Source organism: Gracilinanus agilis, chromosome 1 (assembly GCF_016433145.1).
Source record: "Gracilinanus agilis isolate LMUSP501 chromosome 1, AgileGrace, whole genome shotgun sequence".
Classification (NCBI taxonomy): domain Eukaryota; kingdom Metazoa; phylum Chordata; class Mammalia; order Didelphimorphia; family Didelphidae; genus Gracilinanus; species Gracilinanus agilis.
Window position 1 is genome coordinate 178,682,357 of NC_058130.1, and position 275,451 is coordinate 178,957,807.

At 36.8% G+C, this 275,451-nt stretch overlaps 2 protein-coding genes across 3 annotated transcripts; one reads left to right on the forward strand and one right to left on the reverse strand.

The window, feature by feature from the left end:
- Nucleotides 1–246: 246 nt before the first annotated feature.
- On the reverse strand, nt 247–12,653 carry DEXI (Dexi homolog). The gene is made up of 2 exons (XM_044657327.1): nt 12,152–12,653; nt 247–949 (listed from the first exon to the last, which is right to left on the reverse strand). The coding sequence occupies exon 1, from the start codon at nt 12,642–12,644 to the stop codon at nt 12,363–12,365; it is 282 nt and encodes a 93-aa protein (XP_044513262.1). The 5' UTR covers nt 12,645–12,653; the 3' UTR covers nt 247–949; nt 12,152–12,362.
- A 5,410-nt stretch (nt 12,654–18,063) lies between these two features.
- CLEC16A (C-type lectin domain containing 16A) lies at nt 18,064–239,020 on the forward strand. Of its 2 annotated transcripts, none has more exons than XM_044659037.1 (23): nt 18,064–18,273; nt 36,794–36,922; nt 38,278–38,411; nt 41,375–41,523; nt 42,626–42,743; nt 44,384–44,507; nt 44,916–45,090; nt 47,182–47,235; nt 51,814–51,927; nt 71,377–71,605; nt 83,216–83,345; nt 86,514–86,614; nt 95,994–96,116; nt 99,569–99,678; nt 99,973–100,017; nt 102,808–102,858; nt 109,893–110,021; nt 124,275–124,395; nt 181,747–181,898; nt 183,880–184,084; nt 186,394–186,561; nt 226,854–227,015; nt 237,845–239,020. In XM_044659037.1, the coding sequence occupies exons 1-23, from the start codon at nt 18,194–18,196 to the stop codon at nt 238,195–238,197; spliced, it is 3,156 nt and encodes a 1,051-aa protein (XP_044514972.1). In that variant the 5' UTR covers nt 18,064–18,193; the 3' UTR covers nt 238,198–239,020. The 2 variants fall into 2 exon arrangements, with proteins under 2 accessions (XP_044514972.1, XP_044514975.1); XM_044659040.1 differs by having other exon boundaries at nt 42,626–42,731; nt 71,377–71,557.
- Nucleotides 239,021–275,451: the final 36,431 nt, after the last annotated feature.

The window sequence follows — 275,451 nt, forward strand, 5'->3', positions numbered from 1 at the left end:
CTTTCTATCTAGCTTTCTGAGTTTCCAATCAATGTCCACAGGCATCATTAGCTGTTTTGCTGTTTTGAATAAGTCCTATAGGCTGGAAAGGTTGGGGGTCCTAAGGACTAAACCACTGTCCCAAATTCTAAATACTAAGCAGCATTATCATACTTTCTGATAGTCTTGGACAACACTAAATTTCCTGAAAACTGGTTTTTCTCAATCTTATTAAGGCAAAGTTGAAAAAAGGCAAGATGCTACAGCTTGATTCAATCTTTTTTTTTTTAATCAAAAGAAGATAGCTTTCCACAGAGTGCTTTTACAGGTTTATGGGAGCTGAATTTAAATAATACTATCATTTTAAAGTATTTTGGGTTGGATAATTAAGTCATTCGCTGGACATGTTCCTCCAGTTCTCTTCCAAAGAACAGTTGAGAGAGCTGCGAAACCAATGGAAGACAAGCAGATTGAAAACAAAAGGGATAACCCCCAACTCAAACCTCTGGAATATTCTCCTAATTATTTTGATTTCAAGTCCCCACCTGAGAGCATCTCTAGAACTAACGTCCAACAAAATTCTAAGCATTTCAACTACTTTAGGCTTTACCGACAACAAATATTGATATAGACTATTCTTCATTACTAACCATCTTAAATACATTTTTCCCCCAAAGTTGACCCTTCAAGGTACTGCTGCTAGAAATAATGCCAAAAGAAAAAAGCTTGGATTTCCATAAAAAATATGCATCCAGGTCATTTAAGGTACTAGACTAAGGCAATGGCCTCTTGTGCAACACTGCAGCTGGACAGTCACTGAGGGAACATCTGTTTGGAAGAATCTGTGATCTGGCTCCTTCTGTGGCTCTTCCTTCCATTCTTCCAGTCTGTGTGCCTTTCCAACCTGAGTACTTTTCAATCCCGTTAATCCGAGGAGTTACATCATGGTGCACTTTCAAGGTAGGCAGACCTAGTGGAAAGCAGATACCAGAATAAGTCATTGTCCAAAGTGGCAAAGTGAGCTAGAACTGTCTCTCAAAATGGCTCAAAGGCTTTCCCATTCTTTCTCTGAAGCAGCAATGACAGACAGAATTGTGCCATGGAAAAAAAAGCACTGATTGGGAGGCCAAAGGACCTAGGCTCGACTCTTGGCTTGAATGTTCACATTAGAAATGTCACCTTAGACAAGTTGTTTAACCTCCCTATGCCTCAGTTTTCTGCTCTGTTCGATGAGGGCACTGAACTAGATATATGGCTCCTTTCGTTGTGTTCAATTATTTTCAGTCATGTCCAACTCTTCATGGCCCCATTTGGGGTTTTCTTGGCAAAGATGCTGGAATGGTTTGCCATCTCCTTCTCAACTCATTTTACAGTTGAGAAAACTGAGGCAAAATATGTAAGTAACTTTCCCAGGGGCACATAGTGTCTGAGGCTGGATTTAAACTCAAGTCTTTCTGTCTTCAGACCTGGTGCTCTGTCTACTGTGCCACTTATCTGCCCTACCCACCTAGCTCTAAATATATGCTGCTATAATTAGAACCAAGGCTATGAATTTTATTTCTCATTTTTAATTCTTTAAAATTTATTATTATTAATGACAACAATAATGATAGCAAACATTTTTGTAGCATTTTAAAGTTGACAAAGTGCTTTCCAAATCGCATTTCATCCTCATCACAATTCTGCGAGGTCAAAGTTATTACTATCCCCATTCTAGTCTGATTTTTAAATAAGGAAGAAGAAAACTGACATTTATAGAAAGTTTTAAGGTAAGCAGTGGTTATAGTCCCAGGCTTAGAATATGGAAGACCTGAGTTCAAATATTGCCTTAAACATGTATTAGTCATGCAACTCTGTGTGACTCTCAACATTGCTCAGCCTCAGTTTCTTCATCAGTAAAATAGGGATAATAATAGCCCATATCTCCCAGAGTTGTAGTGAAAATCAAATGAGTTGGGGCAACTATAAGACAGTGGTTGGAGCACCACACCTGGAGTCCAGAGGTCCTGGGTTCAAATCTGACTTCAGATGCTTCCTATCTGTGACACTGAAGAAATAAGAATTTTTTTAAAAAATCAAATGAGTCCGTATATGTGAAGTCCTTTGGAAATCTTTGAGTACTATATAAATGCGAGTTATTCTTTCCCAAAGACTTTACAATACATAATCTCATTTGTGGTACTGTGAATTTAGAGGGGATGAAGAGACATCTCTGGGCCTGTTTCCTCAAATGCAAAATGAGGGGTTGGCTTAGATGACCTCAAGACTCCCTTCTAACTCAAAACCTACAATCTCATAATATTCACAATGGCCCTAGGAGGTAGATAGTACAAGTAATACTCTCCCCATTTTACAGGTAAAGAAACCAAGGCTCAAAGTGGTTAAGTGATTTACCCATAAATCCACAGCTATTAAGTATCAGAGGCAGCTACTTTGTTTCTTTGAAGCTTTTAGGTAGACTCTTTATTAATTGGGCTTGGCTGATTATCCCAGATAAATATTAAATAACAAGAGTAACAACTTATGAAATATCCCCAGCCAATAGGCATCTCTTCTGCCTTAAATACCTCTGGAGTAGGAAATTCTACACACCCCTTAGTTGTGGCATCCATGACAGATTTTTAAAGTATGAGGTGAGGCTAGAATACGATGGGATTGATTTAAAAACACACACACAAATAAAACACAATGCCTTGGGCATATAAAGCAGTGCATAATTATTTGTGGAATTTTTGAACTTCCATAAAATAATTTTGCTGAACCATGTTGTCACTACCCAGATCATTCCTAAAATTTTTCTTTGGAAATGAAACAGGGAAGGAAGGAAACATACATTTATTAAGCAGATATCGTGTGCTAAACATTGTGCTAAGCACTTTACAAATATTATCCCATTTGATCTTCACAACAACCTTGGGAGGAAAGTGCTATTGTTATTATTATTGTTCCCATTTTATAGTTGAGGAAACTGAGGCAGATAGAGGTTAAGTGACTTGCCCCTGGTCACACGCTATCTGAGGCTACATTTGAATTCAAGTCTCAGGCCCTACTGGAGTCCACTGTACCATTTAGATACATCTAAAATTCAAAAATTAATCAACTCCCACCACATGTAAAGCACAGTGAAAATTTACAAACCTTCTAAGAAAGTTGGTCTCATTATTTTTGTAATCACATCGGGTAAAGACAAAACCACATGTCAGCTGATTCTAGCATTTTGGAGCTAGAAGAGACATGAGAAATTATCTAGTCCAAACTCACTAATTGGGCAGATGAGGAAGTTGAGATAAGAGTGGAAAGGAGGCAGCAGGGAATGATTTGTATGAGGAAAAATCCCAGTTAGTGGCAGACCCAAGCCTGGAACTCAGTGCTCCTGGGAGCTATTCCATTACTCTTATCAGGCTGCTTTTTGGCTAACATGTTCTATTTGTCCACCTCGAATCCCTGTTGCCTTCTCCTGGTCAGTCTCTCTGTGGGTAATGAGCACAGTGGAAGGGAAGGGTGACTGCTGGAGGAGACACACTGCAGCATACAAGAAGGTGAGAAGGCAGCCATCTGGCTAACCTCTCTGTTCTCTTTGCTGAGTCTGGGAAGAGTCGAGAATTTACCAGCTCAACACCCTGCTTTTCCCAGAGCCAAGGATGCTATAAGACCTGTCATCCAGATTGCAGAGCTGGAGATCCAAGAACCTGCCTGTGGTTTTCTGGGGTGAAGTTACTTGGCAGGTTCCCCATCCTCCTGGCGAACCTGCTCTACAAACCTGCAGCAAGCTTCCAGCTTTCTCCCATGGATTATTGAGTTGCTGCAGGTCTGATGGCATGAAATAATTTCCAATGTTTGGCTTTTTTCTGAAATGCTAGAGGAGCCACAGTTATCACACATTTAGGGCCCCTACTACAGATTGGTCTCCATTGGCTCCCTATTACTTCTGGGATCAAATTTGATCTTCTGTTTGGTATTTAAAACTCTTCATAAACTAGCTTCTTTCTATCTTTCTGGGCTTAGCTCCACGTATTTTAGGATCTAGCTAAACTGGCCTACTTGCAGTTTTTCAAATACCACTCTCCATCTCCCATCTCCATGCCTTTGTCCTGGCTGGTTCCCATACCAGGAATATTCTTCCCCTTTCCCTCTGCCACTTAGTGTTCCTGACTTCCTTCAAGATTCAGCTCAAATCCCATTTTTCTTCTGTATGCCTTTCCTGGTTCTCCTTCTATCTGCCCTCTCCCCTTGCCATCTGGTTTAGCTTATCTCAAGTGCACTTCCTCTCTGTTTCTCTCTCTCTGGACCTGTTTCTCCCTCCCAATAACATATATAATGATATAACACTAATAATAAATATGCATACATGTGTATATAGACATACCTACATATATTTATGTCTATCTATAATAATTGTCAAAGGTGGGACTCGAATCCTGATTTTCTCAGAATCCAAGTTCAATGCTTTTACCGATGCTTCACCAAACTGCTCACAATATGTGTCTGCACGTATGTATTGTTTGTACCTAATGATTTACATAGTTTTCATTAAAATGAGGACTCCTTGAGGGCAGAGACTGTTTTTCACCTTTCTTTATAATCCAGCACTTAGCCCAGAGCCTGGCATACATAATACATGTTTGTTAAACCCCTGTTAACTAGCTGAATAGCAGATAACCCCAACACTCTGATAAAGGTCTTTGGGGGGGGGGGGTAGCTGGGTGGCTCAGTGGATGGAGAGCCAGACCTAGAGATGGGAGGTCTAGCGTTCAAATCTGGCCTCAGACTCTCCCTGGCTGTGTGACCCTGGGCAAGTCACTTGATCCCCATTGCCTAGCCCTTACCACTCTTTCGCCTTGGAACCAATTAAGGGTTAAAAAAAAGTCTTTGTCCCTTTGCTCATGCCCTGGCCCCTGCCTGGTCAATCTAAATCTTCTCCATCCTACAGGGCACCCCTCGAGTCCTACCTCCTTCCTCAGTCCTTCTCTGACCAATTGTCTCCTTTCTCTAAGCTTCAATAGTATTTCCTACAATTATGAAATAAGAGTTTGAAGCAACAGCCCTACTTCACACTTCTACAAGTGATGAAACTGAAGGCAAGAGAAGTAAAGAAATTTGCTTGGGGTCAGAAACTTAATGGCAAAGCAAGAACTTGAACCCAAACCTTACTACTTTACCACATTAATAATAGAGTGCTAGGCCTGAAGTCAGGAGGACCTGGTTCAAAATTAGTCTCAGCTACTTCCTAGCTGTGTGACCCTGAGCAAGTCCTTGACCCCAACTCCCTAGCCCTTATTGCTTTTCTGCCTTGGAACTGATACTATCAATTCTAAGCCAAACAGTAAAGGTTTAAGAAAAAATAGCTAACATCTGTAGAGTGCTGTAAATTTGGAAAAGGGCTTTATAACTCTCATCTCATTTAATCCTCAAAACAATTCTGTGGAGTAAATATTTAAGTGCTATTGTTGTCCCTATTTTACAGATGAGGAAACTGATACAGAGGACAGGGAGAGAAAGATAGAGATGAAAGGGAGCGAGACAGAGAAGGAGGTAGGGAGAAACAGAGAGAGACAGACAGACAAAGAGACAGAGAGACAGAGAGAGGGGGAACGAGATGGAGAGGTAGGGAGAGAGACTTGCTCAGGATGTTTATAATTGTCAGAGGTGGCATTTAAAAATTTTTCTTTAAACCCTTCCTTTCTATCTTAGTATAAGCTCTAGGGCTAAGCAATTGAGTTAAGTGACTTGTTTAAGTCACACAACTAGGAAGTATCTGAGGCCACATTTGAACCCTGGTCCTTTCAACTCTTGGCCTGGTGCTATAGCCATTATGCTGTATGGCACTAGCTAATGGCATTTAAACCCAGGTCTTTCCTTTCTGACTTCAAATCCAATACTTTATGCCACAGCCTCTTATAATCAATATAGTCGTGTGTGTGTGTGTGTGTGTGTGTGTGTGTGTGTGTGTGTGTGTGTGTAAATCCTGTCTCATAAGGGCAGGGACAGTATCTAATACTTTTCCTATTCTTTGCAGTGATTAGCATATAATAGGTGCTCTCAACAATTATTAAACTAAATCAAGGGTCTACCTTCTAAACTCCTTAAGGCACTAAAAAATGGCTAAATTAGATTATTACCTTTGTTTCTAGAATCATATCAGTTTAATTGCTTGCCATTCTATTGGCAAGAGGGAGAAAAAAATCTTAAATAGCTGGATTTTCAGAATGATAAACCAATACTGTAGCTCTTTCAATATATTACATAGCATAATAGTTTTGTGGATAAACTATCTAATTTGGGATCTAACTAGTTTAATAAGCTACCCACCAACATCACTTTGTCTTTTCAGATACTTATCATGGATGGATGGACATAGGGACAGAGGGAAAATTGATAGATATAAACAGTGGGAAAAAAAAAAAACCACCCACCTTCTATTTGCCATTCAGGTATCTGGATAATTAGTATTTAAAACCCTCCACAATCTGTCTCCTACCTATCTTTCTAGACTGACGTCATGCACACTTTGTTCCAGACAAATTCTACTGTTCCCTGAATTCAACATTCTATCTCCCTGTACGGGCTGTTCTTCATGCCCAGACAGCTTTTCCTCCTCATCTCTTCTCAGCTTCCTTCAAGGATCAGCTCAAGTACTATCTCCTGCTATCAGGAGGTCTTTCCTGATTTCCATTCTAAGCTTGTCTCTGAAACAACAAAAATTACTTTTAATTTTATGTATATGCCTCTGTGCACATCTATGTACAATAGAATTACTTTACACATGTATATGTGTAGATACATATGTATCTATATCTAGATAGTGTATATACTCATGATGGCAAACCTATGGCACACATGCCAAAAAGGGCACACAGAGTGTTCTCTGTGGGCACGTATGCAGACACTAGCCAGAGTTCATTACTAGAAAGGCAGAGGGACTTGGGCAGAGCTACTCCCTGCCTCCCTGCCCCTCTGCCCAGCAGCCCAATGGGAGCCTTACTCTCCTCCCCCTCTCCATCCAGGGTTGAGGGGATTCCTCACTTCTCCGCCCCTGTGCCTAGCAGCCCAATGGGAGCACCTAGGAGGTAAAGTGGGCGGCTCACAGGCAGGGGAGTAGAGTAACTGGGGCCTCTCCCTTCCCTCTCTTTACCTATGTTGAGGACATTTTGTCACTTCACCCGCTCCTCTGCTCAGTGGCCCAAATGGGAGCACTTCCTCCCTCCCCTGTACGATAAGGGGAGGAGAGGCAGTACTCAATTGGGGAGGGGGCACAGCACAGGTCTCTGGGAAGGGCAGGGGGCAGGGCACAATGGGCAGTCTCTAAAAGGTTTCACCATCACTGGTATATTCAAAATAATTATTTTTGTTGAGGAGACATGGTTCTGGAATTAGATCAGGAAAGGCCTAATAAATTATCTAGTGAATACAAAGTAATTTTTGTTCTTCTGGGGTATATATGTATGTACACAAATTAATATATATGTGTGTGTATAGACATATATGTACACACATATATAGACACATGTATATACACTCAATAGAACAGAAATATATTCAGCTGATAAATATATAACATACATATATGCACACACATATATGTCTATGTAGTGTTAATTTATCTGCATTCATGTTATTTCCTCCCAGTAGAATTTATGTTTCTTGAAGGCAAAAGCTGTTGTCTTTATCATTCAAGAATTTATTCCTACATATACATACACATACACACACACACACATTTACAAGTTATGTCCTAAACTGTAAATGTAGGCTCCATGAGGCCAAAGACTTTCAAATTTTGTCTTTGTACTTATAACATAGTGCCTTGCTTAATAAATTCTTGTTGGATTGAATGTTTCAAGTTTAAATTAAGTGCCCAAGTACTAAATGTTTCCAGTGAAGCAACTTGGAGGGGCAATAAATAGAGCATTAAGTTGTGGAGTCAGGAAGACCCAAGTTCAAATCTAGCCTTGGACACTTATTAGCTGTATGATCTTGTGCAAATGACAACCTCTGCCTACTTCAATTTCCTCAATTGTAAAATGAGTAATAATAGCACCTACCTCCTATCTCCCAGTACTATTTGTGAGGATCAAATGAGATAATATTTGTAAACTGCTTAACACAGTACCAGGCACATAGTAGATGCTTGATAAATGCTTGCTTGCTTCCTTCCAGAAAAAATTGGAGATAGCATTTTAGTAGTAGCTTTTCTAAAGTCTCTAAGCAGCTCAGGCTCAAGTAGCAATTTTCAGCAGTCAAAGATAAATGGCAATCGGATGTTATACCTGATCTAGCATTGAATGCCTTTCCTCTCCAATGAGTTATAAAAGAAAAATCTCTCCCAACCTAAGTAGGACCTATGAATCACAGATGAGCAGTGAAGTGTAGAAGTTCCATTTTGCCCTTATGGTCCCTTCACTAAGATACATATGTTGAATCTGGCTGTGGTCTTTGATAGCTTGAAAGATATGAAAAATGAGAACTGTCACTAGAGGAAAATGGTGTTTATAGGTGCAAAGGAAGTATCAGAGACTCATGAGCAGGAAAGAATGATTTAAGAGTTTACGTTTACGTAGAGCTACCCATCCATTAGTTCATCTGACCCCTACAGCAACCCTGTGAGGTATGTTGGGTAGATATGATTATCCTCATTCCACAGATGCCAAGCCTGAAGCTCAGAGAGGTCAAATTACCAGTCCAAGGTCACACAGGTAATAAAGGAGCAAACCAAGACTTAATTCCAAGTCTTTTGCCAAGTCTAGTGCTCTTTCCACTATGTAATACCACCTCAAACATCTGTACCAAATCCTCAAATTACAGTTGCTTACTATTCTGCTCTAAGGGTTAATCATTTAAGTAAGATGCTCTACCTTAATTTAAGTTACTGGAGTTAGAAAAGGATATTAGATTCCTAACCTAGATGGTTGATAGTATAAATCTTATTTCCTTTCATTTCACACTCATAGATGATTTCCTCCTAATTTCTGTGATCCCTCCCCACATAACCTCTCTATACATGCCAGCCTCCATAGCTTATCAAAATGACAAAATTAGACAAGAATCTTCAGGCCAAAAGAAAGCAAGCAGTTGAATGGCACTTTCAAAGACTTTACTAAGAACCTGAGTTAAAGTTTGTTTGGGCATGTGTGGCAGATGGCCCAAGATCACCAGAAGTACTTAAACAATGAGATTTTCCTTTTCTCACCAAACAGCAAATTTATTCTGTGGGAAGAAATATTTTTGATTGCCAATTTTTCCATATTTACACTTGGAAACACCAACCCCTAATGGTTCTGATCTTGTTTTATTCAAAAAATGGAGGACAATGAGAAGGACCTTTAGGAAAGCTCAGTGGGAAATGTACAAAAATCAGAAAAAAATATAGTTAACCTGGCTATTCAGCACTACATGAATCTTTATTTTTTTTTTTATTTTTTTTTAAACCCTTAACTTCTGTGTATTGGCTCCTAAGTGGAAGAGTGGTAAGGGTGGGCAATGGGGGTCAAGTGACTTGCCCAGGGTCACACAGCTGGGAGGTGTCTGAGGCAGGATTTGAACCTAGGACCTCCCATCTCTAGGTCTGACTCTCAATCCACTGAGCTACCCAGCTGCCCCCTACATGAGTCTTTATATGTCCTGTAGGGACCATAAGTCTGTTTTTGAGAGAGAGAGAGAGAGAGAGAGAGAGAGAGAGAGAGAGAAAGAGAGAGAGAGAGAGAGAGTGTGTGTGTGTGTGTGTGTGTGTGTGTGTGTGTGTGTGTGTGTGAAAGAGACAGAGAGAAACAGAGAGAGACAGAGAAACAGAGAGATGAAAAAGGGAGAGGAAGAAGAAAAGAGGGAGGGAGAAAAAGTGAGCAGGAGGAAAGCTTTTTCCTTATTTGTGGCTAGGATTTATATAATTTACATACCTGTAAGAATGATCACTCCACAGTTGATGGCTTAACTTAAAAAATTATTTTTGTGTTATTTTTGGTTGTTTTTCCTTCCCTACAATCATCATGTATCTTGATTTTGTCACACTGTGAGTCTGAAGCTCAGTATAATTGAAGATGGAGAAAAATTATAGTCCCCTTTTTTTTCCTCTCTTGTAAGTTTGGCTTCTTTTAAGAAGTCAAAGCAATAACATTTTTGTCACATGAAGACACATCTTTGTTACTTTCCATGCTTGAAATATAACTTTGATACTCTGCGAGGATGTCCCTGAAAAATGTGTTTACTTGTATTTATACTTAAACACTGTTTGTTGAAAATTATGTGGGACCATTTGGCTTTAAATTTTCAGTTAAAACATGTCAGCACTTTTATTTGGATGGGAAAAGTGTTTCTTGTTGATGTTGATGAGAGTGATGACTAGCAAAGCAAAAAAGATAAAATAAGACTCTTTCTGCTAAATCGCATGGTTGAAATAATATCTTTAAAAACAACAATGGCTTCAAGTCTTATAGTTAGTTGCTCAAGACATCCCTCCATACCACGGTGACAAGTAAAACCAGGGTCTCACAATCTGCACAGAAGAATACGCTAACCATTGCCTTCTTGGTGGTGATGAGAAAATCATCAGCCACAGATGAGAAAAATGAAGTAAGTTTTACAGTTTTTGGTGGTGGGGCCTGGAAAGTAAAGAGAAGTCCTAGCCATCTTTTCTGATGATCCCCACCCAAAAACTCAGGCCAGACTCTTATTATTGTAGAATTATTTGGCCCATTGCCTGGATATGAGCTCAGAATCCCAGCAAATACTCAAAAAGCTGACATGACGGGCAGGATGTTCTTAGTCTTGGGAAGGAGGAGGGGATTCAGACTAGATTGTGGGACTTCTTCCAGCTGTCATTTGACTGAAGCCAACAACAGCAGCTGTCCAAAGAGGCAAACAAACCTATCTTAATCCCACCAAAGGGCAACCTAGCTGCATTTCCATAAACCTCATTGGCAGAGAGATATAAGCCTGAGCCAATCCTTTTGCTTCCTAGACCACCTAATGCTGTCCTCAAAAGAAGGAAACTTTCTGGGAGTCATGACCTTAAAGTCTCATGTTCCAGTAGGCCTCTCTTATGTTCCAGTAGGTCCTCTCCACATGACCAAGGAGTTTAACAAGGAATGCAAACCCTAAAGTTAAGAGCAGCCCCAGGCTCTAACATTCCCCCTTCAGCTTGCCTGACAAAGTTGGCCTACCCTACAGAAACAATATGCAATATTGATTATGTTGGGCACCCTGAAATCTAATTTCAGAATGCAGACTTGGGAAAAAAAAAAGAAAACCCAAGATGAGTTCTCTACCTTCCCTCTTTGTAAGTTCCTTCTCAACAAAGATCCAACTAGTTACTTCTAACTGCCCTTCCTCTCAAATCTCTACCCACCTACCCCTTTCCCCAAAAGGGCTGATATTTAGATCCTCTCACTGTTCATCTGAGCTACTTAGGCAAATCCTAAAACAGCAAGAATCATTAGTCTCCCTTCCCATCTCTTTTTTATAAGCCATAATTTCCTAGGGGGCTTCAGGGGAAAGACCACCAACCACTTACAACTATTTTATTAACAAATTTACAAGATGTATAGCACTTTCTATAGCTAAGGCAGCTTGGCTACCTTCCCACCCAAATATCCTGGGAAATGAATGGAAAAAAGAGACTTGTCCAATGGGTTTGTTGCTTACCCCTTATCCCTATGTAGGCATCAGGGATTTCCAATATCAAGTGGGTGTTAGACTCAAAGTTGAGCCTAGAAGGACCCTCTTGGAAGTCTTGGATGTCTCCCTAGTGCCAAACTGATCCCATCTCTGTCATAAGCTAAATGGCCTCTCTTCTCTCTCTCACGCATACACATCCATTCCTCTTTAACCCTTCAATTCTGTGGAGTAGCTGATCAGTACCAAGTAAGCACTTATGAACAACAGCTATCACATAAAAAAGGCTTCAGTAGTTACCCTCTGCAAATGCTCCACAGCCCGGACTTCTGAAGACCCAAACCCTCACAGAATCCAGAATATAAACCGAACAGTTCCAGAGCTGAACAGGCAAAAGGAGGGAAAAAGCAGACCTTTGAGGGAATTAGATGGAAAAATGCCTGTATGGAGAAGCAGAGTCCTCTGGAGCCAGGGCTATATTAGGCAGGTTCCTAGCCTTCACTGCTTCCCTGCCCAGCCCATATGTAATCAAACCCACTCAATTCTACAAGGCAGGGAGGGAACTTACAGGATTTGAGGACCAGGGAGGGCATTGTCCTGGGTCCCCTTGAAGAAGGGAAGACAGCATCGGTGGCAACTCTTGTGTCCCCCACAGTATCAGCCTGTCCCAGGCATACTGGCCCAGGAAGCACAAACTGTGATAGGCTTGAAGGTTTCCTCTGCAGGGCCTGAGGGAAGATGGAAGGCTCTGACTGGGGGACCCCAGCCCCAGGATCCCCCTACTCCAGGTAGCCATCGAAGACATCCAGCTCACTGTCAGTGTCATAGAGCCCAGATCCTGGATCTGAGAGTACCCCCAGATCCACCAGTGCCTGGTCCATGTCCTCAGGCAGGAAGACCAAACCCACATTAAGGACGATGTACTCCATCAGGAAGGCATAATACAGGATCAGGACGTTGACAAAGAACAACCCCACGTAGAACATATAGGGTAGTAGGGGCACATGGGAGGTAAGGGGGCCCAGCGCATCCAGATGGGCAGCGATTCCTGGAGTGGGCATGCAGAGAAAGGCAAGCTGGGGGCTGCCGTGGGGCAATTCGGATGTGTGTGTGTGTTAAAGGAAAGGAAAGTGGGATTGGAGAAAACTTGGCTACTGTGCTAGGGGCCAGGGAGGGGTTTGGGAATCTGAGGGCATAAGTCCAGATGTGTTGGGACTGCAGTAACTTGAGGAAGGAAGGGAGAGAGGAGGGGTTTCCAGTTAGGCCGATGGGTTCCAGAGACAGGAAGCCTAGGCAAGGCCGGGCCTGTGCTGTTACAGGGAAGGTATCCAGATGTGGCAGACCCAAGACGGGAGTCCGGATGCTTCCACTCTGCGGCAACAGCGGGAGAGAGCCTGGGAATACGGTAGATGGAAGGCAATTGCAGCAGTTCCCCCTGGGTAGCCCCCCCAGGGCTCTCCAGAGGTGCAGTCTCGGTGTCAGAAGGTCAGAGCTCCCCTCCCAGCCGGCTGGCAGTGGAGAGCCTGGTAGAGCGTTCCCTCCCCACTTCCTAGGGGTCCCAGGACGCACCGCGGCCGGATCCCCGCGAGCTGGGGACGCAGGGCCCGGCGGCGGGGCTCAGTGTCCAGGAGGAGGTCGAGGCTCCGGGAACATTGCCGCTTCCGCTCGCTCGTGTCGCCGCCGCCGTCTCTGCCCCGTGTGTCCTCCTCCCAGCGCGTTCTGACTGTGGTCTCCTCACCTCGGTCGAGCTGAGCTCGGTTTCCCCCTCAGCTCCCCAGGTCCAGCGCTCCCATGTCCGCGTCTCCCTCCCCGCCTCCGCGGGGGCCCCAGCTCGGCCTCTAGCGCAGCCTCCGCCCCGCCCCAGCGTGCACTGGCCCGGGCCGCCCAGGGGCGGGGGGAGAGGCGGGAGCTGCTCTGTCTCCCCGTTCCCGCCCCCCCCCCTCCCCTGCCCCGGACAGGCCGCTCCCTAGCCCCTGCTACCTCGTCCTTCACCTTCACTGGCTCATTCAATTTTGTCCCCAAATCGTCGGACAGATTGGGGCGCTATCTTCCTTCCACCTGCCTTTGAGAGACTGAGCAAAATGGGAGGGGCGGGGGGAGCGAGGGAATAGATAAAAATATAATGATTAAAAGTCTTTTACCCTTCTTTCACGTCACTCCACATTTGGCACCACCGTTAACCCTTCCAGAAGTTTTCTGACTCTGCAATGCCCAAGTATGCTCCCCCTCCACATTTCTCCTCCTTGTGAAATCCTTTTCTTTCCAGAAGAACCCCTTCTCCCATGAAGCTTTCCCCTGAACCCCTCGGGTCTCAGCTGAAGAGACTGAGCATTCTCCCCAGATTATCTCGGGGCACTTGTGCAGATCTTCCTTTCCTTTATCTCTCAGCACACTCTTTAAAAGCTAGAACTGGAAGGATCTTTCAGATTATCTAGTCTAATCCCTTCATTTTTACAGATGGGAAAATGAAAACCCAGGGATGTTCAGTGAGCAATCCAAGGTCATGTAAGTAATAAACATAGGAGGCTACATTTGAACTCAGGTACTCTGCCTTCAGGAGCATCATACTTTTATTTATGTGCAAATATTTCAAAACTGGACTTGATTCTTAGACAGTGAATCTGTTTAGAGAAGAGACTGGCTCTTTTGGTGTTGTTTCATTGTTGTACAGTGCTGCACACATCTTACTGTTAGGTGGTGCAGTGGATAGCGTGCTGGCCCTGTGTCAGAAGACCTGAGTTCAAATGTGACACCTTTTAGCTTTGTATTCTTGGGCAAGTCACTTAACCTTGTTTGCCTCAGTTTTTTCCTCATGTGTAAAATGAACTCCTGAAGGAAATGGCAAACCACTCCAGTATCTTTGCTAACTGGGGCCATGAAGAGTCAGAACAATAAACTCACACATTACAGGAGAATAATCAAGGTTGAATTTAACCAAATCTCACTTCTTTCACTTTGTTTATTTGTCACCTTGGACAATCTCTGAGTTCAAATTTCCTCATCTTTAAACTGAGAGGACTAAACTAGGTGATTTCTAAGATTTCTTCCAGCTCTAAATCTATAATCCTATAAATGAGGTAAATGAGAAATTACTACTGAAGCTATAGTATAGAAAATTGGGATAACCAGGCAGTTATGGGAGAAGTAACCATTAGGCTTTTGTTTTTTTGTTTGTTTGTTTTTAATAACCCTTACCTTCTGTCTTGGAATCAATACTGTTTATTAGTTCCAAGGCAGGAGAGTGGTAAGGGCTAAGCAATGGAGGTTAAGGGACTTGCCCAGGGTCACACAGCTAGGAAGTGTCTGAGGCTAGATTTGAACCCAGGATCTCCCATCTCTAGGCCTGGCTTTCAATCCACTAAGCCACCCAGCTCATCCCTAACCATTAGGTTTTTGCATTTTTCTGCTGTGCTGGGAAGGCAAGACCAAGAAGCTATTAGTTGAACTCACCAGAAGCTCTAACAGCTTGCTCTGACAGGACCTATATTTAAAATGGTTTGTGCAACTAGGGATGGAGGGGTTTCTCATTTGGGTCAAGGAGGTATTTCCATTTTCTGGAAGATTTGCCCTGTTCTGCCCTTCCCCTTTCTGTCCTTCCCTCCTGACTCAGGATGGTACTGTCTAGATAGAATAGGCTATCATTTTTGCTCTTACCTTCTTAGAATGTGGGACAGTGAATTCTAATGCTTTCAAAACAGAATTACAATTTCTGCCCCTACCTCACTCACCATATGATTGAGCAACTTAGCCTTCCTGGACCTGTAAGTGAGAAGTAACAAGGGGATAATAAGAAGAGCATTAAATTGATGACTGACTGAGGACATGCATCTGTCACTCACCCAGCTGTGTGACTTTGGAAAATTATTTAACCTGAGACCTATTTTTCCTATTCATAGGTGGTGTTGTGAGAAAAATGTTTCATGAATCACAAAACACTATATTTGTAAAGTGTTTAATGCAGTGCCTAGTACATAGTAGGGACTTAATAAAGCTTGTTCCATTATTTCATATAAATGCTAGTTTTTATCTGCAAAATGTGGAAGAACCGTTCCTGCTTTGGATTTATTTCTTGAGGAGAAATTCAGATACTTTTTCCTGGTTTTTATTAATTCTTTGGTGAATTATTCTTTTTATTCTTTTATTTTATTGAAATTGAAATTTATCTTATTTGACAAATTGTTATATGAATAAATATGTATATAAATATGTACATAATATATAATATATAAATATGAATTTATTATTCGTTCTGCAGTGAACCTCAATAAAATACAAGAATGGAAAAAACAGACCCTTGTTTTCATGGGGATTTGGGGATCAGCAAAAACTCTTGGTAATTTTTCTGAAAGCAATTTAGCTCATTCTCATTCTTCTCTATCTTTTCAACTCTGGACCAAGTTCATGCCTGTCTGTCCCAGATATATTTACATACTGTTGGGAATGTTGTATAGGTTGTCTAATCACATGCATGTTAAAATCTAGACAACAGATATAGTCTTCATCTATTTGGTCTTTCTTGGGAGGAAAGAAGAAAATAAGTATTTATTAAGCACCTACTATGTATCAGGTACTCTATTAAGCACTTTTACAGATATTATTTCATTTGTCCTTGCAACAACCCTGTGAGGTAAGGACTATTTTTTAAAACTATAAACAGTATTTTTTTAATCTATAAACTATCATGTTACAGTTGGGGAACCTAAGGAAAAGAGAGATCAAGTGACTTTCTCATGATCACACAGTAAGTAAATGTCTGATGCCATACTTGAACTCAAGGCTTCCTGATTCCAGATCCAGCATTTTATTCACTGCACCTCCCCTGCTTCCTAGGATAGACAGATTAAACTCCTTTGCTCATAGTGAATACAAGTTGTCTTTAACATATAAATTCAGTTCCAACTTGTTCTTCCTCCCCTTGAACAGATAAAGAAATTGGAGTCTAGATAGTTTAAGGGATTTGCCCAAAGTCACACAGGTAGTAAGCATCAGAGGTGAGCCAAGGGTCTGACTCCAGAGTCCTTTCATGTTCCATCATACCCCACTACTAATCATGGAAGGCTAGACCACTTCTTAGAAATATTGTAAGGGAATCTAATTGACTCAGTGAATGGAAAGCCAGGGCTGAAGATGGGAGGACCTGGGTTCAAATCTGACCTCAAATACTTCCTAGCTGCCTGACTTTGGGTAAGTCACTTAATCCCAATTGCTTATCCCTCACCATTCTAGATATCCCTGAAATTTCTGTGATATAAGTGACTTACCCAAAGTAAGGCAGCTGCTAAGAGGTAGAGCCAGGACAAAGATCTCCTGACTTCTAGAGGCAACAGTCACCATGGCTGTCAGCAATAACAATTTAAATGGATTTGATTTTAGGTTTATTAGAAGTGGTGGTAGCAAGGCATTTAGGTGGTATTGAGTTGAATCCTGGATCTGAATTCATATTCCTACCCCAAACACAGTGTAATCCTGGACAGATGAATCATTTAATTACTTGGGCTTCACTTTTCTTGATTGTTAAATGGGGTTAATAAGTGCCTATATCAGAGTTGTTGTGAGGATCAAATTATTTAAGCATGTACTTTGAAAACCTTAAAGTGCTGCATAAATGCCAGCTATCATTTGCCAAGGGTTTTCCCACCAACATTATAATTCCTTTTTTACCTAAGAACCAACAGAGGCCCAGAAAGCTTAAGTTCAAGGTCATAAAACTAGTAAATACCAATCTGTCATTCAGTCAGTTCTTCTGATCCTATAGATCAGCAGACTGTCCAATACACCAAGCTGCTTTTCTACATAAGTGAAAAATCTTGCTTTAGGATCATATATTCAGAGTTGGAAGGGATCTTAAAAGCTCATCTCTTTAAAACCTCTCATTTTACAGATGAGGAAACTGAGGCCAGAGGAGGTTTAATGAACCCAGGTCGCCAGCATTTAGCACAGTAACTAAAACAAAATAGGCACTTAAATGCTTCTTAACTGACTTGAGAATCACCTGAGTTTGAAGCCATCCTTTCCACTCTGCTATACTGATTTTTATGATTTTTTTTTTAAAATAATTCCTGGGAGAGAATAAGTGAACTTTTTAGATGTGAGAATTCTTTGGGCTCCTGGGACGAGGGAATTTAAATTCAACGGATATTATCATTTATTACCAACAACATCATTATCCAAAACCCTACAAGAGGGAATACTTTTCCTTCCCTCCTCCAAAGGAAGCTGCGGATTTCTCTTTTGGGCCCGCCCCCTTACTAGAGGGAGGTTGAAAGGCACTGGGAGGTGGGAGCGAGCAGCGAACGAGGGCTTGCGCTATGTATGATGGGATTTGTAGTCCTGGCACGACTAGTCTGTGGCCCTCATCGAGTCCCGGCCGCAGGGGCCCCTAGAATGAACTCCACTTCCCAACATTCCCAGCGGTGGCCGTAAAGCGCGAGGGCCGACCGGCCGGGTTCCGGGGCTGAATGTCAGTACCGGGCTGTAAGGCTTAGGGGGAAGGTGGTTGGCGGTTCGTCTGCGGCAGTCGCCGCCAACGTTGCCGCTTCTGCTGCCGCGGGTTTTCGGCGGCTCCCGGGATGAAGCCGTGAGGGGAAACCACAGGGAGGGGGCCGCGGAGATGTTTGGCCGCTCGCGGAGCTGGGTGGGTGGGGGACATGGGAAGTCCTCCCGCAGCATCCACTCCTTGGACCACCTGAAGTAAGTTGGGGGAGGTGGGGAGGGGTGGTGGTGGCAGGGTTTCTCTTGGGGGAAGGGAAGGAGAGCACCAGCTTCCAGGTGCTGGTTGTGGTGGTGGAGATGGAGGGAGGGGAGCGAGAGACCCCAGGTTGGGAGGACCAGGCCGGCAGGTGGCTGAGGCCGGTGATCTGGTCCTACACACCGAACCCAGCAATAGGAAGGAGAGGAAAGGAAGAAAAAAATATCTCTATATTGGGAGGAGTAAGGGGGACGAAAAGACCGAGGGCCTGGGGGCCGGGTCGACGGGTGTCTAGACCAGTGTGCCGACGCCGGTGATAGGAATTAGTCGGATGGAAGGACCAAGTCTCTTGAGATGGGGGCGAGTACTTAAAGAGTAATGCACTCCCCCCCCCACCAACCCGGGGTTTAGGGGAGAAAAGGTTGATAAAAGAAAGGCATTGGGGGTGAAGGAAGGTACTGATTTTGGGAAGATTGATCCCAGGTGGGGTGCTGGGGGGTGCGGTGGCGGGCAAAGGTTGTGCAAAATAGGAATCTTAGAGGGAAAGAAGGACTGTGGAGTTAGGCAGGAATTTAGACCGGTGAGCAGGAGCAGATGCCCTTGTCAGTCACCGCTGGTTGTTTTCTCTTGTCTGTTAAATGGTACCTACCAGATTTTGACCAACATGCCGCAGAGTCCTCTTGAACGTTTTGTTGCCTTCGTGTTTCGTGGTGGTTCTGGTTGGGGTTTGGTGGACTTTTCCCCTTTGCTCAGCCTTGACAATTCTTTGCCTTTCTTTGTATCCCCCTGCTCTTAGTAGTGCCTAGCACATAGCAAATTGTTGATTGGTCCCAATAGATCTGACAATCAGGAGGTGGAAGGGACCTTAGGGATCATCTGGTAAAACCTTTATAGATGAGGAAACTGAGGCCCAGGGAAAGGAAGTGAGTGCCTTGCCCAACGTCACTTCAGTAATAGAGCTAGAATTTAAATTCAGACATTCTGATTTCAGACATTCATTTATAACTATGATGTGCTTTAGTGACTGAGAAGTCAGGAGGGGTTGGGGGGAAAGTTAGGAACTTTTTGATTGTGCATGGACCAGGAGATATGCAGAAGATTCTCAGATTTTCTTGCCATGTCCTAGAAAATTCTTATATTAACTGTTTAGCTTGTGTCATCAGATGCTATTTTTGTCACTTCATCTGTCATTAATTAGATCTACTTAATCAGTATAATAGATTAAAGGAATTGTCAAGTTGTTTTCAGTCTTGTACTGCCTGTTTACAAGCAGAATAGGACTGAGCATGTAAACTAAAATTTAATATTTATTTTTGATTGGTTTTGACTGAAGGAAGTATAAGGGCAGCTGTTTGTGATAAAGAGTATTTAGCAACCTATTTTATAGTAAGATTTTTTTTTCTGTGTGTATCTCTTCTTCACTTTCCCACCCTGCAAATCCTAATGAGAGATTAAAAGATCTTCCTATTAGTCAAAATTTTAGTTTTCTAAAAGGGTGGGCAACTCTTTAATTTCTGGACTATTTCTTAAAATCATGTGTGTATGTGATACTATAGAGATTGCATTGGAGCATATAAAATCAGATGAACAGAATTAAGGTGCCATATCTGATTTAAGCTGTGTGGCTGGAACAGGTAGTAATATGCAGAGATATATAATTATTTAACAAAATACCATGAGCAGTTGTTAGTACTTGGAATAATGGCAAGAACCTGATGCTTGTCGATTTAACATTCATTACTTTATTGAGGACATATACTGATTTCCAGTTGTCTGCTATGTCAAGTAGAAATTTTTGATGTAGAAACACCGAATATACAGTCAGAAGACCTGTAGCCTAGAGGTCACCACATTCTACAAGTAAAGAGACTGAAGCCTAATGAAGCTGAGTGACTTGTTTATATTTATTCTCTTAATATTTATTCTGCATTTATTTTTATATGACCTTGTTTTCTCCCCCATTAGAATGAAAGCTCCTTAAGCAGGGATTGTTTCATTATTATATTTGTTTCCCCAGTGCCCAGCACAGTTCCTGGCATTTAATAAATGCTTCTCAATTGGAATTGAATGAGGTAGGATTTTAACTCAGTTCCTCTGACTCCAAGTCTCCTTTGTACCGGGGCTTCCACTTATAACCTTAGGTACATTATTTCCCCCTCTGAGGCTCACCTTCCTTACCTGTAAAATAGTTGGTCTATCTCTGAAGTCTCTTATAGTTCTAAAATCCTTTGATCCTAAGAATCTTCTGTCTAGCTTTTTAAGCCCTATATATAATCTGATTCCATTCTCTCTGTTCATCAATTTCCTAATTCTTGGCTCAGTGACCTTACTCAGTGCCATTTTTCCTGCATGAAATGTCCTCTCTGCCTAACCATATGCTCCCCATTTTTCAGTGCCGAGGTTCTTCTGTAAAAATTTACCAGCGACTCCAGCCTATCTTGATCTTTTCCTTTTGCTTACTGCTTTTTAAACTTTTTGTCTCTACTTTATAATGAACATTTTATCATATATTGTTTGCTCTATTTCATGACTTTTGTCTCCAATTAGATTCTAAATTCATGTGTTATGTTCTTTGCTATCTCACCATAGCACCAAGCACAGACAATCCAAAGTACATTTCATAATTCTTTAAAATACTTATTGGCTGGTATGTGAGGTTATGTCACTTCAATATATATCCAAACGCCTGTAGCTTTTTACTGTTAGACTGTTTGGATGTGACTTTTGCTGCTAGGCTGTATCTTTCTTTGGCAGATGAAGCAGGTAGTGGTAGGCTTAATGATGTACCAGCCCCAGTCTTGCTCACTGACTGACCTAGTTTACATTTTTTAGTCATGAGTCACAGGGAGAAGCCGTGCACATAAGCACCTTGATTTAATTTTGTTTTCTGGTGTTATTGTATAGATTTTAATGGTTTCTCCATTATTTGGGAGGTTATTAAATTGAAGGTTGCCAAAGCATATTTGGAGAATGCTCTCTCCTTATCTGTCTTATATCTAAAGTAGCATAGCTCTTGCACTGTTTCTCAGGTGACCCACAAGGAAGACACTGCCTTTTGATGGCAACATTTGTTTCTTACTTGAATACTTCATTTCCTTTGTATGATTTGGAAAGGGGCTTGCTATGAATCAATTCTAAACATTTATTAAGTATTTCTAGTGTCTGGAGATAATCCAGTATTCAAATGGATCTGTGATGTTCTAGATTCAAAAGTTGACTTCAGCATTGCCATTCACAACTTATCAAACCTTGCTTTCCTTTGGTACCCTTCTTCAAGTTCTTCTAAAAGTTCACCAGTGGGGGCAGCTGGGTGGCTCAGTGGATTGAGAGCCAGGCCCATAGATGAGAGGTCCTGGGTTCAAATTTGGCCTCAGACAGGTCCTAGCTGTGTGACCCTGGGCAAGTCATGTGACCTCATTGCCTAGCCCTTACCACTCTTCTGCTTTAGAACCAATACACAGTATTGATTCTAAGACTGAAGGTAAGGGTTAAAAAAAAAATTCACTAGCAGGTGGTCCACCTAGTATTTCAGCTACTTATCTTGTTATTTCCTGACATGGAGGAAGGGAATTAGTATAGCCTTCCCACCAGTCATTCCTTACTCATGTCACCTGACCAACTTATATTGTCTTCCTATCATCTAATTCCTTGATGATGAACTTTATGGTTATCTTTCAGAGTTTATGTGTTTTTTTGTTTTGTTTTGTTTTGTGCTTCAGCCAGTTTTTATCTACCATGTGCTTCTCTGTTGCCTTCTTGTGATATAATCATTTAGGAGACAATAGTATTCCTTATCTTACTGCTATATAGGAACACCGATAAAATATTATATAGGAACATTGATAAAATGTTAGTTTTGAAAAATGAGGTCTTCATTTTAATGAAGGCTTGGAGTCAACAAAATAACTGCTATTTCTTGAAAGCAGTCTAGTCCACTCTCCCTGTCAACTTGACCCAAATTATTGTCCATCTTGAGGTGTCTGTCTCAGATATAAATACTGTAGAATAACCTTCATAGCATTTCCAGATGCATATTGAAATCTGGACATTCTTCAAATACTTTGTATTTCCTTGGCCCTAGAAGCCTTGCCTTCCTTCCTCTGATTTGGGAGGGTGAAGGGTAGGCATCAGAGGAGTCTTCTAAAACTCTCCAATTCAGAAGAGATTCCAGTGTAACCACCTTTCATTTCTTACCTAGCTAATCTCCTGGACTTGTCCTTTGTGTTCAGTAATCTATCTTTCTGCAAGATTTCATCAGCTCAGATTAGTACCTCCTTAGACTCCCTGGCCCTGAGACCCCTCTCTCTCTTTGGTTGGAGAAGGGAGAAGTTGTACATTAGAAAGTTCCTCTCAGCTCATAATTTCCCATCCAGTTGTAGGTTGTCACCATGCCACTGTGCCCACTACCTTTCCCTTCTCTTTTTTCAGCCTCTAAATTTTATGTGTTGTCTTACCCCATTAAGTTCGAGCTGCTTGAAGGTAGGGTCTGTCTTTTGCCTTTCTTTGTATCTCTAGTGCTTAGCACAGTATGACAGGTGCTTAATAAAAGTTTATTGACTATTTCCTGTGTGGATAAATAAGTCAAACTCCTTTGATTATAGTTTTTTTTTTTTGAAGGCTCTGGCAGTGTTCTGGGGCTTGATATAGTCAGCACAAGGACATCTGAAAATAGAAGCATTGGAAGGGCTCACCATCCATAGGGAATACTTCCTTTACCTGACTGCCCTGGATCTTTTTCATCACAATGGTGAATACCTGTGCTGAACATGCAACTCCCTCTTTTATGTCTCACAACATGTTTTTTAATCAGTGTCATTGAACAGGTTATCTGTTCAGTCTCCCAAGAAATCTTAAACAAGACACTTTGCTGTAAAAGAGCTGGAAAAGTGACTTTTAAAAAATCGGTATTGTATGCTTTTTCATCATCAACAAACAATAAGCACAAAGAAACCTTATATAATTCTCTATATCTTTCAGTTAATTATGAGGTAGTAAAGATGTTTTTTAATATTGCTTATAAAAGCCTACTTTTCTTCTCCTAAAACCATCATCTGAAATATCTTTTTACATAGATGATTCTCATAAATATTATGTATAAAAATAGGTAGCTAGAAAGCTTCAAGTGGCTCAGGGGGTTGAGAGCCAAGCCTATAGTGTGGAGGGCCTGGGTTCAAACCTGGCCTCAGATACTTTCTAGCTGTGTGACCATAGGAAAGTCACTTAACCCCTCTTGCCCTGGCCCTTATTGTTCTTCTGCCTTGGAAGCAATACATAGTACTGATTCTAAGATAGAAGGTGTTTAATATACATATACACACATATCTATCTATCTATCTACATATACATATGTATATATATATATTGTAGATAGTTATTGATGTTTTCTTGGTCACCTTTTTGGAGGTCTTAACAATATCTGAGATTTTTTTCTATGCCTTTGGCATCTTCCTCTCGTTAAGATACCTTGTATATCAGTCCCTCAGTACTCTTACAATTGTGTCTCTTAAGGATAGATGGGGGAGACAAGCAAACAAATGTATACAATCTTTATACAAGAAAAATGGGCATTAGCAGCTTGGAGAGGGGGTGACTTAGAATTAGGAAAGACCTTGTGTAGAAGTTGGTGCTTCGGTTGAGTTTTGAAGGGAAGCAGGGATTCTAAACAGTAGAGGTAAGAAAGAATATGCCTTCCAGGCATAGAAGGCATCTTATATAAAGTCAATGAGATATGAGAGCTGATGTTGTATGTGAGATCTAATAAGTTGCCCAGTCTTACTGGACCAAAAGGAAAAGGTATAATAAGGGGAGAAATGTGTCATAATTCTGAAAAGGTAGGTTGTAACTAAGTAGCAAAAGACTTTACAACCCAATATGAAATTTATATTTTGTGTTAGAGGCAGTGGGATTTACTGGAGCTTCTTTAGTAGATGAGTGACAGTCATACCTGGACCTTTAAAATATTACTTTGGCAGTTATATGGAGTATAGATGGAAGAGGAAAAAGATGTGAACCAGGGAGGCCAGTTAGGACTATAACAGTAGACTTAATGAAATGAGGGTCTGAATTAGAATAGATATGAGATATTATGAAGGTAGAATAAATAAGACTTGACAACTTATATGGATATGGGGGGATGAAAGAGAGTGTGACATCAAGGATGAGTCTAAGGAATCCATCCTGAGTGCCTGGAAGGATAGTAGTCCCTTGTAAGAATGGTGAGTCTAGGATAAAGGTAATGAAGAAAAATATGATATTTATTTTTATTATAGTGAATTATTTCTGTTTCTGAGTCTGAAATTGAGGCTCAGACTTGGCCCTCATTCCTTTGTTCTTAGGGAATTCAGAGAAATGAACTAACCCAGAGAATCTTCCACTGTAGGCAAATTGAAGATTGAGATGATAAAGTTTTAACTAACTAGCTCAGGCAAGATATGCCTACATGTAAATATACAAGTAAAATATGAGTCCTTCAGTTCCTCATTAAGAATCATTATAGGGGTTGAACTTGACCAGACAGATCTCAACTTCACCCCCCCAGTAATAGGGGAACATAAGATCTCTATGCAACTACAAGGAGATAGGGAGAAGTTGAAAGTTTGGGTGGATCACTTCCTAATTAGCTATTTACCAATTAGAGATGTCCAATATTGAGTTCCCCAAATTGTCTATTTATGGATTTGTATGAGGGTACTTCTTCATCTTTGATCACGAGAGAGATCACTGACCAATTAGCTTATTGATGGATGCTAGTCTAATCAATAAATTGATTTTCTTACCCAGAAGCCAGAGAATTTTTAATTGTTACAAATAAAATAAAGACTTGTTTTCTAATTGTCACTAGGTATCTTATTTTTAAGATGGGAAGAGTTAGACTATTTCTTAAGAATATGTTTATTTAATTGCTTTATTTATTATTCCAACTTTTTAATTTATAGACAGGATTCAAAATATATTAGCCACAAAAGGGACATATGTTCTCTGTCCTCCTAGCTACTCCTTCAACATTTCATCATATACCATTTTCCAACTGATAAATACAACCTCAGTTTCTAATTCTTCTGCCACCACAAAAGGAGCTACTCTGAATATTTTCATACATATATCACGAAGTCAAAGCCAATGCACAGTTTAATAAGAGCTTTTTAAGCATAATTCCAAATTGCTTCCAAGAGTAGCAGTACCAATTCACAGTTCTTTCATTAGTAGAATTAATGTACCTATTTTCTCTCAGTCCCTCCAGCATTTGCCATTTTTCTTTTTGGTCAGCTTTGCTGATCTGAGATATGTGAGGTGGTGCCTCAGAGTTGTTTTAATTTGCATTTTTCTTATTATTAAATTTTAAAACATTTTAAATTTTAATAAATTTCCACATGATTTTTCATTATTCGGAACATTTTTTTCATATGGCTATTGATAACTTAGATTTCTTCCTTTGAAAAATTCCTATTCCTATCCTTTGACCATTTATTAATTGGAAAATGACTCTCATTCTTATAAATTTGAGTCAGTTCCAATATATCTTAGAAAGTTTATATACATGAGATTTCTCTTTATAAAAGAAATTTGCTACAAAGATTCTTCTCTAATCTACCAACTTCCCTTCTAATTTTTGTTGCATTGGCTTTGATTGTACAAAAACTTAAAATTTTATGTAGAAGTTTTATTACTTTTTTTAAATTAAATTTTATTGATATCATCTGTTTTTCACATCGTCATAGTTTTCCCAGGTATTCCTCTTCCCTTCCCTTCCTGGGAGCCATTCAGTGTAACAAAGAGTATTTTTTAGAGAGGAAAAAAATAATCACCACTGATTGATACATTGCAAAAGTCTGAAAACATGCAATGTATAACACTTGTGGACTGCCCACCTCCTTGAAGAGATGAATGGGGGGGGGGGTGTTCTCATAACTCTTCCTATAAATCCTGTTTGATTTTTAGAATTTTGTTATGTTTACCTTTTTTTTGTATAGTTCTTTTCATTTACATTGTTGTAGTTGGTATGTATATTGTTTTTTTTGTCTCCTTTCATATAAATCTTTCTATGCATCCCTGAATTCATCACATACAAAATTTCTTTCAGCACAGTAATATACTGTTACATTTGTGGAAATAAATTTAATCCTGCCACTCTCCCAGCAGAATTCCCATTTTCAGAAGAGGCTTTAGACTGACCAGGCATAGGCCTAACCTGAAGACCAAAGTCTTGCTTTTACCTGCTTCCTATAATTGCTTAAGTTATGGCTCTGTGTTTCTGGACTTCAGAATTCAGCTGGTTTGAAATGGGTTAAGTTTATCTTTTCCTGTATAAGGAATGTTTGCTGACCTGGGAGGATTGTGAGAAAGAAAGGGGGAGGACCTGGCATCTTTGGCTACTAGGCCATCTTTCAAGGATGTTTTGCTTTCTAAAAGTGTAGGCTGCTATCTGGCACTTGGATTCTATTAACTGAACTCTTCTTAGGAAAAAGAGAGGGTGCGTTGCCAGCCCCAGGCACCAAACTTCCAACCAATCATATTGTTCCTTGTACCTCAACTCTGTAACCAGTTCTTTTGTACTTAATTCCATGATGTCTTTCACCCTGCTCTAGGCTTTGTGTGGTTCCCTCTCTCCATTCCCCCTTGGCAATTTTTACTTTAAAAGCCCCTATGCTATAAAGTCATTGGGCATTCTGAAACAACAGTACCTGAGATGTCCTGATGTCCTAGTCTTGTCTTAATTTATAGACTAACTCCTTTGGTTTATCCTGTGTCATTGGTTGACAGTAATGGTGTCAGAAGTGGGATTTATCAAGGGGAAGGAACTTTCTCAAACCTTGGGAGGTGGATCCAAGATGCCCCAGTACCAGCAGTGTCCTTTGTAATACAGCTCATCATCCACTCCAATGGATTAGCAAGTGGACTTCTTTCCCTGCATAAATCAGAACTCCTGTTTCCTTTGGTTAAGCTGCCTCTTTAATTGGACCTCTCTTTTATTACCCAACTCTTCTGAGTTGGTCTCTTTATTAACCAAGGTTAGTCTCTAATTGCCCAGAATTGGTTTCTGTATTACCTGGAGTTGGTTTCTGACATTACCCAGCTCCTCTGAGTTGGAGTTAGTTTCTGTATTACTTGGGGTTTGTCTATTTATTACCTAGCTCCTCTGAATTGGAGTTGGTTTCTGTATTACCCAGAGTTGGTTTCTCTTTCCCAGGGTTTGGTTTCTGGTTCTAGTCCAGTGTAACCCAACTCCTCTGGTTATTTGTCTGGTCATGATCCTGCAGTATGGTCTGGACACATGAAGTTTTTTTGGAAATTTGGTAAGACTTAGTAAAAGTAACCACTATCACAACTTGCCAAAAAGAGGTTCTTTGATCAGGACAAAATTAATTATCAGAGAAATTATTTAGACAAAGAGGCTCCAAAATTTAGAATGGGACACCTTTTAAAATTGGCTCCTTGAAAGCTGCAGCCTAATGTCTCTCTTTGCTTGTTGTTTGTTTTTGTGTATAAGTTAGCTTGTCCTATAGAGAAAACCAGGGAATTTTGTCATTGAAGCTTAAAATTTTCACCAAACAGAAGAGGTAGTAAATCAGACAAGTAGGAAAAAAGCTTGAAAGGATGGTGGCTGTTGATTTGTCTCTATCAACAAATGTTTCTGTATATGGTTTGTGCCATTTTAATAAAGATTGCTTTTAGATAATTATGCAAACAAAACTAAAATTTAGAAGGGAAATCTTTGTGTCTTGTGACTTTTTTTTTAAGCCTTCAGAACCACTCTTTCTGCCTCTCTCTGCATTCCTGAACTCTGGTGATACTTTGGGAGAAAGGGGAAAGAAATAGATAAGAGATAAAGGAATTTATGTCATTGTAAAGACTAAATGACTAATTTAGCCATTCCTCAATTGAAGGGCATATACTTTATTTCTAATTCTTAGTTATCACAAAGAGTGTTCCTATAAACATTTTAGCATATAAGGGGTTTCTTGTTAATTTTCTTGGAGTGATTTTAATCACTTTATTTGCATTATTCCAAATTGCTTTCCAAAATGGCTATATTATTCATAGATTCATATATTTATAGAACATATAGATTCATATATATTACATTAATGGTATAGTGTGTTAGTATGTTTATCATTCCATAACTCCTTCAACATTGACTATTGCCATTTTTGCCAATTTCCAGCATGGGAGATGAAACTCCAGGGTTGTGTTTTGATTTGCATTTTTTCAGTTGTGAATACTTTACAATTCTTTTTTGAGAACTGTTTGTTCATAACCTTTGACCTCCTATCTATTGAGAAACTGTTCTTAGTCATTATATTTATTGTTACCGTGTCCTTGATTATTCAACCTACCACTGTTCTATTTCCTCCTCTAATTACCTTTTTTCCTAATTTTCCTCAAAGTTTCCCTAGATCCATGATTTCTCACTCCCCTCAGATCCCAGGATTTTCAATTCCTTCTCTCCTAGGTAGGACATGTAGACTTTTCAAGCACCAAATCTCCTAGCTCAGCTCTAGTGCAAGGTCCCCATCTCCCTTCACAGACCATCTCTGTCTTCACCCATAGGATCATTCTGACCAATAAAACAAAATTCCTTCCTGTTCTCTCCTGGTCAGTCCTGTCCCTCTCTTCCTCATTCATTCCCCTATACCCATGATGGTGAACCTAAGGCACACATGCCAAAGAGGATATATATATATATATATATATATATATATATATATATATATATATATATATATATATATATATATATAGAGAGAGAGAGAGAGAGAGAGAGAGAGAGAGAGAGAGAGAGAGAGAGAGAGCACTGTGCCACCCCTCACTGATGACATTTTTTCATATTCCCCACCCCTTGGTCCAGCACCAAGAAAAAATGCTGATTCATCTGTAGGCAATGTCATGGCCAGATTCTGCCCATAATATTCTAGGACCTCTTCTTCACTGTTATTTCCCCCAGACTTCTGCCTTCACCCTTGTCTTTGTGTATGTATGTTTCTTACTGGTCTCTCTGAAGTATATCTGTTGCTGCCCTTGGCTGTTGCAGGTTGCTCTGGGCTGCATCTTAAGGATTGTTCTTTAGAACACATTATTCCATTCCCTCCTACATTTCATAGTAAGTGCAGAATAGTCTTGCATTATCTAACTTTATTTTCCTTTGTATTTGAAGGTCTTTCTACTGATCACTCACAGAGCTCATTGTTTCTGAATTTAATTTTAATTGTTAAATTCAGCCACTATCTGTCTTGGAGTTTGCTGTCTTGGTTTTGTTTGTTATTTTCTTGGAGACTATCTGTGAATTCTTTCAGTTGATATTTCATTTTCTATGTTCAGAATTTCTAGGTAGTTCTCTTTATTTCCTGCATTGTGATGTTAAGGTTTTTTTTTTTAATTTGTTGTGTTTTTCTGGGAGACCTATGATATTTAGGTTGTCTCTATACATCTTATCTTCCAGATCAGTATTTTCACTTGCATAATGAGCATATTTTCTTTTAATGTTGTTGTTTTTTGTTTCTCTTCTTCTAAGTTGTCTCTTACTTCTCTATGTTCTCATTTTCAATCTGTCATTCTCACTTTTGTTTCTTTGGTAAGAATTGCTAGTGTAGATTCTAGTTTTTCTATTTTGCTTATTATTTTTGCAGAGCATGCCATCAATTCTGCTCTAATAATTCTCATTTCTCTTTTAAATCACTCAGGAACAGTGTGTTCTAGTTCAATTTTTCCTTTCTTTTCACAGGGTGCTCTTTCTTATCAAGGACATGATCATTTTCCTTTTGTTTTATAGTATTCATTGATGCCCAAATTAATTTACCAAGTCTGGGGGCCATATTTCCTTCTATTTGTTACCAGAGACATATCTTCTCTGAGTTCATATGTTAGGTAACTATGGCCAAAAATATACTTACCACAAAACAGAAATTATAGAGATAATTATAGATAAATTTTATAGATATTTTATATAGATAAATAATTATAGATAAATAAAATAAACTTAGGTTTTATTATTGTGCTCAAGCATGGATTCAGTCCTTAGAGAATATCTGAATCATCACTAAGATTCTGACAAGGCTTCTTATAGGAAAAATGACATTTGAGTGACAGAGAAATAATTCATTTACATATTGCAATCTTTGTACATTCCTCTTAGGCCACAAAAGTCAAAGAAAAGAAAGCTCCATAACTCCTTACTTCCTTCAGTGTCATAAAAGTTGAATATATTTAATTAAACACAGTCATAATCTCTTATATCCCCTAAAGAAACAAACTTGATCAGATAGACTCAATAGGTAAAACTAAGTCAGGTTATAGCTTAAACCATATTGAGAGGGCTCACTAATAGCCTCATTGAGGGGGAAAGATTTACATGCCACTAGGATAAGCAAGAAGAGTATCAGGGAAATCTTTAATCCATTAGCCAGGGGAACAAACAAATAACTAAATCACTTTGACTTCTATCTGAGAAATATCAAGCAGTCTTATTTCTTGACTCAGATTTTGGTCAGGTTGCAGTGGTTCCCAAACTTTTTTGGCCTACGCCCCCTTTCCAGAAAAAATATTACTTAGTGCCCCCTGGAAATTATGAAACTATTTATTGAACTCAGAATAGAATGTAATATGAAAAAAGTCTGTCCATCACCGCTTCTCTGGATCACTGCAGCACCCACCAGGGGGTGGTTGCGCCCACTTTGGGAATCACTGGTTAAAGCAATATCAGGACAGACTTTTAGTTAACCAAAATTTGCAAGAAGAATGACTCAGAGGTGGGAATAATAAAAGGAAATTTAAAAATTCCTAGAACATGTTGTTAATATTTTTCCTGTAGATTTATTATGTTCAAGGTCTTTGAATTTTCTTTTTTTCTGAGATCTTTAGTAATTTCAGTATTATCCCCTTCCCCTAATTTTTTGCAATTCATTTTCTGACCTTGAACCCTTTGATGATGGTTTCCTTGGGGCCTGGATCTCAGAGCAGCTCAGCTTCCTTCCATGTTGGACAACTCCCAGTTCACCAATTTAGTTCACCAACTAAGGCCTCTATCCCAAGTGACTTTTGTGTGTTTAGAACTGGCCTCAGCTAAATACTATGCTCTTTCACATAGGCTTAGTGGCATACTTCAGACACTTCACCCCTGCCCGCCCCCAACATAATAAATGGTCCTATCTCGCTTTAGTTCCTGAGTTTTCCAACCCATCACAGTGACTCTTCTTGCACTGATGTTGTCCCAGGTTGTCTATGGCAGCAGCAGTACCTTCCTGGTGCTATGGAATTGTTTTCCCCCTGTAGCAAGTTCAGAACTGTTCACCCTGGCATGGGCAGTTCAGGGCTTTGCAGTGCTGGTAGTATTAAGGCTATGCCTGACTCCCACATTCTAGAGCTATGGAAAGAAGGAGGGGATATGGGTGTAGGGAGGGAAGTTTTGTTGTAAGCCTGTGTGTCCTTGGATCAGCTAGTGGTTGCAAGTAATCTGTGGAGTAAGGGAGAGGTGCTGAATGTGCTCAGGGTCATTGAGCTTCAATTCATGAGATTTTTTGTTTTTTGTTTTTATTTTTAACCTTCTTTTGAATTCCTAATGTCCTACCTAGACCATGGAGACAGATTGAAATTGCTTTATCTTTGGTACATAGTTTCTGTTGTGGAAGGGTTTGAGAAGAGATCAGAAAAAATGTATAGTCCACCATCTTGTTGCTCATGGGAAAGAACATTGTTTTTAAATGCATAGAATAAAATGCATAGGATTACAGAGGAAACCAATTATATTGAAAAATGGTTGTTGGAGTATTAAAAAACAAAACAAGTCCATGTGACCAAAAAATTATGAACCTCTGATGGAGAAAGTGATGAGCTGAGTTTTGGAGGAAACAAAGAATTCTAAGTGGCAAAGGTGAGAAGAGGAGTGCATTTCTGCTATGGATTGTGGGATAGCCAGTTCAGAGACATGGGGAATGAGAATAGCAAGTATTCTGTGTGAGGAACTATATCTCGGCTAGACCATAGCATGTCAGGAGGGGAGTAAAATGAAAAGATACCATGGGGGCAGCTAGATAGCACAGTATATAGGTTCCAGGCCTGGAGTCTGGAGTACCTGGATTCAAATTTGGCCTCAGACACTTTCTAACTGTGTGACCCTGGGCAAGTCATTTAAACCTAGTCGTGTAGCCTTGCCCTTCTGTCTTAAAGTTGTTACTAAGACAGAAAGTAAATGTTTAAAAAAAGAAAGAAAAGATATTATGGCTGTACACCCTCTTTTGCTCTTGGGCTGATTAGTCTTTTTGCCTCAAGTCTTACCCCACTTCACTTCATCCTATGTTCACCTGGCAAATGGATCTACCTAAAGAGCAAGTTTCACCATATCATTTCCTGGAACTCTCTCCCTCTGCATCTCTGTCTTTTAGCTTCCCTGACTTCTTTTGAGTCTCACCCAAAGTTCTACCTTCAGCAAGAAGCCTTTCCAGATTCTCCTTAATGTTAGGCTCATCCCCCTGTTGATTATCTCCAATAATCCTGTAATTATCTTGTTTGTATATAATTGCTGGCAAGTTGTTTCCCAATAGACTGAGCTCCTTGAGAACAGAGGTTGTCTTTTGCTTCTTTGTATTTTCAGTGCTTAAGACAGTGCCTGGCTAGTAGATCCTTAGTAGATCTTTAATAAATATAGTAGATCTTTAATAGTTGCCAGTAGGCTACTAGTTGACCTACATCATAGAGCTTTGTGGTTTAAAGACAATAGAGAAACATTGGTATTTGTGTGGGAGGGGAATAAGACCTATGCTTTAAGAAATTCACCGTATTTATTTTTTTTTAAACCTTCTGTCTTAGAATCAGTAAGTATCATTTTCAAGGTAGAAGAGAGGTATGGACTGGGCAGTTAGGGTTAAATGACTTGCCTAGGGTCACACAGCTAGGAAGCATCTGAAACCAGATTTGAACCCCAGGATTTTCTGTCTCCGGGCTTGGCTTTTTATCCTCTTAGCCACTTATTTGCCACAGGGAAATTTATTTTAGTCTTTGAACTGAAGGAGCAGTTTGATTGATAGAGAAAAGCACATTGCCTGTTGATCTGCACCACAATTGCTCTTACTGAAGAACTGAACAACTTTTTAAAACTTTCTCTAGTTTTTTTGTTGTTTCTTTATTGAGGCTGCTTTTAAAATAGAGTTTTGATTGACTAAACTCCAGCATTTATTAGCATGTATTTTTGTGATTCTTGCATTTGAAATTTATTCTTAACACTGAATCTTCCAGACTTAGAGAAATGGTCAGAGTTTGCTTTGACATATTCAGCATGATTAATTTTTATTCCTTTCTTAAACAAAAAGTGTCACAAATTTGGACTCAAATTCCAAGTTTTGTAGTCTCACTATAAAGTGTGGGTAGCCCAAATCCTGGATTTTTATGTTTTCTGATGTTGAAATAGATATAATTTATGAGTGGAGCCAAAAGCACCTGGCATCAGGAGTTAAGTTTTAGCTTGTATTGATTTTAGATAATAAATTAGTTTTGTTTTTATGGGGGAAAAAATCTTCTCTCAGATTTAATGTCACTTAAACAGAGTAAAACCTCGTGATAAGTATCATACCTCTCCAAAAATATCCTCCTCTCCCCCTTTCATTCAACTAGAGGTAGATATAAAATACTTCTTATGGGTGCTATCTTTTTTTTGCAGCTTTCTGCTACCATTGTGTGTTGTTAATCTAGAAAATAAGTGATTTATTTTCAGGCCCCTGCGCTGAAATATTTAATATGGGTCTTTTAGGTTTGGTATTCTCAAAAACACTATTGAAAGATTTTTAAGTAGCATAAGATAACTTGTAAGGAGTGTTTAAACAGTATGTATTTGGAATGCAATCTCATAAAAAGTGGATTACCTTTATTCCCATAGTGATACTGAGTGTCACAAAAGAAATTACCAAAAAAAAGGTGTTGGTTTTTTCCCTAAAGGTCTTAAGTCAACAGAAATTCAAAATAGGTGTTGGGAGATTTCAATAAAAGAAACAAATGTCAGGGGGCAGCTGGGTAGCTCAGTGTATTGAGAGCCAGGCCTAGAGACACGGGAGGTCCTAGGTTCAAATCTGGCCTCAGACACTTCCCAGCTGTGTGACCCTGGGCAAGTCACTTAACCCCCATTGCCTACCCTTACTACTCTTCTGCCTTGGAGCCAATACACAGTATTGACTCCAAGACGGAAGGTAAGGGTTTTAAAAAAAAAAAAAAAAGAAAAAGAAAAAGAAACAAATGTCTTCTGGAAGAGAAATATGATGATTTGGCATTGGCACTTGCTACTTTAGCTGAATATTCTTTTGTTTCTGGTTCTAATTTTTATTGAATCAACTGCTTCAGAATGTAGTCATGATGTTTCTGATGACTAAGGACCACATTTTATGCATTTTCTTTTTTCAAGTTTTAAATAGGCTTTTATTTATTATGTTCTAAAGTATTTTCATTGCAGGATTATAATAATAGTATTACTTCTTTTCCCCTGAGACTATTCACATAGAAGAGAAAATTTTAAGCATCTATACATAGACTGATTTTTCTACTAAACCATTTCTGATTTCCTTGAAGCTTTGTAGCTTCAGTGGTCATCTTGCTGTTCATTCATCTTAATTATGTCTGACTCTTCATGACCCCATTTCAGGTTTTCTTGGCAACAATATTAAAGTGGTTTGTCATTTTCTCCTCCAGCTTATCTTTTACAGATGAGGAAACTGAGGTAAACAGGGTTGAGTGACTTGCCCAGGGTCACATATAATAAAGTGTCTGAGGCCAAATTTGAACTCCTTTCCTTACTCTAAGAGGCCAGTGGTTCCCAAACTTTTTTGGCCTACCACCCCCTTTCCAGAAAAAATATTACTTAGTGCCCCTGGAAATTAATTTTTTTTTTATTTTAATAGCAATTAATAGGAAAGATAAATGTACCTGCGGCCATCACCACCTCCCTGGATTGCTGCAGCACCCACCAGGGGGCGGTGGAGCCTACTTTGGGAATCACTGCTCTAGGCCGACACTACTCTGTCCACGGTGTTCTATATTGATCTTTTTGCTTCCTAAATTTTTGTAGCACCTTATTGCCTGTACACTTTGGATTATTTTCTGCCCTGTTTCCTTCTTTTAATATATCCTTCTTACTCCTCCAACAAGAATGCCAACTCCTTGGGGACAGAAACTTTATCTTAAGCTTTTTTAAAATATACTTACAAAGTACTGTAATAGTAATGGGCATCTAGCAGTCAATTAATACATATTTGTGGAATTAAAATGTGTATTTTAAATCTTAATGAGAAAATTTCCCCTATAGTTAGAGAAAGCGTTATTGTTTAGGGAATAAAAAATGTATGGAAAGGAAACCAGACTGGGAAGTTTTTCTCTTGAGCATTACAGCCAAAAAGTTTTGAATGTATGTGATGCAGTAGGTAGGGAGATGTGAAATTATGAGTATATTTATAGAATAATGAAATTCAAGGGTTATGTTTCAAAAGGTGGTTAAACTTATTTATATGTGTTCTGAGATCCTTTGTCTGAAAGGCAGCATGATGTAGTAATGATGTTAGCCCCAGCTCTGGATCTGTGATCCCATTGATCCTCTGCAGAATCACTCATACAGAGGTGAAATCATTTCTTTTTTTCAGACTTCAGTATCTCAAATCTACATAGTTTGATAAACATGGAGATACTTCTTCACCAGTGTAATCCCCTGATGCTATATTAGGCAATCTGCATGAATTGATGTAACCTTGAGTATTTGTCACCTGGTAGCCATGGTGCTATGCCTTCCCAATTTTAGGTAGGTGGGTCTACCAATCAGTGACATAGAGACTTTTGCCAGATCTCTACTTGAAAATGTTCCAGCTAGAGCTTGTGCTCCACTAATATTGCCTTGGAGGGCTAAGGATTACCTCTATACCACAAAGAGGCATTAGAGTAGGACTTTTGTAGAGGATTCTATTTTAGGAAATTCCAAACCATATATTCTTATTCATCTGATAGCGAGGATGACAATATCTGAGGTTCCTCATGAATCATCCCCCTGGTGTGGTTTTCAGTTCAGAGGATACGGCAACAGGAAATATTACACTGATGTGAAGAATACTCTGGAAAAGTTGTTAATTAGAATCCAGGGGAGTAAATTGTGGTATTCCTATGAGCTACATCAAGTGCTTAAATTAACAAGGTTGAGATTTAGCAGAAGGGAGCACATTTGATATAGAAATGAGAGCATTTGGTTAAGAACTCTGGCTCTGCCACCTAAGACCAGTATGACTTTGTGTTGGTTACTTACCTCTTCTGAGTTTCACTTTTCATAGCCTGTCAAATTAGAGGGTTGGACTAGTGAATCTCTAACTAAAGGCCCTTCCAACCTAAACCCTAAAAATATACCAGTGTCTCCTGAGATTTTTATTCCATGCTTAGTGAAGAACTGTGTTTAATTCGAATAGGCAGCTGTCACAAAATCATATGAAACTCATAGCTCAGTGGAGTTGTTTTGGAATAATAGTATTATAACTGAACCAGACTTTGATTTCTTTTGTTTCTTTCTCCTAGATATTTGTATCATGTTTTGACCAAAAACACCACAGTAACTGAACAAAATCGGAACTTACTAGTGGAAACTATACGTTCCATCACGGAGATTCTTATTTGGGGGGATCAGAATGACAGCTCCGTATTTGAGTAAGGACTTTGATTTTTCCTTTCTTTTTAATATTTCTCAAAATTTATACCATAGGTTGTCCCTAGGAACATCAAGATTTGGGCCTAGATTTTCTTTTCATGCTCTCATTGTTGCTACAATATAAAGGCATAGTGTATAAAGTTTAAAAGATAATATAAAAGAAAGCTACAGCCTTCAGAAATCTCAACATAGTCCTGTATAATTTATTCCCTAAACAATGTCGAATGATCTTTCCTCAAGGTGTGAGAAAACTCCTCCAGTTAGATTTAAAATGAGACAAATTTGAATGTCATCTTTAAAAAAAATAAGGATATTCTGAAAAATTCTACATGCTTATCCAGCACTTTGGTTAAATAATAAAGGCAAAATTGCTGTTGGAAGATCCTAATCTACACCCCTTTAAAATGCTGCTAGTTTGATGGGTGCCATTAAGAACCCAGAGGAAAAATGTGATGGATTCAAAAGAGATGCTGTTTAGGAATATAACCAAATTTCTTATGGGCAATATTGGAAAAGATTTTAAAAGAGAAGTTAGAAAAGGTTATCCTGGATGTCTACTTAAGGAAATATTGTTGAAGAAAGGATTACAGCAACTGTATCCATGTTCTATACCTGACTTTGCTAAATTTGCTTATTTCAAAAGAATCCAAATCTAAGAATAAACCATATATTTTTACATAATTTATATAAAATTTGACGTAATTTATATAAATTTTTAATCTGAAGAGAAGTGAGAATATAGACTTTGTGACCTTCTCTTGGTGTATCAGTAAACATTCAGATAATTCTTGATCAGTTGAAAAACATTTCTCATCAATCTTCATACTTGAAATTATACTTAAGATCAGTCAGTATTTAGTAACATGTTTATTTGCCAACAACTTTAGTCATAAAAAGCTACAGTTTTCAAAAGATGTCAGGAATATAGGATATGTCTTAGCACAGACAAATACTAAAGTAAAATATTAAGGAGATGACTTTAAGTGTTAAAGTAGTATTTATTGGCTTTAAAATTATAAATTACTTCATACTTATATAACAGGTGATAATTTCCCTAGATTCTTCTTCAGTGCTTTTTTGGATAGATTATCTGTTTCCATGTCCTTTGAACTAGAAGAGATGCATTTTATTGAATTTATAAGCACCTGTTCCTTAGATTCTCATTACTGTAAAATTGAAGAGCTTTTCAAACGTCATTTATTTCTTTTGTACAGGAAGACATTTTTCTTTGTTTTATACTCATGGTTGGGGGCGTGAATCATAATCATCTTCTGTGTACTGTAAAGTGTATATGATTTGAATTGAATAGTGTGAGTATGAAAAATGCATCACTAACTCTCTAATTATATCCTAGCTTTTTCCTGGAGAAGAATATGTTTGTTTTCTTCTTGAACATCCTACGTCAGAAATCTGGTCGTTATGTCTGTGTTCAGTTGCTACAAACCTTGAACATCCTTTTTGAGAATATTAGTCATGAGACCTCACTTTGTAAGATTCCTTTTTTTTTTTTTAACTCTACTTGCTAAGTAATTTACATCTGGGGTTTGGAGTTTAAAATAGATCATCATTTAAAGTTAAGCAAAATAAAACATAATTGTTTAGCTGGGCAAATTACATGGGACTAAAATCTATCCATTACTTTTGAAGTATTATTTGGCATTTGATTTTAATATTTAGCTATTAAAATGTTCATTTTTTAAAGGATGTTGACTAGTACATTCTATATGCATGTAAGCTGATGTAATGGTCATATAGGCAGACAGTCCACAGCTCACAAATTATTTGTGTTGAACAAAACACAAGGATGACTATAAAGGTGATCAAGAGGGTAGTAGTACCATCAAGAGAAAAAGGAAAGTTGGGAGGAGTGCTATGTTTGGGAGAGAGACATATTGGGTTTGAGGCGACAATAAGACATCCAATTATATTTGCCCTGCAGACAGTTTGACATGTAAGACTGAGTTCAGGAAAGAAGTTGGAGCTGCCTATGTACATGTGTATGTTTCATCTTACACAATGGAAATAGATTCATCAGGAAAGAAAAACCTATTATTTTTCCCCAAGGACTGGCTTTCAAAACAAATTTTTAAAACTATATCTTAGGCTGCAGTATTTTTATTTAGAATTGTTCATTATTAGCACTGCAGTGATAATGTTTTATCTACGTTTTCATTTAAAAGGAATTTCAGCTAGATTATCAGACTTTACAGACATCTTTGACTTTTCTTTTTTCATAGTCCTTTGGGTCCAGTCAGTTGTCAAGTCTTGTCAGTGTCTCCTCCTCGGTATCTTTTGCATTCTCTCTTTTCCACTCATACTGTCAGTACCTTTATTTAGGTTCTTCATTACTCATGCCTTGACTATTGAGGCAGCTTCCTAACTGATATCCCTCCCAGCTGCAAGTTAATCTTTTAAAATCACAGGTCTGATCCCATTGTTCCCATACTCTGAAACTTTCAGTGGCTTCCTTTCCCCCAGGATAGAATGTATACTCCTTAGATTGGCATTCAAGGCCACTCACAATTTGACTCCAAAGAGAAAGCAGAGTGGGAGAGTGCTCTGATGTAAATTGTAAATGGTAAGAATAGGAAGAGCAAGAAGGAGGGAAGGGTGTAAAGGTGAAGGGGATATGTGTGTATACACATGAAAAAGAAATAGGTATTTTCCTACCTCAGACAATACATGGTGAAAGACAGGAAAAACCCAGGATATGTCTCCTTATCCCTTTGAGAAGGGAATAAAAGAGATACTGGTGAAGAATCAGAAACATGAAATTGTTAGCTATTGTAATGTAAAATAAAATGTAAGTCAAACACTTGCATGAAAAAGAATCCACCTACAGCCTACATGACAAATGGTCACTGAGACTATTCTTGAAGATCTCCTGAAATGGAGAGAGATGTGATAGTATCTTATGCTAGTCACAGCTTATTTGGAAGAGCCTTGAAGTAGGTAGAGTCTGTCAACAATTTAGTATGAATGAGACAGACTCAAGTTGATTATTTTTAATTTCTTCATTTTGGTTCTGGTTTTGAGATAGAAATAGCCTGCTTGACAATCAGCCTTACCCAAAACATTACCAATATTATGGATGACCTAGAGGATATTAGGATCTATAGTTTTATACTGCACTAAGCAGGGAGCTGGATCCTTTTTACAAACATATAGATCTAGGTTAATAAATAATTAATAAAAAAACTTTTTGAAAACACCAATTGTGAAGATAAGAATAAAAATGTAAGTTGCCAAAAATTCCCTTCGAGTCAAGGAACTTCTTTGTTCTTATCAGTTATATTAATAGTTTCTGCTTACGTGGCTCCCTCCTCTCTTTAGAGAAAGGGGTACAGTCTAACCAGATAGCGTTAGTAACCAAGAGGAGTTATTTAACTTCTCTAAACTGCAGTTTCCTTAGCTCTAAAATGAGGATAATATGGGAAATGATAGTGGGAAGCCTCAAATAAAAATATGCTTATTCTCCTTGGTATTTCACCAACTAACCTTTGTTCATTTATTTCTATTTACAAAGTTCTATGCTTGTCATTGGGGGATATTTCAAGATAAATGAGTTCTTATCCCTAATGGTATTTATAATCTAGTTGAGAGGAATATAGTTCATTCACAAATAGTTCCATTGTGTCTGACACTTGAAGACCCCATTTGGGGTTTTCTTGGTAAAGATACTGGAGTATTTTGCCATTTCCTTCTCCAGCTCATTTTACAGATGAGGAACCTGAGACAAACAGCATTAAATGACTTGCCCAGGATCACACAGCTAGTAAAGTGTCTGAGACCAGATTAGAACTCAGGAAGATGAGTCTTCCTGACTCCAGGCCTGGCATATTTATACCCTGTGTCATTTAACTGCCTAGATGGCTATAATAAAAAATAGACCGTGATATTGGTTAAACCAGAGATACAAAGTGCTCTTCTTTGGAAGGCATAGAACATGCATGGGGAATAATGAGTAATCCATTCGTTGAAATTCAAACTTCATACATGTAAAGTTTTTAGCATTTAGCACATTAAGAAATTTTAAAAAGGAATGGGTCTATTATAGCTGCCAAATAAAGAATGTTATTGACAAAAACTGGAGAATTTGATGCTCATGTATAATTTTATATTTTTAAAATGTCAACATAACCTTACAATTACCTCCTCTCTACCTCCCCCCGACTCCCTGCCTTGCTAAAGTTTTATTTTTCCATTGTAGGTGTTTCTTTGGTTTTAGTGGAAAGGGTTCAGATTTGCTAGGGAATTGTTTGTCCTTGAATAAACTTTGAAGAGTAGAATATGAGAGAAAGTTGTTTAAAGTGTTAAAATATTCACTTCCTTTACAACTGAAATAGAGATGCTTAACTGGTATTGCCACAGTAATATGACATATCAAATTGTTTCTGAATATTCATTCAGTATGATAGATCCTATTGTGAAATATACTTTTTTGTCCCCAGATTATTTGCTGTCTAATAACTATGTAAATTCTATCATTGTCCATAAATTTGACTTTTCTGATGAGGAGATTATGGCATATTATATATCATTCTTAAAAACACTTTCATTAAAACTCAACAATCACACCGTTCATTTCTTTTATAATGAGGTAAGTAGTAGCTATTGGAACAATTTTTTTGATAACTACATTATGAATATATATGACTAAAGCTTATATTGTTTCTAAAAATGTTATCTATTTAAGCAAGTATGCCATCTTCTTTAAGTGGACTGTAGTAATGCATCATGGCATGGGTAATCCAATAAGTAATCAAAAACTCATTTTTATTTGGTTTTGGAATGTTTGGTTTTTTAAATAGATTTACCTTCCTTATTTTAATGTAAAAATCCATTTGGATTCTTTGAACACACTCTGGTTGATCGTGAGAAGGACCTAAAGGTATTCTAGATGACTGGGGAAACGTCTTCTTGTGATTTAAAATTTTCTAGAAATTAGCTATGAAATAAATGATGTGCGTAAGGGTATTTACAGAGCAGGTGGTAATAACCTATGAAAACTTGTAGAAATGAAAGTGCGACATCTTGAGCCTTATTTTTTCTCCCTTTCCTATTAGTGTAGAGTGGGGTCACATAAATGTAGTCTATAATGGACAGAATCTTTTCTCTATATGAATATGATATTCAGATATGTGGCTCATGGCTATGAGGGTGAGGCGTACCTGTTGATTGCAAAGATCTATAAATGACCATAAAAACAGAGTACACAGATTCTCAGTATATCACTCTGGAATATTAGTTGAAATGTGTGGTTGATTCTGTTAATTCTTCAAATATTGAGTAGCTACTATATACAAAGTATTGTATTAGGCCCAGAAGGGACAGAAATAATTAAGGTATGATCTCTGGCCCTAAGGAACTTGTGTTTCAATAGAGGAACTATTACTTACAAATGTGTTGTTCTAGACTGTAACTTTAAGTTATGCATATATGGAACATTTTGGCTTTCACTTGACCACATTCCATTCTATATAAAGGAAAAAATGTCCACAAGAGGGCAGTAAGATCATTGTTAATGATTCTATCCTGGGTTGCTATTCTCCTAGACTTGGATTACATAGCATAGGAGCCATGGTATATAGCTAGTGCATTGTTAGTGTTTTTTCCTTTTTAAGTTCTTTAATAAAATGCTGGAGTGGGGAGAACCCTTCTTGAGATTTCATAATTTATTTTGCATGCCATTTATGTTTTAGCACACAAATGACTTTGCCCTGTACACAGAAGCCATCAAATTTTTTAATCACCCTGAAAGTATGGTCAGGATTGCTGTAAGAACCATAACTTTAAATGTTTATAAAGGTGAGTTGTCATGTATTTGTTCATATAATACTTGGTTCCTAACTTAGTGGATCCTAACACTCATGTTTCTGTGCCTCTCTTTATTTTGAGGGTAAACTGCCAGTTTATTCTAAACCGAGTATAGAGATCACATGCCTAAATGAAGATGTCTTTTTAAATTAGCTTTGAATCATTACCATGATTTGCAAAGCTATTTTTACTCAGCGTAAGAATGGACACTTCAGATATGTGCTAGAAATAATTATATTTGAAGAATCTGTACTATATAAGATTTTGAGTAGAAAATTGGCTCTAAGACAAAGGAAAGTTGTTGGTTTCTTAACTAAATTTGTTCCTTTGTTTTTACATGTAAAATGTGATAGGTAACATTGTGTAGTGGATAGAGAGTCATCCTGAGAATCAGAAAGACCTGGATTCAAGTCCCACCTCTGACACCTCCTGGCTGTCTGACTTTGGGCAATTCACAGAACCTGTCAGTTCTCCATGCAGAAGGCAACTAAATAAGACTATGAGAGAGCAGGGGAGGTGCCAGCCTGATTTAGAAATGGAGTTCCCTTATTTGGGAGTTCCCTGTACCAGTGAAATGATACTCCAGTCCTTTTCCCTGTGTAAAATGTAGAGCTGTGTCACTTTCTTTAATATACAGTCATTTTCATCTTCATGACCATGAGAGGGCAGCATAGTATTATTAGTGAGAACATGCAACATGCAGCACTAATAAACTACTCTTTTAAGATGTTGCAACATGTAAATATTAAATTTAATATTGGATAACAACTTTCCATTTATCCTATATACTGTCCAAAATACTGAGTATACACCAATTTCCCTAATTGGAAAGCATCATCTCAGTGGCAAGTCCTTTGAGACTTTTTGCCCAAAGGTACTATTTCATTATGATAGTATTATTTTTGCTTTAGTCAAAGGAGGCCACTCTGTTATTATATGATAGTTAAGACTATATTTTCCCAGGGACAAAAGGTTTTGAGTACTGCATGTTAGGAATTATTAATTAAAGTGATGTTCTAATTAAAGTTTGCACTCTAGTTTTTGCTTTACAATGTATTAAATTTTAGAATCTCTCCAAATATTGAATTTAAGAAATGCATTATTCAATTCAGAGGTAGTAGTTTCTTGCTTTCTAGTTTGCACTTATTCTTTTCTAACCTGTATCTTTTAGTTTAGATGCTTCCTGCTTTAGCTATTTATCCCTTTGGGACGATGTCTCACCATCCCAGTTCCTAATCCTGTTAACTGTTGTCTGTTTTTTGCCCTTCCTTCAATGATGATTCCTGTGTTCCTTATTGCAGTGTCATGTAAGTTTTAACCACTCTTGGTTTTCAGCATTCTTCCTTTATTCTTACATGTAAATTAAAAATTCTGCTTGAAAATATCATTCTCTGCTTTAGTCTAGCTAAACTTGCTACCTTGAGACTGATAGGGAAGTAAGCCCTTTAGTATATGTTATTAATATTCACCCAGACTAATTTGTCATACTAATGTATGGATGCCATAATTTAAAAGAAATATCATAATTAAGATAAATATTTTCAAGTAAGTCCCAAAAAGATTTAGAATATTAATGTTGATTTGTCCTCCCTGACAATTTTTTCTTGGAAAGTTGATTTCTTTTCTTTTGTAAACTTTCTCAGTGGATAACCAGGCCATGCTGCATTACATCAGAGATAAAACTGCAGTTCCTTACTTCTCCAATTTGGTCTGGTTCATTGGGAGTCATGTGATTGAATTGGATAACTGTGTCCAGACTGATGAAGAGTAAGTAACTTTTGTCTGACCCTTATTAAAGTATCATTTCTTGAACAATTTAGTTTTCACTGGGGATATGGGCACATAAGCTTTCCTACATAGTCATCAGTTGCATATTCTTAAAAGCAATCTTCCCGCTAGAATATTATTTTCAAGGTGTCCATTTTTTGTAGCCTCTTTACAAAAATCCTTGAGGACAGCAGTAATTTTTTTAGCAAATAGCAAAACCTGCTGTGGGAGTTGGCGAGTGAAGAGAGAAGAGAAAGATAAGGGAGAGGAAAGGCTTAAAAGTATTAAAGGGGCAGTCCAGATGTTTCTTCAATAGTTCATATTGTAGCCTAGCAAAAACCATTGTACCACCTTATACCTCATTCTCATTCTGGATTCAAGTTTGAAATAGTTCTTTTTCTTTTACAGACATCGAAATAGAGGAAAACTGAGTGATTTGGTAGCAGAACATCTTGACCATCTACATTACCTCAATGACATTCTTATCATCAATTGTGAATTTTTAAATGATGTACTTACAGATCACTTACTCAATAGGCTTTTTCTGCCTCTTTATGTATATTCACTGGTAAATCAAGACAAGGTGAGCCTGGAGTTTAATGGAGATGCTATTAGGACTAAGATATTAAAAAAGCCAACATGTATTCATAAGGGGCAGCTACCTTGTTTAGAGTAGAGGTGCAAGTGCCCTAGTTCCTAGTATAGACTACAGATATTGAGATCATTTCCCTTTTCTCTTTTTTCCTTATGATTATTCTCTTCAGATGACTTTAAACCAATTAATGCAAACAAATTGTTGACATCAGAAAGAAATTTGAAGCCTTTATTAATTTTTTTTTGCCTTTTATATTTCTCACTTGAGATTCTTATTACTTACAGTATACCTATATATTTGTAGGCAGCAATTAATTTGGAGATGATTCAAAAGAAAGAACAAATAATTTCTTAATAAAAATACAGTGCAAGAGTATGAATACATACTAATGTTTTAAGAAGTACTGAGTTGGGGAAGCTAAGTGGCTCAGTGGATAGAGAGCCAGGTATAGACAGGAGGTCCTGGGTTCAGATTTGACCTCAGACACTCCCTAGCTCTATGACAATGGACAAGTCACTTAATCCTCATTGCTTGGCCCTTACCACTCTTTTTTTTTTTTTTTTTAAACCCTTGTACTTCGGTGTATTGTCTCATAGGTGGAAGATTGGTAAGGGTGGGCAATGGGGGTCAAGTGACTTGCCCAGGGTCACACAGCTAGGAAGTGGCTGAGGCCGCATTTGAACCTAGGACCTCCCGTCTCTAGGCCTGACTCTCACTCCACTGAGCTACCCAGCTGCCCCGCCTTACCACTCTTCTACTTGGTATCAGTTTTAAGACAAAAGGTAAAGGTTTAAAAAAGAAGAAGAAGAAATACTAAGTGAGTATCCTGAAAAATGACAGAGTAACCTTTGTCCTGCTTGATGTAGTCTGGTTTTAGATCATCTTTGAACATTCTAAAGCTACCTTAACTGTTTAAAATATGGAGAAATGCTTTTTTAAGGTTGGTCCCAGAGACCAGTCTCATTTAAGCGCACTCTGAAATCTTGGTCTGGGATTGAGGTTGATTTTAGATATAGCCTAATTGACCTGTGAGTTCATTTTATTACATATATAACTTTATTAGAAATTATTAGCTTTCTGGGCCTTTCTGGATTAGAAATGACTGACCTATATAAAGGAATTGCTAGGGCCATTTCTGATCTGGATCTTTGGAAATTGGATCTTATTAATTGGAGGAATTTGGGGAAAGAGAAGGAAGAGACTGAGGCCAATGATCCTGTGGGCATTTGCTTCATTGTGTGACATTATAAAAAGAACCCCAAACCTACCATGGCACATGATTTTAAGATATAATCATGTATTAATGATTTTTCCTAAGGAATATACCTATGCTTTTCCTTTAGGGAAGGATCATAAAGCTTTGATTTTAAGAGAGACAGACAGAAAATTAAAACCATTTAAATACTAATTAGATCCAGGTGAAGCCAATTTGAGAATACATATTTTCTACCTAAAATATTCATCTTTGCTTCTTATACTTTGAGAGTTGCCATATAGGAATTGGGTACCACAAGAGGTCCTTTCAAGTAAACTTACTTGGGGGCAGCTGGGTAGCTCAGTGGATTGAGAGCCAGGCCTAGAGACAGGAGGTCCTAGGTTCAAATCCGGCCTCAGCCACTTCCCAGCTGTGTGACCCTGGGCAAGTCACTTGACTCCCATTGCCCACCCTTACTACTCTTCCACCAAGGAGCCAATACACAGAAGTTAAGGGTTTAAAATAAATAAATAAACAAACAAATAAATAAATCAAGTGAACCTACTTTTCTAGTAAAGCAGCTGTTTGAAATTAACGTTCCAGAGAATTTAAGAAGAAAATTGAATGCTTTTTCCTGAGGTCTTGGACATATATCTTTTTCTTAATGAAGAGGATTTTAAGATGAAAAGTGACATACTTATCAAAAGTATTAAATGAGGTTATAGCAATGATTTATTTTGTGAAGAACAGTTTTACACGAATGGGGGAGGATAATGTGGGAGAGAATTAGTGAATTAAGGTTTTGTAGTTTGCAATCAAGCATTTATATGACTTTGAAATATTTCTCCTCTCTTTCCCTGTCATTCCCATTCATTTTTCCCCAGGGAGGAGAACGTCCAAAAATAAGCCTTCCAGTTTCCCTTTATCTTCTGTCACAGGTATGTTTGTTAGCTCCATTGTGTTACTAGAGTATGTCAGGACTTTTCAGCTAATTAACTTTGAGTGATGTCTTACAGGGGCTCTTCCTGGCTTTCAGACATCAAATATCCATTCCATGTCATCTTCTCCCCTTTTTTGTTCCTTACTCTCTTTAGCAGTATCTCTGAAATGAAAATAAAAGGAAAAAAAATGCAAATTATAGAAAAAAATCTTTGCTTTAAATTTATGTAATGAAGTATGAAGTCTAGAAAGCCATGAAGAACTGGTATACATCTAATAAAATGATAATGCATGATAGATCATTTTCAAAGGAGAACATACTATTAATAATCACATGAAATGTACCCCCACTTCCTAGTAATCAGAGAAATGTGAATCAGTATAACCTTTGAATATCACTTTATCTAGAATGGCAAAAATAGCAAAAATTAGTTCCCTTTTGGCTAGAATGCAGGGGAAAAATTGGTGGATCTGTCAACTGGTGAAATGTTTTGGAAAGCAATATGGTAATGTATAATGAGTCATAAAACCAGTCATGCCTTTTGACTGAGTGATTCCAGTGCTGCTAGCATTTAGTATCCTGAAAATAGCCTGGAGACCACCTACTTCAGCTTCTTCATTTTATATATAAGGAAATCGAGGTCCAAATTGTTTAAATGACTTGCCCATAGTCACATAGCTAGGTAGATAACAGTTTGAATGAGAATGAGAGTCTTCAGATACTTAATGTAAAAGCTACTTTATTATTCAGAAATTAAAAATTCATATATTCAGTGATTAGAGAATGGCTGAACACATTGTGGCATATTAATGTAAGAAATATTATTGGTACCTACCAGGGGGAAAAAAACAATAAATATGAAGTATACAAGGAATGTAAAAAGACAGGGAAAACCCATGTTGTTGATATAAATGACTGATCCAGTAGTTTGGGTAACTTGACATGTCAGGGTATTCCCTCCTTTAGAACAGAGAGCAAATGGCTATTCTCTGTCACTGTCTGCTAGAATGGTGAGCAAGGTGATACAGCAGTCTGTATTCAGAATAGAGAATACATCAGGAGAAAGGCATAAACTTTTGGCTAGGGAATTTTGCTTTAACCTCGCCCCCCTTTAGAGTCCTTCTCAGAATAGATCTACTGCCAGAGGGAGAGCAATGGTGGATGACTCAAGAGGTTTGACTTTTACCTGAGTCTGTGAGAGCTCTTTCTCTGGAGGAAAAACCTCCGCCCACAAGTCACCTTTTGATGTTCTTCTTCAATAAATCTGACTGCTTTTCTTAAATGTTGGTTGAAAGTTTATTACAAGGGTTTCAAGGAACAAGGATTGGGGAAAGAGGGTAATAGGGGTTCCCTTGCTGAAGGTAATGGTCAGTAGTTCAAGTCTTTCAGTCTTCTGCTAAAAGCTGGGGCTGGTCTGAGCCTCTCTGATGATGAAATCTGTTATGGCTAACCTAGGCTAAATATGAAAGAGTATAGTCTCTAGAATTAGCTGTTAAGGGACAGATGAGCTTCAGGCTTAACTCAGTCCCCCTTAGGATGGCCCCTTTGAGGTAACTGGCCATTGATCTGGTTTACACATATTCCCTCAGTTTAACACAGCATGATGTCTTCAGGCTAATGGCTTCTTTGAGCAATTGGGAATCACAGCTATAGGGGAAATTTCCAGTCCTCCAGAAATCTCTGGGAGCTGGCTCTCCTCTTGAGTCCAAGACCAGACTTCCCCAAAAGTCCGTTATGTTTCCCAGCAGCCCCTTGCTTGAGGGATTTGGTCCCTTCTCACTGCCTCTTGCATTCCATGGCATATCTGTGTCAAATATCCATTCCTTCAACAAGGAATTGTGGAAAGACAAAAATGAGGAAAATTGAGTTCAGTAGAACCACAATTATACATTAACCATAACTATGTTAAAACATCAACCAAAAAAAATAGTCAAAGATAGCAAAATTCAGCCTGGAAAAGGATGTAGCACAAAAAACACTGTTTGCTCATTAATTCATTTAGTTACCTTTTAAATGCTAAGAGTTTTATGTAAAATTTTGTTTGTATTTTTTATTGTATTCGATAATATTTATAGTAAAATAATTTTTAAAAAGCATTAGAAAATGACTCTTTTCTAGTGATGGGGTAAGGAAGGTGTTGTGTACCAGCTTCATAATAATAAAAATAATCTTGAAATGAAAGAAAAAACTATGTGTATTTATAGGAATATAGGATCATTTAGTTCAGCCCTCTAATTTTTCTGATGAGAAAACTGAGGCCCTAAAAGATTCAGTTTTTTACTCATGTTCAGGTAAGTAATAAGTGCTGGAGATGAGATTTGAACTTGGACCTCCTGACTCCAAATCAAGTGCTCTTTCCATTATACCATCTTGGTAATCCATAGACTAGATATCTAAGAGCAGTTATAGATGCTAATAGTATTTTGGAAATCCATATATTTATATTTCTATGTTTTTTGACAATATAAAAATCTTAATTATAGAATTTTGAAGTTAAGCCCTTAACTTCAAGACCAGGGATATACATGTGTTTGCTGAGGAATCACGATATAACATTTCATTTAGTAAAATTATATTTTTAAAAAAATTATTGTTTTTATAAATGTGTTTTGATACCAAATTAGAATATTGCTTTCTGTCAAGTAAACTTGTGGCTATTGTCATTTTTTTATCTTATGAGTTTGTATGTTAAGCTAAAGCTGTCTTATTCTTCCCCCCACCTCAAGAATTGTACTTCCTTCCCATAATTACGTAATATTTACATGAAGGGAAAAACTCTATGGTAACCTAGTTATGTAACATTTTAAAATATTTTTATTATGAATAACCCACATTCTCAAGTCATTTTGTTTTATTGTCAAATATTCAAACATTTGACCATAGGTTGATTCCATTTCTTAAAATAGAAAAGGTATTTATCTTGATGAAAAAGAAAAGGGGCTATTTTTGATCTTAGTTCCTGAGCTTTATCCAGTTTGAGGATAAAGTTTGTTTCATGTTTCTCAATAAGAAATTTTGAATTGAGAGCTTTCCTTCATCCTTTTAATAGGTACATTTTTAACTTTTGATGCTAACTGAACAATTTCCATGTTCGTGCATCTTGTTATAGGTGTTGTCCTTAATCTCCTGTATGTTTGTGCATGAGCTCAACATTTAGAAACCTCGCCTATTTTGGCATGCAGATTTGGTGGCTGCCACCTTATGAAAAAACAAGATGCCAACAAAGCTCATTTAGTATTCTGGGAGTTAGGTAGGCTTTTCTCACTGGTAAAAATATTCTCTGTATCTTCTGGTTGTTCCTTTTGAAACCTAGTTAAGTGGAAGCATGTTCTCTGTACCTTTCCAGTCCTTTTAGAGTCTTGTAGAGTTCTGAGCCTAGAGTTAGGAAGACCTAAGTTCATGGGCTAGGTAATTCTGGGCAAGTCACTTGACTGATAACCCTTAGTTATCCCCATTTATAAAATGGGGATAATAATCGTTTCTACCTCAGAGGGTGTTGTGAAGATCAAAAGAGATGCTATTTTTGTTTTTCTTACATTTATTTTCCTCCATTCACCCTAAAATCCAACCTATTTTAAGTTCTTTGAACATGCCACATCTCTTATCTCTGTGCCTTTGAACCATCTGTCATCTATGTCTGGAATTCTCTGCCCCTTCACCTCTGCGTTTTAATGTCCCTGCCTTCCTTCCCAACTCATTTAGATCTACTTTATAAGAGGCCTTTCCCAGTTCTTCTAGCTGCTAATGTCTTCCCTTCCCAGATTGCCATCCATTAACTGTGATATATCTTGTGTGTCCCCAGTTATTATTTACATGTTGGTTCCCCCATTAGAATGGAAACTCTTTAAGGACAAAGTTTATTTTGGCCTTCCATTGTAACTCTAGTGCATAGCACAGTGTTTGACTTATGCAAGCTATTTAATAAATGTTTCTTTTCATTAATTGACTTTTTTCATCAATTGACTTTTCATTAACTGACATTACATTATAGAATGACAAGTGCTAAAGACAGCCATGTTATGTCTGAGGTATTGGAAGGGGAGAATCGTGTTGTTTGTACTCTGTCTTGGAGAAGTCTTTGTTGGTTTTTTTTCTCTTTTTTTTCCTTCTTTCTTCGAGACTGGATTCAGTGTGTATACTGTTTTTAAATTTTTTATTTTCCTTATTTTTTTAACAATAGCAACTATGCATACTTTTTCCAAAATGTAAATTCTTCTCATTTATGATTTTTTGTTTTATTATAGTATTCCATTAGATTTATATACCATAGTTTATCCAGCCATTCCTTAACTTGTAGACAATTGACTTGTTTCTAGTTCTTTGCAATGAAAATAATGCTGTTATAAATATTAGATATTCTTGAGAAAGTCCCTTCTTTGTCTGTAGTTTGGAATACAAAGATGTCTAAGATCTCACAGTTCCATGATTTCGTGACAGTCTTTACACAAAGAAAATAGATGTATTTTATAATTTTGGTAACGATATATATGTGTATATATTTGTGCATATATACACATATATATTATATAGATACACAAATGCTTTGTTCTAATATATTATTTCCTTTTTTTATTAGGTTTTCCTAATTATACACTACGCACCACTGGTGAACTCATTAGCTGAGGTCATTTTGAATGGGGATCTGTCCGTATTGTGTTGTAGGACTGAACAAGATGTTCAGAGATGTTCTGTAAGTCTTTCACTTTCATAATGTACCTTGACTATGTTAAAGAAAGAGTATGTTAAATTTTTTTTTGAAAGGTCAAAATCAAAATTTTGTTTGTATAATGAGACTTGAGAGAACTGACTTTGGATATAGAATGATCTGGCTTTCACATCATTTTGAAAACACACCTGCGCAATTTAAGGTCACATAAACTCTCAAGGCATTGATGCCTCTTAAACTGGTATGCGGAATTTTCTTAACTATGAGGTACCTATACTGATAAAATCACAAATATGGGCCCCAAACCAGAAAATTTTCTCTGAATAGATTTCCTCGGTCCTTTCAGTTGTCAGTTCTCTCCTTCTTCCTCCTCAAGTTAGTTTCTCTTATATTTATTTGCCAATATGCTTTATACCCTCAGTATAATCAATTCTTGGAGAGAAGGACTTAAATTTTTTCCTCTTTGTTATCTCCATTGCCAAACATGATAGTAGGCTCACTCAGTGTTTATTGAATTTGAAATTAATAATTTACATCATTAATTAAATAACAGGTCTTAAAGTCAAGGTCTGCCTCTGACCCATCATGGCAATGTGACTCTGGTCAAGTCACTTAATCACTCAGTGCTCTAGGAAACTCTCTAAGATTTTAAGTTGCTGAACAAGGACTGACCAATATTAATTAGGAGGAATGCTTCCTGACTAGGAAGTCCCTGACCCTGGTGAGAGACAGAGCCAGCCAGATGCAGAAAAAGTTATACACAAGTTGATCTATTGTTCAAGTGTATTAAAAATAATGCACAGAACAATTCTGAAGTACCATATACTTCCTTTAAGTTCTTTTATAAATACTAGGTGAATTTCCTAGGTATAAAGATTCTATTTTATAAAATCCATTTTTACATGTTGTGGTATTAGGTATTATCAGTGATAGACTTGTAAATACTTATGTCTAGGATGAAATACCTAAACATATGATTAACATGTGATCTTGAAACACGTGGTAGACTCAAAACAGTATAATTTCTTTAGACCTTAGCTTATCTGACCCATTTAGTGATAAAGAAAAATACCAAAGCCTTCAAAATTTTTGATAATTTTTATAGATTTTTTTTGTGGAGTTAGCAAAATCAAATGGGCACAAGAAGAGATTGGATGGAGAGAGCACTGAAACTCTTCATATAAAAATTATTTGAAAGGGGTGGGTATGTTTACCTTGGAAGAAAAAAATTTCAGAGGATATGACATCTGTCTTTAAATATTCAAAGACCTGGGCTATGGAAAAGGGTATTAGACTTGCTTGGATTGGCTATAGATGAAAGGACTAGATGTACTTGATAGAAGTTTCAGAGAGGTACAATTAAGTTCAATCTTTAGGAAAATTTCTGAAAAATTAAATCTGTTTAAAAGTTACATGGGCTGCTTACAGAGAGTGGATGAGCTCTCTATTATTGAATGTCTTCAATTAGAGCCTAAATAATCATTCTTCAGCCATACAGTGGAGAACATTTTTTTTAACTGAGGTACCAATTGGCCCTGGAGACCCTTTGGCTCCCTATCGAGCTTGAGAATCTATGATTCCTTTTTGTTTCTTGTGGTTTCTTCAGCCTTTCAAAGATTAGAGAAGTATTTCTTCCTGAGAATTTACAGATAAAGTGAGTACTCTAGGCAATGCTTTATGGAGGCTTTGATAAATATTTGCTATCATCCTTTAATAAAATTAATCCATGAATACTAAATCCAATGATGCCTAATGTGACACTATTAATGCTCTATCAAGGACTGTACTTATATTCCCTATCCATTTCAGTGGTTAATTTATATGGTCAAGAAACTCATGGAAGATGTGATGTCTTAAAGGATGAAGCAGGGAATCACAATATGTGATCTGCTGTTTTTTTAATTCATTAAAAGATAAATGCAGAAAGTTATTGGAGGCTTCTACTTGGGTGATATACCCTTCATCCTAACTCTATAACATGGAGGACCCTATAAGAAGTGCTATAGAGATAGAGCTCTGTTAACCAAGTTTTTCTTTTTTTTTCTATTTAAACAATCTTGACATATTTAACTCCCTACTCTGGTATGCAAGAAGCTGAAAATAAGCCTTGTGCTAAATGTGGAAGAATTGGCTGTTAGAATGAGTGTCATCTTACTTATCCTGGTGTCTGAATTTGAAGTCAGATATTGGTCTTCTGGTGACCACAGTTTAAATTTAGGAAGAGTTCAAGGGAAATGTAGTATACCTTATTTGACAATAGTCATGGTAAGGTTACCTTCCCTCCTGATGAGTGAGAACTGCCTCCTCTTGTTTCCTGTACAAGTCAGATGGGGTTTTATCACACTTGTTTTAAGTGTCTTAGTCTTTTTTAACCTACTTTCTCCTTCCTGTAACATGTAGATAAATTACTGGTACTGCTTCATGTTACCAGCAGACCTTTCACAAAATAAAATCAAAATTGAACACACAGAGAAGTTATTTGAAGAATATGCAGTTAAGCACTAAATTCCTATATAGCAGCACAGTAAAATAAATAATTGATATTTGCATGTTGAAATATATTGTTTAAAATTTAAAATATGTGAATAAGGGTAATTTTTACTACTCTAGTTGTTTCGCAAAAGCAAAATAGTGACTTTCAGTTTAAGGAAATGTTACATGAGAGTCCTAAGCTGGGAACTGGTAGTATTTTGTTCCTCTTACAGAATGAAGATAGATTTTTTGTTTTGAGATTTGCAGTATTACTTTTTGTTAAATATGATTCTCTTCAGCTATCTCAAGATGTTTTGCCCTTCTCTATTCCTGGAACCAAATTAGTTTTAATGTACTTTGATTTAAAACAATAAATTAAGAGAAGTCTTATAGCATTTTTGGTTGGAGCAAGGCTGGGCAAAAATCATGAAATGCCATTAGAATTGATTATCAATGCTTGAAAGAAGTTAGAAATCCTTGTCGAACATACAGGGTTTAATCTACCTTTTCCTTTATCTTAAGGGCAACCTGGTTTCCAGGCAGGAACATGACTTCAAGTCAGGTTCCAAATCTAGTTCTAATACTTGGTGGTTGTGGAAAGTCACTCTATTTCTCAGCTTCTGTGGCTATAAAATGGGCATAATATTGTCCTCCCCATTCCCTCTGGAATATCATCCCTGGAAGATGGGAGTATTTGTAAGTTAATATGAAATACAAAAAGCAGGACTAAACCATAGTTATGATAAAAATTTCCAAGTATTTCATTGGTTTGCAATACTATGACATGGTGTCCAAAAAAACTAATTCAGCCTTTGGCTACATTAATAGAGGCTAGAGTCCGGGGCAAGAATGATGATATTCTTTTCTACTCTGTCCTGGTAGGGGCACATATTGTATTTTACATTTAGTTTAAGGAAGGGTGCAAATAAATAGAGGTGTGCCAGGAAAAGGATTATGATTGGACTATAGGCTTACATAGGACTATTATATATGCCTCATAAGAATCAATTAAAAGGGGGGAAGCAGCTGGGTGGCTGGCTCAGTGAAATTGAGAGAGCCAGACCTAGACACAGAAGGTCCTGGGTTAAAATCTGGCTTCAGACACTTCATTAGCTGTATAACCCTAGGTGAGTCACTTAACCCCCACTGCCTAGCCCTTAGCACTCTTCTGCCTTGGAACCAATGCTTAGTATTGATGTTAAGACAGAAGGCAAAGGTTTAAAAAAAAAAATCAAGAATCAGTTAAAGGAACTAAGAGTATTTAACCTGGAGGAGAGATGATTTAGTGATTTGGGGACAGAAGGGGACAGTGGCTCTCTTTTATTGATTTAAAGGGCTTTCATATGGGAGTGATTACTTGTTCTATTTGTTCAGAAGGGCATTAGGATCAGCAGGTATTCAAAGAGAAAGTTCCTAATAATTAGATAGTTCCAAAAGTGAAATCATAGAAAGAAGATCTAACAGTGGGTGTTTTCAAACAAAATCTGGATTGACTTGCTTGTTGGGAATGTTGTGAAAGAGGATTCCCATTTGGATACAAGTTAGAGTAGATGATTTTTGAGAGAATCCTTTTAATTCATATTGGGAGAGACAAGGGATGCTATGTAACTAAAATGTAAACTCTGTATATAGACTTGGTCTTATACTAATCTATTTGAGTCTTTTACAGTACTAAGCATAGAGCTAACATGTAGCAGACATTTGCTAAACACCGATTAGTTGACAGGGTCAATTGATTGTGTAAATGTAGTGAGTTACAACAATGTGAAAAGTAGACAACTCTGGGAACTTCACTGGCTTATGTCTAGGACCTACTGTATTAAATTGTATTAAATTAAATTAAAGTCATTGGGTGATGGATACTCTAGAAACCTTAAACATTTCCCTTTTTGTGAATCATTTATCCTCTACACAAAAAGACTTAATATTACTTATAGTTTCATTCTCTGTTAGAGAATATTCCATAGATAAATAAGCTACTTGCTTTTCTTAAAAGTTTGCTAATTTAGATGTTTAAATAATCTGCTCTGGGTTTCTCAAGCATCACTATCCAATGTGAGATGCTATCAGCTTGTCTTTCTAATATGTGTGATTTCAGTCAGACATTAAATATTGTCTTCTACATATCAGAGTGTCTTACTTCAAATCATGATTATATTTTCACTATGTTTTCTAGTATATCCCTGACCTCATGTATGAACTAAGAATTGAGAATGGTGTTAAGCATGCATATCCTTGATCCTGAAGCAATAATTGGCTTCTGAGAGGAAGTTGATAGTGATTGAGGAGGGAAAAAAATAGACTTCCATAAATCAAGTTCCTTAATTGGTAGGTTATAAAATGATTCCTCAAAGAATTAGAACTCAATTTGTGTTTTCCATTTTCACATGGTTATTGTGGTTTATCACAGTAATCTCTCAATGGAATTATAGCTCCATAATGCAGTTATCTCCTGAAGCATTTGGTGTGCTATTCTCCTTAAATAAGATTATCTAGAAGAATAAAAGAAAAGTCATAGAACAAGCTTCTTCAAATTCTGGAATGACTCCATTGCCTATACAGTAGTTTTACACAATGAAGGTCATTATAACTATCTTTTTTTTTTTTTTCCTTGAGAAAAGAAGAAATGCTACTTCTGTAATGAATAGTATAAGCCTTGGAATCAGACCAAAGTTCAGATCCTTTCTGATACTCACTAGCTTTGTGACCCTGAGCAAGTTACTTAAACTCTCTGACCTTTAGTCTCCTCAAAATGGGGATCATCATAGCACCTACTTCAAGAATTTTTGTGAGGACCAAATGAGAGAACATATATAAAGGGTGATGCTAATTTAAAGTGCTATGTAATTGCTAGCTGCTATTATGTTGTGTAGGTTTTATTTTAGTACAGAGTTGTGATTTCATTGATATGGGGAACTTCCAGTGAGGGAATTCCTTCTACCTATGCATATCCAGTTATTCAATATTCAATAATATGCATATCCAGTTATTCAAAAAGCATTTATTGATTACTTTCTTTGTGCCAGGCACTATTCCAGGCATTGTCAAAGAATGAAACAATTCCCTTTCCCCAGGTACTTAGAAATCCTTTGACCCTACCACCCTCTTTTTATAGAGGGAAGAACTTGAGTCACAAAGAGGTAAAATTTCTTTTTTTTTTTTTTTTAACCCCTATCTTCTGGTCTAGTATCAGTTCTAAGACACAAGTGCGGCAAGGGTTGGACCATCAGAGTTAAGTGACTTGCCCAGGGCTTCACAGGTTGGAAATATTTGAGACCAGATTTGAATCCTGGTCCTCCCAAGTCTGGGCCTTGCTCTCTATCCATTGTGTTACCTACACACTGCCCTAAATTACTTTTTAATTAGAGTACTTAAGGAATAGGATTTTGTGGTTAATTGAATATGTTTAGCACAGTGATAGCAAACCTTTTGGGAACCCTGTACTATACCTCACCCACCCCCCAGACTGTGTGCCCCACCCCCTAACTATGTACAGTGCCCCACCCACCCCTGCATTCAGGGGCAGAGCTGGGGCAGGGTAGCCTGCTCTGGCCTGAGGTGGAACCACGACTGTGCTGCTCTTGCTGGCGGAGGCAGGGCCATGGGCTAGCTGAGCTTGATGAGCCTTCTGCTGCTGCTGCATGGCAGCAGCTCTCAGCCCCAGAGACAGTGAGGCTACAATGCTCCACCCACTGCTTTTAGGAGCGGGCCAGGCTCCCAGCAGGCCAAGTCTGCAGGCGCCCACAGAGAGGTCCCTGTGTGCCACCTGTACCATATGGTCACCATCACAGATTTAGCATAATGAATAGGAAAAGTCTTGGAGTCAGAAAGACCTGGGTTCAAGTTCTTCCTCTGACATTTACTAGCTGTGTGACCCTGGGCAAGTCATTTAATCTTTCAGGTCTCTAGACAACTATCTTGGCTATAAATTGGAAAGAAGGTGCCAATTTGAATTTGTTAAAGGAGTTTCCTTATCTAGGAATTTTCTATGCCCATGAAACACAGGTCCAATCCCTGCCCTTATTAACTGAGCATTATTATTGTGGGTTCCTTAAAAGGTTATATTCTTGAAGAAATAGAATGCAATGTAATTCTTAATAGAAGGATACTTTACACAGATACTTCAGAAATCTCTGGTTTTTTTAGTGGATACTCTTTTCTAGAGCAAAAAATAGACCTGTACAACTTAGTAGATGAGATGGTCTCTGAGGATTGCTACAGCCAAAAAAACATCACCTTGTTGCCAACTTAGTAATAAGCTTCTCTATATTTAGCTAGACTGGTTCTTACAAAATAAACACACAAAATATTCAGTCACACAGAATAAACTATATATTTCTTAACTAGTGAGTCAAATTTGTCTTTATAGGTACTGCTGAGACTTAGTAGAAGAGGATATGACTTTAAAAAGGATATCTAATTCAAAAGAAGCAAGATAGGTAATGGGTAAAGATGAGGAATGGATTAGGGCTAATATTATATATTAAAAAGATATACCAGATGGTGCAGCTGGGAAGCTCAGTGGATTGAGAGTCAGGCCTAGAGAAGAAAGGTCCTAGGTTCAAATCCGGCCTCAGACGCTTCCCAGCTGTGTGACCCTGGGCAAGTCACTTGACCCCCATTGCCCACCCTTACCACTCTTCCACCTATGAGCCAATGCACAGAAGTTAAGGGTTTAAAAAAAAAAGAGAGAGAAGGTATACCAGGGACAGCTAGTTAACACAGTAGATACAAGGCCAGACCTGGAGTCAGGAGGACCTGGGTTCGAATTTGAACCCAGACAATTCCTATTTGTGTGACCCTGGGCCAGTCACTTAACTACAATTGCATAGGCTTTATTGCCCTTTTTAGAATCGATACTTAACAATTCTCTCTCTCTCTCTCTCTCTCTCTCTCTCTCTCTCTCTCTCTCTCTCCATATATATATATATATATATATCAGAAGTTGTTCATAGATAAATGGTCAAAATTAATCTCAAAAGAATTGAAAACTTGACAACTATATAATGAATTATCTAATAACTAATAAAAAAAGAAATGCAAATCATAATAACTGTTTTACCTTAACCGTAGCAAATTGGCAAAGATGACAGAATTGGAGGGATTATGGAAAGGTACACACACACTAAATGCATTGTTGGTAAAACTTGAGTTAGTCTAACCATTCTGGAAAGTAATTTGGAATTAGAGAAATAAATACATGATGAATGCAGAGAAGCATGAAAAGATTTATGTGAAATGATGCAAAAATAAACTAAGTAGAGTCAAGAAAACAATATAGAGGGGCAGCTAGTTGGCTCATGGATAGAGAGAGGCCTGGGTTCACATCTAGCCTAAGACATTTCCTAGCTTCGTGACCCTGAGCAAGTCACTTGACCCCCATTGCCTAGCCCTTATCCCATTCTTTTGCTGTGGTACTGATACTTAGAATTGATTCTAAGTCAGAAGGTAAAGGTTTTTTTTTTTTAAGATAATATAGACAATGACTACAACAATGAAAATGAAGAACAAAACAGTTGAAATTGACTGAAATTATAAAAATCCAAGGATGGCCAAAAAAATAGACATGAGAGGAAACCTCTTTCCCCCATTCCTTTGCCAAACTGGGAGTCCATAGATATAGAACTTTGCATATAACATCAGGTTTTTTTTATGTTGATTGGTTTTACTGAGCCATTTTTTCTTTGTCTTAAAAAATTCTTTGATTCTAGGAGGGGAAAATGTAGGCATTATTAAAAACAGAAGTTACCAATAAAAATCTGTTATTTGAATGAACTCCCAGGCAGAAGTTGAGAAGAATACTGGAAATTTCTTCCCAAACTTCCAGACATCTATCTTTCTGTCCTGATCCTTTTGGTGACTTCTGTAGGAGTCATGGCCAAGACAGTGCTATCTTTACATATATTCCTTTGATAGAGTATAAGCTTCTTACGGGCAGGATATGTTTCCCTTTTGTCTGAATATTTTGTGCCTTGCACAAAGCAATGACTTAGTAAATGCTTGTTGAATTATCTGTTTTGTAACTTAATATGTGTATCATCTATTATAACTGTCTGTCAAAGACTTATATTCCTGTTACAATGGAAGCCTCAGGAATGCATTTAGCATACATATCTAGTCTAAACGTTTGTTTGTGTTTTCCTCACTCCCAGCATGTTGTTTTGTATAAAAATATGTATTTTTTTATTTGTCATTATTGCAAGAACAAAGTCATACATAACCAAAACCCCCAAATAAAATCAAAGATACACTAATGTGATAGGTGATTCCAACAGTTCTTTCTCTAGAGGTGGATAGCATTGCCCATCATAAGTCTATTAGTATATAATATATATAGGATTTGGAACTGAAAGGGATCTTGTTTATAGTAAAAGGAGAGGCCAAGGTCCCAAGAGTCTGGGTCACTTGCCAAGGTCACTCAGATTTTAAGTACAAGAGTCAGGTTTCAAATCCAAGTCAGGTAATTCTTAGTCCATTGCTCTTGCCACTACACCATTTTGTGCGGATCTCATTTCCATCGAAGGTTAAAATATGCCATATGTCTTGGATATAAGTGAGTGAGTGTGTATATCCACAAGTGGTGTTTGGTTTAACATCACTTGGTTCTCTGATATTAGCTGACATTGACATTATTTAGTACTTTAAGATGTGAAAAGCACCTTACATCGCCTCATCTGAGCCTTATGAATATGCTAAATGCTGAACACGTTGGCATATATGAGAAGCCACAGGAGGCTTCCAGGTGTGGTACAAAAGGCAATGGATTTGAGTCAGAAAGAGCTAGTTCAAAAAAAATGCCTCTGCCACATACTGGCTATGTGATTATGGCAAGTTGTGTTGCCCCTTAGTATCTCCAAGCAACTCTCTCAAGATTTTAAATTGCAGAGTAGATGCATATCTCTCATTACCCCCACCCCTACCCCCCAGCAGTAGCCTATATATTCCCTAATGTTGCTTGAACAGATGAAAATGTAATTGGGAAATATATTTACCAAAATAGATAAAAATGTGATCAAACATAAATAATGTTAATATGTGTGTTTTTTCCAAGTCATCATGTGGCCACAGGGATCCTTATGTATGGTTTAGTGATCCCTTTATCTATTTGAATTTGACATCACTACTCTCCACCAATGAAATCACACACAAAAAAAACGTTTTAACCTAATGACATCATCTGGAAGTTGCTTTTAAAAAATAATCCATGATAACACCTTCTTGTCATATTTCACATATTCACATATTTCACATACCAAGTAAGTGCACACATCCTATCCAATTAAATGAACTCTTTTTTAACATTCTGTTTTTCAAACTCCTTTTTTTTTCATGATCTTAATCTAAAATTTTCCATGAAAAAAGGACAAAAAGATTGCATATGGAATAGTTAAGATCTATTAGTTGTTTTGTAAAAGTATGTATTGAAATGAATAAGGTAGTAACAAAGTTGACCTATTTGTCCTCTTATTGAGCTTTTGATAATTTATTGATACTCTTTTTCTTCTGGTATCTCTTATCACTGTGATGGTGAACCTTTTAGAGACTGAGTACCCAAACTGCAACCCTCACACCACATGTGAGCCTCCCTGCCTTACCCTAGACAGGGGAGCGGGGAAGAGCTCTCATTGGGCTACTGGGCAGAGGGGAGATGATGTGAGAAATGTCCTCAGGTGCGTGTGGAGAGGGGCATGTTTCAGCACATGTGCCATAGGTTTGCCAACACATCTCTATCAGTACTCACAAATTTTTTATCTTCCTCTCAACAAATAGAAGTCTTTCCTTTTAGTAAATAAGCATCATTAAGCAAAGCAATTCAATATATTTGGCATTTCTGAAAAGTACATTTCATTTAGCATGTGTAGTCTAGCACCTCTCTTCCAAAGAGAGAGGAGGAAAGCTCATCAATTTTCTGAAGCTGAGATCAAAGTTCCACAGTTTTTCAGAGTTGTTTACTTGTTCATTGTTGGTAAAAAGCAATATATGCTGAATCAAAATATAAACAGTGACATTGTCTTGAAATGTCTTAACAATAGGCCCTCCTTCAGCCCAGTTCCTGAAATTTTTATCTTGGAAATAACCCCTCTGGATGAGGCACCATTCATCTCCACCAGCTGCCACTTAAAGGGCAAGCAAGCCAGCTTAGCTAAAGCAGCAAGGCATCTTGAGGGATAGATAGGAGTGCCAGTTTGATCAAGCTATGTTGACCACCATTTCCCCTTAGACCCAAATGGAAACAGCCTAAGACCAAGACCAAGGAGTCCTAGAAATAGCTATACACCCCAGACAACTAAACTTCCAGCCAAGCCCCATCATCCATCATCCAGGGAGGTTAACCCCTCTGGAGATGAGACCTGGCAACTACTACTGCAAATGCTTCATCCCCTGCCTCCTCTGTAGCCCATAGATACTAAAGACCCTAGAAGACCACTAAAGTCATAGGAAGTATCAAATGATTCATCATCAGAAACAGATTTAATCAGTTGAAATGATATTAGAGAGACACTATCATCAACTTTGATGTTGCACCCTGTGTGTTTGGAATTCAGGGAGGTGCCATTTAAAAGTATTTACAAACTTCTTGTGGACATGTGAGGCACTTTGAGACTACATTTCCCATGATCTAATGGGTTTCTCGTTTCTGACATGATTACTTCAGAGACCGGGAACCAACGTTGAGCTCAACTTAAATTCAGAGGTCGGGCTTGAGACGCTCTCTCTGGCGTGCGAGATGAAGAAAGATGGGTGGAGATACGGACGGGCAGCATTTTTTAAAAATAGTCAGGCGTGGTTGTATATCTCTTACCAACATGGCCATGGAAATTAAAATATTAATTTCCCTCATAATATCAGCCTTTATCATTTTTAATCGTTACAACCCAAAGAACCATGAGACCCTACCATTTAACTTGAAATTGAAATCTCTTGTATATGATCTCCCTTATTAGAATGTTAAGTTTCTTGAGAGCAAACTGTCTTCCTTTCTATTTTTATTCTTAGCACTTACTACAGTGTTTTGCATATATAGTAAGCATTAAATATTTTTTTCATTCATTCACATTTTGTGATCTTCATGTATATTGTTCTTTTGGTTCTACTTATTTTTTTCTGTGTTGCTTGACAGAAATTTTTCCAAGTTTCACAGAATCTTTCATATTTGATTTTTTTTGCAGCAAAGTAATCATTGTGTTCCTATGCCACATATTTTCAGCCCTCTCCCAATTAATTTATATCCACTTTATTTCCAGTTTTTTGCTACAATGAAAAAGTGCCGCTCTAAATGTTTTTGCATATCTACCTCCTTTCTCTCTGCCCCTATACTTCTTAAGGATATCTGCCATGTACTGATATAATGAGACCAAAGAGTAAGAAAAAGTTTTATAATTTGGGGGTATAGTGCCAAAGTGATTGTAACATTTCAGAATTCCACCAGCAGTGCATTAGTGTACCTGTTCTTCCACATCCTTTCCAATAACTGACTTTTTTTAATCATCTTTGCCAGTTTGATGGATAGAAGGTTTATCTCAGTGCTATTTTAATTTGTATTATCATTAGTAATTTGGAGCATTCTTTCATGTGGCAATTGATTATTTGAGCTTTCTTATTTGGATTTTCAGATAGATGAAAGTTTATTATATTTAAGTCTTTACTGTTGTGTAATACTCATTGATATATATTATTCCCTTATAGGACTACCATTTTCATGTCAGTGGCAGCACCTATTACCTCTTCAGATTCCTGTGTTTTACAGGTTTTGTTTTTTACATTAGCTTTAGCTGCATTATCAGATCCCTTTGCTGGTACTTTGCATTCTGGATATACTTTTGGGCTTTAGTTCAAGAATCATCTTACTCGAGGATTGGCATACAACATATGCATACTTATACATCATCTTATGGTTTATTCATTCTTATGTATACTTATTTGATCATTTCATTCTGAAATGAAAATATACATACTTTTCAGTGATTATATTATGTGCCTGAAATTCATACCTTATTGTAAAGCTACTCAAGCCAATACTGTTTTATATTGTCTTGGTCATCTTTGATTTTGAATAATGGAATAAAGTATGTACTTCTGCCAAGAACATGATGTCTTTTCATGTCGTATGCAGACCTAATCATCTAAAGGTTTAAAGAACATACACTAGGTAATTTGATACAAACAAAATCATTTGTTTAGAAAGCTTTCTATATTTTTAGTTTATTTAAGATGGACAGGGATTGCTCTGATTTTGGGGAAGGCTAGAAGACACAGTGGTTAGAGCACTGGACCTGGAACCAGGAGGACATGAGTTCAAATTTAGCCTTAGACACTTACTCGACGTGTGACACTGAGCAAGTCACTTAACTTCTGTTTACCTCACTTTTGTCATCTGTGAAATGAGTATAATTATAGCATCTACCTTCCAGAGTTATTGTGAGGATCCAAACAGAATTTTAGTGAGTTAATGCTAATCAGTAACTTAATTTGTGGCTATAATGAACTTCAAAATTGCCTAGTTTACTCCCAGGAAATATCTTTGGCACTAGAAGAATATAGTTTAAAGCCTCCATTTGTTGGCTATGGAAGATATAAATATCAACATCTATTCTCATAAATATCAACATCTATTCTCATATTCTCTGTTCACATTGAGGTGTATTTAACTTCAGAATGACTTATTTTACCCTTCAGGTTTATTTGCATTTAACTTGGAACAAAATTTTAAGCTAAAGGAATGATGTCTTTGAGTATCCTAGTTACAAGATAGACAGATATTGGGAGATAATATAGTCAGATTAAGAACTCCTTGAACTTCTGAATTCAGTTATTAAGTGATTACTGTGTGTCATTCACTATGCTATTCATATCAATGTGTTCAAAATTGTGCTACAAAGAAAGGCCAAGAACATTTTTTGCTCTCTAGGAACTCATTGTGTAATGGGAGAGGCAGCATGCAAATGGCTATATTCAGACAAGATAAAGGATAAGTTGTTTTTGTTGTAGTCTAAGAGGGAAGGCACTGAGATGCTCTGAGTAGGGAGATGAAGTATATTATTCAAGAAATATCAAGGAGGGAGCAGCGAGGTGTCTCATCAGCCTGAAGACAGAAGGTCCTGGGATCATATCTGATCTGCAGATACTTCCTAGCTATGTAACACTGGGGAAGTCTCTTAAACTCAATTATCTGGCTCTTACCATGTTTTTGCCATGGAACTAATACTTAGTATTAATTCTAAGACAGAAGACATGAGTTTAAAAAATGGGGGGGGGGGGAAAGAAATATCAAGGATGCCAGTGTCATTCGATCACAGTGTATATTGGGGCAGGATGTCAGGGATGTTGAATAGTTGCCTAACTGGAAAGGTAGGAAGGGGCCAGTTCCTGCCCTCAAGAAGCTCACATTCTAATAGAGAAGACAACAAGGAAACAATTATGTAAATATAAGATATGTACTCTTATACTCAGTCAACAAGCATTTATTAAGGGTTTACTTTGTGCTGGGCATTGAATTAGAAAGTAGGGATACAGAGAAGGACCAAAAAAAAAGTTCCTTTATTCCAGATATTCACAAACAACCATGTACATACAAGTTCTATACAGAGTAAAAACAAAGTTTTCTTGGAGGTAAGGCATTAGCAGTAAGGAATGAGGAAAGACCTCCTGCCTAAGGCTATATTTGAGCTGAATCCAGAAAGAAGCCAAGGAATCTAGAGAATGGAGGTAAGGAAGCATAACATTCCAGAGATAGCAGACAGCCAATGAATTGGTAGAGTGTTGATAGAGTTTTTCTCAAAGGACTGCCAGAAGGCCAGAATCATTGGCTCATAGAGCAGATTCCCTCTGAGATAACTATCTTCTCTTAATAAATCTTGTATACCTTGTTATTATGATGTGTCTAACATTAGAATCTGAGCTCTTTGAAGACAAGGACTATTTTTTGAAACCTTTCTAAGTAACCCCAGCACTTAGCACAATGCCAGGCACACAGTACATACTTACAAAGTACTTGTCAATTAAGTACAGGAGTATATATCTAGTTTGTACATTATTGTTTCCTTAATAAATGCTTGTTGACTGACTTATTGACTTACTCTAAGACAATATTGGGTACTTTCCTCACATTAACTTTCTGAGATATTATAGAATAGAAAAAAAGAGGCCTTGGGAGGTTAAGTGCCCAAAATTATTCCACTGATAAGTGAGTATCTTGGGCTTTTAACCTTATTCTTCTGATTCCACATTTATTGCTATTGAGACTACCCTTAATACTAGTGGACCGATAAAACATTCCCACAAATAAATATAAAAAAAGGGTAGAATGTGAGAAGGAGAAAGATCCAGACATACTGCTTTAGAAAAATTTGAGTAAAGAGTGATAATTTTCTGTTGAGAGAAGCAGGGAAATTTCATCAAAAAGTCTTCACCAACCTAGGCCTTAAAGTAAGAAATAAGAAGATTTTATTGGGTAGAAGAAATGCAAATGAAGGGAGTAAACTCCAGACAAATAGAAATGATCCTGATAGGTCAGAATAGAATGATGGACTGAATCATTTGATCAGTCAATTACCCCATGCCACTCAAAGTGACAAGATGTTTTATCCTTTTATCTTAATCAGTTGAGAACACTTCTCAATCATTGAATCAGTCAGAGACTTTAGACAAAAGCAGGACTATATTTAGAAGGTGAACCAGAATGGTGAAGAGACCCAAAACTATCTTGTGAAAGGATTGGCTGAAGGAATTTGAGATGTTTAGCCAGGAGAGGAGGGGACAGAGGGGTGAGTGAGGTGGGGCATGATATTGTAACTGTAGAGCTAGAAGAGACCTTAGAGATCATCTAGTTCAACTCTTCCATTTTCAGATAAGGAAACTGATGCCTAGAGAGGTTAAATGATGCTTGGCAGGGCTTAACTAGCAGTATAGAGGAGCTAAGGATTCAAGAGAGGAGACAGTATATAGTTGAATTGGTTCACCTTGGGGTCAAAATGAGGAAGAGAAAGTGATTAGTGCAAGGGGGAGATCTGGGAGAATATTGAGGGATCACAGAATTGGAGGTCATAGTTCAGATGAAAAGTAGGGTTTTATAAAGGAAGGCAGAGGGAGAGGTGAAAAGCCAATAAATTATGGATGAATAAGGGGATTTTGAAAGTTTTGAACATGGAAGTATTGCATTTGTCTATGATGGCAAGATCAAAAGTATAGCCACCTTCATGTGTGGCTTATCCAGGTCACATACACACATTTTGTCTGGTAATGTGTTACATATTTTCTTTTTAAAAAACTAAGGTTTAAAAACCGCTTGTCTATTAAAGTCGATTTTATAATTTTTAATAGTTTAGAGTTAAACTTTATTTAAATAGGGTCAATTAGCCTTCTGAGCATGATTGTTATTTTACTTTAACATTGTAATTTAGATTTTTGTAGTATGACAGTGATGGCAAACCTTTTAGAGACAGAGTGCCAAGCTTCGCCCCCACCCCAGCCCTCAGACTATATGCTGTGCCTGGCCCCCCCCTCCCCTGACCATGTGTCCATGCCCCTCTCCCTCATGAGTGCTGGGCATGCCCTGTTCCCCCCTCTTCTTACCCCACACAGAGGCAGTAGAAAGGGCTCTCATTGGGTTGCTGGGTAGAGGAGCAGGTGAAGTGAGGAATGTCTTCAGCGAGTGTAGAGAGGTTGGGGAGTGGCTCAGGCTCTCCACTCCACTATGGCTCTGCCACCTGTGAGCTTGTCCGCCTTAACCCTGGTGTGCTCCAATTGGGCTGCTGGGAACAGGGGCAGAAATGTGAAAAGATGTCATCAGGCATGGTAGAAAGGGGTGCGGGAGCAGCTCCACCTGAGTCCCTCTGCCTTTCTAGTAATGAACTCTTGGGGGGAGGGGGCATGACCGCAGAGAATGTTCTGTGTGCCATCTTTGGCACCTGCGCCATAGGTTCACCATCACTGATAAGCCATCATTCACATAATTGGCATGCATTTATTAAGTATCCACTAAATACCACGCATGGTGTTAGGTCCTACAAAGGCAAAAATAAAACTCCTTGACCACAAGGAACTCAGATTCTGTTAGGGGAGAGAATATATGTATATATTTACATGCATACAAAATAAATACAATTAGTTGATGGGAGGGAATTAATAGCTAGGGAAATCGGGGGATGATGATTCCTAGAGAAGGTGATATTTGTGTTGAGCTTTTAAAGAAACTGGAGATTCTGAAAGGCAGAGATGAGTTAGGAATATGTTCCAGATGTGCAACTGCACAGACATGGGAAATGTATGGAGACTGAACATCAGGAAGAGCCTGTTTGACTGGACCTTAGTGTGTAGGGGGAATAATGTATATGTAATAAAACATGTTATGTTATGAAGAGCTTTAAATACTATATAGAGGCCTTTATTCTTAATCCTATAGATACTAGAGTGTTTTGAGGGGAAAGAGAGGGAGGTAACTTGGTCAGACATGTGCTTTAAGAAAATCTTTGGGAGGGCAGCTGGGTAGCTCAGTGGATTGAGAACCAGGCCTAGAGACGGAAGGTCCTAGGTTCAAATCTGGCCTCAGACACTTCCCAGCTGTGTGACCCTGGGCAAGTCACTTGACCCCCATTGCCCACCCTTACCATTCTTCCACCTATAAGCCAATACACAGAAGTTAAGAGTTTAACATAAAATAAAATAAAATAAAAAAGATTCTAACTAAGGAGGCAGCTGTGTAGCTCAGTGGATTGAGAGCCAGACCTAGAGACAGGAGGTCCTGGGTTCAAATCTGGCCTCAGACACTTCCCAGCTGTGTGACCCTGGGCAAGTCACTTAACCCCCATTGCTTAGCCCTTACCATTCTTCTGCCTTGGAGCCTACACAGTATTGGCTCCAAGACAGAAGGTAAGGGTTTAAAAAAAAAAATCTTTGGCATCTGTGTGGAACCGAATGATTAGGAGATGGTTGTGATGGATCAGGTGGTGAAGGCCTGAATTAGGTTGGTTGCTGGGTGAGTAGATAGAAGTGGAGGTATGTAGGAGATACTGACAATCCCAGATTAAGTCAAATCTGAAACAAAATTTGACTTCTTAGAAACTGTACTATTTGTACTTTTAAGATTGAGGTCATACTGGAGAATTATAAATCCTACACACACCTCTGTTAAGGGTTAAAGCAGATTCAAATTTTCCATATTAATTATGTATTAAAGGTTAAAATTCTCTTTAACATTGTTTCTTGGCCAAAGCTTGGTATATAGGAAGAAACAGAATAGCAGCATAAGTCCGTGTTTGAGTTTCAAGTAGTACAATTAGAGATACTTTAGTGAGTGAAGTCAAACTCAAAATAGAAACTGTCCCTATCACTTAACGGCTCATAAAACCACAAATTACATTATCTATGTTATACTGTATTTTTATTTATTTTCTTAACCATTTCCCAGTTACATTTTAGTTTGATGCAGCAGTATGGTCAGTGAGTTTGACACTCCTGCTGTAGCAAACTTGTGATCTTCATCACCAGCTAGTGGTGACTTGAATAGAACAGTAATAGGAGTCAAGAGCACCTGACTCAGCCATTACCAACTTTATGACCCCCGCCACCCTGCAAGTCACTGAATCCCTTAGCCTCAGTTTCCATATCTATAAAATGAGGATGATAGTAGCACCTGCTTCACTTAGTTGTTATGAGGACCAAGTAGGATGTAAAATATTTTACAAACTGTAAAATGCTCTTTAAATAGTTAGCTGTTTTTATTATTATTTATGTATTTACTACTTCCCACCTTCCCAGTGGTGTAGATCTAAACCTCTTCATGATTTCTCACACTGTGAAATTCTTGTCCAAGTTCTCCTACAAAGCTTCCACAGGGGGTCCACCCCAAATGTAAGTACCTTCCTTTAGGTTTCCAGATATTATTTAGGTACCAGTATAGCAGAACTGTCTGTTAGTTATTCCTTACTCTGGCCATATGATAAACCCATTTCCTTTTTTGGCCATATATTTTTGATGCCTTTTATGCAGTTTTTACATACAAATCATTAATGTTAACATACTTCACCCTTTGAATGATACATGAATATTTTATTTTTATAACTGATATCTATTTAAATAACTTAAAATATGTATGTTATCGTTGAGTTTATACTAACCTTATTTACAGACAGAATCTTCAAAGTTGATCCCTATGAGTTTCATAATCTGTAATATATAATCCGGTATCCTATTGCTGAAGCTTTACATGTAGTCTTTAATATGTTTTTGGAAAGATTTTGATTTCAGCGTTATCTGATTTAAAACTAGCTTGTATTAAACTAGGAGTAGGTATTGAAATAAACAGTTTTGAAGATCTACTCTTGTCTCTTCTGTTTGTTTTTAAGCAAGTAAACAAAAAAGTCTTTGTTTCATTTTCTGTGTTAGAGTTCTTCCAAAGAAAGATGGCATATTGATCTATGATAGATATTTCCTGTTCTCTCTAAATGTGTTTGTAAGGCTTTCATTTTTGTGATCAGTATTCTTTTGATAGTTGAAAACTAATATAATGTATGACTGTTTGTAGGTTATTTTTCATCTAGGTATTTATGTGAATAGTGGGACAATAGAATGTATAATTTAAAATGAGGTAAATAAAGATTCATAATTCCTTTTGAATTTTAGGATCATTGGGCTTTTAGAGTTGGAATGAATTAAACAGAAAATTAGCTTCCTAAATATGCTTTACTTTGTATTAAAATTAGTTAATTAAAGTTTCCTACACACATTCACATTTTTGCTAGATTAAGAAGGTCTGAAAGGAGACTTAAATAACATCCTGGTGATGAAAAATTTGTAAATAATTCATATGAGGGTAAACTGAACATTTCAATTTATTGAATTGGTTTAACTCACCAAGGTAAAGTGACAAGTTTATGAAATCTCAAGTTAGCATTTGTTATTTTGGAGAATCTTTTCATGTTATAAAGGTTCCTAAGTAGCAAATTAGAGTAAAGGGAGTCTTTGCATGTCTTAAAATGTGTCCTCCGTGCTTGACTCTTCTAGATAAAGTCCAGCATTAGGTGTTTCATTAAACCAACTGAATCACTGGAAAGATCTCTTGAAATAAATAAGCAGAAGGGAAAGAAAAGATTGCAAAAGAGACCCAACTATAAAAATGTTGGCGAGGAAGAAGAAGAGGAAAAAGGCCCTGAAGAAACCCAGGAAGATGCTGATAAGACCAAAGGTATAGAAGGTACTTCAAAAGGCATCAAGTCAGGTGGGGATAGTGAAGGTGAGTAAATCAATGAATTTAAAAATATGCTGATTCTGATATATTTTTTAGAAATATTGTTTCTCTCAAACTCTTTCTTGTAAATAGTATGTTGTATATACTTTCTTATTCAATTTGAATACCTCCTTTACCATGTTTTATGTAAAATATGAAGAATGTTCCTTAATTTTATAACTTGATATTTTTAATTGAGTTGGTTTTTTTAGATTTCTTAAGAAAATCTTATGTTGAATCTTTTTTGTAAAATATAATGAGTGTCGGTACAAATATATTTAAGGTATAGCAGCACATTTGCTTAATAGAATCTTAAATTCCTTTTTTCTTTTGATGATTCTGGTTTATTTTTTACTTCTCTCTACATAATCAACTCATTCAGACAGTAGTATTCTTGTTTGTGGAACGTATTACTTATAAAATGTTGTATAATTCTTCTGTTGTGTTTTAAGTGTATATACTTTTAGACTTTGCAGAATCTTAGAGTTGAAAGGAATCTCAAAGGGTGATCTGGTCCAAACCATACTGATCAAGAAAGCCTTCTACAACATTCCCAACAAGTCTATTTTTTGTGAGTGGTGATGATGTTAGTTATGGTGTTTCTTTGCAGATGAGATCAAAACAAAGGTTTTGTGACAGAGAGGAGACCAAATTTTTTTAGAAGCCTTAGAGAGTCTGCTGTTCTATAATGCTGGAATATTACATTCTTGTAACTATCTTTTTGTATTGATACACCATTAGGGGATGCTCTTTAGCCAACTATTTCAGTATTATTTCAGGATAGACAGTATATTTCCCACAGTGTCTAGAATAGTAAACCAGAGTTAGTACTCATTTATTTTCAGGAAAATGTACTTCTCCAGCCAAGAATCTATTTCTTCTCTGTGTTGGAATTTTCTTGGCAGTTACTGTTGTATAATGGATTTAATGATTACGTCTTCATAAATACTTGAGAATTTTTCATTGTTGCATTGGTAATATTGTATTGAGTCTTTTAAGAAAGATCACCTAAGCTTCAACAATATCTTTTTAGAGCAAAAATTTGACATTTTTGTTCAGTGGAGGAGGTGACATGAATTTGGGTTTTCTTTTTGGTAAATCTTTGCAAAATTCAGTGAAGTTGACTTTTGGGAGAAATGAAGAAACAAAGAAAAGGGAACATATAGAGTAAAACCATAGTTTAAGTACTTTTTTTTGAGACTGGAAAATATTTGGTTACTGAATTAACTTATACAGTGAATGTTGTCAAAGAAAGTGTTACTCTCCTTTGCCCTTTAAAAAAGATGTTTTGCATACTCTTCCTCGTGTCCATTTCTTTTGGGAAAATGTAATGCCTTTGCTCCATCCCTTTTAAGGGATAATCTCTAATACTGCACTGGCCATGACTAACTGTGGTATGGATAGAGCCTTACAGGGTTTGTTATGGAATCAGAATCAAGTTAGTCAGCATTCCTAGGCCATCCCAAAACACACAAGTTGAAATCAAGTACTTAGGCTACTGTTAAGACAGTGGTTCTACTCAGGTTACTTGAATTAGTGGAAGGGCTTGGAGCTGGAGGAGATCCTTTCTTTAAAGAACTGATGTTCTCTGCATTCATCAGCCCTGGGAGAATGATGGTAATGGATGGGCTGTAGGTATTTTTGTAAACCTCTTCCAGTAGTATTTGGAAAGATATTAATTCTCTGCCAGGATGAGCAGTGCAGAAGAGTTTTCCACTAGTGGATTTGCTTATACAGCTGATACTCATTTCATAGCTCATACAGACATAACTTTCATTGACCCTGTCAGCATTTTTGGTGCCCTTACATTTTCTTAACAAGTTAGTCATTCCTAAATATGATATGCTTGTTATCTTCCCATCTAACTGTCCTTAAATAAACATGTCTATCATGCATCCATTATGCAAAGAAAATCCTGTTTTGGGAAAGATGATTATATTCTTAAACTTTTTGTTTCCCGTATTCAAGTAATAAGGGAAAGATTTGAGTTTGTTTCTCTTTAAGCTATATCTATATTAGGGTGAAATAACATTTGAGTTTTATCCATGTGACTTGGAAGAGAATTTGCACTCCAGCTGAATAAACAGAACTTTGCAAAAGTTAAAGGTTCTTTGTTTACCTGTCAGAATAGACTGCTAGTGTATCACATTCTTTCTACATCTGGGAAAGAGTGATCACATGTCCTCAGAGCTGGGGATGTTTCATTCACCCTGGATTATACCAGATATTGTACTGATAGACTAGAACAAAGAAAATGCGAGGCCTCCTCCAAAATTAAAAGTAGCATGATTTGGTGGAATTTTACCTTTTCTTTTCTTTTTTTTTTTTTTTTTAATTTTAAACCCTTAACTTCTGTGTATTGACTTATAGGTGGAAGATTGGTAAGGGTAGGCAATGGGGGTCAAGTGACTTGCCCAGGGTCACACAGCTGGGAAGTGTCTGAGACCGGATTTGAACCCAGGACCTCCTGGCTCTAGGCCTGGCTCTCAATCCACTGAGCTACCCAGCTGCCCCCTGAATTTTACCTTTTCTAATGGAAGCCTTCAGTTCAATTTTAGCTGATGTGGGAAACTTCACAAATTGAAATCTTGAAGGCTCCTTAGAAATCATCTAGCCCAACTCTTCATTTTCTAGGAAAGAAGACTGAGGCCTAGAGTGGTTGATTAAGTTTCTTGCATAAAGTCACATAGGTGATAAGTAGATAATTAGTAATAATAACTAGATAATTTAGATAACCTAGAATTTGAACCTAGATTCTTTAACTCCAGAGCCTTATTACCATAGCTTTCCTGTACTTGTCTGAAGGGTTACTCTGGCCCATTGCTTAATTTGATCAGGTGTATAAAAAACATAGACTTTTTTTATAAAAGAGTATTTTTAGTGCATAGAAACTATTGTTGAATTCCATTATTTTAACGTTGGTAGGGCTGTCCCTGTACTGGCAGCTTGACAATTCACAACCAGTTTTTTTTTGTTTTGTTTTGTTTTGTTTTTATTTTAAACCCTTAACTTCTGTGTATTGACTTATAGGTGGAAGAGTGGTAAGGGTAGGCAATGGGGGTCAAGTGACTTGCCCAGGGTCACACAGCTGGGAAGTGTCTGAGGCCGGATTTGAACCTAGGACCTCCTGTCTCTAGGCCTGGCTCTCAAGCCACTGAGCTACCCAGCTGCCCCCCTCACAACCAGTTTTAATCATTTGTGGTTCTCAGTTGTTGCTCTTTTACTTTTATTTGGCCTGCTATTTGTTTTCCTCTCTGGGTCATTGGCCTCCAATAAAAAGAAAGACTAGTAATTAGTTAAAAGGCATCTATTTTTTCACAAACATTGTTGTTAATTATTTACTATGTGGAAGGTCCCATAGTAGACGTTCTAAGAGATTCAAAGTAGTGTAAACCTCTACCCTTTTGTTAGAAAAGATAAGAAGTTAATATGAGAAAAAGCTAAATAATAATATAGGACTTAAATGACAAGTCAATACAACAATCCCAAGAAATATCATTAGGACAAAATATTAATTGCCAAATGAATGCTTCATAAGTCTGAAACTAGTTTTACCTTTCTCTGTTTCTTTCAATTGTACTGTCATTTACCATACTTCTTATGCTTGAAATCTTGGGATTAGCCTTGAATGTTTACTAGTGATTATTAATGGGTTAAAAGATATATACAGCTGAATGCCTCAGTATAATTCCAGATTGTTTTTCTGAGTATTGGAGCTAATATTCAGATCTAACACATTAGTATTCTTATCTTCTCATAGCCCCTCTTAACATATACCATTTTCATTTTTGCCAATCTGATGAGTATGAATTAAAAACTCCCAAGTTGTTTTTTTAATTTGCATTTTCCTTGTTAGTAGCAATTTGGAGCATTCTTATTATTTGTAGCTTACATTTCATCTTTTGAAAAGTGCCCTTGAATATCACCTGGGGGTAGATTTTGTTCTTACCTATTTGTATTAGTTGCACATATTACATTTACACACATACATACAAACATACATGCAACCAGACTTTTTTCAGAGAAATTTGCTATAAAGATTTTTTTTTTGTTTTTCTATTCAAGACACTCCTCTTCTAGCCACTTTGATTTTGCTTTGCAGAAACTTTATGTAATTAAGCTTATCTGTTTTATCCTTTATGATATCATTTTCTCTTTTTTTATTAAAAATTATTCTCCTAGCTATAGTCATTCAAGTTACCTTACTTCATTCTCCTCTAATTTAAATATATATATATATATATATATATATTTAGACTGAATGTCCATTTGGAGTTCATTATGGTCTAAGATGTAATATATTGGTCTGGATCCAGTTTTTACCTTCAAGATTTTCCAAAAGTTTTTGTAAAGTAGGAAGAAGACATAGTTCTTTGTTTATATTCCTAGCAATGTCTAGAAAGACAAAGTGAATTATTAGACGACACATGATTTAAGAGAATCATTGTGATTTGTGGAAAGATTTGAACTCAGAAGACTTGGGTTCAGTCTTGAGAAAGTCATCTTATCTCTCTTGGCCTTAGTTACTCTATGAAGGAGTTGTACTAAACTTTAAGTTCTTTCCAGCCCTAAGCTTTTGTGTGATTTCTACTCTTGACTTGATTACAGATTCACTGTTATTTTAGTCAAGTCCCTTGAGATATCTGGACTTTTAACTGCCTCATCTATAGATTTTGGTGTTAGGAAGAGGTGTGCCCTAAAAAGCAAGGTGAAAATGTTATCGCATTTACTTTATACCCTCCTTTTATTCTCACTACCATCTCTGTTATCCATACACAGTGCATTTAATTCTTTCCCAATTTCCTTTGTTTTTTTTTTAAATTAAAAAAACCCTTGCCTTCTGTCTTAGAATTGATGATAAGTATTGGTTCCAAGGCAGAAAAGCAGTAAGAGATAGGCAATTGGAGTTAAATGACTTGCTCACAGCTAGGAAGTGTCTGAGGCAAAATTTGAACCCAACACCTCCTGTCTCCAGACCTGAAGTACTATCCATTTAGCTCCCTAGCTGCTCCCTTCTTTCTTAATTTTCTTAACATTTTTCTCCTTTACATTTTGTTTCTATCCTGGCAGACTGATTTAGGCAGTATGTGACTGATTTAGCTTAGAAACATTAGCTAACCCTATTTTCTGAATGTTTAAAAAAGTAAAACGATATTATCAAAGGTGAAAGATTCTAACCAATACCTACTTGTATATGTAAAGCATTTGGCAGGGAAGGGAGAATATAGGGGAGAGGAGGATACCAAGATAAAATGAAGCATTTCCTGCCCCCAAAGCATTTTTTTGGGAGGGGACAGTTAAGCTTCCAGATGTTGACACTGTGATCTGTTCACATTGTCAATTTTCTGACAGATCACTTGTAATTTATAGTTGCAAATCCACTCAAATAAATAGGCTAAGGAATTAGGAAGATCTTGTGTATAAATATGAAACACATGATGTCATAAGGCAAAATACTACCCTGATCTTACTTAACTGTATCATCTGAACTTGTATAACTAAAATAATTAGCAAATAGATTAGCCTAAATGTTGCACCCATACTCATACCTTTTCCACATTAAAATGCCAGAAAGAGAGCTACATGAAATATACTGGTTGGCATGAAAAAAGTGATCTTGATCTCTCTTGGTACATAAGCCTTTGGCCACTCAGTTTGAAACCATTAAAGAAGTTCATAGTGCATCTAATATTACAGATACTGGATCTAAAAAAAATGACAAGTTCTGTCATAGGATCAGATAACTGAAGAAATGCTAACCATCTGTCCAGAAGGCTACATTTTCTATGTATGAAGTGCATTTTAGTTTTTCAGTTTAGTTTCTAATCTGCATGTACAGTCTTTATTAAATGTATGAAGAGAAAAAGGAGTTTTGAATAATGAGAATAAACTATTTAACACCTTGCTTAGAAGACTTTAGCTAGTTCCATATTGGCTTATGTAAATAATTGACATTCCACATGTTCTTTTTAAGTTACCTTTTATCTACAGTTTTATCATAGTAGCTCAAACTAGAGTTTTTTCTTACCCCTTTTTTTTTTTTAATCTCTCAAGAACTCCTTTGGTAGTTCAGCGAAGCCTATGAACTTCTCAGAATAATTTTTTAAAACCAACTAGAGGAACTATAACCTTTAAAATTAAAGGCCTCAACCTTCTTTCTTTATTCATTAGTACATCTTGAATTTAAAGATATGATTGATTTGCACTGAAGCTAGCAAAATTTCTAGTTACTCTAACAAAGAAAGCAGGAAATTCTTTCTTAGACCCAGCAAAGGAGCTTATCTTTAGATGGCCCAGGACTAGATCAGACCATAAAATGGCAGTGAACATGCCAATTTTCTTGATAGAGATATATCTGCATTTGGCAGGAAAGTCCATAGTGTGGAATCTAATGGTGTTCTCTGTTGATATGAAATATGTCTAGATACATTTGTCAGAGCTCCTTTTCTCTCGCTATCCACCAAACCAATTGTGGTCATATTCTAATAATTTCATTGGGGGTGTGTCAAGTGGGAAAATATTTTAAAGCATTTGTGGAGAGAATTGGGAATGATAATTTTTCAGTCTTGAGAGGAGGAAGATTGACACTTCTAGTACGATTTTTAAAAATACATCTTTTAGTAAGTAACTTCCCAATAAATTATTCAGAATTCATCCTGCTTCTATTCAGAATAAAATAAAAAGAGTATGTATACAGGCAGGGAGAGGGCGAAGGAAACTCAGTACTGAAACACACACAAAACACCCCCCACCCATATGTAATATGTAATTCAAGTGCTTTTGTCTCTTGAAATTCTGTTCACAGTGAGCCAATCAAATTTTTTCTTTTTCTGGTTTCCCAGGAAATTAAATGTTTTCTTTCATATCAGGTTAGCCTTTATTTTAGGGCCTTTTTATCCTTCTTCTTCTTCTCCTCCTCCTCCTCCTCATCTTGTATCATTAATCGCTCAATTCAATATATTAACATCATATAATAGAGTAAATTTGTTTTTCCTTGTTATGATTGATGGGTTGAAGGTAACAGGAGATAGAATCCTTTAAGTTTTTCAACCAAAAGCTATTTAGCAATTACTAGTTTTATTTCCCTGAAAGGTGTTTCATTTCACAGAGAGTATGGAGATTAAAATGTACATTAGCCTAGTAAAGTGGATAAGTTATTTTAATTTGTAAAATAATTAGTGAAATAGAAATAATAAATAGTTATATGACACTATACTGTTCTAGGAACTTTCCTGAAAAAACATTTTAGAATTGTTAGATTCAAATTGGAGCCTGACCCATTTGGGTTCTTAACTCTTCTTCCCATCCCACACTACCCAGTACTTCACTTGGTGGTCTAGGATTACACTGTCTTCTATCCACCAACCGCAGTCATCTGACAAACAGAGACTTGGTCTTTCCACATCTTTTAAAGCCATGTGGAAATGGATTCAGCCTGTGGTTTAATGTAAAGCAGGCAGTCATTGTCATGGATGCTATTAAGTGGAATCCAAGGCAGTTATTGGTAGCACACAACTTCTCTCTACCATATGCACCATTTTTTTCTACCCTCCTTTCTCCTTTCTTTTGTGTCTGCTTAGGTCTGTTGATTAAAGCACTGCAAAATGAATCCAAATTCGTTTTTCAGCCCCATGTGGGACAGTGAATTTTTCTATTTCCATGACCACATATTAAGCTTCTAACTCTGACCATCTGTACAGCAGTGTGCTGTTGATCACCAACGGGACCTTGGCATATGAATAAATAAAAAATATATATTCTTAATCAAATAGATCTGAGATATCATTGATTACTAATGATGCAGCTCTTAATTCATCTATGCCTACCCATCCTATGTGACTTGACCATACCCACATTTTTCACATTCTTACTGCTAGATAAAGCAAGTCACTTTCAAATTTCCTAATTCTCTCCTGAGTTCCTGTTCCACATCTCCAAGTATCTATTAAATATCTCCACTTGGGTGTCTCATAGATATCGATAGCTCAACATGTCTGAAATAGAAAGTGTCAATCCAACTTGCATTCTGTGAACTATCCTTGACCTGTCTCACGTTCATTTCCAGTCATTTTCCAAGTATTGTAGATTTAAGTTCCACTTTTGCTAATGTTCCCTTCTCTCTATTCCCATAACTTCCACCCTGATTCAGACTTTTATCACTTCTTACTTTGACTTTTGTAATTGCTTTCTTTTCTTTTTTTTAAACACTTAATCTTCTGTCAGAATCAATCAATCAATACTCCAAGACAAAAGAGTGGTAAGGGCTAGGCAATGGGTGTTAAGTAACTTGCCCAGGTTTACATAGCTATGCAATATCTGGGGCTAGATTTGAACCTAGGACCTCCCATCTCTAGGCCTGTCTCTCACTCCACTGAGCCACCTAGCTGCCTCTGTAATAACCTCTTAAGAGATCTCCATTCTTCTGACCTCTCCTATTCTATACTTCATCCTTCACACAGTTATGCCAGATTGGTATAACTTATGCAAGTTCAAATGATAGCGTTAAATGGGTAGAGATGATGGATAAAGAAATAGATCATTTAATGTAGAAAACTAAGATATGGATAGTTTGGAAGAACTTGAAAATCAGTGTTATTTGAATTTGATACGTAAGTAATAGGAAGCTACTGGGAAAATAAGTTGAGGAGAAATGGAGAGGGTTTGAAAACACAATAGTATTCTATTACATCCATGGGTCATAATTTGTTTAGCCCTTCTCCAATTGATGGGCACCCTTTAGTTTCCAGTTTAGGCAAGGTGTTTGTTCTGCAGTAGAGTATAATGGCTTAGAAAAGCTCTGAGAACTAACTGATCTTTGCCAGTCAGCCTCCTAAAGACAGGAAGCTCTAGTAGTTTAGTTGATTTTAGGTCAGGGTAAGAATAGCCTTAGAAAAATCTCAGATAAAATATGACCATCAGAAAGAGGCCTTTGAGCCTGAACTAGATTAATCTTCAAGGATAGGGAAGAAACCAAGTTAGCCTGAGAATTTACCTTTTGGTATTTTTCTTACAATGGGATTTACATGTTCTCTTGAGTTTAAACTACTAGTCCTGTTAGGAGAGTCTATTACATACTTCTAGAATCTTGTTTTGATGTTTCAGTGTATTGTGGAAAAGATAAGGAGGTATAAGTGAAGATCATAATAAATTAGTGGAGAAACTTCAATGAATCCACTATCCACAAAGAGTGATTGATTTTTTTAAAATTGAATTTGTGATTTCTCTGGCAAAGGTGAGAAACTCCTACCACAAATGCAGATCAGCACTTGCTCTGTCTCTTATTATCTTATAGGATTAATTGCTGTAGTGCTGAGAGGTTGTGACTTGCCTAGGTACTCAAACCCAAACTACCTATTATGATATCTATTATGTCATGTTGCCTCTCATGCCAGTTAGACTTATCTTAGCAAGCTGAACGAGTTCAGCTATTCACATGTTTACAAAAATAGAGTAGAAATCTGTTATGAGGGTTTATTATAGCATAAATTTTGATATATCAGAAGTTAATCTCATGTAGCCTCCTGAAATATATTGGCTACATTCAGGAAAAATCTTGTAATGTGTAGCCAGAACACAGTTGTTGGTCCCACCACCACTTTACCTTCCCATACCACAAATTTTTTTCCCATCAGTCCTGCAAGGTCTTTACCTTGATGTCAGAAGTAGAAAGTGAAGCCAGGTGGATATGAAACTGATGAATTGTAATCTATCAACAATGATGCTGCATATGGTAGGATAAATAAAGGGAAATAGTGGGAATTGAGTGGAAATTATGTAGAATTATAGATGTTCACATCTCACTCCCCTCATCAGACACTACTAAGGTTAATTGTAGAATTCATTTGACAGATGCATTAAGTGGCCTGTAGTGTTTCTTTTTTTTTTCCTCAAAGACTTGAAGATCAATCAGTTAATCAACAAGTATTTATTAAGTGCCTGCTGTGTGTTAGACACTATGCTGGGCTCTAGGGAATCAAAGACAAAAATAGTAGGTAAGGGAAAAACTTTCTCTGGGAGAACTTTTCATATATACCTGGTACTTGATTATAAAAAGACTTAGTTTGGTCAGTGCCTATTAGAACTTCAATCCTAGATCAGCAAGGAGAACAGTCATTCACCAAATGAGGGCAGATACATAAATAAAGACAGATCGGAAGAGAGTGATTGAAAAAGTTTTCTGTGTTAAAGAATGCTCTTCTTAGGTAAACAGAATAGACTTTTTTAGAGGAAGGAGGCTTAAAAGAAGATTAACTTAAAATTAGGTAGAGCAGGGGCGGCTAAATGACTCAGTGGTTTGAGATCCTGGCCTAGAGATAAGAGGTACTGCATTCACATCTGGCCTTAGTCACTTTCTGGTTCTGTGATCCTGCGCAAGTCACTAAACTCGAGTTACCTAGCTAGCTCTTACCACTCTTCTACCTTGGAATCCAATACACAGTATTGATTCTAAGATGAAAGGTAAAGATTTAAAAAAAAAAAAATAGGTGGAATGGAGACATATATGTAACAGTATGAAAGACTGTGAATAGACGAATAAGGTAGAAAAAATTGGGATAGAGGGAAGACTAAGACCTTTATTTGGAATGAAAATAATGGGTAGAAAAATAGATCACTTAAAATGGAAAACTAGGCTATGGATATTTTGGAAAAAGCTTGAAATTCAGTGTGTCATTTGAATTTGATACATAAATCTAATAAAGCTAATAAAGATGTGTTATGGTTTTGTTTTGTTTTTGAGAGGGAATAGAGAGTTAGAAGCATTGGACAAAAAGGGTATTTTTTTGCCTTCTCTTTAGCTCATGAACTTTAAAAAACAAACAAACAAACAAAAAAAACCTTATTTTCCATCTTGGAATCATTACTGTGTATTGGTTCCAAGGCAGAAGAGTGGTAAGGACTAAGCAATGGGGGTTAAGTAACTTGCCCAGGGTCACATAGCTAGGAAGTGTCTGCATCCAGATTTGAACCCAGGACCTCCTGTCTCTGGGCTTGGGTCTTAATCCACTGAGCCACCTAGCTGCCCCTAGAACATTTATTTTCCATTTGAATAGATGAATGCCTAAGGCCCAAAATGTGAGTTATTGGTGATATAGCATCAGTTCAAAAATTTTTCTATAATTTTTCAGAAAACTACAAACATTTAATTTGTTGGGACAATGATTTGTTTGCTTGATCAAGAAAAAAATATATTTTTACATTTCCCTTAGTAAATTGGGAATGAGAAAAGAAATGGGTAAACAGAACAGTCTTCAAAATAACCAATGTGACAACTTTAAAAGTATACCTACTTTTCGAATGAAAGAATTCCATTTAATATCTTTTATGTACTGACATAGAACATTTCATGAAATTCTTGTTGCCTTGTTAAAATCAGAAATATATTTCTTAACATTGCTTATGGTTAAAGAAATCGGTATCTGCATTTATATTTTATTTTTCACATATGTGTGAACTGTATTGCCTGAATTAGTTACTATTAAACATTGCCATACTACTGGAAACAATTTACATTTGTTTACCACTATAATTGTAAGTATTTATAAAACGTACCCTGGTTACATCAGAAATTCTCCTGTGGGCTCTTCATCAAATAAAATGAATTTTATTCTCTTTAAGAAATAGAGATGGTAATCATGGAGCGAAGCAAACTAACCGAATTAGCCATTTCTGTAGTGACAGAACAGAATACAACGGATGAAGAGAAGAGTGCTGCTGCCTCTGGGAGTGAGACCACACAGTGGAACAGGTAGGTTCTCTCACATGAGGATATGTTTCCATATCTTATTCCCGTTTCTTAAGTCTTTCATGGCAAATTCCTCTTATGTTTTACCACTAGATAGGAGAATAATCATGTTCTGTGGCATGCATGATAGGTAGAAGAAACCAGTTTGATGAATACCAACTAAACTGCTGTACTTTTTTCCTTTTTATGGAACTTAACTGAGAAATTAAATGTTTGCTTCTCTGATGCACTTAGATTTTGGCGTCAGTCTTAAAGGGTATGTATCCCCCTGAAATTGCCAGCTCTTGGCACTATCATAAAAATTTTGAGAAATACCGTATTTGGTCTGTGTGTAGATGCATTTATAGTCATTCATCCATCTATGTGCATCACTATCTTTCCTGTTTCCCATTATACATAGTTACCCTACTAGACTTGCCCACCATAATTTATTTGACTAATTAGTACTAAAGATAACCTTATAGTGGGTGTGGATTAAATGATCATTCTGGTGATGGTAGGATGAACCTGAATCTTTTTGGTACAACCTGAAGTTTTTTTAATTTTCAGGTACAAAATATAATAGGACATCTCTCATGATGGCATCAAGATGTATAACAAGATATAAGATTGACTCCATCTGAGTGTTTAGTAAAGTCTCCAAAGTTGTCTCACATTAAAAAAAAAATTTTATAGGCAGTGGGGGTTAAGTGACTTGCCGAGGGTCACACAGCTGGGAAGTATCTAAGGCCAGATTTGAACCTAGGACCTCCTGTCTCTAGGTCTGACTCTCAATCCACTGAGCCACCCAGCTATCCCCTGTAGGGTCTCATTATAGAGTGATTTCACTGGTTATAGTGGTCCCTGAGGACAATGTTTAAAAAATAGTACATTTATGTGCTTGATGGGTCTCCTTTGTCTTATGTGCACACTCACTAAGAAAGTATTATCTCCTGAGAAAAAGTGTCATAGGCCTGCCTATGAATTTGAATTGATGATAAGTATTTGAAAGGAACTGACTTTCTCTCTTTCCCAATCTTATCTTGTTTATCTTTGTTCTATAAAGGTCTTTGTTATTTATCAGAATGAATTTATTTTTATGAATTGAACAAGGAACTTATTTCTAGACCAGATTAACTCTAAAATATCTATTTGAACAAAAGCAGTTCCCAGTTGCTGCAACCTGTGAATATCTTTTGTAATTTTGTAGTCTAGAAGATACTAGATGTGTATGTGATTTATTATATGTATGTATGTATATACATATATTTACAGTTAATTTAAAAATTAATTTAAAAAGTGCCTTTCTTAGAGCTTTTATGGAGTTTAGTTGATGCCATTGTTGGTGAGTTTCTTAAAATCTTATGTGTTTCTCATGTGTAATAAAAGGCATCTTACCACTTAACTGAATTAACGGTGGGATATAGTACAAGATTTATAAATACTGCCTTACAAAAGATTTGTATGGATGATGGAGTCATCCTAAACCTCCCTAGCAATTCTGGTCTTCTTCTTGTTCCTCACACTGCACATTCTGTGTCCTATCTCTTTACCTTATCCCTGTACCTAGAAGACTCGCTCATCATCCCTGCCTCTTAGAAGCCCTGGCTTCCTTCAAGACTCAGCTAGTGTATCACTAGAAGCCCTTTCCTGGTCCCCACAGATACTAATGCCTTCCTCTCTAAGGTCACTTTCTATTCACTTTCTATTTGTCTTATATGCACTGTTTTAAATACGTTGCCTCATTCAATAGACTATAAACTTCTTGGGGTCAAAAAGTTGTTGCTTTTTCTTTGTATCTCTAGCACTTTGCACAGTGTCTGGCACATAGAAAGCATTTAATAAATGATTACTTATTAATCAGTTACAGTTGACTAACTCAATTGGAGAGTAATGGCTTATGACAAAAAATGCTATCCACCTTCAGAGAATGAATGATTGAAGTCAGAATGCAGATCTAAGCATATAATTTTTCACTTCAGTTTATTTGGGGATTTTTGGCTTTATATGATTATTCTCTTACAAAAATGAACAATTTGGAAATGTTTTGCATGATAATACATGTATAACCCAGATCTAATTGCCTGCCAGCTCTAGGAGGGAGAAGGAAAGATGGGAGAGAGACAATTTGGATCACATACCTTTGGGAAACTTATGTGGAAATTTGTTATTACATGTAATCGGTAAAATAAAATATCTTTATAATAAGTGCAAAAAATCAAAATAAAAAAATATACCACATTCAAACTTTATCAAACTTTACTCCCACCATTTTCCTCTGATGCTCTTCAGCAATGAAGTGCTAAAGGATGTCACAAAACTGAAGTGGCTTAAGACCACTATAAATTTGTGTTATCTTAATTGTGACCTCAGTGTGGCAGCTCCTCCTAAACAAATAGTCATATCTGTTCCTCCAAGAGTATGGTGTTTCAACAGAGGTGTTCCAATCTTTTACTTGTCTCCTCAACCTTCTGGGATAGCTCAATCAGCTATCCCAGTCTTTCAGATGAGAATAGAAAGTTAGAGGCTTTTCATCTTGAGACCCCCATCTTCCTTTTCCCTATATATCAATATGAACTAATGGAATAATTACAACAAAAAGAATATCTGCAAGTGATAGTGGGGAGCAATGAGTATTTCAACTCTCCTTTTAAGACCCCACTGTGTATGTATGTTTGGAGTGGTGGGGGAGAAATAAAAAAAGTTTTTTGAAATAGATGGTTTTCTATAAATTTACAGAGAGTAAAAAAATAATGAAAACAAAAAGCAGAGTGCCTGACCTTCAGGGAACCAGGGGCAGTAGAGATTCTGTTCTGGAGGGTTACAGATCCTTTGCCTCAGGGCATAAGGAGTAAAGGGCTTCAATGTCTGAGTTTTAAAAATTGGGAACTATGGAGTGTCTCTTTAGTCAATCAGTCTGCAAACAGTTATTAAACACTTATTATGTGCTAGGTACTGAGCTGAGTGCTAGAGACAAAGACAGGGCCTTAAAAAATAAACACATTTGTTACAGGAATTGTTCTTATCTCCTTTCCAACATGGCAGAAAGTGGTGTAACTTGTGCTCTTATTGGCATGGTGTTTGAGAACTCATGAGGTCACATCTGTACCTCAAAGAGGCACTGGATTAAGACTTTTGTGGAATCAAATGATAATACATCGAATGCTAATCTCTTTAATGATTCTCTCATAGGCCTTTCCTTGATATGGTATATAATGCATTGGACAATCCTGAAGATGATTATCATGCCCTTTTTGTGCTCTGTCTTCTATATGCCATGTCTCATAATAAAGGTAAGATTTTAGATTATCCTAATATATATGGATTTAAATTTTTTTAATTTTTTAAATTCTAAATTTTTAAAAAGTTTAAATTTTTAAATTTAAATTTAATTTTTTTTAATTTTAAAATTGAAATTTTAAAATTTGTATCTTTCCATTTTTTAAGATAATAAAACATGCTTTTATTAAGGGATTTCTTTCATAGCTAACATTATTATAGTTTCTAGAATTCTACTTCATCAGAAATGGGACATATAGCTTGTTTTTCCAATATACTTATGTCAGAAAAAATCAATATCAAAAATAAATTTAAAAAAAATTGGGTTTGGGAGTGAGTCTGGACCTATGTAGGGAATTCTCAGCTTGGAACTTCTACCATTAAAGATAAGCAACTCATCTATAAGTGAGGTTCACAGAAAGGTTGAGTGATTTGCCTGTGGATTCACAGTTAGAATATATTAGAAGCAAGACTTGAATCCTAGATTTCTTGACTCCATAACCTCATATTGCCTCTTTACTTCATATGGCATTTGGTATTTTCATATGACATTCAATATTTTTCGTATTTTATATTCATTTGGGTTTTTCCTAGCACTTTGATATAAAACAAAGGTTATGGTAGTTTTAATATGTTTCCTAGCAGTACTGCCAAAATCATTTGATATATAACTTTGGTCTTTTTATATTTAATTAAATTCCTAATGTATATAAAGAGTATGCATAAAGAATGTGAAATTGAGAGTCCTTTCAGAAGATCAGTATTGCTTTTCTTATTCTGATCAAGTAATCAACATCAGAGTCTAGAGCCTTCTATGATTAGAATTATTCCTATTTATTCATATGTCATTCACTGACATAGTTGATAGAGTGAGAACCTATTATATATTATATTACATTACATTACATTACATTACATTACATTATATTATATTATATTATATTATATTATATTATATTATATTATATTATACATATTATATATAGCCAGATTGCCCTAAGACTATACAAGACCAGGTCACTTAATCTGAACCTAATGCAGTTATAGTACAATTCCTGCCCTTCATCCCATTGACAGATGGCACCTTGGAATCAGTGGGCTTTGTTCATTTGAAGATTCCCTTTGCAGTTTATCACATGGAACATTAAACCACTGTACCAGAAGAATCTGTGTTTCTTTGAAGAAAAGAAATCATAATATTTTAATATATCCTGACTGATTTAAGTCCCAAATGATGCTTGGACTCATTGATAGAGAAAAGTCTCAATGAGATTTTTGGAAACTCTTTAATAATTACTTATTTTTATATAAATAAACTCTTTGAGGTGCCAACTCACAAAATCCAGAGAATTTCAAAAGAACTACTTAGAGGTAAAAATCTACTTGATATCTCCTTCATTGATTTCATTACTGTCATAACTATCACCACTATGAAGCTTACTCCCAAAGCTATATATCTGGCTTTAATTTTTTTTCCAAATTCAAAAATTCATAGAATTTTGGAGTTGAAAGGAACAGAAGAGAACATTTATGGTAGCGTCTCTCAGATCACAAAATTTTGAAGTTAGAAGAAACATCAGAGCCCATCTAGTACAATCTGTATCTGAAAAACATTTACAACAAGTAGTCAGTCAGCCCTTGCTTAAAGATCTCTACTGAGGAAGAACCTACAGACTCCCTAAATTAGATTTAAAGGTGCTCTGCAACTTCTGCCCTTTGCCCCTACTACTCCATTCTGGGGTTAAACAAAACAAATCTTATTCCTCTTAAACATGATAGATTCTGAATAATCAAAGTCAGCTAACCTGTCTTCTGCATTTAGTCTTCTGAATTTCATGTAGCATCCTGTCAAGTTCATTTATATCATGAAGCACAAATTACATTGATTCTGGAGTCAGAGGACATGAGTTCAAGTCCTATCTCTAAATCCAACCTGTATTCCCCATGGGAAGTCATTTAACTTCTATGGACTTCAGTTCCCTTATTTGAAAAATGAGGCGATTGGACAGAGAGTCTCTGATATTCCTTCCAACTCTGATTACCTTTCATTGCATATTTTGCAGTGTATGAATGTCTTTTCTAAATTCTAAAAAACTCCAAATGAAGTCAGACCATTCAGAGAACAGAGGAATATAGTTATACTGGAAACTATTCCCCTAAAACAGCCTAAGATTTCATTAGTCTTTGTGTCTGTTAAATCATACAATTGACTTGTACTGAACTTAGAATCTGCCAAAACCCAACATGCCTAGCCATGTCTCCATATTGAGATAGTGAAATTAATTATATCTTAAATTCATTTGTAAGACTAAATTTGTCATATGTTTCATTTTGATGTCAACTCAACATTCTGACTTGTCAAGATATTTTTATATCCTGACTGTCATCCAGTGTGTTAGAATTTCTCAACTTTGTGCCATCTGAAAATGTAATATATATTCTATCTATATATTTATCTAAGTCATCAATTAAATTTTAAATATTACAAGACCAAACACATATTCTTGGGATACTACACTAGAAATTCTATCCAAATTGATTAAATCATCAGTAACTATTTTTAATTACAGCCATTTGAGCTTAAGTCAATTAAGTCTAATTGAACCATCATCTAGCCCCTGTCTTTCCATCTAGTCCACAAGAATAGCATGAGAAACCATATCAAATGTTTTACTAAAATCTAGCAGAAATTATGTCTATGGTATTCTCTTCATCTGTCAGTCCAGTAACATTGTCAAAAAAAAAAGAAATAGGATTAATCTGACATGGTTTATTCTTTTTTTTTTAATTCCCTAAAAATTCTGAACTCTCACATACACCCACACACCCAGAACATTTTCATATACAAAGTAGAATACAAAAGAGGATTGTATATGAAATTATGAGTTTTCCATATTCCTTGCTATTTAAAAACTATAATAAATTCAGTATGTTATTTTCAAGTGTCCCTCTTACTCATATTTCTCTTCTCCTGTTCAAAATGATTTATTTTTAGTGAAGCCATGCCGACTCTTTTTGATCACTGCTAATCATTCTTTTAATAAGACTGGCTAGAATTTTTCAAGGAATCAAAGTTAGGCCTGCTGGTTTTGATCCTTTAAGCTTCCTGCTCTTCAGTTTTATTAAGACATTTGCCCTTTTCCAAGCTTGTGATTATATCTTCTGTCACCCACAATCTTTCAGATACTCCCTGGCAGGGAGTACTTCAGGAATGACATCTATCAGTCCTTTCTCTACCCATGAGTAGGTCATCTGCATTTGATGACTTGTCTCATTTATGACAGCTAAATGATTTTGTCCCTATTTGTCTTAAATATCAACTTGTCTTAGGTTTGTTTTTTTTTCATTTCCAGTCATTCACATTTTCCTTTACATAGGAAACAGAAACAAAATAAGATTTGTGTTCATAACAAAATTTCTAATAATAGCAAAATAAGAGCAATGATATATTCTCTTAATATCAACCCCATCCATCTTGAACAGTGATACAAAAGTAATTGACTGTAGTCCTTGAGATTTGTCATCTTTCATTATTTGAAGAGTATTGTGTTGGGACATAGTTTGTCTTAGGTAAGAGAGAAAACTTGAGCAAGATATCCTTTACCCTCAAGAAGCTTATTAACTATAGAGAAACATATCATTTGCACAAATAGCTATAACAAAAAATACATGGTAAATATATAAGTACTACAGGCAAAGTGTTAGATGAGATCTAAGAAGTAGCTGTATAGCATAAAAGAAAGAAGAAATACCAAATACAGAAATCAATAGACTCGGGTTTTATTCTTGGCATTTCCTTGCACTAGCTGTATTATCACATGGAAGTCACTACATTTTGAGCTTTAACTTCCTGATCTATAAACTGAAAGCATTAATAATTATATTTTTAATCATAAGATCATTGTGAAGAAAATACTTTAAAGTGTTGTATAAATGTGAATTATTGTTATCAAGGTCATTACCAGCTTGGCAGAGTAGAGAAGACTTCTTGGGGAAAAAATGGCAGTTGAGTTGGTCTTTATAGGATGGGTAGAGATTTAATAGGATGACGGTAAGATTATTCCACACTTAGGAAGAATAAAGGTTCTAGTGAAAAAATATAGGATGTCTCTTTAGGGAAGTGAGTATTCTAGTGTGACTAGAGTATAGAGTATGTGGGAGGCAGTAATATAAGTTGGAATGAGAATGACATTGGATTGTAATGGGCCATGAATGCCAAGGTAAGGATTTTTTCTTTAATTAAAATTAATAAATAAATAAAAATTTAATTTATGATTTATTTTATTTTAAATAAATAATTATTTTGATTGATAAATTTAATTTAAATTTAATTTAAAAAATAAAAAAATTTTGCTTGGTAAGCAATGGGGGAAAGTAAAATAGATGAAAGATTAGACTTATTTTGCTTGATTCCAAAGAATAGAACTAGGAACAATAAATGGAAGTTAGAGAAGTTTTTTGCCTGATAAAAGAAAAGTCTTCCTTATAATTAGATGGTCTAAAAGTAGAGTGGATTGCCTTAGGAGTTCTCCCCTCACTGGAGTTCATTAAGTAGAAGCTAGATATTGTAGAAAATATTCCTATTTGGGTGATATTTGGACTAGTTGACCTCTAAGGTTTTTTTCAAGTCTAAGATTTAGTGCCTTGGTAGGGATCTAGTGAGGGGCTTTGTGCAAAAGAGTGATATCATGGTCTGATCTATATGTAAAGATTAATCTTAATCCTTGTGGAATATGAATTTCACCCACGGGTGAGGGGACTGAAGACAGGAAGACTAGTTAGTAGGATGTTTATTGTTATAATAGTGACAAGAAACAATAAGCTGCTGTACCAGTGGGAGGGGGGGGGGGGAATGAGAGAAAGAGATCTGTTCCAGAAATGCCATGGAAATGGAATTGAAAGGATTCAATAGTTGTTTACATATGAAAAGAGTTAACACCAAAATTTTGAATGTGATAGACCTGGTGAATAGTTCTACTACTGTCACCTTCTGAGTGACTTCATTGCAATAGTCTTTATATGAGTATCCTTTCTTTTCTGTGACTAATTAGCATTTTAGTTTTAAAAAGGAAGGCTATTCATAAATGATAAATCTCACGAATGTGACTGCCAGTTAAAACTTCTTTGTAACTGAAGGAAACATTTGACAGTGGGGATGTTTAAAAAAAAAAGTCAAGTTGATTCATTATGTTCCTGCTAATAATCTACTTGAAACATTGTTTTCTTTGAGAAAGTTTTGTGTTAATATTTTTGGAGTAGAATTATGCACGAAAGGAGATGTATCATCTTATTTGTAGAATCTGTCGTTTGCTTTATTTCCACTCTTTATTTCCATAGGATTTTGGCTCGATGTCTTTTCACTTTGAAACAGCAGAAGGTCATTTCTACTTCACCTTCTAGAGTTTTATTCTACATTTTTACCACCATTGTAGCTCTCCTAATGAGACAGTCTCTCATTCAGATGGATTTTTCATCATGAAACAATTTGAACATAAAAGCAATGATAATAAAAACTGAATGTTGGCTTAGGACTTCCAGTAAATAACAGTAGATTAGAGGCTACATCAACGTGAATATACAGCAGTGAAAAGGGTTGAATAGAATAAAAGAGCTTTGCCAGTTATGATTCAATAGGGTGGCTTGATGAATTCTGGTTCATGACCATAATAGAAAATTTGTTCTTTCATTCCTTTGTTGAGTCTCCTAAAAGCTGTGGCTGATAGTAGAAACCTTCTCCACATAAACTAACCTGGTAGTCTTTGTAGCTGTTATACTTCTTTTAAGGCAGCCTCCTAATCAACTCCACCCACACCCATACCCACATATAACACATAAGTACACTTCGTGGGTTACACTACCTAAGAGAAGAGAGCTCTCTTTTCTTGTACTGATAAAATGGAACTTTGGATTTTCAGAGATCTAAAAAAACATTATTTCGGAGTACAGATTATATTTCAGAGTGAGAAGAAATTTTGGTGTATTCCAAATGTATTTCATATAGGAATTTCCTCTACAACATTCCTGATAGCTGGTTAGATAACTTATTTATATAGTGCTTTAAAGTTTGTGAAGCCTTATATACTTAATCTAATTTTATCATCACAACACTCCTGTGAGGTAGATGCTATTATTATCATCCCTATTTTCTAGACAAGGAAGCAAGCTCGGAAAAGTTTGGTGACTTGCTCTAGTTCATATAGCTAGTACATGTATGATGCAGTACTTGAACTTTAGGTCCCAAATCAATGTTCTAGCCTCTGAGGCATGCTACTTCATACTACTGCCCAAGACAATCCTTTCTAATTTTGAACAGCTGATACTTCAGTGTTGCTAAAGGTCCAACATAGATTAGATTTTGAAGCAGACCATTTTTTTAACAATTGTAAATATTAGCATGACTGAAGATGTGCTCTTGAGTGTTACTTGTTCAGTTTACACACACACACACACACACACACACACACACACACACACACACACATTTATTCAGACCTACTGGCTTTTCTGGCATTTTGAACATGCTTGCTGAATTTTTTTAGTTGTGGAGGGGCAATTTTCTGTCCAAGCATTTATATCAGCCTATTTTCAAAATCTGAGGCCTACCCCTTGTGGAGGGGCTACATTTCTGCCTCTAGAGTCATTGTTGTGGGAGGTAATCCAAGAATAAGAAAGTCTATTCAATTACCAGTTACTGAGATTGGCTGATTAAGAAACCTCCCACAGAGTAACAATACCTCTGATTCTTTAAATTGGTCTCTTTTCACCCATAGTATTGGTGGTAATTGATGGGGATAAGACAAAACACACATTGACTTATTTTTTCAGGTCAGGATCTGAGAAGATGTAAGTAAAGGGAAAGACCTGCCATGCCAGATGTTTGGAAGAGTTCAGCAATTTCTTCCTTTCCCACCAGCCCCTCTAACATTGCTCCCTCTCATCTAGCCACCTACTCTTCTCCTCTTCCCCCCAGCTCTGGTTATAGGAAATATACAAATAATTAGGTCCTATCTCCAGAATTTGTTATCAAACATTTAATTGCCCATTATTTATTAGGCACTGGTACCAGTTTTTTTTTTTTTAAACCCTTGTACTTCGGTGTATTGTCTCATAGGTGGAAGATTGGTAAGGGTGGGCAATGGGGGTCAAGTGACTTGCCCAGAGTCACACAGCTGGGAAATGGCTGAGGCTAGGTTTGAACCTAGGACCTCCTGTCTCTAGGCCTGACTCTCACTCCACTGAGCTACCCAGCTGCCCCTGGTACCAGTTTTAAAAGATAAAAATATTGCCCTGCAAAGAAGTTAAATTCCCTTGAAAATAGCCATTTCTATATTTGAAAATCACTATTCTTCCTCTCTGTGAAGGATATAAATGAATTAAGACATTGTTCCTCTTCATCTAGAACTGGAGACACACAATAGTAGCCACAGAACAAATGATGATTTTTACAAATGCTAGTGACAGCATGGTTTTTTGACATAAATGGCATAGACTTATTTATTAGAAATATTCACCTACCTTATAAAAATCAGTATTATAGCTAGTGTGAACAATAGAGTTTTGACATTTTTAAAAATCTCTGACTAATGAATATATACATATATATAAAAATAAACCTAAGAAAGGGAGAAGCTATGATTTGGAAGCACCATCATTCTCTTCCTTCTCTTTTTTCTGAGTATATGTGTGTCTTAAGTATTTAAATATCTGTCTTAAGATTTTTGTCTGTTTTAGAACTTTTCTAATATTGTTTCCTAAATTACATTTATCTTTTTTTATTGCAAATATGAGAAATTTATCAACAAATAAAATTTTTCATTTAAATGTAAGAAACAACATTATAGCCTTTTAGCATTTTGAGAACTCTGGCTCCAGTTCAGCATTTAACATACACTTGTGGACCAAATTTTATTGAAATTCCTGAAAATTACATAAGATGCTATTTGCAAGTTTTGTCAACCATAATTTTGCTTCAGAATATAGACTGAACTATATATGTAGTTCAACTTTTGGATATATCTTGATATCCATTAGAGGTCTGCAAAATTTGATGAAAATCTGTAATATTTTAAAAGGCTATATCATGAAACAGAAAGACAAATATAAAGTGCTAAACAGCCTGCTATAGTGGTTGCAACTTTTGGATTAACATTTATATTTTCCTCTTCCTACCCCTTCATTTTTAGATTTTATCTTTCTTTGGGGCTAGTACCCTCTATTACAGAAGGTAGAATATCAGCTTCAGGAAGATCAGAATAACCCTTGAAATTAAAGTGTTCCCTTCCTGTTAAGACACCTTCTCTACATATCCCTTATTTGGGTAAAAAAAAAATGAAGGAAGGAAAACCTAACTTTGAGTCTTTCATTGTATGTTATGGCCTGCCATTTAATTCCAAAGCAAACCAACAACCCATATCCACTTCTTTAAACGTGTTTGATTAAAGGATCATAAAAGTTATGTGATGGGTTCAGGAATAAGGTGGTGTTTTCTTTTTCAAAAATTTATGTTTCAAAGAGAAAAAAAGTTATAATGTTGCTGACATTGCTAAGTAACGGAATAAAAATTACAGTCAAAGCTATTTTTTAGGGTTTTTTCAAGGGAACAAAAACAACCAGGATACAACATTAACATTTTTCCATTGTAGTATGAGGACTTAGCATAAAAATAGACATCTTCTAAACAAGATTAATTTTCATTGAAATTCAGTTTTTGAAAAAATACATTTTTATTGTTGTATATGACAGGAGTTATTAAATGTATTCAAAAAATATGTGACATCTCCTTGGAATTATTTAGCAACTTATAGTTCACTGTTGGAAGGAATTCAATAAAAAAGATATATTGTTATGATTTATTATGCCAATATGTGTTGCATTTACTTAGAATCAAGACAATAAGCTATTCAATACAATTTTCAGCTCTTTTTTCAAGTTTCTTAGGAAACATCCTCTAGTTCTTAGGAAACATCCTCTGGTTCTTAAAACACAATATTTCAAATGTCCCAGGCAATGTCATTTCTTCCCATTTGTTCTACCCTCCCTCTCTTGTTTTAAGATTTAAATAGCTATTTACTTAAGTGTTTCATTGGCACAAAAACAATGAATTTTTAGTGTCATTGGTTTTCTACTCTTCTTCCTTGCCTTCTAGACTCTCTTTTGCTTGAAATTTATGTCAAAAGTTTATTAAAATTGTTTTTATAATAATGAAGATATGAACTTCTGTGGTATCTATATGACATAGTTATATACATATATAATAGTGAAATTTTTAGTCATGATATAATTTCCTTTGAATCTAAGGATTTCTGTTTCTTAGGTGAACAAATCTCCTGATAAATATATCTTTTTCCATGTTTTTGTTGTTGTTGTTGTATGGTGTTGTGGTTTTCATTTTAGGAATTGATCCTGAAAAATTAGATAGAATTCAGCTTCCAGTGCAGACTGAAGTTGAGAAGATCTCGTATAACCACCTACTTGCTGAAAGACTCATCAGGATAATGAACTATGCTGCTCAGCTTGGTAAGTGTATCTCAAATGAAACACTAGTAATTTTAAAAATGCATTTGTCAACCTTATAGTCAGGCAATACTGGTACAAGAGCAAGAACTTAAAGTGAATTTTTTTCTATTCCTAGCATTTCTGTTGTCCACCAAAAGAAGACATTTTTTTCTCCTACCTCACTTTGCTCGTCTATTTAAAAAAAAAAAAGCACCTGAAAAAAATTTGAAGTACAATCTCAAATGTAGAGGTGATATGGTTTAATGGAAATACCACTGTCCTAGAAGACAGAAGACTTGTGTTCATGACCTAACCCTTTTATTTACTAGCTTTTTATAAGGTTGTTGAAAAGGTCAAATTAGAGAATGAATGTGAAAGTATTTTATAAATCTAAAATGATATAAATGTAAGGCATATGCATAATTACTTAGTAAAACACTCCCAATATTTTATATGGCTTTTGTCTACTGCCCAAAGAATTTCAACTGTAACCTGGGAAAACACAACTTAATGCATGTGTTTTGGGGAGATGGTTCTTTCCCTTTACTATTATAAATTTTGTTTTAATTTCCACTGAAGGGATTAGTATTCAGTGGTGAGCTGTTGTCACTATTCTTAAACCAACCAAAAATACTTCACAAAAATCATGTGTGGTTTTGGGTCAGATGAATTAAATAAATATAAATGCAGAGGCTGTTATGAAGTCTTAGAGAAGTGATTCACAAAAAGAGATGTGGTAATCCAATACAGAAATTGTATCTACAAGATTATGATAGCAGGAAGAGGACTTATAGTAGAGTTTGGAACTTTTAGAACAAAAGAGAATAGGGAACAGAAAACTTGGAGGAAACTCAAGCTCAGATAGAAAGCAGTAGGATATGCTCACTCAAAAACAAATGCAAGTAGGAAAAATAATATACTAATTTCATTACATAATTGTAGCTGGAAAAATCTTAAGGGCAGGGAAACAGCCTCATTTGTATTACTCTTTATTTTATTCTCACAATATCTTGCATATACTAAGTATTCAGTGAATGTTTGTGGAATGAAAAAATGAAAGTCCAGAAGTAGACTGTGAACCATCTGCAAAGGTGAGACAAATTCAGGTGTTTAGGCTTCAGCAAGAAAAGTTTCAAACAAAACAGAGAAGTAAACCCCAGGGCCCAGGATTTTGCTTCTTTAACGTTAAAATGGGTTGGCATTACTAGCCCACTTTGGACTAAGTTTGGCAAGAAAAAAAAAGAACTGAAAAGAAATTATTCTTAAAAATAATTTCTCCAGGGGGAAGCTAGGTGGCTCAGTGGATTGAGAGCTAGGCTCAGAAACAAGAGGTCCTGGGTTTAAATGTTGCCTCAGTTGCTTATTAGCTGTATGACCCTGGGCAAGTCATTTAACCCCCATTGCCTACTCCTTACTACTCTTCTGCCTTGAAACCAGTACATAGTATTGATTCTAAGAAGGTAAGAGTATTTATTTAAAAAAATTGTTTTAATCATTTCTCCATAGAAAAGGAGGCAAATGGCATGAAGTAGAGAATAAGAGATTGCTTGTAAGAGACTTGTTAATATTTTAAACCAAGTCAAGGTAATTGAATAACTGTTTAACTAGCCGATTCTAGCTTCTCCAAAATTCTCTTGTAGTAAAGTAAAATATTTGTCTTTTAAAACTTCTCATGACTCATACTATGCTAATGCATATCAGTAATTAGATACTGTTTAACAAAATAAATAAAAATATAGTACAAAATAGATAATGTTAATTTGTGGTTTTCTAAGTCAATATGCAGTCTACAGGGGTCCTTTCTATTTGAGTTTGCCTCCAATAGTGTATATTATGCAGAAGAACAATTAAAATTGAAAGTCCATAAATCCCAAGAGCTTGGTTATTAGAAAAAATCCCTCTCATCAGAAAAAAGTTACTTTGTAGTTTGTACTACTTTGTAGTAGTTCATGAGTATATCACATCCAAATTTGCTTAATTATAGACATTTTCCATTTTCATGTTTGTTTTGTAATAATCTAGAGGATTCATGCCTCAGCCCACAGTGCAGGAACATGATAATCTTTTGAGTTTGTCCTGGGTTATAATTTGCAGACCCAAGATTTATTAGAGGCAAGGGAGCCTAGGTCTTGGGGATAGGACTGTGTTTCTCTACGTTCCCCAGGTCAGTCAATAAACACTTACTAAGGGCTTGCTATGGACTAGGTCCTGCCCTGTAAATTGAAGATAAAGAGAAAAGCAAAACTATAATCCTTGATCTCAAGGAGTTTACCTTTCAAGGGGGAGAGAAACATGTTAATAACTAGATATAAATATGATACAGAAAAGGTTGTAAATAATCTTAGAAGAGAAGACATAAGCGACTAAGGTAATCTGAAAAGGCTTTCTATGGAAGTGTGGGATTTAAAGTCTTGAAGTAAGCCAGGGAAATCAAGAGGTGAATGTGAAGAGGGAGTGTATTCTAGGCACAGGCTTCAGCCAGTGTCAAAAGGCACAGAGATTAAGTGTTGTGTGGGAGAAACACCAAGTAGGCTAGTATGGTTGGATCACTGCATGGCAGAGGAAAGAAGAGTTACAAAAATAGAAAAAGAAGGAAATGAGACAGGATATAAAGAACTTTAAATGCAAGAGAATTTTATATTTTATCTCAGAGGTAATAAGGAACCACTGGAATTGGAAAAAGGAGTGGGAGGGAGAGAATGACCTAGTTAGCTCTATGCTTTTAAAAAAATAGAGGATGACACCAAGGTTGTGAGCCTATGTGAGTAGGAGGATTCTGATGATCTTGATAGAAACAGGGAATTGTGAGAATAAGACTTAAAAGGAAAGATAATGAATTCTAGTTTAGAAATCATAGTAAGTTTGAGATTCCTATGGAATGTTCATTTCTAAATATCCAAAAAGCAGTTAGTGATGTAGAACTAGAACTCAGGAAGGAAACTAGGACTGAATGTATAATTCTGGAAATTATCTGCATAGAGATGATAACTGAACGCACAGGAGCTAGAGATACTATAGAATAGGGGTCGGTAACATATGGCTCTCGAGCTATATCTTAGGCTGTACCAGCTCTTGCCTATTCTTCCTAAAAAAGCACTATAGAAACCTAAGGAAATACTATGATTATAATCAGATGTTACTTATGAATTATCTATTTATTTTATGTAGTCATTCGTGTGCTTTAAAACCCAGTATAGTTCTGTCTGGGAACCTATTTACAGATTTCACAGATTATTTTAGCACTGGCTGCATTTCATTTCTAATGGGCACATGAACAGTATAATTGTGTAGGGAAGACACAGATATTTAGTTTGCCCTCTTTTTTCCATTGAATTTTAGTAGTTTGGATGATTTTTTAAAAAGTTTATTGAAAAATTAAAATTTTTGTGGAATATTAGTGGGGAAAGAAATTATCTATTCAAATGAGCTAAGCCTTTGAAACTGTTTACTAAGTTAACTCTCATTCTCTATAGATGGAAAAATCAGACTGGCCACTTTGGAACTTAGCTGCTTGTTACTAAAGCAGCAAGTCATGACAAACAGTGGCAGCATTATAAAGGATGTTCACCTTGCCTGCCTTGAGGTAAGGACCCATCTTCTCCTATAGAGGGGTAAGCTTTTTAACCAAAATTGTAACCCACCTTATTCAGTGGATAACATTAGCAAGGAGAAGCAGATCTTAAATTCCTTCTCAAGAAATGCATATTCTTTTTTGAATCTAAAATTTACTTTAAAAGTCTCACTTTATAATTTAGATACTAGTTTTTTCGCAATTATTTGATCCCTGTGTTTATCTTAAGATTTTTAATTCAGTCATTTTTAGCAACTTTTTCCCATATAAGATTTGATTCTTCTTTGTACTTTCTGTCTTAAATAGGGTGCAAGAGAGGAAAGTGTTCATCTTGTGAGGCATTTTTATAAGGTAAATATATATATATGTACATATATATACACATACACACATGTAAATATATAACACCCCATTAATTCCTCAAATGTTTAAACTTGTGCAGTAGATTTTCAAGTAGAAAGAGTATTAAGAATGATCCAGAGGGGCAGCTGGGTAGCTCAGTGGATTGAGAGCCAGGCCTATAGATGGGAGGTCCTAGGTTCAAATCCGGCCTCAGACACTTCCCAGCTGTGTGACCCTGGGCAAGTCACTTGACCCCCATTGCCTACCCTTACCAATCTTCCACCTATAAGTCAATACACAGAAGTTAAGGGTTTAAAATTTAAAAAAAAAAATCATCCAGAAAAGGAGATTGAGAAGAAATCAGACATGTAGAAAGAGAGCCAAGAGAAAGCAATGTTACACCAAAGGAGTGTATACAGGAGGAGAGTAGAGTAAAAATTATTTCATGCTTCAGAAAGGTCAGGAAGGATGAGCACTTAAAAAATACTATCAGATCTTACAACTAAGAGATCATTTGTAACTTAGAAAGTAGCAGTTTCAGTTGAGTGATAAAGTCGGATCAAAAAGGTTGAAAAGAGAGCCAAAGAGAAGAGAGGAAACAGAAGCAACATATGTAAGACAAGAGAAATATAAGCTGATAGCTTGAGGGCATGGTAGAAGCAAGAGAGTGTTTGTTAATAATGAAAAAGAATATGAGGAAGAAATTTGAAGCTTAGCAAAAAGATAGATAAATGTAGTGACTGTCTGTTGGAGAACACAGAAGGCCTCCTAGAACGGACAGTCAGAGCTAGAATAGAACATTGGAAAGACAGAATTGAATTGGAGTCTGGAGAAAAGAGTTTTTTATTCTTAAATATGTACTAAGAATGGAAGCAAAGAAGGGGAATAGAAGATGAATACAAGATTATACAGTAGTCAGGTAAAAATAGTATCAGGAATGTTAAAGCTCAGATTGAGCTGAGATGAACAAGGGAAGCTAATGATAAAATAGGATTGTTTTTGTTTTTTTTTTAACCCTCACTTTCTATTTTAGAATCAATATTGTGCTTTGGTTTTAAGGCAGAAGAGTGGAAAAAGCTAAGGAATAGGGGTTAAGTGACTTGCCCAGGGTCATACAACTAGGAAGTGTCTGAGGCCAGATTTGAACCTAGGACCTCTCGTCTCTAGGCCTACCTTTCAATTCATTGACCTATGTAACTGTTCCCAGGATTGGTGGTGGTGGTTGTTTTTTTTTTAAGTGTGATGTGGCAACCAAAAAAACAAATTTGATCTTAGGCTGCACTGGGGGCCTAGAGGGATAGGTGGTGATATTGTAGAACATGGAGATTACAGTTTTTCTGTATTCTGCCATGGTCTTCTCACATACAGAATCTTGTTTTTAGTTCTGTTCACCACGTTTTAGGAAGAACATTGGCCAAAGAAGGTTAACCTGTATTGTGAAGGACCTTGAGTTCATACCCTATCGGGATTGGTTAAAGAAGCTAATATATTTAGCCTGCAAAAGCGAAAACGTAGGGGCAACATATCTACCTGGAGCTATTTAAAGGACTGTCATATGGAGGACGGGCTAGTCTTGACCCATTTAGCCCCCTAGGGCAGAACTAGAAGCAGTAATTAGAAGTTTCAAAGTGACAACCTTTGACTTGCTATCAGGAAAACTTTGAAGGATCGAAAGATTTGCTGTTGTCATCCACTCATTTTATAGATGAGGAACTGAGGTAAATATGGTTAAGTGACTTGCCTGGAGTCACACAGCTAGTCAGTGTCTGAGGCCAGATTTGAACTTGAGAAAATGAGTCTTCTTGAGTTTAGACCTGAAACTCTATCCACTGTGTTACCTAGCCACCTCTATCCAAAAATGGAATGTGCTGCCTGGGAAAGTAATAAATTCTCCTTCATTAGGGCTTTTCAAGCAAAGATTGAGTGACCACTCACTGGATAGGTTGTACAGAGAATTTTTGTTTTATTAAATGGCCTCTAACGTCTCATTCAACTCTATAATTCTTTGATTTTTTTTCCAAAAGGCATTGAAGAGAGGATATTATATCAGAACATACTTAGCACCATCTTCTAATTCTTCTGTATTTAAAGTATAGTACTATGGGAATACCTATTCAGAATGATGACCTTGAAAAATCACAAAATTCTAAAGGACCTTCTGAATCATCTTAAGAAAGATTTAGACCTTAATAAGATCTAAAATTGTGTTTATCTTTTTAGTATTACATTAGAATTCTCTAAGGATTGTAACTCTCAGCTAACCAAAATATCCTTTTCCTCAGCCATTATGAATAAACAGGAGTTTACTATGTTTTGTTTGGCAAATTTTAGAATTGACCATATTTTTAAAACATTTGAATATTAACTTTATTTTACTTATTTGTAGTATTTATTTTTATACTAAGCACTTACACAAAAGAAAGGATTTAACAGTTTTTCTTTCCCTTTTTCCACTCTTCTTACACTAACCCAAAATCACGTTAAAGGTACTGCAATGCTGTCACCTTACAGTAATTAGTATGAATCCCTCATTTCTATTTTAATTTTGTTTTAAGAACTTTAAAAAGCGTTGATGGGAAAAATGTGAGATTTAGTATATCATTTCATTAGTATATCATTTCACATTATATGTGTGTGTGTGTGCATGTACACGCACGTGTGTGTGAGAGAGAGTTCCTGATGATTTACGAGAACTTGGTAATGAAAAACAGATGGCTTAACAGCCATGAACTGGAATTTATAATACTTTTTCTTGTTTATGGAAAAAAAAATGAATGATCTTGCCCTTTTTATTTTAAGGGAGAAGAAATTTTTCTGGATATGTTTGAAGACGAATATAGGAGCATGACAGTAAGTGACTAGTCACAGTTACCAATTGTATGAAGAAATATGCTTATGTTAGAATACTGCTGATTTCCTTTAAAGTTTAGCAATCGTATATCAAAATAAGAACTTTGTTTAAATTGTGCTTCCTTACAGTATGCTAAAGATTAGTAAAGGAATTTAGTTATTTAGTTTTTTGTTTTTATTAACCCAATGGGAAATTTAATTTACCTCTACCTTTTGTTCTTAGTGCTGCTGCTGTTGTAGATTATATCCTATTAGTACGAGTATTTATATTAGTGCACTCAGAAATGCTCAATGGAAATAGATGCATTTTTTCCAAACATGATTGAGTTCTTTGGGGTATTCTTGGGACTAGCTGTCTTACCTCTAGATACATAGCCTCCTTTTTTTTTTCTTTTTTTCTTTAGAATATTTTTCCATGGTTCTATGATTCATGATTCTCCTCGCCCCATCCTTCCCCTCCCCCTTCCTGAAGCTGACAAGCAGTTCCACTGGGTTATATATGTATTATTGTTCAAAGTCTATTTTCATGGTATTCATATTTGCAATAGAGTGATCTTTAACATAAAAACCCTAATCATATCCATATCAAACTATGTGGTTGACCTTACGTTTTTGTTCTGCGTTTCTGCTCCCACAGTTCTTTCTCTGAATGTGGATAGTGTTCTTTCTCAAAAGTTCCTCTGGATTGTCCTGGGTCATTGCATTGCTGCTAGTAGAAAAGTCTATTTACATTTGATTGTTCCACAGTGTCTCTGTGTACAATGTTCTGGTTTTGCTCCTTTAACTTTGCATCAATTCCTGGAGGTCTTTCCATTTCACATGGAATTCCTCTAGTTCGTTATTCTTTTCAGCACAATAATATTCCATCACCATCAGATACCACAATTTATTCAGCCATTCCCTAGTCGATGGACACCCTCTCATTTTCCAATTTTTTTCCACCACAAAGAGCGCGGCTATAAATCTTTTTGTATAAGTCTTTTTCTTTATTATCTCTTTGGGGTACAAACCCAGCAGTAGTATTGCTAGATAAAAGGGTAGGCATTCTTTTAAAGCCCTTTGGACATAATTCCAAATTGCCCTCCAGAATGGTTGGGCCAATTCATAACTCTACCAGCAGTGTTGCTATTTTGTGTTAGTGTCCTTATTTTGCCACATCCCCGCCAACATTTATCACTTTCCTTTGCTGCCATATTGACCAGTCTGCTAGGTGTAAAGTGGTACTTCAGAGTTGTTTTAATTTGCATTTCTCTAATAAGGAGAGATTTAGAATACTTTTTCATGTGCTTATTGATAGTTTTGATTTCATCGTGTGAAAACTGCCTATTCATGTCCCGTGATCATTTGTCGATTAGGGAACATATCCTCCTTTTTGACACTCTCTTCCCTTATCTGCTATTCTTGAAACCTTGAAACTCTACCACTTAGCCTCTGACATTAAAGATGGAAAATATGTACCTGATTGAAACCTCCCTAGAAAACATCTGCTTCTCTTCAACATCCCTGAACTTCCCAGCATCCCATGAACTTGGAGTCATAAGAGAAGAAATGTTAAGAGCTATGCCAGGATCTAGAGCTATGCCATCATAGACCTCTTTCTCTTGCTCTGTCCCTCAAAGCACCCTCTAGATTCTGGATACACCCTTATTTCACTATGTGCTGTAACCATATTTCCTGTCTTCTACTTTTCCAGATTCTTGTCCCACTTTCTTTATCCCCTTAAGCATTTCTGTTAAGTTAAATGACCCTTCTTTTTTGAGGTAAACTTGCCAAATAAAGGACCTTTGCTTTGCATTTCTGTCTTACCTGGCTCTCCTGAGGAGTCCTTTTATGTTCTCAAAATATTCTACCTCACCAATTGTATTGACTATATTTTTAAGCATCAGTATTATTACCACAACATTATTCACAGTACCCCCTCTAGATCAGTTTTGACTATTGCCTTAGAGCTATTTTAAGGGAAAATGTAAATTAGTGTACATTTTCTAAAATGCTTTCTTTGAGCTACTCTGGAGATGTAGCAATTCCCATATCATCTTAATGGTGATGTGTATGTTTGTGTATTTCTGCTTTGTAAGAATTAAAATTTAGTTATTATATTTATATATTAAAATTATGTGGCCGCCAGGAATCAACAATTCAGGTTGATTCCGTAATTAAATCAGACCCAAGTCAGCATCGGGTTGAGGAGTTTATTTACAATCAGGAAAGTGAGTAGGGATAAAGAGAAGAGGAAGGTAGAAGACTAAATAAATGAAGCTGTAAGCCGCAAGGCCCAACAGCCGGATAGGCAGAGTTTAGAATTGGCCCAGCTAGGCCAAGGAAGCCAGCCTAACTTACCCACGTGACAATACAGAGTGTAATCTGTCTGTGGTCTCAGGAGATGCTTCTTCTTCCAGTTCCAGACGCCAACTCCCCTCACAGGAAGTTCACTAACTTACTTAAAGAGAATGTGTCTTTCATCACTTCCTGTGGTCCACCTCTAATTCAAATGGACAAATGGCAGTTTCTACATTGATTTGGACTGCCCAAAGGGCCGTCCCTTATTCTTGATTTGTTACTTATTGTCACGTGTGGGTAACTCGTCTCCCCTCCCCACTAAGGGAGGTGGGAGTGACATCATTAGCACGCCTGGGTTGGGTAGATTTTTGACTATTAATAGGATCTGGCTATTCTATTTACACAGCTTATTATTTTCATTGCTGATCACAGTCAACCCATCCTTGCTTATAATCCATTAGTGGAATTTACTGTTTTATGCCTTTCCATTAATCATAATGAAGTGTATTTAGTGGTTATTTTCCATTTTATTTTACCTCATGATAGTCCCTTCTCTAATGAAATTCTACCAACCTGTTTTACTTTTTGAAAACTTAAGGCTTATTCTTATGATAAACTTTTAAATGCTGCTGTAATTATGAATTAGCTGCTTGTAGATATGTTACAATAGTCTTTCCTATAATCAAATATTTATTGAGTACCAACTATTTGTTTCAGGTTAGTGATTGGTAATTTGGGGGGATACCATGGTGATTTGGCCTCTAAAAAGATGACTCTCAAATCTGTATATCCAGTCCTTATGCTTTCCCTGAGCTCCTGATCTATAGTTTCATCTTTGTGCTAGACATGTCCTCCTGAATGTCTTGCCACCACCTCAAATTCATGGCCAAACTGAACTTATATTACTTCGTAACTTCTCTTTTCTTATCTTCCCTCTTCTTTCCCATCTCCTAGTTTAAAACTTTGAAGTCACTTTGGAATGATCTTATCTCTTCCCAACCCCATCATATGAACTAGCCAGTCATTTATGAGATTCTGTGAATCCACCTCCAAAGTATCTCTTGCATCTGCTTCTTCTATACTCAGACTACCACTATTTTTAAAATCAAGTCTTTATTTTTTCCCATCTAAAATATTGTAATAATACTTTTAATTGGCATCCATGGCTCCATTCTCTCACCTCCAATCCATTTTATGTTGTACAGTGTTCAAATTGATCTTCATAATTTAAGCTATTTTGTATCTTTCTCTTTCCTGTATTGCTATGAGTAGATAATTCATTACTGAGTTCCCAGCCTACTGGTTGTGAGCTTCTTCATTCTTGACTAGGCTGATCCTTGGAAAGCAGAAATAGGTTTTTGTTGGGACTATACTCAAAGCCCTTTTATCTTGCTATAACTTGCCAGAGTCTTCATTCTTCTGACATAACCTTCAAGAAGGTAGGGTCTCTTCTGTATCATGTTGAGGTATCAAGGTAGGACAGTGTGTAGGTGCCATTGGTAGCCTTATGACATCAAGAGAAATTGAGGGGGCAGCTGGGTAGCTCAGTGGATTGAGAGCCAGGCCTAGAGACGGGAGGTCCTAGGTTCAAATCCGGCCTCAGACACTTCTCAAAGTCACTTGACCCCCATTGCCCACCCTTACCACTCTTCCACCAAGGAGTCAATACACAGAAGTTAAGGGTTTAAAAAATTTAAAAAAAAAAAAAAGAGAGAGAGAGAAATTGAGGAAGTTCTCTAGCATATAGTATTAGAAAACATATTGTGGGGGGGGCAGCTAGGTATCTCAGTGGATTGAGAGCCAGACCTAAAGACAGGAGGTCCTAGGTTCAAATCTGACCTCAGACACTTCCCAGCTGTGTGACCCTGGGTAAGTCACTTGACCCCCATTGCCTACCCTTACCACTCTTCTGCCTTGGAGTCAATACACAGTATTGACTCCAAGATGAAAGATATGGGTTTTAAATAATAAAAATTAATAAAAATTAAAATTAAAAAACATATGGGAGGACCTGAACAAGATAAGTAGGCATACATAAATTATAATCTGCATTGTTTGAATGAAAATTCACATCAGTAAGACCATAGAGCTGTCTGAATATAATGCATGGTTTTGACTGCCATTCTTTTGATTCAAAACAAAACAACTTCAGCAGTTCCTCATTGCCTATATGACAGAATACAAACTCTATAGCTAGACATTTGAGATCTTTTGCAGTCTAACTTCCAACTACTTTATTTACCCTGTATCATATTATTCAGGCACTCTACCTTCTAGCCAAACTGATGTTACTGACTCTTCACCTGAGTCATCCTACATTCTCCAGATATTGAGCTTCATGTGTGGAAAGTTCTCCCACCACACATCCACCATTAAAGTCTTTATAATGAAATTCTCACTTTAGATTCCCATTTTTCCATGAAGCTGTCCTTCATCCCTTTAACTGAGAGTGATCCCTTCCTCTTCAATTTTTCTCATGACATTTTATTTCTCCCTTCCATTTATTATTTTCTATTTGTAGGTATGTACATGTTATACCTGACTTCTTTTAGATTGTAAGTTTCTGGAAGACAGGAACTCTTTTCTTCTTTGTGTCCCTTCATCTGGGCACAATGCTTTGCAAACTACAAGCACTTATCAAATGTGTTTCAAATGTGTTAATCTGTCCAAGCCCACAATTGTTTAGTATTTGTCTTCTGGTAATCTTAAACTTCAAGAGAAAACCTCAACAGGGAAATTAAAAAAAAAAAAAAGACTTCTTAGGGAGGAGAGGGATGGAGGGAATAAGCATTTATTAAGCACCTACTTTGTTCCAGGCACTATGCTGAGTGTCTTAAAAATGTTATTTCATGATCCTCATAACCTTGTGAGATAGAAGCAATTATTAGATTTACAGTTGAGGAAACTGAAGCAGACAAAATTTAAGTAGCTTGCTTAGCGTTGCACATCTAAGGAAGTATCTGAGACTGGATTTGAACTAAGATGTTTTCCTGACTCCAAGTCTAGTCACAGCCAAATATGTAAGGGTGAAAAAGGGATTTTTTGGGTTCAATATATTAAAAGATAGTTACCAGAGGATTGAACTATTATCAATCCTCAATTAAGAATAATCTCAAGTCAAAATTGACTTTTATGGAAGTTTATTTACAATTAAGGAGAGAGGAAATAAGGAAATAAGAATCTAACCCAGTAGGCAATTTATTACAATCCTCTAATTAATCCAGGTAGATCTTAACCCTCAGCCAAGAGTCAGAGGGCCAGAGACCCGGAGGTGAATGAAGCAAAAATTCATTCACAGAATCTGTTAAAAGAAGTTTCTTAAGAGAAGTTCAGGAAGATACAGTCTTTAAACTCACCACATGGAATTCAAAAGAAGATATTTAAAGTAGTCTCACCAAGTTTTCAGTATGATAACCCTGAGTCATCAAAGGTCAATTTATGCTTTGTAAATCTGTTTAAATGAAGGTAGGGAATGCACAATATCTCTTATCTAAATTTCCATTTTAAAACATTCACTTAACGATCTCCAGGAATTGATGCAGAGTGAAAAGAGCAGAACCAGGAGAACATTATACACAGAGACTGATACACTGTGGCACAATTGAATGTAATGGACTTCTCTACTAGCAGCAATGCAATGATCCAGGACAATTCTGAGGGACTTATTAGAAAGAACACTATCTACATTCAGAGGAGGAATAGAAACACAGAAGAAAAACAACTGCTTGATCACATGGGTTGATGGGGATATGATTAGGTATATAGACTCCAAATGATCACCCTAGTGCAAATATCAATAATATAGAAATAGGTCTTGATCAATGACACATGTAAAACCCAGTGGAATTGTGCGTCAGCTATGGGAGGGGGCTGAAGGGAGGGGAGGGAAAGAACATGAATCTTGTAACCATGGAAAAGTACTCTAAATTAATTAATTTAATAGAATTTTAAAAAGCATCAAGAAATGCGCATCGGCCATGGGTGGGGGGGGTGTTGGAGGGGGGGTTGAAGGGGAAAGGTGGAGCATGAATCATGTAACCATGTTAAAAATGAATATTAATAAATGTTAAAAAAAAAAAAAGCATCAAAAAACAATCACTTGTATGGAACTACTCAGACTTCTAATGATGCTGAATAAATGAAGTGTTGATGATTTTTTTTTTTTTGCCCCTTCCCTTAAGAAGTCTAGAGTATATTTAGATAGTACACACATGGACCAATTAAACACTAACTATACAGTGCTAAATGCAATAAGAGTTCAGAGAAAAGCAAGGCCTGGGTAGGTTCAAATTGTTATCAAAGACTTCATGTAGAAGATAGGTCTTGAGGAGTAGAGGACCTTGAGGGTTGAATAAAATTTGGATAGAGGGAAGGAAGAAGACAGTTTAGGTTAAGTGAATGATATAAGGAAGTCAGGAAAAAAGGGAGCTTCTAGAGGAAATGGAACTTTTATCAGATTGTTATATTGAATGCTGAGGGTAAAATGTGTATATGGGTAAGGTAGGGAGGTGGTAGATAACTAGTAGATTGTCCTTGTAATTTAATATCACATGAGGACCTTTTCTCTGCCCCCAATAGCATACCTCTTTTTTTATTTTTTTATTTTTTTTGGTCGAATCAAGGCATATATTTATTTAGTTTTGGTATAACTTGAGACACTTAATTTGTACTGTTTAATAAATATGACCAGCATAATCTGTCAAATACCCCCTCATACACAACTTTCATGTTTAACTTGAATTTCTCTTTAATAGATTAAGCCTATGAATGTGGAATATTTAATGATGGATGCCTCTATCTTGCTACCTCCAACTGGAACACCTCTAACTGGGATTGACTTTGTAAAGCGATTACCATGTGGTGATGTAGAAAGAACCCGTAGAGTGAGTATATTTTAGTTTTTCTTCCAAAATGTTCAGGTGAAAAGTACTTAGTCACAGTGAAATATGTACTCTAGGCAGCTAGGTATTGCTTTGGCTAGTGTGCTGTGCCTCAGTAAAACCTGTGTTTAAGTTTGGCCTCAGACACTTCCTAACTTTGTGACCTTGGGCAAATCTCTTACCCTCTGTCTGTTTCAGTTTCCTCAATTGTAAAATGGAGATCATAATAGCACCTAATTTATAGAGCTGTTGTCAGGATCAAATGAGATATTTGTAAAGCACTTAGCATAGTACCAGGTACATAGTAGATGCTTAATAAATGTTTACTCCCTTCTCTTCCCTTCCATTTGTTGTGATGCTGTGATAAGATACCACAAATTACCCATCAGGCAATCTAAGCTTTCAGTAGAATGATTAAGCTGTTTATACATAATTCAGATTTGGAATTCATTTTCTTTGGCAGTAAGTATTAATTGAAAGAAGGATTGACTAGGCCAGTCTACAATACCACACATAGTTGAGAATTGTGGGAAATAAGGGATTGGTGAGTACAGTGTGAAATGAAATACAAATGAATTCCATACTCCTTGATAATTTGTGGTAACAAATCTTGATCTACACAGTCATATATCATTGTGATTCTTGTTTGTCTGCTGAAGAGAATGTGTAAGAAAGCAGATAAATTCCAAGGACATGCCGTAAAGTGTTCTTATCAGCACTTACTTTAAAGCATTTGGTTTAGGAAATTGTCTCTGCACTCTTCATGGTATTTTAACTTACTTTGTAAGATTATGGTTTCTTTCTTAGAAAGCACTGAAATCTTTTCCTAGAAAAATCATTCCATGGGGGCAATTAATATTAATGGATGTTTTAGAGAAATTCATTGAAGTAAGCACCTATTAGCAGATTACATGTTCCTTTTAACTTAAGCCATGTATGTAAACCATAGAGGTATTGGTGGTTTTACTTATTGTTTTGTAAAAGATAAATAGCCCTTTCCTAAGTATTCAATAAAAGAAAGTTATTGCTGTCCTCATTGTTTCTTTCTTATCATGTGGAACAAAGTATTTTCTCATTTTCCTTATTCCTATAATCTTTTATCTACTACATCTACAAAATGTGGAAGTAACATTAAAAACATCTTTCTTGCTATAACTAACTTTGCTATTATTTAACCAAGCCCACAGACCTCAACACAGGATCCAGCCTTTTTAAGAACTTCTGCCAGTGTATATGCTATATTGGTCTACTTTGAATGAGTCCTTCAGAGGTCTGCAAATGTATAAAAAATTACCTGGTAGAGTCGATTTCATTTCAATCAGACATCAGTTTAGGTGATACAGAATTCATCTGTCATTGCTTCTGATCTAAGCTAGCATTTCAGTGACTCATTATTTTTTGTATTTAATTGAAAGTGTTGACTTTAAACTTTGTTTTTTCTCCTCAGCTTTAACATCTAGCAGACAAGGAAGTAAGAGGAAAATATTATCACCATTACAAAAAGTTATCTTATGTAGCATCACTTGCTTTTGACCAGCAAGGTTCAAGAAATCATGAATGATTAGGAATACCACTTTGAGTTAAATACTTTGAAACCTTGTTTTAGTTTATACTTAACAAGTTTGTCCTCAATATTTGCCCAAGTATGCTTTTAAAAAAAAAAAATCCTTAATAAAAGCCCAGCTGGAACAGCCCTATTAGAACTTTTCTCCCCAGAATTTCTCCCAATAGCGCTTCCTCCCTACCAAGGAGGGATCATGGGCCAAGCCCCTAAAATCTGCTCATACATAGGCTTTTACAGTACTGCAGCTCTTCTTAATAGACATTCCTCTCTGCTTGGACACTATACTCTCAATTCCTATAAAAAAAAAACCTTCCTATTTGTCCTATTACTATACCCTACAGGACCCTCCTCTCTGCTGATGTGCCTTAAGGACCATAGAGCCTTGCTCTCTGTCCTGCATGTAAACTCTTCTTTATGTATTGTTTCCCCTAATAAGAATGTGAGCTCTCTGAGAGCCAAGATTGCAGATTCTCTTTGTATATAAAGCACTTAGCACAGTTTGACATACAGTAAATGTTTAACAGATGCTTTTTCATTTGTTCAAAAAGCAACATATTATCACAACTCAAGGATCTGATAATTCTTCTTTATCACTTAGCATTTACTAAAGGGACACAGTGTATTTGACTATTAGTGAAAAGAAGCAGTTGTTTTTGTTGGATAGGTTTTCACATTGTAACCCTTTGGGGCATGAAGAGATAATAATAGCCTTGGGGGGAGGAGGACAGAGAAAAGGATTGGATTTCTAGAATATTCAGAAAAATAGACATTGGACCTACATAATCTCTAAGCACCTCCTGTTCCGGTGTTTTAAAGTACATCATTAGTTCCCTCTATTTGAGAGTTCTAGTCAGTTTTAAGTTCCTCAAGGGTCGATACTTCCTATTTCTTTTATATCCTCACAGCTTTTTTTCTCAGAATAGAATGCCCAATAAATGATTGATTCTTAGCAGTACTCTATATATATCAAGCAGCTGGAGAGTTACCCATAAGCTATGGGGTTCCTTTACATCACCATTTGAGGGAATTATAAATTTAATGGTCACAATCTGTTCCCACAGCAGGAAGGATGCTAAGAGAAATGCAGCAGGGTGATTTTGGTTGTTCATAGGCAGCACTGATTTATTTTATTTTTTATTCTAAACTTGAACTTAAAAAACAACAGCATTTACATATGCCCAATAGAAAAAATGGATTGTATATGAAACCTAGTCTCTATTTCATACCCTTTGCCCTTTTTTTAGAAACCATATTATAATTTCCACATATTACTTTCAGGACTATCCTCCCTCTCTGTACTTCCCTCCAAACTTTCTCCTGTCTCTTCTTTATATTTCAAAAAATGTTTTGTGACCTTTTTTGTTTTTTTATATCAATATTGCTAATCCTCCTTTTCCCTTTTCCTCCCTAAAAGTAATTTCTTATAATGGAATAATACTCAATTACAGTTACATAACATGTTTTGTTCAGCTTTTCCTTGATTGATAGGTATTCTCTTAAATTCTAATTCTTTTCCTTTTTTTGCTTTTTTAATTCCCCCTTTCAGGATCTGGAATTTGGTTCTCCTTGCAACTATTCTCTTGCTCTTATTATTCTCTATCTTAACTCCTCTCTCTAATCCTCACTTGTTTTCCCTCTTAAGTCTGATGTATTTCTGCATTAAACTGTATGTGTATGGTGTGCTCACATGCATGCATGCATACATGTACATTTGCTACATGTCTGTGTGCTTTTGTTCAACCTACCTTTGTCTGATTTGGGTAAGAGTGAGGTTCTTCTGATGCCCACTTTCACTTCTCCTTCCTATGTATTTGTATGCTGTTCTCAAGCACTTGTATGATGAAAAATAGCTTTGGTCTCTTCATCAGAAATATTTGCAAGTCCTCTGATGTAAGATGATCAAAGGATATGAACAAATACTTCTCAAGATAAGAATTACAAATTATTAACCATTATATGAAAAAATGCCCCAAATAACTATTAATAAGAAAAATGCAAATTAAAGACAACCCTTAGATTTTACCTCATATCTAACATATTGGCAAAGATAAGAAAAAGTGGGAGTAGTCAGTATAGTAGGGTTTATGGAAAGGCAAATACACTAATGCTTTGTTGGTAGGGTTGTGAATTAGTACTACCATTTTGGAAAACAGTTTGGAATCATGCAACTTATAAAGAGGTGCAAATGTCTATAACCTTTGGACTAGTGCAGTGGTTCCCAAACTTTTTTGGTCTGCTGCCCCCTTTCCAGAAAAAATATTACTTAGCCCCCTGGAAATTAATTTTTTTTTAAATTTTAATAGCAATTAATAGGAAAGATAAATGCACCTGTGGCCATCACCGCTGGTAGCACCCACTTTGGGAATCACTGGTCTAGTGATTCCACTAGTAAGTATATACCTCCAGGAAGCAATTAATTTTGAATAATTACTTAATTCATTTTTAGTCATTTATTGTATCTCCCACTATCTCTCCAGTTTAGACAATTAAAAAAAATTAAGACTCTCAGAACAAATATGTGTAGTCTAGCAAGACAGATTTTAGCATTGGCCATTTCTAAATATATGTATCTCATTTTGCATTTTAAGTCCATCACCTTCTTGGCAAGAGGAGGGTGTCATATTTCATTTTCAATTCTCTGGACTCATGGTTTATCAATGAATTGATCAGAGTTCCAAAATCTTTCAAAGTTTTTTAGAACAAATATGAATACTGAGAAGCATAAAACACAAGAACTACTGGAAAGTGAAGTAAGCAGAGTCAAGAAAACTCCATTCAAAAGAAAGAACAATCACCACAAAACAATTGAAAATGAATATTGTTAAATTATAAAAACAAATGATCCCAGGGGGCAGCTGGGTAGCTCAGTGGAGTGAGAGTCAGGCCTAGAGACAGGAGGTCCTAGGTTCAAACCCGGCCTCAGCCACTTCCCAGCTGTGTGACCCTGGGCAAGTCACTTGACCCCCATTGCCCACCCTTACCAATCTTCCACCTATGAGACAATACACCGAAGTACAAGGGCTTAAAAAATAATAAATAAATAAATAAATGAACAAACAAACAAACAAATAAATAAATAAAAACAAATGATCCCAAAAAAGACAGCTGTTTTCTACTTCTTTGCTGAGGTTAGAGGTTCATTGATCTTAAATATGACATATTATCAGATTTTTTTGGCTGTATTAATCAGTTTTGCTTATTATTTTCTTTTTCTTTTTAAAAAAAATTATTTGTCATATAGCATAGCAGTCTGTGAGGGAGGGGTAAGGGATAAGGGGAGAATTTAGGCTATGTGAAAATAAAAGATTAGATAGATAGATAGATAGATAGATAGATAGATAGATAGATAGATAGATAGATGTATTTTTAAAGAAAGTCTTCTTTTGCATTAAAGATCCATTTTTTTCCCCTGTAGGATTTTACTCAGCTTTGCAGGGTAAGTTGTTCTTGGTTATAAGCCAATATCTTTTGTCTTTTGGAATATTGTATCACCAGATCTGGTTGATCTTATCTGTTGGATCTTGGTACTTGAATTGCTTCTTTCTGGATGCTTGCAGTATTTTTCTTTTGTTGTGGGAACTTGGGATTTTGGCTATGATATTTCTGGAACTATGTCTTTAGGGGCTTCCTTCGGGAGATTAACAGTGGATTTTATCTTTACTGCTCACTCTTGTTCTAATGTTTCTTGCTATCTGATGGAGTCATTAATTTCTCTTTTATCTATTCTAATTTTCAGGGAATTCATTAATTGGATAAGGCTTTCTACTTTCTGTTATTCTAAACTATTCTTCCAATTCTTAGCTTTTATTTCATTTTTTAAAATTCCCTCATTTCCTCCTTTTGAGTTTCTGTTTTCAGGTCTTAGCAATTTCTAGGTTGGATTTTGGCCTCTTTGGATCTTCAGTAATATTTTATAATGGTAGGAGGGTTGTTGTTTTTTTCAGGTTTTAAATTAGTACAACTGTTTTTGCAAAACAAATTTGGAATTATGCAAATAAAGAGGTAAAAATATCCATAACCTTTGACTCAGAGATTCTGCTACTAGCCATATACCCCAAGGAAACTAGTTATTTTAATGCTTAATAAGTTAATTTTTAAGCGTTTGTTATCTTTCCCTCCCACTCCAGTCTTAATTCCTGAACTAGGGCTTTGTGCAAGGCTCAGGCTTCCCTCTGTATTTTTGAAGTGGTGGTTGACTATTTGGTCTTCCCTAGAAGACCTTCCCCTGAATTTCCCTGCTGATTGACCTCTACTTCCAAAGAGTTATGCCCTTTTGAATCTTTGAAGGTCAGAGCAATGAATTTCTAGAGCTCTTTATGATAGTTCAGGACAGCATGCTAGGAATCTTCAAATTCAGGGGTGTCTTTTCTAAGCACTGCTGCCCGACATTGGTTGCTTCAGCTCCTGGTCCTCTGTGAGTTCCTGATAGCACTAAGGTATTGCCTCCAGCATCAGAGACTTTCAGGCTTCATTCTTACCTAGAACCATACTTTGAGATTACCATTTTATTTTTTTTAAACATTTATTAATATTCATTTTTAACATGGTTACATGATTCATGCTCCTACTTTCCCCTTCGCCCCCCATTTTCCCCTCACCCATGGCCGATGCATATTTCCACTGGTTTTAACATGTGTCATTGATCAAGACCTATTTCCAAATTGTTGGTAGTTGCATTGGTGTGGTAGTTTCGAGTCTACATCCCCAATCATGTCCACCTCCACCCATGAGTTCAAGCCGTTGATTACCATTTTATTTTAACAGTGACTTTACTAATAGCCCTCTTTGTCATTGCCTATGGGCTTCTGATAGGTTTTTTTTGTGCAGTTCCAAGGTGGAAGAAATGATTTACTGGAGTTTATCATTAACTTTCTTCATCATTATTCAACCTGTTGTGATTTTTAGTTTTTCCTATATTAGATGTGAAGCAGCTGATCTACCTGCCTCTATTTGGGTACCATCCAAATTCCACTTCAGATTTGTACAAAAAGCCAACCAGAAGCCCAGAGTCAATAAGAAAATGAATTGCTAGTAAAGTTAGTGTTGGCCCAGAGAAATAAAATGGTGATCTCAGAGTATTATGTGGGGGATAAATGTACCCTGAAGGGTTCTGGGTGTGTCTAGAGGACAGGAAGTAGGAGATTGTAGCTAATGTTTCAAGATTGTTATTTCTTCAAGTAAATAAGCACTTATTAAGTGCCTACTGTGTGCTAGCCACTCTGCCAAGCCCTACAAAGTAAAGCAAAAATAGTCCTTATTCTCAACAAGCTTACATACTTTTTTTTTCTTTTTTAAAAAATTTTGAATTCCAAATTCCCTCCCTCCCACTGAGAAGGCAAACAATATGATATCATTTATCCATATGAAGTAACGCAAAACATATTAGCCATGTTGGGAAAAAAATCAAGAAAAATAAAAAAAGTGTGCTTCAATCTGTCCTCAGAATTCATCGGTTCTCTGGAAGTGGATGGCACTTTTTATCATGAATCCTCCAGAATCGTTGTGGATTGTTGTTTTGATCAGAGGAGCTAAGACTTTCACAGTTGATCATCATCACAGTGCTAATGGACTGTTTAGAAAAGTTCCATTTTATTGTTTAAATAACAAAATTAAATTACTAGTATATTTCTATAATATTCCTCATTCTTTTTACTTTTCCAAAGTTTTTTAAAATATAGCAAACATTCCTAGTAAGCTAAAGTCTCCTTGTAAATGTCAAGGATTTCTTGGAATGATATGCTTTGAGTGAGAGTAAAAAGGGAGTATATGTGTTTAGTATTTGATATGGACTTTTAAAAATTTTTTGCTTGAATTGGGGAGGGGTAATATTCAAAGGATATTTCAGATGTTTGTCAAAAACTATTGAAATCTACTTATATTTACTTAGAATTGCTATAACTTTTAGGAAGTGAGCTACTTTAAAGGTCAAAAGAATTTTAAAAGCTTTTCTCAATAAAGAATAACTTTTTTATGTCTACATTTTCTCCATATTTCTCTGATACGGAAAATATCACTGGTAATTTCAGAATTACAATATTTTAAAAGGATATGCTTTATTTAGAATAATTTTACTACTACTGAGATCTGATTATGACATTTTACCAATCTCAAGCTGGATGCTTGAGCTGTATCCTTATTCATGCCACATTATGTTTAAACTCTGGGTAGTAAGTATATCTAATGTATGCCCTTTGTGTGGTTTATTTGGGAGGTAATATGGTAGAGTCTTGGTAGAGGGGAAAATATGATGAATTTGGCATTAGAGGACATGCATGTGCATTCTAGTTCTACTACTTCTTGAAATGTTCTTGGGAACATCACTGAACCTCTCTAGGCTCTTAATTTCATTATCTTTACAATGAAAAAGTTATACTAGGTAGGTAGCCTTAAAATTCCCTAGCAACTGTAAATCTATGATAATGTAATTCCTAAATGGAAAAGAAACATTGGTTGGAGCTACCTGACTTCTTAATTTCATCTTTCTACTAACAATGAAACGTAAGCTCCTTGGAGGGAAGGACTATGTTTTTGTTTGTTTTGTATTCACAGTGCCTAGCACATAGTTGACACTTAATTAATACATGTTGATTGGTTGATTCGTGTTATTTGAAATTTAAGGCAAGGAAGAATAGGATTCTATATATAAGACAATATCTTTCTTTCCTTTTCAGTATAAAAATAACTTTTTAACATTTTAAAATTTTTGTTAATTACAAAAAAAATCCACCTTGTTTCCCTCTTCCCTCTCCCCCACCTCCATTGAAAAAGATAAACAAATGCCTTTGTAACAAATATTTATAATCAAGCAAAACAAATTCCTTTATTAACCGTGCCAAAAAATATGTCTCAGTCTATACTTTGAGCCTATCCTCTCTTTTAGGAGGTAGGTAGCATGTTTCATCATGAGTTCTTTAGAATCATAGTTGATCATTTCATTGCTCAGATTTCTTAAGTGTTTCAAAGTTGTTTCTCTTCAGATTTTGTTGTATAAATTGTTATTGTGTAAATCATTCTTTTGAGTCTGCTCATTTCAGTCTTCATCATTTCTTACAATTCTTCTCAGGTTTCTCTAAAACTGCTCCTTTCATCATTTCCTTCTACTACACTATAGAATACTAGTATTCTATCATATTCATGTACCATAATTTGTTCAGTCATTCCCCAATTAATGTAAATTCTCCTTATTTTCCAGTTCTTGACCACCACAAAAAGGGTTAATATAAATATATTTATACATGTAAATCCTTTTCTTCTTTCTTTTATTACTTCAGGGTGTCGATCCCATTGTAGTGAATGGATATGCACAATTTATTAACATTTGGGAAATAGTTCCAAATTGTTATCTATAATAGCTGGCCCAATTCAGAGTTCTACCATTGATATATTAACATGCATGTTTTCTCTAAACCCTTCTCTCTCTTGACAGTTTCATTAGCAAATCAAATCTTAAAACATTTTCTATCTTTCCTCGGGTAGTCTTAAAAGTAAGATTATGAATATCTTTAACATATTTTTACTTTTTCTATATTTTTTTCTCTTCAAAGAGATAGTAAGTAGCTCATCTTGGATTGAGGCAGACTTGACTTCAAGTCATGCTTCTATAATGTGAGGGGTGAAAAAGGGTTTTGGTTGGGTGAATATTAAAAGTTTTGGTCACCAGAGAATTGAATAATTATCAATCCCCAATTAAAGAATAACTTCAAGTCAAAATGACTTTTATGGAAGTTTATTTGCAAATGAGAAGAAGAAGAGAAAATAAGAAAATGAGAGAGAGAATAGGACAGGATAAGTAACCTAACACACTAAGTAATTTGCTCCAGGCCCCCTTGTTCAACCCAGGCAGATCTAATTAGCCCTCAGTCAAAGGGAGCTCAGCCTGAAGCCCAAGGCCATATGGCCCCAGAGGACTGGAGATGAATGAAGCAGGAGCTTCAATTACAGAATCTCTTTTGAAAGAGCAGTTCCTTTAGAGAAGTTCAGGAAGATTTAGCCTTTACATTCACCACGTGTAATTCTAAGGGAAAGATTTAAGAACAGTCTCACCAAAGTCTCAGGGTCCCAGGTCCAGTGTTCCCCTAGGTCCAAGTCACAAACCAGAAGAGCTCCTTCAGATCCAAGACACAAACAAGAAGAGTGGAGTTGAACTCACTGAACTCTCTTTTAAAGGGGCTTCTTTTGCGTCACTTTCTATGCCTTCCTCCTAGTTTACCTGTCCAATCACAACAGATGCTTTTCTTAGGATTGCCCAGGAGGCAATCAGTAAATTCTGATTCATCACTCACTCTAGCACATGTAGGTCACAGGCCTCTTAACTTGTGAGTTAAGTAGAGTTGCTTACACTTTTGGCGATTAAATTTGAGAATGGGCAAGGTAGATTTAATCTCATTATCACACAATTATATTAACTGTGTGACCCTGGACAAGTCACTTAAACTCTTTGTGCTCTAGGCAAATATGTAAGAATATAAGATCTGACCATCATTGTTTGAAATTGCCTGACCATTTGGAATCCTAACTTTTATGTTGGAAGAGAAGGGAATCAAAAACATCAGAATTTGTGCAGACCTTGAATTTTTTTGTGTGTGTGAGTTTAAGGGGAAAAGACATAAGAATTTGCCTTTGGCCATCATGATGGAGCTGCTAGGTACATAGACAGACTGCAAAGGCATATGTTGATAATGTGTATTGCTCATGCAGAATTTAATCAACATTGATTAGACTTGCTTTCTTAGAAATGTAATACTCTACTTTTATCATATATACTGTTTAATATTCATAGTGCCTATTAGATGCAGCAATATCATTGCTGAGTCTTTTTTCAAAGAAGATAAGGGAAAAGGAAAAGAGCTTATATGTTACAAAATATTTATAGCAGCTCTGTTGTGGCAAAGATCTAGAAATTGATGGAATGTCCATCATTTGTGGTATGTGATTGTAATGGAATACTACTGCACCATAAGAAACAATGAGCAGATTAATTTTTTTTTAAACTGGAAGGAATTACATGAGATAATGAAGAACGAAACAAGTAAAACCAAGAGAACATTATAAACAGCTACAGATTTTAATATTTGAAGAATAACTTGCAAATGTTCACCTCCAGAAAATGAACTAAGAAATGGAAACATGAAAGATATAATCTTTGTTTTGCCAGATGTTACCTTCATGGTGTGGGGAGGGTAAGGAGGGGTTCAATTAAAAATATATATATTCATTGTGCCTGGTATCCTTATGCTTGATACTTTGTTTTAAGGATTTACATAGGAAACAGGAAATGTAATGGGAGCTTTTATTTTTTTTAATATTCCTGGAAATATTTCCCATTTGTTGTTCATAGTGAAAACAGATGTTTTACCAAAAAGACCTGTATTTTGAGCCAAATTCTGCACACATTTTGTATCTTGGGTTTCACTTTTTAAAGAAATAGATTGTAACAAGACATACAGGATTCTATTTTCACATGTCCAGATCAGGATCATAATTTTTTTTTTTGCTTAAGTATGTCCTTTTATAGTGTTGACATAAAAATGAGGCTTCTGCTTAATGACAATTTGGTAGGGTTTTTCCTATATTATATACATAAGCAGAACTTTTTTTTTGACTGCTTAAACTGAAATAACTTGTCGGGGGCCACCCACTTCTTGTACTTTGTAGCAAACTAAAGCAACTCTGTCAAGAGCAGTCTTTGCTTAGTATAAATGTATAGGGTTCATTAGAACCTTGGGTAAATGACAGTCATTTGATGGGATTATATTATTTTTCTGTTTCTTATACATCTTTATGTAGGTGATTTAACTTCAAACCTTTTTATTAAAAATAAAAGCAATAGTATTACTTAAGTCTTTAATTAGAAGAGCTGAATGCATGAACTGGACCTGTTTAAGCTCCCTGATCCTTTATTTAGGAAGTTAGACAATGGAAGTTCATCTTTCTGCAAACAAAAATAAAGACTTTGGGGAACAATACTTTCCTATCTAACATAGTGTGTAGAAAGAGCATTGGACTTAAAATTTGATTTCAAGTGCCAGCTTCCCTACTTCCTAGCCCTGTGCCATTTAATCTCCTTAAGCCTTGATTTTGTCTACTAATTAGAGATAATATTTGTGCTATACACCTTATAGGTGGGGTTATGAAGAAAGTGCCATTATATAGATATTTAAGTGAAAACCTTTATCATTCATAGTGTTAGAACTAGAAGAGATTTTTAAGCCCTCTTGACTAAATTCCTATTTTAGAGATGATGAAATAAGAGTCTACAGTCTACACAATTGATTATAGTTGTGGTACTATTCATCTGAACTTAAAAATCTGTGACTCCAGAAGTATAGTGAAATAGGTTATAGTATTCCCATATTCTTACTCTTGATAAACTTCTTACACAAGAACAGGGGCAAAGGATTAGTGAACCCATTTATTTTTACTGTGTATTGGTTCTAAGGAAGAAGAGCAGTAAGGGCTAGGCAATGGGGGTTAAATAACTTGCCAAGGGCCACACAGCTAGGAAGTGTCTGAGGCCAGATTTGAACCTAGAACCTCTTCTCTCCAGGTCTGGCTTTCAATCCACAGAGCCACCCAGCTGTCCCTGAACCCACTGATTTTTAGTATTGGAAAAGTGATACCTGCACGAACACATGACCATTAACTACTAGGCACTCTGATGTCTATTTGAAAAAAATGTTTATTTCTTTTCATGTGAAAAAAGAGGAGCCTCAGTTTGAGCAGTATTTTTTGTGAGGAAGTAAAGAACAGCTTCACTGATCTTGAAGGAATTTAAATGTATTTTTCCTTTTGAAATGGTTTTTTGAAATTTGAAAATGTTTGTTGGCAATAGAAGGTTTAAATAAGGTAGAATTTAGAGTGTACTCTTTTCTTTTTTTTTGGTAAGGATAGCAAAAAGAGTCTAAGAAACCTTTGACTTACATGAAAATTAATTATTCATAGTCAGCTTATATTTACTACTTGCCTAAATTGTAGATAGCAGATTATTTACTGCTTTTCCTTTGGTCTTACTGCCTTCCTTCCTGAGGCTGAATGGCTACTTGTCAAATGTGATGGGGATTCCTTTCAGGTATAGGTTGAACTAGATGACTTCTGAGTTCCTTTCAGATGCAGATTCTGTGACTCTAGTTGCCTATTTTGATGCTGTACTAGACAATTGATTAGAAAATGTAAAAGAAGAGTAATTTGAAAATATTTAGCACTCTAAAGGAGAAGTTATTAGGTAGACATAGTTTAAAAATCCTTCCAAAATTACCAATTTTTTTTTTTAATCCTCACTTTCTCTTACTTCAGTCTTGCCATGTATTAACTCTGGACAATTGAAAACAAATAGAAGTGAAGTACTCAAGTTGAAGAATGAGTCATTTATTTTTAGGTATAGCTAATTTCAGATTTTGTTTTACTTGACTATTTCTGTTTTTTCTATTATATTTTGACTGATGACTTCAGTTCCTTACTTCATCATAGTTATCCCAGGTATTCCTCTCTTTCCCAGAGAACCAGCCCCATACAACAAATAATTATTTTTAAAGAATAAAAAAAATCAGCACATATCATCAATGCACTGTAAAAGTCCAAAAACATGCAATGCGTGATACCTTTCCCACTTGGACAAAGGGGTTGATCTCATATTTCTTCATTTGAGTTCTGCTTGATTTTTATAATTTTGATAAATTCACTCAATTTTTGCAATTATTTTTTCCATTTACATTGTGGTTACTGTATATATTGTTTTCTTGGCTCTGCATACTTTACTCTGCATTAGTTCATGGAGATTTTCCCTGCTCTCTATTTAACACATACAACATATTAATATTCCATGTTCTATAATTCATGTATTCAGAATTCAGGAACCACAATTTGATAATCATTCCCCAGTTAATAGGCATCTACTTCATTTCCTATGCTTTGCTATCCCAAAAAATGCTGCCATAAGAAAATGTATGTTGTATTTGTTAAGATTTTTTTGCTTTTTTTATTTTTTCCAGTGGTTGGGGGGAGGGGAAGAGAATTGATTTTTGTTCATTGGAAAAATAAGATATATCTATATTTTTTAAATATAGCTGAGAGTACTTTGTCCATTTCTAGCACAGATCCTGGCCCAGAGTAGGTATTTAACTGATTGAGTAATTACTCTTGCCATGAAAACCCTGTTTATCCAGGCATAACCTATGCCAGAAGAGTGAAACTAAAAGATGGGGGAGGAGTATATATGTGTGTCTATATAGATGTGTGTGTGTGTGTGTGTGTGTGTATTTTATCAAGATTGTGTGAACATTGATCCTGAATACAGAGTCTAGCCCTACCACATCAGCATGAGTGTCATCATGAGCATCTGCATCAACATGTAATGTCGCTGTGGAAGGAGGAGCTAGTGGGGTTTAAAAGGCAAGTGTGGAAAGGAGAAGAGGGGTCTTTTACTTGCACTTTTGAATAGACTGACTCCCTGGGCTGACCCTTGGCAAAAAATCTGGGACCTGATCTTACCTTAAATTAGTAAGGCTGAAATCTCTCTCGCCTCTCTCTCTCTCTCTCTTTGTTAATAAATGCTTATAACTCTGGTGTTGGACCTCCAGACCACCTTTTTTTTATTACAAGTTGCCATAACATTTACATCTTTTTGCATGATTTTTGATAAAGAGTCTTAGATGCTACCACAATTTTACTGTTTTATTTTAAACATATTTCTTTAGGCAATTCGAGTTTTCTTCATGTACCGCTCACTGTCACTACAACTTCGAGATGAACCAGAGACTCAGTTACCACTGACAAGAGAAGAAGACCTGATAAAAACAGATGATGTCCTGGATCTGAGTAAGTAGCCCTTCATTAATAGTGACTGTGGAGAAGCTAACTATATGCTTTATGGGTGGTGTGTGTGTGTATATATATAAACATTTGACCTTTGTCTTGATATATAGTCCTTTTAGTAACTATGCTAATCTGTGTGATGTCTATCTTAATTAGAAGAAAATACCCTGGATTTTTCTCTACTTTGAGGTTAGATTGTGTATGGCTTCTTTTAATTTTTAACCTCTTTGAATATCTTTTTTTTTTTTAAACCTTCTATCTAGTATCAGTTCTAAGATAGAAAAGTGGCAACAAAGTTAAGTGACTCACCTAGGGTGAATCAGCTAGGAAGTATCTAAGGTTTGAATCTAAATCCTCCCAACTCCAGGCCTGGCATTCTATCCACTGTGCTACCTAGCTGTCACTTTTGCTGAACATTTCAGTAGGTTTTTTCTTTTCTGTATCTACAGAATAGAACATCAACTAATTATGGCAGATAGTTTTTCCTGTCTCTACTTTTAATTTCAACTTTTTAACTATATTTATTTTCTTTGCTTACCTCTAATCTTTTTTCCATTTTACCCTTTCTTAGAATCTTAGACAAACAGTTTAGCTCTAACATCTATGCTACCAGTCTCATTTTCTCTGCCTTTGCCCTTTTACTGTTTTGAGCTCTGATAAATGACAATATGGGTTTCTTCAAGGACTTTAGAATGTATGGTTTGATTATGATGAAGCAAAAAAGTTTTTCTTGAGTGGGCATAGTGAACGTTTCTATCAATGAAGTGAAAATTAAATGTCAGAAAACATGCCGGCAATGGTACTTTTTTATCCTCTGCCTTTATGGATAACCAACTGAAATAAAAGCTTAAAGTATTTTACATACCAATTTTAATTAGCTGTCTAGGTGGGATCATTTCATTGAGCTTTTTGAAGTATTCTCCCATTAATAAATTAATGACTTTCTATACCTGTCTTGATTTCACATCAAATATATATATGCACATATGTGTTCATGTTATATATCATAGATTAAAGTCTAGAAAATAAGCAGATAGTTATGGATCATTAAAAACTGAAAATACATACCTTTCAAGCTAAAAAAATACTAAAACTGTTCCAGTTAATTTTTTAAAAGAAGGCACTAAATAAACATTTTTTATAATTGAAAGTTAGTGCTAGAGTACTTATTGTGGATCATACTTTTATCATTTGTAAAAATTTAGAAACATTCTTATAAGGAAGGGCATTCAGAAGATGATTTTTCATAAAGGTGGTTAATTTGAAAGAATTATATCTGATTCTGACAGATTTTCTTCAAACAGTAATTAACATACCATTTGTTACTTTTAGTTTTTTCTTTATTTTAATAACATATTTACACATAAGTTTTCCAAAGTTATATGATTCATGTTGTCTCCTCTCCCTTCTTCCCTTCTTCCCTCCCTCCTTCTGAAGTTGAAAAACAATTCAATCTGGGTTGTTGTACATGTATTATCATTTCTTATTTTTAGAAAGAAGGAAAAAAATGCACTGTTTTTCATGAAATTTTTGTGTTTAATATTATGACAATATTGGTATTTATTTAATAAATTAAGTACCTGCTGTTCCTGGAGACACAAGAAGAGACAACCCCTGCCTTCAAGGAGTTCACAATGTAATGTGCTCCAGGAACTCACAATATTGTGGGGGAGCAACAAACAAACAAACAAAATAAATGTACAAACAAACTATATACAGGAAAAATATTAAATAATTTACAGAAGAAAGGCATAGAATTAAGAGGAGTTAGGAAGGGCTTCTTGTAGACCATAGGGTTTTAGTTGGGACTTATAGAAAGTTAGAGAATCCAGTAGACAGAGATGAGGTGAGAACATATCCCAGGGATGGGGATGAACCATATAAAATTACTAGAGCTGAGAGCTGGAATATCATGTTCAAAGAATCACAAGAAGGCCAGCCAGTCATTGGATTAAAGTATAATTTATTAAACATGGTATAAAAGTGTGTTTGTAATAGACTGTACTAGGCATTTTAAAAGAAACATTAAGATGGATGTTAATAAAAAACAATCAAAATTCTGTTATTAGGGAAGAAATTGGCTCTATATCCTAAGAGACAAAATTTCAAAGGATCAGAATTTTAGAACTGGGGTTTGGGGGTGAGTGGGAGGGAAAGCCTTAGTTTAATAAGTCATTTCATTTTATATCTAGTGAAACTGAAACCCATGTCTGTTCCTTCTCAGTTAAAGAAATAAAGAATATTTTGATCTAGGGAGGAAATGCCTACTTTTGTTGTTGTTAGGGGAATGGGAAGCAATATGGCAATAATCATGGCCTCCAATTCTTTAAATAAATTCATTAAAATGTTAATTCCTTCATCTGTAAGAAAGTCAACTTTGACCAGGTTGGGCCAAATCAGGTCCAACCTGAATGAGGCAATTCTTCCAAACTGTATGAAAGTTTGTTAGAGCAATAAAAGCAAATCTAGGGCTGTGGCCAGATTCAGAGATGCCAGGAGAGAAGCTTTGTTTGGTATTATGTTCTTCTCAAATGATTCTTTGGAGCAGTTTTTTGAACTTCAGACTCAATAGTTTGAAAGTGAGAAGTAGAAAAAGACTTCTCTTGATGACCATAATGTAAATAAAATTTCTGATTCCTTAGCTTTGAATACAATTTCCGGTAAAATTGGAAATTTTTTAAATGCCATCCCTTTGTATGCCTTTTCCTTCTCCCTAGTTTCTTCCTACATTTTTGAGCTTCATAGTAATATTGATACTGAAAGTTGTATAGGAGCACAGACTAGAAGAATCCATATGCTAGAATTAAATTAATAATTTTTGTTAAAATCCTTGCTTGATTTTCCATAGAGAGGTGATACTACCACTTTATGCAGTTTCCGTTTTTTCTAGTAGGATGAATGAATTATTGATAGGATATCTGTTGACTTTTATCTTGTCTCTTTCATGATCAATTGCAAACATTTATAAAGCAGCTGGCCAAGTATTAGGGGTACCATCTATGAATGTGGAACTCTGAAACTAATTTGATTACCTAAGATTCAAACCCATGCCATCACTTTCATTGGTACCATATTATAACTAACTGAACAAATCAGTCATAGATATTTGAAAAAATTGCAAGTCTAACAAATGTTCCTTAATTTGGAATTTAAATCACTATGAGTATGGTCACTGAAAGGACCATAAGAGCATATTCTTCATAGAATCATAGAACTGGAAGGGAACTCAAGCCACCAACTCAAGCTGTCTCATTTAATAGTTGAGAAACTTAGCTTAGGCAGATCAGACAGCGAGTAGGGTGGTACAATTTCAGTACCACTGACGACTACAAGCTACAAATTGTTTTGTTGTCATCCCCCCCCAGCCAAAAAAACCCCCAAACAACCTAAGACAATGCTAAATTGCTAATTGATGACAGAATTGGAAAAATTAGTATCTTCTTTGTTCTAATTCCTAGTCATTATCATTCTTTATTTCAAAGTTTATTAGGTTTAGCATACTGTATTTATAGATCTGGATACCTGATTCTTGGTAAACTAGAGTTTTTGTCAAAGGATTGCTCTTAGTTTTATATTAACCTGAAATTGTACTGCCTCCTGCCAGTCAGTTTCAGCAACTTTAATCATATACTTTGGTCCCTGTGTAAGTGACCTTTTCCATAACATTTGTTTGTTTCAGGCTATCCAATGTTTATTGTCATGGACCCATCTGTCACTATACAAAAATTCTTTCCATACAGTTGATTCAGTACTTTTTCATTTTTTCTATAATTGACCTTGTTTTTTTTAAAAAACTCAACATTTTCCATTATGAACAAAGAAGTAATATGAAAGACTGAAAAATTAGCTATACTAATTAATATACTAAATAGTATAATCATCATAATACTTTGTAATAACAAATAGTGGGGTTTAATATATTATTTTATTTTCATCTATTCCATTAGTTGATTTAAGTATATTCTAATACAAGTGGTTTGGTGGGGGCGGGGTGAGAAATTTTGATGGAGTAGATAGATAATTGATTAATAAAAGGTGCAAGTCAAAGAGTTCATCCAACTACATTATGAATGAAATGATAATATTAAACTTAGAAAATGAAGGTGAAAGTAAGCCAAGTCCAAATAAAATGGATCTTTTGAGCATTCAAGTTCAAATACTTAGAGACAGAGCTTTGAGAGTTGCTTGAGCAATAGAATATAGAAATAGGAGAATGAGCTGACTTAGTTAAAATGAAATTTGAGAGGCAAGTGTATATGTGGCATTTGAAAAGCGAGTGCATGTGGCCATTGTGGCTTTTGTGGGTAATATTTTCCCCATTTTGTTGTTTTCTCTTGAAAGAGAATGCAATTCAGATTTGATCGGTTTATTTTAAAATATATTCATATGGGAAAACAGCATTAAAACAAGAAGTATAACAGCCACTTTAATTATTCATAAACACTTAAGGTGATTTCATTAACATGAAATTGGCCTTTTTAAGTGTTAAAGCTTTAGTGGTTTGAGATAGCTGTAATGGCCAAACTTTTTAACAAGGCATAAATATCACTAAAATGAATTCTTACACAGACTATGTATTTTGTTTTTATTGTTCCATTCACAAATTCTTCTAACTATGAATATTGGTCACATTTTCTATAGCATTTGAAATAAGAAGTTAATTTTTTTTTGTTTTGGTCAAATGAAATATTATACAAAGATTTTTAAAATACACACAGACTATAGATTAAATTTTAGTTTTTGTAAATTAGTCACTTCAGTCTTATTTTTTTACATTATTAATGTCCTACTGCAAGTTCTTTTATCTCCCTTCTTGCAACTAGAGCTATATGCTGTACTAATCAGAAAGAGGATCATGTTTGAATTAAACTGCCAATTCTCCAATGGGATGATAACGTGAAATTAACATCATTTCCCCTCTCTCTATGAATTACATTTCTTCTCTGAGTGTTTGATGAATAATACTGCTGGCCCTTTTTCAGAAATGAAATAGATATATGGAGAAATGAAATTTGTGTCTTATAAACTGACTGGAAATGTGATTATAATACAGTTGTCAGTTTTGTTCAAGTGGATTTTCTTAAAGTAAATCAAATTGTAGTATTAGTTTGTACTTTTAAAACAGGATGATGTAGTTGTTTCCTGCATATTGATTATTTGATTGGTACCTGTCTGCTATAATGTTTTTTCAGTAATGTTCATTGATGTGGTTTAATGTATATTCCTGTAATCTTTCCCAGTTTTTATAAACTTAAAAATCATAGAAGTACTTTAGTGTTATGTTCTACTGAAATTATATGATCACTTAATAAATTATCTCCTTTTTAAATACTTGAGTAAAACTAGAACAGTTCTCTGGAAAAAGACAAAAACTGTTTCTCTAACAGACTTTCTCTGTAGAGTCTGTCTGGGGAACTTATAAAAAACGATTTGGAAAAAGAGTATGCTAAGCTTTACCTTTTAAAGTTATGTTTACTATCTGTCAAAGGCCATGTGCTAATCTTCCCTAAAAATGGGGCTACTGACTTTATATCTGTTCAGTTTCTATTGGTCTTAGTTGTTTAAAAAATTTACTCAGGTAGAAGTTATTTCTAATAATAATCATTTTACTCTGTTCTTGTCATTCATTGATTTCTGAGTTTATAGGTCAATGCAACTTTTTTCTTTTTCATGGTATGTAATTTATATCTTATCTACCTTTAAGTTTTATGTGGGCACTTTAACCATATCAAATTTTTTAATTTTCTTTGAATTGGTGTTTCCACCAAAAGACCGATTTTTTTTAGGTGTTTTCTGTTAATCATTACCTTCCCCTCCCACCTTACTCCCACCTCTCTTCCCAGTTTTGTTCATCTTTAAAAAATGGCTATATGTTCCAAACTTGGAGCACATTAAAGCCCAAGTTGTCATTTCCACTGTGGTTTGAGTAGAAATAAGAAAGGAAATCTGGTTTACAAATCTGCCCTTCAATATCACAATACATCTGAGGAATTGGCCTCAAACTATCTACACCTAACAAATGTATTTTACAAGGTTTTTTAACTGTCTTTAGTTGGACTAAAGTTGTATGGCTTTTGTTCCTAGCAACATCTTAGAAACTTCAGTTGGTTTTTCCTTAGTAGGCGGTTTTTAAGATGTCTGTAGTAGCAAAAATTATAAAATTTACTTCTTTCATTCTACATCTTCCTGAAAGCTATGTAGAGGATTAAAAAGCTGCATCTCATTTAATAGCCTCCTAGCCATCATTATCAGCAGATATTTAGGAGGTCACAAATACTATGTATTAGGGATTTTTAAGATTACCTGAGAGTTCATAAGCAGTTGTTATTTTAAAGCTTTAATAATTTAGAAAGAGAGGCAGTTAAGGAGAGTAGTAGGGAAGTATGCTTCCTGGACTGAGTTAGAAAGTTCTACGCATGAGAACTGCTATTCTTCTGACTCGAGACCTTTACTAAAGGTCATGTTGTCTGTCAGTTCAGACTTTTTAAGAGATTTGTTTTGGGTGTTTTGTGGTTGATCAGATATCAGGCCAAGAAACAAATCCTCCCCTCTTAGAGGATTTCAAGATAACTGAATTCTGTGCTATGTGACTTGTCTATAACATTGTTAGAGTCTATAGTGAGGTGACACCATAAGAGAGAGGGGTTGAAGTGAATGTGCTCCCATTGGGAAAGATGTTGGGGGGAGTACCTTGTGAATGGAAACTGTAGGAAGAACATAATGTAGAAAATGAGTTAAACTGTGGTGCATCTTAGAATCAGATACATATGTATGCAGTAAGCCTTTATGTTCTTGATTTCCCCTATCATATCACCTTCTCCAGTATCTTCTCTTTCCCAAAAGAAATAAAAAGCCTACAGAAAACCTCGTGTTATCTTTGAGAAGCAAGCCTGAGCAAGAGTAAAAAACCAGTGACCTGAGCTGAACATAGGCTGCTGTCACTTGTGGTTGTGCCACCTCTTTGGGCTTCAGTTTTCTAATCTGAAAAATGAGGATCTAACAGCAAACATTTATTAAGTCCCTGCTGTTGCCGTGATAGGATCTAGATTCTAAAATTTCTTCTAGGTCTTAAACTGTAAGAAAACAGGCACCTATCTTACTATTTTAAAACTACAAGAAAATGTTGTGCTTCCAGGGCTAAAAACTTCAAGCACATCTAAACACAGGCATTAGATTAACACCAGTCATGGAACTACTTTTTTTATCATTCAGGTCTCATCAGACAGGAGTGCTTTTCAATTCAGTTCTTCTTATAGGATTATTAATTTTATAATTATAAGCAGAAATTCCTTGCCTTAAAATTGAGTTCGGAAAGAGTTTTTCACATTTTGATCAGTTTTGGATACAGTGTTTCTAAATAGAGTCTAAATCCTTCTAAAATAGACATTACTTCTTTCCCATATCTTCCCCCTAACAAATGCTTTTATAGAAAAGTCTTATCTTCCTAATTGTATTCAGTGTGATACTTAAAGCTATCTTTTCTTTCATCTGTTTTCATTACCCATACCTGACTTTCAGATTTTAAACTATGCTTTGCATTTTTCTAAATACATTTGGGACTTTCCAAAGTTCTTAGGCAGGAAAATATATGTAATTTGAATGACTAGTCTGACCTTTAGACTTTTCTGATGCCCATAAAATTGTTTTCTCTCCTTCTGATTGTTTACACCTTTCATAGCAGTGAAATGGACACAGGTTATAGGACCAGACATCTAGAGCTGGAAGGGACCTTGAATCCTTCGAGTTGGACCCTGGTCTTCTATAGATGAGGAAACTGAGGCCCAGGGAGAGAAGTAACTTGCTCAAGGCCACCCAGGTAGTTGAATATATAATTGCATTTGACAGTTGAACTTAAACTGGAGCAGTTTCTAAAGTTGTGCTTCCTTCCTTAATACTAGTAATCCTCACATCTCAGTTCCTATGTGGAGGGCCAGTGTATGTGTCCTTGTCATCTCTCATGATAGGATGTAAGGTCTTTGTTTCTCAGGCATTTCTCAAACCAGAGTCCCTAGCTATATTCCTTGTGGCTACATGGGACACTTTACTCCTAGAGAACTGAGAGACTGTGGATCTCTTCTCCCAAATTCTTATAAATGTTTCATTTCTTTAGTAGTTGCCTTCCTTCATAGTGACTTTGTATCTTTCAGTGGCATTTTATTTGTATCTATAGCTCCTAAAAAGTATATGGCACCTAGTAGGCATTTAACAATACAAATGATTGATTGTGTGGGTGCAACACAATACAGTCAGCAGTTATAGAGTATATGGATGCTATTAATAGGAGAGGAGCTAGTAATAGAACAGATAACGGAGGCCTGAACAATCTGGCATGATCATTCACTTGCCTAGGCTTTTCCAAATCTTCTCTGTTATCACCCAGCAAATTAGATGGCTCCCATCTTGACTAAGTCTTGAAGGTTATTCCCTGTCTTTGCTTTTTTCCATATTTAGACCAAAGCTAAGCTGCTTTCTTCAACAAGGCTCTTTTCTATGTGAGCTTCAAAATGGAAGTAGAAATTTCTAGTGGTCTCCTAGATTTTGACTTGGTGACATTCCTTGACTTTTCCATGATAAACATTTTCTCTATTCTGGACACAGTATACTTTTAGCCTTTCATAGAAATATTAAAGGGATTGCATGGCATAGTAGAAACAGTACTGGATCGGGCTCAAAGGAAATGGTTTTCTTTCCAAATTTTACCACTTTATTCTGTCTCTCTTACTTAGATTAAGTCTATAATCCCTTTATCTCCTAATCTCTCCTTACCTTTAATGTTTTCCTCCAGTTTCAATTTTTCAATTAACTCTACTTTATTCTGATCTAAAAGCCTTAAGTATCCTTTATAGTAGTTCCCCCAACAGCCTTATGCCATTCATGTTAGGGCTTCTAGCACCCTTCCTAAAATAGGACCAACCAGGGCCCTCTCTGGAAATCATCTTTCAAAGCTTTCCTTCTCAATTATTGTCTCTTCTCAAATGACATTAGTATAGAATAATAGTACATATTACCCAGTTACTTTTCATTACTAGAGACTAGAGATACTCTAAAATTCACAAATGAATTTTGAAAAGGGAAGTTTTTACTAAAGGCTAAGAGTTCAGGATTTTTCTCAGAAAAAAGAGAAAAGAGTTCTTGGCACTAAATAATCCTTTACAAAATAGTAGTCCATTTTTATAAAGGGAATCATTTTCAAAAAACTTCCTTGAAGCAATTATAATACTTTTGATATCTTGAGAAAACACATCTTGCTCAGAGCTTTAGAAGTGCAATCTGCAAATGTTTTGTTCAGTTTTGAGATTATTGCAAAAACCCCACAGTAACCCTTGATACAGTTGGTGTGGATGTGTGTAATGGGAAATCAGAGTGAGTCAACTCTCCCTATATATACAGTTACTAAAATATTCAGGGGCAAACAATTTGGAACTTCTCAGTGGGGTACCCCATCCCCACTTTCCAAAGAACACTCAAGTCTGCTCTTTCAGTTCTGTAGCTATAAAAAGGCTTTCTTTTGAGAATACATTGTCCTTCTCGAAAATTACCTTTACTAACATACTATTTCACTGAAGTTTAAAGTGAAAGTGAAGGCATTCACTAGGTCCCATCATCACTGTAATATGTTTGGTATTTAAAGAATCTGGTTTTTGCCCTTCCTTGTGATATACCCAATTGTACAGAAATGTGATGTTTCACCATCTATTCCTCCTCTTTGAGTGAAAAGAGGTTAAGCATTCATTCATTCCTGACTCCAAAATTTTCTCACTGTGGAGTTTGGACTAAATAATGTTTCTATTACAGAGTTTTTAAAAAATGTTATTTACTGTATTTGCTGGAGGTTTATATTTTGTCATTCAAAATTCATATGTAGATGTATACTGTACACTTGAATTAAATCTGGTGTATGTTGGGTATTTAGAATTTTGCATTTAAGACCCTTTCAATCTTATCATTTGATTTGCCACTTGATGTTATTTAAGAACCCTTGGGTTTCTTTCTGATCTAATAATACATCCCAGTTTAAATCTCAGTATCAAAAAACCTAGTACTATAATTCCCTTGAAGAATGGGTTCTAGTACAGGATAGAACCCTTTGGAGCTGATGAAGTCTACAGCAATATAATCCTCTAGTTTTGGGGGAATCATCACTTTTTCTCCAGCTTCAAAATTAATATTTCTTAAGCACTGACTTTGTGCTAGGCACTGTGCCTAGACAAAAGTGAAATAGGCTCTGCCCTCAAGGAACATACAGTTTAAGAAGATAGAGAACGTAAACACATATAAGTACTTGTAACATACTGTACAAAGTTAATATAAGATAACCTTAGAGAGAAAGGCATTAGCAGCTGGGAGGAACCATGAAAGGCCTCTAGAGAGGACGGTAGTTGAACTTAATCTTAGGGGAAATTAAAGATATCTGGAGACTAAGGGGAAGCAAGGTAGGGAGAGTGCTCTAGGCAAGAGGGACAGTTTACAAAAAGGCACAGAGACAGGAAATAGGAGAGTCAGGTGCCCTCTACAGATAGGTTTGTATAAATGGAGGAGGGGAGTAATATGTAAGAAAACTAAAAAGATAGGAAAAAGTCAGGTTGTGAAGGTTTGTAAATGTAAAATAGGAGTTTACATTTTGGCCCCAGAGGTAATAAGAAGTCATTAGTTTATTGAGTGGAGAGCCAACATGGTTTGACTTTAAGAAAATTACTTTGGTGACCATATGAAGAATGGATTGGAGGGAGGAGAGACTTGAGGAGGCCAATCATGAGGCTATTGCAAGAATTCAGCAGAATTATGACAAGGGCTTCCTGCCCTCACCGAATTCTCAAATGAAGCTGAACTAAAAAAGAAGTGTAGTGTAGTGGAAAGAGCACTGATCCTGGTGTCAGAAGACCCAAGTTCAAATCCCAGTTCTGACCCAGTCATTCACCTTCGGAAAAAGTCACTTAATTGCTCTATGCCTCTTCTTCACCTGAAAAATGGAGATGATGATAATATTCATACTACTTACCTTGAGTATTAGTTATTAGAAAAGTCAGCTAGTATTTCTTAAACACTATGTGCAAGACACTGCTCAGTGGTGGGACTATAAAGAAAGGCAAAGAAATGAGCTTACAGTCTGAGGGAGACAACATTTGAACTACTGTGTACATACAAAAATCAATAAAAGTCATCCCAGAGGGGCAAGCAAGCTGTATAATTAAGGAAGACTGGGAAAGATTTCTTGTGGAATTATTTAGTGACTTTAGCGGAGGTTTGAAGGAAGCCAGGTTTCTGTGATGAGGAGAGAAGCCAGAGAAAATGCTTAGTTGAGAAGCTGAGTAGTATGGAAGGAATAAGGAGGCCATTGTCACCAGATCTCAGAGTGTAGGGATGTAAAGTATAAGAAAGTTTATAAGATATACCTTAGTATAAGGAGCTATAAGTAGACCAGAAAGGTAGGAAGAGCCCAGGTTAGGAAGGATTTTGAAAACCAGTTGAAGGATCTTATATTTGATCCTAGAGATAATAGAGAGCCACTGGAGTTTATTGGCTGTAGGTGGGGGGGAACGGGGAGGTGATGTGGTCAAATCTGTTTTTTTGAAAAATTGTTCTAGTAGTTGGCTGGAGGATTATCGAAGTGGGAAGTTAAGATTTTTACCATTATACTAGTGCCAGAATAGAAATTAAATTGTTATTTCTCTAAAGTGTCTAAAAATAATATTATTGAAAGATGGCAGGAGTGGAACAAGCATTTATTAAGCATCTGCTACATACCAGGCACTGTATTAAGTACTTTACAAATATGTCTTTGGGACAGACTGGTGTTCATACCATATCAAGAAAAGAGTAAAGAATTGTAACTTTATCTCAAAAAACAGGAAGATTTAAATAATTGGCTGCTTCCTATACTAACTGATTCAGGCATTTACTAACTCTCCAAAAAAATAAATCATCCCCCAGTGTCCACAGAGACACATTTAAGTTCGTATATAATTTTTTTGAGATGTTTACATAGCAGTCACTTGGGAGCGTCATGGCTTACTCTCTCATTTATACATTGACTCTCACAGCTTCTTCTACATTTCTGTTTGCTCTGTCTTTGCTAGTCCAGTACTAAGATTTTGTTTGGAGAACTAGTACTAGTGTCTTACTTTATAATTTGTATATATGGATCAACTTCATTCTGGGAGAGGATATTTTTAAAGTTAAAAAAAACACCAATACATATAATAACATACAAATAATAAATATCAGTGTCCCTTTGAAAAGTTTTTTGGCAAGCAGTACTTGTTCAGAGACCTTTTTAATTTCTATCATGAAAGATAAAGCCTCATCAGCAAAGATGATTACATTGAAAAAAATTTTTAACTTCCTATCACTTTTGAAATTATGAAAATTTTAGTGTCGGGTTTTTTAAATTGATAAGTTGTTTGCTATTTTACTCCTTCCTCTGTTTCTAGTAGTCTGTGTATTTGCCTTTCTTATAACTCATCGTTACTTTTCTTTGAAATTGACATTAGGACCTTTCATTTATAATAAGGGAAGAGACATTTTTTTTCTGGATCTCTTCCCTACGATACTTTTTCATTGCCTAGAATGATTTGTTTTCATTTTAAAATTTATAAAATGCAAATGTTTATTGCAACAAAATACATATAAAAATGCATGTTTCCTAGTAGAATCATGGTAAGGAAGAATTTTTACTAATTCTATGACTGAAGCTAGCTTGTTTTTCATTTAGGTATATATAAAGTTGAATGAACAAAGAAACCAACTCCAATATCTCATTTTAAAATAACAAACCACCTCTTCTGGACTATTATAGGGAATTTAAAGAAAACTTTCTTTGATTCATAGTTATCTCATGAATAACTGACCTTGTATCTTCTCTCACACAGCTATCACTTTAGTTTATCATCTCTTACCTATATTATTGCAACAATCTCCTAATTGGTGTCTTTACCTCAAGACTTTCACCACTATATTCCATCCTCCAAAATGTTGTCAAAGTATATAATTTGGGGTTTTGGTTTTATAAGATTGTTCACTTTAAAAAAATGAATAATATAGAAAGAAAAAAAGAAAACTCCAAAAAAATAATAAAATGAAATGTTATCAAAATAATTGTCCTTAAGCACAGATCTCACCGTATTATTTTCCTACTCATCCAATTCAGTGGCTTTGTACTGCCTCTGGGAGAAAATAAAAACTTGACTTGGCTTTCGAAGACCTAAACAGCCTATCTTTGACTTTTCTTTTTCAGCCATATTGGATATTATTCCCTCTTCCACAATCTGCAATCCAGCCAAAATTGACCTTCTCTTTGTTCATCACACTTCCCCTCTGATTTCTGTGCCATGCACAGTCCATCCCCCCCATGCCTTGAATTCATTCTCTCCTTATCTCTGACTCAGATAGTCCCTGTTCCTTTGAAGGTGCAGTTCAGTCACTACTTTATGTATAAAGCCTTACCTCATCCCTGAAAATGCTTATATTCTCTCCCCCAAACTTATTTTTTACTACTTTGTATGTATTTGTGTTAATTAACTTAATACTTATATTTTCATCTGTACAGTACAGCCTCCTAGCCACAGGGATATGTTCTAAGACCTACCATGGATGGATAAAACGTGGATTTAAGTGGATAAGACATTGTCAACATTAAATACAGTAATACATTATACATTATTATACAGCACTGTACAGTAGTGTTCCCCCACCTCCCCATCCACTAGGGATACATTTCTACATCTCCAGTGGATGCCTGAAACCACAAACAGTTCTCACTAACTTTTAACACCTATGTTAACTTTACAGTGCTGCTCTCTCTTTGTATTCCTGCCCCTCAGCTAGCTTTTCCATGTCTTCTTACCCTGTCCCTCCAAAACTAAATCTAAAAAAACCTCCAAGTGAAAGCAGAAGAAATGATACTTGAAGAGACCTCAGCTGGGGACAAACCACTGCTGTAGGCAGACCTCTGTGTAGAGAGAGAAGACTTTTGCCCCTCTCCACCCACCCAGTCATTTGTTTGCCTGCCTACCCACCTCTTCCATCCGTCCAAGCCCTGGTCCCAGCCTCTGTGTGTCCTTGAAAACCATGTGCCAGCCTCTTCTTTCATCCTGCATAGACCCTTTCCTTACTTCTTTCTTTCCCCTGGAATGACCCTTGAGAACTGAAACTGCAGAAAGCAAAACCGCAAATAAGAGGGGACTACTGTACTTTATGTCTCCCCAGTTATAATATAAACACCTTACAGGTTAAGGTTGTTTCATTCTTTTTACTTGCATCCCCAGAGAATAATACTCAGCTTGGCACAGAGCACAGAGTTAATAGATTCTTGTTGATTGATTGCTTGGTCAGTTGATACCAGAAACGTGACTCTTTTTCTTTATTATTGTGTGTATTTTTTCCGTCACCTTAGACTTATAGCGTGATAGAAGGGGAGGCAGGTAGCAAGGACTTAAGTCTGCCTTCTGCCTTCTTTTTCTGTGGCCTCACAGTTTGGCCTTTATTAAATTGTTTCATTTTTGTTTCAGTTTGTATAATCAGAGCCTATGTGCCATGAATTCCATGTAAGTGGTTAATTGTTGAACAGAGAGTTCCTGTTCCTAAATGATCTCTTTATTGAAGGCTAAAGTAGCAAGAGCCCAATATTCAGGTAGAAATCTAGAAAATGGAGAAATAAAGACAAAGAGTAGATAAAAATCAACAAGAATATAACATGTTTGAAGACAGCACATGTAGGAAGACTACATTGATCATACCTTAGACCAGGGGTCGGCAACATATGGCTTTTTCTGCAGGAGCCATAAAGTCAATTTTTTTTCAGGCACTGTTACAGAAGCACACACTGTTACAGGAGCACGCACTGTGAGCACTGTATGGCTCTCACGAAATTACGTTTTAAAAAATGTGGCGTTTATGGCTCTCACGACCAAAAAGGTTGCCGAACCCCTGCCTTAGACAAAAGCCTGTTGGAAGGAACATATGTGAGGGAGGATGAGATAGAGGGGCAGGAAATACTAATAAATGGTTGGCCTCCTAAGTATCACTTATATCAACCTTCTACTAGTCTGAAATAAAGAATTACTCTTGGAACTTTAGGAATTGGTTCTCCTACAGATCAAAACAGAGCTCTTGTTTCCATAAACCTACAGCAGCTTAGAAGACTATAGGGACAACTGTGGTTAGATTTAAACTTTACAGGACACATAAATTCATATAAATTGGAAGAACACAAGGTCTGGCACCCTACATGCTGTTTGACATCCTACTCTGATCCCTTGTTGTAGCATGCAGGTAACTCTGGGTTTCTTGAAGGCTCTGCTGGTACCACAAAAACTATGGCAGATTCTGTCATGCCAAAAGGCTTTGAGAGTGGATACGTATAAGCAATAGATTATATCTTTTTTGAGGACCAGTTCAACTAAGATACTGAAAAGCTCATCAGTAGTAGATTGGCCTTGTGATGATGAATTGTTTGGCTTTAATAACTGTGGAAATGCATTGTTCTCTACTATCTTTAAAGTCAAGTACAAACTCCTCAGCCTGAAATGTAAAGCCCTTCACAATCTAACTCCAAACTATTTCCTATTACTTACTATGGTGATAGCTCAGACCTCCTCACTTCAGAAATCCCATACTTTCTCCTCTTTGCTCCTTCTTAGTCAAGGACCTTACCTTGCATTTTATTGGAAAATAGTTGTACTCTTGATAGCCTCCTCTCCCGTCTTCTCTAGGAGCTCACTCCTTGAATAATTATCTCTCTCTAATCTTTATTCTCCTTTTCCACTGTCTTCATCTCTGCCACCTACACATGTTACTAGTATCTCCACCTTTAAAAAAAACAAAGCAAAAACCTTATCTTTTTTCAAGCTGTCATCCAATATGTCTATTCCCTTTTTTAGCCAAACTTCTAGTAAAGGCCATCTATACTCATTGCCACCATTGGTTCACCTCCCACCTATTTCTCAGGTTCCATAAAATCTGACTTGTGATCCTATCATTTGACTGAGACTGTTCACGCCAGAATTACTAATTATCTCTTTACTACTAAATCCTATAGCCTTTTCTTAGTTCTCTGTGACCTTTCTACAGCTTTTGACACTCTCTACCCACCCCTCCTCCTGGACACTGTTTCTTTCCTCTCTCTTCCTACCATTCTGCCATTTTCAGTCTCCTTTGCTAGGTCATCATACTCAACTTGGTTTAAAAAACAAACAGACACCTATTTTTCTCTGTCCCATATCCATCTCATTGGGGGTAAAAAAGCAAAAGCAAAATCCTTATTGAAAATATGCATAATAAAGCAAAACAATTTAAAAACACACACTTTTCTTTTTTGGTTGTGTCCAAAAAATACATATCTCATTCAGCCCTCTGAGTCTGTCACTTCTCTGTAAGGAGGTAGACAGCAGGCTTCATCATCAGTCATCTAAAATCTTGGATAGTTGTGTGATCAGATTTACTACAGATTTCAAAGTTTGTTTTTAGGTTGTTGTTAAATTGTATAAATTATTCTCCTGATTCTATTAACTTTGCTGTACATCAGTGCACACAATTTTTTGTATGCTGCTTTAAAATCATCTTTTTTATCATTTCTTAGACCACAATAATATTCCATTATCTTCACATACAAAATTGATTAAGCTAATTGCCAAATGAAGGTATACTCATAGTTGCCAATTCATTACAAAAATAAAATATTACTATAGGTTTTTTTCTTCTTTCTTTGATCTCATTGTAGAATAGGTTTAAACAGTGATATAGTTGATCAAAGCTAATTCTTTTTTTAATTACATTTTCATTTAACAAATATTTGCTATTCCCCTCCCTATCCTCTACTGAGAAAGCAAGAAAAAAATCCTTACTATAAACATACACATTCAAGCAAAACAAATTCCCACACTGACCAAGTTAAAAAAAAAATCTTAATCTACACTCTTGCATCTTTCAACTCTCTATCCAAAGGCAAGTAATAAGTGTTATCATAAATTCTTTCTTTTCTTTTAGGCTCCTCTTCAAAGTCTACCTTTGCTTGAGACTAATTCCTCCTTTAATCTACTTACCCTCTTATTTATTCACTCTACCTTTTTTTCCCTTTCCCTCCTATTTCGCATTGCATGCAATATATTTCTGTACTCAACTCTGTGTGTGGTTCTTTGCTTGGAGATAACTTTGGAATCATTCTCTTCTTGGTTTGTATCTTGAGTGTCTCTGTCACTATCATAGGTTTTTTTATGGTAGGCTTCTTTTTTGTTTGTTTGCTCATTTTTCCAGCCTACTTTCTGACCTTAGTATTTGTGTTAGGGCCAGGCTCAGCACAATTCTGGAGGAAATTTCTTGGCTGGCCTTATTGCTTTCTTGGGATATAGAGTAGCATGTTATTCCAGCATCTGAGAGACAGCTCAGATTGAAGACTTGAAAATTTCAGTGATCCTAAAGATCCAAGGCAAAGACTGATTGCTGTCCACCCTAGCTGAGCTCTACAGTTTTCTGTCTGGTATTTGGGTCTGATCAACAGTCTTGTGGGTTTGTCCCAGTTAGAATTTTAGTGGACTGTTACTGGACTTAGCCATTATTAACCATCTAGAAAATTCTCCTGGTTCAGAGTGACAAAACTGCAGACTTCCCTTTGACCTAAGATTCTTGTCCTGGTTATTCTACAGGAAGCTTCAGACTGGGCCAGAGGTGGAAATGAGACCTAGCTCCACTCCTGAGATGTGAGCCACACAGCTGGTTTTTGTTTGTTTGTTTGTTTGTTTGTTTTTGAACTTGCTTTTAAATAAAAACACAACCTAGGACCTTGACTGCTCTTCCCCCTGGAATGCTGCCCCAGATACACTTCTCCCCTACATCTGTAACATGCAGCTGAATAGAGGGGGACAGGACTTCTAGCTGGCCTTTATTCCTACATCCTACAGGTTAGGCCTTTCAATGCTCTATCAAGGGCTTCTTCTTACCCTGGGATGTATAGTTTCCCTAAACCAGAATACTTTGAATGGCTGCTGCTAACTAGATACCTGCACAGGGTACATAGATTTCTCTGATTCTCTTCCTATGATACCCTAGATTGAAAAATAATTTGTGATTTTTTTTCTTGGGTTGTCCCATCATGACTTGGTCTGATGGATTTTCTTTATCTGTATGAAGAAGCTGGTAGGGGGAGCTCGACTCTTCCTCTTCTTGCCATTCTTGCCATTCATTTTGGCTCCAGTAAAGAAAGTGATAGAAGAATATTGATCTAGAGCTAAAAGGGACCTCAGAAGCTCTCAAGTCCAATCCCTTCATACTGTTCCTTGAACTTAGCAATCCATTTCCTGCCTCTGTGTCTTTATATAGGCCATCTGACATGCCATCCCTACATCAGCCTCTTAGAATTACTAGCTTCCTTTGCATCTCAACTCAGATGCCATTTCCCATGGGAAGCCTTTCTTGGACTTCCTGGTTATTAATATAAGTTTTCAAAGACTTTTTTTTCCTCCGAGTACTGCTTTAACAATATTCTGAAACTTCTGTTGTTTAGTCTCCTTGTTCTCTTAAACTTAATTATTTGTTTCTATAATTTTTTCTATAGCCCAATTATTATTGATGGTATTATCACATCTAGTTATTTAAGTCTGTATCTTTTTTTCATATTTCCTTTCTTTTCTGTTTTATCTCTTTATTGCTTGTAATTGGTATGTTCATTTTTCTTGCCATTTTACATTCATGCTTGATTTCTCTAAGCCCTAGAACTTCATCAGTCTTTGCAAAGGTTCTATTAGATATTGAGAAGTGTATTTAACATCACATTCAGAAATTACCTTTGGTCAGTCAAACCTAGATTTTCCTACCTTCAGTGTTCTCTTTCTATTCTTGTCATTTTTTGTTGGATTTATCGAGGCCCAAAAGAAGACTATTAAAGTATACTACTATATTTTAATACTAAAAATGTTTTTTGACAGTTTGCCAAAATTCAAGAACTTACATGATAGGGCACTTGTTATTATATAAATTGTATAAAATCATAATTTCCACTCCTTAAAGTTACCTGAAATATAACATTTTTATTCAATCTCTTTTTCTTATTGTATGCTTACATACATTTAAATAAAATTCTTGTTTTCAGGAAATTAATAATTTTATTTTTATCCATTTTGTCTTTTTGATGGCAAATTTAATCCATTTATGTTTAGAGTTATAATGTTAAGTTTGTATTTTCTCCCATTAAACTCTTATAAGATCATATATATAAAATAAGAAGGGACTTCAGTGGTTATCTAGTCCAACGGCTTTGTTTTTCAGATGAGGAAACAGAGGCCCAAGAAATTGTGACTTGATCATAGTCATACATTAAGCAGCTAGAACTTCTTGGGATTTGAACCCAGGTTCTTTGACTCCAAAGCCAGTGTTCTTTCCTGAAAACAAGTATTGTATTTAAATGTATGTAAGCATACAGTAAGAAAATGAGGTGCAATAAAATATGTTATACTTCAGGTAACTTTAAGGAGTTGAAATTATGATTTTATACAATTTTTATAATATCAAATGCCCTATCATGTAAGTTCTTGAATTTTGGCATATAGTCCAACCCCTTCATTTTATAGAGAAGGAAATAGGTGATTAAGTGAATTACCCAATGTCATGTAGAAATAATCTGTCTGAAACAAGATTTGAACCTAGGACCTTTGATACTAAAGTCAGTTCTTTTACTAAAATAGCTCTTCTAAACCTTTCCATCCTACCTCATACCTCCCACAGCATACCTCCCCCACTCTTTTAACTGAAACCGTAACTCATACTTCACTGAACCAAGCTGAAGTCATTTGATGAGAACTTCCTCTTCTTCCCTCTACCTCATTTTATATCACTAATATGTTTTCCCCACAATCTTCTCCATCACCCTTGTCTCTCTTTTGTGAAGAGATGACTTCATTCCTTGCCCAAGGCAAACTCTTCTACATCTAGTCTTAATCCCAGTCCTTCCTATGTTCTCCAGCTGATTGTCCCTTCTATATCTTTCTATTCTTCCATCCCTCCATATCTACTCCCCTTTTCCTTATTTTCCATATGTTTGTGTCTTCCGCATCTTTAAAAAAGGCCCTCACTTGATCCTAGTGTCCCTGCTAAGTTATTATCCTATATCTCCTTCCTTTCTTAATTAAATTCCTTGAGAAGGCTGTTTATACTCAATGCCTCAGCTTCCTCTCCTCCCATTCAATTCTAAACCTTTTGCAGTTTTACTTTCAGCCTCCACATACTTTTCTACTCTACCACACATGCTGTCTTGATGACTCTCACCTAGGACACAATCTCCCAGTTTGGTGCCTTTTCAGTGGCTATCTTCCTTGCCCAGAATGCCTCCTCACCTATACCTCCTGGCCTCCATGGTTTCTTTCAAAGAATAAACTCAAATTCCACCTCCTACAAAAGATCTTCCTCGGTCCTTCCTACTGCTAATGTTTTACCTCTGAGATTGCAGTAGGGCCCCCATCTCCATGGAAGATGTATTCCATTATCTATGTTTAGATGGCTGAAATTACAGATGTAAGTGACAATCTGCTGACTCCCATATATACGTGCTTTCTCTCCCTGTCTCTGCCTCTTGACTAGGGCTCTCTGTAGCCTTCCTTTCCCACAAAAAAATCTTTTGAAAACCTAAAAAAAAGTGGAAGCAGAGGAGACCCTTGAGTGAGACCTTTGCTGTAAGCAGACTTCTAGTGCTTTGGGTTTAGAATTGAATGAGGAAAACAGCTAAAGAATATAGAAAGGAAAACATTAAAATGAGATTTGGTACCCAGCTTATATAATTTCAACTTAATTCATTTAAATCAGCTGTTAGATTCAACAATAAATAAAAACTCTGTTTCCTAAGGAAGTTTAATAGATACAAATCAATCACCACAATATGGAGACCAAAATAGCCTAGAAACCAATTCAGCCTTCAGACATCTGCACTCTTTGATGGGATATAGGTCAGCCAAGGACAATGCAGTTGTAGAGTATAAACTCATTCATAAAATCTTATAAGGGAAGATAGAAGATTGAGTTATCAGAGAAAGAGAGAGATGGGGCTGGGGGAGGGAGAAGAGGCATAGGCATGGAAGGGAGAAATAAATTTATAGAAAACTTGAACAGACTTTTTTTGTAAAGGCATGTAAGTATGACACCAGAGGGAGAATAATAAGCAAAATATGAAAAATATCTGTAAAGATTTTTATAACATTCTTTTCTCTAACAATAAAAGTCAAGCTATTTGCTACTTCTGGAATCTCACATCAATTTTCCATGTGCTGAATAATGAGGTAGAAATGACTAAAGAAAACAAAAGATGAGACACGTAGTTGGATAAATAAACACAAAGAAGCCATGTGTGGGAAATAATAGTTGTGTGTTGAGAGATTGATAAAATATGGTATCTGAAAGAAGATGGCATGCCAAAGAGTTGGAAAACATATTGGGCCTCATGATTTTAAAAGACATCTAAGTCAAAATTATCAACTTATTTTCTTATCTATATAAAATTTAGGACAATAATCTAATAAGGTTATCATTGTTGAAGGTATAAGAGAATGGTCAGACTTTCACAAGTAATATTTTATACTGCACAATTGCCTGCAAAGGGTAGAGAATGCAATATTTCTTGATAACTTAATAAATTTACTAATAACCAAAAGTTGTTTTTTTTTTATTTGGTAGAGTAAAATAATACCTCAAAGGCCTCTTCCTTCAGCAGAGTAGCTTCCATCCTTTTGGCAAAATCATCCAACATTCCTGGAAAAATGTGACAATAGAGATAAGCTAGCTTACCTTTGAGGCAGAAAACAGGCAAATAGATGCTGATCAAATGGGTCCCGCAGAATAATCAGTGAAGAATCTAGATCAAAGAGGAATTCCCCATAGATGACAAAGTATTCAAATTGCTTTTATTTGCAGAGGACAGTAGGCTTACTGTTATCAACTCCATCGAACATTGCAAAGCCTTCTAAATGAGATGTAGAGTCACTCAAAAAAGTTGTCTTAAGAATTCCCTAGATAGAGCAAACAGATCATTTTTCAAGCACTTACTGAGTGTCAGGTGGTGAGCTAAATGCTGAAAATACAGAACACAAGTGAAAAGAAAGATAATCCTTTCTCTCAGCAAACTCACATTCTAATGAAGGCAAACAAAACATACAAGGAAACTGAAGAGAGAAGGTGAAAAATTAGTTTGAGGAGTCATGAGCCAAGCCAGATTTGAAGTAAGCATGAGGGGGCAGCTCGGTAGCTCAGTGGAGTGAGAGCCAGGCCTAGAGACAGGAGGTCCTAGGTTCAAATCTGGCCTCAGCCACTTCCCAGCCATGTGACCCTGGGCAAGTCACTTGACCCCCATTGCCCACCCTTACCACTCTTCTGCCTTGAAACCAATACAAAAGCATGAATGTTTCCTCAAATAGATATCTGAGGAAGGAATTTAAATGTCTGTTGTGTATACCAGACAAACAACTGTATACAGTCAAACAACTAGGCAAACCAGATTAAGCTCTAATTAGGAAATATTTAACAAAATAAATAAAAATACAATAGAAATAAAATATTGTTAATATGTAGTTTTCTAAGTCAATATGTAGCCCATAGAGATGGCTCCATTTCTATTTGAGTTTGACATTACTGATTTAGACTGATTTGCAGTTAGATGGTCAGACAACTCATGGGTTTGGCCCATCATTGCATAAATCTTAAGTTACTGGGAATGGACAGTGAACTTGACTAAAAATTTAATAGATGGAAAAAACTGGCTGAATTGCCATTTGGAAATTTTAGGGTACTTTTAATAGTTTCACAAGTCTCACTGAAACAAAGACCAATATTTTAGCCATTTTTTTCTTCTGGTGATTTTGTATGGCTGCAAATTCATAAACTAGTGTTGTCTTTGAATAATTAAAATTGTAAGTCATTAAAAAGACAATGACAAGGGGCAGCTGGGTAGCTCAGTGGATTCAGAGTCAGGCCTAGAGACGGGAGGTCCTAGGTTCAAATCCAGCCTTAGACACTTCCCAGTTGTGTGACCCTGGGCAAGTCACTTGACCCCCATTTCTTACCCTTACCACTATTCCACCTAGACAGAAGTTAAGGGTTTAAAAAAAAAAAGACAATAAAGAAGTATGTGGACAATATATAAATATTTTTTAGAAACATTTTCCATGATTACATGATTCATGTTCTTTCTCTTCCCCCCCCCAAACAACCCCACCCACCTACCCATGACAGACTGCATTTCACTGGGTTTTACATGTGTCATTGATCAAGACCTATTTCCGTATTATTGATAGTTGCACTGGGGTGGTCTAGTTTATAGAGTTTTCATCCTAGATCATGTACCCATCATCCCATGTGTTCAAGCAGTTGTTTTTCTTCTGTGTTTCTCCTCCCACAGTTCTTTCTCTGAGTGTGGATAGCATTCTTTCTCATAAGTCCCACAGCACTGTTCTGGATCATTGCATTGCTGCTAGCAGAGAGGTCCATTATATTTGATTTTACCACAGTGTATCCATCTCTGTGTATAAGGTTCTCCCGGTTCTGCTTTTTTCACTCTGCATCAATTCCTGGAGGTCATTCCAGTTCACATGGAATTCCTCCAATTCATTATTCCTTTGAACACATAGTATTCCATCACCAGGAAATACCACAAATTTTTCAGCCATTCCCCATTTGAAGGGCATCCCCTTGTTTTCCATTTTTTTGCCACCACAAAGAGTGTGGCTATAAATATTTTTGTACATGTCTTTTTCCCTATGATCTCTTTGGGGTATAAACCCAGCAGTACTATGGCTGAATCAAAGGGCAGTTAGTCTTTTAGCACCCTTTGGGTATAGTTCCAAATTGCCATCCAGAATGGTTGGATCAATTCACAACTCCACCAGCAATATATTAGTGTCCCAATTTTGCCACATCCCCTCCAACATTTATTACTTTCCTTTGCAGTCATGTTAGCTAATCTGCTATGTGTGAGGTGGTACCTCAGAGTTGTTTTGATTTGCATTTCTCTTAATTATAAGAAATTTAGAACACTTTTTCATGTGCTTATTGATAGTTTTGATTTCTTTATCTGAAAATTGCCTATTCCTGTCCCTTGCCCATTTATCAATTGGGGAATGGCTTGATTTTTTTGTATAATTGCTTTAGCTCCTTATATATTTGAAATATAAATTTACTCCAGTTTTCTCTTTTCCCATTTCTCATATCATCCTCTTTTTTTACCTCTAGTTTTATATATATTTGTCTTGACATTTCATCCTATACAGTTTGTCATTGTTCCCTCTAAGTATAATTCTTCTAGCTACCCTGATGATAACAATTTTTAAGAGTTACCAATATCACATTTTATTCTAGGGATACAAATCATTTGAACTTATTGGGTTCCTTAAAAATTTTTTTTGTTTTTTTGTTTGTTTTTTCCCCCTCTCTTAATTACCTTTTAGTGATTCTCTTGAGATCTGTGTTTGGACATCAAATTTTCTGTTTAAGTCCGGTTTTTTCTTTATGAATGCTTAGAAGTCTTCAATTTTTTTTAATGACCATACTTTCCCCTGAAAGAATATAGTCAGTTTTGCTAGGTAGTTAATTCTTGGTTGTGGACCTCGTTCCCTTGCTTTCTGGAATATTATATGCCATGCCTTCCGGTCCTTCAGGGTAGATACAGCCAGATCCTGTGTTATCCTAACTGTGGTTCCCTGGTATCTGAATGACTTCTTCTTAGCAGCTTGTAATAGTTTTTCCTTGGTCTGGTAGTTCTTGAATTTGGCTATAATATTCCTGGGAGTTGTCAGTTGTGGATTAAATGTAGCAGGTGATCTGTGGATTCTTTCAATCTCCACTTTTCCCTCTTATTCGAGGATGTCAAAGCAGTTTTCTTGTATAATTTCCTGTAGGATAATGTCCAGGCTTTTCCTTTTGTCATGATGTTCCAGTAGTCCAATAATTCTTAAATTGTCTCTCCACTATCTGTTTTCCAGACCTGAGGTTTTGGCAATGAGGTATTTCATATTTTCCTAAAATTTTTCATTCTTTTGATTTTGTTTTATATATTCTTGCTGCCTTGTGAAGTCATTTGCTTCTAGTTGTTGGATTCTAACTTTTAAAGAATGAATTTCATCCCTGGCTTTTTGGTCATCCTTCTCCTTCTGATCTGATTTTCTTTGTAGGTCATTTTTCACCTTTGCCTTGTTTTCAAACTGGTCAATTTTGGCTTTCAAGACACTGTTTTCTTGTTTTATGTTCATGTAATTTCCTTTTTCCAATTGTCTTCAGCCTCTCTTGATTGGTTTTTGAGTCCAAGTTAATTGAATTTTGAGTTCTTCCAAAGCCTGTGTCTAATTCGCTGGAGTTTCTGTGTTTGGTGTTCTCTGGTCCTCCTTTGATCCATTTGCTCTTTGTTCATTTCCTGGATAGAAGCTGTCAATTAAAATTTCTTTTTTCTTTTTCTGTTGTTTTCTCATGTTTTATCCTTCTTTCTCCCCTGTAATTGGCTGTAATCTTGGTCCTCTGATTATTTGCTGCATCTGTGGGTTTGGGCTATTCAGTCCTGGAAGGATTTCTTCTCTGCTCTGTTGACTCACTAGGTTAGTGGGCCCTGATGCCAGATCTTCCCCAGCTGGTAGTAAAAGCTAAAGATGTGATTTCCGCCACTTTCACTGCAGTCTATGGGAGAGGGGTGTTGGGGCTTCCCTGCCCTCTGAAGACTTCTTATCTGTTGTATTCATAAGATTAAGCCAGGGTGGAGTTGATCTACAGAGTCCGATGTGCTCTGAGACCAAAACCTTAAGAAGGGGGTGGGGCAGCACAAAATATAATATTTGGCTGCCCTTTCTGTGCTTCTCCTCCAGCTGTCTCTCTGTCCTCTGTGATCAAAGTCTTGACTCTGGCACTCCCTCTGGACTAGTGCTCTTGCCCTCCCAGAGATTCCAAGATCTGCTGGAGACTTGGCAGATTAGGTATGGGAGGGGACATTGGGTCTTCCTTTAACCTTTCCCCTCAAGCCCAACATTTCAAGAATTCAGGCTTCTTTTTTTTCCATGTACCTTTTAAGTTGGGTTTAGTAGGAGGATCCCCCAGCTCTGTTTTGTTGTCAGATTTGGTTTTCTGTCCCCTCAAAGCCCTTTGTCCTTGATAGGTGTTGAAGGGTTTACAGACTAGATCCTTGCTGTTTCTAAGCTGCCATCTTCCCAGAATCCCCCAGGAAGTCTCTGGGCAATATATAAATAGTTGCTCAAGAGAAGTTGCCTTAATGGATGCCATAAGCAAGATGTATGACTGGAATAAAAGTGAACAGATCATATAGTTAGGATGAGCCTTTGGATTTCCTTAACTTCATTGGAATTAAAGCAATGTCAAGAAAGCCTCTCACCATATTGAGTAGAATCAATCTACATGATTGGAGTTGGTACATGTTTCAGTAAAATCTCAAAGCTATCAAAATAAACTGTTGGAAAATTTTTATTTTCTCTCTGAGAATAATAGATTTGGCTTTATTATATTATCTATGTATATGCATATCAAATCAATTTATGATGCAAAATTAGTTTTATTATCTAAATAATTTGTACATATGTTTACATACATGAATTATCAACTAACTTTTAAATATTGAGTAAAGGTGTATAGTCCTCAAGAAACAATAACTGGTGAGCCTCTCTGTGACTTTTGCAATCCAACTAGTTATACATAGTTGAGAGCAGCTTGACTGTAGAGGAACTTTTTTTTTCAAGTATTATATTATTCATCTTTATCTCTAGACTCCACTGGCCCCAGGTCCCCAGCCCCCAATCTATCTTTTTTTTTTCCTTTGAATTTCCTCTAGGGAAAAAAATGCATACATATTAGGATATATTCAGGAAGAAAATTAATCACATCAGACTAATAAAATAGTTAGCTTATAAATGTGCTCCAGTCATATATGTTCATTTAGGTGGTACATTAGATAGAGCACCAGATCTGGAGTCAAGAAGACCTAAATTCAGATCTGACCTCAAATACTACCCATGTAACCCCAGGCAATCTCTTAACTTATTTTCCTCAGTTTCTTCATCTTTAAAGTGGGAATAATAATAGCATCTATCTTGTAGGATTGTTATGAGAATCAAATATGATAATTGTAAAGCACTTAGCAGAGTGTCTTACAAAGTAAGCTCTATAAATGTTAGTTCTAAAACAATAGCTGAGCCTTAAAATGAATGCATCTTCTGGGTAATAAGCTAATAAAAATTAGAAATCACTCAGGTTTAGATGTAGAGCTTTACATAGCCAGAAGGACCTTAGAGATCATCTTGCTCAGTCATGTTACAGATGAGGAAACTGAGACCAAGTGGTTAAGTGACATACTCTAGGTCAGTGGTTCCCAAACTTTTTTGGCCTACCACCCCCTTTCCAGAAAAAAATATTACTTAGCGCCCCTGGAAATTAATTTTTTTAAATTTTAATAGCAATTAATAGGAAAGATAAATGCACCTGTGGCCATCATCACCCTCCTGGATCGCTGCAGCACCCACCATGGGATGGTGGCGCCCACTTTGGGAATCACTGCTCTAGGTCATTCAAGCAGTTGCAAAGTTGCTTCTATGTGTAGTTCAGACTGAAAAACAAGTAAGTCCCTCTAGCACAAAATAAACCTTTAAGCTTTCAGGTTTAGAGTAAGGTTAACCTGTGCCCATTTGGAGCTTGTAAAGTTTTATATTAATGGCATTATCATGCCTGTCATAGCACCTTATCAGGACAGTTCTTTGTAATCTTTGTTGGGATCCTTTTTGTCTTTTTGTGCGATTATTGAGAAAAGGATTTGATGATCACATAAAACCTTTAAAGGAGCTTTCTAGGCAGCTTCTATCAAGGAATTGACTATCCTGAGAAATTTTGTACATAGTACGTGGTCAAGCTTAGAAAGCTTAAAAGTTTTTGCTTTGCTTCGTTATCAAATTCCCCAGAAAGACTGGAAGACTGAGTTAATATTACTAATGCAGAAATCAGCATGTGGCATCTTTAGAGTAAAATTTGACCAAATATCATAGTCAATGCTTCCAATTCTCACTTTTCTTTTAACTATTTTAACTATGTCAGGAGGTCAAAACATTATTGTTTATCTAATGTCTGACTTGTATCTCTACTGCCATTTCTGTCCTTTCCCCTTTTGTTAAGCAAATGAGTTACCCAGTGTAGAGACAAATTGGGCTGAAGTGCTGCAGTCACTTATGATAACTGAGTCACAGAGATGTGTTCCTAGATGGTGTTATATGAGAGTCTACCTTCCATTAAAATCAGATGGCAGAACTTCCTTCTGAGGCAGAGGACAAAGTTTTAGGATAATGTATAAGAATAACATGACATCTTTGTATTAGAAATGACTGGGTAAAATTCATTCCTAGAGTCAACCTTTAAGCAAAATTCCCTTATCTAGATTCTCTTTGAATAAGAGACTACTGACCTCAATTTCATAAAATTTTGCTATTTCTTTAGTAATCAAGATAGATCATTGAATCCCATTCGGATTTTAGCAACATTTATCCACATTTAGAGTGTGCACAGCTGTGTTCTTTTTAACTCTCTACTATCCATCACAAGCCACTAATAATGTGTTTAGACTTTCTTTTATTATCTGTACATGCACTGTTTATTTTTAAATAGTACCAGAAATGTTCAAGCTTTCTTATTTGTTTCTTTTTTTTTTTTAACCCTTACCTTCCATCTTGGAATCTATACTGTGTATTGGTTTCAAGGCAGAAGAGAAGTCAAGGCTAGGCAGTGAGGGTTAAGTGACTTGTCCAGGGTCACCTAGCTATTATTTGTTTCTTTTGAAATTAATTGGTGTAAGAAAGAATAAGACTTTTTATCAAACTGGTAGAAAAGCTGTATGAAGGACTCCCAATTTTAGAAAAATTAAGACTGGATCATTTGAATATAGCTAGCTGCATTTGATGCTTAACTTTGAAAAGATAAAAACATATTATTTCATGTCTCTTTTTGAGAGTTATGGCCAACAAAAATTTTCTTGTAGTGAAAAATGTATGCAAAAAAAAAGAGTAATGAAAATAATTGTCTTAAATAGTATGGTGGTCTCCCAGTATCACACTACCTTCAGGGTCTGTGCTGTGGGCCTCTGCTATAGATAAGACCATGTTATATTGAATTTTTTCTGGGGGGAAAAAAACTCCCTTGGATGAGATTAATGATATAACAAATTTAGTATTTTAACAAGACTCTATGCATTTGGCTTTCTGGGTTGCTTTTTTTTTTTTTTGAAAGTTCTGGCCTACTGTCTCAGTGAAATTAGGAGATCACTTTTCCTTTTTTTCTTTTATAATTCCACATATTAATGGACCATATATGTTTAAAAGAAACAAATACACACAAAATCTTCTGGTAGCTAATATTAAGAAAGATGGCCTGTATTTCAAGTTTAAAATTAAAATTGCATGAAGATTTTAGTAAAAATCCTTCTCTTTTCTAAGTTGCCAGTTATTTATAAAGGAATTACCATATCTATAAGCCTGGGTCATTGGGTTGAAGAAGTGAAATAACTTATCTTTAGTCACATACACACCCACAGATACACACATGCTTTCTTCATATATTAATATACTATTCTTTTTATACAAAATTAAAATATAAACATATTTGTAATAGCAAAGCCATAAACAGATTCAGAGACCTAACTAGAAATTACTCAGTTTTCCTATGAAGAAAAGCTTCATCTATGTTATTCTTCCAAATTCCCTATTACTAGTATGCTTCTGAAACAAACTAATAAATAGCACTTCAGCATAGACTGCTTTTTGTTGATCTAGATCAGTGGTTCCCAAACTTTTTTGGCCTACCGCCCCCCTTTCCAGAAAAAAATATTACTTAGCGCCCCTTGGAAATTATTAAACTATTTATTGAACTCAGAGTAGAATGTAACACAAAAAAAGTATGGCCATCACCACTCCCCTGGATTGCTGCAGCACCCACCAGGGGGCGTTAGCACCCACTTTGGGAATCACTGATCTAGATAGTAAAAGTTTTTGTTAAAAGACTTTACAAAAAAAGCAGATTATTCCTAGGGTGAAGTCTGGATATGGTCACACCATGTCTATATTTGCAATGTTCTATAAGTAATGATTTGAGCAAATTTGGTTTTGCTTACAGACTGTAAATTTTTTAATTTTAGCAATCTGGCATAATGAACAGAGAGGCCAGCCTTGTATTTAGGAAAACCTGGATTCAAATCCTGGTTCTGACACATGTTGTCCATGTGTTGCTGGACAAGGAATTTAACTTCTCAATGCTCTGTACTAGACCCAAAAAACTATAAATTACAGAGCTTCTGCATTGAAAGGAGTTTCCAGAGCAGTTTGGAACAGTGGATTAGTGTGCTAGGTCTCCAGGAGGAAAGACCTACTTGTTAAAATCTGGCTTCAGGTACTTCCTAGATGTATGACCCTGGGCAAGTCATTTAACCCTGTTTGCCTAGTCCTGGTCCTTCTGTCTTAGAGTTGTTACTGAGATGGAAAGAAAGAAAGAAGTTCCCTACTCCTGCAAAGTCACAAGACTGATTTAAAAATCAAACAAAAACTTTTTGACATATGTGTGTTGGATAATTTACTTGTGTGGACAATTATTGGATATTTCCCAGCATCTACTAGGTGGGACATCTTATTTTAAAATATGCTTAAATAAAAGAGTAGACTGTATAGGAATATACTTACATTATCTATTACTGTTACCTTTGTAGGACATGATTTGATCTATATTATATCCAATTCAATGTAATAATTAGTCACTTTATAAACAGAGTTATACTGCATAATCATTTGGGAAAGGTAAATCCAGAGTATATAGCAGGTTCAAAGTGAAATTGAAAGCTATGAGTCAAGTATTCCAGAAAATTTACATAGACCCATAATCATTATGTCGCAAACTACATACACCAGTGTTTCCAGCAACACTTATTGCAGTAGACAGTCTGAAGGTTACCTTCTTACATGTTCAGTGAAAACATGGGTCGAGTTTGGAGTGTAAGGTTAGTGAGTGTTCCATGGAAGAAGAGTCTTTCATCTTGAGCAGCTAAGAACCGTTATTCAAAAGTTCATTTGTGACTTAATGTATAAGCAGACTGTTCTTACTAGGCTTGCTTTTTGTGACTTCTTTTGTAGTTATTTCAAATCAAACTGTATTAAAATTTAAAATATTGTAAAATTTTGCAGTCTTTATAGAATTCAAGGAAGTCACAGTGCTCTGACTTTAGGTTACCCCAGCTAAAATGTACAAATACCTTAACAAAATCAGAAGTTTCCCTTTTTCAGAATGTTCTAACTCAGACCTCCCTTCTATGGTCACTGAGTGTACTCATGAGAGCTTCTCCCCTTTCTGCCAAAATCAGGTTGCTAATCAGCCTCCTATTTTCCTTGCTAGATCTATGTATATTTTATAATATAATTCAGATATAAAGTTAGATTTACATAATTTCATTGAATTTTATATAAATATATTTAAATAACAAAAAATCTGTGAATGAAGGAGTGTTACAAAGAAGTAGTAGGAGATTTCAAGTGCTGGTTTACTTGTTTTCTTTTCTCTATGATGGAAAAAGCTTTCTACCAGTGATTAACTGCTCAGTTGTGATAAGATCTCTGTTGTATGGTAAATCATTACCCACTTAACCTTTTGTATTCCCCAGCCCTCTTAAAACGAGTGCCACATTTTAAATTATGAGTAGTAGAGTCTTTAATTTCCTCACTGTGGTGTCTGTAACCATAACCAGAATAAATTTGTCAGTCTTTCCATTACCTACTGCCCCAGTGAACAGTTAGCATCACAAAATCTTTATTTGGCATTCTATTTAAAATCCCCACCATGTCTATAAGATTGAGATCCATAATGTAAATGATTTAAAGAAAAAATGATCAGTTATGTTATGGAAAATAGAAATGCTATTTCAAATACTTAGCTTATCTTAACTAAAGGGATTGGAAATGATCGACTACATTAGTCATTGAGAAAAAAATGAGTTGTAACTTGAGCTAAGAATTTTGATTCTGAGTGTATCATATCTCATTCTGTGATATTCAGTATATCACTTAAAGTCTTACTTTATTATTCCTTATTCATAATTATTATAATTATCCTATAATAAATTCCTTTTTTAAAAAAATCTTTACCTTCCTTCTTAGAATCAATACTGGGTATTAATTCCAAGGTAGAAAAGCAGTAAAGGCTAGGTAGTGGGAGTTAAGTAACTTGCCTTGGTTCACACAGCTAGGAAGTGTCCGAGGTCAGATTTGAACCCTGGACCTCCCATATCTAGACTTGGCTCTCAAGCCACTGAGCTACCTAGCTACCCTCATAATAGATTCTAACGTAAAGTTATGAGACAATAGATTTACAAAATGTCCTATGGGAGGAGTATATTTTATTTATAGTTTTGAGCAGAAATAATAATTAAGAAAATTCCTGTTAACTGATGCTGTTTAAAAAAGGTAGTGTTTTCTGAGCAGATGCCCTAAGAAGGTCAGAGAATAAAAGGGAGATCCCATGTGTATCAAAATATTTATATCCACATTTTTTGTAATAACAAAGAAAAAAAAAACTAGAAGCAAAGTAAGGTCCTATAAGGGAATATCTAAACAAATTGTGACTTAAGAATTTAGTGAAATAGTTTTGCTCCATAGGAAACAATATGTGGAATTCAGAGAAGCATAGGGAAGATATGAACTCTGATGTAGAATGAAATAAACAGAATCAAGAAAACAGCATGCACTGGGACACTGATGGCAAGCCTTTTAGAGACGCAGTGCCGGGCCTCTGCCCCACCCAGACTGAGTGCTGTGCCCGCCACCCCCAAGAGACCTTGTGCCATGCCTAGCCTCCCCTGAGTGCCAGGTGCACCCTGCCCTCTTCTTAACCCACACAGGGGAGGGAGGAAGTTCTCCCATTGTGCTGCTGGGCAGAGGGGCCGGTGAAGTGAGGAATGTCCTCAGCAAGTGTAGAGATGGGGGAGGGGAGTGCTCAGGCCAGCTGAGCTGTGAGCCACCCATCTTACTCCCTGTGAGTTCTCATTGGGCTGCTGGGCAGAGGGGTGGGGGATGTGAAAAAAATGTCATCAGGTGTGGTAGAGAGGGGGAGGGGAACAACTTTGCCCAAGTTCCTTTGCCTTTCTAGTAATTAACTGGGGGGAGACGGGGAGCCACGTGCCCACAGAGAGTGCTCTGTGTGCTATCTTCGGCATCTGTGCCGTAGGTTTGCCATCACTGCACTAGGACTACAATAATGACAACTGCATCAATTAATAAATAGAAGAAAACAATAGGAGAAAAACAAGAAATCTCTTCTGGAAAATTAGAGATATCAAGGGAATGCTTTGTGCAAAAAATGAGCATAGTAAATGACAAAAATAGTAGGGGCTTAACAGAAGTAGAAGACATTAAGAAAAGATAGCAAGAATATACAAAAGTACTATATAAGAAAGATCTTAAACATAACAAGTTATAACCGCAGTGGTGTGGTTACTGATCTAGAGCCATACATCCTAGACAATGAAGTCAAGTGGGCCAAGAAAACAGTACTAGCAATAAAGCTAGAGGAGGTGATGGGATTTCAGCTGAGCTATTCTAAATCCTAAAAGATGATGCTGTTAAAGTGCTGTACTCAATACGCCAGCAAATTTGGAAAACTCCACAGTGGCCCCTGGATTGGAAAAGATTCATTTACATCTCAATCATAAAGAATGACAATGCTAAAGAATGTTCAAATAACAAGCAATTGCACTTACTTCAAATGCCAGCAAAGTGATGCTTAAGCTTCTGCAAGCTAGGCTTCAGCAATATGAGAATCTGAGAATTACCAGAAGTACAGGCTGGTTTTCAAAGAAGCAGAGGGACTAGTAGCAAAATTGCCAACAGTTACTGGATTATAGAAAAAAACAAGAGAATTCCAAAAAAGAAAAAATCTACCTCTGCTTCATTGACTACACGAAAGCCTTTGACTAATGTGCATTGCACAAAGTGTAGCAAGTCCTCAGAGAGATGGGACTACCAGATTATCTTACTTGTCTTCTGCAGAACCTATGTGCAGGTCAAGAAGCAACAGTTAGAAACTAAACATGAAACAACTGATTGGTCTAAGATTGAGAAAGGAATATGACACAGCTGTATGTCACTTTATTTAATTTATATGCAGAATGCATCATGGGAAATGCCAGATGGACAATTCAGTAGTTAGGGCAAATATCAATAATCTTAAATATTCAGAAAATAACACTAATGACAGAAACTGAAGAAAAATTAAGAACCCTCTTGATGAGAGTGAAAGAAGAGGTAGGTGTAAAAGCTGGCTTGAAGCTTAAAATTTAAAAGACTAAATTCATTGGCAACTGGTTCCATCCCTTCCTGCCAAATAAAGGGAGAAGAAATAGAATAATGTCAGATTTTATATTCTTGGGCTCAAAGATCACTACAGATGACTACCAGAGCCATGAAATTTATGCTTTCTTTTTTTTTTTTTTTTTAATTTTAAACCCTTTAACTTCTGTGTATTGACTTATAGGTGGAAGATTGATAAGGGTGGGCAATGGGGGTCAAGTGACTTGCCCAGGGTCACACAGCTGGGAAGTGTCTGAGGCCGGATTTGAACCTAGGACCTCCTGTCTCCAGGCCTGGCTCTCAATCCACTGAGCTACCCAGCTGCCCCCGAGAGCCATGAAATTTAGAAAAACTTTTGCTTCTTGAAAGGAAAGCTATGGCAAATCTGGACAGAAAAGACATCATCTTGCCAACAAAGGGTTATATAGTCAGAGCTATGGCTTTTCCAGAAGTAATATATAGCTGTGAGAGTTGGATTGTAAAGAGAGCTGAGCACCACACAATTGATGCTTTAGAATTGGAGTGCTGGAGAAGACTTTTGAGAGTCCCTTGGATGGCAGGAAGATCAAAACAATTGATCTTAAAGAAATTAATTTAGACTACTTATTGGAATAACAGACACTGAAACTGAAGCTTAAATATTTTGGCTAGATGATAAGAAAATAGGACTCATTGGAAAAAACTCTGATGTTGAAAAAAATGAAGGCAAAAGGAGACAGGGACAGCAGTGAATGAGATGGGTAGATAGTGCCGTGGAAACAATTAACATGAACTTGGATTATTTGAAATATAAATTTATATCTGCTTTCATAAATGAAAAACCTCATCCTAAGTGTACTTGTATTATGACCAGTTTGCTAATGGTAGTAGGAAGCCATAATAGCACGACATTCAAAAACTAGGATCTTGTTGCTGAAAAATGATATACTTTTATCATCTATTAAAAACTCAACACATCTGCACACTTAAGAATTTAGGAACAGAATTTTCTAATGTATTTTAAAATCTTCCAATATGTTTCAGTGGGTTTTGAACCCATTGTTAAAACTATACAAATGTAGCAACTTCTGATTACTTTGAAATTGCAATTGACATCATGAAAGATGAAAATTTACTTGACAAATCTCAACAAATTTTTGCATACTTGATGAATAAGTCAAAAGTAAAGATCATGATTTAATACATAAAGCCAGTGATGCATTTCTTTCATATATATCCATGGATATTTGTGAAGTATCTTTTCCAGCAATGACAGTCATTAAAACTGTCATTAAAACAGTCATTGAAATAAACTGAAATTAGAACTAGATCTTCAAATTGTTGTCATATAACATTAAACCAAAATTTAAATAACTAAAACATTTGATCATATTACTCTCAAAATTAATAATTTAATAAGGAAGTTTAGATGAGTATTAAATAAATTTATAATAAAATTGAATAAAATTAAATATTTTAAAATAATATTTATCCTTCAAAAACTTCTGTTTTATATGTCTTATGATGTACATAATTCATTAATGCAGTATTACATGTAGTTTACAAATCAATACTCTAAGAATACCTACTCAAAAAAAATTTTAATAGAGACTTGTGATCAAAATAGGTTAGAAACCATTGTTCTAAAGCAGTGATTCCCAAAGTGGGTGCTGCAGCGATCCAGGGGGGCAGTGATGGCCACAGGTGCATTTATCTTTCCTATTAAAAAATTTTTAAATTAATTTCCAGGGGCGCTAAGTAGTATTTTTCCTGGAAAGGGGGCAGTAGGCCAAAAAAGTTTGGGAACCACTGTTCTAAAGCAAATCAAATAAATAATGCATAGTGACAAAGACAAAGGAAAAGATAGCAAAAACTTTATTGGAAAATATGATTCACAATGAAGAAATGGAAAATACCTAATGTTGAAATCTCATCCTAAATTTCTTCAGAAGAGAGTTAAAAATGCTAGATGTGATGAGCCCCACACAATATTATGAAAAATGAACTCTGTTTTACAGACTAGTTTACTGGGATGGGAGTCATTTTTGAATCAGCTATCTTTGGGCATTCACAATATAAACTAGAGTGTGATCAAGATCAACACCAAAATGGAAGAAACGATAAGCATAAGGAAGTGACACTGAGCAATTACAACTCCAAGATGACATATTTAACAAACTCTTCCTAATGAAAAATGGAAAATAGATAAAGAAAAAGACACCAAAGCTGATTGTCACCATTTCTTCCAGAAAATTTGACTTGTAATCCCCACAGAAAAGAGGCCAACAGTTACTTCAGGACAGCTAATAAGCACTTGATCTCCTTGCAAAGCAGAGACACTTGAAATCTAAGGAATATCAGGTTAAAATGTAAAATCATTTGTAACACATTGCAGAGGAAATAGTGAAAGTATTGCTTCATAAAATGTGAAAACTCAGAAAAGGGCGAATCAGTTCTGCAGAAAGTTTGGAGTTAGACCCATCTTTATATGCCCAGATCATCCCAAGAGCATTTACAAATGAGACTGATAAGAGGATGATGAATGGATATTCTTAAATGAAATCTTCCTATTTTTATAATTTATAACAATGGAACTGCTACATTTGGACTCAATATCTTGCTCCCCAATGTGCTAATTAGGGAAGTAAAGACAATGCACAAGAAAATGAACAAAATCATGTACATATAAAAGAAACTCCTACTGAAGGTGACACAATTTTATTTTTTATTTTTTTTAAACCCTTAACTTCTGTGTATTGGCTCCTTGGTGGAAGAGTGGTAAAGGTGGGCAATGGGGGTCAAGTGACTTACCCAGGGTCACACAGCTGGGAAGTGTCTGAGGCCAGATTTGAACCTAGGACCTCCCATCTCTAGGCCTGACTCTCAATCCGCTGAGCTACCCAGCTGCCCCGATGACACCATTTTAAAAGCATTGAGGATTCTATTTTCAGTATATCTGAAAAATGGGAAAATACCCATAGTCCTTTTTTATCTCTATAGAATCTTTTTTTTTTTAACCCTTACCTTCCATCTTAGAATCAAAATTGTATTTTTTGGTTCTAAGGCAAAAGAGTGATAAGGGCTAGGCAATGGGCGTTAAGTGACTTGCCCAGGATCACACAGCTAGGAAGTATCTGAGGCCTGATTTGAACCCAGGACCTCTCATCTCTGAGCCTGGCTCTCAATCCACTTAGCTACCTAGCTGCCCCTATCTCTATAGAATCTTTATGAAAATCATTTTTATATGCATTGAGGATATCCTTGCTCAAAATTGAAATAAACAAGCTATCACAAATAATTTTCTATTGCAAACCATTTCTTTACGGTCATATGTATATATTCTAGAGAATATAAAAGCCTATGATTTTTATGTTTAGAAAAAAGCATTTTATTCATAAGAACAAAGTGCCACCTGAGAACAATTTTTCAGCAAATTGGCTTTCATTCACATATTACACTCATATGATATTACTTATTTAAAACACTCACAGAAATCAGGCAGCAGACATTTATTAAGTACCTACTGCATATAAGACATTGTGCAGATGTTGGATAACAAAGACAAAAATGAAATATTCCTTGCCTCAAAGAACTTATATCAGAAGAAACAACATGTATGTTTGTATACACATTTGCATGCATGCATGCAAGATAAATGCAAGGAAAACTTTTTTGCATAGAGGGCATCAGTAGCTCAGAAAAATCAGGAAAGACATTGCCTAGTAGTATGTGGTGCTTGAGCAGACTTTTTAAGGTAATAAGAGATTCTAAAAAGTAAAGGTGAGGAAGGAGTGCATCCATTACACTTGATCCTAAAATGATTGGATTTTATTAAGTTGATGTGGTCAAACTTGAACTATGAGGGGTTACTGTGGAGGTAGCCACCTGGAGAAGGTTGGAAAGGTATGCAATCAAGGATATATGTGGAATGGTTGGCCTTTCTGAGATAAATAACTATTTACAATTGGCAGTGTGCAAAAAGCATAAATTTGAACAATACATTGGACAGGACAAAGACATGATTAAATGGAATGCTATTACAAAAGTCCAGGAGAGGCAATGAATACTAGAATTAAGAGTAAAGCTAAAAAAGACAAATGCAAAGGATGTTATAGAGGTAAAAAAAAAAAAATTGGCAACTGACTGAATATGTGGGATAGGATAAAGGAGTCAGGAATGACTGACGTTACAAATCTGTGTGACTGAAATGATGGTCTTGTCTTTAACAAAAAGAGAAAAGTTAGGGAAAGGGCTAGATTTGATGGGGATAGAGGGCAAATAATGAATTCTGATTTTGAATTGAGTTTGATAAGATTATGGGACATACAGTTTGAAATGTCCATTAAACAGGTAGAGATATAGGACTGGAGCTCAGCATCAACTTCATAGAGATAATAAACCCATAAAAGCTGATGAAGTCAACAAAGAAGAGAGTATAGAGTCAGGGTTCTAAACCTGGGATCTGTTAGCTCAATTTTTTAAAATTGATAACTATCTCATAATTTGTTTTCTTTGTGATTCTTTCTATTTTATGTATTTAAAAACATTATTCTTAGCAAGAATCTATAGGCTTCACCATATTGCCAAAAACAGAAACACACACACACTCACTCACTCTCTATCTATCTCTCTATCTCTCTATCTCTCTCTCTCATAAAAAAATAATAGGGGCAGCCAGGTAGCATAGTGGACAAAGTACCAAGCCTGGAGTGAGGACCCAAATTCAAATCCAGCCTCAGATACTTCCTAGCTATGTGACTCTGAGCAAACCACTTAAAAGAAAGATAATATAAAAGGACTCTTTGGGAGCAGCTATAATTAGGAAGCATGATATGGAACTAGCAAAGGAGAGAATGAGAAGTTACTAGAAAGGGGGAACAAGAGAATAGTATTACAAAAAAATCCAGAAAAGGAGATATCTGGGAGGAGAGGGTGGTCAATAGTATCAAATACTGCAGTGAGAAAGGATGAGAAACATGAAGAGGCCATCAGATTTGGATAACTTTGGAAAGAGCCATTTCTGTTGAATAACGAAATTAGAAGTTATAGTGCCAAAGTTTAAGAAGTTCAGGAGAGAGAAAGGGGAGGACGAAATAGAATGGACAGCTTTTTCTAGGTGTTTGGTTTTGGACCGTGAGTTGAGAAGATGGTAGAGTCTCATTTTTTTTTTTAAAGATGGGGAGAGTTGGATATGTTTCTTGGTAAGAGGGAAGGATTGATTATATCAGAAAAGAATGAGTATAAAGAAGAGTATGAAGGGTTATTGTGGAGGTAGCCACCTGGAAAAGGTCGGAAAGGTATGCAATCAAGGATATATGTGGAATGGTTGGCCTTTCTAAGATAAATAACTATTTACAATTGGCAGTGTGCAAATAGCATAAAGAGCCCCAGAATAGTACAGGCCCTTTTAAATCAAATACCAGTCCATTCAGAAGAGATCAGTCCAACAATCATACAAAGAATTAAGTGACTGAAGAATATTTATTTCTCAGTCTGTGGCTTTCAAATGGATGGGTCAAATTAGTCTACCAGTATATTTGTCATGGACAGAAAATACAAATGTACAATGAGCTAGAACCCAGAATTGAATAAAAGAAAGAGAGTAGGCTAGATTGCATTGGAAAAATAGATTAGGGCTTTCAAGAATTCCAAGTTGTTCCCTACAATAAGCACTCATCTTTTTGATGCCAGTTTTCTTTTGGTGATATGGCTATGACTCTTGGGGGACAATATTTCAGAAGAATCAGAATCACTGTTGACCTTAAAAGCAATGAAGTGACACATGGTAGGCACAAATAATCACTAGCCTTCTACCATAGATGATTTTTTTCTTTGCAAGAAATGGTATAAAAAAGATCATCCAACCTATGTATGCTTAGAGAGATAGATCAATCACATAGTTATAGCAGGGATATCAGATGGATAGCCTGATGCTTCATTGGAGTTTACAAAAAATTAAAAGATCCAGAATTCAGCTTCCAACATATTAAATAGATCCTCTGTGGAAAAGCTTTAGGAGAACATAGACAGGCATCACAAAGGATAAAAAGGCATGCCTGAAGTGTACTGCCACACCATAGGATTTTAGAGATCCATAAAAGCCTTCAAGCCTGGGTAGGCCAGCCCCTTCATTTTACAGATGAAGAAACTAGCCTAGAGAGATTAAGTAACTCGCCTAAGGTCACATAATAAGTGGCTGGGGTTGAATTAGAACCTAAGTTCTTTGACTTCAAACCCACCACTCTTTCCATTATCCAATCAGTTTATCACAGATCCACTGAAGTAATTTAAATTCACAGCTTTAAGCAAATATATCACAACACTCATGAATTCCTGTACATGAAGGATTTAATTACATAATCAGTCTGTGACTGTTTGCCAGTTATTCATTTATTTCAGTGCTTCTATAAATGCATTTTAATACTCCCATTAGCTGCATGGTGTGTGTGTGTGTTTGTTAATTATGAATTCAAATTTGATGTTTGGAAACATTTTTTGAAGTCCTAGCTATATCCATTGGTTTCTTTTTCTTAGACAATCCTTTCATTTGTTCATTTACTGAAATCCTTAATGCATTAGGTATCATAACACAGGAAAGCAAGTATGCTTAAAAAGTGACCAAAGTAACTATAATCTTTGATTCAAAGCTCCCACTATTAGACATATACATATACAAGGTTGATGATATAAAAGAAGACCCCATATTTACCAAAATATTCATAGTAATAATCTTCTTTTAAAATACTGTTTTATTTTTCCCCAAAGTATGTGTAAAAAGCAATTTTTAACATTTAAAAAAAAAATTGAGTTCCAAAATCTCTCCCTCTCATCTCTCCTTGAGACAGTAAACAATCTGATAACTTGGTTGATTTATTGGTTTGTTTTGCAGAACTGACTTTTTTTTTTCTCTTTTTTATTCTTTATGATAAGAGATAGTTCTTTGGAACAGAAAGGGAAACAATCTATATTGGGAAATGAAGGTGATGTAAAAAAAATCATTTTTTTAAAAGAAGGTAGTACAGACTTTTATAGCTAAAGCTATTACTCTATGGGTGTACCCAGTAGTATATTCCGAGAACCTCTGAGGACAGTCAGTCAGAGGCTTGCTGGTAAATTCAAGGCCCTGTTTTCAAACTAATTTTTAAAAACCCAAAAGGTTGAGGGAGCACACTCAGTTCATTAGCATCATGCTAGCTATTTGCCTTTATGTTGGCACTATGAACTTTAGTCTCTCTAGAGTATCTGTAAACTGTCAGCATTATGTCCAGTCTGAGTAAAGCGAGATAAATAAAATAGACTAATTTAAAGCAGCCCTGAAAATAGCTGCTTATCCTCAAGTGAATGGCAGTTTTTTACATATAGTTGGATGTGAAAATAATAGATTGCATTTTCTTCAAAGATTAGTGAACTTAGAAGTATTTTATGCTTATTTGCAAGAAGACCATAAGAAACTTCTTGACAATTGAAGACTTATCAATCTTCTTTATGTCATCTAATTGGTCTTTTCCTAATTGGTTTAATTGTGGGTTAACTTGCTAAGTTTCCTACAAGGTGACACATTTCTCATTTCTGTTTATTTTGTTGAATAACCACGATTGAATGTTGCCAAAGCTTTCAATTTTTCCAGGTCAAGTAGTTCTAGAACATTAGGTCATGCTGCCTTTATGTCATTCATTACACAGGAAAAGCTGTTTGGTGGTTCTATTGAGTACATTTTCCTATCCTGAAATTGTGCTGTTCTTAAATTCTGAGTAGACAATGACCTGCTCTCAAGGCTAGCATATCTGGATTTTAATTTCTGATTGAAACTAATTTTTTAAAAATCCTTTATTTTGACAAGTGTGGATGGATATCCTCAATCCATATACTATTAAATTTTTCTCGGTTGAGGTGGCCCTGGTAAGAACCATTAGTAACCCAGTTCTCTGAATTGTCTTATTCAGTCTTTGGAGGTGAGAGGGTGAAGCTGCACTAGTTTTAGACTGTTTTTAAATATTGTTTTCATGTGCATTTTACTTATACAGATTTTTAAGACAAAAACCTTACAAACTTTTGCTTGCCATAAGACCATTTTTACACCTAGAATTGACCCAGTGAAATCTTAGCAGTATTGATGATTTCAGCATGAAAGATGCCTGAGAAAAGTTTTACATTATATATACATTTTAGTAAAGTGCGAAAAGCCTAAATATTATGTCGTTCTATCCTTCTAATAACTCTTGACAGAAAGATGCCATTATTATCCCCATTTTACAGATGAGGAAACCAAAGCAGACCGAAGTCAAGTAGTTTGTCCAGGCTTACACAGCTCATAAATGTCTGGGACCAAGATTGAACTCAGGTCTTCCTGACTGAATAGTCCCATTAACTGCCCCCTGGAGTTTTTTCTCTGTTTTATTCATTTGTTAGTATAATCATTCCTTCCTAATTCCAACTGATTATCAAGAGGGTCAATAGAAATGATTATGAAAAGTAGGAATCATAAAATACTTTTACAAAGAAAATTTTGTTTAAATTTACAGTGACTTGTTTGATGCTAACCAAATGTTGCCCAGAAGAGTTTAAGGACAATAGCTTTATTGCATAAATATAAATTCGTTATAGTTATCATAGCAAATGTTTGTAACTGTGTACTTCTCAGATGTCCATTATAGATTTGACATTAATAGGGTCTGAATTAATATGACTTACCCAAATAACCATTATCTAAAAAAATACAATTGCTCCATTACATCTCTCTCCAATAAAGATGATTGCTTTCTCTCTGAAGTGTATGAAAATTTACATTTTATTTAATTATTTTAAAAATAAATGAACAAAAAAATATAAAAGATTGTCTACAGGGATTTTATATGACTGAAAAAAGCATGTGTTGTAAGCAATGACTGGTTTGCAAATGAATGGCAGCAATATTATAATATTGTACTTAGCATTATCTCATTAAGATGTAATCTTATATTAACTAATGGCATAAATTACAGTTTAGTAAACTATAAATGTATTATGTAGTTACATATTTTTGTAGCATTGTTATTTGTATTTATCAGAATTGACATATGTCACATAATATATAAATATAGATTATACAATTTCATGTTTTCTTATGTCATCAGAAGCATATTATCATTAAGTTGTAGTACAGAGATTTTGAATATAAAACAGATAATTTACTCTATAATAGTATATATCTTTCATTTAAGTTCAGTTATATTGTTCTTGACCAAAAGTCTCTTATATTTACTTTGTAATATTTGAGAAATACTGAATAATCATATTTACATTTACTCTGTAGCCTCAAGTAGGAGAGTTTATTCAATGTGTTCTCTTCTCAGAAGTTTGTTTTAAAAATTGGTTATCCTATTGTTAAATATTTAGATATGGATTCTGTGCATGTGTTTGTGTGTGTATGCATGTGCCTATAAATACTATTAATTTCTTTCTGATCATCCATGTAATTCCACACTTACTATGCACTCACCATATCTTCAATTCAATACTTATGCAATGGGAACATTAGGAAAGTGAAAAATGTGGTTCTTACCTTTTAAGGTGAATAGGCAATGAAGTCAGGAGACCAAGCATTCTAAAATAACATATAACTAAATGTGTTACCATTTACTCCAAAACTGGTTACTATTTGAGGAATTAAAATTAAGAAAAGGATTGCTTAGAATTAGGTTTAAAACACAAAGTTTGTTGGAAATAGGTTAGTGGTTTTTTTAGGGGATGAAGGAAGCATAAGATTATTAACTTTTTTTTATTAGTGCTTTGCACAAAGTAAGAGCTCAGTAAATGCAGCATTCAAGGGAAAGACAACAGCACGTGCAGTTTGAAGAGGGTGGGAATTGTCTTTACAATGTAGTCATTTCCTGATTAGTCTGACTAGAAAACAAGGGCAAGACATAAAGCTGAATAGGTAATATAGGGTGAAAGTGAAAACACCGTGAATGTCAAGCTATGAATTTTGAACTCGAGTTATGTAAAATGGATCTCTGAAGAATTCTAGCCATCTGTATCCATAGAGCACCTAAAATAAGCCTATAAAACCAAAAAGAAAAGTGAATTGCTTTAATTAGAGGATTTCTTTTTTTTTTTTTTTTTAACCCTTGCTTTCTGTCCTGCTAACAACTCTCAAGACAGAAGGACAAAGGGCTAGGCAAACAAGGTTAAGTGATTTGCCCAAGACCACCCATTTAAGAAGAGTTTGAGGTCATATTTGAACCCAGGACCTCCTGTATCCAGGCCTGGTACTCTATCCACTATGCCACCTAACTACTCTCAATTAGAGGTTTTCTTAAGTGAAGATGAGATGAAAATTCACAAAAATTTTATCACCATATTCTATATTCTCTCTATATATGTGTATCTTTATTCAGTCTATCAACAAGAATTTATTAAGCACCTCTTATATGCCAGCCACTATGGCAGGCACTGGGAACACAGATAAACATGAAATAGTTTCTGTTTTCAAAGAACCTTAGTTCTGCCAAGGAAATGGTTATGTCATGGATAAACATATGTGCATCAAGTGCAAGAGAATGCAAGGTAATTTACAGAGGGAAGGCACTAGAAATTGTCTTTTTTAAGTTATTTCTTCCCAAGTTCCTCACTGGGTAACAGGAGTCTATCTCAAGTAGAAAACTACCCTCTGGGGCTATTATTCTTGTGAGCTTTATATTCTGTCTTCAAGTTAACAGCCACTATGGCCCTATTCCTCCAAAAGTCACTGAGAGATGATGCAGTGTCATTAAAAGGTATGTTCACTGTCATGGGGATTCCAGCTTCACTGATATGACATCTCTATGTGAAGAATCAGAGTACAAATAGAAAATAAAGCAAGTTATTAGACTATAATTATTTGTGTTTTAAAAGGACATAACAAAAGAGTAATCAGAATGAGGTTGAAATTTGGAGGGCAAACTAATTATTGACCAGCTAGATAACATTAAGTATTACATAGGAAATTGAGTGAAAGAAAGAAAGGAGTTAAATAAAGTATAAATTTATCAGAAGTAATTTAATCTGCTAAAGTATATCTACTGACCCTAGGGTTTTACAACAAGCTGTTGTAGTATTTAAATATTTTCTAGGAAATTTCCAGTTTCCCATTTTGGCTCTTTACTGAATTAAGCAACTTGTTTACAGTGTTTTTAAAAAAGGAAATTATGCAATATATTATGCAAATACAGAATTCCTGAGAGTCGAATCTGAAGATGTACAGCCACTGTGTATTATAAACATGAGCCATTTCTAGTTCTTAGTGACAAATTTTGTATCACTTTATTAAATGGGTATGATATAATTTATATTAATCAAATGAGATAACACATAAAGTGCTTTACAAACCTAAAAAAAGTACTATACAAATTCTATTTTTATTCCAGCTCTAAAGTCTATGATCTTGTACATTTAAAAATCCTACAGATGTTTCTTTTAGAAGTGTAATAAAGGAGAAAGTGGGCCCATATTTCAAGAATTAATTTATTTGTAATTATACGTAGAATTATAAAAGGTTAAAATAATGTTAATATGGCTTATGGAATTCATAAGCTTTATAGGTTTTCAAAATTGGAAGGGTTCTTAAAGATGATCTAATTCAATCTATGCCAGAAAAAAAATCTCACCTGTAATATACTTAACAAATAGTAATCCATTGAAGAGGAAGCCACTACAGTTCTCTAAGCAGTCCATTAATCTAATTAACTAAAACTAATCATTAGAATTTTTCCTTATATCATTTCAAGTTTTCCTCTTTACAACTTCCACCTAATTCTGTGCTTTGGCAAAATAAAGAAGACATAGCATCTCTACAACTCTCTTCCTCTCCCCAAGTCTTTTCTTCTCGAGACTAAATATCTTCAATTCTTTCAACTGATCCTCATGTAGCCTGACTTTGAGACACTTCATCATCTTGGTTGCCCTTCTGGTTGCCATCCAGATTTTCAGTATTCTTAAAATGTAAAGTGCCCCAAACTGAGCATAGTGTGTTTTCCCAATGTGTTCCCACTAGGGTGAAGTAAAGCATCGTCACCTCTCTGGTTTTTGGCACCGTCCTGTTCTGAATGAAGTTTAAAATTGCAATCACTTTCTTTGGCTTTCTTGTGGCACTGTTGATTCATATTGAACTTGCAGTTTATTAAAACCTTGAGATCTTTTTCAAATAGCTGCTATCTGTTCCCGTTACTTGCATTTATGAAACTGATTTTTTAACCAATGACTTTATATTTGTGCTAAATGTATACTTCTTAGATTTGGCCAAGCCTTAAAGTCTGCCAAAACCTTTTTGAATCCTCACTTGTCATTTAGTATGTTAACTGACCCTCTCAGCTTTGTGCCATCTACAAATGGGATATATATATATACTTTTATCTGTGTTATTAATAAAAAATTTTAAACACAGAGCCAATGCCAAAACACAAAGCGTGGCTCTAGTAAAATTTCTTAGCATGTAGAACTAACTACTGATTCAAGATCTCCAAAGTTGATAAATGATAGATCAATTACCACCGTGAAAAAGGAACTAGGGAAAGCAACTGGGTAGCTCAGTGGATTGAGAACCAGGCCTAGAGACGGGAGGCCCTAGGTTCAAATCTGGCCTCAGACACTTCCCAGCTGTGTGACCCTGGGCAAGTCACTTGACCCCCATTGCATAGCCTTTACTACTCTTCTGCCTTGAAGCCAATATACATTATTGACTCCAAGACAGAAGGTAAGGGTTTAAAAAAAAAGGAACTAGGGCCTGGTGGTAACTGGTGGGAAAGAGAGGAATGAGGGGTATAGAATATCAGGGGAGTATCAAAATGCTTAAAGAATTTCCTGAGAAAAATGACTCAAGACTGTGTGTAGTGTGGATTGGAGAAAGAAATAGGCAAAGACTAGAAAGTCAACAGCCAGCTGCCCTGAATTGGATGCAGCAGTTTTAAGTCTAGGATCAGGCCAGTAGATTAGAACTTCCCTAGGTTGTGCCAGCCTTTTTTCAGATATTATAAACAAATATAGGATGTATTGTTGTTCAGTCATTTCAGTCATGTTTGACTCTTCATGACCCCATTTGGAGTTTTCTTGGCAAAACTACAGGAGTGGTTTGCCATTTCCTTATCCAGTTCATTTTACAGGTGAAAACTCAGGGAAACAGGGTTAAGTGACTGGCTCAGGGTCATACAGTATCTTGAGTCCAAATTTGAACTCAGGGAGATGAATCTTCCTAACTTCAGGCCTGGCACTCTATCCACTGTGCCACCAAGGATGTATTATAAATGTCTTAAATGGCATCATCTTTTGCAGTTCTCACATATTTTCTGGAAGAGACAACTTTTTTTTTTCCCCTTCATTTTTTAAGTTTTGAGTTGTCATAGAACAAAAGGTGCTATTCCATTTTAGTTCCATATTTGGTCATTGAAATATTATTACTTACAGCACTTCTTAGCATGCTGGGAAAATGAGCACATTAAGACATTCTTCAAAGAAGACAAAGTAATTGATTATTACTTGCAACAAATGATGCATAAGCTTTTGCTGGGTTAATGGAGAAATAGTTACTTAATTTTCTTCAAAGGATTGATTGACTGTCAGAATAATTGATTCTGCATGGTCGTTTACACCCTAACTGTGAAAGATCAGATACTGCTGTATGTGAGAGTTTTTAAGAGACTGTGTGGTATAGTGAAAAGCTTGAGATAGGGAATGAGGGGATCATAGCTCTAACTATGCTGCTTACTGGTCAGTTGGCCTTGGTCAAGTAAGCCACATGACATGTCTTAGTCAACATTTCCTCACTATAAAATGGGGATAATAATGTTTGTGTTGCCTATTTCATGAGATGATTTTGAGGAAAATGCTTTGCAAACTGTAAAATACTATAAATGTAAGCTATCATATAAACAAAGATAAATTATTTTCATCTTATATCCTAGTTACAACTTGCCACTGAGCTATTTGTCTTCCTATTCATCTCTATAAATCACTTTCCCTCATTGGGAACATTTGCATTATCACTAAATTAGTTAACAAGTATTGATTGGCACACCGAGGTAGCACAGTAAATAGAGCACCAGACCTAGAGATGGGAGGTTCTGGGTTAAATTTGGCCTCAGACACATCCTACCTGTGTGACCCTGGGCAAGTCTCTTAACCATAATTCTTTGGTCTTGGAGCCAATACTTCATATTGATTCTAAGAGAAGGTAAGGTTTGTTTTCTTAAAATAAGTATTGATTGGGGGCAGCTGAGTAGCTCAGTGGATTGAGAGCCAGGCCTAGAGACGGGAGGTCCTAGGTTCAAATCCTGCCTCAGACACTTCCCAGCTGTGTGACCCTGGGCAAGTCACTTGACCCCCATTGCCTACCCTTACCACTCTTCCACCTATAAGTCAATACACAGAAGTTAAGGGTTTAAAATTAAAAAAATAATAATAAGTATTGATTAAGCTTTTACTCTATGGCAGATATTTGATCTCTAGGTGCTAGATATGAAAGATAGTAGTACCTGTCTTCACAGAGCTCACCTTCTAATGGAGGAGACATAAGCTACGTACTGAATGTGTGGAAATTAATCTCAGAGAGGAACGCATGGGTTGGGGTGGACATGATTGGGGATGTAGACTTGAAATGATCACACCAATAAAACTATCAATAATGTGGAAATAGGTCTTGATAGATGACACATGTTAAAACCATTGGAAGTGTGCGTTGGCTATGGGGGGGAGGGTTGAAGGGGGGCTGAAGGGAAAGTAAGAACATGAATCATGTAACCATGGAAATTTTTTCTAAAAAATAAAAAAGACCAAATAAGAGATAAGAACATTACAAAATATAAAATGAATAATTTTGATTATATTAAATTAAAAATGTTTTGTACAAGCAACTAAAATTAGAAGGGAAGCAACAAATTGGGAAAATTTTTTTTATGACAAACATCTCTGACAGAGGTCTAATTTCTCAAATTTATAAGGAACCAAGTCAAATATACAAGAAATCAAGCCATTTTCCAGTTGACAAATAGTCAAGGGACATGAATAGATAGTTTTCAGATGAAGAAATCAAAACTTTAAATAATCACATAAAAAGGTGTTCTAAATCCCTCCTGATTAGAGGAATGCAAATCAAAACAATTCTGAGGTACCACATCACAGCAAGTAGATTGGCCAATATGACAGTAAAGGAAAATAATAAATGTTGGAGGGGATGTGGCAAAATTGGGACACTAATGCATTGCTGATGGAGTTGTGAATTGATCCAACCATTCTGGCTTTGAAAGAATGCATGCCCTTTGGTCCAGCAATTCCACTATTAAGTTTCTACCCCCTAAGAGATAATAAAAAAGAGTTGTACAAAAATATTCATATCTGCACTCTTTGTGGTGACAAAATAATCGGAAAATGAGGGGGTATCCCTCGATTGGGGAATGGCTGAACAAATTGTGGTATATGGTGGTGATGGAATACTATTTGTGCTGTAAGAAATGATGAATTGGAGGATTGCTACGTGTACTGGAAAAACCTCCATGAACTGATGCAGAGTGAAATGAGAAGAACCAGGAGAACATTGTAAACAGAAAGTGAAACATTGTGGAATGATCCAATGTAATGGACTTTACTACTAGCAGCAGTACAAAGATCCAGGACATTCCCGAGGGACATATGAAAAAGAATATTATCCACATCAAGAGAAAGGACTGTGGGTATATGATTTGGTGTTTTGGTTTGAAAAGATTGCTCTATTGAAAAAATGAGTAATGTAGAAATAGATATCAAGTGATAACATTTGTATAACCCAGTGGAATTGCTTGTCAGTTCTGGGAGAGGGGAGGGAAGGGGGGAGGGAAAGAAAATGAATCATGTAAACATGGAAAATATTTTTAAAAGAAAATTTTTTTAAGAAAGAAAAGATACAAAAAGCAAAAATAAATAAGTGCCTAGCCCAGTCACACAGCAAGGGAAAAAAAACAAACAGGCCTTCAAGGCATGGGGGACAACCAGGGCAAAAGCACAGAGATGGGAGACTCAGTGTCTTGTGGGAAAGAACAATGGGCAAGACAGATTAAGCTGCTTAGGGACTGGGTCATGAAGAACTTTAAATGCTAAGGGACTTTGCATTTGATCCTGCAGTGGCACAAATTGGGGTAGGAAGTGACATGATCAGTCCTGTGCTTCAACAAAATCACTTTATGGGGCAGCTAAATGGCTCAGTGGATTGAAAGCCAGGCCTAGAGATGGGAGATCCTGGGTTCAAATTTGGCCTCATATATTTCCTAGCTCTGTGACCCTGGGCAAATCACTTAATCCCCATTGCCCAGCCCTTACCACTCTTCTACCTTCAAACCAATACTTAGTATTGATTCTAAAACAGAAGGTAAAGGTTTAAAAAAAAAAAAAACCACTTTAGCAGCTGAGTGCACAATGCTTTGGAGTAGATCATTACAAAGAATCTCTTTTCTTATCCCAGTTGTGCAAGCTTGCAATTGTGCTGATAGAAGGCACTTATTTTCAAAGAAGTCAAGGTACTTCCTGAGGAAATGTGATATTAGTAACTTTCTTATACCTAATGACAAATGCTGTTTTCATTTTGATAATGGATTTTGATAGAGTGGTGACATTTGGGTGATGGATGACTTTCTCACAGTCTTTCCTTTCTGATACACTGACTTGCACAATTTTTTTTTATGACCTAGCTGTAAGCCAGATGATTCATAAGTGTATTTTATATAAGTGCATTATTGGTTTGATTAAAGGCTTCTTCTTATGTATACTTTTGCATTCCCTAGGTCAGTGAAGAGTGTTTAGCTTTTCAGGTTGTGATTGCTGACCTTCTCTGGCATAAAACTCAAAGCTTTATTTGGTGCCACAATAAAAATATCTTTTTATTGCTTAAGATATTCTAGCGTCTGTGGGATGTCTTATAGATTTTTACAGTGGCATTTTCCAAAATTGTAATTTCAAAAAATGTCACCATCTCCAAAATAAATTTAATACAAGAACAATGCTGGGAGTGGAGCTGCAAAGATGCACTTGAGTTATGATGATTCAAGCTCTAAGTAAGAAAATATCTAAATAAGTGATACTAAAATATCTGTTTTTCTTATTGTTGTTATTAGGGAACAATAACAATAATAAATAATTGACAACTATGTAGTATTTTAGGATTAGAAAAGTATTTCACATACGGTATCCCCCATTTGATCCTTACCCCCATGATATAAATATAACATCTATTTATTATCCCCATTTTGAAAATGAAGAAAGTGAGATTGATAGCAGTTAAAAGATTTGCCTAGGATCACATGACCAGTAAATGTTTGAGGAAGGATGCAGACATCTACTATTCCCTTTTTTTCTTTTTCTTTTTCTTTTTTTATAATTTAAAACCCTTCCCTTCCATCTTGGAGTCAATACTGTGTATTGGTTCCAAGGCTTCTGCCTTCGAGTGGTAAGGGCTAGGCAATGGGGGCCAAGTGACTTGCCCAGGGTCACACAGCTAGGAAGTATCTGAGACCAAATTTAAACACTAAGCCTGGCTCTCAATCCACTGGGCCTCCCAGCTGCCCACTTAAGTCTATTATTCTTAACACTATACCATGGTAATACCTTTACTAGAATCAGACCTTTAAAATATGAGAATGACAGATAAAATGGGTTTATGATTCAGAATAATCTGTGGGAAATAAAGTTTCAGCTCATAATTAATTTGATATAAATTAAACCTTATAACAAAATATATATGCTTCATCCTATTTAGTTTCCTATTAAGAATCCTGTCTTTTCTAAATCTCTCTATACAGTAAGTATTAAAAAAATATTTGTTGGATAATGTATGAGTTTCAAAACTATTAAATAGGACTTTGTCTTTAGTGGTGAATAACTTTGGATTTTATCAGTATAAATGAAATGTTCATTTATTTATTTAAATTACTTAAAGTTTGTACTTACTGTTATTCTCATGTTCTTCTGTGACCTTGTTGTAATCTAGATTGATGCCCAGTTTGCTGCAACCCATTTAGTGTTTTTCGTAGTCATTAAAGCATGTTATAATGTACAGATCTCTGGCTAGTGTGAATTTAAATTTTTTTTCCTTTTTAGTTATTATGAATTTTAACAAGCATCAACATACGTGAACATTTTCCTGTACAAAAACAAACAAGCAAACAACCAATCCAACAATAGAAAAAAGAAAACTACATGTGAAATCATGACTTTTCACTATTTGCAACTTGGTTTTCTTGATGTAATTCAGATTTCACAGCGAAGAGTTCAACACTGCCCTGTTTGCCCATGTCCATTTCTGAATTTCTGTCCTTTTCTGTGTTTTTTAATGACTCATTGTTACTCTTTCTTCCTTATTTTAGTATCATTCTTACTATTCCCCATTCCTTCCCCACCCCCCTGGGAAAAAAATTAAAGTTCTCCCTTATAATAAATAAGTGTAGTCAAGCAAAATAAATCCACACATAGATAGTATCTAAGAAGTATGCTTCATTTTGCACAACTAGACCATAACCTCTCTTCAAGAGGTAAGAAGCATGATTCATCATCAGCCTTTTTGAGACATGATTGGTTATTCCACTATTCATAGTTTTTTATGTCATTCACCGTTGTTTTCTTTAAAATGTTAAGATTATTGTATAAATTACTCACCTAGTTCTGCTCACTTCACTGTATACGGTTCACCAAATCCTTCCAGGTTTCTTTGAATTCATCCTTTTTGTCATTTCCGCTAGATACCATAATAATTCTGTTGTGTGTATTTACCACATTTTGTCAGTCATTCCTTAAAATGATTAGTACCCGCTTTGTTCCTACTTCTTCACTCCCACAAAAAGTGCTTTTATAAATATTTTGGGCATCTAGATCCTTTCCCTCGTCCTTTGATCTTTTGGTATATAACGGCACTGGCAAACCTTTTAGAGATCATGTGCCCAAACTGCACCTTCAAGCCTCCTATTAGGGCCCCCTCCCCCACCCCCATTACTCCAGAGAGCAGAGGGAGGAAGCACTCCCATTGGACTATTGGGTGGAAAGGTGAGGGAAGTGAGGAAAGCTAGTGTAGTGGGGGGGAGGGGAGTGGCCACCTATGAGCTGCCCATCTTACCCCCTGTGTACTCCCATTGGCTGCTGGGCAGAGGGGTAGGGATGTGAAAAAAAAGTCCTCAATCAGGGTGGGAGAGGGGGAGGGGAACAGCCCTGCTGAGTCCCTCTGCCTTTCTAGTAATGAGCTCTGGAGTGGTAGCCGCACATCCACAGAGAGTGCTCTGCGGGCCAACTTTGGCACCCATATGCCATAGGTTCCCCATCACTGGCCTAGCCCATACCCTTCTATCCTAGAGTTGTTACTAGCATAGAAAATAAAGGTTTAAAAAAAAAAAAAAGAATTATTGTTCTACTTAACTTTACCAAGAGTACGTTATGCTTTTCTTTTCCTTTTTTTTTTTATCATATTTTCTAATGTAATGGGCATGGAGAGGAATCTCAGGGTTATAGTAACATTAATTTCTTTTATTAGCAGTCATTTGAAGCATTCTTTTCGTATGTTTGATAGCTTTCCTTTCTTCCCTTATGTTTCTAGACCAAGATTGTCCTTTGAACAAATATCTATCATGGAATGGCCTTTCCCCTTACGTATTTGTATCAGTTCTCTACATATCTTAGATATCAAACCTTTATCCAAGAAACTTGCTACAAAAGTTTTTCCCCATGCCTATGGCCTTTCTCATTTTAGGTGTATTGGTTTTGTTTAGGGGGGGGAATGGTCTCTAGTCCTTAATTTATAAGAACTCTTCTCATATCATTAGTCATGAAAGCTATTCTGCTCATCTAATATGTTTCTGGTGTGCCTTTTTGTTTTTTTAAACCCTTACCTTTCATCTTAGAATCTTTGTCTTGATTCTAAGGCAGAAGAGTGCTAAGGGCTAGCTAGGCAATGGGGGTTAAGTGACTTGCCCAGGGTCACACAGCCCGGAAGTGTCTGAGATCAGTTTGAACCCAGGACCTCCTGTCTCTAGACCTGGTAGTGTGCCCTTTTATATATAGGATTTGAATCTAGGGAGTCTTAGTCCTTATCCCAGTAACTGGAATCCATGTTGTTATTCAACATTATGCTACTATGTTCAATTGATTGCTTTTGGATCTGGTACCTATTTTGTTCTAATGCCAGCTGGAAGCATAGTGGATAGAGTGATGGGCATAGGGTCAAGAAGACTTGAATACAGTTCCAACCTCAGACTCTTGCTAGTAAATTATGTGACCCGGCCAAATCACTTAACCCCTCTGCCTGAGTTTCTTCAATTGTAAACTGAGATAATAGTGCCCATTTTGCAGGGTTATTATGAAGACCAGATGAAGTAATATTTGTAAAAAGTGCTTATTAGGTTATTTAGCACAGTACCTAGTACATCATAGGTGCTATATAAATACATATTCCTTTCTCATTGATCAACTTTTCTATTTTTTAACTAATACCAAATAGTTTTGATGATGGCTGCTTTATAATCTCATTTGAGATCCAGTGCTGCTAGGCCTCTTTTCTTCCCATTTAAATTCCTGACTTTTTGTTCCTCCAGATGAGTTTTATTATCTTTCTTGTTCAATAAAGTTACTGATAGTCTGGTATGGCAACTGTATCTATAAGTTAATTTTAGGTAGTATTATCATTTTTATTACATGAACATAGCCCAATTATGAGCAATTACTATTTCTCCAATTATTTAAACCTGTCTTTATTTTTCTAAAGAATGTTTTGAAGTTAACTGTATATAATCCCTATATGTATATACATCTTGGTAGCTGGACTCCCGACTTTTGTAATTAACTTTAACTGGAATTTCTTTCTTCAATTCTTCTTGCTGAGTTTTGTTTGTAATATAAAGACTGGAGCTTTTTGTGAATTTATTTTATATTTTCCCTTTAGTAAGGTTATTATTCCAATTAACTCTCTTTTGTTCTTTAAGTAAGTAAACCATCATGTCACTTCAAGAATTGATCATTTTGTTCCCTCTTTGTTAAGTAGTGTTTATTAAAAATGGGAGTTGGAATAGAAATATATCTATGGAAATGCTACTGTAGTATTTCTCAGAGAAAATGAATGATCCCCCTTTATGCTCATAGAAGTGATCATGGCTTCCTGTTAGTTTTCAGGCTTTACTTTGAGCCCCATAGTACTGAGAATTCAAAATGAATCTTGCTTAGTCTAAGGATCTGATGTACTGCTGTTTACTTTCTGACCTTTGATTAACAACATATGTCTGAAAGACTTTGTAGTTGTAATAGAATATTTACATGCAGTATTACAGATTTAGACCACAGCTGCATCAGTGTTGAAGAAATGTATATATTAGGTATTTGATTTCAAAGAACCTTAATTCAACCGGGCTGTAGATTTTTAAATGTATTTGGAAGACACAAGTTCTAAGATTGAAAGTATACTACTGGAATGCATATTTTGTTAAGGTATAACACTCACAGCATTATTATTATAAAATGAACTTCATTTGTGCATGTGCATGTGTGCGTGTGTGTGTGTTGTATTGGGGTGTGGCTTTGGACCAAAATGGTTACCCAGAGGTGCTTTTTACCTATTATTGTTATTATTAGCTATTTGCCTCCTAGTATGAAACCAGGTATTAATAGGTAAAGGAATAGTCTCTTACTTGGTACCTACACATACATTCTTAGAAACTGACTGAAAATCATGCTCCCCTTTTTTCCTATCTGAAATATCAGCTTATTTAGTGCTACCTCACTTTCCTTTTTCTCCCACTACATTAAAGCTATTGAAAAACAATTCAATATTTTCTCTTTTTCCTGTTAGCATTACATGGCATTCTGAAGACATATATATATATTATTTTATATATTTATGTATTATTATCACTCTGAATAGGTTTTTCCTCTTAACAGGCATTGTTCATCCCCATGTTATCCCCTTTCATGTTCGTTATTGTGCTGTTCATGAATGATCCATTTATTAACTTTTTAATTAACTTATATTTAGTTATATTTATTTATTAACTTTTATTAACTTATTATTTAACTACCTTTCTAATGCATTAATTTTGTTCTTAAACATAAGTTCCCTTCAGGACAGAACAACATAATCAGACAATTGCATGCACACTTCAAATAATTCAATTTTGAAGATAAATATTGGAAAGTGGAATGGCTAATAACTGGACAACTTCAAATTGTTGACAAGTCAGATTGAAATGAAATATAAAATGACTTGGGTTCTATGATATTCAGCCAATGCTTCCTTGAGTTCCCTGAAGGAAATAATTCTATTTTTAAACTATAGAAAAGCATGATTCAGTGATTTAGTTCTTCTTCAAATACAAACTGTTGGCCAAAGATTTCCAAAAAGGGAAAGGTCCATGAATGAGTTAACTTCCTTTTTTTTAAATAGAAGCTCCTTTTTGGTTTTCTCATGAATTTTTGCCTCTGTACTTATAGAGTTTTGACTTCTCAACCAAATTTTTGGGTGTTTTTCTCTCTTTATTTTTATAGCTTCCAAAGCCTGACATTCAGAGGAGTAACCATGTTCAAATATTGAGAGCATTAGGGCCAGTACAGACAAATACTGCAGTAGCTGATATTGTGTGACTGTTTTTTTCCCACAATAAAAGCATTCAGTTTGACTCATTTTATGACAACGAAATGGATGAAAGCTGAGTTTCCCGTTCATGTTTCTTTGTAAAGAATTTCCTAAAAGAATGCCATTGCAGTGAACTCAATAATACTTGAGATAAAGCATTTCATTTCAGGGCCATCTGGGATAAACAAGATAGATGAGAAGTACTTTCAACCTAGATTAACAAAAAATGTTCATATGTGTATGTCAGTCGGATAGACAGACAGACAGACAGACAGACAGATAGATACTTAACTCTTCTCATTTTCATGTATTTTCTCTGCCATGTATTTCTCTATAATCTAAAGATTATACTTAGAGAATTGTTGTAAGAAACTAAAATGTTAGACATTCATTCATATATGGATTGTGTTATATAATCCAGGCTGTAATGGGCTGATTATAGATTATGTCATTTTTATCTCCATCTCTTATTCTTTTCAGATAACAGCGATTTAATTGCTTGTACAGTGATTACAAAAGATGGAGGTCTCGTTCAGCGCTTTCTAGCTGTGGATATTTACCAAATGAGTTTGGTGGAGCCAGATGTTGCCAGACTAGGGTGGGGCGTAGTTAAGTTTGCAGGTCTCTTGCAGGTAAGGTGTCAGAAAATTCTGAAAATGCTCGTGTTTCTTGTGTGTCTCTCAGAGTTGGGAGGGATCTAAAAAGTCATCTAATTTCACCTCCCAGTCAATGTGAGAATGCCTCTTATAACATCATAGTAGTCTTTGTGGGAATACATTCAGTATTCTTAATAACTTATAAATAATATAAGTTCTTAATAACTTACAATAACCATTTCTACTTTGAACAGCTTTAGTTGTTAGCCAAAATCTGGCTCCTTTTAACTTTTACCCATTGATTCTAATTTTGTCCTCTGGAGCTACACCCAATAGCACTTCAAATATTTAAGATCAATACCGTACCTAAATCTTTTCCAAACTAAATCTTTTTTTCCTTCTGAAAGTTACAGAAATTTTGTACTAGAACGGTTTCCAGGTTTTTAGTTCCATCCATTCTTCTAAGCTACTTTTAGTTCATTTTTCAGATTTCATAGGTACATAGAATTTATCATATAAATAACCTCTGATGCATCATTCTTTTTTTTAACCCCTTACTTTCTGTCTTAGACTAAATAATGAGTATCAATTCCAAGGCAAAAGAGCAATAATGGCTAGGTGGTTGAAGTTAGGCAACTTGCCTGGGATCACATAGCTAGGGCGTGTCTGAGCCTAGATTTAAACCCAGGACCTTCCATCTCTAGGCCTGGCTCTCAATCCATTGAATCACCTAGCTACCCTCACATCATTCTTAATAAATAGGTTACAAGATGTTTGAATAGGTGTGATATAGTCTATGATAATTCATTATTTGGACCTTAGTTCATTATTTCTGGTTTCTCTACTAAAAAAATAACTTTGAAGTACAGTTTTTCTGTACTTCTGTACATATATGTTAACTGGCATTTATCTAACACTTTAAGGTTTTAATAGCATTTTGCACACATTAAAGTTTACATCAGGTTTTTATTAGTTGATTTAGGTATGGCTAATCACCAGGAACAAAGTATAATTGGCCTCTCTCACCTTCAGAACCATCAGATTTCCTAATATGTCACCATGCCACTTTTGGGTGGTGTAGCCCTTAGCTTAGATCAGCCAGCTCCATCAAACATAATCATGTTCCAGAAGGGTAGCAAGGATGCTGGATTTGGCATCAAGATCTGAGTTTAAGTTCAGATCCTCCCTTTTTAGCTTTTTGATCTTGGAGATGTCAAGTCCTTTGACCTTGATTTTCATTTAACTCATCTGTTTACTGACAATATCGATATTTATATTGCCCATCTCACAGAGATTTGAGGAAAATTCCTTGTAAAATGTAAAGCTCTATATACTTCTCACCACTCCTCTACCTGAGAGTCTTGTTTTTTGGAAGGAGAGAACGCCAGGCTATAGAAAGTACCAGTAACCCTGGGTTCTAATCTTTGCTCTGCCATTGATGTGTCCTGGGGAAAATCCCATTCTGCCTCTCTGAACCTCTATTTTCATGTCTGTCAGAAAAAGGGTTTCAACTAAGTGATTGCTGAGGTCTCTTTTTGCTCTAAAGCTTATGATCCTCCTGAAAGTAAAGGATAATTGTTTTCAGGTTACTTCTTTCTCGCTTTACTTCTTCAGACTTGTTTGCTGCAACAATCAGTCAGTTGAAAGTACTTTGTCCTTGTTTTAGTTGAGGGATGAGAATAGTGGGAGAAAATAGTCCTATGAAATGGTATGCTATTTTGAAATTAGTATTTTGTGAGAAAGATCATGCAATATTGTATACTATAACTTCTTAAGGCAAACTGATCGTTTTTAGTTATTTTATTACATCTGATTGTACATAGTATTCAAAAGTCCTTTCCTTGGATTTGCTCACCCTCATTTTTAGACTTGGAAAAGAAATTGATCTTTTACCAGTTCAATAAGCATTCATGATTTTGACATTTTTCAGAGTTGTTTCCTAAGAGTTGATTGGACTTTGGGGCACTTTGAGATGCAACCATATTATGAACTTAATTGGATGACTTTTTTCCTACAGGATATGCAGGTAACTGGAGTAGAAGAAGATAGTAGAGCTCTGAACATTATCATTCACAAACCTGCTTCCAGCCCTCACTCTAAACCTTTCCCCATTCTCCAAGCTACATTTGTATTTTCTGATCATATCCGCTGTATTATTGCAAAACAACGCTTAGCAAAAGGTCGTATCCAGGCCCGGCGTATGAAGATGCAGCGTATTGCTGGTGAGTAGAATCATCACCTGCAGATATTTTTTGTTTTGTTTTGGTAATAGAATATCTTCCTTCTCCTGACACAGCAAAGGACTGTGAGGTATTGAAGCTGCTGATTGGCTGTGGTTGAAAACTGTATTTTTTTTGTAAGATAAATTCAATTTAGTAACAAAATTTTAATTCTGCTTATTTAGAGAATGGAAAGATACGAATCAAAATTTCCAACAAATTTCTATTACCTTATATAGTCTCTCTAAGATGTGGAGGAAAAGGGCTGGCATGTCTTCCCTTAGGCCCAAGATGACCAACTAGGATATTGATTTGCAAATGTAAATTGGCTAAAAAAAAAAAATTATTTTTCATTTGGATGGGATAGAGAAAATAACTTTCTTATCAAAGACAAATTTGTTCAGGTTCTTATCTGCCTTGATCTACTAACACAGTGAAATAAATTCTAACTAACACAGAGAGGATAGAACTCTCCCTATTTATGAAGTTCTCTATTAAGAGGCAGTATAGCTTAATGGGCACAAAGCTAGTCTCAAAGTCAGGAAGACCTAGGTTCAGATTCTGCCTCTGACACATAAGATCATGGATCTTGATCTGAAAGGGCCTCCCTCAGAGACCACCTAGTCCAACTCTCATTTTACAAATCATGAAACTGAGTCTCTGAGATCTTGATAAGATCCCTTAGTTAATAAGGTTTTGAAACAAAATTTGAACTCTAGAGCCCAGCGTATTTTTCTATTGGGCCACATTACTCTTGACTTGAGATAAGTCACTTGACTTCTCATTTTCACAGCCAAATGTCTTAACACTATAGATTACAGAACAGTTACAGAGATCCATGCTGAGGAAGGGATTTTTTTCAGCTATTCCCTTTATTAATAAAATCACAGACCTAGTTCTTCTCCTTAATTCTCTTTGCTTCCAAATAGGTGCTAGCTAATTCAGTTCTATAAGAGTGAGATAAGGTACTATTGCAGGGGAATTTTAGCAAATTTAGGAAGTAGGCTAATTTCTTACATTCAGTAAAGAAAATATACTTGTTTATGTTTAAAAAAACTTTTTAAGAAATTGGAACATTTGGTGATTCCTGGTTAAGTAACCACAGTATATATATGTTTTGGAAAGTCTTTGAGGTAGGCTCCCAACCTCACAGTTCTTCTCAAGTTGTCTAATCATCTCTCTCAGTTCAAGAACAAGAGTTGTGTAGTACAGGTGGTTTTTTTTTTTTTTATTGTTTTAAGCCTATCTGGCAGTGCTTTCTCAAATTAATACCCTGAAAATTAAAAAAACAAAACAAAACTTTAGGGCCTAAGTTTATGAATATTCATGGATCTAGTTATTTACTAGGGTTCACTATCATCCTTACTTTATTAATCTACTATTCTTTTGAGTGCTTCTATTATATTATTTTCCATTTAACTAAAACTTGACTTACAAAATCATTACAGAAGCATTTTGTAATGCAAGAAATTACTTAAATCATTCAATCCTTTCTCTTAATATTTATTCTAGAATTTTCTCTTTAAAATAATTTCTTACAGCTGACTCATTGTAAAATATTTCCTTTAAAATTGGAATTACATCGTAAAGTGGCTGTTAGAACTTATACTAAGGGGTATTTTTAAAATTAATTTTTAAAATTTAACAAACTTGATTTATAGTAAGATTTATTTTTGGAAGTAGAGTTTAGCAACATTGGCATATATAATTTTAGAGCCAAGTTTGTTAGATGTGCCTTAGGGATTGAAATGTAAAAACTACCCAAGCCTTGGGAAATAAGGACTTTTATGTTGACCAGTCAGAGAAAAGGAGATCTTAACAGGTTCAGGAAGAGTCTGAACTAGCACCCAGATCTCTAGATTCTCAGGCCAATAGACCATTCATTCGTTGACTAGTGTAGTGGAAACTCAACTGGTCTTATACTCAGTCAGGACTTATTAGTTGCATGACCCTCTGTAATTGATTTAATTTGCTCTGTACCTCAAGGGTTTTGCTTTGTCTTTTATAAATAACATTAATAATACTTGTACTACCTACCTCATAAGGTTATAGTAAGGAAAGTGGTTTGTACATTTTAATGCACTATCAAAAGGTAAGTTATTGTTATTGTTATCATAAGAAAGATAGATTTTCTGTTAACTGGGAGTATGCATGCCATAGCAAAATGACTATAATGTGCCTTGGTTATTAGATACTCCACCTCAGATATGATCAGGTATTAGCATTATGTACCCCCCATGGGTTTGACTTAGCATCTCATCTTTTCGCCATCTGTGATTTTATTAATCAAATGCAATGTTATTTAAATCTAGCACTCCTGGACCTTCCAATCCAGCCTTCAACAGAAGTCATGGGGTTTACACTCACTACTTCAGCTTCAAACCAGCACCTGCCTTTCCGATTCTATGAACAATCTCGCCGTGGCAGCAGTGATCCAACTGTGCAGCGTTCTGTTTTTGCATCTGTTGACAAGGTACCAGGTAAGTCTAGCCGGCAAGTCATTTGTAACTTGCTATTCATCCTCCTGTTGTATTATAGAATCCTGTTCCCTATCTTCTCTTCCCCAAAATTTTCGCCCTCTACAGCTATAGATTGTAGATTTTCATCCTTGCTGTCTAGCTCAAAAATGGAACACAACTTTGCAGTTTTGTTTCTTTAAAAATCCATGAAGGTACTAAAACAAGTTAAGCTAAAGGCACAAAAATAAAACTTGACTTTATTTTTAATTCAATTATCCAGAGTATTTCTGAGGTGTGTAGAAATACTTCTTAGAATTAAGGCCAAGAGATTTCTTGGAAATTTCTTGGAAACACTTAAATTAGTACTAATAAAGTTGTGGTAGAGTAATTTCCGTCCCAATGCAAGATGACTAGAAAGAGATAGTATGTGTGGTCAGTCTTCTCATCCCACTGAAGAAGTGATACTTAAGAAAAATGCCCTACAATCGATGTTGTGGCTTGTATTTCATTCCATCGCTGAAATTCTTTACCCATTTTCACCAAAGTGCCTATGCTAGGGGATGTTTAGGGTGGAACAGGGCAACTGAAGGGGAGGTGTAAATCATATTTACTGCCTTCAAGCATATGAGGACTGTTGTGGGCTAGAGAGATTAAACTTATTTTGCGTCATCCTAAAGAGCAGAACTAGGAGCAGTAGATAAAAATTAGAGACAACTTTAAGCTTGACTCAAGAAAAAACTTCCTAATAATTAGAGCTTTTTCTCAAACTTAATGGCCTGCCCTGCAATGCAGGAGTCTCCTTCATTGAAAGTCTTGAATTAAGATTGAAAGGTCATTTGTCAGGGGTCTGGATTTCTGTTCAAGTATGTGTTGGACTGAATAACCTTCGAGATCCCTTCCAGCTCTGGAGTTCTGTGTGTGTGTGTGTGTGTGTGTGTGTGTGTGTGTGTGTGTGTGTGTGTGTGTGTGTGTGTGTGTATTTAGAGGACTTAACTAGAGAAAGTAACATAGATTGCTTCAGTGATAAAATAAGCTCTAAGACCTATTATTTAACATCATTATTTTAAATAAATCCTTAAGTATATTGGATTCCTATGCAAAGTACTTTTCCCTTGATTAATAAAACTTTATAAAAGCAGGCCAAATACCCAGGTGAAGTGAAAAAAATGCTTGATTTGGACTCTGGTTTCAAGTCCTTTGCTCTACTCTTTACTACCGGTGTGACCTTGGGCAAGTCGTTAGACTCTTTAGACTTCAGTTTCCTCTTCTGAAAATGATCTCTAGGGTATCTTCCAGCTAGAAGTCTGATTCCGTGAATTTTTCTACATATTTAGGACTTAAGTTAGATACCTACTATTACAATTTCAAAATCTGTTCTGAAGTTTTCAGAATATTTGATTTGACTTTTTTTAGTTTTAGCTGTGTTTTTTCAAGAGTATCCTCCTTCCTCCATCTGTTCTCCCTCAACCTGCCCTCTCCCCAAGTATCTTTCTCAGACCAATAATAAATAGTATCTAGTATTGACTCTAACTTGTCATTCTTGTCTATATTCCTTTCTCAGGCATCAAATGGAAATATCATTATTTTTCTTTCATCTCCTTTCAGCAGTCTGGAGCATTATTTTGAAAAGGAGTCACAAAACTTTGTGTTTTATAGAAACCTATATTAAAAAAAGTTCTTACCAATCTAGATATGTTTTACATAGTTTGGTACAGTATGGCTTAGGAAGTTAGAAGCAAAAGGCCAAAAACTTTTGTAAATTATTATTAGTACATTTGAACTTTTCTTAATTTAAGGGAGATATGTCTGACTTTTTCATTTAGATAATATACTTTATTTTTTTTTTTAAGCCCTTGCCTTCCATCTTGGAGTCAATACTGTGTATTGGCTAGTGGTAAGGGCTAGGCAATGGGATTTAAGTGACTTGCCCAGGGTCACACAGCTTGGAAGCTGAGATCAGATTTGAACCTAAGACTTCCCTTCTCTAGGCCTGGCTCTCAATCCACTGAGCCATCCAGCTGCCCCCTAGATAATATACTTTAAAAAAACATTTGCACAGTACTTTTCAGTAATTTACTAGTTATCTCTCTGGCCCTACTTGGATTCTTACAAGTTAGAACTATCTACCCATGGAGAGAGGCAAACCAACCTACTGCTTTCTTATGGATGCTTTGCCAACAGTAAGGCGGCACCATAGTGCCCAGAGTGGTGGACCTGGAGTCAAGAAGGACCTGATTCCAAAACCAACCTCAGACACTTTAGCTGTGTGATCCAGAGCAATTCGCTTCACCTCTGTGCCTCAATTTCCCCATCTATAAAATGAGAATAATAGTACCTACCTCCCTGAATTGTTGTGAGGATAAAATGAAATTAATATTTATAAAGCTTAGGCACCCCCCCACCCAAAGTACAAATGGTGGCTCCACTAGCTTGCCTCTCCTTTTTTCTCTTCTCCTGTACATTCTTGACAATAGCCCTTTTTTGTTAGGGGTTTCTCAAGGAAACTTAACAATTAGATCTTGCCAATTGGGATGATTGATCAGATTTTTCTGATTTTCATTTTCTTCTGTCAGCTCTTCCCCAACTCTTCTGGGAAAAGTTACACACAGTGGGAAAAGTATAGCCTTCCTCCCCTGTTACAAGTGCAGGTTTGCCAACACTCCTTGGCCCAGGAGGTTGGCTATTACCCAGAGACCAGGGTAGGATCACTAAGTCTTAGTAATAGTGTACATAACAAAATCTGAATAAGATAAATTATAGTTACTGATGATAGCATTCCCATTAAGGGCATGTGAACTAGATCATGTGCCTTTCTTTGATTTTTTGAAACACCCAGGAGAGCCAAGAAGTTGCAAATTTGTTCACTGGTTTGATCTACAATTAACAAGAGAAGGCAAAAGAAAAAAATAACTTATGAGTTTTAAATAACATTTTTCTACTTAGGTCATCAGAGAGAGTGGTAGCAGCTAGATTTAGGTAATAAACTTGCTCACTGTAACGGGTTTATGGAGAGACCTAGGAAATCAACAAGTATTTCAGCTCCTGATGTATGCCAGGCTCTGTGCAAAGGGCTAGAATAATGAGAGATTTGCTGCATAAGCTTTAATTTCACTACTCAAAGCTTAATTCACATTATTTCTATGAGTAGAAACTCCAAAGAATAGATCACATGTGGGAGCTGGATGGTGGGTTGATAATTTGCATAAAAAAGCAAGACAGATTTTCTAACTGAAATCTGCTGCTGATACTGCATTTTAATTGTTTCTACTAGTTGTTTGTTCCCTAGTACACATTCCATATCCAGACTTCCATAGTTTGCTTTGTTCTCTTTTTCCATACTAAATGAGAAAAAATCCAGGAGACTAATTGGGATATTTTTTGCTTCTCTCTAGGAAAAATTTATAAGCAAGATGACATTAAATATATATGATGGTGTTGTTAAAAAAGTATTAGTTATTTTTCTAATTATGCTAGATCATATAATTACATATCATTTTTGTTCCTTCCTTACTAAAACATACCTTTAAGATTTCTTTTGAGAAGCAGCTGAACCAGAATTTTGATGGAGGTTAATTAGGTAACAGGCCATATAGCATCTAGGTTTTTGTATATCAACATTTTACTTCATTTTCTTGTCCTGTTAAATTAGTATGAATTTGAAGATAACTTACATGATGTGATTAAATTAAAATTCTTGAGAAAGACAAAAGGGCATTTAAAAGTTTATCCCACCCTTATTTAATGCTAGAGATAAAAATCCTATACCTCAAACTCAGTTTAGACATAATATATAGATGTATCTAAGAACTTACGGGACCCAAATAACAAAAATTGGCAGTCTTATATAAAAACTGAATGAAATAGATTTCTATAAAACAAAAGTAACCCCCCAAAAGTAAACTACTTTGGATAGTTGTATTCTTTCTAAATCAAGTAGGGAATCAGAGTTACAATTCATTACTTATCCAGAGTTTAAAGTTGCTTAGAGATGCCTGCCCTTTGACTACTGAGAAAATCTGTTTCAGTATACCAACCATATTATGTTATTCCCCTTCCAACATCAGCCATCTCCCATTCCTGAAATGCACCACCACCTCACCTTCCCCTCTTGGAATCTCTTATTACCTTCATAACTTTGCTAGAAGACTATTTTCTAAATGAAAAATCCTCCGTGCTGCTAGTTTTCTTTCACTTTGCCTTGTCTCCAACCCCCACCAAAACCTCTCCTGTTTGTTTATTGTATAGGGTATCCCAAAAGTCACAGTGCCTTTTAAAGCTATTTTTATTTTTTTATTTTTTTATTTTTTATTCTTCTTTATTTTATTTCCAGGTTCATATTCTCTCCCCTCCATTCCCTTCCCTTTCCACCCCACACTGAGAAATCAGGAAAAACAAAACCTGTTACAAATATAAATAATCAAACAAAATAAATTCCTTTGTGGGTATATGTATAAAATATGTCAACATTATATACATATTCACATTATATATGTTATGTGATATAGATATATTTTAATATGTAGTTATATATGTTTGTATACACACACACATACATAAATACTCAGCCTGCACTGTAGGATATTTCAATTTGAGTCCTTTAGACTTATAGTTGGTCATTGGGTTGATAAAATATCGAGTCTTTCAAATGTTATGATTAAAACTTTGTGGAGATATGTTCATTTGTAACTATTTATTAGTAAAGGTTAGAAAGAAAGATAACATGATCACCTGGCTTCCCCCATTCCTAGTAGCTTTACACACTACCCTGCTCTGCTCACAAGCGTCTCCAGCACAAAAGAGAGCTCCATCCCCTTTCTTGTAAGGCCAACGACATCACTCCTTCTGCCTCTCTCTGGTTGGACAGACTTGGCCTCAGTCTGATCAGAGCCAAGTCTTTTGGATGCCAGAAGTCAGGAGGCACTCGAGCCAGCCTCTTCCAGGAAGCCAGGGAGCCACGAGACCTCTGGCATCCTGCCATAGTACCCATGTGTGATCAATCAAAGGGTGGAGCTCATGTCAATCAATAATGGGTTTTCAAATGAAATAAGTGGGGTACAATTTATGTTAAATTTCACATGCAAAGTTGGGCATCTTTACAATATTATTGTTATTGTATAAATTGTTCTCCTGGTTCTGCTCACTTCACTTTGCATCAGTTTATACAAATCCAGTTTTCTCTGAAACTATCTCCATCATTTCTTTTAGCACAACAGCATTCCCTCACATCCATATGCCATAATTTGTTCAACCATTTCCCAATTATTGAATACTCCCTCAGTTTCCAGTTCTTTACTACCACAAAAAAGCTGCTATAAATGTTTTTGTAAACATGGATCCTTTTCCTCTTTCTTTGTTCTCTTTAGGGCATAGGCCTATTAGTGGTATTTCTGGGTCAAAGGGGATGTACAATTTAATAGCTTTTGAGGCATAGATCCCAATTTAAGCTTAAAATTGCACTATGACTTTTGGAACACTGCATATGTCTGTTAAGTACATGTTTTCTTCCCTGAGCTGTCAGTAAGTTCTTTGAAGGTAAAACAGTTTCATTTTGGACATTAAAATCCTAGTGCCTGGCCTAGTTCTTGATAAGTAATAAGCACTTAATACATATTGCTTGATTTGTCAGTTTCAAAAGATATTTACATGTATTCTCAGCTGATATTGGGAGAGAAGAAGGGTAGAAATCATTACCTGATATATCTTATGGATTGCATACGTGTTAGGGGTACTTTCTGATCACTTTAGGGGAAAGGGGCATTGCAACCGTGGGAAGCATATAATACCATAGATTTCTAGAACTGTCTAATTCCTATAAAAATAGTCATGTTTAGCAACTATTTCTATTAAATTAGTGTGTTCACTGACTGCATTAACAGTTTTTTTAAAAGAGGAACAGGCAGCATACTTTGTGTTCAATGTCATTCATTCTGGCTAACTGATGAGCTTAAAGGCTTTAATGACTTAATTCATCCAGATGCTAATTGTAACCATGCCTCATAAATTCTGTGATGACTTCCTTTTATGTGTAGTTTGGAGCCATGTGTGTGCACACACATGCACACGTATGTGCACATAGTTCCTAGTTTACAGTCTTGAGTTGTGGCATAGACTTACTGCATCTTTGAGTAAACTTTTACATCTCTTGAGAATATGGTGTACTTAATTTTTCATAGGCATTATCTTTATCAAAGCAAAATAAACAGCATCTTGACTTGGAGTATTTAATAGATTTGTGGAAAAGAAAAGCAGCAAAGAAGTATTTGGAGCAGCTGAGCAACAGAGGAAACCTGTAAAGATGAAAATGTATATAATACTGGCTGATTGGAGAAGTAGTAAGAAGGCCAGTGTTGCTAAAGTATAGAATGTCTAAGAAGGCTACTAAGAAGGCATTATATTGAAAAGGGCTTTCAAGGCTAAGCAAAAGATGTTATATTTGATACTCATATAATAGGAAACCACTGGAATTCATTCATTTGGGGTAAGCTATTTCCCCCAAGTGGTAATATGGTCACACTTAAATTTTTATGTGGACAATTGATTGGAATATGGAGTCTTGGGGCAGGGAGACCAAAGGAGAAACCATTACAATAGTCAAGGCAAAATATGATAGGGGCCTGATCTAGAGTGATGGATGTAAGAGTGGAAAAGAGAAAAATACTAAAGATTTGGCAACTAATTGGATATGTAGACTGAATGTAAGGGAGGAGTTTTGAGGATGACACCAATGTGTAAACTTTTGTGTTTAGAAGGATGACTTTGTCCTTGACAGAAATAGAGACATTCTGAAGTGGGGTAAATTCAGGGTTGTTCTGGTCATGATCTAACTTAAGCGAGTCTGGTGGTTTAGGCTTTAGATTGGAAGCAAATGACATAAGAACATATCTTTAACAAAAGGAAGTTTATTCAACAATACCATTGAAAAGATATTCAGCCCTGGGAGTAATAATAATAATAATATTAGCTAACGTTTACATAGCACTTTGTGTCAGGCACTTTGCTAAGTACTTTACAGTTATTATTTCATCTGGTCCTCACAACAACCCTTCTTATTATCCACATTTTACAGATGAGGAAACTGAGGCAAAAAGAGTTTAAGTGGCATGTTTTACTAGCTGTAATAATTACTGGCTAGTGAGCCTGGCACCCTATCCACTACACTACCAACTGGCCCAGTACCCTATTAGTTCAACTGGGTACAGGTCCCCTTTTACCTCTAAAGTCATTACAGTGACCTTAGTCAGAAAGATGCTTACTCAAAGGCAGTGGAAATTCTTCCAGGTCTAAGAAATCCAAACATTTGGTATGCTGGACTTTTATGCCTTAGGCAACTGGGAAACAATGTCAGAAGTTCAAGCCTTAGATCCCTGGACCAATTAAGAGTTGAAGAGAGAGTTATTGCCATTTTAGAGGAAAATTCATCTTTTTAGAAAGGATATTGTTGAATTTTTACCAGAATGACAAGAATCTACTGTCATGGGTCTCAACAAATTCAATGGGAGATGATGTACTTACCACCAGGGGAAAAAATAATGTAATGAGATGCACTGTAGATTGCAACCCCACCATGCCTACTCATCCTATTTTTGACTGATTTATTCTGTTCCACCCAAAATTAGCAAAAGGAACAGGACTTTTTTTTTTTTTAAACCCTTGTATTTCAGTGTATTGTCTCATAGGTGGAAGATTGGTAAGGGTGGGCAATGGGGGTCAAGTGACTTGCCCAGGGTCACACAGCTGGGAAGTGGCTGAGGCTGGGTTTGAACCTAGGACCTCCCATCTCTAGGCCTGACTCTCACTCTACTGAGCTACCCAGCTGCCCCTGAGGACCAGGACTTTTACCATTCATAGACCCTCAGTACATTGCCAATCCTTCAAAGGCATCTACCACAATTACAAAGTGACTTAAGAATAAAGAGGTAGATAGCCTTAGGGGTTGAAAGGTGGGAGGGTATCATAATTTTTTCAATAATACTTAACTCCTGGCATGAAATACTCAGGTTGGAGTTAGATTATAACCTCCTTGCCCAGCCAACACTGCACAGATGGGAGGAAAACTTGAACTTACACAGCAAAGGAGAGGGATAGAATAGAGGAGGGTTCTGTTTTAAAGGGGAAAAGTTAGATGTTGGATGTGTTGGAGGCAAGCCTTTTTGTGAGGAAGACAAGATTAACTTAGTTCCTACTCTCAGATCACACACTTATTGTGATAATGCCATATGCCTCACCACACCCCAGCTGCCCTTTGGAGGTCAATATTGTAAAGTAGTGGTCTCCAGTTTTTTTTTTTTGTTTGTTTGTTTGTTTTTTATAACCCTTACCTTCCATCTTAGAACCAATTCCAAAGCAGAAGAGTGGTAAGGGCTACGCAATGGGGGTTTAAGTGACTTGCTCAGGGTCACACAGCTGGGAAGTGTCTGAGGCCAGATTTGAACCTAAGACCTCTCATCTCTGGGCCTGGCTCTCAATCCACTGTATAAATATGAAAAATGATAAAGGCTTGTATAAATATATATATTAGTATTTTAATTAAAGCCATGCTGATAGATAAAATCATTAGACCATGTGCTTGTAAGCATTCAAAACTGCCGCCTCCATTACTGTCTCCTGTTTCCTGGAAGCGCCTACTCGCAAAAAAGACCACTCCCTCCTAACCCAGGAGATTTAAGCTCTTCCCTGCACGTCAAGACATCGGCCTCCCCAAGCCCAAAGACCCGGAAACGGAAACAGCTGGATCACGGGAAATGTAGTTTTGATACATTTCCCATGTCCATAGAAATATATACACTTCTAGATGGCTTTTCCCAATTTTCACTTTTACAACTGAGCCACTTAGCTGCTCCCTCTCCAGTTTTGTTTTGTTTTTGATTGAAAGCTCTATCAATAAAATTTTTTTTGGATATGAATCTTTAATAGGTTCTGGTTTACCTGATTATAAATTATATACATAATACCTACTAATTATATACATATGTATTGTAAAATAGCACAAAATAGACACTCCAAAAGGATGAGATAAAGTAATTTGGAAATCATTGTATTTGCTAATGCTACAAAAAAACGTTTTGCCCTCACTAAAAATATTATTAATAATGATATGTTAGAGTAATGTGATTGAGTGCTTCATTATTTTTGAAGAGTCTTGATTTTAACACCATTATATTAGTCATTTGAAAATTCTTTCAAAGTTTGGTTAATTTCAATTCTTAGTTATAATGATTTTCATAGTAAAAAAAGATACTTCACAATGACAGGCTGTGCTTACTAAGTAATTATATTCATTTTAAAATCAAATCCACTAGTTATACAAAGGTTTTCATTGACATTTTTGAATAATGCAGTACATTGTCATCTTCCCTGATTTGTCTTGCAAAGTAATCAGGAGGTATTACATTTTTGTGTTTTGTTTTGTTTTTTTTCCATCTTTGTATTTTTAACAAATAAGTTGAAAATCCACTGAAGCTATTCATTTGGAGAATTCTTAAATAAGTTAGAAAATTCTGTTTTCAAATTTTTCACATATGTAAATATGAAAGTTTTATAGGCAACATACATGGTCTTTAATAGCTCATAAAGGATAAGGGTGTTCATCAATACTAAATGCTTTAGAGAAGTCATGGAGGATGAAAAGGATGAGAATTAAGAATCAGCTTTAGATTTGGCAGTTTAGGTTGAGTAAAGAGTCACGGTAACAAAAAGTTTGAAAACTTAGGAGACTGGAAGGACAGGGGTACCTTTGACAGAACAGGGAAGTTTGCAAAAGAAAGTAGAAGAAAAAGGTAGTGTAATAAGATCTGATTGCAACCTATCAATGTCATCTAATCCTATATGGTTCACCTTGTCCAATTAAAAAAAAAAAACAGAAAATGGGAGAGGAAGGAAGAATACTTACTTTCACTACCATGGAGTGTGGATCTGGGTAGTGTTAAATTATAACCACTCTGAGAGACCAATACCCTGTAGAGAAAAAGAGAAGCTAAGAGCTTGAACAGCCTCTAGAGGCCTGTTGCAGGAGGGATGAGAGGGAAGTGTGTTATGTGTTGATAGAGCATTTGGTGTCATTGTCTTGGAGATAAACATCACAATTGGCTACTGACCCAATTAACTCTCTTGCCACCCCCAAACTGGTTACTATTTGGATTTATACCATGAGACCCACTTTAAACATGACTCATCTAAAGAATTAACCCATTCACTGATTTAAAATCAGTGAAAGCCACTTCATCACAGTAAATCTATATAATCGATTATTGAAACTAGTTAATCCTTACAAAAGCTTTTAAACTGCCCTATAAAACATGCCAAATTAGAAACATCTGAATTTGGACCAATTTCTGAATACTTATTAACAGTCTTGAATGCCACCTATATGCTTCATTTGTCCAAATGTGCACAGAGCCAGGTACGTGGCAGGTGCATAACATCTTTCAAATTGAGTGAAAGGAAACCTACAGAGGTGTCATTCAGATCCCATTTTAAAATAAGCTAAATATTCACAGTGTAACTAAATTACTTCTTGGTTATCAATCAGTTTTCACTTGAGAAGGTTCTACCACTGAAGAAGGCATAAATGGTAGTATTTCAGTCAGAGAAAAGAGACAGAATCTAGGAGGTTGCTTAATTTATGACCAAGGGACAGCTTAGAAAAGGGAATTCCATTTGGGGCGTGTTTTCTCTAATTGGACCCCCTCAACACACATTTTCACAATAGACCATAAGAGCACTAGTTTAAATATCTAGCCTTCCCCTTTTGAAATGTTCATATGCAAATCAAGGCAGTTCCTAAACCAGATTTTTCTAGGTGGAGGAGGAAGAAAGGAAAAAACAGTTCCGTAGAAGTGTTGCTTCATGTTCATGGGCATGCCTGTCTGTTACCAAATATGTCTCTTATTTAGAATGAGATTCAAGTTGTTGTCTTCCATTGTAACAGTTAATCAAATAACTGGGAAGACAGTGGATATTTTGAAGTGTGCTTGGGAAGTAAATGCATTTTAAAGAGGCAAAGGATGGGACAAGAACAAGCACAGCATTCAGTAAGCAAAACAGAAACTACCCACCATTTGACACTCGCTGTATCTTGGAACATTCTTGGAATGGGGCAGGGCACAGTAGTGTGGTAAGAGCTTGAGATATAGTTTTATTGGGAAATAAAATGTGTAGCATCTTCACAACAGGATTTACAACTTGAATTTTTGCCTCTATTTTTCCTCCCAGACCAACAGTCAAATACTATTCATATGCCTAATAGTGTTACAAATATGACCCTAGGTTCTCAAAAGTTATGTCAAGCAGAGAACAAGCTGTGGCAGATTCTCCTAATTAGGAAGGTCTTCAAGTACAAGCCATATAATAAATTGTGTCTTTCATCTTATCTAAGTTCACCCAAGGTAAGTTTGGAGAGATTGATTGAAAGAAGGCTGACCATTGGTGATTCAATTTTGGAGACCACAGCAACCCATGAAGATGGTCTGTTAAAGTAGGTGGAGTTTGCATCAGTAAAGGCAGTTTCCAAGTAATCACAGATTCTTTTGAACTGTTCTCCCTAAAACTTGTCCCATACTATTCCCTTTTCTTTTTTTTTTTTTTTAAGGGTTTGAGGCTGCTCTTTTGAACTTACAAAGCTCTTTCTGAAGTAAAGTCTATGCTTTAAAAAAAAAAAAAAAAGATTACATTCTACTGTAAATAATGACTCCTTGGCAGGATGGAATCACACATCTGTAGCCCTTACTGCCCAAGGTGCTGATGATTGATGGATCTCTTGAGCTTATTAGTTCTGAGCTGAAATAGGCTAAGCCAGTTTAGTGTCTATATTAAGTCACACAACAATATGATGAGTCCCCAGGGAGCAGGAGGTCCAGCAGGTTCTCTAAGAAGGAATGAACCCACCCATGCTGGAAACAAAAAAGGTCAAAGCTCCCATTCTGAGTAGTGGGATTGCATCTTGGAATGACAACTGCATTTTCTAACCTGGGCTAAATAGGAAGACCAAGTCCCAAAAAGAAGAGGAAAAAATTACTCCCTCTGTGCTTATCTTTGTATTGCATTTTGTATTTTTCAAAGTGCTTTCACAAAATTTTCTCATTTAATCTTCCCAGAAACCTTATAAAGTTTTGGGTAGGTATTGATACCACCATTTGCAAATTAGAAAACAAAGTCACAGAGATTCATTGGCTTGAAAGAAAGGTCAAAAAGCTAGTCAATGACATCTAAAATTTGATTTGTAATCTCCTTAAGACTCCTATCTAGTGTTTCCTCCCCAATGGCTCACAGTACTTACTATCCATGAATTAAATTTAATAACAACCAAATGAACTCATTAGAATAAAAAAAAAAAAGCAAAGAAATATATTTATTTAAAACAAGCCTTAGCAAGAATATTCATTGATAAATAGAGATCCATAAGTAGTGAAAGGGTACTAAGTAAGAGAGGAAGTTTTTTGTTGTGTGGAATAGAATAGTCAAACTGACCTGATGAAGGTTGCAAACACAGATTATTAAAGAAAACTCGGTATACTTAGCATATTAGAACATACTTTAGCCATTCAGTAATTTCAAGTTTAGTGTTAACCTATTCATTTTTAGTCTATCAGAAAGAGTGGCCTTGTTTGTTGCAAAGAGAATAGTTTGGTTCTAATGGACCTGGCTGCTAATAGCATTCTATCATCACCATCAGAACTACCACCCCAGAACTTAACAGATGTGCACCAAGAGTTCCTATCTCATTTCACTTCTACTAATACAGACTTTATTTTCTGTTTGTAACAGAATTCTCATAGTTGAAGTATCATTTTCTTTAATCACAGCTCTAAAGCTATGGTATTTTGAATGAAGGAGATCTTTTTTGTCCTCCAACACATACTCACTATTTTGACGTCTCTAAAAATGTCTAAAAAGCTGAAAATTAGTCATTTCAAAGCTCCTTTTGTAACCAAAAATATGATTTGATAAGTGATGAGTTTATAATTTTGGATATGTATTTATTGTGTTGAGCATACATTAAATATGAATCATTAACACAAAAACTTCTTATGTATGCACAACAGGTACTTTTCTCTTGCCTTTTTTTTCCTAATAATTTTCATTTTCCACAATCTCAAGTAGAGGTTAACATGGAAAAAAAACACAGCCCAAAGTAATGAAAAATGATGAATCATATAAATAATACATTTACCTAGGGCCTGAAGGTTTGCAAAGTTCTTGCAGATGAATTATATGTAAGTATTTTAGCTCAGATATGTAGAAAAAAATTACAAAAGTAAAGTTAGCACTTGTATTAAGACCCATCCAAACAAAAGTGGGCTTTCCCTTTATTGATGTGGTGACATAAAGTAAAAAGAAAAAGCCTGATTTTTTCATTGTTCATCATCATTTGTTTGCTTTTTACTTACTTACCCTCCCACTCCTATCCCATGCAACTCAAGTCCTTCAAAAACCCTTTCCAAATAAAGCATTTTATTGCATTTGGAACCTGGAAAGATGTGAGCCAGAAGTTACATAGCAAGTCTAGAGATAAAGGAGAATTCAAAGTAGTCTGATGCTTTGCATAAGGCTAAGAAATGGCAATATATTTCTGGAATTTTGCATGGGGAAACAAGAAGGAAGTAGGAAGACACAGTGAACAGCTCACCAGCTCATCCTGAAATATTTCTAAACATGTGGCTTCATTACTTTGTTTCCAGCATTGTGAATTCCCAGAATTCAAGGCCTTTTTTGTATCCTGAAATACATTCCAAAGCCAAACCCATCTTAAAATTATATTTTATGGGGGCAGCTGGGTAGCTCAGTGGATTGAGAGCTAAACCTAGAGATGGGAGGTCCTAGGTTCAAATCCGGTCTCAGACACTTCCCAGCTGTGTGACCCTGGGCAAGTCACTTGACCCCCATTGCCCACCCTTACCAATCTTCCACCAAGGAACCAATACACAGAAGTTAAGGGTTAAAAAAAAAATTATATTTTATGTTGGATTGTTCCTCCTATTACTGCCTTTCATTAGTTTGAATTATTGAAAGTTAGCTGCATATGTTCAAAAGTTTTGGGCAACAACTTCATGTTGTTGTAATGTACAAGGATTTTTGTTTCTGTCATTTTTCTAGCAGTTCATCATTGTAAAATTTCAGGTTACTAGATGCAATATGATATACTTCACTTTTAACATAATAATGCTTTTTTACTTAAAAGAATAAAAAACACATATTTGAGAGATGAATTTTTTCCTACATGCTTTCTATTTTTAGGGTGTTTACAATAATACAAGCATTTATATGGCATTTTAGGATTAAAATGCTTTACAAATATTGTTTCATTTGATCCTCACAACAACCCTGGGAGGTAGGTGCTATTACTCATTTTATAGATGAAGAAATTGAAGCTAAACAAATTTCATTGACTTGCCTCGGGTCATATAGCTAGCTAATAAGAATCCAAGACTGAATTTGAACCCAGATCTTCCTAACTCCAGGTCCAAATGATTTTGGTATTTGAAATATATCAACAGAACCCATACTTACTGATCCAACATTGTGAAACATTCCTATAATAAAGGAGAAAGGACAAAGAAGTTAGGGAGCAAATAAGAGATAGCTTTCTAGTGAAATTTGTTTTTTCTTTATTACTGATGCATAATTTAGCATATTAGAGGGGAAAATTTGCCTTACAATTTTCTCACAGAAGAATGTAAGAGGTAAAGAGGCAGTAGAATGGAAATAATAGAAAGATGGAATTAGTAGACCTGGGTTTTAAGCCTGACTGATACTTACCTGTGTAGTCTTAGAAAAGCCATTTATCCAGGGAAGTGCTTACCTAAACTCCATCCACATTTTGTGGGAAATTCTGAGGTCCATAGAGTGCTCTTTGTGTGTTTACACATGTACACTCCTGAACAATAGCCACATGGATAGGAAACAATAAAAATATCTGGAAAACATGTCATTAAGTTCAAAGACTTTTGGCTAGAAACAGTAGAACATGATTAAGACATTTATGTTTTTTCATTCTTAAAAGTTTAGAATGAAGTAAAAATTTGTTTTCTGCTTTTGTTCTTCAAATTTTCAGCTTAATTCTGTCTCTACCAACTCTTAGTTTTCTAATTTTCATGAAACATTAAGCACAGTTTTTGGAGAATCACCCATTTATCTTCTCTTTTTTTCCATGGTTAAGATAACAAGGGAGAAGAAATACTTCAATATACATTCCATATTTAGAAATCATTCACAACTAATGTCTGTCACCTTTTCTCCTGGTAGGGAAGTACTTAAATAATTATAGAACTGTAGGCACAGAAGAACTTGTTAGGAGCGCTTCCCTTTAGGAGAGAAAAGACTCAAAAGGCCTGTTGTTAATGCAATTTTCTAGGGTCTGGCCGAACCATCTTGTCTAGGTTTGAAGGATATAAATGAGTATGTTCATTATCTTGATATGATTGAGTTGCCCTGCTATGTAGATGATGAAGCAATGTGAGATTGACTCCAGTTGCTTAGGACCCATAAATGACTTGGAGAAATTGGTAGTGCTTGGAAGTCTGATCATGAATAATCCATAGTACTTTCTTTTCAAAATTGCACAGAGCTAGTCAGATGAGATCCCCTTTAGATTTTCTGGATCTTATCTGACTGGCTCTGCAAATCGAAGGGAATTCTGGGTTTGAGACTCAGGGATGTCTTAATTCATTTCCTGAACCTATCTTCCTTAAATGCCAGAACCAAATTTGAAATTTGTTGTGTGCTGGAGGCTATGTAAATGATTTTCTGTTCTGAGTAATGCTGTGAAAACCGTCTCATAAATCAAGTAGCAAAAAAACCTACTCTTGGCTCAAAACTGGAAGTAGTTGTCAAGGCTTCCCTAGACGAGTTGACTTTTGCCCAGTAGGTGGGATTCATCAACAGCTGTGTCTTGTACTATTTGAAACCCAGTTTGGCTATTGGCCAGAACTCTTAATTAAAAAAAAAAAAAAAGTCATTGACCTACAGTAAAAAAAAAGGCTTAAGTGCTGTAGAAGACCAGCACTCTTAACTATGAATTTGAAATCAACTGCTAGTCAGTGATGAATTTAGGCTTGGAGCTTTCAAGAGCAGTAATTGAAGTACATTTGGCCAGAATCTGGGTAGGCCTTGGCCTGATACAAGTATGTGGACCTTCTTATCCCACTACATTCAGAAAACTAAAAAAGGAACTTTCTGTAAAAGCAAAGTTGAAAAGAAGCTTTTTTATTATCCCTTTTATAGCACAGAAACTACCCCCCCAAAAAAAACTAAGAAGAAGAGGTAAATAATAAATTTATTTTAATTTCTTTGAAAGTAATTATTTCAAAATAATTCACTTAATCAACACATATTTATTAGGTGCCTAATTTGGGGCGGGCACTGTGCTAGATGCTGGGGACACAATATAATAAATGAAATTATTCTTGCTTACCAAAAACTCACCTTCTTCTGAATTCTGCCAGTTCTTGTCCTATTTTTAAACTCTCCAAATCCCAACTTAGTAGTTGAATTTCAACATAATCTAGTATGATAATGATCCTAGCTTCATAGATTGTTAGAGCTAGAACAAACCTTTGAAACCACCTGAACCAGCCCTCTATGTAGATGACAGGACAGTCAAAGATACTCACTGGGCTGTTCATGGTCACATCCAGTTAATGGCAAAATTGAGCCTCAAAGCCTAACTTCTAAACTAAGTACTCTGCACTATGTAATGGTCTCTGACTCTGCTCAGTAAATATTTGTTGATTTTACTGACCATACCACATAGCATCACATTCAAATAAGGGATTCTCAGTAATTCACCAAGGAAGTATGTCATGGCATCTAAACAAAATATTGAAAACTGTTGTGAGCAGCTTATTAATTACAAAGGAATTGAAGGGTGGAGTTTTCTTCCTTGTACTTGAAGGGCATATTTCAGTATCCACATACGATCATTTTGATGTTGATGGTGATTATGAGGCTATGTTCACTGATTGTATGTAGTTTTTAACAGACTTAGTAGAGAGCACTAGTAGTGCTAATAATAATACAATCTAGAAGCTGGTTCTTTGATATACAAGTATTTAGACATGAAATTTGTGTATTTTCATGACACTTATATAGCTGCAATTAGTTATTTGAGAAACAAACATAGACAAAACTCTTGTCAGCTAGTGAACTTCTAAGAGCATACTGGATTTGAATAATAATATAGATTGCCTAAAATGTGTTTTTCTAAACACACAGCAATGAGATCTATACCAAACCACTCATTAGGAGTCCTCAGATCAAATAAATAAATGTAAGAAATTCTTCCTCATTCTACCTTAGTTTTCTAGTGCTTCCCAGGGAAGTAAACTGTAATGATAACACATGTTTGAAGAATTAGAGATCCTATTTAATTATGCTGCAGTTACCTTGGTTTGTGGTGTGTTTAGGCAGCAAAGTATGATGGAAGGTGGGTTAGACCTTGATTGAGAGAACCTTCGTAGTTGTGTATCTGGTCCAGTCAAGTAATCAGAGGCTGTTTTCCTCTTCTGTAAAATAGTGATGATATTATTTGCTATTTCTTCATCTGTAAAATGGAGGTGACAATATTTGTAGTACCCACCCATCAGTTTTATGTGAAAATCAAATGAAAAAAATATTTGTACAATGCTTTGCAAACCTCAAAGCACTATATAAATATCAGTTATAATGGTTATCTCATTTTTCTTTTTTTTTTTTTTTAGATTTAAATATTTTATTTGTTTAGAAAAATTTTCCATGGTTACATGATTCTTGCTTTTACTTTCCCCTTCACCTCCCCCCCCCAATATCCAACACACATTTCCACTGGTTATAACATGTGTGATCAATCAAGACATTCACATATTGATAGTTACATTGGTGTGGTCGTTTCAGGTCTATATCCCCAACCATGTCCACATCAACCCATGTGTTCAAGCGGTTGTTTTTCTTCAGTGTTTCCACTCCTGTAGTTCTTCCTCTGAATATAGGTAGCGTTCTTTACCCTAAGTCCCTCAGAATTGTCCTGGGTCATTTATCTCATTTATCTCATTGGATTTCAGATAGAAATTATCCCAGGACAATTTACTTGTTTTTTTCATCTTTTCTTTTTTTTATGTCCATTATTGAAGTTAATTCTGAGATATTAGGAACAGGAATCTCTTAAAATATTGCAGCGTAGAGATTTTTCCCTAAAGAATAAGCTTTTTCGACATGTCAGGGAAAGGATTTTGCTTAGTGAGATGCTTAGAAAAAGGTAATTTCTACATTGTTTAAAAATGAAATTCAGGATATTTTAATCTAATCTTGTCCCTCTGGAATATGAAAACAATTGTTAATAGGGGCAGGTCCTAAGTCATCCTGCATGCGAGATCTAATGACCCAAATTTTAGCTGGCAAAGATGAGTCTGGCTGATAATACATCCATGTGTCTAACAGCTGGAGAACAAATCAACTAGAACTATTTGGGCCATATGCTACAACTATTCAGACTCCATAATAATATTCCTATCTCACTAGAACCTAAAAAATGCCCCTAATATAACCTGATGCAGTGGTTTCAAAACCAAACCAAACCAACAACAACATTTAACACCAGCTCAGTTGAACCAACACTGATAGAAAGAAGAGTTACTTAGGATAATGGGGAGCATTAAATCCAGAGCTCTCCTGGACCCGTTGGTCCAAAGTTAATGCATTGGCCAGAGGAATGGAGAGAAAAATCCCTAGTCTGGTGTATAATCCAGAGGTTTCAATTAAAACTCATATCATTTCCTATATTTTAGTACTAGATACCCTCATACGGTTGTAATAAACAGAAGTGTCATAAAACTATTCTTTAGACAGTGGAGAAAGCAAACTTTTCTTTCCTCACTATGAGACAGAGACAGAGAGAGAATGTGTGCATGTGCATGCGTGCATATGTGTGTGTGTGTGTGTGTTTGATATACACTATGGTTAGAGAACTGAACTGCGTGATATGAAACTTGAACTTTTTAAAGCTGGATTATGTTCAAATGTGTGCTTTTGTAATCCTTCAAGTCAGTATTATGTCCTATGAATCAAACTTAAGTTACCAACTGACAGGGCAACATTAAAACCCTGGTTTGTTTCAGAAGTTATGTTACCGTATTATCTGATTTGCAGTTCACGTTAGTCAAAGCCAACTTTTATGTAGCATTTTCCTAACAGTGGTCCAAACATTCCATATTAATTTGGAAATCTCAATGAGCTCCAGAAACACCTGGCAGCCTTCCTTTTTTCCTAAAATTATTACTCTTCCATTTCATTTTTTTTAAATTCTGAAAAAGAAACTCTTATTACTGGTAGAGTAACATTTGTTCCTTTTTCTTTCCTGTAAGTTATGAGATAAGTTCTCATTTCATACCTTTCCAGAAATCTGCTTTGATTGTGGTCTGACCTCAGAATCATAACTTATGAAAAGGAAAGTTGGTCATTACAATTATTTCTGTGGGCATTTATTGAGAACCTCTAAAGTAGTTTGCATTTTGTATTGTGGAATTGAGATAGAAAAACAGATGAAATAACCTCTTTGTCTAGAACATCTATCAGAAACAAGAAAATATCTTGATTCTCAATAGCAACTTTCTCTGAGAATTTTAGGAGGTTTTTTAGAAGTCTAATTCTTAGCTCTATCATACTTCTAATAGTAGGTAAACAAGGTTTGTGTTTTCTATGTCTGGTAAATAAAAAAGCTAGTGTAGAAGAATTACCAAATTCTCAGAGCCAGTGATGTTCCTAGGCCATTGTTCTTTACTCCATGTTACCTCTTCTAAGGTTGCTCTGCTGAAACAGTTCTGTAGGACTAAGGGCATTCAGTGGGCTTTATAAGATGTGAACCAGCTGCTTTTCCCAAGACAAATATCATGCCAAAACTCTCCAGTTTTTTTGGCCAGGTAGCACATCCTTTAGCAAAGACCAAACAACTGTTGCAGAAAGAAGCTGCAGCAAGTTCTCTTTGGGAACTAGGATGTATTTTATGTCAAAGGAAGCTCTCATTATTATTTATTAATTGTAAAAGGAAAGAAAAAAACAGGGTTTCCTGGAAAAGGATAAAGGTTCAATATGATAAACTCCTGAAAAGCAATAAAAGGCCAAGGAGCTCAGAAAAATAAAGGACAGGGAGAGTAAAAGAGATGATTTATCAAAGTGGCAAGTGTATTACCAGAGGCAAGGTAAGCAGCTATATTTCATCCTGATTAAGGTACTGGAGGATGGGATTCTGTTTAGATGAGTTAACTTGATCACATTTTATGTGTAGAAGCAGCCAAAAGTAATTGGAGCATGAGAGGTCTTAAAGGCCAGAAAGCTGTGGATGAACTGACATTGACAAAAGCAGTTGGAATACCCATAAGCTTTTTGTTTAAGCCCCCAATATTTTTGCTCCACTAAACAGCTAAGCTCCATCATAGCCAAGGAGTGCTCTAAAACTAGAAAACATTTTCCTCTGTACTCTCTACTTCCTAAAAGGTAGTAAATGCAGCCTAGTGACTAATACTTGGTAGTAGATCTGGCATCAAGAGATGATAAATTATGAAGATGAATTTATTAATATTTAGATCATTCTGGGTACTTGAAGAATATCCCACACATCTGATTTCTCTACAAATGCTCAGAGTTCAGTCTATTGATATATCACCAGTTCTTCCCAGAAAACTGATCTACCTATACTCCATATCTTGGAACCACATTTTAAAGTTTCTGAAAGGCTTGGGCTGCTCTTTGCCTACTATACCAGAGTACTGATTAGGAAGGTTTAATTTCAGTTTTAGAATTTTTGTTTTGTTTTAAATCAAGATGCTTTAGAGCTGCATTTGACATGACCTTTGCAGATAAATTACAGTTTCTAAAAAGTGGATTATTTTCTAACAGGCACAGATGTTTTTATTTTGTTCTTGCTAAATATAGATAAGGTACAAGTTCACAACAAAAGAGATGTCATAGCTTAAATTCCAATTAGGAATGGTTTTTGTGAAACTGCACACAAATGTAAAGATTTTAGGAATACTGGCTCTTGGATGTCAGGCATTAAATCAATCACTGAAATTTCACTCACAGGGCAACTTGCCAAGTTATACCAAGAAAGAAGTAGTAAGTTGTGTGATTTAATTCAGTCAATAAAGCACAGTGGTCTACATCATTCCACTACTGAAAGGCAATCAAATAATGAACAATCAGCCACTTTTGGGTGGGGGTAGGAGACTTATAAAAAGCAAATCACAGTAAGCAAACCTGATTACTTTTATGGATAGAATTTCAGATCTGTGAATGAAGACTCACTGTAAATGGAGTGTTGTTATTAAAGGGGGTGCAGCAAAGCAGTAACATAAAAATCATTAAGGGAATTGAAGATTTTGAAAGAAAGTTAAAGGGTGGATGTGTGTGTGTGAGTGTGTGTGTGTGTGTGTGTGTGTGTGTGTGTATGTGTGTGTGTACATACACATCCTGGCCAAGTAACAGTGTGCAGAATGTGAAGAGAAGAATCATCATGGAAGGGGATGGATTAGCTTACAGGGTTCAGTCTGGTGGTAAAACAGAGTAGCAGGATGAAGGGAAGGATAAATTTAGACTTCACTTCAAAGGAAAACATCGATCTCAAATGTGGTGCTGCCTTTTAAAGGAAACTGGAAGCAAGGGTAGTCATTTGGGACATTTTTACTTGAATGGATAAAAGCCTAGGAAAAATTAATGATTGCAACCATCTTGTTCTGTTAGGCAGGCAAGTAAGAGTCTTCCTTTGGGGAGGTTTATATGTGCATAATAATGGTTTTTTCCCCTTCCCAAGGAACAAAGTGCACACTTTTTTTTTTTCTGGAGAAAATTTTTAGATTTTTATTTTCAGTCCTAAATCTTTGTGTTGGATGATCGGTATGAGAGGGAAGGATACAACCTTCTCTTGGCCTCAGACAGTTTTGGACAGCACTTTGTTGAATGCATTACATATGTGCATAAGAGTCTTCTGGCAACAATCCCCACTTTGTATTAAAACACTGTAATTGGAGTTTACTAGTTGTCACTATGTAGTTTACCTGTCTGTAGGTGATGCAAATTTCATTGTTTTGATTGTAGGTACTAAAGTAAGTTGCATCCTGAAAAAAATGAATTTTTCTCTAATTATGCCTCCATGTACACAGTTGTGCATTGGCAAAAGTATTCTTTCTTAAATTTCACTCAAAGTGAAGCAGCGAGGTGACTCAATGGAGAGAGAGCCAGGCCTGGCTACAGAAGGTCCTGGATTCAAATCTATCCTCAGATACATCCTAGCCGTGTGACCTGAGCAAGTCACAATCCAATGGCCTAGCCCTTACCACTCTTTTGCCTTGGAACTGAAACTAAGTATCAGTTCTAAGATAGAAGACAAATGTTTAAATTTTTTTTTTAATTTCACTCAAAGCATAAAATTCTGATACTATGTTTTGGCCCTGGAAAAATTTGAACTAATCACTTGAATTTAGGCATCAGAGTTCATTTAAAGTAAAGGTAAGATATTTCCAAGAATTCATACCTCTAAAACTTTCATTCTGAATATAAAGGTTTTCCAGAGGATTGGGAAGAAACTGACCAAAATATCACCTGACCCACTCCATCCCCAGACTGCAGAGCAGGCTGTACTGAACCTTGAATTCTTTGGAGGAAACAAGTTTAATACATAAAATGATTTGGACATTTGTTAATAATAAATGTGGAGGAAATGGAAAGGATGTCAAAATATTTAAAAACCAAATTCAGGACACTTAGGTCATTTTGCCAGTTACTATTCCTGCCTGTTCTTGGATGGGCTTTTCAGTAAAATGTATTTTTCCCCAAAGTATTTGAAATGAATAGAGAAGGAAATTGTTCTGTTTCCAGACAACACAAAATCACAGTAATCTTTATGTTGTCTTTTTTTAACCAAAGGAAGAGAGAAAATATTAAAGAAACAAGTTTTTATAAACCATGGAGTATTTTAAGACACTTATAAGCAATTGAATGATGGAATAGACTTTAAAGAGCTATATAAATGCTAGGTGTCTGGTTTTCTTCTTTGAGGCTCATTTGCTTAAATCATTTAAAATTTTTTTTCATTCCTCTTATATAAATCATTTGTTTCTTAATTTATTAGCCTAGAACTTATAGCAAAGAGTTTGTGCTGACTTACCAAAGAAAAATTGTATTTTTCTGTGTGGCATAATGAAGTAATTGATAGAAGCCTGACCATGGAGTCAGAACTGGGTTCAAATCTTGCTAATGATCATGAGCAAGTTACTTGATTCCTTGAGAAGTTTTCTCATCTCTAAATTGAGAATAATCATAATTTCACTATCTCCCCCATCACAGGGTTAATATGAAAAATGCACTCTGCAAATCTTAAAATGCTGTATAAATGTGGTTGTTACTTTGTGTCCCCCAGATAGAACATAGTAAGTTCCTTGAGGACAGGAACTTTCTTTTTACATCTTTTTCTCTCTAGCACTAAGAGCAGTGCTAAACACATAGTAAAAACTTAATAAATATTTTGCCGAATTTTTTTTTGGAGAGAAATTCAAGTAGAATGGTGGTCCCCACTGCCAGGAGATGATGAAAAATGGAGGCATTAGTTGTAAAAATGTTTTTTGAGAAGTTTAACTGTGAAAGGGAAGAGAAAGACAGGACTGGAATTTTGAAGTATCAAACCCATTAACTGGAATGATTAGGTATATTTTCAGTCAGATGAGAAAAAGCTTTGGAGAGAATGAAGATACACAAAAACAAGGTTTTTCCTAAGAATGTGTCAAAGTTTAAAATCAACTTTATTTTAAATTTAATAATACTAAAATAAACCAAACTGTGAATGTAGTTAGGATTATTTTAGTGTTTGGTGTAGTAATTGAAAGGAATTGAGATGTCTCTAATATTCTATAAACTCCTGTTCCCGTGTCCTCACAAGAGAACATGTAATTGGGGGCAGCTAGGTGGCTCAGTGGATAGAGGGGTAGGCCTGGAGACTAGGATTCAAATCTGGCCTCAGACACTTCCTAGCCATGTAACTCTGGACAAGTCACTTAACCCCAGTTGCCTGCCCTTACCATTACTCTGCCTTGGGACAAATACTTAGTATCAATTCTAAGGCAGAAGGTAAGAATTTTAGGGGGGAAAGGACAGCAGGAAATTAACCTGTGGGGAAACACATTTGCTGAAGTGCACTGCCCCAAAAGATCTGTAAATTAAATTTTTTTAAATGTAGGTTAACACATACCAAAATTGTCTTCTATGTTCTCTACTTTACAAATTATAACCAAGGTTTATATATTGAGCTTACTCTTAATGAAGGATATCTATAACTTATTGAGTCTGATAAAGAAGTACCAAATAAAAGGAAAAAATACATGTAATTGATAAATGTTCATGTATCCATGGATTTTAGATTTGGGGGATCTAATTTCAGAAGAGATTTGTGTTTTCTTATAAATCTTATTTTATAAACTTATTCTTAAACATACCTATACAGAATTGTCACTTCTAAAAGTAGTCTTAGTTCTTAAATTTATCATCTTATGATGTGGAAAAAGCTTTGCATTTGGAGTCAAAGAATGCTGGTTTGAATCCTGTCTCTGCTACTGTTAGTAACTTTGCTACCTTGGGCAAATCATTTCTCTAGCCCTTGTTTCCCCACTTATGAAATGAGAGAGTTGTTTTAGAACTCTAAGGCCTTTTTTAGCCCTAAATCTGTAATTTTATTTACTCTTGAAGTATTCAATTGCTATTTTTAAGAAAGGCATGAACAAGACATTTTTGGTTTGTTTATTTTTTTAATTCATGACTTAGTATCAGTTCTAAGACAGAAGAGCAGCAAGGGCTGAACATTTGGGGTTAAGTGTCTTGCCCAGAGTCACACAACTAGGAAATGTCTGAGGCCAGATTTGAACCCAGGTCTTCCTGACTCCAGGCTTGCTGCTCTATCTACTGTGCTGCCTTAGCTGACCTGAAAAAATCTCATTTTAGGGCACTAAAAAACTCATGATCCTAAAACACTGTGATGGAATATGTGCTTTGCCCAAATAAAACCCCACTTGTACTTTAGAGATTTCATTTTATTTAGGATGCTAGCTTTATTAACTAAACTCTAAGCAGTAACTTTGGACACTATCTGCCACATCTTTTGGGTTATTTTGTTATATTGATGAGGTAAAACAGAAAAATGTGGAAAATATAGTATTTCTTCTTTCACAAAGTAAAACATTTACAGCATTCCAAAAACTTTTTCCTTCAACTTGTCAAATTAATTATTGTGACAGCTGTGAAAAGATAATAGTTGAAGGTATTCAAATGAATATTTATCATGGGAACAAGTACAAAGAGGCAAGGCCAGAGAGAAATTTGGAGAATACCACCTAAAAGAAATGAGAAGGAATGGAGGCCTCACAATGCATATAAAGACCGAAGTTACAAAGTAGTAATTCTACTTAAGGACCTCTTGTATAGGATTTAAAAACTTGATCGGGTCTGATTATACATTTAAATTTTTTTGTATATTTGGGAGTATTCTTTTTAAGTAGTGATGGAAAGTGTTAATGCCTTTGGAAAGAACTGGGTCCCCTTACATGATCACCTTGTATATTCTCACTGTATACATGAACAAGGCAGCTCAGTGGTATAGTGGTTAGAATGCTGGGCCCGGAGTGAGGAAGACCTGAGCTCAAATCCGTCCTCAGACACTAATGTGTGACCCCTGGGCAAGTCACTTCTCCCTGTTTGCCTCACTTTCCTCATCTGTAAAATGAGCTGGAGAAGGAAATAGCAAACCACTCCAGTATCTTTGCCAAAAAACCCCCAGGGTCATGAAGAATTGTACACAGTTGAAACAACAACAACAACTACATGATCACCTCTTTGCATATAGTATACACATTATGAATGCTGTAATTTCCACATGCTCCTTCCTTCCCGTTTTGACCTTCTTTTTGAAGCAACAAGTAGAGCTAGTAAGATAGTAGAAGGTAGTAGTAAGGGAGATAGTAGAAGTACCTAAAAAAAAGCCAAGGGAGTGATACCATTGAAATGGCTAGGACTTTGCTCCAAACAGAGCTTACCATAGTATATACTACACATCCCTGCCAGGTAATATTACAATCTGATTCTCATAGAGCAGGGACCAGCAGAGTACAGCCTGCAGGCCAGAGATGGCTCACCACCCTTTTTTGTATAGCCAATGAGCTAAGAATGGTTTTTTACATTTATATTTGAACCTCAAGCTGTGGTTTGGTCCTATAGTATAACATAGGAAATGCAATCCTATTCCATCAGGCTATTCATTCTTACTGTCTAGAAGTTCTCTCTGGTAGTGAACCTCACTCTTCATTTCCATAGTGAAAGTCCATTTCTTCTTGTCCTGTTCTCAGTAAAGATGGAAAAGATACAGATAGCAGGTTCAGTGACAAATCCTAAAGATCCATTTCTAAGACACTGTTATTGAGCTGTGATTTCTAATTTATAGATGGTAAGCAGATCCAGAGAGGGATGCGGATGGGAAAGCTAGGGAATGCCTAAGTATAAATTAATTCCTGGCAACCAAATTCCAAAAAAGAAGTTTGCTCCTTTAAGAAACACTCAAAGATCCACTCCAGTGATAATGATCTTTATGCCATCTGAATCTCTGTGCACTGGGTAAATTGTTATATATTTATTATTCAGATGACAAAAACAAGTAAAATTATAGGACACCAGCATGTTTATGCAAGTTGAAGATGGAATTGTTTTCCTAGACCTCAGGTTCATATCCAAGTTACTCCACTAGTGAGATGGGTGTAGAGAGTTTAGATTTTGTGTCTGTCTATGAGTGGTCACTTTATTAGGAGAGCAGTTGCAGAAACCTGATGGAGGAACCAGAAAAAGAGCTTGGTTAGGAGAAATACTATAAGGAGATATAAGTTAATGAGAAGTAGATTCTTCTCTTCAGCAGGCTGTCAAGCTTAAAAACTAAAATTCCAAGAAACAGCAGCATGGTAATCAGATCTATAGGCGAAAAGCTTTTGTGAGTTTGGAAAAAGCATTGTTTTAAAAGCGTTTATGTATGTGTATACATACATATATATACATACAAAAGCAATAAAGATCAGGTGTCACTCATGGCTACTTTTAAGTGCCTGAGATGCTTCCAAAAGAGGGAGGGTTTTAATAATGGGTTTGGCATGGCATCCTATTTTGAGGTTCAGCAAGTGTAGCCACTGTGTATGGAGCTGATTTCACCCACAGTAAGTTTATGGCCCCTCAGTTTGGCCCTTGCTGCTTCCCCTTCCCTATCTTCTTTAACCTCTAAGCCTCCTTAGTCTTAGTCTTATTAAGTCCCCTTAACTTAGTCTTCTTCCCCTGTCCTTTAACAACTCTGTCTCATTCCCCTACAATGACTCTTTCATAACCTTTCATTTGGATCTAGCCACACACCCCCCCAACCAGACTTGGAGTAAATCAACAACATTCTATTTCATTGAGAAAGCTGAAGCCATCTGGCGTGAGCTTTTATAAGCTCCAAACTTCTCAGCATGATCACTGTCCTTCTTCAAGAACTTCATGTCACAAAAGGTGGAACTTCTATTCCTAATTAAGATTAATTCCTTTGCTGGAACCCTCGATCCCATTGCCTCCTTCAGGACCTTCTTCCAGTAGCCATTCTCATTTCTCATGTATCTCCAGTTTCACATTCCTTTCCACCAATAGATATGCTCATCTTTCTATCCAATCCAGTTACCATTCTCACTTCTTTCCCATTCACTACTAATTAGAAAAGTCTGCCTGATTTTGCCTCTTTCCTTACCACTCACTCTTTCATCAGCCTCTCTTACTGTCTGTCTTCCCTGCCACTCTACTGTTAAACTGCTCTCAGAGATCACTAGAGAACTACTAATTGCCAAAATATGTCCTCAACTTCCTTAACATTTCAGCAGCCCTTCCTATTCGTTATTCTTTCTTCTGTTTCCCAACTTCAAAGATATTTTGAATTTATTCATTTAATATTTGAAAATCAAATATGTAAATATCCCCACATTATAATAACTAATCAGAAATTTCCTTCTGAAATAATAATAATAATACATGATAAATAACATCACTATGCCTGGAATCTAGATGCATATGCAAAATTAAAATTCATCTCTATTATTTAAAAACTACATGAGCAGTATTTACAGTATCTGTTTAAAAAGTTACTTCTTGGTTAAATGCCCTGCTAAAATAGTAAAAATAAATTTATCATCCTTGACCTCTTTGGATTGTATATATTATCTTCCTCCTATTGATGTATACATCCTGACTCTACTTAATTGCACCCTGCACCATTATATTCTCTTGGTTCTCCTATTTCTGTTATCACCATTTTTATTGTTCCTCATCCAAACTCTCATTGAGGATGTTTCCCCAGGGTCTGTTCTCTAAATAGGGGGATAAACCAACAGAGTGAGGGATGACAGAAAAGGGTAAATGGTTGTAAGCTCCTTTTGGACAGGTATGATTTCATTTCTACCTGGCATATAATAGATAGGCACTTTTTTAAATGTTTGTTGATTAATGGAATAATTATGTGTGTCTCTGTCTTTAGGCAATCTCATTCACTCCATCAATTTCAGCTAGCACCTATATATACAAATATAGATTCTCAAACCTAGGTATGCATTTGGGCCTGTCTTTGGAGCCTTAGTACCACATCTTTAATTGTCTACAGCACAGTACTACTTGTTTGTCCCAATGAAACTCAAACTCATCATATCTAAAACTGAATTTATTATCTTTCCCTCAAAACCAATTATACCTTGTGACTTCATTATTTCTATTCTGAGGCACCACCACTTACCCTGCCTCCTACATTCAAAACTGTTGAAATTTTTTACTTTCTTCATAATCATTTTTCAAGTTCTATAGATTTTATTTCTTATTAGGTTTTTCTACCTCTGTTCCTTTGACTGCCTCCAGTCTTCCCTTCCAGAAGAAAAATTGTTACAGGTAGATTCGGCCATGCCATTCTTCTTCTAAAAAATATTTAGTGGCTCCCTGTTTTCTCCAGAACATAGTTCAAATTCTTTCATGTAGCCTTCAAATCCTCCCACAGAGTGGTGCCAGCCTCATGTTTTTCTTCACATACTATACAATAGCCTGACTGGATTACTGTACCCACTGAGCATGCCCTATGCTTTTCTGTCTCCCAACCATTGCTCACACTGTTCCCTCTGCCTGGCATTACTCCTTTCTCTCTTCTTAAATTCCTGCCCATCCTTTAAACCCCAGCTCTAATGCCCTCCTCTGTGAAGTCTTTACTGGTACTTTATTTTTACAGCTCTCTCATATGCTTAAGTAATGTTGTATATTAGTTTTCTGAACTTATGTCTCAGTCCTCTAATATGTATGAAGTTTGTTATGCCTCTCAGTGCCTAAGACAGGCCAGTGCTCACTGAGGGTTCTTAACAAATGTTTGTTGAATATCTCCCAAAGAGAAAAAAATAGAATTGCTCTTTGGCACATTTTAGTATGATGATGAGTCGGCTGAGCTCCAAGCCTTTCCTTCCCTTCACATTTTCCCTCCCTATATCTCTTCATGCTATTTAACACTAATTTAGAGAAGTTTTCAATATAAAATCTCAACTTAATTTCATCCAGGACTCTCTTCCCATATTTAGTTTCCCTGTGAGTGATTAGTGAGTTTTATTCAGGGTGAAAATGCAGAGCAAAAGAAGAAGCTAGCATTTGTTAGAAAATAAAGGTCATGGCCTCACTCCATGTCTAATGCTGTGCATGTGAGGTCAGAAGGCCAATTGATTATTCACTGTTTCCCAGCATAGCTGGGGCTATGCTAAAATATGAATACTGCAGCAGAAACTTGATATTCAATCTGTCTGAATGAATTTGCTAATGAAAGGCAAACTTTAACCATCATGACTTTTATAGAAGTCATTCATGTTGGAAACTATAGAATCAGTGATTTGTTTCTCTTGAACCAACTGGATGTCTTCATGCAAACTCAGTTTTATTTCATGTTTAATGATTGAGGCAGATCAGTGGGGTTGATTTCTAGTATAAACATGAATAAATACTTAGGTTTTATTAGATAGTACCCTTCTTATCAAACTACTGGGGTTGGTTCCTAGTATAAGTTTATAGCAAAAGGGTTTCAAAGCCTTTGGAATATATTTAGGCTTATTGTTTCTAAACGGGTTTTTGCCACAGCATCTTGAGTCACAGACAGGGCATTTCCATTTGGTCTTTCATAATTATAATCATGAGTTGGAGTTTGCTTTCTCAGATGAGTCTTTCAAGTATCCCCTTACTGTTGTAAGAAATAGAGAGATCTTATAGGGCATAGCATAGGCTTTTTTAAGTGATAAAAGGAGATTTCGGCCCAAATTGGATGAGGTTTCGACATCTCAACCAGATTTAGTAAGGAGAGGAATCCATTGAAATCTTTCAAGGCTCAGTTTAAATCATCCAAAAGATGGAATTTTTTAAAAAAACTTAAAAGTAGTATTTCCTTATTATCTTCCCCCATATTCTAGTTTGCCTTCCATTGAGTTAGCTTGTACACTCAGTTGACTTTACAACTAACAATAGACTGCCATTTAAAAGAAAAGCTCCCTATCTGCTAGTATGATTGAGCTTCTCCCAACTGAGATATATACACTAAGCCCAGAGAGTAATTAGTGATGCGATTGATTTACTAAGATGTGTTCTGCATTTATATAGTCACTTGCCAGCTATGCAAGCAAGCCAAGAAAATGTCTTTCATCTCATTGGATAGCTAGGACGCTTCTACTTCTAATGTAGGATGGATCATCACAGTAAATGATCTCTGTTAAGCATTGGGTCCCTTGCAAAGTTCTCCAACACAATTTTGCAGAGTGTATGCTTTAAAATGTTGCTCAGATTTCTTTTTGTATACTCAAAGGTACTCATACCTTTATTCTTTAAATCTAATTAATCAAGAATCTAGGAAGGTCAAGAAGGGTTTCTCATAGAATGTAAAATTTTAATTAGGACTTGAAGGAATCCAGGAAAACCAGGAAGTAGAGATCTGAGTGTGAGCCCCAATGTTAATTCCCAGTTCAGAGTTCTGTCAAGTAGGCCATGCTTCAAAGGGCATAAAATTAATATATCAAAATAGTATCATTAGTCTATAAACTTTTGGGGTTTTTTTTAGTCCTTACCTTCTCTCTTAGAATCGATTCTAAGTATCACTGCCAAGCAGAAGAGGTAAGAGTAGGGCAGTTGAGTTTAAGTGAATTGTCCAGAGTCACACAGACAGCTAGGAAGTGTCCGAGGCCAAGTTTGAAGCCCAGGGCCTCCCATCTCCAGGGCTGGTTCTCTATCCACTGAGCCACCTCACTGCCTCTCAAATTTTTTTCATTGTATACCTTATCATTGAAAATTTGTGAGCACCTTTGCAAATAGAGGCATATTTATTTATATACAAGTCATATACATATACTACTGATCAGTATTTGCATTATAAAACATGACAAAAATAGATATTTTATGGAATAGAACAAAAAACTTTTTGCTCTCACCAAAAATGTTGTTTTTAATGATATTTTAATGAAAATAATGTGATAGAATATTCTTCATTCATTTTGAACATCTTGGTTTATCACTTTTGACATGTCAACTCAGTGGTCTTGTTCTAAATTCATTTGTTTCAAAACTTAGATTTAAGGGTGGTCATAGTTGAAAAAGATGCCTTACAAAGATAATTACATTCAAATAGAAAGGTATCCCCACCTGAATTTACTAAATTGATACTCGTTTTCAGGCCCATCCTCCAATTCAATAAAATATTTTTGTTGAATTTCAGTGAGTAAATTTCTATTTTCCCTGGTATCAACCAAACCACTTGTTCTTGCATATTAAGCAGAAGATGTTGCATTTTGATACATTTTTGACAAATGGCTTCAAAACCCACTGAAGGCTCTTCATTTAGAAGCTTTCTCAACAGTTTAGAAAATTTTGTCTCCAATTTTTTTAAAGAGTGCCATTATGAGAATTTTTATAGGTTAAAGCACTTTCATCAACTCAGAAAGGGAGAGAGGAAATATCTAAGAAAAAGGGAGGAGCAGCCGATTCCAAAGTCAAGATCAAGGTTTGAGGAAGGGTCTTCAGATTTGACAATTAAGAAATCATCAGTAACTTTGATGATAATTTCAGTTGATTAAGAAATCAAGGATAATGAGTTTGAAAACCTGAGAGACAATAAGGATAATCAAAATGGGGAAGTCTGTAAGACAGAGGTAGGTTTGAGCAGAAATATAACGAGATACACAGTGCAATCCATCTATATCTACTTATTCTGTGCAATGTACTGGTGGGGGAGTCATTTGGGGAAGGGGAAAGTTAGATCAGATCAAACTAGTTACTTTGGGTCTCCCCCACCCCAGCTTAAAAACACACCTGCAGAGGGGGCAGCTGGGTAGCTCAGTGGATTGAGAGCCAGACCTAGAGACGGGAGGTCCTAGGTTCAAATCCAGCCTCAGACACTTCCCAGCTGTGTGACCCTGGGCAAGTCACTTGACCCCCATTGCCTACCCTTACCAATCTTCCACCTATAAGTCAATACACAGAAGTTAAGGGTTTAAAAAATTAAAAAAAAAAAAAAAACACCTGCAGAGAGACACACCTGCAACAACCTTAAGATAAATGTGTTAATGGAAATAGGTTTTTAACAATGATACATGTATAACCCAGTGGAATTGCTTTCAGCTCTGGAATGGGGGGGAGAGAAGAGGAGCAGGGAAAAAATAATGAATCATGTAATCATGGAAAAATATTCCAAATAAAAAAATAATAATAAAGTGAATTTCCAAAAAAAAAAAAAAAAAAAAAGAGGGGGAGCAGGAAATTTGTTACCTTATCACTTCCCTGAGGACCTAGTACCCAGGAGATAAGTAGGGAGGGAGGGCAGAGTGGGAGAATATTGAGGTATAATAGGTGAAGAGGATAATAGAGACAAATTCATAATTGGCTCTTGCGGGGAGATAAGGATGTTATCCCTCTTCTAAATTTATGTTTGGTTGATCACATATCTTGGGGTTAAGCTATCCCCCCTAGGCTGGAATTAACATATCTATCTAATATTTTTGGCCAGTCTCCTGGTGATATTTTTCATGAATTATTCTTTCTAGATACCCCTGAAAGGGAAGAGTCAAAGGCTCACACAAGACTCCAAGTTTGCCTGGCCTAAACCAGGTCCTAGACACCCAGGTCCTAGGAGGTTTTGTTTTATTTTGTTTTTAAACATGTGAATATAGTAACCTATAGTCTACCTAAGAACACATAAGTACACATAACCTACTTTCATGTTGTAATGGTGATTACATATAGGAAAAAATGAGAATAGGAATCAGGAAAACTGGAATGTAGTCCAAGTTATGTCACCATCTGTATGACGTGTTGGGGAAGTTACTTTACTGTTAGTCTCCTGTTTCTTCGTTTGCAAAATGAAGAAAATTAATCCATCAGCAAACATTTATTAAGTGCCTATTATGTACCAGGCACTGTGTGACATCCTAAGGAGACAAAGAAAAGATGAAATAGTTCTTACTCTCATGGGAAGTAACTAACTGGGAGACAACATGCATGTATATAGGCATAATCATGATATATACAAAGATAGGTACTAGTAACTGGGGGACAAGGAAAGACCCTCTTGCTGAAGATGTCCTTGATCTACTTCTTAAAAGAAACCAGTGTTTCCAGGAAATAGAGGAAGAACATTTCAGGTATGAGGAACCTTTGGGAGATGAAATGCCATTTGTGAAGAACAAGCTCAGTGGTAAAGCTCTTTCCAAAATTCTGTAACTTCATAATAAAATTTCATCTAAGATGAGTATAGTTTCGAATCACGAATTATTCTCAACATTAAAGAAATCCAGAAGGGCTGTTGTTGAATCTGAAGAAATGATTTATATTCCCAAGAAGATCCTAATGGTATGTTAGGGTTTCTGTCACTTAAGCAAATCAATCTTACATTATTTCCTTGAGAAGAAGGACCCAGATTTTCACTGGTTCTTGATCTGAGATCTGTTCAGAGTTCACTGTCTTCTACATTTGCCCCAACTCTTAGTGTCTCCCTGATAGATTATGTCCAATATATGTGTTTGAAAATACTTGGCAATCTGGTGTGTGTGTGTGTGTGTGTCTTTGATTAGTTTCCAGAAAAGCTCCACTATCTCGGCCAAGGTTAATTCATCTAGCCTTAGACAATAGGCAAGTAAGAAAGGGAAATACTCCAGCTGCAAGTTATTTGTCATGAGATCTGCTCAGCACCAATCTGACCCTTTGGCTACATTTTGAAAAGGTGGCAACCTTTGGTACATGAAAGTGCTCCTTGAGGTTGTAGAGTGGTCTGAGTTACAGTAGAAGGTAGCCCAGCCAAGCCACTCTTGAGTGCATGCTGCCATTAAGAGAGAGGAGAAGGGGTGGGAGGTGACGTGGGATTGAACGGCCTCAGAAAAAAGCCCACAGGCTTTATAGAGAGACAGTGTGCACTAGTGCTTTGCCCATTTGAGCCCAACAAAAAATAGAATCCGAGATTGATGATTTTTCCATTCCACTTTCAAAGCATGTGAAGATGTACAATATTTATTAGCTAATCTATATAGCAAGTCTCTTAATCCGTTCATAAACTAAAGAACATTAGCATCCTGAATCTTTTAGGTTGTAGTTTCCACCTTTCAGATGCTGGTGTGCAGCTCTGATCCAGAAATTTTACAGTGCAATAATAATAGGATGTGAAGTAAAAAGAAGAGGGGAAATGATTCTGAAAAGTAGCATGTGAGACCATCTATGGTGACAGCAGTGGCATCATTTACCTGCTCTGGTGTCATCAGCTAGTATGGGGAAGACAACTCCGACTTCGTTATGACACAAATGGTACTTTGTTTTAAATCTTTAGCAAATAAGCTTCTCTGCAAAAGCTGTCTTGACATTTTAATTTGTTAAGAGGTAATTCATTTTTGAGACAAGAAAACAAGCTTGTAAACTTAGGGGTTTACCACTTTAAGTGGTTAAGAAGTAAACAACTATAAAACTGACTCTTTGCAATTGTGGCTCAATTATTTCCTGGGAATTTTCCTGACTTTTTGGTTTTGCCTAAGATTTTTGAAACATTTATCTGAAATTGCCCCCAAAGTTGGCATATATGTACATGTGTAATATGTACACATGTATGTAGGCCATTATTCTTCTGAGGAATATTTTCTATATCTATGTGTATATGTAGGACTCAAAGTACTTTAATCCTTTTATCCCAGGAGGAACCTTTTGTGGTAAATATAGGCAGGGATCATCATTTCCATCTTAAAAAGAACTGAAATACAGAGAGATTGTGTGACTCACACTTTAACAGATAGTGGCAGAATCTCTGACCTTCTTTAATCTAGTCCTAGGACACATTGACTGCATGCTACTATCAATATTATTATTTTAATAACCTCCTAATTGGTCTCTCTGACTTCAGTTATCTCCCTCTTCCCATTCATTCTTCATGTAGCTACCAAATGATTCTTTGCTCGGATCTCACCATGTTATCTTCCAGCTCCAAAACCCTCAATAACTCCCTATTAACTGTAGAATAAGAAGAACGAACTGCTAAACTTGTTATTTAAGACTTCTCCAGGCTGGCTGCAACCTACCTTTCCATACTTATTTAAAAATATTCATTTATACACAGCACTTAGAAGTCTGTTCATGCTTTCACTCACTATTCTATTTAAGCTGGGCCATTTCCTGATTTTTGCCCTGCCTTCTCCTGCCTCCATGTATTGGGACCACCATCTCTTCGGTTTGCCATACATTCTTTCTCCTCTGCTTTCCAGCTCAAGTTCTGGCTACCTCCTTTGTTAAGCTTTCATTAAGAATTTCCATTATCCACCCTCCCACCCACCCACCCCCAGCTGAAAGTGATAAAGCTTTCTTTAGATTTTTCCTAAAGTACTTTGTACTTCTTTTCTTTAGCCACAATTTATCTTGTATTGCTCTCCCTTCCCACCCACCCCCACCCCAATTAGATTGTAAATCCCTAATGGGAAGGGATTTTGTTTTTTTTGCTATATATGCTGGTGTTTAGCACATGAGTGCTTAATAAATGTTCAAATGAATCTGTAAATATTTGTGTAGTATCTCCAGATCTTTGGATATTATGAGAGTTTTAACAAATGACTCCTACCCTTGAAGCATCTACAATCTAGTTGGGAAGATAAGACTTACATACAAGGGTGTTGCTGGATAGCTCAGTGGATGGAGAGCCAGGCCCAGAGATGAGAGGTCCAGGGTTCAAATCTAGCCTCATACACTTCCTACCTGTGTGACCCTGCACAAGTCATTTATCCACCATTGTCTAGCCCTCACCACTCTTCTGCCTGGGAACCAATACATAGCATTGATTCTAAGGTGGAAGGTAAGGGTTTAAAAAAAAAAAAAGACTTGCTTACAAGAAGCAGCTGGAGGATTACACAACAGAAAAAGTATCAAGTGCTAAATTGTATGTGGTATGAATAACTGTGTTATAGAACACAAGGAGAAATGATGTCGATGGCAGTAGTCAAGGAAAGGTTCATGGAGGAGGAGGGACTTGAATTGGTCCTCTTAAAGATTAGGCAACAATTTTCTTACAGATAATATTTCCTCTTTTGAATTTAACAACAGATTGTTTGACTAAAGCTTAAGTACTTCAGATTATCCCGTAGTCTTATTCATCACTCAATGGCTCAGTCTTAATAAGGCAACTTGTGCTATTTAGTGGATGTCTGTGGCAATACTTAGAATATCCTTGGACAACCTCTAGACAGATTCTTAGAACTGTTCTGCTTGTATTCATTTAATCTTTTATTGAGCCCTTGCATTCTAGGAGCTGCTGTGGTACCTTCATTCCTAGCCTAATGGGACCATTTTTTAGAAGCACTATGTAACTGGAAAGAATATTAGATGAGAAATCAGAAAACCTAGGTTCAGATTCCATCTCTGCTGCCATTATCTAGTGACAATGGGCAGACCCTTCTTAGAGACAATAGATGGTTCAGTGGATAAAGTGCTAGGCCTGGAGTTAGGAAGACCTGAACTTAATTCCAACCTTAGACACTTATCAGCTATGAGACCCTGAACAAGTCGCTTAACCTCTACCTCAGTTTCAGCTGTAAAGTGGAGAAAATAGCCCTACTGCCCAGAGTTGTTTGAGGATGGATTTACTAGGTTATCCTTGGAGTTGAGTTAATTTACATCAGAGGTGTCAAATTTGAGCAAGGTTTTGGGGGGGAGGGGAGCAAATGGCCTGAGCCAGATTAAAATTTAATTGGAAAATGTTTAACAAAATAAATAAAAATAATAAATGTAAACAGTATAACATAATGTTAATTTTCTAAGTCAGTAGGTTGCCAGCAAAGATCTTGAATTTAATACCATTGATTTATTTCAATTTAATATGATTTTCATTTCCATTTGGTTCTTAATCTTATCTCACCAGAGAGATTGCTTTTGGTCTTAACAAAAGGAAAGGACCCCAAATGGGACCACAGGCCCGTTTGATAGCTAGATGGTGTAGTGGATGTGCTAATCTGGACATCTGGAAGACCTGAGTTTGAATCCTAACTCAGGTACTTAATATTGGTGTGACATTGGACAAGTTACTTAAATTTTCCTAGCCTCAGTTTCCTGTAAAATAGGGATGATAATAGCACCTACTTCACTGAGTTGTTGCAAGAGTCAAATGAGATAATACATGTAAAGAGTTTTGTAAATCTTAAAATGCTGTGCAGATGTTAGCTATTATTGTTAATCCTCTGGCACGCCCAAAATCTATCAGCTCCAGGAGGGGAAAAAATAGTAAGTACAGTGCCTTATCTAAAAATATTGGACTGATATTTATTTCATTTGGTCACTTATCTCAGATAATCATCTCTTTAGTGTTCAACTAACAGCTTCCTCTTTTACACATGCAATTTATTAGCCATAATAAACTTCCTTACCCTAACACAAACATGGGAAGGTGAAGAACAGTGCTATTACACAGTACACATTTCAAAAATGCTTATATTATATTGAATTCTAAAACTTTTCTTGAAATACTTTCTAGGATTAAATAAAGCTTTTTTTGGCTGTTGATCAAAATGCTTTTTATAACTTTCACTATTAATCTATGAAGAGGTATAGTTCATATAGTTCATTTTTCCCTGCTTTTTTGTTATTCTCTCATATATATTTTTTTAATCGTATTAAAAACATTTTCTACTCACCATACTGAGGAAGATATAAAGGAAAAGTAAACCACAATCCCTTCCCTCCAAGAATTTTCATTCTAGTTGGTGAGATTAGACCACATGTGTATGAGCAAATTAATCAAGTATGATTTAATGATGCAGATAGTAAGTAGCATAAGTCTAGAGGAGAAAGTGGTCACTGTGGAATGGAATAGGAAGAGAAAGCTTTATAAAGGTGGCAAATTCTAGAGCAGGGGTTGGCAACATATGGCTCTCGAGCCATATCTGGCTCTTTTGAGGGCCAGATATGGTTCTTTCTACAGGAGCCATAAAGTCAATTATTTTTCAGGCACGGTTACAGAAGCACACACTGTGAGCACTGTACAGCTCTCACAAAATTACATTTTAAAAAATGTGGCGTTTATGGTTCTCACGGCCCAAAAGGTTGCTGACCCCTGCTCTAGAGGATGGATAGGATTTAAGTAGGCAGATAGTAAGAGGAATGGTATGGCAGGCAGAGAAACATGAACAAAGGTTTCAAGAGTACAGTATTTTCCTGGAATAGTAATGAGATAAAGAAACCTTATAAAGGGGCAGCTAAGTGGGTCAGTGGATAGAAGGCTAGGCCTGAAGACGAGAGGTTTTGGATTCAAATATGACCTCAGACACTTTCGAGGTGTGTGACCCAGGGCAAGTTACTTAATCCCAACTGCCTACCTCTTATTGCTCTTCTACCTTGGAATTGATACTTAGTATTGATTCTAAGACCAAAGATAAGGGAAGGAGGGAGGAAGGGAAGGAAAGAGGGAGGGAAGGAAAAAGGATCACTGATTGATTCTTGCTTTAGCGTCATGTACCAAATTAAGAGTTGAGCTATTTACTAGTCATTAGAGTAAACACTGAAATTGTTGGGAATCTAAACAAAAGTATTTGTTATCCATGAATGATCACTTCCTGTCTGCTTCTTCACAAATGACCTTTTCATACGTGATATTTACTATTTTATATTTACTGTATTCAAAAGCTGTTGTTCTTTTGAGAGCCAACACTTAATTAGTATATAAACTATTGCTACTAAAAGCAGAAAGATCAAACTGTTGGTTTTAGGTTGTATAAAGGTTGTATAAATACCAGAGAAAATATTAAATCTGCTGAAATTCCAAATTTCACAGTTGTGAAGAGTATTCTACAAGGGGGCAGCTGGGTAGCTCAGTAGATTGAGGACCAGGCCTAAAGACAGGAGGTCCTAGTTCTAATCTGTCCTCAGACACTTCCTAGCTGTGTGACTCTGGCTAAGTTACTTAGTCCCCATTGCCCAGCCCTTACCTCTCTTCTGCCTTGGAACCAATACACAGTATTGATTCTAAGGTGGAAAGTAAGGGTTGTTTTGGTTTTCTACAACTATTATTTTTATGGTTTTTGATAAGAGCTTTCTTTGTATCACAAGTAGCATTGAGGATGAGAATTGACTGGGCCCATGATCCTCTGAAAACTTGTCAGCAGATCAAGTCATCAGTCCTTGTTCATTCCTATAGTTGGTGGTTCTTGTAATTGTCCTTAAGCTTTCCCATGATACTCCACATTTGTAAAGTTCTTTGGAGTTAGAACTCTCCTCATTAAGAAGTTGCCATCAGTGTCTTTACTTTATAGTTACAAAGGCACTACATACCAAGAATATTCTGAAACACAGAGCTCTGAGTGCCCTGCTTACTAAATTCTTTGTTGAGCCAGTATCAGTACTGAGATTTGTGATTCCCATTCCTATATTCAGCTGTCTCTGTTCTCTTGCTCATGGCCAGCATCTTTACTTTATGAAATTTCTATTTGAAAAAAAATTTTTTTAATTAACATGCTAAACCCATTACAACAATCTCTAGAAGGCCATCAAGATTCTTTTATTGCTCTTTAATTTTATTGTGTCAACTATTCTTTGAATCAAGTAAACCACTGGCTTGAGCTTAGAAATTGTTCATTGATATAAGTAATGGTTTTTGTTGTTTATTTAACTTGTAGCCTTGTAGAGCTGCTGAAATAAACACTGATCCTTTGGCCTTCCCAGTCCATCTTAAGGCCATCTTTGCCTGTTAAGATTGGATGATTTTTTTTTTCCCTGTGTGTGAATTTCAGGGTCTTGTCTTGCAGGTTTTGCTGTGGCCCAGTGTATAAACCAGCATGGTTCGTCACCCCTGTCATCACCATCTCCTCCTTCCAGTGGCAGTTCCAGTGGTAGTGGGAGTACGGGGCGCTGTGACTCGGTTGCACCCAGCTCCACTTCCACTCCTTCTGCAGCACAAAGCCCATCAGGTATTGAATACTTTTTATGGGCTAGATGGGGAATGTGTAGTAGCCAGGAAAAAAAAATGTGAAGTGGTGATTTTCAGTCTTGTTTGGGAAACCAGCCAGTCATACACAGTGTGCCCTTCTCCCCACTGCACCTCCCAACCCGGATCAGATGGTGTCATGAGGTATTCATCATCGTAGACACCAGAGGATATAGTTTTAGCTTTCTGGATTGCTTTTTCCATTGATCTGTTTTCTGCTCATGGTAATTTGAATGGTACTTGCTGACTTGCCTGCTCCTGCTTCCAGATTGACCTAGTTTGATTAAATCTCTTCTACTGCATATTGGACCATATTCAGCTCTTCACTGACTAGAGAGCTACAGGGGGATGAAGTTTGTCAGGTTTGTTTTTCCTCAATTAGTCCTAATTATTACTATAAAATTTTTTTAAGGATCATAAGGATGAAAGTACACTAAGTTCGCTTAGTTTAAGCGTCGATCAATTTTGCACTAAAAATGTTTTCCTTTTTTAAAATACTATGCTTAAATTTTAAATTTATATGATAGTTGATGACCTATACTGTCATCACCAAAGAATTATGGCCCAGAGACACCACGCAGCAGCATGTTTAGGCTCTTATTAAGTTATGAGTTTACTTATCCTAATGAAAAATAGAATTGACAGGGATCTAAGCTGCGTGTCACTGTTGGAACACTGAAGATGTCATTTCTATAGTGTTTTCATATTTAGCCACATTCGAGTTTGTGGCTCAATAATGCTACTTCTTCACCTTCGAATATATTAATCTTTTCGGATTTATCTCTCTAAAGTTGTTTTCAGCTTTTCTTTCAGTAAAGGGTTAATGTGCCATGATTTTCATTCAACCATTTGTTTAGCTCAGTGTATCTCTAGCCTGTCAAGAGTCCCCCACATAGCATTTACCCGAGCATCCATTACCTTGATCTTCTATTGACATTCATGAGCCTAAGAGAGCTGCTGGGAATTGAAGTGAGGGGCCAAGCAGAAGGTCATCCTGAAGCCACTTCACTTAGATGCGCTTCCATTCAGCACCTGATCCCTCCTGACCCAGTTTAGTCTTGAAAATTGAGGTGACTGACCATCTTCTGAGAGCAACCATGGTGTCTGAAACCCTGGTTCAAGATTTTTAAGTTATTGTTGGGTTTTCCATGCTTATATCTTAGAAATTTGTTAGCTTTATCAAGAAGCCAGACTTCGTTAAGCTTCTATTTTGTATTAGAAATATGGTATTTGATTAAAAGTACTGTAAAGGCATATATGTCTTTAATATATTCACACTTTTTGAAATATAATTACATTTCAAATATAAAACTCTTCCTATAAGTATATACTTTTTGTAAAAGAAGTATGAACTAAGTTAAAGGTTCTTAACCTGGAATCCATGAACATGTTTCTTTTTAAAATTTTGTTATTTTGCTAACTGTATTTCAACATAATTGATTTCCTTTGTTATCTTATATACTTATCTTACTCATTTAACAACCTTATTCTGATGAGGGATCCATGGGTTTCAGGAGACTGCTGGAGGGAGGGAGGTGTCTGTGACACACACAAAAAAATATTTAAAAAAAAACAACCCCAAACTAAGTAAATGAATGAACAGTTCTTTGATACTAAGCTCCCAAACCTGTTAAGATATTTATATTTTATGATTCAAAATATGTAAGATGTTCATCTGACCATAGGATGAGTATGAGTTTCACATCTTCCCTCAAATGCCTGGCATTGTTTTTTTTTTCAGTCTTTCCCAGCCCCTTGACTCTCACCTCCTCTTCATTCTCCACATCATGCCAGTGGCATGTTTTCTCATGTTAGAAAATGAGGCACTGCTAAGCTAGCTGATGGTGTAAGTAACTGGGCAGCTCTGCTAGTTTTAGTAGTAAGTCGATAAGTGATGGTCATAACATTATCAGCATCTACTCTAATTCTGTGCATCTCACTGAATGTGGAAGAAATCTATTGGGTCACCATTTTTTTATGCAGCCCGACAGTGAAAGCAGTGAAGGAAAAAGGTTGCCTGTCTGACTTCCGAAACTGCAGTGACTCACCTACGTGATGAAGAGCAGCACGTGTCAGGCAGGCTGCTCACTCTCCATTGATCAATAGAAGCAGAGTAACAAAGAATGTGGACTGCTTCCACAGAGTTACAATAATAGGGAATAGTTTCCAGTTAGAAGGCACCTCAGGGTTTCCAGACTGTTGTGCACACAACAGCTCTGTAAGGTAGGTAAGGTACCCCATGGGAACCAGATTGTTTCTGAATTGTGTAAAATCTTGACCTGAAAGCTGGCGACAGCTCAAGTTGAAAGCCTACATTTATGTCAAGATGTAGAATTTCTGTCCTAAACTTGTGGTATTCTCAGTTACATTTTGAAAATGGGATATGGGTTTTCCGAATTCTTCATGGAAATATGGGGGAAGGGAGAGATGGCCCTTTAGCAAGATATTTGCAACATCTGGTTGGTATCATGCTGAACCACAGCAGAGGGAATACACAGCCACCAACCAAAAAGAAAGGAAGCAGTTATTCTTGGCATAGCTGCACTTCTGCCAATTATTTGGCACCGTTTGGGCTTCTAGGGAGTCTTTGAGCTTGGGATCCTTACCAGAGGCACTGCTTTCTGACCTTCAGCCGCAGCAATGACAACATTTTACCACCATACTTTCTACCCTCTGATGAAGGGAGTTTATGATTTTCTCAACATTCTAGTCAGACTGACCTAGTTTGTAACAAACCTCAGTCAACCCTCCCAGTCTACCATTTGCCGGAATCATTTTATACGGTAGGAAAATGCTCTATCCAGAGAGTGTTGCTAGTTATTATTGGAAGGGTTTTTGAGGGCAGCGGTGCTGAATCAGATGAATTTTGTTGCTGTTTATATAGCCTCCTAGAGTCAGAGTAAGCACCCCATTTGTACTGAGCATTTTCTTGATAGGCTTGAAGCACTTACTGATTTATTTGAACAAGGTACTGAATTACCTTGCAATTCTCTAAAGTAAGGTACCTGGCATTGTCTGCATCAGTGGTGTCCCAACCAAGATGTTGATTACTTATATGTATATTATTTTCTTAAACAATCCCTCAGAGTTGAACCATACACATAGAGAATAATCAGTTATCATTCATTGTGGCCTATTCAAAATAAAGCTTTGAAGAGCAGCTTTATTCGAGTGATAATAACCACTAGTAATCCCTCAAGCAGTCTTCCAGGTGCGTTTAGCACAAGGGAATAGAACACAGTGAAGGGCAGTTTTTAAAGTGCACCCTTCACTGAAGATTGAAACTCACAGTAAAAAGTAAAAACTTGAACATCTAGAAAACATTGACATTATTAATAATCTTAAGCAAAAATTCCATGAATGCGGTGTTATGAAACGTCCACATGATTAAAACTCATGGTCCTATCCCACTTATGGCCAAAATATGTGCCAGGAAAGGACATGATTGCCCTTGCTCGATCTCAAAGATATCTGATAACCCACTATAGGTCTGTCACTCATGCTTATACCTTTTTTGAACATAATTCTATTTTCTGCCTCTACTATCTGCTGTTTGAAGTAATACTTTTTCTTGTGTGTCCTAAATTTAATTCTTTCAGACCTTATGGGGGACCACTTATTCTAGAATCTTAGAATTTGGGAAACCAATTCATTTTTCATTCTCTTCCTACACATTATAATTTTATAGACTTTTATGTCTGCCTTTCTAATGTTTTTGTCTATCCTCATAAAGCCTCACTGCCCTCCTCTAGCCCACCTTGATCATGCTATTTGGTGTTTTTCTGTTCTCAGAAAAATGTGTTATTGTGGTCATATATTCTCCTTCCCCCTTAAAAATTGCTTAATGAATGATCCATGGAGCTCTTCAGTCTTACAAAGAGTCGACCTTTTCAAAGACTGAAAAGGTTGAAAATGGCTACTTTAGAAGCACCGAGGCTTATTCATCTCTTCCACTGTGATCAAGCAAGTTTGCAAACTCTAAGTTCAGTACTTAGAGCTGAAGACAAGTTCTTTTGGAAACTTGCCCTACATTGCCTGTACATTCCTACAGTCCACTAGAGATCTTTTCAGTTTCATTCTTTATCGTATCAAAGAGTAATGCTGCATGTAATAGTCATTTAGCAATACATATAGCCTTTTAAAAATGAATATTTCCCTATCAACTGGGAAGCCAGTATTACAATAATGAAGTTAGGAGGAAGAAGATGCCACTCCTTTGGAGTATTAAACACTAAAATATCTGTTTAGGACCAAATTTTTAATGTGGTAAAAGCAGTGCACCAAGATAATTATTAATGTTTTATAATTTCCATGCTCTTCTGCCTTTTAAACTAAGTGCTTTGAGATCCCTAAAAAGATCGGTGGTTAGCAAAACACTTTATTGTTAAATAAATTAAAACTTTTTTACAATGAGAGAGGCTGAAAGCCAAGAGTCATGTAGAGTTATGTCTGTGATAAGCCCAACATAAGTCGTTTAATAGTCTTTATTTGATCCCTTTTAAGACAAATATGAAATTAGGTGCATTTTTTTGTTTTTTGAAGAGTATTTTTCAATTTTTGAGAAATTTAAATAGCAAAAATTATACAGCAAGAAAGCAGGAAATAGACCTAATAGTAGAAATAAATATAAGGCCTTTAGAAATATGTGTCAATGGTTTTTACTGAGTTTTTTTCTTCATTGATAGCACAGTGGATAGAACACTAGGCCTAGATTCAGGAAGACCTGGGTTCAGACCTGGCCTCAGACTCTTCCTAGCTTTGTGACCCTGGGCAAGTCATTTAACACCAATTACTTAACCCTTACTACTCTTCTGTCTTAGAATTGATACTAAGGGACATACTAAGGGAATACCCTGCTTGGAATCAGGAAGACCTAAGGCTCAAATGTGGCCTCATATACTTCCTATTTGTGTGACCCTGGGCAAGTCACTTAACCTCAGTTGCCTAGCCCTTACTACACCTATCAGTCTTAAGACAAAAGGTAAGGGTTTGTTTGTTTATTTAAGAAAGAAAAAGAAATTATGCTATTCATATTTTTGGAGTTTTTTTAATGTGTATTTATATGGGCTACTTACTAAGTGAGGGAAAAGTCTACTTTGTGATGAAGCAGAAATGGGATATTGAAGGTAATTCATGTTCTTTTTAAATAATATCTGTTTTTAAAGATGTTAAGCTATAAAATGCAGCTTCATCTGAATTTCTCCCAGGTTTTTGTGAAAAAACAAATATATGGAGAAAATAACATGAAAAACATAGGAAGAAAGAACCATCTTTTTTTTTAAGCGCTTACCTTACTAAGTATCAGTTCCAAGGCAGAAGAGCAGTAAAGACAAGACAATTGGAATTAAGGAACTTGTCCAGAGTCACATAGCTAGGAAATGTCTGAGGTCAGATTCGAACCCAGGACCTCTTGTCTCCAGCCCTGGCTCTCTATCCACTGAACTACCTATATATATTTGCTTATTTGTTTTTTTAGGTATATATAGGTTGGAATGTCTGTGGCTTAATATAAACAAGTTAACAGACCATTCTTGGGCGACCATGAGTCTGTACTATATATGGTTTCTGTTCCCAGGTGGCTATTCTCGCCTAGTTGAATCATCAATTTCAATATATTCCAAATTTTCATTTCAAAAGAAACCCAAAAAGTTCAGATTATTTCTAAATGAAGATGGATATGATTTAATTTCATTTTGAGGACAGACAACTAGGGGGGGAAAGTGCTTCTTTTCATAGTCCTTAATTTTATTAATTTAGGGTTCAAATCTTACATATGAAATTTTCCTTTGTCACAAATATGTCACCAACCATTTCTTACAAACACTTAGAATGGCACCATATTTTATTGTAAGCCCTTGTGTTGAAGTAATTTTTTTTTTGCTCTTGCTTTTTAAAAGGTACTCATTTTAAAATCCCTTAAGGTAATGCAGGTACCCATCAGCATTAAGTGTACTGGAAAACGCACAGGCTAAGAGCCTCAGTTCTGATCTTCCCCATGCCACTGACAAGCTGTGTCACCTTGAGCAAATCCCTTCATGCCTCTGAGCCAATGAAGGGTTTGTACTAGTTGATTTCAAAGGTCCTTCCAGCCCTAAAATTTTATATTTTAGTCTACCATATTACCTAAAGACATTCACATAAACCCTACCCTCTGGCTCTGGCTTAAATGGTTCGCTCATCAGAGAAGTGTTGTACTTTTCCTGATGGGACACTGATCGATGTCTGCTTTATTAATCAGTGTCAAAAATTTGCTTGTTTCACTCAGCTGGTTTGGCTGGCCCTTCCCATCCCCCCCCGCCCCCCAGCTCTACCTCCCCACACCGTCCCATATGTAAAACTATCATTTCTTAACTGCTGGTTCACATCTAAAATAATCCACGAGGCGTTTTTGGTTTGTTTTTTTTCTTGAGTCTGTTGAACTTTGCAACCTAGGCTAGATATTGTTGATCTGAAATCTTGTTTCCTTTCCAACAGGCCTGATGCTTCCTTGTCTTTACACTGACTGGAGGGGGATATGTTCCTTCTTAGATATCATTTTGCTCTTCAATAGTTTTGCCTAATCTGCATGCTCAGCATGACTTCATAAATAGCACTAGGCACCAGCAGTTATGAGCAAATGTGACACTGCATCTCTTACTGTTTTGTTGTTGGTATTGTAGCATTTATTCTGTGTCCATTCCCACTTCCTTTTTCTCTGTTCCATTGTTAAAGGCTTCCTATGATCTGTCGCTGTGTTTTCCTTTAGTAAGGTCTGGCAGGAAAGGACGACGGCGAGTGTTCAGTCTGTCGGAGGCTGACAGTCATGGTGGACACTGGGTTTAGGTCTTCAAGCAGCAGCTGCCACGGCAACTCACGCAAAATCAATTCAGGCAGGTTCCTCCATTAGACTTCACGAGTTCCCAGCCTTTCAAAGCCATGCTGTATTTCCATACTAACAACCATGACTCGCTCAGGTACAGGTGGGACACACTATCTAAAAAAAGCATCAACCAGCAGAACTTTGAAAGCATTTGGCTGTATGATTTAAGAACGTCATTCTAAACTTCAGTACAGTTCATCATAATTGGCTTTTTATAAGCTTTCATGCACAAGCTTTTCTTCAAATTATCTTTTTGGCTCTGTCTAGTTAGTAGGATGAAATACTTAGAGACCAATAAAGTACTTCAAGCTCAATTCTAAGCCAAACTTGTGCAGACCTGGAATGATGCCCATTTCTATGAAATATAATGTCAAAGTCAAGATTGGCACAAACCTATCCACCAACAGGCTTACTCGAAATAGAATTAAATTTCCAAATGGAATTTCTTCAGGGTTACCCCAATTCAAGTTCGGTGTGGAGTTTTTGTTTCCCTTTTTTGCAGGGGGTGGGTACGGGAAGGTCAGGAGATAACGGGTAGGAGAGGAGAGAAAATTTAGAATTAAGCAATCAAATATTATGGAATTTTTTTTGTTCTACTTGAAGTCATAAATATAATTAGAATAGCAAGAGTCCTACCTCAGTAACAATTTCTCTTATAAATATTAATGTGCTCATCATTTTCCCCCTTTTACATATAGTTTTCATACTACTAGACAATTAGATTGATTATGGACCAACAATCTTTGCTAATGCCTTTATTGTGGACTTAACCATTTTAACTTTTTGCAAATTATATTTCTTGTGTGGCTTCTAATTTGTGTTCTAGTAGTTTATTATTTCTTTTGTCTGTTGATAATATTTTGACTTCATTTTATTTAAAAGCTTTTTCCCTTTGGGTTTTTCTCTTGTCCTTACTTTGCATTTTTCTTGATTTTCTATGAAGCTTTACTCTAATACCTTTCTGTCATGGGAAAATAATCATAAGAAAATAAATCAGTCATTTATTCCAAGCCCTCAGGCAACAAGTATTTAGCAAGTATCCATAGGATATATAACACTGTCATGTGGTAGATATTAAATGCCTGATAAAACCAATGAAAAATTCATTGCTCAGTCCAAAACTCTTAAAATACCAGTCTCCTTTGCAAGTACAGTGCTTCCTGGGCCATAGTCACAATACTGTGTGGGACTGAGAAAAAACCCTCAGCCATTATGGTGACTTGCTGCAGGCACATCCAGGATGCAATAGTTGCAGATTGGCAGGGAAATTAGTCCTTGTTAGTACTCATTCCCTTTTATGAAAGCCTAGCAAAGTTCTCTTCTCCTTCATCCTTGTATTGAGAAAATTATGTTACAATCAAGGAGATGTTTGGTTTAAAAATAGGAAGAATATGTTGTTAGGGAAGAATAAGGGAATATTCCTTTTTTTTAAAAAATCTTTTTTATTAAATCCTTACCTTCCATCTTAGAATCAACACTGTATATTGGTTCCAAGGCAGAAGAGTAGTAAGAGCTATGCAATGGGGATTAAGAGACTTGCCCAAGGTCACACAGCTAGGAAGTGTCTAAGGCCAGATTTGAACCTAGGACCAGGTCCCGTCTCTAGGCCTGGCTCTTAATTCAACTGAGCCACTCAGCTGTCCCCAGAATATTCCTTTAAAAGGCAGATTATTGAAGTGATTTTTAGGTGAAAAACCATTTTTCTGTTAAGTGCGGTTTCATTTTCCAGAGATTGAACAAGTTTTAAAAAATATAAATATGTATTTTTGTGGCAAATTTCTAACATCATTTGTTGTTCCTATTATCAAAGAATCCTCCTGGGGTCAGCTGGGTGGCTCAGTGGATTGAGAGCCAGGCCTAGAGACAGGAGGTCTTAGGTTCAAATCTGGCCTCAGACACTTCCTTGCTGTGTGACTCTTGGCAAGTCACTTTACCCCCACGGCCTAGCCCTTACCACTCTCTTGCCTTGTAACCAGTATTGCTTCTAAGACAGAAGGTAAGGATTTAAAAAAAAAAAAAAAAAAAAAAAACCTTCAATTGTGACATTGTTAAAAAATCTGGGCTGTGATATTTGCCACATCTAAGTAGCTTTTTTCTGTATATATATGTATATATGTGTATGTGTATATATATATATATACGTATATATATACATATATATATATACATACATATAAAAGCTGCATTAAAACACAAAATTCAACAAGCAGAAAACCATCAAATAAGAATTTGGAGAGTTGTACCTGCATTATGCTGTTAGGATTACCTAAAAGCACAGTCTTTTAGTCATTTGCAAAACATTTTTTCAGCCCCTAAATTATACATGTATTATTAGCCTCTAACCTAGATCAGAGGGAAATAATATGAAGTGAAGAGCTGGTAGACATGTGCTAGTTTGGAATATATGCTCAAGTATTTCAAACCACGGGACCACCACAAAGCCTCTTATAAATAGAACAAGTTAGTTGAAATTCAGAGAAATCAGAATTCATGCTCTGTGTTTGCTCAGCATTTCTTGGTCTTTGGTTTGCCTTGAATCACTTTTTCCACTATTGCTCACCACTGCCCTGCTACCTCTCATATCTATTCAAGACAAAATCTAAAGCCAAGACACTTATTTTTCCTTTTTTCCTTTTAATGGCTAATTTTTAATTTTAAAAAATCAAGTTAAAAGCACATTTTGATTGACAGTATTATTGGAAGAAATATGCATTGGTACTTCCAGAAATAATTTTTTTATTTCTGTTTTTTCTCTTTGAACTATAGAGGTCATTAATCAGGATTTTCCTGTTTCCATTCTATACACTGTTTTGTTTTCTCTCCTCTGCTAGAGCTTTAGTTTTTTGCTTCTGTTTTGTTTTGTTTTTGTTTGATTAAATCTAACAGAAATCATACTGAAACATAGATTTCTAAATCATCATAAGATCACAGTGCATCATCAGAACTAAAGCTCATGATGGGCCCTTCGACAGATTGGCCAGTGTAATTAAATGGTATCCATGAAATGAAGATCCATATAAATAAAAATTATTTTTTCTAGCAGAATGTCTGCCTCCCTATAATGGTTTTTTAAATTACCATCATCTGGAACCCTGGAAGATATGTTCAAAATGAACTCCAGTCTTATTGAGTATTTCTGTATATGTGAAACACTCACTGGAAAGCAAATAGGTAATTTGTCTGTAATTTAATCAGCATTTTGAAAAGTACCAAAAAAGAAATTGCAGCTCCTAAAATAACTTCATTAGGTGGAAAGCCTCTCCTTTCCCCTGAAATGGCTCTCTTCCATAGTCCCAATGGAGAATAATCACTCTAGTAATGGAGTTTGACTATTAGAGGTCCCTTTCTGATTGCTAACTCAGCACTTATGTATACCAGTGTGAAACTAACCACACTCCAGGGTTTGTATAAGCTGAAAAGTTCTGCAGAATTAGGCCTTTTTTTAATTCTCAGTGATTTCATAGTTTGACCTCCCACGCCAACCCTGAGAAAATTTCACCAAATTGAGTTTCTGGAAATGGTCATTATACAGACTTGAAATATATTCGTAGGTTTATTAGAGGTAGTTGCTTCCTTAAAAATGTGCTCTGGATGGTGTTGCCAGAATCCAGCCACATACCCACATCCATGTCTCTGCACTGCAGTGTTGTTACAATGTCATTATCCACCTATAATTTTGTATATGTTCCAGAACACTTACGTAGCCATAGTAATGCAGATTTGCATTGCACCTAGAAATAGTGTTTTGATATGCTCACTTTTGAATGTATAAAAAAGTTGTTAGAGACAAGTTACTCACATATTTTAAAATAGGCTGTTTCTTGTATATTCTAAAATATGGCTCATGTAGTAATCTTTAGGGAGCCATTTTCAAGAGGGAACGTAGAATCTTCAGGGCCTCAAGTAAAAAAAAATAGTATCATGTTAAATATTTCTTTGTTTTCTGTTACTAGATATTCCTATACCTCCTGAGCAGCTCCAGCTGATCTTTCCTGACCAAGTGGTGATTGTTAATGAAATCCCTACAACTTCCAAGCCCAGCAAGAGCCTTGGAAAGAGTTCAGAAGTGGAAACTGCTAACCTGTCCCCCAGCCTGATTCCTGCCCAGCAGCCCACCATCTCTCTCATTTCTGATGACACTACAGATGCACTGAGTGTGGAATCTTTGACCCTGGTTCCTCCAGTTGACCCACACAGCCTCCGCTCTTTTACCTACACCCCTCAGGCTTCCACACAGACGGAAACTTATAAAGTGACAGAGGGCGAGATTGCCCCTCCTGAGCCAGCAGACCATTCTGAACAGTGACGCAGCTGATTTTGCTCCGTTTTCATTCGTGGTCCCTCAAAAAGCTATAGGGACTAAATGGTAGCTACGTGAAGGATACTTGTGAAACAGCAAGAATTTTAAGAAAGGGTAGTAGCCTATCCTATCAAGTATTGTTTCTGTCTCTTAAAATGAAAGAAACCTAGTTCTCTATTCAAATTTGCATCTCTCATGCTGTACATAAGGAACAACTGGGCATAAAGGAAATTGATGTAGACAGAGTTTCACACCAGACTACCATAATTATACCTTCGTGATGCTGCTCCATGTTTGCAGCCAACTGAAGAAACTTCTGTGTGACATTCTTGTTATTCTTTTTGTTAGACTTCAGACCCATAACACTTGTCCAGAAAGAGGCAAAAGACAGATACAAAAAAGGCTTTCGTAGTTATGTCGAACCCACCACCAGAAAACTGTTTGCATTCAGCTGAAGTTCTCTTTTCATTTTGTTAATTTTGGGTTGACCCACCAGATTTATCTAACAGCAGCAGATGAGGTCATTTCAAAAGATATTCAAAACAAGATGAACTGTAGTAATGTCTCATTGGTGTCATATTTATTTCAGCATTTGATATGACTAGAAACGTTTATTTAAAAAAAAAAAAAAGAAAAGAAAAACCACCACCACCACCTCATTCCTGAAGTTTCTTGTAATGCTAACAGTATAATGTATAATTTTTTTCCTTGAAATTACCTATCTTTCCAGAGCTATCTATGAAGAAGGTATGGTATGCTTCTCTGTCTTAAGTGATATTATGTCTTCATTACTCACCAACCCAGTTCTGCATGCCTGTTGAATGAAAAAGCACCTTCCTAGAAAGCTTAGATTCTTTTTTTAAACAAAGAAGGGATTTGAAGATATCACATATAGTAGATTTCTTTATCCCAGCCAAGAAGCCCTGTTTTACCCTTTAATGAGATCATCTTTTTATTGAAAGGGTAAAACGTTCAAAAAAAACTTCTACTCAGGCTTTTTTTCTGTAACCAAATGTGAACTGTTTTGAGCTTCCCCTTTAGTTATTGCCATCTTTGTACAAAACATTATTGTATCTCTGTATGGGGCAAAGAAAGAAATGTGGAAAACCATGAGGACTGCAGAATAGACTTCCTATAATTTACACAAGTGAAAAATGAGATTTGTCTACTGAATTTGCCCATAAAACCAGTTTTATGTGCTCATTCACAAAGGTAGAAATCCAAGAGCCAGTTAATAATCTCAATGTTTATGACATTCAAGCCTTTTGCAGTCTTGAGGGTTTTGACTCGGTCACTCTCCTCCCTCTCCCTTCTGAGCCATCATACAGATGTGCAAGGTTGTTTGCAAAACAAAACCAGACTCTCTATTTCCTCTCTCATCCTTTCAACATTACATTTTGGTTTAGATGTGGATGAACACATTGGGATAGGGAAAACTAAAATAATTATGTACACCTTTCTACAAAGCAAAATTACTTGCCATCCACAAATAGTTAATATGTTACTCATCTTGATCCATTCAACAGCAAAACCTAAAGACTACTTTCTTTTTGGTGAAGAATTAGCACAGCAGATGTATCGATAGAAATTCTCCTACTGCTGTTGACTTTGAGCTTGTTGATGAAGTTATCAAAGACTATCCGTGGCACATCTTAGAAGGTGTGATCAACCAGAGGAGCAGTGTCCTTGCAACATGTTTCAAACTAGTCGTATGCTGTATAGCCTGTTGACCTGCAAAAATTCCAATTTTATATCACTGGAATAGAAATGGCCTAAAAGAATTGCAAACAGTGGATAAAGAAGTCAGAAAAAAGTAGTATGGGCACCGAGGCACTCCAAACAGCACTCCCACTTAGTTTCATCCTTCAGACCTCCAATCAGAAACATGACAACAAGTGGACCCTCCATATCGACAAAGAAAACATTCAATCTGAAACAGATACTGTTTGAGCAGAAGTGAATAAGGCCCTCGCAAAGACAGTAAAAAAAAACGTAGTTATTGGAGCTATCATGAGTTCCCCTGCAAAGGAAGGGATGGCAGGTAGAAAAGGGCAAAAGATGATGGAAATAAATGAATAAAGGAATGGGTGACCCTCCCCCCCCTCAAACAACTAATTACTCAGTATTTACTCATTTTCTTCTTAACAGCAGCATGAGTGTGTATCAGGGGAGGGCAACATTTCATACACATGGAGTTTCCCTCTTACCTTGGAAGCCAGTTAACCCCTGAGAAGTATGCTACTTCTGTTTTTGAAATTATTTGTACTCAGTTTTTTCTGGCAATAGAAAATAGAAAACACAGCTACTTTCCCAGGCCATTGTCATTTTTAAAAAGAATAAGAATAATAATACTTTCCCAGAAATTAAAAATGAAAGAGGTGGCGGCAGCTGGGTAGCTCAGTGGATTGAGAGTCAGGCCTAGAGATGGGAGGTCCTAGGTTCAAATCCGGCCTCAGACACTTCCCAGCTGTGTGGCCCTGGGCAAGTCACTTGACCCCCATTGCCCACCCTTACCACTCTTCCACCCAGGAGCTAATACACAGAAGTTAAGGGTTTAAATAAAAACATAAAAAAAAAAAAAAATGAAAGAGGCCCCTACCCGAAATCCTGTAGAACTAGATTTACTGAAATAATATGGTTTCACTGATTGCCTTATCAGAGCACTGTGAAAAAAATTGCAAGTTATGGGATCTTTGATCATGGGGATCCTCTGATTTTTAAGTCTTTTCAGTGCAGTTCATTGTACCCTTGAGAATTTGTAATGGGACTAGTGTGCTTTGGCTTTTTACTGGATGCAAATCATATCCTTTTATCGAAGGCTCATGAATTCCTTCTTTTCAAAGAATAACTATTCTAAGGAATTAAGTTTGGATCAAATAGAACAGCTTTTGTGATTTAATGTGTTCCCTCCAGTTTCTTTTTTTCTTGAGCTACTTGCTTAATATAAAGTAATTGTGTGTCATAGGCCATTTTCTCTTGCCAGACAGTTTCCAGTGATTATGAATGAACAGAAAAGGTAGGACTCAGATTTTTATAAGAAGGAGATTGCCAAAGCAATATTTAAAAGAATCATCTCATTGATTTGATTGGGTAATATGGAAATAAAAGGGATTTACCTCACTGAAATGTTGGCACATACCAAGAGGAGTGTGTATGATCATAAACTTTAATAATCTGGTATTCTGAACTCTGTTGCAGACTGTCCAGATGGTATGGATTTTTTAGAATGCTTCAGTACTTGTGGGACCCTTTGGACTGGAGTGTATTTAATTTGCTTTAAATTGGGAAAATAGTTGTAGACTTTACACCAAGCAACCTTGACATTGAGGTTGAAGAAACGGAACTGCCCAACACACAGTCGCTGCCATTCTTATTGCTTCAAGCTTTCAATAGGTCATTAGAAGGGTTCTTTCTTGCCACAGAAATGAATCTTTGCTTCCCTCATCACTACAGTTTTAATAAGAACTGTGGGTTTTAAATATATATGCATTTATTAAAATGAATATTATCATTGAGTGTATAGCCAAAGCTGTGTAGACCAAATTCTCATCATCTTTTGCACTGGACAGTTAGGTTAGCCTTTGGAAAAACTTTGGAATTATCATGTGACCCCCTCCAAAGTTGGAGTCCTCGACCCTCAGTTCAGAAATCTTTTAGCCCCCTTTCTGTCACCTGTAGGAAATGCAGGCACAGCCTTTAGTTCAGCCCTATTCCAATTCTCTTGTTTCTTGACTGAGCCCTTGATGTGGCAACAGAAGATTAATTTGCCAGAGTAGGGGGGTGGCCAGTATTGTTTGTCACTTTGACTTGAATCCCAAATGCTTTCTCTGAAGCATGTAATGCAAGCAGCATCACAGTCCTGGGTTTGGCTTAAATTCCAGGGATTGGGTGTGCAGTCAGACCACTCCCAACATATTGGATTATGTAACACTTTAAAGCGTCGCTAACAACAAGCAAACCTGGCTTCGTGGGAATAGAATAGCAAATGTAATGAATTCCACTTTAGTGGTCTTCTGAAGATTGTTGGGTGGAGGGCCATGTACTTTCCCTGATTTATGTTCTCTGGGGAAGTGGGGAGAGGAGGAATGGGGATGAAAGGAAACTGGCAAACTAAGGTGACTTTGACTTTTGTAATCCCATGGTCACTGCTGAGGCAGACAAGTTGCCACTTTGATCGTTATAACATGAAATGAAAGTCCTTCAAAAAATTTAATTTAAACTAATTTAAAGAGAACCAGGTTTTGTAGAGCTTATCCCTGCAGGATTGAGGTTGAAACTGATTTCATTTAATTTTTTCTTTAAAAACACATATTTTACTATCTTATTTGCTCTTCACTGCAATGGAGGAAGGATGAGGGGGCCTTTTAAAAAAAAGGAGGAGATGTCCAACTTTTATATAAGAGCTATAGAAGCACTCACCAAGCAAAAAAAAAAAAAAAAGGATCAGGTAAGTAGCAGAATGCATATATTTATGTAAAGTGATGTACAGTACTTGATAACACACAGTTCTGAAGATGCACTGTAAAAATTAAAATACAGGGAGAATTCTGATCTTTTTCTAGAGGCAATAAATATATTTAATCTAAGTCATGTTAAATGTTTGGAGTGAATGTAATAATAGATTATGTTTCTTTAAATAATAGATGTAAATGCTAGATGTTGGAGAGGAACATATTTGGGAAATCTTGGTACAGTAGATGTTACTGAAAATGTGGCCCATTCTAGGGAAGTACCTGCATTTGCTGGCATGAGTCACAGTTCATGTGTACTAAGCATGAGGGTGGAAATGAAAACTGGAACTTCCTTGTAAATTTAACTTGGTAATAAAAAACGGTGTTACGGAGAATCTGGTCTGCTGCTATACTGTGTCATGATAGAGGCTTCCCTCAGGAAAGCAGAGGGCTAGGAGCCAGTATCCCATCATGCTGTCACCCCAGGTTTTGTAGAAAGGATGAAACCTATTCCTATTCTTCAGATAATTCTTCATCAGTCATTTCTTAGGAGGACAGGGGGGAGCCATATACTAATTTGGTAAAATGGAATTATTTGAAAATTTATTCCTTTAAATACCAGACTTTTGGCCGTAGCCAAGAATAACCTCAAATTTAGCAACTAGGTTCAGAGCAAAATGATTTGTTGGATTTTTTTTTCCTCTTAAGATGAAAGATAACTAATGCTGAGTTTTTCTCCATCTCTAGTATAGATAAGAGAAATTGACTGAAAGATATCACGAGGAACACATTTTTTATACAATTAGTTATAAAATGGAGTGCAGTAGATGTGATGTTAGGCTTTGTTTAGATCATCAGGACTTTCAGATTTCAATTTTTAGTCATTGGGGGGGGGGTGCTTAGAATCAAAGAGGTATAAAATAGCTAACGAGGTACCTTGAGTCCTTTAGGATAAAAGATACTGATCTAGAAGCAGAAAAAATGTCCTCATAAGTTTGGATGCAACTTAAACTCACTGGCCTCTCCCCTTAAAATGAAAGTGGGCTGACATGGTCTAGGCTCAGCCTGTCCTAAGATAGAGAGGTTGTCTGTTACCTGCATTGGCCTGATTTCCATCTCCACCACTCAACTGAAACTTTTTTCAAAGGTCAGCAGGAACCTCCAAATTTCAGTTTTCTGCTATGTTTACTATTTATGGTCATCATTTCTCTCCCTTAACTTCTGTGAAGCCATTGTCTTCTGGTGCTCCTACAGGAGCATTTCTCCTTGTTTCAATTCTGCTCAATAAACAGTTCTTTGACTTAATATTCAAGGCTTTGTGCTGGGTGCTAGGCATATGAAGATGACATTCCCTGCCCTCAAGCAACTTAATCTAATAAATTTAGGAAACAAGTTTAGACATGTGGTTATTTACTCAGTCACAGAGCAAGTATTAGAGCCCCCAAAATTCCAGAATTACCTCCATTCCATGCTGCCTTCACCATCCATCTTCTACTTTCTGCCCTCTTCATATATACCTTAAAAAGTTGTATTTTCTTTCTATTTCACCATTCCTCTCCCCTCTATCTTTTGGACTGGACCTTAAGGCTAACCTTAGGCTAGCCCTTTCAGGGTGGGAAGATCTCTTAACAAAATGGCACCTCTCATCTCTCAGTATTCCCATATCTGGCCTCTTCCTTTTGATCCTGACATCCTTTCCTCAAGGAAGTTATAACACAACCACTACCCAGTGACCCACAGCAGTGATGGCACAGATATTGGTGGGGAAATCCTCTCTTCCATTATGCCCAAACTCGACCCTCCAGATCACCTCAGCTGCAGTGTCCCTTCAAGGAACAGATTTTGTCTTCTGAGGCAGTGACCAGTGAGTAAGAACCCCATCGTCCCCCACACCTTTCATTTTGGGTTGGACTGAGTGAGTCACACAGGATGAGCAGGCTTGGATATATTATGATTTGCATTGCAGATCTCAGTACATTATCTTTCCTAAACCCAACCTTCTTATTGTCAGACACCACCATCCTTCTAGTCATCTAGGTTTACCACCTTGGTGTCATCTTTAATTCCTCCCACTCCCTTCCCCCACATATCTAATATACTGTCAAATTTTGTTGATTCTATCTTCACAACACCTTCTGCATGGCTCCTCTACTCACTCAGTTACCCTATTTTCAGGCCCTTGCCACTTCTTGCCAGGATGGTTTCAATTGCCTTCTAATTGATCAACCTGCCTCAAGTCTTTCCACACTGCTGATAAAGTTTTTTCCCTAAGGTTCAGGTCTTCTATGCCCCCTTCTACTCAATAAACTAGTACCTCCTTATTGATTCTAGGACCTAATAATATTTATTTCATCTTTATCTCAGCCTTTCAAGTTTTCAGTGTAAACTTTTTAATGTACAGAAATATTAGTGTGCTCATATACATAGGTTATAAGTAAATATATACATATAGTGAATATGTTCTGACTTAGTTTCCCAGAGCAAAACTATACCTTATCTTTGGGGTTCTAGGGTACTCTAAGGACTTGAGTGGCATGTTTTCTCTACTGCCATCAGCTCAAGCCCCCACTGCTGTGTCTGTCCCCACCTAAGATGCCAGTGACTAATGCCCAGTTCCATTTAACCACTTATCATCAATTTTTTACAGAGGGATGTTTACTTGAAAGATGTAATAAGAACAAACATCCCCTCCCTGCTTCCTCCCAGCACCTTGGGGACACAATTCCCTCTATCCCATCTCAGATTCTGGGACCAGTCTCTCAGCATAGTTTTCCACAATATTGGACCCACCAAGTTCATGTCTAGATGCAGCATGACTCCAGATGGGAACTTGCCTATTGTGGGCTGGGTCCTGAAGGTCACTCCTGGCTTCTCAGAGCATCATTGCTAATGCCCTGAAAAAAGTAGGAATGCTGAAAGGATCCTCTCTTCAAATTATAATGGAAGAACAAACATCAAGATAGGCAAAAGACCTAGAAGCCCATGGCAGTCTTGGTGGGGAGGGCCCAAGACTTCTCTAACAAGATGGTCTCTCGCCAGGTGCCATTGGCTAAGAAGTCTGAAAGGACCACCAAGAATGCAGCCAAAGAGAACATATCCAAAAAGACTAGTAGGCCATAGACCTCTCTGAAGAGAACCTCCGGTCCAACTAAGTGGCTATTTGAAAAACGCTTTTTTTTTTTTTAACCATTGTGGTGAGCAGACTAGAACCACTTATGGAAAGTCTATGTTTGACAATCTCTCCAAGACATTTCCAGCAAGATGGCACAGTTGATAAAACATCAGACCTGGAGTCAGGAGGACCTGAGATTAAATGTGGCCTCAGACAATCACTAGAACTCTGTGACCCTGGGCAGACAATTCACTTGACCTCTGCCTCAGTTTCTGCGCTTGTAAAATGAGAATAACATCACAGTTTGTTATGAGGATCAAATGAGACGATAACTAAAGTACTTAGCATGATGGTCGGCATGTAGCAATCACTCTGTAAATGTTAGCTATTGCTATTATTCCAGTCCGTGTCACCACTCTTCTCTTAGAAGCAGGCTCCTCAGATTCTTCACATGGGGACATTACATCAGTAGAAGCACACTGATGTCCTCAGCACCTGCCTCAGTACCCCACGGGACTTCGATTTGGGGAATGTGCTCAAAAAATGTTTACTGATAAAAGGGTATCATCAAAAAAGTTTGAAGGTCTGTGGGCTTACACAGTTCTAATGACCACCTAACCAGTGGCCCTGACTGGAGTGTGTTGCCTTTCCTGATCCTTCCTTCACAAAGCTGCCATGGTAATCTTTCTAATAAACAGGTCTGAACCACGTCATTTCTCTTCTCAGAAACTTCCAATGCATCCCACGGTGTGTTAGATAAAATACAAATTCCTCATCCTGGCTGTAAGCCCTCCCATAATTGTCTACAACCTAAATTCCAATCTATACTTCTATTTTTCACAAACTGGCCAAACTGTACAACTAGAAATCCCCCCAATCTCAAGAGTCCTGCACAGATCAGCACCGAGGCCTCCTTCCCCTTCCCATTGCAAACTGGTGAAATCCTCTTCAAGCTCCATCTCAAGTTCTACCTAGAGCTAAAGAAATCTTTCTTTATTCCTCCTCCTGAAAATAAGCACTTCAAGTCTCTTTCCACCTCTCCTTTACCCTTTCTCACATTCTTGTACTTTTTTTTTTTAAACCCTTACCTTCCATTTTAGAATCAATATAGTAAATTGGTTCCAAGACAGAAGAGCGGTAAGGGTTAAGTGACTTCCCCAGAGTGACACAGCTAGGAAGTATCTGAGGTTAGATTTGAACCCAGGACCTCCCATCTATAGGCCTGGCTCTCAATCCACTGAGTCACCCAGCTGCCCCAACATGCCTTTTTTGAGTACATGACATATCACTTCTGGAATCCAAGTCACTTGAGAATAGATGCTGTGGACATGGTGGGGAAAGGACCGAATTTGAGAGTCACAGAACGTCAAACCTCCCTGGGCCTCAGTTTACTCATCTGTAAAATGAGAAGTTTGACTAGATGAAGTCTCGTCTAGCTTTTGGAATAAGCCCTGATGGAACTGAAGTCCTCTATCATGTTCTCATTCCTGGAATCCTGCCAGTGGTAAGTCAGCACTGGCATTTCCTTCCTTCACATTCTCCTGGGCTGGTGTATCTTTGGTCATTTCCCTGGAAATCTGGCCTGCACAGACTCCTTTTGATCCTCCCTGAGAGTATTAAGCAAGTCCCAAATGTGGATTTAGCTTAGAGTAAGAACAGACTGAGCTGGGAGCAGCATCCCCATTGTTCTGGAATGGGGGTCTCCTCTTTAAGAGGCTCTCCCAAGAAGTGCTCATCCCCCCAAGCGTCTAACAGGCATTTCCGCTGGATTGTGCCCCCTCCTTCCCAACACGGCCATTTAGAGGGACACAGAAACTTAGTCAGGACTCGAGCTCGTGGTGTATTTGGTGCTTCAATCTTACTAACGAAGCTGGAAAATACTATTTTCTTCTGAATTTGGGATGACAGCAGGATCCTAGGAGAAGATGGACAAGGGAGAATATAGATCATTTTCTCTAAATCAGTTCCAACAAGCATTTTTTTTTTAATTTATTTTCAGCCTTATCTTCTGTCTTAGAATTTATACTGCGTATTGGCTCCAAGGCAGAAGAGCGATAAGAGGTAGGCAATAGGGATCAAGTGACTTGTCCAGGGTCACACAGCTGGGAAGTGTCTGAGGCCAGATTTGAACCTCCCGTCTCTAGGCCTGACTCTCAACCCACTGAGCTACCCAGCGGCCCTCAATTCATTTTGTTTTGCCGCAATGCCCTTCCCAATAAACACCCAAAGAAAACTTAGAATACACTCCCTGATACTATTAAAGAAAATCATTTAATAGCATGATTTTTGATTGATGATATATTTCACTTCCCACTTAGTTTATGAATTGTTAACATGAAGAAAGAATGTCATTTAATTTTTCTAAGCTTTAGTTTCCTCACCTCTAAAACAAGGGGATTGAGACAAATAACCTTTCATTTTTCTGTCAGCTCTAAATCTTACAGCCTGGAGTTCTTCATTGTAACTTTAAAGCAGTGTTTCTCAAATTTTTTGGTCTAAGGACTCTTAAAAATTGAGACATCCCCCCAAAATGCTTTTCTTTATATGATCTTAACAAGCATTTATTAAGCACCTACTACATGCCAGAGTATTTACCATATTGGAAATTTAAATGTCTTGATATTATGAAAACAATTTTGACTTCAAAGACTGCCCTTGGAGGGATGTCCAGGGTAGCTCCCACACCACACTTTGAGAATTACTGATTTGAAGTAACACGGGAACAATATTCATTGTTGTATTTGCTGCCAGTTTCCTTGCCTCTCAGCGAGAACTTTAACATTTAACATCGTTATTGTCGTATAGTTATTTGTGTATATTGTTCTTGGGCTCTGCTTGCTCCCTTTGCATCATTTCATAGAGCTCTTCCTCTGAATTCTTCTTTGCTATCCTGACAGTACAGACCAGTGTAGATATAGCATACCCTGAATGTTCACTTGCAAACTGGGTTTGTAAAGGGGTTTGGCATCAGATGCTGCTCCACACCAGTCTGCTGAAGAGCTCTTTTCTTCAACCCCTACCCTGTCCTAAGCCTAGCCCCAAGCCCTGCAATGTGTATTACGGTGATGGGATCATAGATTTAAAACTAGAAGGCACCTTAGAGGGCATCCAATCTAAATTCCCTCCAGGAAACTGAGGCTGAGCAATTAAGAGACTTACCCAGAGTCACATGGATAATAAGCTTATCAGGCTGGATTTGAACTGATTCAGAATCCCACACTCTTATTATCTAGGGCAGTGATGGAGAACCTTTTAGAAACGGAGTGCCCAAACTGCATCCTCATGCTGCATGTGAGCCGCCCCCTTAACCCAGACTGGGGAGGGAGGAAGCGCTCCCATTGAGCAGAGGGGCAGAGGGGCAGGGGGAGTGAGAATTATCTTCAGGTACAGTGGAGAGAGGGAAGGGAGCCACCCCCTCTGGCACACATGCCATAAGTTCGCCAACACTGGTCTAGGGTATCCCAACATTCACAGTCCTGTGGCATTTTCATTATTCTAAAGAAGTCTGATAGCTGTCCGTCTGTCTCAAAGTGGCTGGAGTCTTACCAGTTAAGAATGAGGAGCAAGTAGGACTGGAAAGATAGGATGTAGGCATCTAAGCTGAGGAAAGGTACAGGGGCTGGGAAGGAGTGAAGGACATATAGTTTGGAAGTAGAAGATCCCAATTTTCCATATAAAACCTTTTCTTGAATCTGGTTTTCTCAATACATCATAGTTATTGTAACTGCTTTAAGATAGTTTTATTTTTCTTTAGTATTGTGAAAAAATAAAGTATTTTATTTTTAATAATTATTTTATTGACAACCATCCATAAATAGGAAAATTTCCATACACAAAGAAGGGCAGGAAGCATGAATGTATGTATACATATGATGTGTTAGATTTTTTTATTGTACATCCATTTTAAGATAGATGTAATAGCACTTCCTTTCTTATTGCCATCTCTCCTATAAAACTTCCTTTTGCTCTCTTATTTGTTTTTCACATATTTCATTATGCTTTTTTTTATTGTTCACTGCCTACCCACCCTCACACACACACACACACATATTCCCCCCTTTCCCAAATTAAAACCCTTCCTTGAACCCACGAAGCATAGGCAAGCAAACAAATGCATGTTTTATCTGTCAGGTCTGAAAATGTGCATCATTCTGCATCTGTAGCTCACAACCTCTTCCCCAAGAGTTGAGAAATCTGGAAAGCATTTATTTAATGCCCCTAAATGTCAAATCTGATATGTTATGTTGTCGTAAAGGTGAAATAGATCCATGGACCTGAGCCCAGGATTTCCATAGTAATATCGAGTCTTTCTTGGGAATTTTACTTTTCCCCTTCCACAGTGAGTGCAATTCTTGCCTTTTCACTATACAAGGACATCTGAGATTAACTGCTCCCACCCCAACCCACCCCTCTGCCCAATGAGATGCTAAAATCATTGAAAAATTCCTCTTGGAGTAAATATAATCTTTAAAAAAAAAAAAAGCAATGGAGGGGGGATCATCATGGTTTTTCATTCCTCTGCCTCTGAGTTGGTAAAGAAAAAATTTCAAGGGACACCAAGAAAATTACCAAATGCTGTAGGAATGTGCCTTAAGGGCTTGAAGCACTTTGGATTAATTGGTTTTGCACATATAGAGACATTTTCTGGCCAGAGGCAATAAACACAATTTTCAGTGGTAAAGAGAAAGCCCTGAGCTCATCACTTCTTTCCCTAAAAGGGGGAATGACTGTCTACCAATGGCCATGTTTTCGCTTCGTTTAGCTCAGCTCAGATGGAAGGTGAAGGGGGTTCATTTCCCGCCATGTTTCCAGTGGCACAGCAGTTTTCCTGCTTTATGACTCCATAAACTTTGGGCAGGATACAAGGAAGGGGACAGAGAAGGACAAGAGAGTGAGAACCAGGGCCAAGCCCAAGGACCCAACTGCAAAATGAATTCTAACTCATATTACCAAAGAACCTGCTATAGAAGATTGGTTTTCCTTTAGTTTTTTGAATCGTTTTCCTAGTTGGAGCTTTCAGGTGAGACTATGAACTTCCAATGATTGGGAGGCTCTTGGGTGAGGGAGAAGAATGACAATTCCCACCTGCATAGAATCTCACAATAATTCCATAAGTCAGATAGTGCAAGTAGTATTACACTCACTCTCTAGATGAGGGGACTGAAGCCAGTGATGGAGACTTGTCCCTGGTTCAGTAGCTAGAAGTAGCAGAGCTAAGAATTGCACCCAGCTCCTGACTCTTAGCTCCATCCTTCTTTCTACCACTCCATATTGTCTCTGTCCCCAGGGCACCCCGATACCTGTTTAGGAAAGTGAGAGCGAGGTCCCATGGCCAGGGCAACTGGGATGGTGTTCCACTTAGGGTGGGCCTCTCAATATCACACATACCTTTGCTTCCTCATTTGGGAGTGGTTTTTTCTGGGCAGGCAGATAGCAGCTATGTCTCTCCACAGCTCTTCTGGACTTACTAGAAGCACATAGAAGCCATTCCAGGAAGGAAGATGCCTTCTCAGTAACAGGGCTTTGGTCATTTTGCCTCGGATGCCTGTAAATAGCATTTGTATTTTTTTTTAAGTGCAATTGTCATTTCCCCCTGTTGAGTTCTGTGGCCTGAAATATCAGGCCAAAAGGGAAACTGTGAGTAACTAGGTCAAGTAGAGGTGGCCCAGGATGGAAGTTGAACTCTGGTGTCAGACATGCCTGGATGGGAAGCTCACTCTTGGCAGGTGTATAAAAGCACACAACCCGTACCGTGGCTTTGTACCGTCTTTTTGTGCTTTGTACTTTTGTTACTGTGACCGGAAGGCTGGACTCTCCCAGCTTCTTTCTGTGGGAAGAAGTGGCAGTCTGGCTTCCATCTTTCTGCACAGGCAGAGTAAATGACTGTTTCCCTAAGCTGCTGTACATGAAGGGATCTGTGGTCATCCCTGGGTATGTGTTCATTTTCATCTGGGCAATGTCCTGAACCTTCTCCAGGGATCGGCTCCAAGTGCATATAGATGGAATAAGAAACCTCTCTCTCTTCCTCTCCCTCAAGGGAGAGAGAGAGCCCTGGAGGGTGACCATCTGGGTAGACAAAGCCATCCTGTATCCTGAAGGATTCTCTTATAGCTTCTTTAAGGTCTTAAGTCCAATGCTGCAGTTAATGGTTGCAAAATATGTCTCATCTCTTCTCTTGAAAATGTCAGCATTTAATCAGGAGCAGTGGTACCGATTAGCAAAAGCAACAGATAATTGAAGTTATGGTCCACATCTTGGAGTGCATTACATAATATATAAATGAATATTTAGTGATATTTTAACAAATAATGTAAACATTTTATCAGATGATATGGACAGATAATTCTATTCTGAAGACAATTTACCTTCATTATTCAAATATTTATATTCTTAAAATCCATACAAGTTTTGTTCTACTCTTGCAGAAATCAGATCAAGAATTAAGAATTTGTGTATGCATAATATCTCTCTGGATCACAGTTTCTTTATCTCTAAAATGAAGGCAGTTGTTGACCTTCTCTCCAGCCATAACTTTATAATCCAAGAAAGAATCAAGAATGAGATTCTTCCTATTTTTCAGTCTTGTTTTTTCAGGCTAGTTTGGCTCTGATCCAGGCCCGTGGTGGTGAACCAATGGCACACATGCCAGAGGGGGCACTCGAAGAATCACTTCAGCACAGAGTTTGCTGGAGTTTGTCAGAAAGCCAGAGGGATGTTCTCCCCCTCTTTAGGTGCACCGGCAGACATTTGTCACAACACCCAACCCTCTAAAAGGTTCACCATCACTGACCTAGGCTGACTTCTGCCTCAACTATGTTCACATAGATTAATTCAGTCTGGATAACTACAAGTATAAGTCAGAGAAAGAGTCCAACTTTCCACAGGGTAACTTGTGACCCCTGTAGCAAGTAGGAAAAAAAGTTAGACCTCCTAGTACCTTCTTCACAATCTGACCCTCTTTCTGGGTTTCTACGGTCATTTGGATAATTCTCATTTACATTTTAGAAAAGGCATGCAAACACCATTTCCCCTATTGAGTTACATGACTTAAGGGGAAAAAAATCTTAGTCGTGTCCCTGGGAGTTCTTGGACTGGGAGACTTCATCAACTGAGGAGGAAATTATGATTGCTGAGTGAAAACGAGCCTTAGCAGAAGGGGTTCCTTTTTCCTCATTGATCTCTTTCTTCCCCCTGCTTTCCCTTCTTCCTTTTGCTCATGTAGGCTGGAATAATAATAACTCATATCTAAATAACTCTTTAAGGTTTACAAAACATTTTGCTTACAACAACTCTGTGAGGTAGGTAATATTAACATTCACCCCATTTTAAAGATGAGGAAACTGAGAGATTAAGTGATTTACCAGAGACCATATAATGTGTAAACAGAACTGGGACTAGAAACCAGAACTCCTGAGTCTTAAAATCCAGCTTTCTTCCCACTGCCGGATGCCAATTCTTGTCCAAACAAGGCCTGTGTCACATATGAATTTTGCCTCCCCATACCTACCTCACATGGGAGCCACTTAACATTTATTATTCTTCAGAATCTCAGAGTTGGAAGGAAACTTGCCAGTCACCTAATCCGGCCCATGACTTATTCCCTGAGACTATAGCAACTCTTTGTGCAGGGGCTGTAAGCCCAAGCCTGTTCAGGATGTTTAGAGTTCCTGTCTGAAATGATTTAGGAAGAATGATGAGCTGCTTGCTAGTCACAGAGTTAGGCAATAGCAGTTCCCCAGAAAAGCAACCTCCCTGAAACAGGGTCTTCAGAAGAATTGTAGCCCTGCCCTGTCCTGTCCCCACAATAGCCTCAGCCTGGTCTTTCCACCTCCATTCTTTCTCCAAACTGACCATGATGTAAATAGTTTTTCTTAAGAAATGCTGAAGAGCTTATGACCCTGCCCTGGCTGTTGCCATCATATCTGCCCTTGGGAATTTCTTTACAGATTAGGGATCCAGCTCAGGGAGGCTGCCTCAGTGTGATACAACAGTCAGACCAGCACATGGCACTGTCACATCATGGGGAAAGAACTTTCCTTTTAAGTGCTTTGAGATCTTAAGATCTTTAAGTGCTTAGGCAGCTAGGTGGTGCAGTAGTTAGACTTAGAGACAGGAAGAACTAATTTAAAATTCTGCCTCAAACACCATAACCCTGGGTGGGTCATTGAATCTCTCAGCCTCAGTTTACTCGTCTGTAAAATAGTCATAAAAGCACCTACTTCATTAGGTTGTTAAGAGGATCAAATGAGATAATGTATGTAAAGCATCTTACAGACCTTAAAACACTAAACAAATGCTAACATGATAAGAATGTAAATCGATTCCACTTTGCTGAGCAGGAGCTGAGGAATCCTTATTCTGGGGCATCCTGTTCAATCATTTCATCATGTAATAATTAAAAATGGGTTTGACAAATATAAGAAATTTTTTTAAAGTTGTAGTCGCCATTTATAATCATTAAAAATTAAACTATGAGTACATTAGTAGCTTTATTACAACAAAACAGTGATAATAAGAGAGGGAAGTGTAGGAAGGAGGTAGAAAATATGGCCTACCTAAAGATACCCTAAGTCCTGGTCCGAGTGCCTCCAGACCCCAAATGCAAATCTCACCAACCCCCAGAGTGTCTCCAGCCAGATGCTACAATCACCAAGAGGCTGAGCCACAAAGGGCAGTCTCTCACACCACAGAGGCAAGAGTCTCACCCGAGGAAGTGTCCCTATTCAGCAGAGTCTCTAGCGCAGAAAGCTGAATCTTCACCAGAATCCAAAGTCCCAAACAGGAAGCCAAAATCGGAAGCCTCAAAAGATGCTGAGCTGTCCAAGAGCTCCATCCTCTGAGGAGCCAAAAGACCGCAAAGACCCTCACCAGAGCTCACGCCCAGGGTCCCAGAGGCTCCCTCTTAGACACAGTTTTCTCCACCCATCCGCTCTCCTCCTTGCATCTCAGGAATCCATCCCAGTCTCCCAATGTGCCTAGCTCTGCCCATGAGGAGGGCAGTGCTTGTGCTCCTTTAGGGTATGAACTTCTTTTTCTAGTAAAAGGTTCTTACTATGTGTGAAAGGTGGGGCACTCCAGGTTTTTGATTGATTAACTTAAAATAAACAAAGAGAGTTTAAATTCTCTTTCACAATCAGAAAGGGTTAATTTCATTGGTCTGGCTTCCAGTTTCCCCACCAAAGGTCTTGGCACCACATCTGTTTCGAATTCTAGTCCTCATCCCAAGCTCCTATCCCAAATCACTGACAGTTTCTAGGGACATTTTGACCCATATGTCCCTGTAGACTTCTCAAATTCAACCTTATCCAAAACAGAACCCCATTTTTAACTCAAGATACCCCAAACTTCCCCAATACTGTAGAGGGCACTCCCAAGCTCCCAGGCACCCAGGTTCACAACCTCTGTGTCACCCTCAGCTCCTTACTCTCATCCCTTACATTCAATTGACTGCCAAATCTTTCTGTTTCTGTCTCCATGATGTCTCTCATATGCCCCCTTCTCTTTTCTCACAAAACTGCTATCTCGATCCAAGAATTCATCATACGCTTGTCTCCTGGACTATCGCAAGAGTCTTTTAGTTATCTCCAAACTTCTCTCCCTTCTTTCATCTGTCTTCCACACTATGACGGTGTCACTTCACCCACTTCATCATGCGCATGTACACACACACACACACACACACACACACACACACACACACAGAGTCAATAACCCCCAGTGACTCCATGTAACCTCTAGGATAAAACAGAACATCATCTTCATAATCTGGTGTCTTTGTATGCTTTATTCCTTTCTACACAGTGGCCAATGTGTTGTTTCTCAGGTATGATCCTCCACATCTTCATGCCTTTTTGCCCCAGCTAGCTGCCTTCCATGGCTGGAATGTTCTCCCTCCTCACCTCCACCTCTTTATTTCCCTGAGCCATTCCCATTTCCTCCCAGTTGCCATTGCCTTCCCTACTGAGATGGCCTTCCATTGACTCTGTAAGTATCTTCTAAATACTTAATTGTTTGCCTATTGCCTCCTCCATTCCAAAGTGGCCTCCTTGAAGAAATCACCGAGTTTTTTGCTTTCTAAGGCAAAAGTACCCCAGTACTTAGCACAATGATTATCATGTAGTAAGTGATTAATAAATATTTGAAAGAAACACATTCAACTCTGTTACTCCCTTGTTCTAAAACCTCTTGTGGCTCTCCACGGCCTCAAAGATAAAGCAGAAACCACCCCCATCACCCCCTAGCCTAGCATTCAGGGCCATCCAGAGTGTAGTTCCAACCTATCTCTTGAGCCCTATTTTACCTAACAGCATTCCAACTAAACTGGACGTTCCATTCCCTACTTGCATAGCTATCTTCCATGGCCAAAATGCACTCCCTCCTCATCTCTACCTTTCAGAGTATTTATTCTCAAGGGCTCAGCTCTTCTGGGTAGCCTTCCCTAACCTCCTGCTCGCCATCATCATTTCCAATCTGTGCACATATCCCATCCTTCCTAGTAATGTGTAGATTCCTTAGGGGAAAGGACCATTATTTTGTTTCTGTAGCTCTAGCCACTAGAATGATGCCTTACCCATAAGAGTACTTAATAAAAGTTTATTGAATTGAATTTCATCATCAAGCGACCAACTGATAAACTATGCCAGACCAGCCCCACCTGGCCTTCTGCCTCCAGACCAGCCTAACTGGCCTTCTGCCTAACTCCATTTGTATTTCATCCTTTTAGCCACCTAAGAATGAGATCCCCATTAGGGAGTAGTATTAAGAAGAAAAGGGTCATGACAAAAAGAATTTCTCTGCTTCTTGAAATTCAGGGCTATCTCTTCTCTTTGCATCCTCTCCATTCTTCTAAGTAAACCTCTTAGACCTCAGAAGTGCCCTCTGCCCTTTCCTCTCCACCGAGATGTTGTCTTCAGCTTTAAAATACTTCTCTGCAGGCGCTACTTCTTTCCCACCACACAGTCACTAGCCCCAATCATTGCTCTGAACACTACATCCTCAGATATTCTGCAAAGTTTTCTCACTTGTACTGTAGGACTTTTCTTAGTAATACAGCTTATCTGCCCTAATGGCCTATCAGCTTCTTGGAACCAGCTTCTTGGAATTACTTTGGCCATTTGTTATTTCTACTCTTTCCCTCCTCTCTCAGTACACAGGATAGCATTTTGCACATAGTAGGCTTTCAGTGATTGTCCGTTGAACTGAGAGTATGGAAAATCCCTTTATTTTTGTTTTGTTTTACTTTAAAAATTTCATTTAATTAAGTTAGAATATTTTTCCATGGTTACATGATTCATGTTCTTTCCCTCCCCTCCTCCCAACCCCCTCCCATAGCTAATGAGCAATTTCACTGGATTTTACGTGTGTCACTGATCAAGATCTATTTCCATATTATTGATATTTGCACTAGGGTGATCGCTTAGAGTCTACATCCCTAATCATTATCTCCATCGAACCATGTGATCAAACAGTTGTTTTTCTTCTTTGTTTCTCCTCCCACAGTTCTTTCTCTGAATGTGGCTAGTTTTCTTTCTCATAAGTCCCTCAGAAATATCTTGGATCATTGCATTGCTGCTAGTAGAGAAGTCTACTACGTTCAATTGTGCTACAGTATATCAGTCTCTGTGTACAATGTTCTTCTGGCTCTGCTCCTTTCACTCTGCATCACTTCCTGGAGGTCTTTCCAGTTCACATGGAATTCCTCCAGTTCATTATTCCTTTCAGTACAATAGTGTTCCATCACCATCAGATACCATAGTTTGTTCAGCCATTCCCCAATGGATAGACACCCCTTCATTTTCCAGTTTTTTTTGCCACCACAAAGAGCGCAGCTATAAATATTTTTGTACAAGCTTTGGAAAATCCCTTTAGAAAAGAGTTGCTTAGTTAGAGTGGGGAAGTGGAGCTAAGATGGCAGAGTTAGGAAGCATTGTGGTGAGCTCCCATCCACAAACTCCTCCAAAGAGATGTGGAAAATGCACCAGACTAAATCCTGTGGGGAATTCAGAAAAAGTCACAGTGGGGTCTTTGTCCAGCCCAACTCAGCATAGGGAGACACTCCAGCACCCAGGGAGAGGCTGTATGCCAGGACAGGAGGAAGTCCCAGACTTCACTAAGGCAGTCTCAGATCCACTGTGATGGGGACAGCTAGGAACTGGCAGCTTTTTACCCAACGTCTTGTTCCCACAGATCTAGAGAGGACTGAGAAGGGGATCTGTGTCAGAGGATGGCATTCTGGATAGGGTGGTCCTGGGCTGTGTACAGAAAAAGGGCAACATTCAGAAGTTGGAAGCTGTAGGAATGCAGCTCAGAGACCAAGTTAAGAGTCTCACTTCAAGCATCTAACCTAACCTATATGGGAATAAGCAAGGCAGGAAAGCCAAATCAAATAGGAGCCTACAGTTTTCTTGTTGTTTTTTTTTAACTCTTACCTTGTGTCTTAGAATCAAAACTGTGTAAAGGTTAGGCAGTGGGGGTTAAGTGACTTGCCCAGGGTCACATATCTAAGTAGTGTCTGAGGTCAGATTTGAGTCCAAGATCTCCCATCTCTAGGCCTGGCTCTCAATCCACTGAGCCACATAACTGCCCTCAGGAGCCTATAGTTCTGCAACTCTGAACCAACAGATTTCCAGCTGGCAGAGAGGGGCTGGATCTAGCAGCAGCCTACTTTTCCTCAGTTCCAACCTCAGGTTGGGAACTTGCAGAGCTTAGACCTGGGGGATGGGAGGGGGGGCATGGAATCAAACTTTCCTTTAGGTCAGACCACTCTGGGAGCACTGCAAGCTTATAGGCCCTCAACTTATCCCTCAGATCTTGGAATAACACAATATACAATATCCTCCCAACCCCCAAAGTAGCACCAGCAACAACCCAGATCTTTATTCCACATGTGTGGCAGAGCCCAGCCCTAAATCAAGTAGGAAGTCAGGAAATAGGCTAGAAGAAGGGGCAAGCCAACACACACACACACACACACACACACACACACACACAACCCACTCTAACAAGTTATTACAGTGTGAAGTATACTCAAGGCACAAGAAAAGAATGATTCCAAAGCATCTGCAAACAAAGCCCTAAAAAAAAAAATGTAGTTTGGGCTCAAACTCAATTAGAATTCCCAGAAAAGATCAAGCAAGAGTTTTCTAACTCTTTAAAATGCATTTATAAATGAAATAGGAGCAATTAGAAGAAGAAAAAACTAGAAAAGGAATGAAAGCCAGGGAAGCTAGGTGACTCTGGATGCCGAGCCAGGTATGGAGGCAAGAGGTCCTGGGTTCAAATTTGGCCTCAGATACTTCCAGCTGTGTGACCCTGGGCAAGTCACTTAACCCCAGTTACATTTTGCCACACTTCTACCTTAGAGCAGATACTTCGTATTAAATCTAAAATGGAAAGTAAGGGTCTGTTTGTTTTAAAGAAAATGAATGAGGACTATGGAAGAAAGAACTGGAAAGGGAGTTAACAGCTTGGCACAAGAGGTACCAAACTTTGCCCAAGCAAGAAATCTCTCTGAAAATTCGAATGGACCAAAAAGAAGAAAATGACTTCATGAGGCAATAAGAAATATTAAAACCAAGTCTAAAAGGCTAAAAAAAAGAGAAGAAAAGTAAATTATTTCATGATTTAAAAAAAATGTCTTGGAGAACAAACCAAAGAGAAAAAATTTAAGAATCATTGGACTATCTGAACATCTTGACCAAAAAACCTAAATATAATATTTCAAGAAATCTTAAAACTTCCCATATTTCTTAGAACCAAAGAACAAAGTGGAAATAGAAAGAATCCATCGATCACTTCCTGAAAGAAGTCTGAAAGTAAAAACTCCCAAGCACACCATAGCCAAAATTTAGAACTTCCAAGTCAAAAAAATAAATAAAATATGGCAAGCAGTCAGAAAGAATTCAAGAATTCACACATCATTTAGCAGTCACTACCAGAAAGGAGCAAGATCCTGGAATATGATTAATATTCCAAAAAATGAAAGATATAGACTGATAGCCAAGAATAACTTACTCAGCAAAACTGAGTATACCGGGGGAAAAAATTAGATCTTTAATGAAATAGAGGCTTCCAAGAATTCTTGATGAAAAGACCAGAGCTATGGAGAAATTTTGCAATTCAAGCACAAGAGTGAAGAAAAACATAAAAAGGTAAATATGAATGAACAACTATAAAAGACTAAGCAAGGATAGACTATTTACATTCAAACATAGGGAGGCATTCACATATCCTCTTTGAATCTTATCATCCTCAGTTCTTAGAGGGAGTCCAATTAGACAAGGGTCTTACTATGTCTTGGGACAGCTAGATATTGTAATAGATAGAGTCTGGGCCCTGTGGGGCCTCAGGAAGACATGAGTCCAAATCCAGCCTCAAATAGTTCCCAGCTGTGTGAATCTGAGCAAGTCACTTAACTTCTGTTTGCCTCAGTTTCCTCAATTGTAAAATGGTGATAATTATAATACTTACTTCCAAGAGTTTTGGGGAGGGTTCGATGAGGTAATAATTGTAAAGTGCTTGGCACAAAGTAAATGCTATATAAATGTTAGCTGTATTATTATCACTGCGATAAAGATAATGATCTTAAGAGTAAAAAGAGATGAGGAAGGGAGAAGAAGGGAGAGGTGAGGGGAAATTATCTCACAGGACACAATTAGACATCTTTATAAACAAGGGGTAGGAGGGAATGGCTGACACTTGAACCTCACTCATCTAAACTGATCAAAAGAATGACACACAGAGAGCTACAGAAATAGGAGTAGAAACAGAAAAGGGTGAGGAGGAATTGGAGGGAGGATCAATTGGATGTGGAGGGGGCATGATTAGTCCCAAGCAAAACAGATTCCAAAGATATATAAATATTTATAGTTATTTTTGAGGTGGCAAAGAATAAGAATCTGAAAGGATGCCCATAAATTGGGGAATAGAGGAACAAGTTACAGTATATAAATGCTATTGTTTGAACTCTTATCAGCTTAATGACCAACCTGGATTCCAGCAGACTAATGATGAGACAGGCTAGCTCCTGAAGAAGAAGCAAAGGAATCTGAATACAGAATGAAACAAGAACTTTTTGCACATAGCCAATGGGGAAATTTGCTTTGATTTTCTAGACATATTTGTAGGACTTTTTTCTCTCCTGTATTCTCAATTGGGGGTCAAGGAATGAGATTGGAGATAGATTTGGGATGACTAAAATATATTTCATTTATTTATTTTAAACCCTTATCTTCTGTCTTAGAATCAAGATCAATTGATTCTGAGGCAGAAGAATGGTAAGGGTTAGGCAATGGGGGTTAAGTGACTTGCCCAGTATCACACAGCTAGGAAGTATCTGAGGTCAGATTTGAACCTAGAACCTCCCATCTCTAGACCTGGCTCTGAATCTACTGAGCCACCCAGCTGCCCCCTAAAACACATTTTTTAAAACATTTTTATTTTTTTTTTAAGTTGCTTTACTGCCCTGATGTTTTCTCATCATCCCCTAGCCTGGGGCACTGTCTACACCTCCCCCCTTCCCTTTCTTTCTGGAAGCTCAACTCTTTTGAGGGGTGACTTCCTATACCATCCTAGATATCAGAATATGTATAGCCTTGTGTAGTGAGAAAGTTTGTCCAGATGCCTTTTTTAACTTCTTGACTGCCATGGAGCTGTCCAGATGTGGTACAAGTTATCCCTGACCCATGGGTGAGGTGGGTAGTGTGATGGAAGTACATAGCTGGAGGTGAGCTCTAGTTCATAGAATCCTGTAGGAGAGAAGAAGAAATGGCTTGTTCTCTGCTAAGAGTAGGGGTACTGGAAAACTCCATCTGTGCTCAAACCCACCCACTCCCAAGTCATCCTAAACTTCTCCCATTTGTGAGCCTTCAGGCTGGGCCAAAGGTTTTTGGTCCATTGCCACACAAGGCTTCCAGAAAAGATACATGACGGTAATTAAACTCTGGTGGTTGGGGGCAGCTAGTAACTCAGTAGATAGCCAAGCTGGGTTCAAGTGCCCTCAGACACTTCCCAGGTGTGTGACCCTGGGCAAGTCACTTAACCCCTATGGCCTACCCCGTACTCCTACCTTGGAACCAATACAGGGAATTGATTTTAAGGTGGAAGATAAGGCTTAAAAAAAAAGACCTCTGATGGTTTAGCCACCTGTGGTTTCTAGTTGGATAAAATAGAGGTAGAGAGTTCTGAACTTTCCCAGAAGAGAGGAGGGAGAAATGGAGGGAGAGGAATAAAGGAAGAAGGAGACTCTGGCATGCCCTAGCATGACACAAAGCTGGAAATCCTCTTCCAGACAAACCAAAACTAGAATTGTGTTCCTCCGTCCCCCAGCCTGATCTCTCCCTCCACCACCTCAGTGCCCCCCACTGCCCAGCCCCCTACAGATTGCCTTGTCTCTTGAGAAAAGTCGTTTCTGGTCTCAAATAAGAGATGTCAGATAAGTTAGGGAGATGGCACGCTTGGGTCCTCCTTTGCCCCCACTAGGGATGGGGCAGGGAGGAGTCGGTGTTATCAGCCGGCTACCTTTGACAGAAGAGTTCATAGGAACTGTTTTGATTCTTCGCTATCTCTCGCGTCTTCTCTTGAACTTGCTTATCACCAGCAGTTTATCCGTTCAAGGTTTTTCCTGTGAAAGCCTCGAGTGTGTGACAGGCTTCCCCCCTCCCCCCCTTTTATGGTTGTTACCAGAAACAGTGTGGAAAGAGTCCCACTTCTGCTTTGCTCATTGGCTCCAATTCAATGTTGCGGAGTGTAGCAAAATGACACAAGAATCCTAAGGTGTTGACCAACCTTTCTCACTCCCCCACAGCGAGGACCCGGTCCTGGGCAAGATACACACACGTCTAGCTAGGGAGCGGCTCGCTATGAATACTTCTCCTGTCTGGGAGCCAGCAGGTTTCATGGAGAGACCTTAAAGGCAGTCCCAGTCTGGAGGCTAAATCAAGAATGAAAAGGATCCTTAGAGGGCATCTAGCCCAACTCCATCTTTTAACATTTGGAGGATTAAGGCTCAGAAAATGTGCGAGGTCACTGGTGGCCCAGTGGATAGAGTACTGGGCCTGGAATTGGGAAGATCTGAGTTCAAATCCAGCCTCAGACATTTACTAGCTGTGGGACCCTAGGCGAGTCACTTAACCTCTCCCTTAATTTCAAATGAGACTAAATAATGGCACCTATCTCTTGTTGTGAAGATCAAATTAAATATTTGTTTAAAAGTATTAATCCCAGTGCCTAGCACTTCTGTAGGACTTCCTTTCTCCTTGTGACTTGACCAAAGTCAACACTTCTTCTTTGGGCTCATCTCCTGATTTGTATCAGTTGGTATTTTTTTTTAACCCTTACCTTACATCTTAGAATCAATACTGTGTATTGGTTCCAAGGCAGAAGATCAGTAAGGGCTAGGCAATGGGAGTTAAGTGACTTGCCCAAGATCACACAGCTATAAAGTGTCTGAGGTCACATTTGAACCCAGGACCTCCCATCTCTGGACCTGGCTCTCAATCCACTGGGCTACCCAGCTGCCCCCCTGATTGGTATCTATTAGGCCTCCCCTATGCTCTGGATCTTGGGGATTCAAAGAGGAAAAAAAAATGTTTTTTCAAGGACTTTATACTCTATTGTCCCAGTCCAGGCTCCCTTTCAGGAGCAAGAATCAGAAGAAAGGGAATTCTTTTCACTGATGAATCTGAAACAGTTCACCTCAAGTTAGATAAATCCTATAGAAAAGCCTGATGAGGAAATAAGAAAACACCTAGGAAAAAGGACACCCTTCCTCTCGTTCTTCCATGTCTCTTAAGAACAATTTGGTCAATGACAGTGGAATACCTTTTTCCTTAATGATCTGAAGGACTGGTCACCTAAAACACAGAGAGGACTGGGCTAATTCTCAGAACATGAAAGACTATCAAGTCTCGTATAGGTTCAAAAAATAATTTTTCCAAGCATAGAATCAGAGACACGATTAGATGACAGTTTGAAAAATATTGAGGAGCTTTAGCATACTACAAGCACAATACCAGAAGGCAATGCTTTTCTTTTTAATTAAAAAAATCAAGATCTATGCTTTCATTTATCTAAGGAAATCCAACGTAATTGGCAGCCATTGGACAATTCTCTCAGTCGCCTATGTTAAACGACTTGCTTAAGGAGACAGGACTTATACCAAGGTCTTAAAAAAATCCAAAACAACAATACCCAAACACCAATTACCTCTGTCTTGGAATCAATGCTGTGCTTTGGGTTCAAGAGAGAAGAATGGTAAGGGCTAGGCAAGGGGGGGCTACATGAGTTGCCCAGGGTCACACACACAAGTTTTTCTTGAAGACCACCTCTTGACCCTTGATGCCTTTTTTTTTTTTTAACATTTTTTAATGGATTTATTGATCAGACAGTTTCTCACCTACCTTGTTAAGGTATCACTTACTTTATTATTTTTTTTTATTTTAAACATTTATTAATATTTATATTTTAGAAAAGTTAACATGGTTACATGATTTATGCTCTTACTTTCCCCTTCACCCCCCCCCGACACCCCCCCTCCCCTGGCCGATATGCATTTCCACTGGTTGTAACATGTGTCATTAATCAAGACCTATTTCCAAATTGTTGATAGTTGCATTGGTGTGGTAGTTTCGATCCCCAATTATGTCCACCTCAACCCATGTATTCAAGCAGTTAATTTTCTTCTGTGTTTCCTCTCCTGCTGTTCTTCCTCTAAATGTGGGTAGCGTTCTTTTCTATAAATCCCTCACCTTGATGCCTTTTTGAAAGAGCCATTCTTTCCAGGAATGGAGAAGTAGTGGTCCCTTTGTCCTGAGCCCTGGGCAAGTACAACTGGGTTTAATTCTGACCAGCAGTTTAAAAAGAACACTGATAAGCCCAACCTTAGGAGAATACCCAGAATGGGGAAAGTCCTTGAGCCCAAATCATATGAGTTGGTTGAAGAAAATGGTGATGTTTTAGCCTAGAAAAGAATGTAATTTCCTAATACTCTCCTTTGTGTGCTCCATCCCAGACGAGTAGAGCATCTGGCCAAACTGTATCGCCAGTTATTCCTGAAGTGAACTGTAACTTCCAGCTTTGAGTATTTGTACAAGCCATAACCCAATGGTTGAATTTACTCCCTCCCCGAAGACTTATTTTGCTTCCTTCACTCCACTGAGGAGAGTGTAGAGAAAGACCTATTAGGAGACGGTTCTGAAGGCTGGTAAGAAAGGCCTCTCCCCAGGTCGTGGCATTGCAATGAAGGGGACAACTGGGAGAGGTTTTTGAGGAAATCAAATTGACAGGATTCAATATGACAGATAAGTGAAAAGGAAGAGTCAGTGGTCTTAAACATGGGAAATTAGGTGACTGGTGGAGACATTAATAGAAATAATAAAGTTGAATATTCCAGGATAAGGAACACCAAAAGAAACTCTTGTGACAAGGATATAATCAATCAGGAATATTAGGAAGACAGTGTGGTAGCTCAGTGGATTGAGAGCCAGGTCCTGGATTCCAATCTGACTGCAGACACTTCCTGGCTGTGTGACCCTGGGCAAGTCACTTAACCCCCATTTGCCCAGCCCTTACCACTCTTCTGCCTTGGAACTAATGCATGGTATTAACTCTAAGATGGAAGGAAAAAACAAGAGTAAGTATTAGGTTTCTAAGCTGGAATTGAAAATGTGGTTATTTGGATCTAAAGAGTGAGAAAACAAAGAAAAGAACAAAAAATAGTTTAAAAATATAATCTGTACCAATTTGCCCAAATAGTCAAGAACAAGAGGTCAGAGTCAAAAAAGGATAGGGAATCCCAGGAGCCTGCTGTTACAGGCTGTCTTAGAGTAAGGTAAAGGATTGTAGATCAGGAGTTAGGAGCACTGGACTTGCCCAGGGTCACACAGCTAGAAAGTGTCTGAACTTGGGTCTTTCTGACTTCCAGGCCCAGCACTCTATCCACTGAGCCACCCAGCTGCCTCCACAGTCACACAGTAAGTGCTTACTCTATACTGCTTGTCTGCCTGTTTGATGTGAGAGATAATATGGAGTCAGGATGGATAAGACTTGGCAACTTTTAGAGGAGAATGGAAATATTGAGAATGGCCAAGTAAGTCAAGGTCAGGAAGTCAAGAAGTATAGATTAAGCACTTACTATGTGACTGTGGAGACAGCTGGGTGACTCAGTGGATAGAGTGCTGGAGGCCTGGAAGTTAGAAAGACCTGAGTTCAAATCCGGCCTCTGACACTTTCTAGCTGTGTCACCCTGGGCAAGTCAATTTGCTTCTGTTTGCTAATCCCCTGGAGAAGGAAAGAAATGGGTCTAGTATCTGACAAGAAAACCCTTTGGGCAATATGGTCCACAGGGTCCTGAGGGATTAGACACTACTGAACAGCAACAAATGTAACAGCCTCTCTACTAAGTATTGGGGATAAAAATATAAAGACTAGCCCTATTCTCAAGGAGCTTGTGTTCTAATAGGGAGAGATATCACACAAAAAGAGAGGTAAAATGCTAGGTGAGGAGTAAAAGGAGAAGTAAAAGGAGTGAAAGTCTCTGCAAGGGGCCAGAGCATTGAAATCCAGCTGGGAGAGTGATGAAGGTTGGCCAGCCTGCATCAGTCTCCAGAACAGAAGAACTCACCAAGGGGAGAAGGGGGGAAGCAGGATGGAGGGAAGTTCCAGGGTGAGAAAGCAGAAGGGGAAGATGGAGGTTCCAGAGTGAAGAAGCCCAGGGGACTCTGAGGGATGTTCCAGGTCAAGGCTGTAGCTGAGGCATGTGATGAAAGTCCAGACATGGGTCCCTTTCTCACTACCCACAGAGCGACCATACTCTGCCCTTATCATCTCTCACCTGGAAATATGCTATCCTTATAGTCTCCTCATGAGGATTTCTTTTCTTTTCATGTATGAATTAGACTTGGTGGCCATGAGGTTGTTCAACACTCATTTTGTGATTCTGGTAACCCTGCATCAGTCTCTCTCCTCTCCAATTCATACTCCACACAACTGCCAGAGCAATATTAGGAGTTTTTCTAAAGTAGTAGTGGGAGAAAGGGCTCAAAGTGTATTTGGTGCCACATTATTCATGGTCTAGAATTCTAGACTAAGGAGTCTGAGCTGCTTCTTTTCCTTCTTTTTTGTTGTCTTTTGTATCAAAGTTTATTATTTGGTGCCACAATATGGATGGTCTAGAATCCTAGGCTAAAGAGTTTGAGCTTCTTCTTTTCCTTTTTTTTTTTTCTTTCATATCCCCTACAGAGGCCCAGAATATAGTAGGCATTTAATTGATTACTTTGTGGTTGATTGATTCCTTGATTTCATTCATTCCACTAAACTTTATTTAGAACCTGTTGCATTTGAGGTATTTTTTTAAAAAATGAGTGGATGGGGCAGCTAGGTGGCTTAGTGGATAGAGAGCCAGGACTAGAGATGGGAGGTCCTAGGCTCAAATGTGGTTTCAAATACTTCCTAATTTTGTGACCTTGGGCAAGTCACTTAATTCCAATAGCCTAACCCTTATCTTTTTTTTTTTAAATTTTCAAAGAGAAGGCACTTTTATTCATCTTTCACATTTCTTCCTCAATCCCTCTTTTGCCTTGGAACTGATACTTAGTATTGATTCTAAGAAAGATGGTAAGTGTTTTTAAAAAATTAATTGGTTGAAATATTTAAAGCAATTCTTGTTGTGGTGCCAATAGACTGGAAACTGAAGAAATGTTCATCAATTGGGGAATGACTGAACAAGTTGTGGCAAATGATTGCAATGGAATACTAAAGTGCCATAAGAAATGACAAACAAAATGACCACAAAAAAACTTGCAAAGATTTATATGAGTTGATGCAAAGTAAAGTGAGCAGAACCAGGAGAATGTTATACATAGTAGTACATAGTAACAACAATGTATGATAATCAAATGTGAATGACTTAACTATTATCAGCAATGCAAGGATCCAGAAAAACTCCAAGGACTCTTGTCAAAAAAAGGCTATCCACTGCCATAGATGGAACAGAGTTTGAATGCAGAGTGAAACATACCTTTTTTCGCTTTATTCCCTCCATGAAATTTTCTCTAGTGTAAGTAATAAGTATATTGTTCCACAACATAGTGAACAGAGAAATATATATTATGTGATAATATATGTACAACATGAATTGTATTTTCTGCCTTCTTGTGGAGAGGTGAAGGGTGGGGAGGAGGAGAATAGAGCAGGAGGACAAAAGAATGAAAAAAATTTTAAGTAAAAATAAATAAAATAAAAACACTACGTGAGAGAGTTCAAAGGTGTCCATTGGCATGACTTCTGCCATCACAAATAACTCCCAGTTTCTCAGTCTCAGTAGTATATATTATGTTTAATAAGATTACCAGAAAGAGGTTTAGTTGTTCAGACAAGAAGGAAATCCCCTCCCTGCTGCAGTGATTAGGAAAGGTTTTGTGAAGGAGATGGTATTTCTAATACCAGGAGGGAGAATTTCAAAAGTTTGAAGTGAACTGGGGAAAGAATCTGGAGCTGAAGGACTGACAAGAGCAAAGATTCCAAGAAGAAAAACCAGAAAGTATGTTTGAGGAATAGCAAATAGTCCCATTTGGCTAGAATTTTCTAAAGCGGGAGAAGGAGAAGAGGCTAATAACAGCACCTACCTTCCCAAGTTATTGTAGAGATCAAATGAGATATTTGCAAAGCATTTAGCACAGTAGCTGGCATATATAAATACTTATTCCCTTCCCTTTTTCCTGGTGTGCAGGATAAATTTGTGGAGAGTTGGAATCTGGGGTGGAGATAGAGAGATAAGTTAGAAAGCTTTTACAATTATCCAGGCATGAAATCACTGGGACTGAGTCAGGACAATGGGAAAAGAAAGCACAGAATAGAGGCTAGATAGAGACACTGGAAATACAACTGACAAGAAATGGCAACTAATTGAATGGGACAGCATGAGGTATAAATTCTAGGCTTTTAAGCCTGGGGGACTGGAAGAAAGGTGGTAGTATTTATAAAAGGAGAGAGGTGAGGGAAAGGAGATAGCTTGGAGTAGAGTAGATGGGTCTGGTTTTAGACACACTGAGTTGGGGGGATTGATTGGACTTTAAAGTAGAAGTGAACCAAGAAACAACTGGAAATGCAGGAAATGCTAGAAAGTAGGCTTTCACTCTAATATCTTATAACTATGGCTATAATTCAAATCCTATACTAAAATTTCTAAGAAACCCTAAATCTAACTGCCTTCAAGGGCAGGGTCTTCTGCTTGCCAAAACAGGCCTATCTCACCTACTCTGTCTAACTAAGATTATATTCACTATCTAACTACCTAAACTAATCGATGAACATTAATCTACTACACCACCTCCTTAAAGTAGTTCTTCTTCCTCAACTATAAATAGTAAATATATAGTAATATATAATATATATAATATAATAATATAATAAAAAGTAAACTATAAATAGTAAACAGCTGGTCACAGAGACACAGACACACTCTTGCTCCCTCAAAGTTCTGAGGAGAAAAACACTCAGAGACAGAATCCTTCTCAAATCAGTATCTCAATCCAAACTCTCAAAAGTTAACTGCCAGTTCCTCTTGACTGAGGGAGACCAGCACAAAACTCTTACTCCCTCAGAAGCCAGAGAAAAAGAGCCCTCTCTCTTAACTGCCTTTCTCTTAAATACTGTCCCCGTCTCCTAGGTAATGGAATCTTCAGGTTTGGCAAACTCTTACTTAGACATGCTCTGTTCCTGCCTTCTTTTTTGCCTCTTAAAGAGACTGAGGGAGAGATTAAGAAACTCCCTCTAATTTAGAAATTCTGCTCTTAGAGACAGAGTAAGATTAAGAAACTCCTTCTAACAATGGAGAAGCCAGGAAAAGTAGTCAACTTAGAACTTTTTTTTTCTTTTAACCAAATCTCAAGTCAAGTGGGGTACATGTGTTTATTAAAGCTTAAGGGTTCTGGTTTCAGCCTTCAATTGGATTTCATAAAACCAGCATCCTTTGTTCTTGTAAGGAATACTGTAGTCTTCAAATATATATCAATATCATCCTGATCTCCTGAGCTCTGCGCTCTTTTTACTCCAGACCTCAAGCAAGGCAGAGGTAAATGAGCTGATGCCAAGCAATACATAGATGTCATTTGGTCTGAGACTGGGCATTGGTTCTGCGCACAATGACATCACCAGTTTGGCTTGGGTGGAGATGTACTCCCATCACCCTGGAATAGTAGTCATCTGAAGTGAGGTTTAAAAGGACCCTCTCCTTTCCTGAAGGAGACAGTTTGAATCATGTATCTTCAGAAAGTCTATGTGGAAATTTGTTATTACACGTAATTGGTAAAAATAAAATATCTTTATAAAAATAAAATCAAACCAATAAAAAGGCTCTTTCCTTTCCTGGATGGCCTCTTCCAGCCTTCATGCACAAATGACTAAGGAGGAATCCAGCCATTTTAGCCAGGCCATTTAAGAGCATGGATTTAAGGGCAGCCTCCCCTCTCCAGGCCTGGTTCCCATAGGGAACCAGGCCTGGAGAGGGGAGGCCCTGGGTTCAAGTCTGACCACAGACACTTCCTTGCTGTATCACCCTGGGCTAGTTATTAAACTCTAATTACCTCTCTTTTGCCTTAGAACCTATAGTATTGATTCTAAATCAGAAAGTAAGGGTTAAAAAAAATGATAGATTTAGATAATATGCTTCATTTAGTCTAACCCCAAAAGAAGGCCAGAGAGGTTAAATAATTTGCCCAAGATCTCATAGGTAATAAGTTGTAGAGTAGGGTTTCAAACCAAAATCTAACAATAGGTGGTGTACAATGATGAAATCACAGAGCAAAGAATCAAGTTTGCTCAAGTGTCCCAAGGCCACCAAGTCACTCCACTGATTGCCTGGCAGATTCCTGAGAAGGCGCTGCACCAGGCTGGGACAAGTGTGGCTGGTGCCCATGAATGATAGCTCAGCATCTTTCTTGTTTCATTGTTCTTGCCTGAAAGCCCATTTCCTAGAAGGAGAAGGACACACCTGTTGTTTACCCAGCAGCTACAGCTGACTTGTGCCCCAGTTGCCTCCTGGCAAGGCTATGTTCTTGCTGTGCTGTTACATGAGCAAAGAACAAGTACTCCCTGATCTGGGCAGAACAGAAAGTAAAAGCACAAGCTTAGCCATTTATTGTCTTCCCTCCCATCCCTAGACCCAAAGTTGAGGAGCAATCATGCCAAAGGATATTTGAACCGTTCAACCAAGCTAGCCTTTAGAGGGCATTTCTCAGCCTTCCAAAGAAGGGAGAGTTTATGTTTGCATGGATTCTTCGATTTTTCTTTGGGCAGCTTCTCCTAGCCAGAACACCCTCCGGTAGAACCTAGATAGTTACAGGGAGCAGTCACTAAGACAATCGGTGTTCTCTTGTGACAAGAGGAGAATAGGCATGACTACTAAGTCTGAAATTAAGCCCATTCCAGATCCTAGAGCAGAGCTAGGTCTAGACTGTACCTGTTGTTTTGTCTTGGACAGCCAACTTTTCTGTTGGCAATCTGTTGTTTATCAAGTGTTCCTGCCTACCTTCCTAAGCAGAATTTTCAATTCTGGTCTGCTTTGGATAAGATCTCTAAAGAGGGTAATCCAGAGATATTCCCAACTCAGGAAGGAGAAGAAAGAACTCATTATCTCTTTCAAACTGGGAAATAATCTCTCATTCTTTCTAGGTTCTTCGTAACTGTAAAAGAGAGATCCCAACAAGCTATGAGGCAGAATTCAAGTCGTCTCTAGTACCCTAAGCATCAGCAGAAGCATCCCCAAAGTTTCCCCTCTATCCATGGACCAAAGCCCAGGTAAGTCCCAAGATGATGACTTGGGACCCTTGACTGAGCCAAAGAGCTGAAGAAGGTGAAGAAAGCTGTATCTACCCAGCTAAGTTTCCATTTGAGACAGTGAGTAAAGAGTGCTTATTCTGTGAGGACATAGCTAAAAGATCTGAGCTAGGATTGGTTGGCAAATTGAGGGAAAGTGATCTGGATTGTGTATGTGTGTATGTGGGGAAGGGGAAGTTTGGGGAAAAGCAAATAGACAGGAGGCCTGCCCAAAGGAAAGGACACAACAATTCATCAACATTACTTTTAAGTTTTACAAAGTGTTTTCTTCACAATAACCCTGTGCAATGGGTAATTATCAGAATTCTTAGCTCCATTTTGCTAAGTAAAGAAACTAGACTTAGAGAACTTAAGTGATTTGGCCAGAAAACAAGTGTCAGAGCTAGAATTTAAAGTTTGGTCTCCTGTCCAAAGGAGGTAGTTAGGTAGCTCAATTGACAGCATAGGACCTAGACTCAGGAAGACCTTAGTCCAAATCCAGCCCAGTCACTTACTAGCAGTGTGAGGCTGAGCAAATCGTTTTCAAAAATTTTCATATATTTATTTATTTTTAAAGTATTTTTCCATGTTTGCATGATTTATTTTTTCCCTCCCCTCTCCCAGAGGCAATAAGCAATTGTACTGGATTGTACAAATGTTATCATTTGATACTTATTTCCATATTGTTCATCTTTGCTATAGAGTAATCTTTTAAAGCCCAAATCCCAAACCATAATACCCATATATACAAGTAATGAGTGATAAGTCATATGTTTTTCTTTCGCATTTCTACTCTCATAGTTCTTTCTCTCAAAATGGATAACATTCTTTCTCATAAGTCCTTCAGGAAGGTCCTGGATCATTGCATTGCTACTAGTAGTAAAGTCCATTACACTGGATAGTTCCACAATGTTTCACTTTCTATGTACAATGTTTTCTTGGTTCTGATCACTTCGCTCTGCATCAGTTCTTGGAGGTTCTTCCAGTTTATATAGAAATCCACATTCCTTATATCACAATAGTATTCCATCACCATCAGATACCACAATTTGTTCAGTCATTCCCCAAACGAGGGACACCCCCTCATTTTCCAATTTTTTGCCACCACAAAGAGCGCAACTACAAATATTTTCATTATTATCTCTTTGGGATACAAACCCAGTAGTGGTATTGCTAGGTCAAAGAGCACTGAGCAAGTCATTTAAACTTATGTTTGCTTTAACCCACTGGGGAAGGAAATGACAAACTACCCCAGTATCTTTGCCCCAAACCTCATGGCATGGTATGGTCTAAAGAGTCATGAAGAATCAGATACAACTAAAAACAAGCCCTGACCAACACCCCAGAGACTTTTCTAGCTCTCTACCCTTGTCTTGCATTTTCTACACCTCTCACAATCGAAAATAACCCGTCGCCCCCCAAAAAAACAAACCTTTAACGAGGGTTAAAGGGTTAAATCATTTTTTCATCAAGAGTTAAGGAGTATGGACGTTTTGAGGAGGTCAGAGAGGGAACCCTCCAGAGTATTTAATTTCCTCTGATTTCTTGATTTCCTTGATTCCTTTGCAGTGTAGCACAGATTCAGAACCACAGTTCTGCTTAGTTTCAGGGCCTTCTCCAGGCACTGTGCCTTCCTCAGTCTTGAGATTCTTATCTATACAACTTTTATCTATACAGCAAATAAAAATGAGTTTCTTTGATTGCTGAAGTCCCTTTCAGCTCCAACATACTATGAATCCACTTAATATTCAAAGTAGTCATTTAATTACAGATACCTTGAATGCTTTGATTCTTTATGGTAGCAAAAAACTGGACACAAAGTGAGTACCTCCCAATTAAGAAATGAATGAAAAAAATGATGGTATATAAATGCAATGGAATATTATTATGCCACAAGAAATGGTTATTACAAGTATTTCAAAAAGACATGGGAATACTTGTATGAACCGATGTTAAGCAAATAAAGTAGAATCAAGAAAATAATATACACAATGGCCTAATCTCTCTCTTTGAGTTGTTTCTCTTCTGGTTCGCCTACAAACATACCTACATTTTCCCATCCCTTGAAAACCATCACTATATTCTTTCATCCCCTCCAGCTGACATTCTGTAGTTCTCCTCCCTTCTCAGGCAAACTCCTAGAAAAAGCTGTCTATACTTGTTGGCCTCCTCTGCTCCTCCTATCACTTTTCAACCCTTTGCAGTCTGGCTTCTGACCTTATTGCTCAATTGAATCTTCTCTCTCCTAATTGTCAGTGGCCTCTCAATTGCAAAAAGGCCACTGCTCTCTCAGTCATCATGTTTCTTGATTTCTCAGTAGTAGGCTACTCTGTCAATCATTCTCTCTCCTGCCTTCTCTTGGTTCTCCTATCTATTTGACTCTTGCCTCAGTTTTCTTTATACAATCATCATCCATATGATACCTCTTAAGTGAGAGTACCTCAAAATTCCAACATGGACCACTTCTCTCTCTCTCTCTCTCTCTCTCTCTCTCTCTCTCTCTCTCTCTCTCTCTCTCTCTCTCCTTTTTCACTTGGTGATCTCTTCTAGCAGATTAATTATCTTTTCTATGCAGATGACTCTTAGTTCCAGACCCATGTTGGCAACTATTTTTATACATTTTCAGCAGGCATCTTAAACTGAACATAATATCTTTCCCCCAAAGCTAACCCTCTTCCAAACTTCCTTTTTTCTTTTAAGGGCACTATTATCCTTTTAGTCATAACCCTAAAAGTCCAATGGACTCAGATGAATTGAATTGACCAAGCATTGGTCTCAGAGAACTAAGTTATATTTCCTTAGTGCAAGCAGGTGATTTTTGGGTCTATTTGTCCAGCCTAACCTTTCTCCTGACCTCCAGTCTTGCATCTCCCACTGCCTAGTGGACATTTCAAATTGAAGGCATCTTAAACTTACCATGATCCAAACTGTCCTCATGATCTTTCCCCCTTCTCCCCCCCCCCAAACCTTTCTCTCTTCCTGGCACCTTTATTAGAGTCAGAAGTACAATCATTCCTCCAGTCCTCGAAGCTAGGTGTCATCCTCAGTTCTTAGCTCTCAATCTGTTGACAAGGCCTGTGGATTTTACCTTAGTAGTATCTCTCAAATACTCTCTCTTTTCTCTTCTTATACTGCCACCACCCTGATGCTGGCCCTGATCTTCTCATTCCCAGAGTACTGCAATAGCCTGCTGGTTGGTTTGCTTGCAATATCTCTCCCTACTCTAATCAAGCTATCAGAATTTTTTCCCTAAAATTCATTCAAACATGTGACCCTTCTACTCCAGTAGCTCCCTTTCACCTTCAAAATCAAACTTGGCATTCAAAGCCCTTCATGACCTAGCTTCCCACCCCACTCCACCTTCCCATGCTTCTTATACCTTATACTCTCTGCCCCATATCCTCTCCAATCCAGCACCACTGGCTTCCTTCTTGTTAACCACCTCCCATTAGATTGGGAGTCCTTTGAGGTCAGGGTCTGTTTTTTGTCTTTGTGTCTCTAGCACTTAACACAGGGCCTGGCACATAGTAGGTATTTAATAAATGCTTATTGATTGAGTAGTTGACCTTCCTGCCTCAAGTCTCTCCCTCCTTCAGTCCATCCTCCACTCAGCTTCTGATTGTCGTTCTGAGTGAGGGCTGCTGACTAGAGTAGAGAGAGATAAGGCAGGCAAACCAGCCAGCGGGCTATTGTAGTAGCTCAGGAATGAGAACAGGTCTGATGGCATACTACTTGGTACGGTAAACTCCTTGGACCCCTATGATCTCCAAGATCAAAGATAAAACCGTCTCTTCGACTTTTCAAACTTTTCATAAACTGGCTCCTTCCTACCTTTCCAGTCCTCTTAGACCTTACTCAGCTTCCACATATCCTTTTTTTTTTTTT

What these genes read in the sequence shown, in the direction of transcription:
- CLEC16A (XM_044659037.1), top strand. Translation starts at nt 18,194, where the DNA reads ATGTTTGGCCGCTCGCGGAGCTGGGTGGGTGGGGGACATGGGAAGTCC. An exon ending in TTCATTTCTTTTATAATGAG is followed by an intron (nt 41,524 to 42,625) that starts GTAAGTAGTAGC and finishes TTTATGTTTTAG; the next exon opens with CACACAAATGACTTTGCCCT. An exon ending in CACTGGTAAATCAAGACAAG is followed by an intron (nt 45,091 to 47,181) that starts GTGAGCCTGGAG and finishes ATTTTTCCCCAG; the next exon opens with GGAGGAGAACGTCCAAAAAT.
- DEXI (XM_044657327.1), bottom strand. Translation starts at nt 12,644, where the DNA reads ATGCCCACTCCAGGAATCGCTGCCCATCTGGATGCGCTGGGCCCCCTT.